This window comes from Hyla sarda, chromosome 9 (genome assembly GCF_029499605.1).
Source record: "Hyla sarda isolate aHylSar1 chromosome 9, aHylSar1.hap1, whole genome shotgun sequence".
Lineage (NCBI taxonomy): Eukaryota > Metazoa > Chordata > Amphibia > Anura > Hylidae > Hyla > Hyla sarda.
Window position 1 is genome coordinate 58,846,831 of NC_079197.1, and position 202,105 is coordinate 59,048,935.

General features: G+C 43.2%; 1 protein-coding gene and 1 pseudogene across 1 annotated transcript; one reads left to right on the plus strand and one right to left on the minus strand.

Annotated features, from left to right (window-relative positions):
• Positions 1–855: 855 nt before the first annotated feature.
• On the plus strand, positions 856–1,015 carry LOC130292151 (U2 spliceosomal RNA; annotated as a pseudogene).
• A 20,304-nt stretch (positions 1,016–21,319) lies between these two features.
• Positions 21,320–170,386, minus strand: FAAH2 (fatty acid amide hydrolase 2). The gene is made up of 10 exons (XM_056538199.1): positions 169,475–170,386; positions 112,463–112,682; positions 112,165–112,374; positions 86,749–86,868; positions 48,078–48,216; positions 43,208–43,325; positions 42,211–42,330; positions 40,179–40,278; positions 28,143–28,337; positions 21,320–21,681 (listed from the first exon to the last, which is right to left on the minus strand). The coding sequence occupies exons 1-10, from the start codon at positions 169,664–169,666 to the stop codon at positions 21,506–21,508; spliced, it is 1,590 nt and encodes a 529-aa protein (XP_056394174.1). The 5' UTR covers positions 169,667–170,386; the 3' UTR covers positions 21,320–21,505.
• Between the last annotated feature and the right edge of the window lie 31,719 nt (positions 170,387–202,105).

Below are 202,105 nucleotides of genomic sequence, written 5' to 3' on the forward strand. Positions count from 1 at the left end.
CCACCTGTGCACTTTGTACCGTAGTTGTGGGGGATAGGGGCACTGCAGACTCCATTACCATTCAGTTCCCTTGGCTTTTGGGGCTTCCTTCATGTTGGTTTTATCTTTACGATGGCCACTTCCTCAGGCCGCTCTCGAATTTGAACACTTTAATTGCCAACTACAGATTGGTTCGCCCCAGGATAAAAAAAAAACTAAAACCTTCAATAGGCCCATACTTGTGGGCGGTAATAAAAGTGTACCCATACTCATTGTCATACCTTCAAATATCTTACATGTATCAGTGAATATCTTCAACTCTACTTCCTGAACCACTGCTCAGATTGAGTGGTTTATTGTAGTAGAACTTCATTCCGCGTGTGGTCACCATATATCCTGTCTGATGTGTTACATCTTTACATTACTTGGAACAAACTTGCATTTATGACTCAGCATTGACCATGGATTCCCTGATTTTTTTACATAGCTCTTGAATTCTTAACCTCATAAATTCAAAACAATTTTAATCATAATCTGAGAGTAGCAAGACTGACAATAGAGGAAGGAGAGAGAGAATTTTATATAAATATATATATATATATAAACGGGGTCAGTACTTTCCTCAGGGAGAGGACACCTCTTCAGGTGTAACGGAGATTCAGGTTAGGCCATTTAGCACTCCGCAGGCATTCTGGGTAGGGGAATATGCAAAGCAGCTCATTACACAACCTTTTCAGTTAGTGTTCCCTGGTACCAGCTTAGCTCCTGTTAAGGAATATAAAAAGCTGACCGTGAGTTATGCCAAGCCAGACTACTCCCCAAAGGGAAGTTTCGACCCATCTGCAGACAGCTGTTTCGGGGTTTTTGCCCCTGCTCTGTACTTTTCGGCCTTTTGGCTAAGATCAAGTGTAGTATCTGTTCTTATCAGTTTTCATGCTGGTGGGGATGGGTGCTGCATGGAGGATGCAGGTGTAGCAGGGCTTTCCGGGGCTGGTTCTGAGGAATCAGCTCGACGGCTGCCCCGATGTGACCTGTTCCCTCCGGGTCTCGCCATGAGGCTGAGAGGGTCTAGAGCCGAGGTACTTTTGTGCCTCGGGGAGTGGTGACCCCGAGGTGCCGAAACTCACTGGGAGGATGGACTCACTGAGTTGAAGCACGGGCACCATAATCTCTTCACCTTGTGGCACTCACCTCTTGATTCCCGGCCTTCTGGCTAGGATCAGAGAAATTTTTATAGATCGGGCCGGATGTCCGGGCAGTATATCTGCACACATTCACTTATTTATTTCTTTTTTTTGTCTCACGGTGTCACTTTTTGCGTGTTGTGTGTTCACAGGATTTGTCAGGATGCGGTAGCCCTTCTGGGTGTCCCTCCTGGCGGTCTAGGGGAGGTGTGTGTGGCCATTAGGTTCCGCACCTCCCTGCAAACACCCCGGGTACTCCTACTTTGGCAGGGTACCTACCGTTATCGGCTCTGCGGGCAGATACCTTGGCTTACGCCAAGGGGGATGCCAGGAGCATTTGTGGTCCCCTAGTAGCTTCGGCGAAAAGGGACATCGAACCTGGAACCTCGCAGGTACCTTTTGGTCCGGAGGCGAAGGGGTAAGGTTTGTTGGGGGGTCTCTCTCCTATCGGAGAAGAGCTTGCGATAGACCGCATCCTTTGTGCACGTTTTTTTAGTGTAACACGTTTGCACTTTTTCTTGCACTTTGGGTGATTCGAGAGCACGTTCCTCGGCTTTAAAAAAAAAAAAAAAAGAAACAGCTGTCTGCAGATGGGTCGAAACTTCCCTTTTGGGGAGTAGTCTGGTTTGGCATAACTCCCGGTCAGCTTTTTATATTCCTTAACAGGAGCTAAGCTAATACCAGGGAACACTACCTGAAAAGGTTGTGTAATGAGCTGCTTTGCATATTCCTATATATATATATATATATATATATATATATATATATATATATATATCATTATTATAAGGTTATCCATTCAAAATCGTTAGTATTCAAATACATGCAACGTAGAAAGTATATCACATTCTATATGCAGGTCCTATAAACATATTCAGTTATATATATATATATATATATATATATATATATATATATATATATATATAAACATTTCCTTCGTGTGATTTTTTTTTCCAGAAGATGAGGCTGTCAACTTCCCTGTAAACTCCACCTTACTCCTCCCAAACCTCTATGTCACCAGTCACCGCCCCTTTGAGTCTAGCTCTCTGCTCTCCCTAAAACTAGCTCATTTCTCAAAAACCTTTGAGTGTCCAGCATGTCACTGGATTTCTGCGCTACTTTACAACAAGAGACATACAAGACACATGTAACAATACCGACAAACAAAACACACAGGGCCCACATAACACACCTGGCCTACATTCACACCAAAAAAAATGCAAAAGAAAAAATTATGTAGAGCTCTTTTGGGGGAAGAAGGAAAAATTTGCTGATTTTAAACATTTATCAATTGAATAGTGATCACATCTTTCTTTTGTCTCATTTTATTTTTCTTGCCCAAACTTCTTTTGTTACTCCTGTAATATAATCAGACAATTAATCACATTTTCTGATACATTTCATTTTTTTGCATGGCATCCATCCGTGTAACTGTAAAGACAAGGAATTTAATGAAATATCATTAAATGGTTCAATCAATACCACGCGGATATCCTCCTCCTCCAACACCAAAATTCATTACAACACAAACAACTTCATAGTGGAAACATTCACTGGTTATTTTCCATACATTCCTGATTCATCAATACACATCACACATGTACAACATACTTTTTATCACAAGAACCCTTTATGAACGTCATCACATGACTACATACACCCAACTTTCCCAGAGACCTAACACCTTATCTGCATTCCATTCACTCATCTCCCTCATTGATACAGGGGACCCCCAAGTTTCCCCCCTAACACCTTTAGTACTTTCCAGAACAAAGGACTAAAGGATTAACACTGTTTCATCGCTTCAACAAATTTATTGGACTTCCTTCATTCCTGTACCATGATAACACTTACACAAGCACTTCCAGCTCTGCTCAACCGACTCCTTGAGTCAGCAGCATCATCCTCCTCCACAGAAGCAGTCACCTTTTTCATTTCCCTTTGCTTTTCAGCACATGACTGTATACAAATATTGTATATAACACTGCTGTATCTACATACCATTAACCATCAGTATATTCCAAACTTTCAACTAGCTTAATTTTCACATGCTTTTCCCTTCACAAATCACCTGCTTTTTCACCAAAACATTGAATCTCTATTTCTGACAAGAATCTCTCTCTCTCTAATCCTATCAAGCAATATACAAAAATCTGCTCCCACCACTTGCACACACTGGACCAAAAACACCAATTTCCTCAACACAATGCACACAGCCATTTGTCCACTCAAACCACCATCTAACAAAACTACCAAGGAACATTCTTAAGGGGACACTAAGGCAATTAATCCTACTCAACAACTTAATTTACAACACAGACACACTTCTCACACAGCCATACATCATTCCCTTCACACAGTCACCCAAAAAAACTCAGTGGATTGGCCCAAAAATTTATACTAAAATACCAAACAAAAGAGGGTGTCAACGTGACAACCACCGTTTGTATGATGCCACTATAAGCTGCTACTCTTGTGCATTACCAATATCATTTAAAAGCTACTGGAGCGGCTAACACTTTCTCCAATACTGTCTGAAGCTATTAGTAATGCCGTCCTCGTATATGTTAAAAGTTAATGGCCAATACTATCTCAAGCTATCACCTTGTGTGACACCCAGAAAAGTTATTGTGCCCAATTACAGCCCAGAAAAAGATATTAGAAAACCTAGAACTCAAAAATCTATGTAACTTATCTTCCTTTGCCTAATCCATAAAATCAAAAATGTAATTAAATCTGGACTATCAGGAAAGAAAAAAAAAATGGATTTTTCAAAGGCTCAAAAATCCCAATGAATCTTTCTCACAGTTTACTCATTCTCCTGTTTACATTATGAAACGGATCTGACCTTGTTACAGCACACATTATCTGCTTTTCAGATGAAGGATTTACAGAGAAAATCTTTATAGAGAAAAAAAATTGTTATTATAAGCCTGCAAACTTGTGGCAAAGGAAAAATCTCTGCTTTTGCCTTCTAAGCCTATGTAAAGCGGCAGTCAATCACAAGCGACTACAAGAACAAGAGAACAACACAGTGGGAAAATCTCTGTCGCTAAAAGTTAAATCCTAGAGGGTCGACTTAGGCCGTCCAGACTTCCCACAGACACTACCCAAAAACACAAGCAAGGCAACAGATTTATAAAAATCAGCAGACTTACCGTGTTTTCAGTGGGGTTGATCGCTCCCCTAGTTTGGGTAATAATGGGTGATTGAAAGAGCTTTATTGTCCGTTCAGTCATTACAAGTCATACAATAAATTACAGTCACACAAAGCATGACAGTACAATACACAGCAAAGGTTCCCTAAGCTATACATCGCACATCATGCTACTCTAACACTCCGCTCAATCCTGTAATAAAAAGCACAAGAGATCGAACAACAAAACAATACAATCTGTGATCGGGGTAGGGGTGTGGGCGACTATGTGGGGTTGGGGAGGGGGCGGATCACAGGGCCAAACTGCTGGGCTGTATCTTCAGGGAGACATGGGAGAAGGAGAGGGGTCTTCACTCCTCTTCTTCCTCATCAACGGCCGGGCTGTCCAAGATGTAATAGTCTCTAAGCAGGCTCTTGATGAACCTGCGGCAGTCCCGGACGGACATGTTTTCCCTGTTGATCATGAGGTGGTTCCTGGCAAGCCACACTGCGTCCTTAAGACAGTTTATAAGGCGCCAGGCCCCCTGGATGGCCTCCACATCGTGGGTCCCAGGGAACAGACCGTAAAGCACCGAATGGTACGATAGGCAGCTCCTGGGTACAGAGTCTCTGAGTTCATGTTCCAGGGCGTCCAACAGACCCTGTGCAAAGGGGCACTGCCAAAACACGTGAAAAGATGTTTCCTCCACGTAGGGGCACCGGGGGCAGTACCGTGTTGTGCACAGGTTGCGGGCATGCATGAATGACCTGAGAGAGAGTCCTCCCTTGACGGCCATCCACGACAAGTCCTTGTGTCCATTGGTAAGCCGCTTTGAGGCCACATTAGTCCAAACTGTCTCTGCAGTGGCTGCGGGGAGTCCCGGAACCAGCTCGGTCAAGTCCTTAGCTCGGATGAGCTTGCAGATTGTCTTCGGCTTCCATAGGTCGGGTTTCAGTCCTTCCAGCTGGTGCTCCCTCACAAACCGGACAACATCCCCATAGAACCAGGGAGTGTTCCAGTTGTAAGGGATGGAGCTGTCCCACTTGTCCCAGCCCAGCTGTCTCCAGAGGGGCATGAGAAACAAGCGAGACATGGACCTGCCCGCTGAGCCAGTCTTTTCAACAAGAGTCCGCTGCACGGTGACACATGCAAAGGAGGCTCTCAGCAGAGTGGGTATATCTGGTATTCCCTTCCCACCCTTGCGGGGCTCCTTGTACATCACAGTCCTCTTGACTCTGTCCACTCCGCAGGACAAGTGCCTTGCCTTCAATCGAGAGCTTTCTGGAGCTCCACAGTCCGATCTTAGAGTTCATCTTTCCTAGTCGGTCTTGCCAAGACTTAAGGGCCGCTCCTTCCTTCCCGAAACATACTCCAAGAATTTGAATGAAGTCCGGCTTAACAGTAAAGGGGAAGGGGGCGGAAGAAGCTAGGTGCCATTCCCCGAAGACCATGGCCTCCGACTTCCCGCAGTTGACTTTTGCCCCCGAAGCTCTGCCGAAGTCCTCCCAGGTCTGGACGAGTGCAGTCACCGAACGCTGGTCAGCGCAGAAGACGGTCACGTCGTCCATGTAGAGCGAGCACTTGACCTCGTAGCGATCTGGTCCTGGTGCGGTGATCCCTCTGATCTCTCCATTCTGCCGGATAGTCTCAGCGAAGAGCTCTATAACACAAACAAAAAGAAGAGGTGAAAGTTTGGGTAATAATGGGTTGCCTCGGGCGTCTCAAAGTGTCGCTCCACTGGATTCGTATCTTCCCTCGAGCGTGGTTCCGCCATCCCGCGCTGCCACCAAATGTTAGGGATGGATTAATGTGCGGCCTTAATCTGTGAGTGACTACCGCTGTACTAATTTCCGACTAAAGAAAATTCACACCAGGCCAGGTTGGTATGGGTTCTCTCCTCGGTACCCCGGGGGAGTTCTGTTTATTACAGGAAGTAAATTTGGTTTTTACAAACTGAGAAAAGGGGAGGGTAAAAGGTAAAATTATGCATCGTTCTATATGCTGATTGGTCATTTGAGCGTGGCGTAGCATAAGTCATTATCTTGCAAGTCCTCTTCGCTTAAGATTTCAGCATCTTTCCACAAAGTCCAATGTTTAGACGTCTTGTATCCATAATCTGTATCTCAAGGGTCTAGTCTAGTTACAGGCAAAGCGATAAGATGAAATGTTCTGCATTTAGCATTCTAATGTATCTGGGTTAAAGGGTAAGGGAACAGATATTTTTCCAGCAGCAATGGCATTTTAATATTAATATATATATATATTAGTCATTAAAAACATAAGGGTCATCCCTATCAGTTTCACAACCAGTGTGTCTCCAGCTGTTGCAAAACTACAACACCCAGCATGCACTGATAGACCGTACATGCTTGGAACTGGTTGTGAAACACTGAGTTAGGTCACAAACTCAGTGATACATAACCATTGTGCCTATAGCTGTTGCAAAACTAAAACTCTCAGCATGTACAGTCTGTCAGCGCATGCTTGGAGTTGTAGTTTTGCAACAGCTGGATGTCCCCCCCCCCCCCCCCATGTGAATGTACAGGGTACACTCACATGGGCGGAGGTTTACAGTAAGTATCCGGCTGCAAGTTTGAGCTGTGGCAAATTTTCTGCCGCAGCTCAAACTGCCAGCGATAAACTACTGTGAACCCCTGCCCGTGCGACTGTACCCTAAAAAACACTTCTACTTTTTATTTTATTTTGTGTTAGTGTAGTGTAAACACTACATATACACGTACCCCTACACAGCCCCTCTTCCCTCCCCAATAAAAATGAAAAACATCTGGTACGCCACTGTTTCCAAAACTGAGCCTCCAGCTGTTGCAAAACAACTACTCCCAGTATTACCAGACGGCCACTGACTGTCCAGGCATGCTGAGAGTTTTACAACAGCTGGAGGCACCCTGTTTGAGAATCACTGGCGTAGAATACCCCTATGTCCACTCCTATGCAATCCCTAATTTAGGCCTCAAATGCGCATGGCGCTCTCACTTTGGAGCCCTGTCGTATTTCAAGGCAACAGTTTAGGGTCACATATGGGGTATCGCAGTACTCGGGAGAAATTGTGTTACAAATTTTGGGTGGTATTTTCTGCTTTTACCCTTTTTAAAAATGTTAAATTTTTGGGAAAACAAGCATTTTAGGTAAAAAAAATAATTTTTTACATATGCAAAAGTCATGAAAACACCTGTGGGGTATAAAAGTTCACTTACCCCTTGTTACATTCCCCGAGGGGTCTAGTTTCCAAAATGGTATGCCATGTGTTTTTTTTTTTTTTTGCTGTTCTGGCACCATAGGGGCTTCCTAAATGCGGCATGCCCCCAGAGCAAAATTTGCTTTCAAAAAGCCAAATGTGACTCCTTCTCTTCTGAGACCTGTAGTGCGCCAGCAGAGCACTTTTCACTCCCATAGGGGGTGTTTTCTGAATCGGGAGAAATTGGGCTTCAAATTTTGGGGGGTATTTTCTGTTATTACCCTTTATAAAAATTTTAAACTTTTGGGAAACCAAGCATTTTAGGAAAAAAAAATCTTTTTTTACATATGCAAAAGTCGTGAATCACCTGTGGGGTATTAAGGATCATTTTACCCCTTGCTATGTTCCCTGAGGGGGTCTAGTTTCCAAAATGGTATGCCATGTGTTTTTTTTTTTGCTGTTCTGGCACCATAGGGGCTTCCTAAAGGTGACATGCCCCCCAAAAAACATTTGTCGCTCCTTCCCTTCTGAGTCCTGTACTGCGCCCGCCGAACACTTTACATAGACATATGAGGTATGTGCTTACTCGAGAAAAATTGGGTTTCAAATACAAGTAAAAATGTTCTCCTTTTTATAAAAAAAAATTTTTTTATAAAAAAATTGGGTCTACAAGAACATGCGAGTATAAAAAATGAAGATTGTGAATTTTCTCCTTTACTTTGCTGCTATTCCTGTGAAACACCTAATGGGTTAAAACGCTGTCTGAATGTCATTTTGAATACTTTGGGAGGTGCAATTTTTATAATGGGGTAATTTGTGGGGTATTTCTAATATGAAGACCCTTCAAATCCACTTCAAAACTGAACTGGTCACTGAAAAATAGTGAGTTTGAAAAATGTTGTGAAAAATGCTGCTGAACTTTGAAGCTCTCTGGTGTCTTCCAAAAGTAAAAACTCATAAATTTTATGATGCAAAACATAAAGTAGACATATTGTATATGTGAACCAACTTTTTTTTTATTTTGAATATCCATTTTCCTTACTTCAAAGTTAGAAAAATGCTAAATTTTCTATTTTTGCATAAAATTTTGAGATTTTTCACCAAGAAAGGATGCAAGTTACCACAAAAATTATCACTATGTTAAAGTAAAATATGTCACGAAAAAACAGTCTCGGAATCAGAATGATAACTAAAAGCATCCCAGAGTTATTAATGTTTAAAGTGACAGTGGTCAGAATTGCAAAAAATGGCCGAGTCCTTAACCCCTTAAGGGCCGGGGGGTTTTCCGTTTTTGCATTTTCGTTTTTTGCTCCTTGCCTTTAAAAAATCATAACTCTTTCAATTTTTGCACCTAAAAATCCATATGATTGTTTATTTTTTGTGCCACCAATTCTACTTTGTAATGACGTCAGTCATTTTGCCCAAAAATCTACAGTGAAACGGAAAAAAAATCATTGTGAGACAAAATTGAAAAAAAAAATGCTGTTTTGTAAATTTTGGGAGCTTCCGTTTCTACGTAGTACATTTTTCGGTAAAAATGACACCTTATCTTTATTCTGTAGGTTCATAGGATTAAAATGATACCCTACTTATATAGGTTTGATTTTGTCGTACTTCTGGAAAAAATCATAACTTCATGCAGGAAAATTAATACGTTTAAAATTGTCATCTTCTGACCCGTATAACTTTTTTATTTTTCCGCATATGGGGCTAATTTTTTGCGCCGTGATCTGAAGTTTCTAACAGTACCATTTTTGCATTGATAGGACTTATTGATCGCTTTTTATTCATTTTTTCATGATATAAAAAGTGAACAAAAATGCACTATTTTGGACTTTGGAATTTTTTTGCGCGTACGCCATTGAACGTGCGGTTTAATTAATGATATATTTTTATAATTTGGACATTTCCGCACGCAGCGATACCATATATGTTTATTTTTATTTACACTGTATTTTTTTTATGGGAAAATTCTATTTTTTCATGGGGTGATTCAAACTTTTAATAGGGAAGGGGTTAAATGATCTTTATTCACTTTTTTTTTGCAGTGTTACAGCTCCCATAGGGACCTAGAACACTGCACACACTGATCTGTTACATTGATCACTGGTTTCTCATAGGAAACCAGTGATCGATGATTCTGTCGCTTGACTGCTCATGCCTGGATCTCAGGCACTGAGCAGTCATTCGGCAATCGGACAGCGAGGAGGCAGGTAGGGACCCTCCAGCTGTCCTGTCAGCTGTTCGGGATGCCGCGATTTCACCGCACGTGGCACCGCGATCAATGCCGCGCGCTATTAGCCACGGGTCCCGGTCTAACAACGGCTGGGCCCGACCCGCTATGACGCAGGGCCACGCCGTGGCCCCGCGTTATAGATCGGGAGCGGACACATGACGTTCCAGTACGTCATGTGTCCTTAACCTCCTGAGCGGTATTCCCGAGCGTGACTCGGGGTTAATTTTCCCTGCCAGGATCGGTAACCCCGAGTCACGCTCGGGGTAGAATTACAGAGTTCCCAGCCGGGCTGCACGATATATCGCAAAAGCAATGCGATATAGCGATGCGGCCCCCGGGAAAACTTGCGATTATCTGCTCTGGTCGGCTCCCGTTGCGGGGGCCGGCCAGAGCAGGTAAAGAAAAATACTAAAAGTCAGTGTTTCCGTACCAGGGGGCCTCCAGCTGTTGCAAAACTACAACTCTCAGCATGCCCGAACAGCCAAAGGCTGTCCGGGCATGCTTGGAGTAGTAGTTTCACAACAGCTGGAGGTACCCTGTCAGAAAAACACTGAGCTAAATGTAAAAGGAAAAAGTAGTAAAATAAAAAAACCTTTTGCTCACCTAGTCCCGGTCCCTGAAGATGTCGTTCCCCTCCATGCGCTCTGGTCCCTGCTCTATTCATCTTACAGGACCTTTCACTTTTCAGCCAATCACAGGGATTTGGCTGAAGCACATTGGCTGAAGGGGAAAGGGCTTGTTCTGCAGCAAATACACTAGGTTTGAAATCTGCCCGGCAAACCTAGTGTATACTGCTGCAGGACAAGGTGACAAGGGGGGGGGGGGATGAATGTGACAAAGGGGGGAATGTGACAGAGGGGGGGGGGGGGGGAATGTGACAAGAGGGGGGAATGTGACAGGGGAGGGGTAATGTGACATGAAGGGGGGGATGTGACAAGGGGGGGGATTCGACAGGGGGAGGGGAATGTAACATGAAGGGGGAGAATGTGACAGGGGAGGGGAATGTAACATGAAGGGGGAGAATGTGACAGGGGAGGGGGAATGTGACATGAAGGGGGGGGATGTGACAAGGGGGGGATTTGACAGGGGGAGGGGAATGTAACATGAAGGGGGAGAATGTGACAAGGGGGGGGGGGGAATGTGACAAGGGGGGAATGTGACAAGGGGGGGGGAATGTGACAGGGGGGAATGTGACAAGGGGGGAATGTGATAAGGGGGGGAATGTGACAAGGGGGGGATGGGACAAGGGGGGAAGAATGTGACAAGGAGGGGGGAGAATGTGACGGGGGATGTGACAAGGGAGAGGGGGAATGTGACAAGGGAGGGGGAATGTGATGGGGGAGATGTGAAATTCAGTGCAAAAAATTGTACCGCTTTTGGTACAAATTTCCAGAAAGAATCATACCGCCAGGGAGGTTAAGGGGTCAAGGTGAAAAAGGGCTAAGTCCTTAAGGGGTTAAGGTCTATCCATAGATATTCATGTTGAAGTCAGGAGATTGTGAAGGCCATGGAAAAAAACCTTCAGTTTACGCCTCTTGATGTAATCCCCCGTGGATTTCGAGGTGTGTTTAGGATCATTATCCATTTGTAGAAGTCATCCTCTCTTTAACTTCAGCTTTTTCACAGATGGCATCAAGTTAGCATCCAAAATTTGCTGAAATTTTATTGATTCCATTTTTCCTTCAACTCTTGAGATGTTCCCCATTGCCACTGGTTGCAACACAACCCCAAAGTATGATTAATCCACCCCCATGCTTAACAGTTGGACAGAGGTTCTTTTCATTAAATTTTGTTCCCCTTCTTCTCCAAACGTACCTTTGCTCATTCCGGCCAAAAAGTTCAATTTTAACCTAATTGGTCCACATAACTTGTTTCCAAATTGCATCAGGCTTGTCTATATTTTCATTTGCAAAGTTCAAACGTTGATTTTTGTGGTGGGGACGTAGAAGAGGTTTTCTTCTGATGACTCTTCCATGTAGACCATATTTGTACAAGTATCTCTTTATAGTGGAATAGTGTACCACAACTCCAGTGTCTGCCAGATCTTTCTGGAGGGATTGTGCAGTCAAACGTGGGTTTTGAATAGTTTTTCTCACAATCCTGCGAGCTCTTCTGTCTGATTTTTTTTGTGGTCTTCCAGGACGAGGGGGCACTCCCTCCGTCTGGAGAAGAAAAGGTTTAGTCTAAAGGGGCGACACGCCTTCTTTACCGTGAGGACTGTGAATTTATGGAACGGTCTACCTCAGGAACTGGTCACAGCAGGAACAATTAACAGCTTTAAAACAGGGTTAGATACATTCCTGGAACAAAATAACATTAATGCTTATGCAGAATTATAAAACTACATCCCTTCCCCTTATCCCCTTCACTTCAATTCCCTGGTTGGACTTGATGGACGTATGTCTTTTTTCAACCATACTACCTATGTAACTATGTAAGATCTTGCTTTAACTTCCAATGTTCCTGATGACTGCCATTTCTTAATTACATTCCGAACAGAGGATATTGACATCTGAAAACATTTTGCTATCTTCTTATAGCCTTCTTCCGCTTTGTGAGAGTCAACTATTTTCAGTTTTAGATTTCTAGACAACTGCTTAGAAGAACCCATGGTGCTGATTGTTGGGCCAAGGTCAGATGAGTCTGGGCATTTAAAACCTTTAAGATTGACATCACCTGGTCTTCCCAGATGATGATTGAGAACAATCCATGACACTGGCAGGTCTCAGCTTTGCAAAGGAGGCAGTGCATGCTATAAATTCTGCAGGCTGCCCAAACTTTTGCATTTTTTAGTTTTCTGTTATTTTGAAAGTGTAAATGATGGAAATAAAATCCAACTTTTGTTGACATATTATAAAAATGTCTAATCTGTAATTTGATGCCTTTTGGAGATTTTTCCATCTTTCCTTGGCTTCTTTATGCACATTAATACAAATTTTTACCTGGGGTGCCCAAACTTTTGATCCCCACTGTACCCTAAAAACACTATACTACACTAACCCTAAATAAAGAGTAAAACACTACATATACACTACACCCTTACGCTGTGCCCCCCCCTAATAAAAAAAAAAAACGTCTTGTACGTCAGTTTTTCCAAAATGGAGCCTCCAGCTGTTACAAAACAACATCTCCCAGTATTGCCGGACAGCCATTGACTGTCCAGGCATGTTAGGAGTCTTGCAACAGCTGGAGGCACCCTGTTTGGGGAAAACTGACGTACAGTATTTTTGGAGGCGGATGCAAATGTAACACTTGCATCCAGGTACACCCCTATGAAAATCCCTAATTTAGGCCTCAAATGCGCATGGCGCTCTCTCACTTCAGAGCCCTGTAGTATTTCAAGGCAACAGTTTAGGGCCACATATGGGGTATTTCCGTACTCGGGAGAAATTGCACTACAAATTTTGGGGGGCTTTTTCTCCTTTTACCCCTCATGAAAAGGTAAAGTTGGGGTCTACACCAGCATGTAAGTGTAAAAAATGTTTAAACTAACATGCTGGTGTTGCCCCATACTTTTCATTTCATAAGAGGTAAAAGGAAAAAAAAAAAGACCCCCAAAATTTGTAACACAAATTCATCCAAATACGGAAATACCCCATATGTGGACTTAAAATGCTATGCGGATGCACAACAAGGCTAAGGAGTGAAAGCGCACTATGTACATTTGAGGCCTAAATTGGTGATTTGCACAGGGGTGGCTGATTTTACAGCGGTTGTGACAAACGCAAAACAATAAATACCCACATGTGACCCCATTTTGAAAGCTACACCCCTCACGTAATGTAACAAGAGGTATAGTGAGCCTTAACACTCCACAGGTGACGGACAGATTTTTGGAACAGTGGTCCGTGAAAATGAAAAATAATTTTTTTTATAAAGATCTGTCAAACGCCAGTGCACCCCTTGTTATGTTCCTTGAGGGGTTTAGTTTCCCAAATAGTGTGCCATGTCTTTTTTGCTGTTCTGGCACCATGGGGGCTTCCTAAAAACCAAAAACCATTCCAGCAAAATTCGCATTCCAAAAGCCCAAAGTTGCTCCTTCCCTTCTGAGCCCTCTACTGCAGTGGTTCTTAACTTTGTTGTAGGTACTGAACCCCACCAGTTTCATATGCGCATTCACAGAACCCTTCTTAATTGGAAAAATAAAATATGATTTTTTCAAATTCAAAACATAGGTATATATTTATACATAGGTGCACAAAATGAACAAAACCATTAAGAACAAAACCATGAAAACATTATTTTTACACAAAAACATAATGAATATTTACTGCAAATCAGTGTGACTTCTGCTGTTGTCTTTCAGAGACCAGTTCAGAAATGCGCGGCTTTACCTTGGCAAGTGCCACTCTCATGTTCCCCCACATTAGGCAGGCAGAGTTCCCCCACATTAGGCAGACAGAGTTCCCCCACATTAGGTAGGCAGTGTTCCCCCATATTAGGCAGGCAATGTTTCCCCCACATTAGGCAGGCAGATTTCCCCCACATTAGGCAGTGTTCCCCCACATTAGGCAGGCAGAGTTCCACCATATTAGGCAGACAGACTTCCCCCACATTAGGCAGGCAGTGTTCCCCCACATTATGTAGGCCAGTCCGGGCTTGCTGGGAGTTGTAGTTTTACAACATCTGGAGGTCCACAGGTTGAAGACTACTGATGTAGGCAGTGTTCCCCCACAGACATACAGCCTCCAGCCATACACAGTGTATGGCTGGAGGCTGTATGCCTGTGTACTGCCCACTTCAGTGCTCCGACCGCCGCTCCGTCTATATCAGTAAGTCTCGGGACCAGTGGTCGGAGCACCGAAGATGACGTGCCGCTGATCACTTACCAAGCTGGGCAGCGCGTGTCTTCCTCCTTCTCTATCCTCCGGTCTTTGGCGCCTTCGTTTCCATGGGAACACGCATGGGACGTCAGTGATGGCCCTGCGTTTTTAAACTTAACACAGGGCCGCAGGGAGTTAATAGTGATGGGGGGAATTACCCCATCGCTACAGGACGGGCAAACACCGGCTCTGCTTGGGGCCCCAAACAATGGTTTGGTTTGCCTGTCCTGTTGCGACCTCCCCCGCCGAACCCCCGGGACTGACTCACCGAACCCCTGGGGTTCGATCAAACCCAGGTTAAGAACCACTGTCTTAGATGTTTAGATAAGGGGGGCCAGTTACATTCTCTAGACATTCACACATCAGTGTTAGAGAATCATCCATTGTATTATTATTTTTCCAATAAATTTGGATATCTAGTTGGTGACTCTGTCTATGAGAATCCAGGTTTTAATTACTTATTTGTGTCACACCTATTAAATTATGGCTCCATAAGTCAACTGTGGACTGTGGGTTTAACCCCTTAAGGACCCAGCCAATTTTCAATGTTGGACCCGGCCATTTTTTACACATCTGACTACTGTCCCCTTAAGCATTAATAACTCTGGGATGCTTTTACCTTTCATTTTAATTCCGAGATAGTTTTTTCGTGACATATTCTACCTTATGTTAGTGGTAAAATTTTGTCGATACTTGGTGAAAAATTCCAAAATGTTATTTTTTATTTGAAGCTCTCTGCTAATAAGGAAAATGAATATTCCAAATAAGTTATATATTGATTCACATATACAATATGTCTACTTTATGTTTGCATCATAAAGTTGACATGTTTTTTACTTTTGGAAGACATCAGAGGGCTTCAAAGTATAGCAACAATGTTCCAAATTTTCACAAAATTTTCAAAATCGAAATTTTTCAGGGACCACTTCAGTTTTGAAGTGGATTTGAAGGGCCTTCATATTAGAAATACCTCATAAATTACCCCATTTTAAAAACTGCACCCCTCAAAGTATTCAAAATGACATTCAAAAGGTTTGTTAACCCTTTAGGTGTTTCACAGGAATAGCAGCAAATTGAAGGAGAAAATTCAAAATCTTAATTTTTTACACTGGCATGTTCTTGTGGACCCAGTTATTGAATTTTTACAAGGGGTAAAGGAGAGAAATCTTTCTAAAATGTGTAACCCAATTTCTCTCTTGTAAGAAAATACCTCATATGTGTATGTCAAGTGTTCGGCGGGCGCAGTAGAAGGCTCAGAAGGGAAGGAGCGACAGTGGGATTTTGGAGAGTGAGTTTTTCTGAAATGGTTTTTGGGGGGCATGTCACATTTAGGAAGCCCCTATGGTGCCAGAACAGCAAAAAAAACAAAAAAAAAAAATACATGGCATGCTATTTTGGAAACTACACCCCTCAAGGCACGTCACAAGGGGTCCAGTGACCCTTAACACCCCACCGGTGTTTGACGACTTTTCGTTAAAGTTGTATGTGTAAATTATAATATTTTTTTCACAAAAATGCTAGTTTTCCCTCAAATTAAAAATTTTTACAAGTGAAAATAGGACAAAATGCCCCCCAAAATTAGTAACCCCATCTCTTCTGAGTATGGAAATACCCCATGTTAGGACGTAAAATGTTCTGCGGGCGAACTACAATGCTCAGACGAGGAGTCACATTTGGCTTTTGAAAAGCAAATTTTGCTGAAATGGTTTTTGGGGGACATGTACAGTGAGCCTTAACACCCCCACAGGTGTTTGATGACTTTTCGTTAAAGGTGGATGTGTAAATGATTTTTTTTTCACTAAAATGCTAGCTTTTCCTCCAATTTTTTTTAAGGGATAATAGGACAAAATGCCCCCCAAAATTTGTAACCCCATTTCTTCTGAGTAAGGAAATACCCCATGTGTGGATGTCAAGTGCTCTGCTGGCGAACTACAATGCTCAGAAGAGAAGGACCTCCAGCTGTTTCAAAATGACAACTCCCAGCATGTACTGACAGACCGTGCATGCTGGGAGTTGTACTTTTGCAACAGCTGGAGGCACACTGGTTGGAAAACCTTCAGTTAGGTTCGGTTACCTAACTCAGTATTTTCCAACCAGTGTGTCTCCAGCTGTTGCAAAACTACAACTCCCAGAATGTACTGATCGCTGAAGGGCATGCTGGGAGATGTAGTTATGCAACAGCTGGAGGTACGCAACTACAACTCCCAGCATGCTGAGACAGCTGTTTGGGCATGCTGTGATTTGCAGTTTTGCAACACCTGGAGGGCGAGTTTAGAGACCACTGCACAGTGATCTCAAAACTGTGGCCCTCCAGATGTTGCAAAACTACAAATCCCAGCATGCACAGACAGCAAACTGCTGTGAGGGCATGCTAGGAGTTGTAGTTTTGCAAGATCGAGAGGGCTACAGTTTGGAGATCACTGTGCAGTGGTCTCTAAATTGTAGACCTCCAGCTGTTGCAAAACTACAACTCCCAGCATGCTCAAACAGCTTTCTGGGCATGCTGGTAGTTGTAGTTTTGCAACATCTGGAGGGCTATAATTTAGAGACCACTGTATAGTACGGCCGCCATCAGAGCCGTGCACATGCACACTAGGAGAAATCCACTAGTGCAGTTTTGAAGAAATGCTGTCCATCTGATTCCTGATGAACTGACAGCGAGAAACGTGTAGAATCCAACATAAGGACTAACACTTACCTCCCCGTTTGTCCAGGAATAAGAATAAGACCAGACCAGACCAGTGGAGTATCAGGACCACAGGAGAAGCAAGTACCGGATTACAGGTTTCTAAATGGGAAAACTGTTTTGCGGTGTTTACAACATGAGGAATGATATAAGTGCAATATACAAGTGCAATATATGAAGGGGACTGTGCAATTTGAATACCGCAATGTGTGCAAATGATTGTTTACAGTGGAGGTGCTATGAGAAGGTGTCCTCAATAATTGGAGATTAAAGCACATAATAGCACATAGCACTTTACGTGTTTAAAGACAGAGTTCCTCCGGAGTATATAGCTGCCACTAGTGTGAAACACAGCACACAATATATCAATCACATACACTATGGACATTGTGCAATAAGAAGTGTGTGGTTTACAAAATACCGTTTGGGACAATAAGCAGCAATAACATAGGAAGGTGTGATCATATATATGCAGCCAAGGGATTGTGTGCAATATCAACGGCACCTATATAAGCAGAATTGTCACACGGGACTGTGCAATGATAGACTCTTATATATGCTGCTTAACCAATGGGACTATGTGCAATGATGAATGCACACGGTGCCGAGACGTAATCCGGCAACTTGGGAATAAAATAAGTATATAGGGTGTGAGTATGTAAAACACCTACTATATAAGGATCCTGTGGTCTACTGTTTGTCATAAATGTGCACTGCTTTACAAAATGGTGGTGGTCTCAGTGATTAAATAATTATAAAAGTTAAAGAATTGGTTTATATTTTTTAAACAAAGAAATAAAAGTGAAATTTTAAGTACCTACATCAATCATAAAATATATACGCACTGGTAGGAGACCAATTGAATTGGTGTGTTTAAACCACAAAAGGTGTCAGACTGTAGCCCTTCAGATGTTGCTAGGCAACTCATCGGCTTCCATAGGATCCAGCCGCACGACATCGCCACCCGCCGATCACCGTCGCCCGCAGCCTCCGCAGATCGGTAAGTGACCTTCGGCGCCGGTCCCTGTCAGTTTCCCCATCCTGCCCCACCTATTGTGGATGGGCAGAACAGGGAAACCAAAAGTAACCCCCTGCCCCCGATCTGCTATTGGTCTTCGTGTCTATACGACCAATAGAAGGGATAGGAGGGGTGGCACCCCTGCCACCTCACTCCTATCCCTTCAGGGGGATCGTCGATGTCTTGGACAACCGCGATTCCCCTTTATATTCCAGGTCACCGTAGACCCGGAATCGCGCAAATCGCAAGTTTGAATTCACTTGCGATTTGCCGCGATCACCGACATGGGGGGGGGGGGGGGGGGACGGGGGTGGTGGTTCTGATGACCCCCCCTGGGCATTTGCGCGGGGTGCCTGCTGATCAATATCAGCAGTCACCCCGGTCCGGTCCCCGCCCTTCGGGGACCGAAATTCCCAGACATACATGTACGTCCTGGGTTATTAAGTACCAGGGTGTCAGAATGTACCTGTACGCTCGGGGTCCTGAACAGGTTAAGATCAGTTGACAGTTAACCCTTAATGGTAATGATGCTAATTGCTTATGCAATAGCACCCCCTAGCGTATGGGTAGTTGACATTACACCAAGAGGAAAGGCATTATGGGTGACATGCTCAATGCATTCGGGGTTTATAGTGATGTCATAGTCATTACCATATGTACACGCCCAACCTACATTCATTGGGGAATTCCAATTTAGGAAGGTGTGTCTAACTAATTAAAAAGTCTGGTAAACCAGATGTTAGGGACTGTGCTGTACGGTACTGAACTGTGCTGTAGAGAACACACAAAGACACAGGAAAGAGGTCCAACCAGGTGGGAAAGTCATGTGAGATCCCAGCAGACAGACTGATCACACGGTACCAGACCAATGGCTATCCATGACAATGAGATGGATTGCGTTCCTAAGCGGCGAAGCGAGGTTCTTTTATAGACTTGGTAGGAGACACAAAAATGGTATTCCATTTAATTAAGACTAATTGGGATAATATGGATGGAACTATACCATTTAGATTGGCGAATAAATTAATGAAATAAAATAATTATCTCCATATTGAGATTATAGTTTTAGGATATTGTTGACTTCATTCTACCTGCAGAAGAATCAAGACTCAATCTATCAAAGCATTAAATAATTGCTTAGATATTGATAGAATTACTACTCGCCAAACTGTTATAAGTATATTTTGCGCACAGGAAACTTGCTTCAAGTTCTCCCTCCTAAAATATAGTCTAGAGAGATCATAAAACTCTGCTGTTTGTCTTAATGTCTTACCAAGATCATGTATAGAAAATAGTCCAGAATGGGGTGGAAGTATATCATAGTTCTTCCATGTTTATATCTATAGATGATTTGCTCATTCTTGGAATCATGCGATTTGTAGTTGGTTAGAAGGGGGCGGGTAGTGTATTTAGCATTCCATATTGATATGTCTATATTTGGATATTGCCCATCTTGATATCATGAGGTTCCTCTGAATAGAGCAATATGTAACCTTTTTCTTATATGATATTCCTAACCTAGTAGCTTGTTTCATTGTAACAAGTTACTTACTACTCACATCTATTGTTCTACTATATGTAGTCAATTAACAAGCTTGTAATGTTTAGGGATTGACCGATATCGTTTTTTTAGGACCATGGTGCGGTGGGGGGCATTATCGGCAAGGTAATTGCTGATACCGATAATGCCCAAAATCGTGATTATCGGCCGATAATATCGGCCAAACCGATAATCGGTCGATCCCTAGTAATGTTTACTAATATATCTAATTGATATTAATTTGCATATATCATTGTTTGTTACTCATTTATGTTTATAATCTTATAACCAATAAATCTGCATACTTTTATAATACCTGTGTATTATTGTATATTGCAAAACTACATCCTTAAGCGTTAATGTCATCCCGTCATAAAAAGAACTTGTTGATATCTGAGGAAATAGTCGGACTCAGATGTGAATAGTATTGATTGGTTTTGTCTACAATTCACCAGGTTATCATTTTGGTATTTAAAAAAAATAAAAATAAAAAAAAATCATAATAATTTTTATGACCATAATTTATAATTCATAATTGAGTTATTACTGCACAACAGTGTTCCTGCAATTCTTTTCTGTGAGAAATACTTCATTTTATAGAAAAAATTCAGAGGTGCCAACATTTACAGCCATTACTGTAAAGGTATCATCCAATTCAACCATACTTGTCTCCCCGGCTTTTTCTCTTTTGGGTATAGGGATGCACAAAGTTCCCCTGGCAGTCAGAATTCCTATCCGTGAAATTCTTCGTACAGCGAAACTATTAATTGCAAAAACTGGAAATCTGACATAATCTTTACTTTCACCAATATAAAAGACATGGTTTCTTTGAATCATGCCTAAGAAAATATCCTAGCTATGTAAGCTGGCAAATCAGACTCCTGCTCAGTCAGAAAAATGAAACAAATATGCTGCCCACTTATAGACTATTCTAGATTACACTGATTCCCATGGCACAGATTGTTTTCCTCCAGCATGGTTGCTATGACACGATTGACCAGGAGAATACCATCAGGTACATTTATTCCAGTAATTGATGATACTTTTGTTTACTCACATGATCACTTCCTGTGAAGTTAACATCCTTTATGTTACAGAACTAAATCTTTGTTAAATATCTTGTTCTAAATTCTGGTTTGCCAATCAATCCTTGTGACGATCAATGAAACAATTTCTATTACAATTAAATGATTTATATTCCTAGTCATGCCTATTACACCTCCTGAAAGTTCTATTATATCCTAGTTTAGTCATAATACTAGCTTCTATTATAAATGCTATGGCATTTACTTTTATCCTCCTTTATTTATTGAATCTATATCATCTATGAAGCACTAAATAGACATTCATCTATATATGTCCTATTTGAAAAATTAATCAAGACATTTAAAAAGCAATAACATTAAAAGAGTCTAAATAGTTTTTATCAGTGCAAGTACAACTGTAAGTTTTGTGAAATGTTTTGCTAGCATTGTTCACAGTTGCTGCATGTGTCCAGAAAGTTAGAAGAAAGAAAATCAGGAAACATAATTTTGTTTTTTATTGTTAGTTTCTTCCTTTATATATTAGGATTTCTTACTAAAACCAGTATTTAAAAAACTTTTATAGAACAGTGTTCATTTAAAAATAAAATTGACATTTTTAACAACTGAGAACATTCCATTGTCTGTAAAAACAGAATCTTCTGAATCTTATCTGATGTGTCAGATACTTCCTGGTGGTGTCCATCCACCTAATGATTTTTCCAAATGCTGGGCAAGTGCCAAAGTTAAATGGTCATTGTAAGGAGAAGAAATTATTTGTATGCCTAAGGGCAGCCCAGCTTCACTAAGTCCCAATGGGCACTGAGTAACTGGAAGTCCTAACACATTAAATATACCTGCAAGGGAAAAAAAATAATAAAAATAAATAAATGTTGTTAAGACAGTGCAAAACTAAAACGAAATGCACAAAGAAAACAGCCTGTTGAGAAATAAAGGTAGATTCTTATTGATGTCTGACATTTGGATTGCAGGTTTGTGCTCAAAAAAAAAGTAGTAACAAAAGTAATAACATAAAAACTGCGAAAAGTGAAAGAGCATACAAAAAATATGGAGAAAAACTGTTCCAGGTTAAACCCCCCAAAGGACGAGGGGGCACTCCCTCCGTCTGGAGAAGAAAAGGTTTAGTCTCAAGGGGCGACACGCCTTCTTTACCATAAGAACTGTGAACTTATGGAACAGTCTACCTCAGGAACTGGTCACAGCAGGAAAATTTAACAGCTTTAAAACAGGGTTAGATACATTCCTGGAGCAAAATAAACATTAATGCTTATGAAGAAATATAAAATCCCATCCCTTCCCCAATATCGCACCACACCCCTACCCTTCAATTCCCTGTTTGAACTTGATGGACGTATGTCTTTTTTCAACCGTACTAACTATGTAACTATGTATATTTTGGTGCTAGAATTATTTGGTCTTTCTTATTTAAAGGGGTACTTGCTCCTAGACATCTTATCCCCTATCCAAAGGGTGGTGAAATTGAAATGAAAAAAAGCAATTTTTCAACTTTTAGGGGCTTCTGTTTCTACACTGCATTTTATAGTAAAAATAACACATTTTTATTCTGTTAGTCCATACAAGTACAATGATATGATATATTTATCACTGAGAAAAAGAAAAAAAAGTTAGTACTTTCAGCTCACCATTTGCCAGAATATAAAAGGGAGAAGATGTCCATTTGCAGGGAGCACAGGAAACAAGAGCCAAGCCATATCCTTGGTTGATACAATCCAATACGAAAAGACAGGGGTTCCAGCTCCACCAAAAAAATAGTTAAACATATATTTTTTATAATTTTTAACAATTTTTTGGTGGAGCTGGAACCCCTGTCTTTTCCTATTGGATTATATATTTATCACTACCAGATGTCTCTTGCCAGTAAGTAATGGATTCCTAAAAAAAAAAAACGTTCCCCCTACACCACCCTTGATAAATCTTCTGAACTTTTCCTTATGTTATCACTGCACATACTTGTTCATCTTTTAGGCTAAGTTTCAACTTTTTTTTTTTTTTTTTTGGAAAAACGCCAAGAAAAATGCCGTTTTTTTTTTTCAGCCAAAAAACGCTGTGGCCAGATGTTAGCTGTAAATCAATGAGAAATCGCAAAATTCTCATTCCACTTGGCGTTTCTTTTAATCCTTTTGGCCTTTTTTCACTCTTTTTTTTGCGCTTTTTCAGCTCCTTGGCGGTTTTCCAAAATCGCAGCATGATTTTGTCAAAATGGTGGTGTTTTCTCTCCCATAGAAGTCTATGGGAGTGAAAAAACGCCAAGAAAAATGATGTGGGTTTTAAATTTGGCATTTTTGCAGTCTGTTTTTATTCTTTTTTGGACCTTAACGATCTAAAAAAGTGATGGAGATACCTTTTTTAATTAAATTTCGTAGGGTACCATTAAAAAATTAATAAATAAAGATACAGTAGTGAAGGAAAAAATTATATCTAACAAAATTTATCTTTATGACAACATTTTTATTAATTTTTAAAACAGGGATCAATTTATGTGGGCGGGGACCTAAAATGTAGCCAACAATAATAAAAATGTAGTGTGTGTATGTTTTTCATTTTCTTTATTTTTAACATTTTTTTAGGTAGTACTACTACTCCCAGCATGGAACACACTGTACCATGATGGGAGTAGTAGTACCTGTGCTAATTGACAGATCGCCCGTTGCGATCCTCCTGTATAATGTATAGATGCGGCCGGCCGTTCTTCTATGGTCCCCTGCACTGACTTATATATACACCTATTCATATTTCCAGCAGAGAGCTGTGATTGGACAGATGGTTCCAGCCAATCACAGCTCTCTGTGAGAAATATCAATGTGTGTATATATAAGTCAGTGCAGGGGACCATAGAAGAGAGGCCGGCTGCATCTATATATTATACAGGAGGATCACAGCGGGTGTCAGGAGTGACATCCGCTGTGATCTTTCCTTAACTGCAGGTACTACTACTCATAACATGGAGCACACTCCTGCATAGTACCTGATTAATAGACAGATTGCAACAGGTGTCAGAAATTACACTCGCTGCGATCTGTCTATTAATGCAGGTACTACATCTCCCAGTACTAAAAGGTTAATAAACTTCCCAAATGTCATTTTGATTACATTGAGGTGAAGTTTTTAGAATGAAGTGATTTATAGGGGCTTCTAACATACAAGTCCCTCAAATCTACTTCAGAACTGAACTGGTCCCTAAAAATATATGATTTTGAAATTTTCTCTATAATTTCGAAAATTGATGCCCAACTTCTAAGCTCTGTTATGTACTAAAAAAGGAAGAGGACCAGGGGTGTGGAAATTTTATAAAAGAAACTACTTGTCCACGGGACTAAAATGGAGCAAAATCTACTTGTCCCTCATGACGATCCACTTGTCTGCAGGGCCGGATCATCATTGGCGCTCATGGAGCACCTGCTCTGGGCCCCGTGCTTAGTAGCGGATCGGTGCCCCTGATAGCCTGGCCGCGGCCACTTTAAAACAGTGACCAGCAGCGGCTCCTGTGGGCCCGCCCCAGACTCCTCCAGCTTTTTCCATATTGCATATTTCCTTACCTGGCCGCGCTCAGCAGGCTCAGGTGTCTGGCTGTCGGGGGGGGGGGGGGGGGGCCATCATAATGAAGTGCTCCGTCTTCCAGGCAGCCTTAATCTGGCCAATTTTTGCTTTTACGCTCTCCTTTTCCTCCTTGCCCTATAATAGCCACAACTACCTACTATAATGATACGTTTTAATTTTTCAATAACATATTCTCTGAACCAAAAAATAGGTGGCGAAATTGAAATAGTAAAAGATAATTTAGCAGATTTGGTAGTTTTCTTTTCTACGCCATTTACCTTGTGGTTGCGCTAACATGTTATTATGATACTTTAGGTCGCCTGATAACAGCAATACCAGATTTGTATAGTTTACGTCATATTTTACTAATTAAAAAAAAATTCTGAACTTTTTTGAATTTTTTTAATTGCCATTTTTTGACCCCTGTAGCTTTTTTTCCCCCCCTCATACCAGGCTGTTTGAGGGCTCATTTTTTGTGCCATAATCCGTTTTTTGTATCCGTACCATTTTGGTATTGATCTGACTTTTTAATCACTTTTTAACTTTTTTTTCCTGGGATATTCTAAAATTTTCTGGGATATTCTAAATTGCAATTCTGTGGTTTGGTATTTTTTTTTACATTTAAAGTACGGGAAAAATTATGTTATATTTTAATAGGTCGTACAATTACGCACGAAGCGATAAATATGTTTATTTTTATTATGTTTGCATATTTTTATATAGAAAAAGGGGGTGATTTGAACTTTTAACATGGAAGGGTTGAGGTTTTATTTATTTTTTTTTTTTTTTTTTACACTTTATTAGACTTCTAGGAGGAATCATTAGATTCCTCATACAGATGAATAGAGTTCTATTGAACTCAATTGATCTGTGTGCTCTGTGATCCATTGATACAGCCTGGTCCAGCCAGGATCTATCAATGACAGAGCCGCGGGACAGCAGGACACAGAGGTAAGTCCTGCGACTACCTTCATAGTGGATCGTCCCCTCACAATCGCGCATTCACATGTCCCTTTAGACGTCGCTGTCCGCTTTGACAGCGGCGATCTAAAGGGTTAATAGTCAGCCTCGGCGATCGCCGCATGCTGGCTATTAGCGGCGGCCCCCGACTACTAAGAACAGGCTGCTGAGAACAGCCGGGGGCCGCAGAGTATGGAGCGGGCAGGAGTCCGGAGCCCGCTCCATACACCCCTTTGAGCGCCGCATGCTAGTTATTATCGGCGGTGTGAAATTTGGGCCCCGTGCAGACGTGCGACCGCTCCTCCCCTCAGCTCTCCGAAGCTAGAGCTGGGGGGAGCAGCGGTTCGGTTTTTGTATGGGTTCGGAAATCTCACCTCACACCGCCTCATCTCCCCCTCGCACGTCTAAGAAGGCAGAGCAGGGGAGAGACAGCTTCTCATCTCCCCTGCTCTGCATTCGGAGGATGCGAGTTTCCACAGTTGGGGGCTGCAGAGTATGGAGCGGGCATGAGTCGGGAGCCCGCTCCATACAGTCTGCAGAGCGCCGCAGCGCTTGTCAGATCCGGCCCTGCTTGCCCGAAGGCGGGCTAAAGGCCGTAAAAATTCACCTGCCAGGTGCCCGAAACTGCATGTCCCGGGCGTGGGGCGATAGGAATTCCACATCCCTGAGGACATTTAACAAATGATGCCAACACCAAGCATGCATATTGTAAATGGTAATGAATAAGTAATTTATGTGGCATGACTATCTTTCTTATAAGTAGAGAATCTAGAATTTAGAAAAACGCTAAATTTGTCCTGGAATTTTGGAGTTTTTAAGACAAAAATGCTAAATGTATCAACCAATCAACCCCAGTAGTAAGTTAAATAACATAAGGAGAAGCTTTGTTACAGTATGTAATCCCAGTAGTAAGGTTATTACATAAGGAGGGGGTTTGTTACTGTGTCATACAAGTAGTAAGGAAATTACATGAGGAAAAGGTTTGTTAGTGTCCTCCCAGTATTAAAGTTATTACATGAAAAGGAGGTCTTTACAGTTTCCCTCCAGTTGTAAGGAGATTACATGAGTAGGAGGTTAGTTACAGTGTGTCACCCCAGTAGTAAGGTTATTAAATGAAGAGGAGGTTTGTTACAGTGTGCCACCTCAGTGAGGTAATTACAGGAGGAGGGAGGTGCTGTGTTACAGTGTGTCACCCCAGTAGTAAGGAGATTACATGAGGAGGCGGGTCTGGATGCATTTTTGTAGAATAAAAACATTACAGGTTATGGATTCTATATCTAGATCAACTCAGTAGGGACTCATTAGGGTTATAGGTTGAACTTGATGTACTCTGGTCTTTTTTTGACCTTATGAACTATGTTACTATGTTACAGTGTGTCACCCCAGTAGTAAGGAGATTACATGAGGAGGGGGTTTGTTAGTATCACCCCAGTAGAAAGCCTGGGAAAGCTGGACAACAAATACATGTTGACAGCCATATTACTTGTCATTTAGCTTTACTACAGTGTATAAGGCAGACAGCAGGCAAACTCCAGTAATCCTACTTCCTCTCTGGGTAACATGTGCAGCATAAAACCAAAGAGAAAAGGCTTACAGAGCAGCCTGCAGTGATTGGATGACTGTCAGGCTCACTTCTGAGACTCAGTGACACACAGCGGGGAGGAAGCAGAGTCATGTACAGTGAGGGACATGCCCCCTCCCTCTGAGAATATGAAAATCCAGTGTGCAATTGATATAAGCTAAATTTTAAAAGAAAATGCAGAAGCTAGACACATAAAAGTTATATGTATATGATCAGAATTAGGTACTAACATAACTTTTTTTGTGTGGGATATGACAAGTACGCTTTAAATTCATCTTTCATATTTAGAGCTGGTGTATGTGCACCAAATTTATAAACAAGTTGCACAGCCTTGATGAATTTCAGTACACTATTTCAGCTAAAATGGAATGTCTGCTGAGCCTTCCAAGGCGTTCCGCCCATGGCATGTAAGGAAGTAAGTATTGATACATAGCAATCAATACTTCCCTTTGCTGGATGTATTATTTTACAGATTTAAGCAGTGGAAGCAGTCTTCTAGACAGAATCCATTAATAAGCTGGGGCATAGCATTAGCCCCAAAAACAGCTAGAGATAACCCTCAAACACTATCTTGGTAGCCACCGCTACCGCAGGAGTACTGCGAAGAGCCAGTACCAACAGGCCTGGAGCATCAAAAATGGTGCTCTTGAGCCTAGGTGCTAACAGACATAATTTAGGCTGGGTAGGATCAGTAACAACGGTCCTCACTCACCATAATAACGTGAGGCTGTTGTTGCTTGGTTAGTATCGGGCTGAGATTGAAAATGTGGAAAACGACACAAGTTTTCGATCATAAAAAAAAAAAAATATTGAATATGCTGTATACCCCCCTCCGAAAAAGATAACTAGCGCTGCTCTTCAGCGCTGAGCATTTCACTTTTTGCTGGGCACAAGGCTTGGCAAGTAAGATCTTCTTGACTGTATACAGTATATACAGCCATCTATAGATGGTTGAATATGCTGTATACCCTTCTCCCAAGGGCCAGCACATCGCACTCAGTCCAGCAGAGAGTTACAGTAATCCAGCAATCTCTACAGATCAGATTATTATGCATTGGTTTTTATACGATTTTAAAGTTTTAACTTTGCCATATTGCTTATTGGTCTTCTATTTCCCCTTTTGTTTTGTTGTAATAAAAAACAAACAACATAGAAGCTTCTGCTAAGAATTTCATCAACTAATGTATAAATACTAACCAGTATATGCAAAATTGAAAGGCATGGCAAGAGGTTCATTGTGTTTTGGAGCAATCTTAGAGTGTGAAGGATACAGAAGAATTCCATCATCTCCAAGTAGTGAATTTATTTCTTCTTTAAGGTCTTTGGCTTTCTGAATCATTATTGCATTTCCTTTAGCATTTAGGCTTGCTAATTTCTCTGTGAGAGCCAGAGCTGCATACAAAACGAGAGAAAGAAAAAGGAAACAACGGAAACAAACATCATGAAAATTTTACACGAATATGAATACAAACACACATCGGCTGCAAGCAGAATTAGGCCAGTTTCAAACTGGTTGCAAAGCTATGAATTCTCCAGAATTAAAGGAATTCTGGATGCACGGAAGCCCGCACCCAGCGTTTGGAACTCAATGTTGCAGATGCTGGGGAGGGGAGTAACCCTTTAAAGGATTTTCAATGCTCAACTAAATACACTCACGTATCCATACTAGAAGCAGGCCAGACCCCATTCAATTCAATGACTCAAACTAGTCATATAGTAACTTCAGGTGATTATCAACAGAAATAGTGCAGCTCACAAATACATTTTAGAGGTTAACTGAGACACCACCTATATACCTTAAGTGTAAATTTGTGCTTAAAAAGAAAAAATTTTAGTCCTCAGAGAATCATATAGTCATATATTACTAGGTGCACAATGGTATCGTGGTCTAGCCATGATAACATATCCAATATAGTGAGGAATAACTGTATTAGAAAGAAGATACTAATATAATTAAATGCAAAAAATACAAATAAAATAAAAAATAAATACAAATTGATAATATATTTGCAACTGAACAAAGCTATATATACTGGGAGATATATTGGTAAAACAGGATAATATTTATTACTAAACAATGCTAAAATCTCACATGCATGAATAGTCCTAATTCACAGGGCCCTTGTGGTTGACTACGACAGACAGATTAATAAAACATAATATTGCACTACAGATCTGGTTTTTCTTAGTACTGTGTCAATTATGTATGCATAAACTAATACCATACTTGTGGTCACAAAGTTAACCGTATCACACAAGAAACGCAACTTTTAGTGTTCAAATGTCCAACGTCTTTGGTGTATTAAAGGGGTATTCCAGGGAAAAAAAACTTTTTTTTTTTTTTTTTAAATCAACTGGCTCCAGAAAGTTAAACAGATTTGTAAATTACTTTTATTAAAAAATCTTAATCCTTCCAATAATTATCAGCTGAAGTTCTTTTCTGTCTAAGTGCTCTCTGATGACACGTGTCTCGGGAGCTGTCCAGCGTAGAAGCAAATTCCCATAGCAAACCTATTCTGCTCTGTGCAATTCCTATGGGAATTTGCTTCTACTCTGGACAGCTCCCGAGATAAGTATGACAATTATAAGAAATGAAAACTGCTACGTTTTAATAACATAGCAATGTGTCCACCATTTTGTATGAATTCTCAGAAGGCCTAAGTGGAGTCATTGAAAGACTAAATTCTCTCACTAGAAATGTGTATTCGTGTCATTGTTTGAAAAGGTGTCATCCCTTCTAAGAGAACTATGGGCATGACAACCAAATCAGACAGTGGTTTATTGATAGCGCTTTACCAAACAATGATAAAGTCTTGGGAGAAGCAAATACTTGAGATATTTAATCTTAACTGTGCTTGTTAAAATTTAAATACATTAGCTTTTACATATACTAAGCTAGAGATACCGGCGGACTGTAAACAAAAGACGTCCCTGAGGGTCAGTCTACAATGAGCAGTTTCAGCCAGCCAAAAGGTGAAATACGGGTTCATACATTTATTTCTATAAAACCACTCATATGATCTTATAATATGATCTCTGTAGCATGAATACTATTATACAATGGCATGCATACAGTCATGGTACAAATTGGCACCAATGAAAGGAAGAGGTAGGTGGAGTGTCCTTAAAAATGATTTCAGGGACTTAGGCCGCAAGCTTAGGGCAAGGACCTCCAAGGTAGTATTTTCTGAAATATTACCTGTACCACGAGCTACACCAGAGAGGCAGCGGGAGATCAGTGAGGTAAACAATTGGCTCAGAAGTTGGTGTAGGAAGGAGGGGTTTGGGTTCATGGAGAACTGGGGTGACTTCGCTGTCAGATACCGGCTCTACCGTAGGGATGGCCTGCACCTCAATGGGGAGGTTGCAGCTGTGCTTGGGGAGAAGATGGCTAGAAGGATGGAGGAGTGTTTAAACTAGGGACTGTAAACAACAGAAGTGCCCATAAGGCACAATTTAACCTCTTATTTCCCTACTTCTATAAAACTTAACTTTTATTGTATCTAATTAAACTAGGAGAGTTATTAAAATTAACACTAGTTGCCACTGTATTTGGTCCACTATCCTTTCCTTTGTGTTTTAAACTGTTCCAAACATGAACTAGTTAGGGAGGGATATTCAGCACACTAGTGCTGACTAATATTTACATTATTTTATTCATTAAGGCTAGCTGCCATTATAGAGGATTACTGCACCTGCAGCGTGCAATATCTCTTACTAATTTTACTCTCTCAGTGGACACTAGTGCAATTAAAATCATGTTCCTGCTACCATCCTACATGTTTCACCACTGCACGTGGCTTTATCAAGGATGGCAGGTAGCAGAATGAATGCTCCACATGTCAGCATCGGCTTTTATCTCCTCGAGTCTGACATCATCATTGATCGGCCCATACTACATCGCATATTGTGCTTGTCATACCAATTCGCTGCTTATCTTACCTGTATACAACACACCTACTTAGGTGTCAGGGCAGTTCTGGTCCAATAGAGTCATCCAAAATACGTATCGGGACGGTCTCGGCTCCGCCCCCGGATCGCGTCTGTGATCGCGCTCCCTCAGTACCTATAGTATTGCTGCGTTCGCGTGTCAGCCAATCCACAGGCGGGCGGACTAAACTAGGGACTGGGGGGGGGGGGGGGGGGGGAAGAGAACCTACAGCATAGAGTGGGAAGATAGTGTAGATAGAGGGTGGGGGACTTAATGTAACAGGGGGTGGAGCCGAGAGAGGGGTTAGAATAGTTAATAGGGATAGGTATCACACCTTTGAATTGCATGTTGACTAATGCCCGAAGTCTGTCCAATAAAACTGACGAACTGGAGATGAAATTTTCTGAGGCGGCAGCAGGGCTCTAGACCCCAGGAAAGGCAGGGGGAGAGAAGCGGGCAGCGACGGCCTCTCTCCCCCTGCCTTTCCTGGGGGCTTCTGTGGGGTCAGAAACAGTGTATCGGGGTATACACATGCACACACACGCACCCTAATTTTACCAAGGATATCTGGGTAAAAAACTTTTTTTACCCAAATATCTTTGGTAAAATGAGGGTATGTGTTATATGCCGGTGCATGGTATACCCCGATAAATACGGTATATATATATATATATATATATATATATATATATATGACAAAGAATAAGTCAGCCAGCACTTTAGTTGATACCAAACTATTATATGGACCTGGCCTACAGGTGCACGCTACTAGGCTAGATATACAGCAACAGAAGAATGCAGCAGCACACTGCCAGCACAAGGATATAGGTGCAACATGAATATGCAGTTAAAACATGGAGAGCTATACAGCTATGGTGTAATAGATGCAAATGTGAAACTATGAAATAGTGAGGCACTTAGCTCGCAAATTTGTCTCAGCCGGCGGTCAAATAGCTTGGACCGTCCCACCGCGATATGCCATGCTTACTGAACTGTTCACACAGAGGCATATTCAGAGTGTAGGGTCCGTCCCAGGAGGCTACCTTATCGCGGTGGGACGGTCCAAGCTATTTGACCGCCGGCGGAGACAAATTTGCGAGCTAAGTGCCTCACTATTTCATAGTTTCACATTTGCATCTATTACACCATAGCTGTATAGCTCTCCATGTTTTAACTGCATATTCATGTTGCACCTATATCCTTGTGCTGGCAGTGTGCTGCTGCATTCTTCTGTTGCTATATATATATATATATATATATATATATATATATATATATATATATATATATATATATATATATATATATATATATACACACACACACACACACATACTCAATGGGGGGAATTTATCATTGTATATAGAGCAGTTTTGTGTCTATTTGTTGGCGCAAAAATTTGGGCAAGTGTTTTGCATCTTTTTTTGTGCAAATTTTGATAGCATATTTAATCCCCTTGTCTACGGTTAGGTTTACCATAGAGCACTTTCTACTGTAGAATCGAATTTACTAATTGTGTTTTGGTTTTTTTGCGCAAAAAAATTTACAAACTGAATTTTCTTGCGCAAATATACGCCACCTCGGAGGACACGTTCCAAAGTCTCTATTTTGACACAGTAAGGACTGCTACTCCCATCATGGACAGACTCTGCCCATGATGGAAATTGAAGTCCAGGGGCTGAGGTGCAGATTGCAGCAGCACAGATTCAGAGACCTGCTGCGATCCGCATTTATTAACTGTAAAAGCCGGCGCACACTGTATACACTGTCATAATTCATAACCCCCACTGCCGGAATACAGGAGCTCTGATTGGTGGATAGCTATCCACCAATCAGAGCTCCCCTCTCCCAGCGGGGATTATGAATTATAAGAACTGTATATAGGAGCCCGCGGCAGCGCAGTGTAGACACATGTCCCGCTGGCTTGTATAGTTAATAAATGCGGACCGCAGGAGAGTGATCTGCTCCTCTACCCTTGGACTACTACTCCTATCATGGGACAGAGTCTGTCTCATGATGGGAGTAGTTTTAGTACCGCAGCGCTGCTGAGGGATGGCACTTGCACATCCCCCGGCTGCGGGACTTTTAGGGCAGAGTCTGTCCATGATGGGAGTTATAGTCCAGGGGCTGAGGTGCAGATCGCACCGGGTCATTCTGCAGAGACCCGCTTTTATTAACATAAGCTGGCGGTACATGCGGCTACACTGGCTTCTATATACATTGTAATAATTCATAATCCCCGCCGCCGGGTGAGGGGATCTCTGATTGGTGTTCCGGGATTATGAATTATGTCAGTGTATATAGGAGCACAGGAGCGCAGTGTATACGCATGTACCGCCAGCTTTTTAATTTAAATGCGGATCGCAGCAGATCATTCTCTGGAGATCTGTTGCGATACGCATTTATTAACCATACAAGCCGGCCTTAAGTGCGTCTACACTGCGCTCCCTGCCTGCTTGTATTTACACTGTCATAATTCATAATCCCCGCCAGAACACAGGAGCTCTAATTGGTGGATAGCTATTGACCAATCAGAGCTCCCCTCTCCCAGCGGGGATTGTGAATTATGTCAGTATATATAGGAGCACAGGAGCCCAGTGTAGCTGCATGTACCGCTGGCTTTTTAACTTAAATGCGGATCGTAGCAGATCATTCTCTGGAGATCTGTTGCGATCCGCATTTATTAACTATACAAACCGGCGGTACATGCGTCTACACTGCACTGCCACCAGCTTCTATATACACTGTAACAATTCATAATCCCCGCCGAAACACTGGAGCTCTGATTGGTGGATAGCTATTGACCAATCAGAGCTCCCGTCTCCCGGCGGGGATTATGAATTATTACAGTGTATATAGAAGCCGGCAACAGCGCAGTGTAGACGCATGTTCCGCCGGCTTGTTATCTTAACAAATGCGGATCACAGCGGGTCTCTGCAGAATGACCCGATGCGATCTGCACCTCCGCCCCTGGACTATAACTCCCATCATGGGCAGAGTCTTTCCATGATGGGAGTAGTAGTGCTAAAAGTACTATAACTACTCCGGTACTATAACTACTCCCATTTCCCATCATGGGGCAGGGTCTGTCCAAGAGCAGAGGGACAGATCTCTGTTCACATTATGCGTTTTGCATAATGGGAACAGAGCCTTTCTGGCAGTGTGTTCCCAAACAGGGAGACTCCAGCTGTTGCTTAACTACAGCCCCCATGATGGGAGTTTTAGTTTAGCAACAATTGGAGGCTCCCTGTTTAGGAACATGCTGCATTATGTGCGCTCTTCCCAGGAGGGAGAGCAAAAAAAATGTACAAACCCATATTTCTTGTATTTCTTTTCTTCTCATTTCAGATACATGAATGTGGAGGACTACGACGATGACCAGCTGTCTTATAGACGGAATCCATTACTAAGCCGGGGCTTAGCGTTAGCCCCAAAATCAGCTAGCGCTAACCCCCAATTATTACCCCGGTACCCACCGCCACAGGGGTGCCAGGAAGAGCCAGAGCCAACAGGCCCAGAGCATCAAAAATGGCATTTCTGGGCCTAGGCGGTAACAGGCTGGCTTTATTTAGGCTGGGGAGGGCCAGTAACAATGGTCCTCGCCCACCCTGGTAACATCAGGCTTTTGCTGCTTGGTTGGTATCTTGCTGATACTAAAAATAGGGGGAAACCTATGCGTTTTTTTTTTAAATAAAAAAATATAAGTGTGTGGTTCCCTCATTTTTTCAGTATCAGCCAACCTCTCCAAGACAGTCACCACAAAACGGGAGACCTGAGGATACCCGGTCTGGAGTGATGGCCGAACCCGCGTGGGTCTGGGGGGACAGTGGTGCAGGCAGAACAACTGGGTTCAGCAGAACCAGACATTTTAGTGTGATAGCCCTTACAGGTGTAATAAGCAACCTCCCATAAAATTGGGAAGAAAAAGGACACCAGACCCACCCAAGTCCGTGTCCCCAACAGGGCAGCTGCAGTGATGAGAACCCGAGTGCAGCTGATGGAGAGTGAGAGAGAGAGAGGAGGGTCTGACAATTGTCCAACCAGTGGAAGAAATGCGCCGAGATAAAGCAAGGGCGCCACTGATTGGCCCTGAAAATACCCCTGCGCACGCACAGCACTGAGCTGTGACAATTCGAACGCTCTGAAGAATCCTTGCTGGCCACAGCAAGGAAGTGTCATCGGCAGCCGCGGCTGCCGAAAGTGAAAGTAAAAAGCACACCCGCCCGCATGGAGAAGCCTGCGGCGCGTGTACTATAAAACACACACACTTAATAAAGTGCCCCCTTACTGTGTACTGCAGCCACTGCTCCCCCAATAATAAAACACAATCCCCCTGCAGGGAAAATAAGATAACTCAGGCCAGCCCCAGCTTCTGCAGGATAGGGCAAAAAATAGGGTCTCCAGCTGTTGCAAGACCTAGGGAGAAAAAGGTACTCACCTCATGCTGGAGAACTTACCTAAAGAAGTCTTCAGACTGTAGTCTTCAGTCAGCTTTTTCACCTGTGGCAAGCCAAGCTCATAGCGAGGCGAACAGGGAGGTAGGGGTACCCGAACCCATGAGGTACAACCCCAAGCGCTGACGGTTGGCGAGAGGAGGTTAACAGTACATCCAAGATGCCTGCCACCTCTCGCAAGGGGGAAACAGTGAACATTGCGTTCCTGAGTCCCCACCTGAAAACAGAAATAAAAAGGAATAAAAGAACTAACACATTCCCTAAACCTAAGAAAATAAATAGAAAACCAGACCATGTCCACCTCCTTAAGACACTAAGCAAAAACTGAATTGCTCAGTGGCCTGGAGGCGGGTATATCCTGCTGGGAGGAGCCGACTTTTTGGTTACCATAGTGTCACGCCTCCTAGAGACAGCAGCACATACCCAAGGTTGTGTGTCCCCCAATGGAGCCAATAGAGAAATCTATATAAGTTGGGTATGGTTGTAACCGTATGGACCTACAAAATAATAATAATGTGTCATTTGTACCGAGTAGAAACAGAAGCCCCCAAAATTTGCTAAATTGCTTTTTTTTTTAAATTTTCCCTCGAAATTTTTTTGGGGGGAATTTCGCTGTAGATTAAGTGGTAAAATGAGTAATTAGAAGGTGAGGAGGAATACACTAAACCTTTCCTTATTTTGCGTACCAGGACAAGTGGATTGTCATGAGGGACAAGTAGATTGGGCTCCCATTTTAGTCCCTGGACAAGTAGTTTAAAAAATATATATATATTCCACACCCCTGGTTATATGCTAATAGTTCAGACATTTACACATGTGGCAATACCACATGTTTATTTTTGTTTACATTATTTTATTTATAAAATGGGAAAAGGTGGAATGATTAACCCCTTAAGGACGCAGCCCATTTTCACCTTAAGGACGCAGCCATTTTTTTTGCAAATCTGACCTGTGTCACTTTATGCATTAATAACTCTGGGATGCTTTTACTTATCATTCTGATTCAGAGACAGTTTTTTCGTGACATTTTCTACTTTAAGATAGTGGCACATTTTCCTCAATACTTGCATAATTTCTTGGTGAAAAATTCCCAAATTTCATGAAAATTAGAAAAATTTAGCATTTTTCTAACTTTGAAACTCTCTGTTTGTAAGGAAAATGGTCATGCCAAATAAATTATATATTGATTCACATATACAATATGTCTACTTTATGTTTGCATCATAATGTTGACATGTTTTTACTTTTTGACATTAGAGGGCTTCAAAGTATGGGAGCAATTTTCCAAATTTTCACGAAAAATTTTAAATCTGAATTTTTCAGGGACCAGTTTGAAATGGATGTGAGAAATCCTTCATAATGGACCCCATTATAGAATCCGCACCCCTTAGGCTAAAATTGAAAAAACGCCTGAAAAAACGGCAGTACAATTTCATGCATCTGGCGTTTTTTCATTTGTGTGGAAAATGCACCTTGGCAGTTTTTTGGGGAACCAATAAAAAAAAAAAAAAAAGAATGCAGTAGTGATATAAAGTTTCGTTAAATAAACATTTTTCCAACAAAATTTTAATTAATTTTCAAAAAAGTGTGTGCTTCATATTTTTTTTAGGTAGTACTACTACTCCCAGCATGGAACAGACTGTTCCATGATGGGAGTAGTAGTACCTGTACTAATTGACAGATTGTCCATTGTGATCCTCCTGTATAATGTATAGATGCGGCCGGCCGCTCTTTTATGGTCCCCTGCACTGCCGTATATATATATTATATATATATATATATATATACACACCTATTCATATTTCCCACAGAGAGCTGTGTTTGGCTGGAACCATCTGGCCAATCACAGCTCTCTGTGGGAAATATGAATAGGTGTATATATATATATATACGGCAGTGCAGGGGATCATAGAAGAGCGTCCGGCGGCATCTATACATTATACAGAAGGATCACAACGGGCGATCTGTCAATTAGTACAGGTACTACTACTCCCATCATGGGACAGTCTGTTCCATGCTGGGAGTAGTAATACCTTAAAAAAAAATTTTTTGTAAAATATAAAGAAAAAGTGAAAAACATACACACTACATTTTTATTATTGTCGGCTACATTTTTCGGTCCCTGCCTGACCACATAAATTGATCCGTTTTAAAAATCAATAAAAATTTTGTTATAAAAAAAGATACATTTCATTAGATACAATTTTTCCTTCACTACTGTATCTTTTTATTTTTTAATGGTACCATACGAAATTTTATAAAAAAAAAAAAAAAAAAAAAGTATCTCCATCACTTTTTTGGATCGCTAAAGTACAAAAAAAGAATAAAACCGCCTAAAAAAACACCAAAGTAAAAAACCCACATATCGTTTTTCTTGGCGTTTTTTCACTCCCATAGACTTCTATGGGAGAAAAATGCCACGATTTTGACTAAAAAAAAATTGGAATAACGCCAATTGGAATAAGAATTTTGCGATTTCTCATTGATTTACAGCTAACATCTGGCCGCAGCATTTTTTGGCTGAAAAAACGCAATGCGGCAGAATTGGAGTTTTTCATAAAATTTTTTTAAAAAAAGGAATAGGAATAGCAGAAAAGTGGAGGAGAAAACTCAGAATCTTCCTTTTTTTACACTAACATGTTCTTTTAGCCCCATTTTGTTCCTTTTTACAAGTGGTAAAAGGTGAAAAATTTCCCAAAATTTGTAACCCAATTTCTCTCAAATATGGAAATACCTCATGTGGATGTAAAGCGCCCTGCATGTGCACTACAAGGCTCAGAACGGAATACTTTAAAGGGTACGGTTTCTATAATGGGGTCCATTATGGAGGATTTCTCACAGGAAGGTCCCTCAAATCCACTTCAAACTGAACTGCTCCCTGAAAAATTCAGATTTTACATTTTCTGTGCAAATTTTGAAAATTGCTCCCATACTTTGAAGCCCTCTAATGTCAAAAAGTAAAAACATGTCAACTTTATTACATTTTTCAATTTCACAAGGGGTATTAGGAGAAAAAGCCCCCCAAAATTTGTAACAATTTTTTCTGATAATGGAAATACCCCATATGAGACTACCCCATTTAAGAGTAAAATTTGGCTTTTGAAGAGCGAATTTTGCTAAAATGTTTTTTGGGGGGCATGTCGCATTTAAGAAGCCCCCATGGTGCCAGAACAGCAAAAAAATAAATAAAACACATGGCACACTATTTGGCAAACTACGGAACATAAGGGGTAAAGTGAGCTGCAACATCCCACAGGTGATGACGTGGAAAGTGAAAATTAAAAATGTAAATTTGGCGTTACCCCAAATTTATCTTTACAAGAGATAATAGGAGAAAACTCCCAAAATGTTGTAGCCCAATTTCTCCGGAGTAAGGCAATACCCCATATATTGACATAAAGTGCTCTGCTGGCGCACAACATGGCTCAGAAGGGAAGAAGCGCCATTTGTCTTTTCGAGAGAGAACTTAGCCAAAATAGTTTTTGGGGGCAATGTCACACTTACAAAGCCCCCATGGTGCCAGGACAGTGGAAACCACCCTCCTATGACCCCATTTTGGAAACTACACCAATATACACTAAAATGCTGGTGTATCCCCCAATTTTTTCTTTTTTCTTTTTTTACAAGGAACAATAGGAGAAAGCCCCCCCAAAATGTTTAACCCAATTTCTTCCAAGTATAGAAATACCCCTTATGGAAATGTAAAGTGTTCAGGGGACGCACGATAGGGCTCAGGAGCGAAGATGCGCCATGTGGCTATTGGACAGAGAATTTATATGAAATAGCTTTTGGGGGACATGTCATACTTATAGAAAACCCCCATGGTGCCCAGACCGTAGAAACCACCCACATGTGACACCATTTTGGAAACTACACCCGGGGCTTACATGTGTCAAATTTATCAACCTCTCCTGCAAGTTTGATAAATATGTTGCATGTAAACAAAAATAAGTGACTTCAAAACACACTTTCTAAAGACAACAATGATAAATCTCCCCCTATTATCACTCCAACAAAAGACACAGTTGCTAAATAGAGATAGACTCTGAAGTGACAGACTGCTCTAAAGTAAAGTTCTGATGATGAGGTGGATGGGGTAAGAGAACAGTGGGAAGGAACTTCAGCACAGGGCTGGGAGACTGACATTTTAGTACTTAAAGGGGTATTCCAGGAATATTTTTATTTGACTACATGGGCTGTAAAATTAGTGTAATTCATAATATAATGTCTGTACCTGTGTGTGACTGATTCTTATGTGATTTTCACCCCAATATTTATTTTTAACAGTATACAAATTTACTCAGGTCTGAGGATTTTCCAGGCTGCAGTGAGTGTCGAGACCTGACATCACTAGTAAGTTGTGCAAAGGGAACCAGTCCTGCTTCAATGGGTGGATTGACCGCTGGGTGGGAGAGAGATTATTTTGCAACAGCTGTAGGCACCCTGGTTGGAATGGATGCAGCTCATTTGTGCTGCAATGGGTGGGGTGGCTGATGTGTGGGAGGGAGGAATATAACTTCACACTTACAAACATGGAACTATGGGATGTGTAGTTTAAGAGACCAAACTCCAACAGGAAATACCCAGTTCACAAAAAGAAAGCCTGGCAGGTATGTACTAAAATCACCTTATGGTGGATAACCCCTTCAAATAGGCATAGACAAGAAAGTAGATTGCATTCTATGCATAGAAGAAATAGCAAAGTCGGCAGTAAAGAGAATAGTTTTTTTTCCCAGTGACACCACATGGGAATCATGTATATCAAGCATTTATCTCCCAAAACACCTATACCATTTTGTTTAAAATTATTTTGTTTATCAGGACAGGGACATTTTTTCCCCCACTTACCAATTGCCGGCAGCGTATGCTTCGATAGACCAAATATCCATTTTAGAAGTTCAAAACTTGGCCACATGGTACCCCCATCTGCCATCAAGTCTGTAAAACTCTGATGTAGAAGAAACATTAAATAATTAAATAGTTCTCAACACAGGCACAACTTTTTGTCTAACAACAGTCTTTAAGCACACACACACGCAACCTACATCTTAGAATCTTGACTTATATTGTAAGTGCGAGCAGAAAAAAAATTTACTCTCTGGGTCTGTGATCCAGATGAGAGAGGATGGATGGGGGATAATGCAAGTGAAATCAGGAAGAAAGATCTTATGTTACTGTTATCACTCTTCTTGTAAACCTTTGTGACCTTCCTTTAAATTGCATATCGGCCCTCTAATTGTCCCATTAAAACGTACCTGTCATTTCCAAAATCTTTCGACATGTCACAGACATATTAAAAGTTTTATTTGGTTGGTGTCTGGATGTTTTGGGAGAAGCGCACAACTGCTTGCTGCAATCTGTCTCACTGCAGGAGATGCATTCCACTGTAAGTCTACGGAGTCAATCTCGTGCAGTGAGATGGAGTCGCAGTGAGATGGGGAGTAAGGCACGCAGCCTTGTGGTTCTCCCAGCTTGTTCTAATGTGCAGTGTGGGTCTGACTCATAGCATGACTTGTCAAAACCTTTAAAATGTTAAAAGTTTTTGCAGCTGAAAGGGACAAGTTAAGGCTGTATTTACATCACATTTTCACCTGCACCTTGGGAAAGTTCCTTGGATACACTCCAGGAGTAGCCATAAGGCTTCATTAGCCCAAAAGTTGTTTCTATTTATCCTCTGCCTGTGTGGTATCAATATATTGGTATTCTGTATGAGAATACAAAAAAAAAAAAACATGCTATAAATGTAAAATGTGTGTGCGTATATATATATATATATATATATATATATATATATATATATGCAATCTCCACCACAGCACAAAGAATCAGAGGTCCAGGATCAAGTGGAAAGGCTTCCAAGTTTATTCACACCATAAATGTGATAGCGGTGCAACGTTTCGGCAAACTGCCTTTGTCAAGCAGGCTTGACAAAGGCAGTTTGCCGAAACGTTGCACCGCTATCACATTTATGGTGTGAATAAACTTGGAAGCCTTTCCACTTGATCCTGGACCTCTGATTCTTTGTGCTGTGGTGGAGATTGCATATATATATATATATATATATATATATATATATATATATATACGCACACACATTTTACATTTATAGCATGTTTTTTTTTTTTTGTATTCTCATACAGAATACCAATATATTGATACCACACAGGCAGAGGATAAATAGAAACAACTTTTGGGCTAATGAAGCCTTATGGCTACTCCTGGAGTGTATCCAAGGAACTTTCCCAAGGTGCAGGTGAAAATGTGATTACATTTATGGTGTGAATAAACTTGGAAGCCTTTCCACTTGATCCTGGACCTCCGATTCTTTGTGCTGTGGTGGAGATTGCATATTTATGGACTGCTGACCTGCCAGTTGGCTGACCACGTGCACTTACAGAGGGGGTCGTTGCTGGCTCATATATATATATGAGTATTTGCCTCAGGGCGAGGCTACCACTCCTGGTGTAACGGAACTTCAGAAGGCCATTAAGCACTCCGCGGGCCTGAGGCAAATACTCATCCCCTTTAGCTGCTCTCAGGCCTCTTTTTATATTCCTTAACAGGAGCTAAGCTGATACCAGGGAACATTACCTGAAAAGGTGATGTAATGAGCTGCTTTGCATATTCAGGTCCCCACCATGTGGTGGATGGGGAACATATACATTTCATTTTAAGAGTGCTGCTGCAGCCTTCTATTTGTATCTGTTGTATTTGCCACAGAAGCGTGCACCTGTATATTTGGTAGTTGTGCTGGCTATTTTTTGTGTGTTGACTTATCATATGGTTATCATGGGACCTATGGATGACCAATGCCTATCTGTTTGAGGCCTCTGTTAAAAGTATGTTTATAGATATCTTTTACTCAGGAAGTAGTATTTACCTGTTCTTCGCTACAATCAGAAGACATTGCTGCTGTCCATATCTGAAAAGAGTAACGCAGATTGTATATTTTGATGGGCTGGACACTGACTCCAAGTTCAGCTTCTAAATGTTTGACCACCTGCAGAATCACAGAAGTTTTAGATTTTTATAGAAGGTGAAAACAGCAGCATTTAAAGGATATCTGCAGCCCTAGACACTTATCACTTTTCATTAGATATCATTAGGGTATGTTCACTTGGACAAAAACTGCTCTGAAAAAAAAAAAAACACCTCAAAATCAGTGTGAAATATGCTGTGTGGTTCTTGATGTGAACTCAGGCCATTTTTCAAGCTTCTACGTGAGCTTCCAAGTAGAACTGCTCATAAAAATTATGTCATTTTTTTCAGCAAAGGTTGTTTACAGTGTTATTTTTTAAAGACCAGGGGGGAGCGCCCCAGCTCTCCCCATGCATGGAGCTGCGTCCACCACCGCACAAAGTGTGCGCCGACCCCTGCTCTGTACACAAGAAGAGTCAGAGTGCCAAGCAGGAGAGCACAGGGGGTGGGGTGCCAGTGGTCGGACCCCCCCCCCCCCCCCCCCACACACACAGTTAGACAAATATCCCCTTTAGATTCTCCTCAAATGGAAAAATGGAGTACCGCTTTTAAACAACACTCCAGGTTTTTCTTTTTTTTTTTTTTACCTATATCATGTACACTCACTATCACTAGTCCTACAGCACCATTTAATTAAAGAGGTACTCCACTGGACAGCATTTGGAACAGTTAGTTCCGAACGCTGTGTGCGCACTGCGGGGGTCAGCCACGTCCCGTTGTGCTGTCAGGCCATGCCCCTCAATGCAAGTCTATGGGAGGGGGAGGGGCGGCCATAAATCCTACTTTTCTGTCTTCAAAATCACAAACCGCCGTTCTTCAACTTTATAAACTAAGTCGAAGGAAAACTATAATATGCTCCATGTATTTGCTGATAGTACATTAAAATATCATCCTCTCACCTTCCTTTGTGCTTCAACCAATTCGTTATCCATTGGAGATACAAACAGGCAGCCCCCATCATTCTCCATTGAGAAATACTTCAGACTGTGCAGAGATATGTCTTTATTAAGAGAAAGCCTTTTAAAAAAAAGAGGATTACGGTTACACAAGCAGATTACAAAACACCATAACATAATTTCTTAGTTATTGTAGCCCAGCTGTAAAGTTTAGACAACTGTATCAACTTGACCTCCCTTCCCCAATGAGTTGGATGAGATGTGGCTTGCATGTGATGCCCAATGCCTGCACAATCTTGGCAGTAAAACTGTAACATTACAGGCATGCAGCCTTTTGCCATCATATGTTGGCAGCACTTTGTCAAAAATGCAATAGCTGTACCCTAACCGTGATCTCTGGCCCAACACCTTTGCGTTCTGAACATGTTCAGAAAGCTGGCAGTGCTTTGCTTCCGAGTGTCTGCGGTCATCATGCCCCCTCCATTTCTCCAAGTCTATGGGAGAGATGGAGATACAGTGTTCACTTATCTCTGTATTTCCCTTAGAGATACTGTGGTCCCTCAAGTTACAATATTAATTGGTTCCAGGACGACCATTTTATGTTAAAACCATTGTATGTCGAGACCATAACTCTATGGAAACCTGGTAATTGGTTCCGAAGCCTCCAAAATGTAATCCAAAAATAGAAAAAAAAGTCAGGATTAAGCAAGTCCTTACTAGGGATCGACCGATATCTGTTTTTTAGGGCCGATACCGATAATCTGTGGAGGTTAGGGCCGATAGCCGATAACTTATACCGATCTTCCAGTATAAGTTATCGGCTATTTATCCCCCCGGCGACACCGCTGCAGATCATTGATTTAAAGTGTGCGCTTTAAATCAATGAACTGCAGCGGCTTTTGCAGTGCCATAGACCGCCGCTGCCACCCGCTTCTTCCCCCTGCCTGTTCGGGGGTCCTGAGTCCTATCACCACGGTCGCGGTGCGGTGGGGGCATTATCGGCATATCGGCAAGGTAATTGCCGATATGCCGATAATGCCCAAAATCGTGATTATCGGCCAAACCGATAATCGGTCGATCCCTAGTCCTTACATATAAAAGCAAGAAAGAGCTGCTGGGAGCTGTAAATCACTGTCCATGTAGAGGACATGAGCTTCTTCAGGGTCCTGTACATTACACACAATGTCCTAAAAAAGTAAAATGGAGCCGCTTGGTGTCCAAAGGAGCAGCTAATTGTGGCACAGGTTAAGAGTAGTACATAACATGTAGTACCTCCCTGTACTGTAGGGAAGTGCTACCAGACAGGAATTCAGTGCATACGCTTTAGTAATACAGGGGGTTTTACCAGTGAATGCCCATTCTGATTCTTCCCGTCATTGACACGTTTCGCAGATCTGGACTGTCTGTAGCATTGTATGTTGAGTCTGGTTTCAAGTTACAATGGTCCAGAAAAGACTATTGTAAGTTGAGGGATCACTGTATATGGAGGGGTTGTGACGGTCACATCCCTGGGCGGCGACATGCATGCGGTGCAGGAGATTGCAGGGGGTCTCAGCGGACAGACCCCCTCCCTGTGAACAGACAGTTATCCCCTATCCTGTGAATACGGGATATGTTGCCTAGGGCCAGAGTACCCCTTTATACCAAACCAAAGACAAAGTAAACATAAACACTTTTTTTCCTCTTGTCTTATGGACATGTTCAGACCCTCGACTAATTGTTCAAACGAAGGGGGAGAAAAGTGCGGGATGTGCGGCAGCTGCGGCCATCACAGATACTGTTTTTACCACAGTGTGCCTCCAGTTGTTTCCCCACTACAACTCCCAGCACTCCCTGACAGCCAAGAGATGGCAGGGCAAGCTGGGGAGTTGTAGTGGTGAAACAGCTGAAAGCACACTGTATAGGTGAACTAAGGGCGGAAGTCGAGCACACTTGAGCACACTACCAGGCTAAGGGCGGAAGTCGAGGGCGGAAGTCGAGCACACTACCAGGCAGACAAAAAAGGCATTTTTAATATGTAAAAAAAAATACAAATAAAATGAAAAAGGACAGAAAAAAAAAAAAAGGATGGTTGGAGCTACTCTTTAAGGGATTAATACAGAGAAGTAGAAGAGTAGCTAAGGCATTTAATTGGCAAAAACAATGCTACTCCTCATGCACACACATGTGGCAGCTTATCCTGTAAAGTAAACTAATATTACTTACTTATCAGGTAAAATTTTCCTTTTGAAATGTTTTTAAGGGTAGGGTCACACATGCCGTATTTTGCTGCTGCATATTTTCCTACCTATTGAAGTCAATGGGTAGCAAAATACGCAGCTGATTTTGTTACCCTTTGACCACAATGGGTAAGAAAATACACAGCATCAAATACGCAGCCAAATATGGCATGTGAAACCCTACCCATAACCTCTTAAGGACAATGGACGTAAATGTACATCCTGATGCGATGGGACTTAAAGCACCAGGACGTACATTTACGTTCTGTACATGATGCAAGCACGGGTCTGGTGCTCCCATCATGCACGGCAGGTCCCAGTTATCAGCCAGGGACCCGCCGGTAATAGTGGACATCAGCGATCGCACGGATGTCCACCATTAACCCCTCAGATGCTGTGATCAATACAGATCATGGCATCTGCGGCAATGTGGGCTGATTGATGATCAGATCGCCCGCGGCAAGGCAGTGAGGATTCGATCATCCAAAATAGTGAACAGAGGTCCCCTCACCTGCCTCCACCGCTCTCCCGGCGCCTTCTTCTCTGGTCTGACATCGAACAGACCAGAGAAGATTGATAACAATACTGACTAGTGCTATGCCTATGCATAGCACTGAACAGTACAGTGATCCCTAAACTTACAATGGCCTCAACATACAATATTTTCAAATCAATTCTCAAAGAAATATTGAAGATCGGCGACCCACCAGTGATGATCTTCAACCTTTTCTTTATTGATTAATACTCACATCATGTGTTACAGGAGAGGGACAGTGAAGGGGGGTACAACAGGCAACAGTAGCCGTTTCGCACAAAATAGGGCTTCATCTGGCCTATGAAGCATAGGCATTATGAAGCACATATTCATGCAAAACGGCTACCATTGCCTGCTGTACCCCCTTTCACTGTCCCTCTCCTGTAACGCATGATGTGAGTATTCATCAATAAAGAAAAGATTGAAGATCATCACTGGTGAGTCGCCGACCTTCATTATTTCTTTGAGAATTGATTTGGAGTGTCAGAGCACCACCTATATTCTTCACAGCAACATACTTCACTCACATATGCGTCCATAGTGGGCTTACATTTACCTAGCAGTGCCGGACAAACACTTCTCATTGCTATATACAATATATATATATTTTTTTGTAAATCCCCTGTATTCCTAAAGTGCATTCACTGACTGGCTGTCTGGTAGCACCCCCTACAGCACAGGGGGGTACTACATGTTCTGCTCCAGGCAAGGGTGGCTCCATGTAACTTTTTTTGAGAAGCTCCTGTCCCCTATAGAGACAGTGATTTACAGCTTCCAGCAGCACTTTCTTACTTTTATATGTAAGGACTTGCTTTATCTATTTTTCCTATTTTTGGATGACATTTTGGGGGCTTGAGAACCAATTACCAGGTCTCCATAGAATTATGGTCTCAACATACAATGGTTTCAACATACAATGTTCCTGGAACAAACTAATATTGTAACTTGAGGGACCACTGTATTAGCAATCTAATGATTGCTATAAATAATCCAATATGGGGAGATAAAAAGGTGTAAAAAATCCCTGCCCCAATAAAAATTTAAATCGCCCATTTTTTCCTCAAAAAGTGTAAAGAGATATGTTTATTAATTGCATTTGGTATCGCCACGTGTGTAAATGTCTGAACTTTCAAAATATTATTTTAGTGATCCCGTACGGTGAACGGCGTGAACATTAAAAAAAAAAAAAAGAAAGAAAAAAAAAATGTACAGCGTGAAAACAAAACCCTCAAAAAATTTGCAAGAGTTCAGTTTTATTTCCATTTCCTTATACGAATAATTATTTGGGTTTGCCATACATGTTTTGGTAAAAGGAGTGATGTTATTACAAAGTTCGATTGGTTACGCAAAAAACAAGCTCTCATAGGGGGTCTGTGGATAGAAATATAAAAGAGTCATGATTTTTGATGGAGAGGAGGAAAAAACTAAAAATGCAAAAATAAAATTTGCCCGGTCCTTAAAAGGGTACTCCCCCCCCTAGACTTCTTATCCACTATCCCCGCGGGGGTCCCACCGCTGGGAACCCCTGCGATCTCTCCTGCAGCACCCAGTCATCTGCTGCATGGAGCAAACTTTGCTCCGTGCCTGATGACGGGCAATACAGGGGCCGAAGTATCGTGATGTCACGCCCCCGCCCCCTCGTGACATCATGGTCCACTCCCTCAATGCAAGTCTATGGGAGGTGGCGTGGCAGCAGGAGAGATCAAGGGGGTTCCCAGGGGCAGGACCCCAACGATCCAAAGTATAGAGGATAAGATATCTAGGGGCGGAGTACCCCTTTAAGGCCAAAATGGGCTGCGTCCTTAAGGGGTTAAACTTTTTAAAAGGAGAATGTAAGAAAGAGAAAATTAGTACATTAGTCATAAAAGTAGAAAAGTCTATAAGGTCCATCAACTATCAGGCATTATTGAACCAAAGTAAAGCATAAATATAATAATATCCAAATAAATAATGTTCTCTCAATACAATATCTTACCAAAATCATACACCAAACTTTTTAAAGCGAGTTTTTTAGGCTTTATTGAAATCATCATTAGGTAATCATCATTACCTTAAAGCACCTGTTTTTTCACAGCTATACAATCGAAGTTCATGAAGTGAAAGTGTACCCCTGACTCACTTTTCAACATTCTGTCCAGCCATCACTTTTAGGACAAGTGAGAGATCTACAGCATATCTACACATAGGGCCAGTGCACAAAAGTTCAGTACGTTCAGTACCATGAGCATTGGGAAACTGCCCATCATTGGGCACGATACCTGTTGACATACAAAGAAGAATTTATTGCTATTGTGAATGGAGATAGCCAGGCACAGTCCAACCTCAAGCAGCTATTGATGTGGTGAATCAGTGGCTAAAAAGGATTACTAGTGGTGCGACTTGATAAATACAGTCCATATAGCAATAATATAAAGATAAGAAGATCGGTGCACTCCGATTAATCCGGAGGGTGAGTGCACCGATCTGCTTATCTTTCTAGAATTCATTGCAAATTTTCTTAGCTTCAAAATGCTGAAGAAAAAGAGAAATCAGATTAATGTATTTTTTGTAGGATGTCTATTCCGAAAACATTTTTAACTTTGATTACATGTTTAAGAGTCCAAATATAAGAAAGCATGTGAAAGGAAATGTATCACTTATGTATCACTAATACATTATAATTATATATTATATATATATATATATATATATATATATATATATATATATATATATATATATATATATATAAAAAATCGTTTTTGTTTTACTGATAAGAGCCAGATACTGAAACACTTTATATTTTTTCTGTTATTTTAGATATTTATGGGGGTTTCCATCTTCCCTAAGCTGTATTCAGCATTTATGAGATATACCATCCATCAGGACCCATTGACATGTGCAATGGTCAGAATGGAAACTGCAAGATTTTAAAGATTATTTAAAAATATTATTAGTAAAATAGAAAAAAAAATGTAACCAAAAATTCTTACAAAATTAGGCTAATGTAAAAACTTGATTAACCCCTTAAGGACCAGGCCATTTTACACCTTAGGACCAGAGCGTTTTTTGAACATCTGACCACAGTCCCTTTAAACATTAATAACTCTGGAATGCTTTTACCTATCATTCTGATTCCGAGATTGTTTTTTCGTGACATATTCTACTTTATGTTATTGGTAAAATTTTGTCGATACTTGCATCGTTTCTTTGTGAAAAATTCCCAAATTTGATGAAAAAATTGAAAATGTTGCATTTTTCTAACTTTGAAGCTCTCTGCTTGTAAGGAAAATGGATATTCCAAATCATTTTTTTTTATTCACATATACAATATGTCCACTTTATGTTTGCATCATATAATTGGCGTGTTTTTACTTTTGGAAGACACCAAAGGGCTTCAAAGTTCAGCAGCAATTTTCCAATTTTTCACAAAATTTCCAAAATCACAATTTTTCAGGGACCAGTTCAGGTTTGAAGTGGATTTGAAGGGTCTTCATATTAGAAATACCCCACAAATGACCCCATTATAAAAACTGCACCCCCCAAAGTATTCAAAATGACATTCAGTCAGCATTTTAACCCTTTAGGTGTTTCACAGGAATAGCAGCAAAGTGAAGGAGAAAATTCACAATCTTCATTTTTTTACACTCGCATGTTCTTGTAGACCCAATTTTTTTAATTTTTACAAGGGGTAAAAGGAGAAAATTTATACTTATATTTGTAGCCCAATTTCTCTCGAGTAAGCACATACCTCATATGTCTATGTAAAGTGTTCGGCGGGCGCAGTAGAGGGCTCAGAAGCGAAAAGGGGATTTTGGAGAGTACGTTTTTCTGAAATGGTTTTTGGGGGGCATGTTGCATTTAGGAAGCCCCTATGGTGCCAGAACAGGAAAAAAAAAAAAAACACATGGCATACCATTTTGGAAACTAGACCCCTTGAGGAACGTAACAAGGAATAAAGTGAGTCTTAATACCCGACAGGTGTTTCACGACTTTTGCATATGTAAAAAAATTTCGCTAAAATGTGTGTTTCCCCCCAAATTTCACATTTATGCAAGGGTTAATAGCAGAAAATACCCCCCAAAATTTGTAACCCCATCTCTTCTGAGTATGGAGGTACCCCATAAGTTAACCTGAAGTGCACTATGGGCGAACTACAATGCTCAGAAGAGAAGGAGTCATATTTGGCTTTTTGAGAGCAAATTTTGCTCGGGGGCACGTCGCATTCAGGAAGCCCCTATGGTGCCAGGACAGCAACATAACCCCCACATGGCATACCATTTTGGAAACTAGACCCCTTGAGGAACGTAACAAGGGGTACAGTGAGCATTTACCCCCCACTGGTGTCTGTCAGATCTTTGGAACAGTGGGCTGTACAAAACTTGTTTTTTTTGCGTTTGTCAAAACCGCTGTAACAATCAGCCACCCCTGTGCAAATCACCTCAAATGTACATGGGGCACTATCCCTTCTGGGCCTTGTTGTGCGCCCCCAGAGCACTTTGCGCCCACATATGGGGTATCTCCGTAGTTGGGAGAAATTGCATTACAAATTTTGGGGGTCTTTTTTCCCTTTTACCTCTTGTCAAAATGAAAAGTATGGGGCAACACCAGCATGTTAGTGTAAAAAAAATATTTTTTTACACTAACATGCTGGTGTAGACCCCAACTTCACCTTTTCATAAGGGGTGAAAGGAGAAAAAGACCCCCAAAATTTGTTAGGCAATTTCTCCCGAGTACGGCGATACCCCATATGTGGCCCTAAACTGTTGCCTTGAAATACGACAGGGCTCCAAATTGAGAACGCCATGTGCATTTGAGGCCTGAATTAGGGATTTGCATAGGGGTGGACATAGGGGTATTCTACGCCAGTGATTCCCAAACAGGGTGCCTCCAGCTGTTGCAAAACTCCCAGCATGCCTGGACAGTCAACGGCTGTCCGGCAATACTGGGAGTTGTTGTTTTGCAACAGCTGGAGGCTCCATTTTGAAAACAGTAGCGTACCAGACGTTTTTCATTTTTATTGGGGAGGGGAGGGGGGCTGTGTAGGGGTATGTGTATATGTAGTGTTTTTTACTTTTTATTTTATTTTGTGTTAGTGTAGTGTAGTGTTTTTAGGGTACAGTCAGTCACACGGGCGGGGGGATTACAGCAAGTTTCCCGCTGCGAGTTTGAGCTGCCGCGCAAAATTTGCTGCATCACAAACTTGCAGCCTGATACTCACTGTAAGCCCCCTGCCCATGTGAATGTATCCTGTACATTCACAGGGGGGGGGAACCTCCAGCTGTTGCAAAACTACAACTCCCAGCATGCACAGTCTCAGTGCATGCTGGTAGTTATAGTTTTGCAACAGCTGGAGGCACACGGGTTGGGAAACACTGAGTTAGGAAACAGACAATGTTTCCCAACCAGTGTGCCTCCTGTTGTTGCAAAACTACAACTCCGAGCATTCTCAGGCATGCTGGAAGTAGTAGTTCGGCAACATCTTTAGAGCCAGATGTTGCCGAACTACAACTCCCAGCATGCTTGGAGTTGTAGTTTTGCAACATCTGGAGGACTACAGTTTGCAGACCACTAATACAGTGGTTCCCAATCTGTGCCCTTCCAGATGTTGCAAAACTACAACTCCCAGTATGCCAAAACTGTCCAGGCATGCTGTGAGTTGTAGTCCTGCAACATCTGAAGGGCCAGATGTTACAGAACTACAACTCCCAGCATGCCTGGACAGTAAGGGCATGCTGAGGATGTGTAGTTTTGCAACATCTGGAAGGGCACAGTGGTCTCCAAACTGTGGACCTCCAGATGTTGCAAAACTACAACTCCCAGCATGCCCAGACGCCAAGGGCTGTCTGGGCATGCTGGGAGTTGTAGTTTACAGGGTCCCATTACAGCAATGGATGTCGCTTTACGGCGACGTACATTGCTGTAAAGGGCCCGACCGCGGCTGAAGATCCACTCACCTGTCGCCCCCGCCGTCTTCATCGCCGGGATCCGGGTCTTCAGGGACGAGGTAAGTACCGGGGCCGGTCCCCAGCACTCCCTGTCCCCCGCCGCTTCCTCCGGTCTTCCTCTCGTCCTCTCCGGACTTTCAGGGGCTGGGCAGGACAGGAGGAAGTAACCGCCCCCCCTCCTGCGATTGGTCGGTTAACTAACAGACAGATCGCAGGGTATAGGAGGAGGTGGCAGGCTTGCCATCTCGCTCCTATACATTAGCATGGTCCTGGCTGTCTGTGACAGCCGGGATCATGGAAAATTTCCGGGCGATCGTGTCCCAGAGACCCGATCAGCCCGGTATCGCCGCAGATCGCAAGGGCGATTTCCCTTGCGATTTGCAGCGATCGCCGACATGGGGGGCCTACATGGCCCCCCTCGGCGTTTGCCCTGGATGCCTGCTGAAGGATTTCAGCAGGCATCCAGTTCCGATCTCTGCCCGGCGAGCGGCAGGGACCGGAAAAGGCCATGACGTCGTGGGACGTCATTGGTCCTTAAAGCCCAGGGTGCCATGACGTCCCAGGACGTCATTGATCCTTAAGAGGTTAAAAAACATTTTGTAGATATTTTAGCAAAATTTATAATAAACAAAATAAGACATTAAATGATACACAGTATAGGTACAATGGGGTACATTGACTTCAGCAGATTTGCTGTGTCAGGTTTTGCTACCCATTGAAGATCTGCAGCATCTGCAAATCCGCTGGTGAAGGCCCGCCCTATGCTGGCTTTACATGTGCCAGCTCGTAGCAGCAATACGCCGCTACCAGCAGACACACTGCAGCGATATGCGAGTCGCAGTATACTCGCACATCGCGGGAGCTCTATGCCTAGCTCAGAGCAGGGAGAGCGGCCACGATGTGCGAGAACGCCGCTCACATCGCTGCATTGTGTCTGCTGGTAGCGGCGTATTGCCGCTACCAGCAGGCACATATAAAGCCAGCATAGAGCAGGGCCTTTACCAGCAGATCCGCAGCTAAATACGCTGCGAAAATTTGCACGTGTGAACATACCCTATAACAGTCAGGAGATGAAAGTGGCAAAGAAATCCAGACAATGTAGCAGATACTTAGAAAGAATAAATGCATAAATAAATTAACTAATTCATTATCTATAACAAAACTATTAAATAATAAAACAACAGATCAATAAATATATGTCAAACAATATTAACGTCGGGCAAAACTAATTATGTAATACGGTACTTAATATTAGCAAATCAGTCATAGAGCACAGAATCAGGTATGAGAAAATGTGTCATTCCACATATTCCAAAAGCAAAGTACATTTATCACTACTGTTTAAACAAAATGCTATCATGTGATTATGATAATAATTGGAGGATGCCATATCATGAGGGAATATTATCTAATTTCAAATTCCTTGCTAGGAGAAACCTGGTCAATAATATTAAATGACTACAATTTAATGGAGACTTCCCAGTACAAGTAGAGAAGAGCGGTAACCGGAGTCAAAATTGAAGTAGATCCGGTAAGGTTGTTCATTAACCCCTTAAGGACTCAGTGTTTTTCCATTTTTTGCATTTTCATTTTTTCCTCATCACCTTCTTAATATCATAACGCTTTCAATTTTGCACATAAAATTCCATTTGATGGCTTATTTTTTGCGCCACCAATTCTACTTTGCAGTGACATTAGTCATTTTACCCACAAATCCACGGCAAAATGGAAAAAAATGAATTGTGCGACAAAATTGAAGAAAAATAAAATTTTGTAACTTTTGGGGTCTTCCGTTTCTACACAGTGCATTTTTCGGTAAAAATGACACCTTATCTTTATTCTGTAGGTCCATACAGTTAAAATGATACCCTACTTATACATGTTTGATTTTGTCATACTTCTGATAAAAAAAATCAAAACTACATGCAGGAAAATTTATACGTTTAAAATGGTCATGTTCTGACAACTATAACTTATTTTTTTCCGCGTACGGGCCGGTATGAGGGCTCATTTTTTGCACAGTGTTCTGAAGTTTTTATCGGTATCATTTTTGCATTGATCGGATTTTTTGATCATTTTTTATACGTTTTTTTAGGATATAAAAAGTCACCAAAAATAAGCTATATTGGACTTTTGAATTTTTTTGCGCGTATGCCATTGACCGTGCGGTTTAATTAAGATATATTTTTATAGTTCGGACATTTACGCACGTGGCAATACCACATGTTTATTTTTATTTACACAGTTTTTATTTTTTTTTAAGGGAAAAGGGGGGGTGATTCAAACTTATCAGGGAAGGGGTTAAATGACCTTTCTTAACTCTTTTTCCCCACTTTTGTTTTGCAGTGCTATAGCTCCCATAGGGGGATATAACACTGCACACACTGATCTTTTACCCTGATCCCTGCAAAGCCATAGCTTTGCATCGATCAGCGTAATAGGGGGTTGATTGCTCAGGCTTGGAGCAATCAAATGCCGATCGGAGGAGACGGAGAAAGGTAAGGGGGCCTCTGCTCAAGTCCTAGCTGATTTTATCATGATAGTTCCGATCAGCCCAACTGAGCTGCCGGGAAGCTTTTACTTTCATTTTCGACGCGGCAATCAACTTTGATCGCCGCCTCTGAAGGGTTAATATTGCGCGGCACAACAATCTGCAGCTATCAATAGCAGCCGGGACTGACCCGGTGTAATTCGGGGTCACGGCGTGACCCAGTTTTAAACAGCGGGACTGGGCGCAGGGCGTACAGGTATGCCCTGCGTCCTTAAGAGGTTAATGTTTCAATGCCTCTCCATAAAGATCTTAAAGGAGTATATCGGGATTTTATTATTTTTTTTATTTGACTATGCTACAGGGGCTGAAAAGATAGTTTAGTTCATAATATAGGGTCTGTACCTGTGTTTCATTATGGTCTCGCAATTCTTCTGTGATTTTTTCCCCAATGTTTATTTTTAACAACATACAAAATTACTGTCTAAGGTTCTATCAGGTTGCAGTGTAGCCCATGACATTACATCACGTCAGGTGATGAAAGGGAGCCTGTCTTTACTTCAATGGTGGAATGTCTGATGGGTGGGAGGGAGATCATTCTGCAAGGAATTTTAGTTTTGCAACAACTGGAGGCACCCTGGTTAGAAAACAATGGTCTATTGCAGGGGTACTCAACTATTCTTAGTGAGGCTAAGCTTATCCAGGTCGGCCACTGGTAAAAGTCAGAGCGAAGCACTGAGGCCTGATTCACACCTAGTGGCCGCAGGGCCATGAAGGAAATAGGTAAAACGACTGAAGTCTGGAGGATGTAAATGTACAGTTTCCTGTATTTTCTGAATACTGACGGAGACTATACCCCTGAATATAATCCTGCCACACGCTGTGCCCCTGAATACTGCCACACGCTGTGCCCCTGAATACTGCCACACACTATATCCCCCTATCCCTGGTATAGTACTGCCACACACTATATCCCCTATCCCTGGTATAGTACTGCCACACACTATACCCCTATCCCTGGTATAGTACTGCCACACACTATATTCCCCTATCCCTGGTATAGTACTGCCACACACTATATCCCCCTATCCCAGGTATAGTACTGCCAAACACTATATCCCCCTATCCTGGTATAGTACTGCCACACGCTATATCCCCATCCCTGGTATAGTACCGCCACACGCTATATCCCCATCCCTGGTATAGTACCGCCAGACGCTATATCCCCATCCCTGGTATAGTACCGCCACACGCTATATCCCCATCCCTGGTATAGTACTGCCACACGCTATAGCCCCATCCCTGGTATAGTACTGCCACATGCTATATCCCCATCCCTGGTATATTACTGCCACACGCCATATCCCCATCCCTGGTATAGTACAGCGACACGCTATACCCCTATCCCTGGTATAGTACTGCCACACACTATATTCACCTATCCCTGGTATAGTACTGCCACACACTATATCCCCCTATCCCAGGTATAGTACTGCCACACACTATATCCCCCTATCCCTGGTATAGTACTGCCAAACACTATATCCCCCTATCCTGGTATAGTACTGCCACACACTATATCCCTATCCCTGGTATAGTACTGCCACACACTATATGCCTATCCCTGGTATAGTATTGCTGATAGGGATGACCCTTATGTTTCTAATGACTGATCAATATATTAATACTAATATGCCATTGCTGTAATGAAAAAATATATTTGCTACCTACCCCTTAACCCATAAACCAGCTTGCAATCTGCTCGTGACAATGATGGAGGCCTTGCCATGATGCTGGCACGGCGGAGAAAAGAATTGAAAGACAAAATATCTGACGAACAGAGAACTCTGGAATTTCCCTGTAGAGGAACTTCTGCCAAGAAATAAATGGACACTAGATATACTAATTAGAGATGAGCGAACTTACAGTAAATTTGATTCGTCACGAACTTCTCGGCTCGGCAGTTGACGCCTTTTCCTGCATAAATTAGTTCAGCTTTCAGGTGCTCCGGTGGGCTGGAAAAGGTGGATACAGTCCTAGGAGACTCTTTCCTTGGAATGTATCCACCTTTTCCAGCCCACCGGAGCACCTGAAGGCTGAACTAATTTACGCAGGATAAGTCATCAACTGCCGAGCCGAGAAGTTCGTGACGAACCGAATTTACTGTAAGTTCGCTCATCTCTAATACTAATATATACAGACACAATCATCAAACAACCAATCAAAATGTAACATGCTGACTTTGACGTCATAACTAAACCTCCTTTGTCAAATGTAAAAACTAAATGTACTTCCTGGATTAAACAGAACTCCTTTGGGGCAGCTGAGAGTATGCTGAGAAAGTTTATACCAACAGGCCTGTTTGGTGTATAATTCTTGTGTCGACACTGCCACACGCTATATCCCCATCCCTGGTATAGTACTGCCACATGCTATATCCCCATCCCTGGTATATTACTGCCACACGCCATATCCCCATCCCTGGTATAGTACAGCCACACGCTATATCCCCATCCCTGGCATAGTACTGCCACACGCTATATCCCCATCCCTGGCATAGTTCAGCCACACGCTATATCCCCATCCCTGGTATAGTACTGCCACACGCTATATCCCCATCCCTGGTATAGTACTGCCACACGCTATATCCCCATCCCTGGTATAGTACCGCCACACGCTATATCCCCATCCCTGGTATAGTACCGCCACACGCTATATCCCCATCCCTGGTATAGTACCGCCACACGCTATATCCCCATCCCTGGTATAGTACCGCCACATGCTATATCCCCATCCCTGGTATAGTACCGCCACACGCTATATCCCCATAACTGGTATAGTACCGCCAAACGCTATAGCCCCATCCCTGGTATAGTACTGCTACACGCTATATCCCTGGTATAGTACTGTCACACACTATATCCCTGGTATAGTACTGCCACACACTATGTCCCTGGTATAGTACTGCCACACGCTATGTCCCTGGTATAGTACTGCAACACAATATGCCCCCAAATATAATTTTAACACTGTGCCATGTACCGACTAATTGTACCATAAAACAATAAATTATGCCACCGTGCCCCCATAGAATATATGAAGTCACTGCACCCCCAGAATACATGAAGTCACCGCGTCCCCAGAATACATGAAGTCACCGTGCCCCTAGAATATATGAAGTCACCGCACCCCCAGAATATATGAAGTCACTGCGCCACCACATAAACTGTGTCACTGTGACTCTTCAGCTGCTGCAAACTACAACTCCCATCATGCTGAGTTGTAGTTCTGTAACAACTGGAGAGTCCCATGTGGGGGAATGACTACTCACCTGAGAGCTTGGCTCCCGTCCCAGGTCCCGCGCTGCTCTGGCCTCTTCTAGTCTGGCCTGGCCAGAGCAGATTATGCAGGCACTGCTGATTGCGCCGCCTGCATCACAGGAAAAGCACCAGGCAGGGGACATAGCGTTCCCTCACTCAAGGCTGTGGCTATTCATTTGTATCGTTGTCTTAAGACATCTATACAAATGAATGAGGGGAGAGAGGCAGGTGGTCTGCATGGCTGACCGCCGCGGTCCGCATCTGGACCGCGATCCGCCAGTTGAATATCCCTGGTCTATTGCATGGAAGGAATCACAAATGTGTTTCAATGGGTGGGAAAGCTGATGTGTGGGAGTTAGAAAAAGTGACTTCCCAATTACAAACAAGAAATCATGGGACTTTTAGTTTGAGGGAGTGAACTTGAACAGGAAATAGCCAGTTCACAAAAAGATAGCCACAGTGTTATGGTAATCTCACAACATAGCAATTTAGCCCCAAGGCAAGCATGTATCCTTTCTGAGCATGTCCATTACTGTCTGGCAGGTAAGAACTAAAATCTCCTTATTGTGGAAAACTCTTAACTTTGGGCAACTCCAGAAAATGTGAATTAAAGAGCCAACTTGACCACAACCTCTCTAACAAAAGATTGGATAGGGATTGATAGAAGTGAGAAAGCTTAAAAAGGGGTACTCCGGTAGAATTATTATTTTTTTTTTTTTGTAAGTCAACTGCTGCCAAAAAATTAAACAGATTTGTAGATTACTTCTATTTAAAAATCTTAATTCTTACAGTACTTCTCAGCTGCTGTATGCTTCACAGGAAGTGCTTTTATATTTGAATTTCTTTTCTGTCTGATCACAGTGCTCTCTGCTGACACCTCTGTCCATGTCAGGAACTGTCTCTTGGTCTGGACAGTTCCTGACATGGACAGAGGTGTCAGCAGAGAGCACTGTGGTCAGACAGTAAATAATTTTAAAAAGGAAAAAAGCTTCCTGTGGAGTATACAGCAGCTGATAAGTACTGGAAGGATTAAGATTTTTAAATAGAAGTAATTTACAAATTTGTAAAAATTTCTGGGGGGATTGCAAGTAGCTTGTTTTTATCCACATAGAGACTTGACTCAAATGGGTATACACATATGTATGTCAGATTCCCACTTCCCCATGTAAGAGAGTTAGGCCCTTATTTAAAAAAATCTATATAAGCATCCAGCAACAGGATTAGACAAGATATCCCCTACAAAAGTCTCCTAAGACTGTAGTCACCTTTTCCAACCCACCAAAAAGCTTAACTAATTTATGCAGGCTAAACTCAGCATCCACCGAGCTGCGAGGTTTGTGACGAATAGAATTTCTGTAACTTCGCTCATCTCTAATATATATACACACACACACATATTATATATATACATACATATACATACATATACACACACATATACACACATACATACATACATACACTCGCACACTCCAAAGCCATCTGGATATGTTCCCTGTAAACCAACCTGCCGGATACGCATGGCTCCTGTGGCCCCTTCTCTGGCTGCTTGATATTCTTCACCATCCTTTCCTCTCCCTCTCTGAGAGCAGCCACCATCCTCATGCTCTGAGCAGCAGAGAGGTTCAGGGTCTGATTGGCTGATGCTGCATACACCACCCAGTTTTCAAAACTAAAGAGAGCATGACTAATTTGTGCAGGGCAGAAACCACATGGTCTGAGTCTCTCAGGAGGGTGGGGCTGTTTTCAGAGAGGGATTTTTGGGGGCTTCTGTTTCTACGCAGTGCACTTTTCTGTAAAAATGGCACATTATCTTTATCCTGTAGGTCCATACAATTACAAGGATACCCAATTCATGTAGTTTTTTTTAAGCTACTTAAAAAAATTTAAAAAACACAACTACACACCAAAATTAGCATGTTTAAAAACTGTCATCTTCTGAACCCTATAACTTTTATTTTTCTGCATACATGGCTACAGTATATGAGGGCTAATATTTTGCGCTGTTGTCTGTAGTTTTAATTGGTACTATACGATCATTATTTTGATGGGACGTTTTGATCACTCCATGTACCATAAAAAAATTTATAGAAAAAGCGACCATTTACACTCCAGAATTTCAGTGGCGGATAATTCCGCCGCTGAAACTGTTCCGCGCAAAGAAAGAACATGTTCCTTCTTTGCGTGGATTATGAAAGCACTGCATAGCCATCAATGCTGATGGCTCAGTGCCCCGCGGCGCTAGTGCCGAAGTATTTTCGGCGGCGGCCGCCAGATGTAATCTCCGCTCATTGAATTCAGTGAGGGGAGATTACGCAGTGTGAATGGACCCTTAAAGTTTACTGTGTTTGAAAGAAAAAATGTCCAAATGTAATGCAAGAACACCACGGCAAAAATGTTGTGTTTGTAGTGCGTTTACTAATGCATCATATGCAAGCATGAAACAACAGCACACACTGTGCCAAGATATATGTATAATATGACACTATTTAAATTGCAATACTGCTATGAAGAAAAAATAAATAAAAATAAAGACGTTTTTAGCATACCATTTGGCCAAATAGTGTATCCCATTCCACCACGGTAAGTTAACCTCATTTGGGACAGACCCAAGACCATGAATATCTTTCTCCTGGGCTAGCACTAATCCTAGAATTTCTGGCCATTAAAGGCACAGCTACTCCCCTGCTTAAAATCACACAGGATAATGGGCAGAGTGCATAACCAAAATGGTGGCAGCCACTCAAAAGGGAGTAGCTGAATCTTACATACCCAGAAAGTGTAGGCTTAGAGCTAGCGGCAAATTTATAGTGTAGGATCCATCCTAAATGTGGTCTGCTTACTGTTGAGGAAGATTTGATATGTTAACAACCTTTATTTTTTTTGTATAGCAGTATTGCAATTTAAAATGTGTGTATATATAAAAAACAATAGAAAAACTGCAGCACTACTTATCCAACATAGGTAAGGGGGAGGGGGGGGGCCAGCGTTAAAAGACCCCATCACAGTCCATGTTCCAATAAAAAACCAGTAGAACACAGCACTCAAAAGTAAACTTGTGAGTTTATTCTCTCATAGCAGCATACAACGTTTCAACTCCTCCAGGAGGAGTTGAAACATTGTATGCTGCTATGAGAGAATAAACTCACAAGTTTACTTTGGAGTGCTGTACTGTATATATATATATATATATATATATATATATATATATAATATTATATATATATATATATATATATATATATATATATATATATATATATATATATATATATATCTTAGCGCTAACAGTGTGCTGCTGTAATTTTATTTGTAGCATTTTTATTTCAGCCACTGAAGTGTGCACCTGAATACTTATAATAGTGCTGGGAATTTTTTTTTTTTTTTTGTAATAATGCATTATAGACTTAAAAGAGACTAACAGCTAGTCCAACCACACTAAAGTCAATATACTGGGTTATAGTGCGGATGAAAAGCTTTAAAAAGAAGGAAGGGTTACTCGCATTTTTTAATTAAGTATTTTCTGGCCATTTAAAGGGGTTATCCAGGAAAAAACTTTTTTAATATATATCAACTGGCTACAGAAAGTTAAACAGATTTGTTTGTTATGAGCTTCTGAAGTTAAGGTTGTTCTTTTGTGTCAAGTGCTCTCTGATAACACCTGTCTCGGGAAAAGCCCAGTTTAGAAGCAAATCCCCATAGCAAACCTTCTAAACTGGGCGGTTCCCGAGACACCTGTCATCAGAGAGCACTTAGACAGAAAAGAACAACCTTAAATGGGTACTGTCATGAAAACAAAAAATTGATATGTTGTAGTACTTAAGTACAACATATCTCTAATATAGTTTAATTAAAAAGTGATTTTATAACAGTTTAAAATCACTTTTAAATTCGGCCACTAGGGGTCGCCCTCCTAGTTGCGGGCTGCGCGGTATGTGGTATGTGGTATGTGCTCCGGTGTTCACCTATACAATATGCCTCCAGTTTTTTCCCCACTACAACTCCCAGCATGCCCTGACAGCCAATAGATGTCAGGGCAAGCTGGAAGTTGCAGTGAGGAAACAGCTGGAGGCACCCTGTATAGGTGAACTACGGGCGGAAGTTTCGGCCCCAGCAGGCATCAGTGACGTGGTGCCTGCTGGGGAAGTCTGCCTGGTAGTGAGCACACTGCCAGGCAGACAAAAAAAAGCATTTTTAATATGTAAAAAATAATAATTAAAGGCAGGGAGGGGGTTAGGGATAGATGGGTAATAGACAGGGACAAAAAAAAAAAAAAAAGTGATGGTGGGAGCTACCCTTCAACTTCAGAAGCTCATAAGTACTGAAAGGATTAAGATTTTTTAATAGAAGTAATTTACAAATCTGTTTAACTTTCTGGAGCCAGTTGATATATATAAAAATAATTTTTTCCTGGATAACCCCTTTAAATTTCCGTAACTATTGCGCTCCTGAGCACAAGGGAGACGGGGCGTGGACTAGCAGAGTTCCCATTCCTCCTCCATATTCACTGCCCGGCCCACCTCTCTCATGAATATGCTAATTTATTTACTATCTTGCCGTGGGGGTGAGCGCTTTGGTCTGTAAAAAAAAAAGCGCAGGCACCGCTGCCTTCCGGGTGTAGCGAGGCATCAGCATCAGAGAGTAGCGCGCATCCTAGTGACATGAGAGTGAACATATTGGAAAATTCAGAAAGGTGGCAGGCTGGGAAGTGAATATGAAGGAGGCAGGGGAGCTCGGCAAGCTGGCTCCCAGACTCCATTGTGCACAGTGGCGCAATAGCTACGGAAATATAAATGGGCAGAACACCGGAAATACTTCACCCAAAATGTCAGCAACCCTTCTTTTTAAAGCGGTTCATCCACACAATAACACAGTATATTGGATTTAGTGTGGGCGAACTAGTCAGTTTCTGTTTGTTATAACAACAACAAACAACCACCACCACACAACAACCAACAAAAACAACAACATAGAAAGCTGCCTGGAAAAGTCAACTGGTGCCGGAAAGTTAAAGTGTATCAGTCAGATCCTCAGATCACACACAAAAAAAAAATATGTTATATGTTATTCAGAACCTAATCCTGATCATGTACATCCAATTTTAATGTATCCATCATCTATATTTCACACAAAAAAATAGCATATTACAGCTGCTCAATGTCTTTTCAATTGTCTCAAAGGGAGGTGCCGCGTCCTTCTCTTGCCTGCACTGTGAGTCCTCCCCCTCCCTCACTTCTCTGGGGAGCCTGGCAGCCCTGCTTTGTGACCCTTTCCTCTCTGATTTTATGGTGTACACACACTGATTATTGGAGATTGCCTGTACTCTACCACCAAAGACAATATGGTGAGTGTATAACTTAGATTTTCCTATGTCATTCAGGTGTATCATACTTTTTAAAAAGGTTTTATTTTTGCAGTTTTTCAAGTTACAACAAAACAACACTCCAGGTAGCCACCCCAGTAGTGCCCAAACAGCAGGAAGGCATTAACAGCGCCACACAGAGGTACACATCTATAAATGGACAATAAGAATCACCAATAAAGAACCTCCTCCCACAACAGAAGAAAAAAAAACAGGAGTAGGGTCCACTCCGTGCAACCCCGGGAGTAGAACAGCCCAACAAAGACCAGAACCAAACATTCACATACATACACCATTAACACCCCGGAGACCCTTCCCCCTCCAAAACAGAATAATCAGACTAGAACGAGAGCGAACCTGAGAGCGCACCTGCCCAGGTGAATTAGTTGACTCTTCCAACATCAACCAGGGCATCCAAACTTTATCAAACTTACGACTGGTATACAAGGTATGATACAGCTGGACATTGATCCAGTGGGAAATAGGGGGAGCAGTAGTATTCTTCCAAACCATAACAATGACCTTACGAGCACAGGACAGAAGAAAGCCCACATCCAGCGAACAACGAAAACAGATCTGAGGAAGAAACACCAATACGTTTTAGTTTAGCAGGAGTATTAGTATAAAAAAGTCGTAGGATGAAACTGGATTGAATCAGCAGAGCCCTAGTGCTAACCACCGTAGCATAGTAAGTCAATTCTACCTCCTTCCACTGATCTTCCGGTACATACGGAATAGGTCCCACAGATTTATACAAGTAATGTATAAGCCTGCGTCAGCATTTTCATAAGGTCGGTGGTACCCAGGAGCAACTTAACATCAGAAAAGGCAGGTGCGACTTCCAGGGAGCCAAACTGCGCATGAACCACATGTCTCAACTGGAGATACCGGTAAAAGGCACTCCAAGGGACATTAAAACGGAGCAGCATATCAGAAAAGGAAGGATATGAATGGTGTTCGCCAAGCAAGTGAATGGCAAATAATTGTGCATATTCGGAGCTGCCAAGCCACCCCACTGCTTTGGCGCCTGGAGTAAAGCCTTATCCAACCTCGGAGGCCTGCCCTGCCAGTAGAAGGATCTTAGAATGCCATATTAAGTTTAAAAAAAACCCAAAAAAAAACACTTTGGAGGGATAGTCGGAGACCGGTGGAACAGGTACAGGAATATCGGGAGGAAAATAATTTTTAAAATATTCACCCTACCCACTAAGGAAAAGGGCAGAGAAGTCCAAGACTGTAAACACAAGCAGTACTGGACAAGAGAGGCTCAAGAGACCTTCTCCTCCAGGGACCCCCTACGCAACCCATTAATGGACTGGGAGGCGTGGATAGCCGCAGCCAAAGGCTCTACTGTCAGCGAGGAAAAAAAGGTGATAAGGGAAAGCCCTGCCTCGTGCCCTTACCCAAAGGAAATTAATCTGACACCTTGAGAGTCATACGAACTCGAGCCCTAGGCCTATCATAGAGAAGGTAAATCCAAGATCTAAAGTTAGGGCCAAACCAGAGGACCTGCAACAGGCACCAAATATCCTGCATCTTTACAGAGTCGAAAGCCTTGTAAATATCAAGGCTAGCTACAAAGCCCAAAGAGGCATCCTCCTCTGCGGCAAAATATATTAAGCTGGAGCCGCTTCACATTAATGTCAGTAGCCATACCCGGCATAAACCCAGTCTGGTCAGGATGAGCTAGAGAAGTAATGACCCCTCTAAGTCTATTCACCAGAATGTTTGTCATAATTTTGATATCCACATTAAGTAGGGAAAATGGGCATCAGGAGCAGACATGGTCGGATCCTTGCCAGGTGTAAGTGGAACTACAATAAGAGACTCCTTCATAGAGTCCAGAAGCACTACAAACTTGGAAGCCACCCGATAGAGTTTCAATATAATAGGGACCAGCTTCTCCTCGTTCATTCTGTACCAGTCAACCAACATACCATCCAAGCCAGTGTCTTCCCAGAGGGCATATCCCTGAGGACCTGTGTCACCTCCTCCACAGAAAAAGGAGCATCTAGAGCAGAAGATTGGGACAGGGTCAATGGAGTAAGGGACAGAGCCTCAAGGAAGAGACCGAGCCCATCTGGAGCAACAGGAGACTGAGAAGCCCCGAAACACCCCGTTAATAGCTACCATATCCGACACCAAAGCCCCCCAACACCCTGGATACAGGGGATCGAAGTCACTGGGCTACTCTCCTTTGCCAAGTAAGCCAGAAGTTTTCCATTCTTGTCCCCGAATTCAAAAAGGGCAGCTTCCCTATTAACCAATTTCTTTTGCACCCGATCCCTTTGTAGAATCAATAAGGCACTCTGCGCTTTAACCCAGGATTGTTCTGCTACAGGGGAAGGATCCAGGATCACTGCCGCCTCCAGCACACCAATCTCTAGCTGCAAAGCCCTCTCCGAAGCAGTATGCACCATTCTCTGTCCAGCCACCCCTTAATTGTTGCCACTGACCAAGGACATTATGGTTATCAGCATTATGCTCACTGGGACAATAATGCTGATAACCCTAATTTCCTTGTTCAGTGGGATGCCTATAAGGCAACAATTAGGGGGTGGCTGGACAGAGAATGGCGCATGCGGCTTCCGAGAGGGCCTTGCAGCAGTAGATTGGCTACTACTATAGGCAACCCCCCAAAGCCTTAGATACAGCTTCAGCCTGAAGCCATCCCAGGTGCATCCGCCATACCCTAGAAGAGGGGCAGGGGCCTAGATTAAGGGTAAGAATAACAGCGGAATGGTATGAGATCCCTCTACTAGTATATAGAATATCGCTTACTGCAAGCAAAAGATCAGCTGAGGCAAAGGCAAGGTCTATCCGAGAAACCAACTTTTGGACTGAAGAGAGAAAAAAAAAAAAAGGAACGCCAAGTCAGTTGGATACGTTTATTTCCACATGTCAGTGAGACTCAATGCCAGGCGCTAGGAATTGAGCATGGAAGAGTCGGGGTCAGCAGGGCTGGTGCGATCGATCAAGGGATCCAAAACTGAATTGAAGTCACCTACAAAAAGAATAGGATCAGAGGGGAAGGAGACCAACTTTGCAGTAATCACATAAATGGACACTGTCATTAAAAAATAGTTTTACTATTGCACTCCTTATGGTAAATAAAAAAAAAAATCTTTCTTATGTACGGTGTTTATAAAAAAAAATTTTGTTTTATATTTGTGTTTTAAAAAGCTGCCACTAGGTGTCTCCATACTTGCACAAACTTTGGACCTGGCAGAAGTATTTAAAAAAAACAAAAAAACAAAAACAAATGCAGTCTGAAGTGCTTAGAGGGGCGTGTACAGCCTTAGCCAATCACAGCTCATCTCACACTGAACTGCTCTGGGGTGTATGTAGCAGAATGAGGGAGGAAATTCTCCCCTGTATGGCTTCAGATGATGTCACGCCTGCTGGGGAATGCCCCCCTTCCCAGTCTGTGAATCTGACAAACTGAGGAATACCAAGGTAGGAAACAAATAAATAATAAAAATAAAGGCAGGGGGTGGTTTACCATGATGGGGGCAGTGAACTGGGAGGATTAGAACATTTAACAAGATCAAAGGTACTGTGTGTTTCCTGGAGGCAAATTAAGTGTGGGGAGTGCCGCTTGACAAAGTCAAGACCAAGCGCCCTCTTGAATGGAGAATTAAGATCATTCCAGCCGACAATCTTAAGGGACCCCATCATGAACAAGTAGCAGAAAGATGAACAGGAAAAATACGCCAACCATACTAATCAACAAGGAGGTAGCTCCGGAACACACACACCACACATACCATCACACTGAGCACAAACACAAAGAAAAAACAATACAAATAGGCAAAAATTAACTTTCCCAATAATTCCGTCTAACTATAAGGAATAAGTGTAGACCTATAATCTAAACACTAACTAAACTTGGGCAGTAGCAAGACTAACCAACTAAACACTAAGCCAATCACAATTTGCTCCAACCTTCCTGGCATGTAGTAGAAAACCATAAAATCCCAGCAGGAGAGAAACTAGGGCCAGAGAACTACACCCATCCCGGAAGTCCCTAAAAAGGGAAAACACAAACCTAGGGGGGTTCTAAAACAATAAGGAATCCCGACTCCTTGCACTAACTACCCAGAGGAAGCAACAATCCAGCGCCTTTCAACAGGATCAGTACAGAAAAGGGGCCAGAGGAGCCACATCCACCCACTGCAGGGCTTCAGCCGGGAGGTTTAAAAGAACTCCATGGAGGCTTCATCCGCCACCCTCATCCGCACCAGAAACAGCATATGATATTTGTATCCCTTGGTGGGTAGCCGTAGGCAAACTTTGTTGAACCAAGTCCTTTACTTGCGGAGCTCCACAGAAAAATCAGGAGAGAAGGCCACTCTGCTACCATTGAACCGCACCTCTCCCTTGATGCGCACAGCTCTCAGGATAGCGTCCCAGTCTTTAAAGGGGTACTCCTCTGGAAAACATTTTTTAAATCAACTTGTGCCAGAAAGTTAAACAGATTTTTTAATTACCTCTATCTAAACATCTTAATCCTTCTAGTACTTATCAGCTGCTACATGTTGCACAGGAAGTTAGTAACATAGTTCATAAGGTTGAAAAAAGACCGGAGGCCATCAAGTTCAACCTATAACCCTAATGAGTCCCTAATGAGTCCCTACTGAGTTGATCCAGGAGGAAGGCAAAAAACCCTCATACTGGGGGTAAAAATTCCTTCCAGACTCCAAATATGGTAAAAAAAAAGCATATAAAAAATAAAAATAATTTGGATAAAAACTTGGCACGTAAATTTAATTTTATCACTACTTTTAACAACGCACCCAATAAAATAATGGGAATCTTGAAAAAACATTTGTCTACCCTTTTATCCGCTCCTGTTTAAAAAAAAAAAACTGTTACCCAAAAAAACGATGATAACCTATAGGAAAGCTAAAACATTGCGTAACCATCTTGCACCTAGTAGACTCAATAGTAGGAAAGAAATACTCCCTATCAATTTTTTTTTTTTATTCCCTGCAAGGCACTTTTCCATGTAACATTTCCAGATGTTTATGCTGCAAATGGATATCTGCTAACGGCAATCCGAAAACCTACTCTCATTCCACTGATGAATCAATAGTTGTAAAAGATTATTATAATTGCTCATTCTCCTACGTAATCTATTTATTATCTTGTAGAAGCGGTATACAGTATATAGGGAGAACAATACAAACCCTGAGGATGAACAAACATCGACATAATATTAATACAAAATGTATGCAGCATAGTGTATCTAGGCATATTGCACTAAATCACAAAGATGACACTGACTCCATTACAGTATCTATTATTGAAACCATTGATATAAATACACCCAACCGGTTCCAGCGTCTTGTTAATAGGGAATCCTTTTGGATTTTCCATTTTAACACTCTTTGGCCTGAGGGCCTAAATGAATGCATTGAGAGAATGGACTGAGTTTATGGAATACCAAATATGTATATACACGTATATATATACACACACACATATACATATATATATATGTAGAATAAAAAAAATGTTTTTCAATTTTTTTATAAATTTTTTTCAATACTTTATTCTATAGGTTTCATATCCCTATACAAGGGAAATAAATAGAAAGAAAAAAGACCGGGGAACGGCGCCTCGTGTATTACCCTTAAACACAAACAGCAAGTGTAAATGTGGGAGAAACCCACGGCACTTATAGGTGGCTGCTCACCAGATGTAAATAGAAGTAACGCATATCACCCCAAATAGGGGTACTCACTGATGTCCAAAGGAGGGCTGCAAGCCGGAGGTCACAGGCACATACGTCCTGACGTAGTCATCAAACGGAAAATGGAAAAGGACCTCATTCATCCAGGCGCTGCCGGTTAGGTCATCAGGTGCACAAAATGATGCAATGTATACCTTGGAATATTGTATACATGAAAGTTTATTAAAAAATAATAAACAACATACAGATTACGCGTTTCGAGGGTGACTCCCCTCTTCCTCAGATCAGGTGTGCTGTCATACAACAAACAGGAAAGTATTTATGTGAAAAAAGGGCGCCAAAACACCTAAGGGGGCGTGGCCAGGAAGTGGGATGTAACCAAAAAACAAGTGTAAACAGGTAAAATAAAGTAAAGAAAAAAAAAAAAAAAAAAAAAAAAAAAAAAAAAAAAAAAAAAAAAAAGGTCTGTATAACGCGATGCGCTCATGTTTCCAAGGACGCGTCGCTAAGGTGAGCCTGATGAATGAGTGTTGGCATTAAAGGGGTATAAAAAAAAAAAAAAAAAAAAAAAAAAAAAAATTAAAATTAAAAAAAAAAAAAAAATAAAAAAAAAAAAAAAAAAAAAAAATTCATAAATGCATAACATATAGAATGCATAACATAGTAATTTATGAAATATAAAAAATATACATATAAAATATATAAGTAAATGTAAATAAATAATAATAATAATAAAAATACATAAAGATGGCATATAAAAGATAAAAAAAGAAAAAAATACAGATCCATGTATGTATACACATACATCCACACATCCACATGCACAACTACTCAGAATTATTGAATAACGACAATAGGATTGGGAGATACACATATCAAAATTAGGGCTGTAATGGATAAAAAAAAAAAATTAATAATAATAAAATAATATATATATAAATATATATATACATACATATATATACATATATATATACATATATATATATATACACACACACATACACTACATAAAGAGCACTGAATGGATGATAAAAAGACAACGGAGGAAATTAGAAGTTACATTCGATCATTTCGTTTAATCCTGTAGGTATGAGAGTTTTTAATTTATATATCCAAAAATTTTCCCTCTTACGTAGTGTAGCAAATCTATGAGGGTCGTCTTTGGGTATCATTTCTATTGGGGTTAAACGAATACATCCAAAGTCTTGTTTGTGAAGTTCCGTGAGATGCCTAGAGACACTGTGTAAAAGGAAACCATTCTTTGTATTGCTCCTATGCTTGTTAATCCTTTCTCGGAGACTTCTGATGGTGCGCCCCACATATTGAAGCCCACAGGGGCATTCCAGCAGATAAATAATGTATTGGGAGGCACAGTTTATATAGGATTTAATCTCAAAGGATTCTCCTGTCCTATTTGAGGAGAAGGACTTGCATTTATTTGTAATATTTGCACAACATTTGCATTTTGTGGAGGAGCATTTGTATGACCCAGTTGAAGATAGAAAGGTCAACTTACTAACTTTCTGGGAGCGCAATCTACTGGGTGCAATAATGTTGCGAAGGGTCCGTCCCCTCCGGAATGTGACTGCAGGTTTGGGTGGGAGAATATCTCGTAAGTAAGGGTCTTTTAAAAGGATCGCCCAATGTTTGTGTAGGATTCCTTTAATAAGTTTGTTCTCTTTAGTGAAAGTGGTGATAAAATTTAATGACCACTTGTCACACATGTCAGTAGTTGTGCATGTGGATGTGTGGATGTATGTGTATACATACATGGATCTGTATTTTTTTCTTTTTTTATCTTTTATATGCCATCTTTATGTATTTTTATTATTATTATTATTTATTTACATTTACTTATATATTTTATATGTATATTTTTTATATTTCATAAATTACTATGTTATGCATTCTATATGTTATGCATTTATGAATTTTTTTTTTTTATTTTTTTTTTTTTTAATCTTAATTTTTTTTTTTTTTTTTTTTTTTTTTTTTTTTTTTATACCCCTTTAATGCCAACACTCATTCATCAGGCTCACCTTAGCGACGCGTCCTTGGAAACATGAGCGCATCGCGTTATACAGACCTTTTTTTTTTTTTTTTTTTTTTTTTTTTCTTTACTTTATTTTACCTGTTTACACTTGTTTTTTGGTTACATCCCACTTCCTGGCCACGCCCCCTTAGGTGTTTTGGCGCCCTTTTTTCACATAAATACTTTCCTGTTTGTTGTATGACAGCACACCTGATCTGAGGAAGAGGGGAGTCACCCTCGAAACGCGTAATCTGTATGTTGTTTATTATTTTTTAATAAACTTTCATGTATACAATATTCCAAGGTATACATTGCATCATTTTGTGCACCTGATGACCTAACCGGCAGCGCCTGGATGAATGAGGTCCTTTTCTATACAAGGGAAAGATTTGGTGTATTTATATAGCTTTTTCTATTTTATATAATGTGTGTTACGTATTTTTACCTGTTCCGATATGTCATTTCCTATTCTTAATTATACATACATAGTTCATGAGGTTGAAAAAAGACCAGAGTCCATCAAGTTCAAACTATATCACAACCTATTGCAACCCACCTGTTCCCGTATGCATATAAACCTGGCTACTTCACTTTGATTGTATCACGCCTGATGAAAGGGTTTACACCCAGAAACGTGTTGTGTGAACGAAATAAAGTTTGATCTACTACCATCATTGACTCCAGAGTCTTCACCGATTCCACCGGACACAGAGCAACGCGGGCATCACTCTCTTCCTCACTCATCTTGATTCTATGCTAATGCTATCTGTTTGGGAAGCCGCAGCAGCTCTCTCCATCTCTACATGCCTTTGCAAGTGTTGTGCCTGAACTAGCACACCCTTTCCAGGTGAGCACGTTTCCTCCCTCCACGCATCCCCATGCAACACAGTCGATTCCACACAAGGAAGCTCCTTTGTCTTTTGTCCTCCCGACTCCAAATATGGCAGTCAGAATACATAACCGGTGATGTTATTATTCTCCAAAAATGCATTCAGACCCCTTTTGAACTCTTTTACAGAGTTCACCATGACCACCTCCTCTGGCAGAGAATTCCAGTCTCACTGCTCTTACAGTAAAGAACCCCCGTCTGTGGTGGTGTAGAAACACCTTCTTTTCTCTAAACGTAGAGGATGCTCTCATGTTATGGATACAGTCCTGGGTATAAATAGATCATGGGAGAGATCTCTGTACTGTACCCTGATATATTTATACATAGTTATTTGGTCGCCCCTAAGCCTTCTTTTTTTCGAAACTAAATAACTCTAATTCCGATAATGTTTCTGGGTAGTGTAGTCCTCCCATTCCCCATATTACCCTGGTTGCCCTTCTTTGAACCCTCTCCAGCTCCACTATATCTTTCTTGTACACTGGTGCCTAGTACTGTACACAGTATTCTATGTGTGGTCTGACTAGTGATTTGTACAACAGTAGAATTATTTCCTTGTCGTGGGCATCTATGCACCATTGATGCACCCCATGACATTAATTGCCTTGGCCGCAGCTGCCCAACACTGGTCACTACAGCTAAATTTACTGTTAACTAAGACTCCCAAGTCCTTTTCCAGCCTGGATTTTTCTTCCCCATGTGCATAACCTTACATTTATCAGTGTTGAACCGCATCTGCCACTTGCCAGCCCAAAACTCCAACCTATCCAGATCCATTTGTAACAGTGCACTGTCCTCTATGGCGTTTACCGCTTTACAGAGTTTAGTATCATCTGCAAAGATTGCTACTTTACTATTCAACCCCTCTACAAAAGGTCATTAATAAATATATTAAACAGGACAGGACCCAAGACTGACCCCTGTGGTACCGCACTAGTAACAGTCACCCAATCAGAATAAGTACCATTAATAACCAACCTCTGTTGCCTATCACTGAGCCAGTTACTTACCCACTTATACACATTCTCCCCCAGCCCAATCCCTCTCATTTTATGCACCAACCTTTTATGTGGAACCGTATCAAATGCTTTGGAAAAATTCAGATATACGACATCCAGCGATTGCCCCATGTCCAGTCTGGAGCTCACCTCCTCATAAAAGCTGATCAGGTTAGTTTGACAGGACCGATCCCTCATAAAGCCATGCTGATATGCAGTACATTTATTTATATCAAGATATTCCAAAATAGCATCTCTTAGAAAACCCTCAAACAATTAACATAAAACAGAGGTTAAACTAACAGGCCTATAATTCCCGGGGTCACCTTTTGTCCCCTTTTAAAATATTGGCACCACATTTGCCATGCGCCAGTCCTGGGGAGTTTACCTTATCTCGCTGTATTTCACCTGGCATTTCATTTTCCCTCAGTGAATACAGTGGAGAAGAATTTGTTTAATATATTTGCTTTTTCCTGATCCCCGTTTATAATTTCCTCCTCGTCATTTTTTAAAGGGGCCTACACTTTCATTTTTTACCTTTTTGCTATTTATATGGTTAAAGAACATTTTGGGGTTAGTTTTATTCTCTTGGGCAAGGAGTCTTTCTGTCTCTATTTTTGCGGCTTTTATCTGTTTTTTACATATATTTTACTTTTTTTTCTATAGCTTTTTAATGCTTCTTCACTGCCATCCTGTTTTATTAGTTTAAATGCTTTATTTTGGTCATTTATTGCTCCCTTAACCCCTTAAGGACGCAGGGTTTTTCTGTTTTTGCATTTTAATTTTTTCCTCATCACCTTCTAAAAATCATAACGTTTTCAATTTTACACATAAAATTCCATATGATGGCATATTTCTTGCGCCACCAATTCTACTTTGCAGTGACAGTCATTTTACCAAAAAATCCACGGCGAAACGGAAAAAAATTAATTGTGTGACAAAATAGAAGAAAACATTTCATTTTGTGACTTTTGGGGGCTTCCGTTTCTACGTAGTGCATTTTTCGGTAAAAATAACACCTTATCTTTATTCTGTAAGTCCATACGGTTAAAATGATACACTACTTATATAGGTTGGATATTGTACTTCAGAAAAAAAATCATAACTACATGCAGGAAAATGTATACGTTAAAAATTCTCATCTTCTAACCCCTATAACTTATTTTTCCGCGTACGGGCCGGTTTGAGGACACTTTTTTGGCGCCGTGTTCTGAAGTTTTTATCGGTACCATTTTTGGAATGATTGGACTATTTGATCGCTTTTTATTCATGTTTTCATGATATAAAAAGTGACCAATAATACGCTATTTTGGAATTTGGATTTTTTTTGCCCGTACGCCATTGACCGTGCGGTTTAACCCGTTCAGGACCCATGACGTAACGTTACGTCCCGACACCCTGGGTCTGAAGGACCCATGACGTACAGTTACGTCATGGGCAGTTCCGTTCCCCGCAAATGCCCAGGGGGGTCATCGGACTTGCGATTTGCGCGATTCCGGGTCATTACAGGTCTATAGTGACCCGGTGACCTGGAATGTAAGGGGGATCGCGGGTGTCTAAGACACCCAGGATCCCCCTTAAGCGATAGGAGTGAGGTGGCAGGGTTGCCACCCCTCCTATCCCTGCTATTCGTGGTCTAGACGCGACCACCAATAGCAGATCGGGGGCGAGGGGGTTTACTTTCGTTTTCCCCGTCCTGCCCTCCCACAATAGGCTGGGCAGGACGGAGAAACGACAGGACACTGCGCCGAAGATCCACTTACCGATCCGGGCGGGCGACGGAGGCTGCAGGCGACGGAGATCGTCGGGCGGCCATGACGTGCGGCTGGATCCGACGGAAACCGGTGAGTTGCCTAGCAACATCTGGAGGGTACAGTTTGAGACCATTATACAGTGGTCTCTAGCTGTAGCCCTCCAGATGTTGCAAAACTACAACTCCCAGCATGCCCAGACAGCTGTTTGGGAATGCTGGAATATGTAGTTTTGCAACAGCTGGAGGGCTACGGTTTGAGACCACTATATAGTGGTCCCTAAACTGTAGCCCTCCAGATCTTGCAAAACTACAACTCTTGGCATGCCAAAACAACTGTTCGCTGTCAGGGCATGCTGGGAATTGTAGTTTTGCAACAGCTGGAGGACCACAGTTTGGAGATCACTTTGCAGTGTTCTCTAAAACTGTAGCCCTCCAGATGTTGCAAAACTGCAAATCCCAGCATGTCCAAACAGCAATCAGCTATCTCGGCATGCTGGGAGTTGTAGTTGCGTACCTCCAGCTATTGCATAACTACTTCTCCCAGCATGCCCGTCGGCAATCAGTACATGCTGGGAGTTGTAGTTTTGCAACAGCTGGTGGCACACTGGTTAGAAAATACTGAGTTAGGTAACAGAACCTAACTGAAGATTTTCCAACCAGTGTGCCTCCAGCTGTTGCAAAAGTACAACTCCCAGCATGCACGGTCTGTCAGTACATGCTGGGAGTTCTAGTTTTGAAACAGCTGGAGGTTTGCCCCCCCCCCCCCCCCCCCACGTGAACGTACAGGGTACATTCACACGGGCAGGCTTACAGCAAGTTTCCTGCTTCAAGTTTGGGCTGCGGCAAATTTTTCGCCGCAGCTCAAACTCCTAGCGGGAGACTCACCCTAACACTCCAGTGTGAACGTACCCTAAAAACACTACACTACACTAACATATAATAAAGAGTAAAACATTACATATACACCCCCTTACACTGTCCCCCCCCAATAAAAATTAAAACCGTATTGTATGGCAGTGTTTCCAAAACGGAGCCTCCAGCTGTTGCAAAACAACAACTCCCAGCATTTCCGGACAGCCACTGACTGTCCAGGCATGCTGGGAATTTAGCAACAGCTGGAGGCACCCTGTTTGGGAATCACTGGCGTAGAATACCCCTATGTCCACCCCTATGCGATCCCTAATTTAGTCCTCAAATGCGCATGGCGCTCTCTCACTTCAGAGCCCTGTTGTATTTCAAGGAAACAGTTTAGGGCCACATATGGGGTATCTCCGAACTTGGGAGAAATTGCACTACAAATATTGGGGGGCTTTTACTCCTTTTACCCCTTATGAAAAGGAAAAGTTGGGGCTACACCAGCTTGTTAGTGTAAAAAAATAAAAACATTTTTCACAAGCGTTAAAAGGAAAAAAAGACCCCCCAAAATTTGTAACGCAATTTCTCCCGAGTACAGAAATACCCCAGATGTAGGCGTAAAATGCTCAGCGGGGGCACAACAAGGCTCAGGAGTGAGAGAGCACTATGTACATTTGAGGCCTAAATTGCTGATTTGCACAGGGGTGGCTGATTTTACAGCGGTTCTGACATAAACGCAAAAATATAAATACCCACATGTGACCCCATTCTGGAAACTACCCCCCTCACGTAATGTAATAAGGGGTACAGTGAGCATTTAGGCCCTACAGGTGTCTGACAGATTTTTGGAACAGTGGTCCGTGAAAATGAAAAATGGAATTTTTCATTTGCACAGCCCACTGTTCCAAAGATCTGTCAAACGCCAGTGGGGTGTAAATACTCACTGCACCCCTTATTAAATTCTGTGAGGGGTGTAGATTCCAAAATAGGGTCACATGTGGGGGGGTCCACTGTTCTGGCACCACGGGGGGCTTAGTAAACGCACATGGCCCCTGACTTCCATTCCAAAATTTTTTTTCCCAAAAGCTAAATGGCGCTCCTTCTCTTCTGAGCATTGTAGTGCGCCAGCAGAGCACTTGACGTCCACACATGGGGTATTTCCATACTCAGGAGAGATGGGGTACAAATTTTGGGGGGGTCTTTTCTGCTATTAACCCTTGCAACTATGTGAAATTTGGGGGGGGGAAACACACATTTTAGTGAAAAAATATATATATATATTTTTACATATGCAAAAGTCGTGAAACCCCTGTGGGCTCACTTAAGGCTCACTTTATTCCTTGTTACGTTCCTCAAGGGGTCTAGTTTCCAAAATGGTATGCCATGTGTTTTTTTTTTTTTTGCTGTTCTGGCACCATAGGGGCTTCCTAAATGCGACATGCCCCCCGAGCAAATTTTGCTCTCAAAAAGCAAAATATGACTCCTTCTCTTCTGAGCATTGTAGTTCGCCAGTAGTGCACTCCAGGTCAACTTATGTGGTACCTCCATACTCAGAAGAGATGGGGTTACAAATTTTGGGGGGTATTTTCTGCTATTAACCCTTGCAAAAATGTGAAATTTGGGGGGGAAACACATTTTAGTGAAAATTATTATTTTTTTTTTTACATATGCAAAAGTTGTGAAACACCTGTGGGGTATTAAGGCTTACTTTATTCCTTGTTACGTTCCTCAAGGGGTCTAGTTTCCAAAATGGTATGGCATGTGTTTTTTTTTGCTATTCTGGCACCATAGGGGCTTCCTAAAGGCAACATGCCCCCCAAAAACCATTTCAGAAAAACGTACTCTCCAAAATCCCCTTGTCGCTCCTTCGATTCTGAGCCCTCTACTGCACCCGCCGAACAATTTACAAAGACATATGAGGTATGTGCTTACTCGAGAGAAATTGGGCTACAAACATAAGTATAAATTTTTTCCTTTTACCCCTTGTAAAAATTCAAAAATTGGGTCTACAAGAACATGCGAGTGTAAAAAATGAAGATTGTGAATTTTCTCCTTCACTTTGTTGCTATTCTTGTGAAATACCTAAAGGGTTAAAATGCTGACTGAATGTCATTATGAATACTTTAGGGGGTGCAGTTTTTATAATGGGGTCATTTGTGGGGTATTTCTAATATGAAGACCCTTCAAATCCACTTCAAACCTGAACTGGTCCCTGAAAAATTTTGAGTTTGAAAATTTTGTGAAAAATTGGAAAATTGCTGCTGAACTTTGAAGCCCTCTGGTGTCTTCCAAAAGTAAAAACTTGTCAATTTTATGATGCAAACAAAGTAGACATATTGTATATGTAAATAAAACAATTTTTTTTATTTGGAATATCCATTTTCCTTACAAGCAGAGAGCTTCAAAGTTAGAAAAATGCAAAATGTTCAAATTTTTCATAAAATTTTGGGATTTTTCACCAAGAAATGATGCAAGTTACCACAAAATTTTACCACTATGTTAAAGTAGAATATGTCACGAAAAAACAATCTCGGAATCAGAATGATAACTAAAAGCATTCCAGAGTTATTAATGTTTAAAGTGACAGTGATCAGATGTTCAAAAAATGGCCGTGTCCTACAGTGAAAATTGGCTGGGTCCTTAAAGGGTTAATTAACAATATATTTTTTTCGTTTGGACATTTCCACGTGTTTATTTTTATTTACACAGTTTTTTTTATGGGGAAAGGGGGGTGATTCAAACTTTTATTAGGAAAGGGGTTAAATGACCTTTGTTAACTTTTTTTTTTTTCACTTTTATTTGGCAGGGTTATAGCTCCCATAGGGGGCTATAACACTGCACATACTGATCTCTTACCCTGATCCCTGCAAAGCCATAGCTTTGCATGGATCAGCGAGATAGGGGCTGGATTGCTCAAGCCTGTAGCTCAGACTTGGAGCAATCAAACGCCGATCGGACGCGACGGAGAAAGGTAAGGGGGTCTCCGCTCGCTTCCTAGCTGATCGGGACATCGCGATTTTATTGTGATAGTCTCGATCAGCCCGACTGAGCTCCCGGGAAGCGTTTACTTTCATTTTTAGACTAAAGGATTAATAGTGCGCGGCACAACGATCGGTGCCGCACGCTATTAGCCCAGTGTCCCAGCTATAGTTAGCAGCCGGGACCGACCCGGTGTGACCCCGTTTTAAACACCGGGCGAGGGGCGTACAGGTACGCCCTTCGTCCTGAAGGAGTTAACGTTTTTATTAATCCAAATTGCTTTTATTTCTGACCTTTTTATTCTCATAAGGTATATACATCTTATAGTGAGAGTTTAAGATATTTTTAAAAGTCTCCCATTTAGTGTCAGTATTCTTGTTTTTGAGGACATTATCCCATTTTATATTGTTAAGGGCTTCTCTGAGTTGATCGAACTTTACCTTCCTAAAGTTCATTGTTTTTGTGGCCCCTCACGAGATTCCCTTATTGAAGAACAAGTTATAATATATAATAATCACTATTTCCTAAGTGTCCTTCTATTTGCACATTAGTTACTCTGTCAGGTCTGTTGGTTAATATTAAGTCTAGTAGGGCTCCCCCTCTGGTCGGGCCCTGCACCATTTGGGACAGATAATTGTCTTTAGCTATAGTAAGAAACCTGTTTCCTTTAGGAGATTCACAGGTCTCAGTCTCCCAGTTTATATCAGGATAATTAATGTCCCCCATTATTATCACATCATTTTTATTTGCTGCCTTGTTTATTTGCCTCAGTAATTGATCTTCTGCCTCTTCCGTTATATTTGGTGGCTTATAGCAAACCCCTATGAGAATTTTTTTATTTTTATCTCCATATATTTCTACCCATAATGACTCCACATTATCATTTCCCTCCCATATATCCTCCCACAGTGCGGCCTTCAGAATGGACTTTACCTAAAAAACAAACTCCTCCCCCTTTCCGTTTTGTCCGATCCTTCCTGAATAGACTATAACCCTGTATGTTGACCGCCTAGTCACAGCTATCGTCCAACCAAGTCTCTGTTATACCCACTAGGTCATAATCCTCCTCAGACATCAACTTCAGTTCATCAGTTTTATTGCACATACTTCTGGCATTAGTCAACAAGCAATTCATTTCTGAATGTTTTTTTTTCTTTCTATGAAGCCTATTCCTATTAACTATTCTAACCCCTCCCTCCGCTCCACCCCCAGGTACATTAATAAGTCCCACCACTCTATCTACACTATCTTTCCCCTCTATGATGTAGGTTCCCTCCCCCAGTCCCTAGTTTAAACACTCCTCCACCCTTCTAGCCATCTTCTCCCCAAGCACAGCTGCACCCTTCCCATAGAGGTGCAGCCCGTCCCTACGGTAGAGCCAGTAACCGACAGCGAAGTCAGCCCAGTTCTCCATGAACCAAAACCCCTCCTTCCTGAGCCACTTGTTTACCTCCCTTATCTCCCGCTGCCTCTCTGGTGTGGCTCATGGTACAGGTAATATTTCAGAAAATATTTCCTTGGAGGTTGTTGCCTTAAGCTTGCGGCCTAAGTCTCTGAAATCATTTTTAAGGACACTCCACCTACCTCTTACTTTGTCATTGGTGCCAATATGTACCATGACCGCAGGGTCCTCTCCAGCCCCACCCAGCAACCTGTCAACCCGATCCGCGATGTGCCGAACTTGAGCGCCAGGAAGAAAACACACTGTTCGGCGATCCCGGTCTTTGTGACAAATCACCCTGTCTGTCCCCCTAATAATTATTGAGTCCCCCACTACCAGTACCTGTCTGGCTTGCCCTGCACTCCTCCCACCCTCCTTACTGGAGCAGACACCCCCCTGGCGATCAGAGGCAGTATCTTTCTGCAGTACTGCTAGCTCTGAAATGGCATCCCCCTCATCTGCCAACCGGGCAAACTTGTTGGGTTGTGCCAGTTCAGGACTAGCCTCCCTGACACTTTTCCCTCTACCCAGTCCTGCACCTCCGTCCCATTATCCTCCTCACCTCTACCCCAGAGAGTACTTGCTCAGCGAGCAGGAGACTCCTCTCCAAGTTGTCAATGCAGTGAAAAAAAGCTGTTTAAAAGTCTAGCAGTAATCACGCTATGTCCAACTTTAAAGGAGTACTCCCGTGGAAATTTGTAAATTACTTAATCTTTCCAGTACTTTTTAGGGTCTGTATACTACAGAGGAAATGGTTTTCTTTTTGGAACACAGATCTCTACTGACAGCATGACCACAGTGCTCTCTCCTGACATCTCTGTCCATTTTAAGAACTGTCCAGAGCAGCATATGTTTGCTATGGGGATTTTCTCCTACTCTGGACAGTTCTGCACTGTGGTAATGATGTCAGCAGAGAGCTTTGTGTTCCAAAAAGAAAACCATTTCCTCTATAGTATTCTGCAGCTAATTAAGATTGGAAGGATTAAGATTTTTTAATAGAAGTCATTTACAAATCTGTTTAACTTTCTGGCACTAGTTGATTTAAAAAAATATATATTTTCCAGTGGAGTACCCCTTTAAAATGCAAGAGCTTAGCCAAAAATGGTCTGGGTGGACCACCAGGAGGAGGCAGCCCAGCAGGCACTCTGTGTGCTCGTTCAACCGTGAAGTATGGAGAGAATGTATCAGCAGGCAGGATCTCCCGCAATCAGGACTCCAAAAAGGCCACAGCATCAGAGCCCTCAGTTTTTTCTGGAAGGCCCACCAGGTGTATGTTGTTGCACCTAAGGTGATTTTTGAAGTCATCAGCCCTCTTCCCTACACCTTTAACTTGGTGTTGAAGAACAGCAATTTGCTCAGTAATGGGTTGCAGAGTGTCCTCCACTGTAAAAACTCTGCGCTCCACCTCCACCATACGGTCCCTGAGTTTTTTGTGTCTCATGGCAAAGAATAACAAAGTCTTGTCTCAGTTCATCAACCTTGGGACCATCATAGACTGACAGGTGGGGATAGCCGCCAGGATATCAGAGAATTTTTGATCAATATCTGTAGCATTATATTGAGGAGTTGTACCGGAGTCATGGAACCCTGATTCGCGCCTCAACCACTCCTGGGACCTGGTGAATTGGATTGAGTGCCTTAGCCGCATGGGCCGAGACTTTAGAGGAGAGTGGGGTCAGAGAACAGGAATCCTGCTTAGCCGGACCACAGGCCTGGGAGCTGCCCTCATAAGAGGAGACATCATCATCTGAAGATTGTCTGGAGGCTTCAGCCTGCGTTTTAGACTTTTTGTGACTGCAGGGGCCCCCCATAGGGACAGCTAGATACATACAGAATGCAGCAGACCCACCACACAGAGTAGAAGCCTTTTTTAGAGGACCCTGCACCACAAGTCCCATCAGAACTCACAGTCCACAGTAGCAGATTACACAGACAGCAAGGGGTTCTGCAGAGGTTCCTCCCGACAGGAGAGTAGCACTACACAGGCACAACAGCAGAAGGTACATCGCCCTAGCAAGCCCCCAGCAGGTAACAGGAGGATGACAAGGACAGCTCTGTGCAGCAGTTCACAGCCAAGGGCGGGAGTTGTTAGGACATCCAGGACCAGGAGGCCATGCCCACGAAGACCAGCAATGGCAGCGCTCTCCTATCCTCTTTTGGAGCCCGCAGCAGCCCTCCGGACACCTCCCTAAGTCAGTTACCTACTTCCCACCAGCAGAGAGAAATGAGCACAGGACCACCTCTTGGCCTGTCAGCGCCTGCAGCAGTAGTGCACCGACACCTGCAGAAACACTTGGCAGCCAGTACAATCAGCAGGACCTCCCGACAGCCTGCGCACCTGGTCCAGGTGAGTACCGGCTGGCAGGATATTAGAAAACATGGTAGAAAGAGCTGGTACAGAGGGAGCTCCAGAGAGTGCATCCTGGTGACTGTCCAGGCATGCTTGCAGTTGTAGTTTTTCCAGCTAGAGGCACAGGTTTGGTAAAACTCTCTGTTACAAGTAGTGTTGCAACAAGCTGTGTTCCTCCTTCAGCCCTGTTAGCCAGCCATTTTGTGTCCATGACCCTTGAACACCTTCATGTTGCTGTGGGATTCATCAGTGTCACAGGAGCAACCGGGAACCCTAGTGGTGAGATTTTCTAAGGCAGTTTTCTTTAATAAAATGTTTTTTATAGAAGTATATTAGAAAAACTCTTGTCCATGTCAGGAATAGAGATGTTGCGAATTGTTCGCCGGCGAACAGTTCTCGGCGAACTTAGCATGTTCGCATCACCGGGTGAACATATGCGAAGTTCTATTCGCCTCCTATACTTTAACATTGCGGAAAACTTTGACCCTGTGAGTCAGAGTCAGTAGACACATTACAGCCAATCAGCAGCAGTCCCTCCCTTCCAGACCCTCCTACCTCTTGCACGGACGCCATTTTACCTTCATTCGGCATGCTGCAGGCTTAGAAAGTAGAGGGACAGAGAAGCTGCTCCTGCTGTAATAGGGAAAGTGATAGCTAGGTTGCTGCTAGGTGGTGTATTCCGGGTCCACTCTACTCCTAAAGCACTAGTCTAACATCTGCTTTAAGGATAGCACCCAAAAAAGCCCTTTTTAGGGCTCAAATATCAGTCCGTGTGTCTTGCAACAGCTGGAGGCACCCTTGTTGGGAGGGAACCGCTGGTGAAAAGGGGTACTCCAATGTAAAACTTTCCTTCAAGCAACTAACTACAGTATTAAAAGGGCTATAAGTTCAGTCCGTGTGTCTTGCAACTGCTGGAGGCACCCTGGTTGGGGACCTCTGCTTAAAAGGGGAACTCCGCTGGCAACTTTTTTGCTCATTGTCACACTAGTGCAAATCCCATTTGGTGTGATAGTTGTTCAAATAAAAAATCTATGTGCTGCCTAAAGGGGGGATCTAACTATGTGATGCCTAAAGGGGGGCTCTATGTGCTGCCTAAAGGGAGGCTCTAACTATGTGCTGCCTAATATGGGGGAATCTATGTGCTGCCTAAAGGGGGCTCTATGTGCTGCCTAAAGGGAGGCTCTAACTATGTGCTGCCTAATATGGGGGAATCTATGTGCTGCCTAAAGGGGGCTCTATGTGCTGCCTAAAGGGAGGCTCTAACTATGTGCTGCCTAATATGGGGGAATCTATGTGCTGCCTAAAGGGGGCTCTATGTGCTGCCTAAAGGGGGGCTCTAACTATGTGCTGCCTAACATGGGGGAATCTATGTGCTGCCTAAAGGGGGGATCTAACTATGTGATGCCTAAAGGGAGGCTCTATGTGCTGCCTAAGGGGAGGCTCTAACTATGCGCTACCTAATATGGGGGAATCTATATGCTGCCTAAAGGGGGGCTCTATGTGCTGCCTAAAGGGGCCTCTATGTGCTGCCTAACATGGGGGAATCTAACTATGTGATGCCTAAAGGGGGGCTCTATGTGCTGCCTAAAGGGAGGCTCTAACTATGTGCTGCTTAATATTGGGAAATCTATGTGCTGCCTAAAGGGAGGCTCTAACTATGTGCTGCCTAATATGGGGGAATCTATGTGCTGCCTAAAGAGGGGCTCTATGTGCTGCCTAAAGGGAGGCTCTAACTATGTGCTGCCTAACATGGGGGAATCTATGTGCTGCCTAAAGGGGGGATCTAACTATGTGCTGCCTAAAGGGGGGATCTAACTATGTGCTGCCTAAAGGGAGGCTCTACCTATGTGCTGCTTAAAGGGGGGCTCTAACTATGTGCTGCCTAATATGGGGGAATCTATGTGCTGTCTAAAGGGGGGCTCTATGTGCTGCCTAAAGGGGGGCTCTAAATATGTGCTGCCTAATATGGGGGAATCTATGTGCTGCCTAAAGGGGGGTCTAACTATGTGATGCCTAAAGGGGGGCTCTATGTGCTGCCTAAAGGGGGGCTCTATGTGCTGCCTAAAGGGAGGCTCTAACTATGTGCTGCCTAATATGGGGTAATCTATGTGCTGCCTAAAGGGAGGCTCTATGTGCTGCCTAAAGGGGGGCTCTAACTATGTGCTGCCTAACATGGGGGAATCTATGTGCTGCCTAAAGGAGGGATCTAACTATGTGATGCCTAAAGAGGGATCTAACTATGTGCTGCCTAAAGGGGGCTCTATGTGCTGCCTAAAGGGAGGCTCTACCTATGTGCTGCCTAAAGGGGGGGGGGGGCTCTAACTATGTGCTGCCTAATATGGGGGAATCTATGTGCTGCCTAAAGGGGGGATCTAACTATGTGATGCCTAAAGGGGCTCTATGTGCTGCCTAAAGGGGGCTAAAGCACGTTATTCCAAAGAATTTAGGAATAATAGGTGATTTATGCATTTATGGATTAAAACCAGACACTGCATCAACTATGTAATTTTCCATGGGAGTTTTGCCATGGATCCTTCTCCGGCACGCCACAGTCCAGATATAAGTCCCCTTGAAACAACTTTTAAATCACTATTGTAGCCAGAAAGAGTCCCTGTGGGTTTTAAAATTTGCCTGCCCATTGAAGTCAATGGCGATTCACCCGGTTTGCGAACATTTGCGAAAATTTTATGTTCGCTACATCACTAGTCAGGAACTGTACAGAGCAGGCGCAAATCTCCATAGCAAAACCTCTCCTGCTCTGGACAGTAGAGCCCTGCACGGGACTTTTTTTTTTAATCCCCCTCCAGATGATTTTTTTTTGGATGCATGGTGTTTGCTCCACTCCCGCCTGCTCCCGCTAAAATGTTTGTCCAATCCTGCCTGCTCCCATTAACATAGGAATGTACAGACACTAAAGGTGCAATGCTCTGCACATACTCTCCAAGAATAGCAGTGTGTGTAGTACATATTATATAGGTTTTATTTTATTTTACTACTTTAAAAAAAATTATAAACTACATGCACAAAAATTTGTATGCTTAAAAACCATCCTTTTCTGACCCCTATAACTTTTATTTTTCCGTATACGGGGATGTACGAGGGCTCATTTTTGTGCCATTGGTCTGTAGTTTTTATTGGTACCATTTTTGTTTAAACGGGACTTTTTGATCACTTATTATTTTTTAACGGCATATGAAGCAAAAATGTGCAATTTAGCATTTTTTTTTACATGCACGCGATTGACCATGCAATTTAATGACATTTTTTTTATATATTTATGCACGCGGCGATACCACATGCATTTTTTTATTTTAGTTAAGAAATGGGAAAGGCGGGGAGGGGGGGGGGGGAATTAAAGCTTTTATTAGGGAAGGGGTTCATTTATTTAATTTATTTTTACACCTTTTTACTTTTTGTTATAGCTCCCAGTCTGCACATAACCCCCATGTGTATAGCAGTGTGTGTGTGTACATTCCTATACAGGTGGGGGTATGTGCAGAGCATTGACCCTATTTTAAGTGATCTCACTTTTCAGTGTGGTTTTTTGAAAGCCACATTTTTATTAATTTATTTTAAACATTGTCTGTTGAAGTCAATGATAGATGAAAATACAGGATTTTGCTCTTGTGAACAAACCCCACAGCATGTAGGTTGGCAGAGTTACACAATAGCAGTCTGGTGTGTAATATTACAGGCTGAACACAAGTACTGAGAGAAAACAAAAGTTTACATACGACACTGTAAAGGCTGTAGATGCAAAAGCAAGCACATTTTTTAATAAACATCTATGGGGAAAATGTTTTTTTGTACCATAAACAGCATTGTCCATAAAAGCCACAGTTTAAAGGGATACTCCGCCAAAAAACATCTTATCCACTATCCAAAGTATAGGGAAGATGTCGGATCGCAGGGGTCCTGCAGCTGGGGATCCCCGGGCCGGCAACTTTGAGCTTCCACGTTTGTGATGTCAAGCCATGCCCCTCCATTCAGGTCTATGGGAGGGGGCGTGACGGGTAGCACGTAGCCGTCACACCTCCTGGCAAAGACATGAATAGAGGGAACATGGCGGCTATAGTCGCCAGTCATCAAGCACGGAGCGGAGTTCGCTCTGTTCACGGATGACTGGGGTAAAGCACCAGAGATCGAGGGGGGTCCTCAGCGGCAGGACCCCCACGATCAGACATCTTATCCCCTATCCTTTGAATATCCTTGCAGATTTCGAGAATTATAATTTACTTTATAAAAAAAGATGGAAGAGATTTCTAGGTAAAGTTTTGACAGGTGAAAAACTGGATCATATTAAAGATTTTGGGGATGATTTATCAAAATCTGTGTGGAGGAAGAGTGGTAGAGTTGCCCATAGCAACCAATCAGATCACTTCTTTCATTTTTCACAGGCCTCTTTAAAAATTAAAGAAGCAATCTGATTGGTTGCTATGGGCAACTGCACCACCCTTACTCTGCACAGGTTTTGATAAATCTCCCCCTTTGAGTATATACCTCTTAAATTCTAATGTTAAATGATCTTATGGAGGATAGCTTTGGTACTGTGCTCTGGTGCTCATAAGGAAGGGGTCTAGGAGCGGGTATGGTTTTGCCTCTATTTAAAACTACAGACTTTTGTATGATCTATGTTTAATAGAAAAAAAATAAAAACAAAAGACATGGGGTACAATAAAACTTAAGATAGAATCATCCCACCTGGAGTTGGCTTGTGTCCATATATTCCATTAAAAAATGATGGCATCCTTATGCTGCCTCCAATATCTGAGCCTACCCCCATTACCGATCCTCCTGCAGCAATGACACAGCCTTCACCTCCTAAAATAGACATATATAAAATATATGAACAGAGAACAAAATCCAAAAATCAATCACATCTATTAATGGAATGTTTTTACACATTACTGGCTTTATTTACAATGAACTGTGAAATTCATTTAAAGGGGCACTCCGCCCTTAGCATCTTATCCTCTATACAAAGGATAGGGGATAAGATGTTAGATCATGGGGGTCCCGCCACTGGGGACCCCGGGATCTCCGCTGCAGCACCCCGCTTTCATTACTGAACAAAGCAAACTCGCTCTGTGCGTAATGACCGGCGATACAGGGGCCGGAGCATTGTGACATCATTGCTCCGCCCCCTCGTGACGTCAAGGTCCGCCCCCTCAAAACAAGTCTATGGGAGGGGGCGTGGCAGCCATCAAGTTCCCTCCCATAGACTTGCATAAAGGGGGTGGGCCGTGAAGTCATGAGGGGGCGGAGCCGTGACGTCATGATGCTCCGGCCCCCTGTATTGACGGTCATTGCGCACAGAGCGATTTTGCTCTGTGCAGTAATGAAAGCGGGGTGCTGCAGCAGAAATCCCGGGGGTCCCCAGCGGCGGGACCCCCACGATCTGACATCTTATCCCCTATCCTTTGGATAGGGGATAAGATGCTAGGGGCAGAGTACCCCCTTTAATGTGCCATCATGTAAATCTGAAAATCTAAATCAATCATATTTCCCGTACAAAACTGGAAAATATGTCAATGTGAAATTCCCATTCCCTACTAAAAGTTTGAATCATCCCCCTTTTCCCATCAAAAAATAAATAAAAACTGTGTAAATAAAAATAAACATATGTTGTATTGCCGCGTGCGTAAATGTCCGAACTATAAAAACATATCTTTAATTAAACCACACGGTCAATGGCGTACACACAAAAAAATTCCAAAGTACAAAATAGCGTATTTTTGGTCACTTTTTAGATCATAAAAAAATAAAAAGCTATCAAAAAGTCCGATCAATGCAAAAATGGTTCCGATAAAAACTTCAGAACACTGCACAAAAAATTAGCCCTCATACCGGCCCGTACACGGAAAAATAAAAAAAGTTATAGGGGTCAGAAGATTACAATTTTAAATGTATAAATTTTCCTGCATATACCGTATTTATCGGCGTATAACACGCACTTTTTAGGCTAAAATTTTTTGCCTAAAGTGTTATACGCCGATACACCCCCAGGAAAGGCAGGGGGAGAGAGGCCGTCGCTGCCCGCTTCTATCCCCCTGCCTTTCCTGGGGTCTAGAGCCCTGCTGCCAGCCCTTCTCTCCCCCTGGCTATCGGCGCTGCTGCCCGTTTTGTCCCCCTGACTATCGGTGCCGGCGCCCCATTGCCGGCGCCGACAGCCAGGGGGAGAGAAGCGGCGCCGACAGCCAGGGGGAGAGAAGGGGCAGCGGCACCCATTGCCGGCGCCGCTGCCCCGTTGCCTCCCCCCATCCCCGGTTGCATAATTACCTGTTGCCGGGGTCGGGTCCGCGCTGCTTCCGGCCTCCGGTGTGCGTCCCCTGCGTCGTTGCTATGCGCTGCACAGCGTGGCACATGACGTCAGTGCTCTGCGCATTGCAGTGCATAGCAACGACGCAGGGGACGCACACCGGAGGCCTGAAGCAGCGCGGACCCAACCTCAGCAACAGGTAATTATGCAACCGGGGATGGGGGAAGGCAACGGGGCAGCGGCGCCGGGTGCCGCTGCCCCTTCTCTCCCCCTGGCTGTCGGCGCCGCTTCTCTCCCCCTGGCTATCGGCACCGATAGTCAGGGGGACAGAACGGGCAGCGGCACCGATAGCCAGGGGGAGAGGAGGGCGCTAGACCCCAGGAAAGGCAGGGGGAGAGAAGCGGGCAGCGTCGGCCTCTCTCCCCCTGCCTTTCCTGGGGGTGTATCTGGGTATACACGCGCACACACACGCACCCTCATTTTACCATGGATATTTGGGTAAAAAACTTTTTTTACCCAAATATCCTTGGTAAAATGAGGGTGCGTGTTATAGGCCGGTGCGTGGTATACCCTGATAAATACGGTAGTTATGATTTTTTTCAGAAGTACAACAAAATCAAACCTATAGAAGTAGGGTATCATTTTAACCGTATGGACCTACAGAATAAAGATAGGATGTAATTTTTACCAAAAAATGCACTGCGTAGAAACGTAAGACCCCAAAATATACAAAATGAAATTTTTTTCTTTAATTTTGTCGAACATTGAGTTTTTTTTTTCCTTTTCGCCGTGGATTTTTTGGTAAAATGACTAAAGTCACTGCAAAGTAGAATTGGTGGCGCAAAAAATAAGCCATAATATGGAATTTTAGGTGTAAAATTTTAAGCGTTATGACTTTTAGAAGGTGATTAGGAAAAATAAAAATGCAAAAATGGAAAAACGCCTTAAGTGCTTAACCCCTTAACGACGCAGGACGTATATTTACGTCCTGCGCCGGCTCCCGCGATATGAAGCGGGATCGCGCCGCGATCCCGCATCATATCGCGTGGGTCCCGGCGCTAATCAACGGCCGGGACCCGCGGCTAATACCACACATCGCCGATCGCGGCGATGTGCGGTATTAACCCTTTAGAAGCGGCGGTCAAAGCTGACCGCCGCTTCTAAAGTGAAAGTGAAAGTGACCCGGCTGCTCAGTCGGGCTGTTCGGGACCGCCGCGGTGAAATCGCGGCGTCCCGAACAGCTGATCGGACACCGGGAGGGCTCTTACCTGCCTCCCCGGTGTCCGATCGACGAATGACTGCTCCGTGCCTGAGATCCAGGCAGGAGCAGTCAAGCGCCGATAATGCTGATCACAGGCGTGTTAATACACGCCAGTGATCAGCATTAGAGATCAGTGTGTGCAGTGTTATAGGTCCCTATGGGACCTATAACACTGCAAAAAAAAAGTAAAAAAAAAGTGTTAATAAAGGTCATTTAACCCCTTCCCTAATAAAAGTTTGAATCGCCCCCCTTTTCCCATAAAAAAAATAAAACAGTGTAAAAAAAATAAAAAATAAACATATGTGGTATCGCCACGTGCGTAAATGTCCGAACTATAAAAATATATCATTAATTAAGCCGTACGGTCAATGGCGTACGCGCAAAAAAATTCCAAAGTCCAAAAAAGCGTATTTTGGTCACTTTTTATGTCATTAAAAAATGAATAAAAAGTGATCAAAAAGTCCGATCAAAACAAAAATCATACCGATAAAAACTTCAGATCACGGCGCAAAAAATGATCCCTCATACCGCCCTGTACGTGGAAAAATAAAAAAGTTATAGGGGTCAGAAGATGACATTTTTAAACGTATAAATTTTCCTGCATGTAGTTATGATTTTTTCCAGAAGTGCGACAAAATCAAACCTATATAAGTAGGGTATCATTTTAACCGTATGGACCTACAGAATAATGATAAGGTGTAATTTTTACCGAAATATGCACTGCGTAGAAACGAAAGCCCCCAAAAGTTACAAAATGGCGTTTTTTTTTCGATTTTGTCGCACAATTATTTTTTTTTCCGTTTCGCCGTGCATTTTTGGGTAAAATGACTAATGTCACTGCAAAGTAGAATTGGTGACGCAAAAAATAAGCCATAATATGGATTTTTAGGTGGAAAATTGAAAGGGTTATGATTTTTAAAAGGTAAGGAGGAAAAAACGAAAGTGCAAAAACGGAAAAACCCTGAGTCCTTAAGGGGTTAAACTAGGAGTCCTTAAGGGGTTACACTAGGAAATGATTGTTCCATAAATAAAACTGTCACCAAATAAACTGTTCTAAACTAACGCAGACTATGTTCCCTAACTACTCCTAACACCCCTCCAGCCATTAAAAAAACATTCTGAGCTTTAACCCCTTAAGGACGCAGGGCGTTTCCGTTTTTGCATTTAAATTTTTCCTCATCACCTTCTAAAAGTCATGACGCTTTAAATTGTGCACCTAAAATTTCATATTATGGCTTATTTTTTGCGCCACCAATTCATTTTAACAAAAAATCCACGGCGAACCGAAGAAATTTTTTTTTTACTTTTGGGGGATTCAGTTACTACGCAGTGCATTTTTCGGTAGAAATGACATCTTATCTTTATTCTGTAGGTCCATACGGTTAAAATGATACCCTACTTAAAGAGGTTTGATTTTTCATTACTTCTAAATAAAAATCATAACTACATGCAGGAAAATGTATACGTTTAAAATGGTCATCTTCTGACCCCTATTAACTTTTTTATTTTTCCGCGTACGTGATCTGTAGTTTTTATCGGTACCATTTTTATATTGATAGGACTTTTTGATTGCTTTTTATAAATTTTTTCATGATATAAAAAGTGATCAAAAATACGCTATGTCGGACTTTGGAATTTTTTTGCGCGTACCCCCATTGACCATGCTGTTTAATTATTGATATATTTTTATAGTTCGGACATTTCCGCACGCGACAATACCACATGTTTATTTTTACACAGTTTTTTATTTTTATTTTTTAATGGGAAAAGGGGGGGGTGATTTTTTTTTACACTTTTTTTTTTGCAGTGGCCTAGTGGCTATTACACTGCACATACCGATCTCATACACAGATCATTGCCGTGCATTGACACGGCAAAGATCAGTGTTATTGGCGGTCGATTGCTCAAGCCTGGCTCAAGATTTCAGGCTTGGAGCAATCAATCGCCGATCGGACACGACGGAGGCAGGTAAGGGGATCTCCTCTCGCGTTCTAGCTGATCGGGACATCGCGATTTAACCACGATGGTCCCGATCAGCCCGACTGAGCTGCTGGGAAGCATTTACTTTCATTTTAGACGTGGTGATCAACTTTGAAAGCCGTGTCTACAGGGTTAATAGCATGCGGCACAATGATCGGAGCCACACGCTATTAGCCCAGAGTCCCGGCTGTCATTAGCCACCGGGACCAACCCAGTATGATGGCGTCATCCTGCGTTATATACCAGGACTGGGCGCAGGGCGTACAGGTACGCCCTGCGGTCTTAAGAGGTTAAAAAGCTGTGCATCTTACCTTTATTCTTGCTCACATGCAATTTCCAAGCAGTAGAAAGTGGGCATTTCCCAGCAGGCATGACATCACTGAAGCCTGCTGGGGGGGCCACTTCCGCCCTCACATGGTTGCAGTGCTGTGATGAATAGAAGACCTCAAGCTCTGTGCATATTTTAGTCTGTGTTGCTATCAGTGAGGCTCTCCTGCAGGTTTCAGTCTGTGCAGCTTTCTGTGAGAATCTGTGGCGCTTTCAATTTCTGAGCAGCTGTCAATCAAGCTCAGTGCAGCCTGGAGCACTTCCTGAGTTTGGACTCCTACCAGGCCGGGAGGAGACCAAACTCACTGTTTTAATTGCAGCAGGGAACAGGACAGAGCCACCTAGTGGCCACTTTTTCTATTACATTTTAAACATATATATTTTGATCATTTTAAAAGCAAGTGAATGGGAAAGTGTCTGCTAATTACACAAGGAACGCTATATTAATAGTTTTATTTGGCGACAGGTACTCTTTTAAAAGGTTTCTATAGCTTTTTGTCAGAATAATCCAGCATGCCTCTATCCAGTTAAAAGGGGTACTCCGGTGAAATTTTTTTTTTTTTTTTTTTTTTTAAATCAACTGGTGCCAGAAAGTTAAACAGATTTGTAAATTACTTCTATTAAAAAAAATCTTAATTCTTCCTGTACTTATTAGCTCCTGAATACTACAGTGGAAATTATTTTCCGTTTGAAACACAGAGCTGTCTGCTGACATCATGAGCACAGTGCCCTCTGCCGACATCTCTGTCCATTTTAGGAACTGTCCAGAGTAAAAGGAAATCCCCATAGCAAACATATAATGTTCTGGACAGTTCCTAAAATGGACAGAGATGTCAGCAGAGAGCAATGTGCTCATGATGTCAGCAGACAGCTCTGTGTTTCAAAAAGAAAATAATTTCCGCTGTAGTATTCAGCAGCTAATAAGTACAGGAAGGATTAAGATTTTTTAATAGAAGTAATTTACAAATCTGTTTAACTTTCTGCCACCAGTTGATTTAAAAAAATAAATAAATAAAATAGTTTTTCACCGGAGTACCACTTTAAAAAATAAAAACCCTTATAAAACAGGGGTAGGTGAGCGGATCAAAACTGATCATTACAGATCCATGATGGATCCTGTGAAAATGGAAGCCATAGGGGGAAATTTATCAAAGGATTTAGACTGGTTTTTCCTGTCTAAATTTGTCGCACAGAAAGTCGCAGTCTAAATATGTGCGACTTTTCTGCAACTTTTGCTTTAGAAGATTTTTAGAACATGATGCATTCTAGTCCATTTTAGACAGAAAAATGCATTGGTGCTGAATTTATCAAAAGCGACTTTTCAGCGACAATTTGCATCGGCTGAAAGTGTGCCGAAATGTCAGACCATGCTTGAGCAGGTTTAAATACAGTCTAAAGCATAGATCCTGAAGTCTGTGTGAAGAATTTATCAAGAGCAGTGTGCCTTTTGATAAATTAGGCGCACAATAGACCAGCCTAACCCTCTGTAGTTTGGTCTATATTGATGCGGGACAGACAACTTTGATAAATTTCCCCCATAATGCCTATGATTCTCTACCCTTACAAGTTAGTTTGATACTCTTTTCCAGGACCACAATAATCCAGACTATTTGATAAACCCGCACTAATCAGATACCACTGATGCCAGATAAAAGTACAATGTTCTACAGAGGAGTGTCTAAATCTGAGTGCTTAATTTTATCTCAAGAACAAAAAAACTGTTACTTTATGTATTCATGAAAACTGTCAGCCAGTTCACCCACACTAAACTCAATGTGGGTGAACAGGAGTCCGATGAGGGATCACAAGTATATTCAGTAGGTCCCGAGATATGTCCCCCAGAAGAGCCTCTGCTAAATTCAGTGAATCGCGCACAGGAGGTGGGGCTACGCCCACTCAATTTACATATTGTGTGTGACTCTACATCCTAGTGAAGTGGAGTCAGACAATGAATATATAAGTTGTGTGGAAAGATCCCCTTCCCCTATATTATTTTTTTTCTAATTTTTTATAATTTTTTTTGCATCCAGTCTCTCCCAGCAGTGAAACAGCAAGGAAGTCTCTGCTAACTATGAGAGAAGTATACAAGCGATTGTTTTAGCTGTGATTGTTTTGAGCTGTATACAAGAGTGTGAAGTATACAAGTGAGTGTGGGTATAAAAGTGAGAGGGACTTAACATTAAGGGACTTTAAATTCAGGGAGTTTTATTGACATATTTGATAGTTTTTTTTTGTTTTGTTTTTATTTACTGATATTTTTGCAATCCCCAAACCTAGAATGGCCTCCATGTTGAAAAATGCAGTCCGGTTTGCATCTTGTACAATGTATGCAATCCTTGAGCAGCAGTTCGAGGGTGAATATTGTTGTGTGAGATGTGAGCGAGTTGTTCGTTTGGAAGCCCAGATCCTGGATCTAGAGGAACAACTGGCAACATTGAGATGCATTGACAACCCGGAGAGGAGTCTCCTGCTCACTGAGCAGGCACTCTCAGGGGTAGAGGTGGGGGAGGACAGTGGGACGGAGTTGCAGGACAGTCAGGCAGTTAGCTGGGTTACAGTTAGAAAGTGGGGTAGGGGAAAAAGTGTGAGGGAGACTAGTCCTGAACTGGCACACCCCAACAAGTTTGCCCGCTTGGCAGATGAGGGGGGATGCAATTTCAGAGATAGCAGTACTGCAGCAGGATACTGCCTCTGACCGCCAGGGGGTGTCTGCTCCAGTAAGGAAGGAGGGAGGAGTGCATGGCAGGCCAGACAGGTACTAGTGGTGGGGGACTCTATTAGGGGGACAAACAGGGCGATCTGTCACAAAGACCGGGATTGCCGACCAGTGTGTTGTCTACCTGGCGGTCGAGTTCGGCACATTGCGGATCGTATTGACAGGTTGTTGGGCGGGGCTGTAGAGGACCCAGCAGTCATGGTACATATTGGCACCAATGACAAAGTAAGAGGTAGGTGGAGTGTCCTTAAAAATGATTTCAGGGACTTAGGCCGCAAGCTTAAGGCAAGGACCTCCAAGGTAGTATTTTCTGAAATACTACCAGTTCCACGAGCCACACCAGAGAGACAGCAGGAGATTAGGGAGGTAAACAAGTGGCTCAGAAGCTGGTGTAGGAAGGAGGGGTTTGGGTTCATGGAGAACTGGGCCGACTTTGCTGTCAGTTACCGGCTCTACCATAGGGACAGGCTGCACCTCAATGGGGAGGGTGCAGCTGTGCGTGGGGAGAAGATGGCTAGAAGGGTGGAGGAGTGTTTAAACTAGGGACTTGGGCGGAGGAAACCTACAGCAAAGAGGGGGAAGATAGCGTAGATAGAGAGGTGGGAATTATTAATGTACCTGGGGGTGGAGCGGAGGGAGGGGTTAGAATAGTTAATAGGAATAGGCTTCATAGTAAAATAAAACATATACCCTTGAATCCCATTAACCCCAATAACATAAAGGATGGAAATGTAAAGTGTATGTTCACAAATGCCAGAAGCCTAGCAAATAAAATGGGGGAGCTGGAGGCCTTGATACTGGAGGAACATATTGATATAGTTGGGGTCACTGACACATGGCTGGACTCCTCGCATGACTGGGCTGTCAATCTGCAGGGGTTTACATTGTTTCGCAAGGATAGAATGAACAGGAAAGGTGGTGGAGTCTATCTGTATGTAAGAAGTGGTATTAAAGTCAGTGTGAACGATGCCATAGTGTGTGTGATGATTCTGAGGATGTGGAATTACTGTGGGTAGAATTACAAAAGGTGGGAAATACTGAAAAAAATAATATTTGGTGTAATCTACAGACCCCCTAATATCACTGAGGAAATAGAAGGGCGGCTGTATAAACAAATAGAAAGGGCCGCCCGGGCTGGTACAGTGGTAATAATGGGAGACTTTAACTATCCAGATATAGATTGGGGTCCGGGGTTGGCTAAAACTACAAAGGGGCGACAATTCCTAAATTTATTGCAGGATAATTTTATGGGCCAGTTTGTGGAGGACCCAACAAGAAGTGATGCCTTGTTGGATCTGATCAATTCCAACAACGCAGAGCTGGTTGGTAATGTAACTGTGCGGGAAAACCTTGGTAATAGCGACCACAATATACCGTATATACTCGAGTATAAGCCGAGTTTTTCAGCACGATTTTTCGTGCTGAAAACACCCCCCTCGGCTTATACTCGAGTGAACTCCCCCACCCGCAGTGGTCTTCAACCTGCGGACCTCCAGAGGTTTCAAAACTACAACTCCCAGCAAGCCCGGGCAGCCATCGGCTGTCCGGGCTTGCTGGGAGTTGTAGTTTTGAAACCTCCGGAGGTCCGCAGGTTGAAGACCACTGCGGCCTTCAACATCATCCAGCCCCCTCTCACCCCCTTTAGTTCTGAGTACTCACCTCCGCTCGGCGCTGGTCCGGTCCTGCAGGACTGTCCGGTGAGGAGGTGGTCCGGTGGGATAGTGGTTCCGGGCTGCTATCTTCACCGGGGAGGCCTCTTCTAAGCGCTTCGGGCCCGGCCTCAGAATAGTCACGTTGCCGTGACAACGACGCAGAGGTGCGTTCATTGCCAACGTACTTCTGCGTCATTGTCAAGGCAACGCCTCTATTCCGGGCCGGAAGCGCGGAGAAGAGGCGCCCCCGGTGAAGATAGCAGCCCGGACCACCTCCTCACCGGACAGCCCTGCAGGACCGGACCAGCGCCGAGCGGAGGTGAGTACTCAGAACTAAAGGGGGTGAGAGGGGGGCTGGATGATGTTGAAGGCCGCAGTGGTCTTCAACCTGCGGACCTCCGGAGGTTTCAAAACTACAACTCCCAGCAAGCCCGGACAGCCGATGGCTGCCCGGGCTTGCTGGGAGTTGTAGTTTTGAAACCTCTGGAGGTCCGCAGGTTGAAGACCACTGAGGGCGAATGATGAGAAGAGGATGATGAAGGGGGGGTGTGGGGATGATGAAGGGGGGTGGGGATGATGAAGGGGGGGGGTGAGGGATGATTACAAGGGGATGATGAAGGGGGGATGTGTGGGATGATAAGGGGATGATGAAGGGGGGATGTGTGGGATGATGACAAGGGGATGATGAAGGGGGGGATGTGTGGGATGATGACAAGGGGATGATGAAGGGGGGGATGTGTGGGATGATGACAAGGGGATGATGAAGGGGGGATGTGTGGGATGACGACAAGGGGATGATGAAGGGGGGATGTGTGGGATGATAAGGGGATGATGAAGGGGGGATGTGTGGGATGATGACAAGGGGATGATGATGAGGATGTTAATGACGGGTCTGGATGATGACAGGGGGGGGATGAGGTATTTCCCACCCTAGGCTTATACTCGAGTCAATAACTTTTCCTGGGATTTTGGGTTGAAATTAGGGGTCTCGGCTTATACTCGGGTCGGCTTATACTCGAGTATATACGGTAGTTACTTTTGATTTAAAATGTAGAAAACAAAGACAGGCGGGGAAGGCAAAAACATATAACTTTAAAAAGGCAAATTTCCCTGTGCTGAGAGCTGCACTACAGGACTGACTGGGGGGGGGGGGGGGGGTGGGGGGGGAGATGTTGTCAAATACTGATACAGAAGGTAAATGGGACATCTTTAAATCAACTCTAAATAACTATACAGCTAAATATATACCAAAGGGGAAAAGTCATAAAATGTTGCAGTATCTTGTAATACCTTTTTTATTGGACTAACAGCATTTTGTAGAGACAAGCTTTCGGGATTCCTCCCTTTATCAAGGACTCGATAAAGGGAGGAATCCCGAAAGCTTGTCTCTACAAATTGCTGTCAGTCCAATAAAAAAGGTATTACAAGATACTGCAACATTTTATTATTTGCATCACTGGACTAATAGAGCTACTCAAATTTACTACCAAAGGGGAACAAATATAAACGATTAAAACTAAATCCTACATGGCTGACAAATGAGGTTAAAAGAGCAATAAACAACAAAAAATATAGCCTTCAAAAAATACAAATCTGATGGGTCAGCTATAACATTTAAACAGTACAAAGAGCTTAATAAAATCTGTAAAAATGTAATAAAAACTACAAAAATTCAAAATGAGAGACAGGTGGCCAAAGAAAGCAAAACTAATCCTAAATATTTTTTTAGATATATAAATGCAAAAAAACCAAGGACAGAGAATGTAGGACCCCTTAATAATGATAATGGGGAGGTTGTCACAGGCGATCAAGAGAAAGCGGAGCTACTAAATGGGTTCTTTAGTTCTGTATACACTATGGAAAAAGGAGCTGACATTGGCCAGGTCAGTGCTGGTAACACATCATGTAATGTACTGAACTGGCTTAATGTAGAAATGGTACAAGGTAAGTTAAGTTAAGTAAATGTAAGCAAATCTCCAGGACCGGATGGATTACACCCAAGAGTTCTTAGAGAGGCAAGTTCAGTAATATCTGTACCCTTGTTCACGATATTTAGAGATTCTCTGGTGACTGGTATTGTGCCAAGGGACTGGCGCAAGGCGAATGAGGTACCAATCTTCAAGAAGGGCTCTAGGTCTTCCCCAGGAAATTATAGAACAGTAAGTTTAACGTGCATTGTGGGTAAATTGTTTGAAGGACTTATAAGGGATTACATACAGGAATACATTGGGGATAATTGTATTATAAGTGATAGCCAGCATGGGTTTACTAAGGATAGAAGTTGGCAAACCAATCTAATTTGCATTTATGAAGAAGTGAGTAGAAGCTTTGACAGAGGAATGGCTGTGGATATAGTGTTTCTGGATTTTGCTAAAGCGTTTGATAATGTCCCTCATAGTTGTCTGACAGGTAAGTTAAAGGGGTACTCCGGTGAAAACCTTTTTTTTCTTTTAAATCAACTGGTGGCAAAAAGTTTAACATATATGTAAATTACCGCTATTAAAAAATCTTAATCCTTCCTGTACTTATTAGCTGCTGAATACTACAGAGGAATTTCTTTTCTTTTTGGAATGCTCTCTGATGACATCACGAACACAGTTCTCTCTGCTGATGTTATTATAATAATAATGCTTTATTTATTGTTGTCCTTAGTGGGATTTGAACCCAAGTCCCCAGCACTGCAAGGCAGCAGTGCTAACCACTGAGCCACCATGCTGCCCTTAGCATACATCTGCTATGCATGGTTGCTAAAATGGACAGAGATGGCAGCAGAGAGCACTGTGCTCGTGATGTCATCAGTGTTCCAAAAAGAAAGGAATTTCCTCTGTAGCATTCAGCAGCTAATAAGTACTGGAAGGATTAAGATTTTTTAATAGAAGTAAATTACAAATATGTTTAACTTTCTGCCACCAGTTGATTTAAAAGAAAAAAGGTTTTCACCGGAGTACCCCTTTAACCCCTTAACGACGCAGGACGTATATTTAAGTCCTGCGCCGTCTCCTGCGATATCATATCGCGTCGGTCCCGGCGCTCATCAATGGCCGGGACCCGTGGCTAATACCACACATCGCCGATCGCGGCGATGTGCGGTATTAACCCTTTAGAAGCGGCGGTCAAAGCTGACCGCCGCTTCTAAAGCGAAAGTGAAAGTGACCCGGCTGCTCAGTCGGGCTGTTCGGGACCGCCGCCGTGAAATCGCGGCGTCCTGAACAGCTGACCGGACACTGGGAGGGCCCTTACCTGCCTCCTCGGTGTCCGATCGACGAATGACTGCTCCGTACCTGAGGTCCAGGCAGGAGCAGTAAAGCGCCGATAACACTGATCACAGGCGTGTTAATACACACCTGTGATCTGTGTAAAAGATCAGTGTGTGCAGTGTTATAGGTCCCTATGGGACCTATAACACTGCAAAAATAAAGTAAAAAAAAAGTGTTAATAAAGGTAATTTAACCCCTTCCCTAATAAAAGTTTGAATCACCCCCCTTTTCCCATAAAAAAAATAAAACAGTGTAAAAATAAATAAACAAACATATGTGGTATCGCCGCGTGCGTAAATGTCCGAACTATAAAAATATATCATTAATTAAACGGCACGGTCAATGGCGTACGCGCAAAAAAATTCCAAAGTCCAAAAAAGCGTATTTTGGTCACTTTTTATACCATTAAAAAATGAATAAAAAGTGATCAAAAAGTTCGATCAAAACAAAAATCATACCGATAAAAACGTCAGATTACGGTGCAAAAAATGAGTCCTCATACCGCCCTGTACGTGGAAAAATAAAAAAGTTATAGGGGTCAGAAGATGACATTTTTAAACGTATAAATTTTCCTGCATGTAGTTTTGATTTTGTCGCACTTCTGAAAAAAAAATCATACCTATATAAGTAGGGTATCATTTTAACCGTATGGATACAGAATAATGATAAGGTGTAATTTTTACCGAAATATGCACTGCGTAGAAACGGAAGCCCCCCCAAAAAAACAAAATGGCGTTTTTTCTTCGATTTTGTCACACAATGATTTTTTTTTCCGTTTCCCCGTGCATTTTTGGGTAAAATGACTAATCTCACTGCAAAGTAGAATTGGCGACGCAAAAAACAAGCCATAAAATGGATTTTTAGGTGGAAAATTGAAAGGGTTATGATTTTTAAAAGGTAAGGAGGAAAAAACGAAAGTGCAAAAACGGAAAAACCCTGAGTCCTTAAGGGGTTAACCCTTTCCCGACCTATGACATACCTATACGTCATGAGTGGCAAGGTGTTCCCGACCCATGACATACAGGTACGTCATGAACATTTTTGCCGCTACTCGCGGCATCCCGCAGCGCCCGGTAAGATGGTGGCTATCACTGATAGCCAGCCATCTTACCATGCTACCACGGGGGGTTTCATCCCCCCCCCCCCCAGCGATCGCTGCTATCAGCTAGTCAAATCTGACTAGCTGATAGCAGCGCGGTGTGTGAGTCCCGATCACGGGGATCGGGACACACACCACTCTACTAAGTGTCCCTTACCAGTCCCCCGGCGTCACTTACCCAGCCATGCGGTGTCCCGAGCGGTGTCCTCCAGGCGGTCCCGGCGGTGGTGCGTCCCGGCGGTGAGTGCGGTGCGTCCCGGCGGCAGCAGGGCAGCATCTTCATTGGCAGCAGTGAGATCGCCGTAAAGCGATCTCACCGCTGCCTCTGGGAATTTCAAAACTGCAACTCCCAGCATGCCCAGACAGCCTTTGGCTTTCTGGGCATGCTGGGAGTTGCATTTTTGCAACATCTGGAGGTCCACAGTTTGGAGACCACTGCATAATGGTCTCATATCTGTGCTCTTCCAGATGTTGCAAAACTACAAATCTCAGCATGCTCAGTCTGTCCAGGCATGCTGGGAGTTGTAGTTCTGTAACATCTGGAAGAGCACAGATTGGAGACCATTATACAGTGGTCTCCAAACTATGGACCTCCAGATGTTGCAAAACTACAACTCCCAGCATACCAGACTGCCCAAGCATGCTGGAAGTTGTAGTTCGGCAACATCTGATCCTACAGATATTGCCGAACTACAACTTCCAGCATGCCTGGGCAGTCTGGGCATGCTGAGAGTTGTAGTTTTGCAACAACTGGAGGCACACTAGTTGGGAAACATTGTCCGTTTCCTACCTCAGTGCCTCCAGCTGTTGCAATTGTTGCAAAACTATGACTCCCAGCATGCACTGACAGACCATGCATGCTGGGAGTTGTAGTTTTGCAACAGCTGGAGGCACACTGGTTTGGAAACACTAAGTTTGGTTGCAAAACACTTGAACGTTTATTACTTAACTTAAGTGTTTCCAAACCAGTGTGCCTCCAGCTGTTGCAAAACTACAACTCCCAGCATGCACGGACAGCCAAAGGGCATGCTCGGAGTTAGCAACAGCTGGATGTTTGCCCCCTCCCCTCAATGTGAATGTACAGGGTACACTCACATGGACGGAGGTTTACAGTGAGTGCTGCAAGTTTGAGATGGCGCAAATTTTGCGCTGCAGCTCAAACTCCCAGCGTCAAACTTGCTGTGAACCTCTGCCCATGTGACTGTATTCTAAAAACACTACACTAACCTAAAATAAAAAGTAAAAAACACTACATATACACATACCCCTACACAGCCCCCTCCCCCAAAATAATGAAAAAGTCTGGTACGCTACTGTTTCCAAAACGGAGCCTCCAGCTGTTGCAAAATAACAACTCCCAGTACAGCCATTGACTGTCCAGGCATGCTGGGAGTTTTGCAACAGCTGGAGGCACCCTGTTTGGGAATCATTGGCATAGAATACCCCTATGTCCACCCCTATGCAAATCCCTAATTTAGGCCTCAAATGCGCATGGCGCTCTCTCACTTTGGAGCCCTGTCGTATTTCAGGGCAACAGTTTTGGGACATATGGGGTATCTCCGTACTCGGGAGAAATTGCCTTACATTTTGGGGGGCTTTTTCTTCTTTAACCCCTTATGAAAAGGTGAAGTTGGGGTCTACACTAGCATGTTAGTGTAAAAAAAAAAAATTTTTTACACTGATATGCTGGTGTTGCCCTATACTTTTCATTTTCACAAGAGGTAAAAGGGAAAAAAGACCCTCAAAATTTGTAATGCAATTTCTCCCAAGTACGGAGATACCCCATATGTGGGCGCAAAGTGCTCTGAAGGCGCACAACAAGGCCCAGAAGGGAGAGTGCACCATGTACATTTGAGGTGATTTGCACAGGGGTGGCTGATTGTTACAGCAGTTCTGACAAACGCAAAACAATAAATATCCATATGTGACCCCATTTTGGAAACTACACCCCTCATGGAATTTAATAAGGGGTGCAGTGAGCATTTACACCCCACTGCGTATGACAGATTTTTGGAACAGTGGTCTGTGAAAATGAAAAATAAAATTTTTCATTTGCGCAGTCCACTGTTTCAAATATCTGTCAAAAGCCAGTGGGGTGTAAATGCTCATTGCACCCCTTATTAAATTCCATGAGGGGTGTAGTTTCCAAAATGGGGTCACATGTGGGGGGGGTCCACTGTTCTGGTACCATAGGGGCTTCCTAAATGGGACATGCTCTACAAAAACCCTTTCAGAAAAACTCACTCTTCAAAATCCCATTGTCGCTCCTTCCCTTCTGAGCCCTCTACTGCGCCCGCCGAACACTTGACATACGCATATGAGGTATTTCCTTACTCGAGAGAAATTGGGTTACCCCTTGTAAAAATTCAAAAATCGGGTCTACAAGAACATGCGAGTGTAAAAAATGAAGATTTAGAATTTTCTCCTTCACTTTGCTGCTATTCCTGTGAAACACCTAAAGGGTTAAAACACTTACTGAATGTCATTTTGAATACTTTGGGGGGTGCAGTTTTTATAATGGGGTCATTTATGGGGTATTTCTAATATGAAGACCCTTAAAATCCACTTCCAACCTGAACTGGTCCCTGAAAAAGTACGATTTTGAAAATCTTGAGAAAAATTGGAAAATTGCTTCGGAACTTTGAAGCCCTCTGGTGTCTTCCAAAAGTAAAAACTTGTCAATTTTTTTATGCAAACATAAAGTAGACATATTGAATATGTGAATCAATATGTAATTTATTTGGAATATCCATTTTCCTTACAAGCAGAGACTTTCAAAGTTAGAAAAATGCTAAATTTTCATGAAATTTTTTGATTTTTTACCAAGAAAGGATGCAAATAGTGAAATTTTACCAATAACATAAAGTAGAATATGTCACGAAAAAACTATCTCGGAATCAGAATGATAAGTAAAAGCATTCCAGAGTTATTAATATTTAAAGTGACAGTGGTCAGATTTTCAAAAAATGCCCAGGTCCTGAAGGTGAAAATGGGCTGGGTCATGAAGGGGTTAAGGTCTTTGGGCATGGAAACTTTAGTTTGTAACTGGATTGAACACTGGCTCATGGATTGTACCCAGAGAGTGGTGGTCAATGATTCGTACTCTGATTGGTCCCCGGTTATTAGTGGTGTACCCTAAGGTTCAGTACTGGGACCGCTGTTGTTTAATTTATTTATCAATGATATAGAGGATGGCATTAACAGCTCTGTTTCTATCTTTGCAGATGACACCAAGCTTTGTAGCACGGTACAGTCTATAGAGGATGTGTATAGGTTACAAGATGACTTGGATAGACCAAGTGTCTGGGCATCCACTTGGCAAATGAGGTTCAATGTGGATAAATGTAAAGTTATGCATCTGGGTACTAATAACATGCATGTGTCGTATGTCTTAGGGGGGATTAAACTGGCAGAGTCACTGGTAGAGAAGGATCTGGGTGTACTTGTAGATCACAGACTACAGAATAGCATGCAATGTCAGGCTGCTGCTTCCAAGGCCAGCAGGATATTGTCATGTATCAAAAGAGGCATGGACTCAAGGGACAGGGACATAATACTCTCCCTTTAAAAAGCATTGGTACGGCCTCACCTGGAATATGCTGTTCAGTTTTGGTCACCAGTCCATAAAAGGGACACTGTGTTGCTGGAAAGGGTGCAGAGACGCACGACTAAAGTAATATGGGGCATGGAACATCTTGGCTATGAGGAGCGATTAAAGCAGTTACAATTGTTTAGTCTTGAGAAGAGACGTTTAAGGGGGGATATGATAAAACTTATATAAATATATTAATGGCCCATACAAAACATATGGAGAAAAACTGTTCCAGGTTAAGCCCCCCTCAAAGGACAAGGGGGCACTCCCTCTGTTTGGAGAAGAAAGGGTTTAGTCTCGAGGGGCGACACGCCTTCTTTACCATAAGAACTGTGAATTTATGGAACAGTCTACCTCAGGAACTAGTCACAGCAGGAACAATTAATAAATTTAAAACAGGGTTAGATACATTCCTGGAACAAAATAACATTAGTGCTTATGCAGAAATATAAAATCCCATCCCTTCCCCCAATATCCCACCATACCCCTACCCTTCAATTCCCTGGTTGAACTTCATGAACGTATGTTTTTTTTCGACCGTACTAACTATGTAACTATGCAAATTGAGTGACCAGAGCCACGCACCCCTGTGCACAATTCCCTGGATTTAGCAGAGGATCTTTCGGGGGCCATATCTCAGGACCTACTGGATGTATTTAAGTGACCCCTCCTTGGACTCCTGTTGACCCATAATATAACCCAGTGTTTAGTGTGGGTGTACAGGCTGACAGTTTTCCTTTAAGGGTTCATTGTACATCTTTCATGTTCATTCATAGGGAGGGTGATAGTCCGCAGGGATTAACAATATCCTGTGCAACAATCTTCATATGGAAAGTCCATTCCTGCTGTGCCTGCTTGTTCTTCTGGTTAGATACCTTCCAAGTGTTTAATTTTTTTTTTTTTTTTTTACAAGTTACAAGTAGCGGAATGGATGGTTAGGACTGCGAGGAGACTGCCCAGGCCAGTGGCGTCTACACCCAGCTGATGTTCCTCCAAAATTTGGCAATGTGTTAGATTGCTGTATGTGACATCACTACAGAGCTCAGGTTGGACCAAAATACCTCCAAAGAGTTTAACCCCTTCAGGGCAGACCCATTTTTTACCTTAATGACCAGGCCCTTTTTTTTTTTTTTTCTCTTTAAAATGGTAATTACTTTACAACGCTTTTTTAAGCGGAGCGATTCTGAGATTGTTTTTTTCATGACATATTATACTTCATATAAGTGGTGCATTTGTGTTGACACACGCAGCATTTTTTGGTGAAAAACTCAAATTCCCGAAAAATGTATGTAAAATTTCTGGCTTAAAAAAAAATAAATAAAAAAAATTTAATTGTGTTCACTGTGCGGTAAAAGTGATGTAATATTTATTCTGGCAGATGTAATTTTTTTTTATTTTTGGTCCGACTCCACTGAGTGAGGGCGTATTTTTTGTGGGACAAGCTGTACTTTTTATTGGTATAATTTTTGTGATACATGCACCAAAATTGTCAAATTTTGCATTTTTTTTTTACCGTGTGGGATAATTTACATTATATCTTTATAGTACACGTCATTACGACATGGCAATACCTAATATGTATATGATGTGTTTTATTTTTTTAATGATAATACCAGGCTTTCATTGGGAAAGGGGCATTTTTTTTATACTTTATACTTTTATTGAAGAACCTTTAATGTATTTTTTTACAGGTTATACTATGCTGCAATACATTTGTACTGCAGCATACTATGAATAATGAGCCGCACAAACTACAACCTGTACGAACCAGCCTCTGGATCTCACAGGCTTTCCTAGCAGGCAGACAGGAGGCCATGATCTGGCCTCCAGCTGCCATAGCAACAAACGGCAAACCGCAATTGTATTGCGGTTCCCCCTGTCAACACCATAGATGTAGTGATCAGGATTGATCACATCATCTATGGGGTTAATGCTGCCGGGACCACCGCGATCCTGAGCTGCCCGCAGCAGAGCAGGAGATCGTCAGGACATATGCATATGTCCCAAAGCGTGAACATGGGTGCTGGGACGTATCATATGTCATATAGCGGGAAGGGGTTAAACACTTACTGCTCCCTTCATCAGGTATGGTATTCCATTGATCCTGTGTCCTTTTTATAGGGCTCATAGGAAGGAATCCCTAATTTCATACTACCTTTTTGCATTAAGGAGAGTTCAGAATTAAGAGTTTTTTCCTAACCAGTTTTTCCTCATTGTTCATGCATTTAACCCCTTAAGGACGCAGGATTTCTCAGTTTTTGCACTTTCATTTTTATCTCCTTACCTTTAAAAATCATAACCCTTTCAATTTTGCACCTAAAATTCCATATTATGGCTTATGTTTTGCGCCAATTCTACTTTGCAATGACAGTCATTTTACCCAAAAATCCACGGGGAAACAAAAAAAAATTCATTGTGCGACAAAATTGAAGAAAAAAATGCCATTTTGTAATTTTTGGGGGCTTCCGTTTCTACGCAGTGCATTTTTCGGTAAAAATTACACCCTTTCCTTATTCTGTAGGTCCATACGATTAAAATCATACCCTACTTATAAAAGGTATGATTTTGGCTTACTTCTGGAAAAAATCATAACTATATCTTTTGAACCCTATAACCTTTTTATTTTTCTGTGTACGGGGCGCTATGAGGGCTAATTTTTTGCACCGTGATCTGAAGTTTAGAGGTACCATTTTTGTATTGATCGGACTTTTTGATAGCTTTTTATTCATTTTTTCAAGATATAAAAAGTGACAAAAATATGCTATTTTGGATTTTTGGACTGTGCGGTTTAATGAACGATATATATTTTTATAGTTCGGTCATTTCCGCACGTGGCGAAACCGCACGTGTTTATTTTTAATTTACAGTTTTGTTTTTTTTTTCTTCATGGGAAAAGGAGGATGATTCTTACTTTTATTAGGGAAGGAGTTAAAAGGGGATAAGGTGATTTTAGTATGTACCTGGCAGACAGTAATGGACATGCTTAGGAAGGATCTGCGCTTGTCTTGGGGCTAAATGGCTATGTTGTGAGATTACCATAACACTGTGGCTAGCTTTTTGTGAATTTATATTTCCGGTTTGACTTTTCTTTTTTTGACTACAAATCCCACAATTCCATTTTCCTCCCTCCCACACATCAGCCACCCCACCCATTGAAACATAAATGAGCTGTATTCAAAAGACCTGTGGTTTTAAATCAGGGTGCCTGCAGCTGTTGTATTAGTTGCAGACTGATCTCTCTTCCCACCCAGCAATCGCTACACCCATTGAAGCAGACAGGCTCTCTGTCATCAGCTGACTAGTGAGCCAGGTCTTGGCCACATTGCAACCTGGGAAAAATCTGAGACAACAGTCATTTTGTATGCTGTTAAAAAATATTATATTGGGGTGAAAATCACACAAGAATTGTAAGAAAACCGTAACACACAGGTTTAGACATTATATTATGAACTACACTAACTTTACAGCCCCTGTAGCATAGTCAAATAAAAAAAAAATTCCTGGAATACCCTAGAGCTGGGTGGTATGACCAAATATAGGTATCACGGTATTTCTGTAACTTATGGCGGTTCCGCGGTATATAACGGTATTTCATTCAACCCCACCCCCCAAATCATGTGACCCGCCAGCGCTGTTCTGCTCCCCCCCCCCAAATCATGTTGCCCGCCAGCGATGTTCTGCTCCCCCCCCAATTAATTATCAGCCCAGCGGGGTACTACTCACACAGTCACCCGCAAGCACTGCCCTCCTCCTCTTTGTGTGGGGCCGCCGGCGCTGGAGCTCTATACTGTACGCCAGTGGTCTCCAACCTGCGGACCTCCAGCTGTTGCAAAACTACAACTCCCAGCATGCCCGGAGTTGTAGTTTTGCAACAGCTGGAGGTCCGCCAGTTGGAGACCACTGCTGTACGCTGTATCCCAGCGATGTTCTGCCCCGGCCAGTGATAGGTTGAGTGCACTGTCATGTAAGGAGCTCTGGCCGGCTTCTTACATGACAGTGGGCTCAGCCTATCACTGGCCGTGGCGGAACATCGCTGCGGCCGGCGATAGGCTGACGGCTGTCCCACGTTCCCATCCCCAGGAACAGGCCGACGTAGGTAAGTTAAAGTTTATTTTGTTTATCTTTTGCAGCCCGGGCATATGGATACAGCGTACAGCAGTGGTCTCAATTCCTTCTTTTTCTTCATCCTTTTTTTTTTTTTTGTCAAAACGGTTATCCCGTATACTGAAAATTATTTCCCCGTATACTGATTCCAACGTTCTTTTGTCACAGCCCTTATTTAAAAATGTTATTTTGAGTTGTTTAGATTCTTCCTCAAAGTCCCCTATTTCAGTACAATTTCTTCGTAGTCTCAGAAGTCTTAACCATCCATTACCCTACCTGTAACTTGTAAAAAATACACTTGGAAGGTATCTATCCAGAACAATAAGCGGGCACAGCAGGAATGGACTCTCCATACTAAGATTGTTGCACAGGATATAGCTTATTCCTGCAGACTATCACCCTCCATGAATGAACTTGAAAGATGATTTTAGTACATACCTGCCAGGCTATCCTTTTGTTGACTGGGTATTTCCTGTTGCAGTTTGGTCTCTTAAATTACACATCGCATAGTTCCATGCTTGTAAGTTACATTCCTTCCTCCTATACATCAGCCACCCAACCCATTGCAGCACAAATGAGCTGCATCCATTCAAAAGACCAAGGGTTTTCTAATCAGGGTGCCTACAGCTGTTGCAAAAATCTCTCCCACCCAGCGGTCTCCCACCCATTGAAGCAGACAGGCTGCCTGTGCACAACTGACTAGTGAGGTCAGGTCTCGACGCACTGCAACCTGGGAAATCCCGAGACATGAGTAGTTTTGTATGTTAATCACAAGAATTGCGAGACCACCATCATACACAGGTACAGACACTATATTATGAACTACAATAACTTTGCAGTTTAGTCAGAAAAAAATAATTTAAACAAATCCTGGAATACATAAAGTAACACACAGTTTTTTCATTCTTGAGATAAAATTAAGCAATTATTTACCCTCAGATTATAGAAACTCCTCTGAGGAACATTGTACTTATTAAAGTTTCATACAGCACTGTTGCTTCATATTAATTTATTTTTCAGCTGCTGGGGCAGGAAGGCTGGTCAGGGGTGAGGAAAGGCTGAAGGAAGCAAAGAACAGAGATATTTATAATGAAATCTTGTTCCAAAGAGCTCTGGACCTTAGACTAGGCCTAGGTTTAACTTGTAACAAAACAAGGACACTAACCACAAAACCAAGGAGTGCTTTAAAGGACAACTCTGTGAAGGTCATTGAGTAACCCAGCCAGAGCCCTGATTTGAACCCAAACATCTTTGGACTGACCTGAAAATAGCTGTCCCCGAATGTCCCCATTCATCCTGACAGGAGAAGGATGGGAGAAATTCCTCAAATCCAGGTGTGCAAATCTTAAAAGGCAGGGTTCACATTACGGAATTTCCAAGCGGATTTCCGTTTAGAAATTTTGGTGCAGCAGAGTCCCATTGCTGACAATGTGATTCCGCTGTACAGTGCCCCTTGCAGAGATTTTTTCAAGGTGGACTTTCCGCCAACAAAATCCACGCGGAAAATTCCCCCAGAACATTGAACTCCATCAGTGCTCTATAGTTCACAGGAAAAAGTAGTGGCTAGTACCACCACTCAAGAATGACAAGAATCACGGGGGGAGTCCCTGGTCCCTGAGGGAGTAGTTGTAGTTTCACTAGGGGTTTACAAGGGTAATATACCCGTTTGTTGATAAACGATCTTCCTGCCCTTAGACCATTGTTCCCCTGATTTCCGATACCTTGTTTGTCCCCAGGTGGTTACAGAGATCAATTGTTTGGTCCAATTTTTGTGTCTGACTGGCATCTTAGGCCAAGGTGGGATTGCATGACTCACTGGTTGAAAATGTTTTATATTGTTGTTCACATCACTTATTGTAGTGGGGTTGTTGTATGCTTTTTATAGCTCCAAGTAAAGGCTATTCTAATGCAGTTTTAAATATTTTGTACCCCCCTGTAAATCTTGTTCAATGTTCTGGTAGACATTGCTGTCTATTGGGACAACAATGTCTGCACGGTCCTAGCATGAACTGATTCAGTTGGCGCTGCCCGCACTCTGACTCTCTGGATGGAAATTACGCAGTGTGAAACCAGCCTAAGGGATCATGCCCAAGTAGACTGTAAGCTGTAATCACTGCTAAAGGTTTTTCAACTAAATATTAAGTAAAAGGTCTGAATAATTATATCAATGCAATATTTTACAAACAAAAAGAAGATGGCTCTCTGACCAAAAAATGCAATTCTCTAGACCGGGCTAGCCAGCGTTCACCTATACCTCAGGCCTTATATTATAGATCATGACTGTCAGTTAATGTTTTGTTAATGCATTATTTTAGTTTTTCTTTTTCAATAAATTAGCAACGATTTCTAAAAATCTGTTTTCATTTTGTCATTATGGGGTATGAGACTCTCCCAGGACTGTATCCACTTTTTCCAGCCCACCGAAGCACCTGAAAGCTTAAAGGGGTATTCCAGGCAAAAACTTTTTTTTATATATCAACTGGCTACGGAAAGTTAAACAGATTTGTAAATTACTTCTATTAAAAATCTTAATCCTTCCAATAGTTATTAGCTTCTGAAGTTGATTTGCTGTTTTCTGTCTAACTGCTTTATGATGACTCACGTCCCGGGAGCTGTCCAGCTCCTATGGGGATATTTTCCCATAATGCAAGGGATATTCTCCCATCATGCACAGCTCCCGGGACGTGACATCATCATTGAGCAGTTAGACAGAAAATTTCAGAAGCTAATAACTATTGGAAGGATTAAGATTTTTTAATAGAAGTAATTTACAAATCTGTTTAACTTTCCGGAGCCAGTTGATATATATAAAAAAACAGGTTTTGCCTGGAATACCCCTTTAACTAATTTATGCAGGCTAAAGTCAGCAACCGCCGAGCCAAGAAGTTTGTGACAAATCAAATCACTGTAAATTTGCTCATCTCTATTCAGAACAGTGGGAGGGAGGGGGGGGACGGGACTGATTTTTAATTTATTTATTTTTAAACTACAAGGCCACAAACAATTCAAAAAGTTAAACGGTATGAAAATGTTCCAAATGCATTGTATTTACTAAAAAAAAAAAAAAAGGTCCACAGTCCACAGGATGATTTTTCCCCACATTTTTCCAATTTCCTTTTTTGCTTTTTTGTTTTTCCTCCTTGCATTTTAAAAAGCGATAACTTTTATTTTTCCATCCACAGAGCTAAATAATGGCTTATTTTTGCACGGCCAATCGTACTTTGCAAAGACACCTTTTATTTTACTATAAAATGTCCAGCGAAACCACAAAAAGTATTATTTGTTGGGGAAATTTAAAAGAAAAACTTTTGTTTTTTACTGAGTGCACTTACAGTAAAATATCCATGTTTTTCTATTATTGTAATTGCTTTTTGGGCAATAGACCTATACAATGACTACCTCTTTCACCCTCCTCTAAAATAATGGGGTTATGGAGAGTAGACACTGGCACTTACCCTGGATTAGGGGAATAAAATGCCCCCAGAGCTGCGGGACCCGGATAACCGCACTGATCTAAATATATGGGATATAAAATGTATATGGGATATACAATATACAATGCCCACTTGTAAATGTATGCATACATTTTGAGATGGAATAACAGAGAAATAGCACAATGCAGAGTTCTAAGAAAAAAGGGACCCATAGTATTTTATTGAGAATACAAGTATGTACAGATACCTTGGAAAGTGTAGACTTTGTTTCTGCCTGGTTTCACTTCTTTTAACATGTTGTGATATTTAAGTATGTACAGAGTGCTGCCAGATTGCCTTTAAAACTTTGTATTATCTGGGTTGTCCCCAGCCATGTATTTTTTTTTTAACTGGTTAACATTACATTTGTGATCATAAATCCACATTTTTAACTTACCAGAACTACCCCCTACGATGTGCTGGGAATTATATGGGTTCCTTGACCGGCCATATACATTATTACTAGACTCATACCACATGCACAATTCACTGCAGTTTGTAACACCAAGAGGTATTGCTCCAGCTCTCTTCAACCTTGAGACTACAACGGCATCATGTTCCGAGTGTATTGAACGTCGTGATATAAGTCCAGAGCTCTGTGGCATGCCTAGAAACAGTATGCACCAAATATTTTAAAACAAATACAAAAAATAGCTGGAAACAGATTGATCATCACAGACAAAAAGTAGTTTTACCTTGCAGAGCAAATGCTTCTTTAACAGTTAATGGGACACCCAGAAGAGGGTAATTTTCTTTAAGGGTTGCCTCATCCTGTGTTCCAGAAGACACCAAGTCATCAACTGCCTTGGCTTCATGTAAGGCTTCATCAAAGCGATCATATACTAAAGCATTAATTATGGGATTCACTTCTTGGATCCGGGCTATAAAAGACTGCACAACATCACTACACTTGACCTGAAAAGCAAGAGAATCTAAATAATACAAACAATCACATGTGCTTTAGAAAGCAGAAATACAATTTCTCTCCACTAGAAAAATTACTGTGCTTGCCAACGTACTTTTGGCTGTAACTTAAAGGGGTTATCCACCATAAGATGATTTTAGTATGTACCTGGCAGGCAGTAATGGACATGCTTAGGAAGGATCTGCGCTTTTCTTGGGAATAAATTGCTATATTGTGAGATTACCATAATATTGTGGCTAGCTGTTTGTCAACTGTTATTTCCCTTTTGACTTTTTTTTTTTTTTTTTTTTTTAACTTCAAATCCCAAAATTCTATTTTCCTCCCGCCCACACATCAGCCACCCCCCCCCCCATTGAAACATAAATAGGCTGCAGACTTGTGGTTTTCAATTAGGGTGCCTCCAGCTGTTGCATTAGTTGCAGATTGATCTCTCTCCCACCAAGTGATCGCTCCACCCAAATGAAGCAGACAGGCTCCCTGTCATCAGCTGACTAGTGAGCATTGCAAGCTGGGAAAAATCTGAGACAGTCATTTTGTATGCTGTTAAAAATAAATAGAGGGGTGAAAAATCACAGAAGAATTTTGAGATAACCGTCACACAAAAAGGTAAAGACACTATATTATGAACTACACTAACTTTACAGCCCTGTAGTCAAATATAAAAAAATTCCTGGAATACCCCTTTAACCTCTTCAGGACATAGGGCATATGGATACGCCCTGCATTCCGAGTCCTTAAGGACTGAGGGCGTATCCATACGCCCGTGGGAATTCCGGTCCCCACCGCTAGCCAGTTGGGGACCGGAGCCGGATGCCTGCTGAAATCGTTCAGCAGGCATCCCGGCATATCGCCCAGGGGGGTCATTATGCCCCCCCATGTCGGCGATGGCCGCAGATCGCTGGACAATTCAGTCCAGCGATCTGCGGCGATTCCGGGTCAATCGGGTCTCCAGTGACCCGGTGACCCAGAATTACTGGCTGATAGCCATAGCCTGCAGGGGTGAGGTGGCACTGGTGCCACCTCACGATAGCCCTGATTCGTCAGCCGGATTACCGGCCGACCAATCAGGGCGCCTGCTGCGGGTGTCACTCCCGCAACCCACTCCGCCCCTCTTCCGGAGGACGTGAGCGGGTGTGGGACGTGCACCCGATCCCCGGCGTCAATGTTGGGATCGGGGCCCCAGGAGCAGCGGCGGCGGGACTGGCCTGTGTGCCGGCAGCAGCAGGAGGTGAGTGACAGCCTCCTGCTGTTGCTTAGCAACAGCTCCCAGCATGCAAAAAGGGCATGCTGGGAGCTGTAGTTATGCAACAGCAGGAGGCAGACCACCACACTCCCAGCATTCCCTTATGGGCATGCTGGGACTTATGGTTTTGCAACAGCTGGAGGCACATTTTTTCTATGGAAAAGTGTACCTTCAGCTGTTGTATAACTACAACTCCCAGCTTGCACAAACAGCTAAAGTGCATGCTGGGAGTTGTAGTGGTGCATCTGCTGGTTGCATAACTACAACTCCCAGCATGCCCGTTGGCTGTCGGTGACTGCTGAGAGTTGTAGTTTTGCAACAGCTGAAGGCACACTGGTTGTGAAACACTGAGTTTTTTTTTTTTTTACCTAACTCAGTGTTTCACGACCGGTGTGCTTCCAGCTGTTGCAAACTCCAACTCTCAGCAGTCAATGTACACCATGCACCGTACATGCTGGGAGTTGTAGTTTTGCAACAGCTGGAGGCACACTGGTTGTGAAACACTGAGTTAGGTCACAAACTCAGTGATACATAACCAGTGTGCCGACAGCTGTTGCAAAACTAAAACTTTCAGCATGTACAGTCGGTCAGCGCATGCTGGGAGTTGTAGTTTTGCAAAAGCTGGATGTTCCCCCCCCCCTCAATGTGAATGTACAGGGTACACTCACATGGGCGGAGGTTTACAGCAAGTATCTGGCTGCAAGTTTGAGCTGCGGCAAATTTTCTGCCGCAGCTCAAACTGCCAGCGAGAAACTGTGAACCCCCGCCCGTGTGACTGTACCCTAAAAACACTACCACAAAATAAAATAAAAAGTAAAAAACACTACATATACACATACCCCTACACAGCCCCCCTCCCCAATAAAAATGAAAGCGTCTGGTAAGCCACTCTTTCCAAAACGGAGCCTCCAGCTGTTGCAAAACCACAACTCCCAGTATTGTCGGACAGCCGTTGACTGTCCAGGCATGCTGGGAGTTTTGCAACAGCTGGAGGCACCCTGTTTGGGAATCACTGGCGAAGAATTCCCCTATGTCCACCCCTATGCAAGTCCCTAATTTAGGCCTCAAATGTGAATGGAGCTCTCACTTTGGAGCCCTGTTGTATTTCAAGGCAACAGTTTAGGGTCACATATGGGGTATTGCTGTACTCGGGAGAAATTGTGTTACAAATTTTGGGGGGTATTTTCTGCTTTTACCATTTTTAAAAATGTAAAATTTTTGGGAAAACAAGCATTTTAGGTAAAAAAAAAATTTTTTTTTTTACATATGCAAAAGTTGTGAAACACCTGTGGGGTGTAAAAGTTCACTTAACCCCTTTTTATGTTCCCCGAGGGGTCTAGTTTCCAAAATGGTATGCCATGTGTTTTTTTTTTTTGCTGTCCTGGCACCATAGGGGCTTCCTAAATGCGGCATGCCCCCAGAGCAAAATGACTCCTCTTCTGAGACCTGTAGTGCGCCAGCAGAGCACTTTTCACCCCCATATGGCATGTTTTCTGAATCGGGAGAAATTGGGCTTCAAATTTTTAGGGGTATTTTCTGCTATCACCCTTTTTAAAAATGTAAAATTTTTGGGAAAACAAGCATTTTAGGTAAAAAAAATTTTTTTTTTTTTTTTACATTTGCAAAAGTCGTGAAACACCTGTGGGGTATTAAGGCTCACTTTATCCCATGTTACATTCCCCGAGGGGTCTAGTTTCCAAAATGGTATGGCATGTGTTTTTTTTTTGCTGTTCTGGCACCATAGGGGCTTCCTAAATGCAACATGCCCCCCAAAAACCATTTCATAAAAACGTACTCTCCAAAATCCCCTTGTCGCTCCTTCGCTTCTGAGCCCTCTACTGCGCCCGCAGAACACTTTACATAGACATATGAGGTATGTGCTTACTCGAGAGAAATTGGGCTACAAACACAAGAAAAAATTTTCTCCTTTTACCCCTTGTAAAAATTCAAAAATTGGGTCTACAAGAACATGTGTGTAAAAAAAGAAGATTTTGAATTTTCTCCTTCACTTTGCGGCTATTCCTGTGAAACACCTAAAGGGTTAAAACGTTGACTGAATGTCATTTTGAATACTTTGGGGGTGTAGTTTTTATAATGGGGTCATTTATGGGGTATTTCTAATATGAAGACCCTTCAAATCCACTTCAAACCTGAACTGGTCCCTGAAAAATATCGAGTTTGAAATTTTTTTTAAAAATTGGAAAATTGCTGCTGAACTTTGAAGCCCTCTGGTGTCTTCCAAAAGTAAAAACTGGTCAATTTTATGATGCAAACATAAAGTAGACATATTGTATATGTGAACCAAAATTTTTTTTATTCGTAATATCCATTTTCCTTACAAGCAGAAAGCTTCAAAGTTAGAAAAATGCAAAATTTTCTAATTTTTCATCAAATTTACGGATTTTTCACCAAGAAAGGATGCAAGCTACCACAAAAATTTACCACTTTGTTAAAGTAGAATATGTCACGAAAAAACAATCTTGGAATCAGAATGATAACTAAAAGCATCCCAGAGTTATTAATGTTGAAAGTGACAGTGGTCAGATGTGCAAAAAACGCTCCGGTCCTTAAGGCCAAAATGGGCTTGGTCCTGAAGGGGTTAAAGCCTCTGGTCCTTCATCTAGTCTCTCAGAAACAATCAGGTTCTGATGACTGCAAATATCTGCATTTACTGCAGAATTTCTGCATTTCGCGATTTCACAAATATTTAGAATATTCGTAATGAAGATTTTTTTTGTTTTTGCGAATATGCAAATGTTTGCAAATATTCATGAATATGCAAATATTCACACATATCGGCACTTCCAGTGAGAGGATACGGATCCCTCCCATCTTTTAGGTGAAAGATATAATGCATGCGCACTATGCAACTTTCATGTGAATTTTCGCAAGGAGAAAAAAAAAAGAGCGACCATAGCGAATATGCAAATTTTGCTAACATATATATTCGCAAAATATCGTAGATTCGAATATGGACCCTGCCGCTCATCACTAACCATTAGTAGCAGCCATATCTGGATACCCCCAAAGTGGGAACCCAGCAATGCAGGGGAGGTTGTACATACTGTATATGGCAACTGTTCTTGAAATCCCTGCCAACCACTTAGTGGGACCTAGTTTGTTCTAATATAGTTGGCCAATCTTTCATTCTTATTGTTATAAAGATGTTCAAAACTGATAGACCAAATTAATTAAGCTCTACAGGAACTGCAAAAGTACTGACAGGGCATTTTATCATATTTCAAATAGCTGCATGCAATTTATATACTTGTAGATCAAGCTTTTTGTATTCTTGAAGATACAAGCCAAATAAAGCCCCGATTATCATATTATGACCATCCCCAGGACACTATGGTGCACAGCGCATAGTGCACTGTTGGAGATCTTTAACGCAAAACTGACAGCATATTCACCTGCACTAAACCCAATATAGTGCAAGTGAACATCATTCAAAACATTGCTCACTTACTCTGATCTGTGCAGTATTGCCATTTTATTCATCTGTACAGGAACGCCCTGAGCGTCGGGCATTTAGTGCACCATTTAGTGCGCCAAGGCTATGAAGAGAGTGCAGGAGCTGCGCTCACATCATAGATCACGGGTCCGGCTGCTATCAGAAGCCAGGGACCCGCTGGTAATATCGCTGATGTCCGCCATTAACCCCATAGATGTCGTGATCAATACTGATCAGGGCATCTGCAGCAATATGGCAGTTCCGGTGGCTGATCTGATCGCCCGCGGCACAGCCGTGGGGGATAGGATCAGCTAAGATAGCGGCCGGAGGTCTGCTTACCTGCCTCCTGCTGCCATCATGGGGTCTCTCTCTCTGATCTGCCGTCGAGCAGACCAGAGAAGTAGATCCTGATAACACGAATCATAGCAGTATCTGAAATCTAATTATTGCAATAAATATTCCCCTGTGGGGGACTATGAAAGTGTAAAAGAAAAAAGGCAAAAAAATATAAAAAAATAAAGTTTCATAAAAAGTAAAAAAAGCCCCTCCCCAATAAAAAATAAAATTCCCCTCTTTTCCCATAACTAAAAAACACACATACACATAAAAAATAAAATCAACATACTTGGTATCGACGCGTAAAAATGTTCGATCTATTAAACTATTTGGTTAATGATCCCATATGATGAACGATGTAAATGTAAAAAAAATACCCCAAAAAAAGTCCAAAAATATATCAGTAGGGCTGCAACGATTAATCAAAGCACCCCTCAAAGCATTCAAAATTTGTAACCCAATTTCTCTTGAGTAAGGAAATGCCTCATATGTGGATGTGCATGGCATACTATTTTGGAAACTACACACCTCAAGGAACATGACAAGGGGTAAAGTGAGCCATAAAGGGGTACTCCGATGAAAACCTTTTTTCTTTTAAATCAACTGGTGGCAGAAAGTTAAACATATTTGCAAATTACTTCGATTAAAAAATCTTAATTCTTCCAGTACTTATTAGCTGCTGAATGCTACAGAGGAAATTCCTTTCCTTTTGGAACACTGATGACATCTCGAACACAGTGCTCTCTGCTGACATCTCTGTCCATTTTAGCAACCATGCATAGCAGATGTATGCTAAGGGCAGCATGGTGGCTCAGTGGTTAGCACTGCTGCCTTGCAGTGCTGGGGACTTGGGTTCAAATCCCACTAAGGACAACAATAAATAAAGCGTTGTTATTATTATTATTATTATAATAACGTCAACAGAGAGAACTGTGTTCGTGATGTCATCAGAGAGCATTCCAAAAAGAAAATAAATTCCTCTGTATTCAGCAGCTAATAAGTACAGGAAGGATTAAGATTTTTTTAATAGAAGTAACTTTCTGCCACCAGTTGATTTAAAAGAAAAAAGGTTTTCAACGGAGTACCCCTTTAACACCCGACAGGTGTTTGACAACTTTTTGTTAAAGTCGGATGTGTAAATGAAATTTACATTTTTTTCACAAAAATGCTGGTTTTCCCTCCAAACTTTACATTTTTACAAGGGGTAATAGGAGAAAATTACGCCCAAAATTTGTAACCCCATTTCTTCTGATTATGGAAATACTCCATATGTGGATGTAAAGTGCTCTGCAGGTGAACTACAATGCTCCGAAGAGAAGGATCGCCATTGGGCTTCTGGAGAGAAAATTTGTCCAGAATTGAAGACCATTTTGAAAACTACACCTCTCATGGAATCTAAGGGGTACAGTGAGCATTTACACCCCACTGGCATTTAACAGATATTTGGAACAAGTTACATTTTTCATTTTCACGGACCACTGTTCCAAAAATCTGTCAGACACCTGTGGGGCATAAATGCTCACTGTACCCTTTATTACTCCCCCGCGGAGCACTTTACATCCACATGTGGGGTATGTTCTTACTAAATTTTAAAGGGGCTTTTACTAATTTTCCCTTGTGAAAATGAAAAAAAATTAGGGCAAAATTTAATGAAAACTTGTCAAACACCTATGAGATGTTAAGGCTCACTATACCCCCCCCTTGTTACGTTCCGTGCGGGGTGTAGTTTCCAAAATTCACATGTGGGTATTTTTTTTTTTTGCGTTTATGTCAGAACCGCTGTAAAATCAGCCACCCCTGTGCAAATCACCAATTTAGGCCTCAAATGTACATAGTGCGCTCTCACTCCTGAGCCATGTTGTGCGTCCGCAGAGCATTTTAAGTCCACATATGGGGTATTTCCGTATTTGGATGAATTTGTGTTACAAATTTTGGGGGTCTTTTTTTTTTTCCTTTTACCTCTTGTGAAAATGAAAAAGTATGGGGCAACACCAGCCTGTTAGTGTAAAAAAAAAAAAAAAAAAAAAAATTACACTAACAGGCTGGTGTAGAACCCAACTTTTCCTTTTCATATGGGGTAAAAGGAGAAAGACCCCCAAAATATGAAACACAATTGCTCCCCAGTACGGAAATACCCCATACGTGGCTCTAAACTGTTTCCTTGAAATACGACAGGGCTCCGAAGTGAGAGAGCACCATGCGCATTTGGGGCCTAAATTTGGGATTTGCATAGGGGCAGACCTGGATGCAAGTGTTAGGCCCTATTCACACGGCAGAATTTCCTAATGCGGAATTCTGCTTGAGGAATTCCACCTCAAATGAAAGCTTAATACACTTCTCTGGGAGTCCACACTTGTGAATTTGTGCAGGATCCAAGCGGAAATTCTGCAGCACAAAATCCTCTAAGGCGGTATTGGGGCGATTGAGCGGAAATTCTGCCGTGTCAATAGGGCCTTACAATTGCCTCCTTTACCAAAAATATTCTACGCCAGTGATTCCGAAAGGGGTTCCTCCAGCTGTTGCTAATCTCCCAGCATGCCTGGACAGTCAGTGGCTTTGTAACAGCTGGAGGGTCCGTTTTGGAAACACTGCCGTACAAGAAGTTTTTCATTTTTATTGGGGGGAGGGGGGTAGCATAAGGGTGTGTATATGCCGTGCATGCTGGGAGTTGTACTTTTGCAACAACTGGAGGCACACTGGTTGTAAAACCTTGAGTTTGGTTATTACCAACTCCGTATTTTCCAACAAGTGTGCCTCCAGCTGTTGCAAAACTACAATTCCCAGCATGTACTGATCGCCGAAGGAGTTGTAGTTATGCAACAGCTGAAGGCACACAACTACAACTCCCAGCATGCCGAGAAAGCAGTTTGCTGTTCGTGCATGCTGGGAGTTGTAGTTTTGAAAGATCTAAAAAGGGCCACAGTTTAGAGACCACTGCACAGTGATCTTCAAACTGTACCCTCTAAATCAGTGGTTCTCAACCTTTTTGGCGACCCCCAAAGGCTGAAAGTATGTCCACGGGTACCCCCTCGCACGGAACTTGCGCGCGAGGGGTACCCACGGACAAAAGGGGTGTTCTTACCATTATACTAATGCATCCCCCCTCAATCTTTATCCCCTTGTGTTATTATTCCTCCTCCATCTTTATCCCTTTGTGTTATTATTCCTCCTCCATCTTTATCCCCTTGTGTTATTATTCCTCCTCCATCTTTATCCCCTTGTGTTATTATCCCCCCTCCATCTTTATCCCCCTGTGTTATTATTCCTCCTCCTCCATCTCGATCCCCTTGTGTTATTATTCCCTCCTCCATCTTTATCCCATTGTGTCATTATTCCTCCTCCATCTTTATCCCCTTGTGCTATTATTCCCCCCTCCATCTTTAGGCCCCTGTGTTATTATTCCCTCCTCCATCTTTATCCCCTTGTGCCATTATCATCCAATATGAATAGGATCAGATGGAGGGGGGAATAATGGGACAAGGGGATAAAGATGGAGGGGGGAATAATGGGACAAGGGGATAAAGATGGAGTAGGAGGAATAATAACAGGGGGATAAGATGGAGGGGGAATAATAACACAAGGGGGATAAAGATGGAAGAGGAATAATAACACAAGGGGATAAAGATGGAGGAGGGAAAAATAACACAAGGGGATAGAGATGGAGGGGGGGGGGGATAATCAACCCTTCCCCCTCCATATTAATCCCCTTGTGTTATTATTCCTCCTCCATCTTTATCCCCTTGTGTCATTATTCCTCCTCCATCTTTATCCCCTTGTGTCATTATTCCTCCTCCATCTTTATCCCCCTGTGCCATTATTCCTCCTCCATCTTAATCCCCTTGTGCTATTATTCCCCCCTCCATCTTAATCCCCTTGTGCCATTATCATCCAATATGGCAAAAGGGGATCAGATGGAGGGGGGAATAATGGGACAAGAGGATAAAGATGGAGGAGGAATAATAACACAAAGGGATAAAGATGGAGGAGGAATAATAGTACAAGGGGATAACGATGGAGGAGGAATAATAGTACAAGGGGATAAAGATGGAGGAGGAATAATAACACAAGGGGATAAAGATGGAGGAGGAATAATAACACAAGGGGATAAAGATGGAGGAGGAGGAATAATAACACAAGGGGATAAAGATGGAGGAGGAGGAATAATAACACAAGGGGATAAAGATGGAAGGGGAATAATAACACAAGGGGATAAAGATGGAGGAGGAATAATAACACAAGGGGATAAAGATGGAGGAGGAATAATAACAAGGGGATAAAGATGGAGGAGGAATAATAACACAAGGGGATAAAGATGGAGGAGGAATAATAGTACAAGGGGATAAAGATGGAGGGGGAATAATAACACAAGGGGATAAAGATGGAGGAGGAGGAATAATAACACAAGGGGATAAAGATGGAGGAGGAATAATAGTACAAGGGGATAAAGATGGAGGAGGAATAATAGTACAAGGGGATAAAGATGGAGGAGGGGGAATAATAACACAAGGGGATAAAGATGGAGGAGGAATAATAGTACAGGGGGATAAAGATGGAGGAGGAATAATAGTACAGGGGGATAAAGATGGAGGGGGAATAATAACACAAGGGGATAAAGATGGAGGAGGAATAATAGTACAGGGGGATAAAGATGGAGGGGGAATAATAACACAAGGGGATAAAGATGGAGGAGGAATAATAGTACAGGGGGATAAAGATGGAGGAGGAATAATAGTACAAGGGGATAAAGATGGAGGAGGGAATAATAACACAAGGGGATAAAGATGGAGGGGGGGGGGGGTAATCAACCCTCCCCCCTCCATATTAATCCACTTGTGTTATTATTCCTCCTCCATCTTTATCCCCTTGTGTTATTATTCCTCCTCCATCTTTATCCCCTTGCGCCATTATTACCTCTTCCTCTGATCCCCTTTTGCCATATCGGATAATAATGGTACAAGGGGATTAATATGGAGGGGCGGGGGGGGGGGGGGGGGGGTTGATTATCCCTCCCTCCATCTTATTCCCCTTGTGTCATTATTCCCCCCCCCCTCCCTCTGATCCCCTTTTGCCATTTTCCCCCCTCCATCTTAATCCCCTTGTGCCATTATTACCCGATATGGCAAAAGGGGATCATAGGAAGGGGGAATGGCGCAAGGGGATTAAGATGGAAGGGGAGAGGGATAATGGCGGAGGGGGATGGGGAGTAATAAAGCACAAGGCATTAAGATGGAGGGGGAGAGGGATAAAGCACCAGGCATTAAGATGGAGGGGGGAGAGGGATAATGGCAGAGGGGGGATGAGGGAGAAATAAAGCACAAGGCATTAAAATGTAATGCCTTGTGCTCTATTACTTCCCCCCACCCCCATTATCCCTCTCCCCCTCCATCTTAATGCCTTGTGCTCCGTCCAATACACTTCCCCCCACCTCGTCCAATACCCCCCCCCCCGTCCAATACACTTTCCTCCCCCCCGTCCAATACACTCCCCCCCCCCGTCCAATACACTTCCCCCCTCTGGCCCACACAGTTGTGAACTTTCTTTTTTACCTGGCCTCCGGTGGGACCCTGTTCGCTGCCGCTTGATTCAGTGCGACCCGTTCGGCGGGACCGCACTGACGTATGACGTCCTCCTGCGTTGTGCGGCAACTCCGCGCAACGTAAGGGGAGGTCACATGTCTCCCCGGCAACCAGGCAGCTCACTCACAGTAGCTGTCAAATACTGGCAAATGCATGGCCGGTAATTGACAGCGCTTTCGCGTACCCCCGCTCAACCCGTGGCGTACCCCTTGGGGTACGCGCACCACGGGTTGAGAACCCAGGCTCTAAATCTTGCACAACTACAAATCCAAACATGCCCAAACAGCAAAAGGCTGTCTGGACATGCTGGGAGTTGTAGTCTTGCAACATCTGGAAGGCTACAGTTTAGAGACCACTGTATAGTGGTCTCCAAACTGTGGCTCTCCAGATGTTGCTAGGCAACATCACCGCACCAGGGAGCCGCACCTCATCGCCGCCGCACCAGGGACCTCCCGCCACTGATAGTAAGGGACCTCCGCCGCTTGCAGGACAGTTCCCCCGCTCTGCCCGGACTACCATGGGTGGGCAGAGCGAGGGAACTGAACTTTAACCCCCCCCCCGCTCTGCTAATGGTCGTTCACTTTTGACCGACTAATAGCAGGGATAGGAGGGGTGGCATTCCTGCCACCTCACTCTAATCCCTTCAGGGGAATCAGGTCTGTCATGGACAGCCCAGATCCTCCTTATTTTACGGGTCCACGGAGACCCCACCGGAGGACCCCCCAGGCGTTGGCACGGGATGCCTGCTGGTACATAGCAAAGTGCCGCAAAACACTAGGTTTCAAATATTTATGTTTAATATTAAACCTGTGTGAGTTTATGCGTTTTCTGAGCATCTGTGAAGTGCGGCCCACATACTGGGTCCTGCACGGACATTTCAACTCATAAACTACATAGTCACTTGCACAATCTAAATGAGATTTAATCTAATTTAATGTTTTGCAGCAAATTGCTATGTACCACGATGCGGATCCAGAGTTGCTCCGCGTGATTCCAGTGGAACAAGTAGAGAAAAGTTTACGCAGGTTTATTAACCTATGTAGAAGAGAAAGTTTTTATATTTTTAAGTTAAACACATTGGTTCCGAATGGTTTTAATGACGTTATTGAGCATCCTTGATTTTGTCTGGATAGAGAGAGTATAATTGGCAGGTATCTGTAGTGTATAATAACAATTGAGAGCTCTTACCTTGGGAGGTCACTTCCGGGTGAAAGGGAGTTATACAAGAAGGTTTAAGATGATGGATAATGTTATATTCCTGAGGAAGGGGAATTATCCCGACAACGCATTGGATCTTGATTTACTAGTACAATTAAATTTTTTTATATTAAGTGGTAGTTTTAATAAAATTTGTATATTATGCATATCAAAAAGTAGTCTGTGGAGGTTGATTGCTTTGGGAATGGCACGTGTGGAAGAAAGGAGGATCGGTTTGTGGCTGAAGTCAGAGCTTTTAGGAGATCTTGGGGAAATTATAGTAAGGCTGGTAGGAATGGAGGGGGGTAACTGATGCATATACCCCTCTCTATGAAGTGCCGAGAAGTTATTTTATGAATCTGCATATGTACTAAAGTGGAAATCGTCAGCTCTCCATTTTTTTTTTTTTTTATATTTATTTCCATTGCTAATGTTGAATTCTCTGCCCTGTACTTTGACTGTCCATGGCCTTGAAAACAACTGAACGTTCTGATGGGAGGGCTGATAGATAATGCCCTTTGTCAGTTAATCATAATAGAAATTTTGTGCTGACATAAAATCAGGTGACCGCAGTTTGCTGCAGACACCGAAGCACTGCAAAGCCATCATGAAAAGCTGCAGTTTATATGGCGCATGAGCCTGGGATTCTGTCCTGTACCTGTAGTGCTTCTATGTCCTCAGTGAGCTATGGTCAGATACCGTAATTATATGACTTAGGTGAAGTGGTGGTAGAAGACTGAGGAATGGGATTATGAGAGAGTAGAGGTCAAGGCTGCACTAATTTTTTATAAAGCGGTAATACAATGATCTTTTCACTAGGCAGAGAGCAGCAGGGATTTGTGCGAGTATACTGTGTATGCATGCGGCGACTCGCACATCGCAGTGTGTCTGCTCGTAGCAGCAGATTGCCGCTCCGAACAGGCACATCTGAGGCACATTGTAGGGGTCCATCGTCGGCTGATCCACCCGTGTGAACGAGCCCATAAAAAAGGTACGTTCACGCGGCGGATTACCTGTGGAATTTCTGCAGCGTATTTGATGCAGAAAATCCACAGTGGATTTTGCTACCATTGACTTCAAAAGGGCCAGCAGAAAAATCTGCAATAGAGGCAGATTTGCCGATTTTCCGTCGGACCCGTTGAAGTCAATGGTAGCAAAATCTGCTGCAGATTTTCTGCAGCAAATTACCTGGGGAAATTCCACAGGTAATCTGCCCACGTGAAAGCGCTTGTTCACGTGAGCGGATTTATTTGAGTGTTTCCCGCTGTGTGTTTTAAAGGGGGCAGGCTCTCTGTGGCTGTCCACAGCAGATTTTCCAGGCTGCGGAAAATCCGCCACAGACCCTAATGTCTTTAAAGGGGTTCTCCGATGCTTAGACATCTTATCCCCTATCCAAAGGATAGGGGATAAGATGCCTGATCGAGGGAGTCCCGCCGCTGGGGACCCCCGGGATCTTGCACAAAGCACCCCGTTTGTAATCAGTCCCCGGAGACTGTTCGCTCTGGGTCTGATTACAGACGACCACTGGGCCGGCGGCCAACACGCTCCAGGGACTGATTACAAACGGGGTGCCGCGTGCAAGATCCCGGGGGTCCCCAGCGGCGGGACTCCCGCAATCAGGCATCTTATCCCCTATCCTTTGGATAGGGGATAAGATGTGTAAGCACTGGAGAACCCCTTTAACGGGGCTTGCAATGGATTTTCTGTATTGGAAATTCTGCAGCTGAAAATCTGCTGCTAACAGCCGTGGAGAGCTCGACCCCTTTTAAACACGCAGTGGGAAACCCGCAAATAAATCTGCTTGTGTGAACAAGCCCTTAGGGTGGAATTTATGATACTTTTACACTCAAGCAAAAATCTGCGACTTGTGGTTTTTTGCTCTGCAACTTTTATTGTCTGCACACAAGCTTAAATTTTAGCTAAAATCTATGCCAACTCTGAATTACATTGCTTCCACTCACAGGTGCACAGGGCAGTCAAAGATGCAACTAGCGCAAGAGTGTGGGGGTCCAAGAGGTTGCACCCCCTCCAATAAGACACTTATCCTTCAGAGAACAACTGGAGCTTTTGCATTGGATTGTCACTTGATTAGAGAGCAAAAAGTAGTTTTTTTTTATTATTATTTTTTTTTTACATTTTAGCTGCATATTTAAAAAGGTTTAAGTGTGCTTATTAAGTCCCAGTCTGCCCTGTTAGCAAGTTACAGTACCTTACCAATTATCATTTGTGGGTAGCCCCAAGACAAGCACCAATCCTTCCTAAGCATGTCCATTACTGTCTGGCAGGTAAGTACAAAAGTCACCTCATTGTGGACAACCCCTTTAATATTAAAAGGTTTATCTGAAACAAGGGGGTTTGAACAAGACTGGGCCTGAGCGGACACAACTGATGACAAAATTGTGACCTTTGTGGACCTGTCACACATCTGTAACAAAAAACATCTTAGATGTTTCATCAGTACTGTATTCTGTTGTATATTATGCAGCTTGATAATACTCTGCTGACAGCCCGTGTAGAACTAGTACAGTATTCGACATTTATATGGTCACTGAACAACTGACAAGCAGTTACAAAGTTGTGCATAGAGTCAGATCAGGATATAATTTACAAATTTACAAAGTTACAAAGTTGTGCATAGATTCAGTTCAGGATATAACTTACAGATACTTCCGTTATACTAAGGTGGTACCTGTCCATATAACTAACTGCTCTATAAAGTCAGGCATATCTGCCTAGAAATCTTTGGCATACTTTTGGCTTCCATATCAACATTGCACATTACATAGTTACATAGTTAGTACGGTCGAAAAAAGACATATGTCCATCAAGTTCAACCAGGGAACTAAGGGGCAGGGGCGTGGCGCGATATTGGGGAAGGGATGAGATTTTATATTTCTTCATAAGCATTAATCTTATTTTGTTCCAGGAATGTATCTAATCCTGTTTTAAAGCTGTTAATTGTTCCTGCTGTGACCAATTCCTGAGGTAGACCGTTCCATAAATTCACAGTCCTCACGGTAAAGAAGGCGTGTCGCCCCTTGAGACTAAACTTTTTCTTCTCCAGACGGAGGGAGTGCCCCCTCGTCCTTTGGGGGGGTTTAACCTGGAACAGTTTTTCTCCATATTTTTTGTATGGGCCATTAATATACTTATATACGTTTATCATATCCCCCCTTAAACGTCTCTTCTCAAGACTAAACAATTGTAACTCCTTTAATCGCTCCTCATAGCTAAGATGTTCCATGCCCCATATTAGTTTAGTCGCGCGTCTCTGCACCCTTTCCAACTCCGCAGTGTCCCTTTTATGAACAGGCGACCAAAACTGAACAGCATATTCCAGGTAAGGCCGTACCAATGATTTATAAAGGGGGAGTATTATGTCCCTGTCCCTTGAGTCCATGCCTCTTTTGATACATGACAATATCCTGCCGGCTTTGGAAGCAGCAGCCTGACATTGCATGCTATTCTGTAGTCTGTGATCTACAAGTACACCCAGATCCTTCTCTACCAGTGACTCTGCCAGTTTAATCCCCCCTAAGACATACGATGCCTGCAGGTTATTAGTACCCAGATGCATAACTTTACATTTATCCACATTGAACCTCATTTGCCAAGTGGATGCCCAGACACTTAGTCTATCCAAGTCATCTTGTAACTTATGCACATCCTCTATAGACTGTACTGTGCTACAAAGCTTGATGTCATCTGCAAAGATAGAAACAGAGCTGTTAATACCATCCTCTATATCATTGATAAATAAGTTAAACAACAGCGGTCCCAGTACTGAACCTTGGGGTACACCACTAATAACCGGGGACCAATCAGAGTACGAATCATTCACCACCACTCTCTGGGTACGATCCATGAGCCAGTGTTCAATCCAGTTACAAACTAAAATTTCCAAACCCAAAGACCTTAACTTACCTGTCAGACGTCTATGAGGGACAGTATCAAATGCTTTAGAAAAATCCAGAAACACTATATCCACAGCCATCCCTCTGTCAAGGCTTCTACTCACCTCTTCATAAAAGCAAATTAGATTGGTTTGACAACTTCTATCCTTAGTAAACCCATGCTGGCTATCACTTATAATACAATTATCCCCTATGTATTCCTGTATGTAATCCCTTATAAGTCCTTCAAACAATTTACCCACAATGCACGTTAAACTTACCGGTCTATAGTTTCCTGGGGAAGACCTAGAGCCCTTTTTGAAGATTGGCACCACATTCGCCTTGCGCCAGTCCCTTGGCACAATACCAGACACCAGAGAATCTCTAAATATCATGAACAGGGGTACAGATATTACTGAACTTACCTCTCTAAGAACTCTTGGGTGTAGTCCATCCGGTCCTGGGGATTTGCTTACATTTATATCACTTAACTTACCTTGTACCATCTCTACATTAAGCCAGTTCAGTACATTACATGATGTGCTACCAGCACTGACCTGGCCAATGTCAGCTCCTTCTTCCATAGTGTATACAGAACTAAAGAACCCATTCAGTAGCTCCGCCTTCTCTTGATCGCCTGTGACAACCTCCCCATTATCATTATTAAGGGGTCCTACATGCTCTGTCCTTGGTTTTTTTGCATTTATATATCTAAAAAAATATTTAGGATTAGTTTTGCTTTCTTTGGCCACCTGTCTCTCATTTAGAATTTTTGCTGTTTTTATTACATTTTTACAGATTTTATTAAGCTCCTTGTACTGTTTAAATGTTATAGCTGACCCATCAGATTTGTATTTTTTGAAGGCTATTTTTTTGTTGTTTATTGCTCTTTTAACCTCATTTGTCAGCCATGTAGGATTTAGTTTTAATCGTTTATATTTGTTCCCCTTTGGTATATATTTAGCTGTATAGTTATTTAGAGTTGATTTAAAGATGTCCCATTTACCTTCTGTATCAGTATTTGACAACACCTCCCCCCAGTCTTTGTCCTGTAGTGCAGCTCTCAGCCCAGGGAAATTTGCCTTTTTAAAGTTATATGTTTTTGCCTTCCCCGCCTGTCTTTGTTTTCTACATTTTAAGTCAAAAGTAACTATATTGTGGTCGCTATTACCAAGGTTTTCCCGCACAGTTACATTACCAACCAGCTCTGCTTTGTTGGAAATGATCAGATCCAACAAGGCATCACTTCTTGTTGGGTCCTCCACAAACTGGCCCATAAAATTATCCTGCAATAAATTTAGGAATTGTCGCCCCTTTGTAGTTTTAGCCAACCCCGGACCCCAATCTATATCTGGATAGTTAAAATCTCCCATTATTACCACTGTACCTGCCCGGGCGGCCCTCTCTATTTGTTTATGAAGCCGAACTTCTATCTCTTCAGTGATATTAGGGGGTCTGTAGATTACACCAAATACTATTTTTTCAGTATTTCCCTCCTTTTGTAATTCTACCCACAATGATTCCACATCCTCAGAATCATCACACACTATGGCATCGTTCACAGTGACTTTCATACCACTTCTTACATACAGACAGACTCCACCACCTTTTCTGTTCATTCTATCCTTGCGAAACAATGTAAACCCCTGCAGATTGAAAGCCCAGTCATGCGAGGAGTCCAGCCATGTCTCAGTGACCCCAACTATATCAATATGTTCCTCCAGTATCAAGGCCTCAAGCTCCCCCATTTTATTTGCTAGGCTTCTGGCATTTGTGAACATACACTTTACATTTCCATCCTTTATGTTATTGGGGTTAATGGGATTCAAGGGTGTAAGTTTTATTTTCCTATGAAGCTTATTCCTATTAACTATTCTAACCCCTCCCTCCGCTCCACCCCCAGGTACATTTATAATTCCCACCTCTCTATCTACACTATCTTCCCCCTCTTTGCTGTAGGTTCCCTCCCCCCAAGTCCCTAGTTTAAACACTCCTCCACCCTTCTAGCCATCTTCTCCCCAAGCAAAGCTGCACCCTCCCCATTGAGGTGCAGCCCGTCCCTACGGTAGAGCCGGTAACCGACAGCGAAGTCAGCCCAGTTCTCCATGAACCCAAACCCTTCCTTCCTACACCAGCTTCTGAGCCACTTGTTTACCTCCCTGTTTACTTCCCTGATCTCCCGCTGATTCCCATACACATCCTATTAAAACCCCGATTGCACATTCTGACTGGACTATTGCGCTTTATCTGTGAATACAAATACACTCTCGACTGATGAGGTTATGATTAAAAATGGATACTCTGCAGGAAAAAAAATAAATATATATATATATATATATATATATATATATATATATATATATATATATATATATATATATAATATATATAATCATTTTCAAATCACCTGGTGCCAGAAAATTATACAGATTTGTAAATTACTTCTATTTTAAAGGGTTACTCCGTCCTTAGACATCGTATCCCTTAAAGGGTACCTTTCATCAAAAAAACTTTTGATATATTATAGATTAATGTATGCAGAATAACTTTCCAATTGCATGTTATTAAAAAATATGCTTCTTTCCATTTAATTTTCCACTTTGAAAAAATGACCACTAGGGGTCTCCCTACCAGTCCTTTTTTATAGAATTTAGACTCATGCAGGAGTCCTAAATCTCAGACTGCAGCCAGGACACAGGAAAAATACCTGGCAGTGAGCAGTGGTGAGTTTGTCTGTGTTCCGGCTGCAGTCTGAGATTTAGGACTCCTGCATGAGTCTGAAATCTATTAAAAAAGGACTGGTAGGGAGACCCCTAGTGGTAATTTTTTCAAAGTGGAAAATTAAATAGAAAGAAGCACATTTTTTAATAACATGCAATTGGAAAGTTATTCTGCATACATTAATCTATAATATATCAAAAGTTTTTTTGATGAAAGGTACTCTTTAAGATGTCTGATCGTGGGAGTCCCGCCACTGGGGACCCTCGCGATCTCTCTTGCAGCACCCCAGTTTCTCAGCTGCACAGAGCGAGGATCGCTCTGTGGAAGATGGACGATGCAGGAGACGGAGTATCGAGACATCACGGCTCTACCCCCTCGTGACGTCTCACCACGCCCCCTCAATGTTAGTCTATGGGATGGGGAGTGGCGGCCGTGACGTCACGATACTCCGTCTCCTGCATCGTCCGCCATCAGCCACAGAGCGATGCTCGCTCTGTGCAGCTGAGAAAGGGGGGTGCTGCACGAAAGATCGTGGGGGGATCCCAGCGGCGGGACCCCCACGATCAGACATCTTATTCCCTATCCTTTGGATATGGGATAAGAAGTCTAGGGGAGGAGTACCCCTTTAAACATATTAAGATTTCTAGTACTTAGCTGCTATATTATATATATATATATATATATATATATATATATATATATATATATATATATATTAAAAAATATACAAATCTACACACACACACACACACACACACAGTAAATGTGGGCACCCCTGAAATTTTTCAAGAAAATTAAGTATTTCTCACAGAAAAAGATTGCAGTAACATGTTTTGCTATACACATTTACTCCCTTTGTGTGTATGGGAACAAAACCCCCCTAAAAAAAAAAGAAAAAAAGAAAAGCAAATTGGACATATTGTCACACCAAACTCCAAAAATGGGCTGGACAAAATTATTGGCACGCTTAACTTAATATTTGGTTGCACACCCTTTGGAAAAAAATAACAAATCAGTTGCTTCCTACAACCATCAATAAGCTTCTTACACCTCTCAGCCGGAATGTTGGACCACTCTTCCTTTGCAAACTGCTCCAGGTCTCTTATTGGAAGGGCGCCTTTTCCCAACAACAATTTTAAGATCTCTCCACAGGTGTTCAATGGGATTTAGATCTGGATTCATTGCTGGCCACTTCAGAACTCTTCAGCGCTTTGCTGCCATCTATTTCTGGGTGCTTTTTGAGGTATGTTTGGGGGCAATGTCCTGCTGGAGGACCCAAGATCTCGGATGCAAACCCAGCTTTCTGACACTGGGCTGTACAGTGCGACCCAAAAACCGTTGGTAATCCTCAGATTTCATGATGCCTTGCACACATTCAAGGCAACCAGTGCCAGAGGCAGCAAAACAACCCCAAAACATCATTGAACCTCCACCATATTTCACTGTAGGTACTGTGTTCTTTTCTTTGTAGGCCTCATTCCGTTTTCAGTAATCAGTAGAATGATGCGCTTTACCAAAAACCTCTATCTTTGTCTCATCTGTCCACAAGACGTTTTCCCAGAAGGATTTTGGCAAAATGTATTCTTGCTTTTTTATGTCTCTGTGTCAGCAGTGGAGTCATCCTGGGTCTCCTGCCATAGCATTTCATTTCATTTAAATGACACTGATGCTCCCTGAGCCTACAGGACAGCTTGAATTTTTTGGAACTTGTCTGGGGCTGCTTATCCACCATCAGCACTATCCTGCGTTGACACCTTTCATCAATTTTTCTCTTCCATCCACGCCCAGGGAGATTAGCTACAGTGCCATGGGTTTCAAACTTCTTGATAATGTTGCGCACTGTGGACAAACGCAAATCTAGATCTCTGGAGATGGACTTGTAACCTTGAGATTGTTGATATTTTTCCACAATTTTGGTTCTCAAGTCCTCAGACAGTTCTCTTCTCCTCTTTCCTTTGTCCATGCCTAGTGTAGCACACACACACACACACACAATGCAAATACTAAGTGAACATCTCTCCTTTTTATCTGCTTTCAGGTGTGATTTTTATATTGCCCACACCTGTTACTTGCCCCAGGTGAGTTTAAAAGGAGCATCACATGCTTGAAACAATCTTATTTATTTACAATTTTGAAAGGTTGACAATAATTCTGTCCAGCCCAATTTTGGAGTTTGGTGTGACATTATGTCATGTTTGCTTTTTTCCTCCTATTTTTGGTTTAGTTCCAATACACACAAAAGGAATAAACATGTGTATAGCAAAACATGTGTTACTGCAATCCTTTTCTGTGAGAAATACTTCATTTTCTAGAAAAATTTCAGGGGTGCCAACATTTACGGCCATGACTGTGTGTGTGGGGGTATGTGTATATATATATATATATATATATATATATATATACACACACACACACACACACACACACACACACATATATACATACACACACACTCGCGAGAAAGCAGTGTAGTTATTTTCAGTCTGACCCCAGTGCTCTCTGCAGCCACCTCTGTCCATGTCAGGAACTGTTCAGAGCAGGAGAGGTTTGCTATGTGGATTTGCTCCTGCTCTGGACAGTTCCTATAAAGAAATGGAAGAGCACCCCATAGCGTTAAACCGCCAATGTGTAGATCAATGGTAAATTTAGGAATTCTTACCAAAGGCAGTTGTGTGAGCTCTCACACACACACACACACACACACACACACACACACACACCAATGGTCAGCGTGAGTGAGTACAAAGCCCGGTCTGCAGCCGCCCCAATCATACAAGGAATACCAGGTGAAGACTTCCAAGAGGCAGTGGGTTTCAGTGGTGCTGACCAGGAATGGACACGTCAGGTGAGTGGAAAAGGTTTATTTTAAAAATACAACGCGTTTCACCACGCTTGCGCGGTTTCATCAGGCATGAGAAGTAAAGTAAAGGAGGATCTTATATACTAGATGATATTAACTCTTTCATAGCTGGTTTGCAGCACCTACGGGTCACATATTAGTTCCCTGATGTGGGGACAGCCGCTGCGGATGATAATTCATTCAGAGGGGAGGGGCCCGACCGGTATTGCGCTATAGGAAAAATTCATATCGTACAGAACAAACAAACCGGTATATCGCCCAGCACTACTTAAAGATATTTAAAATGATTTAGAATAGCATCACAAATATACTTATTCAGATTAAGCAAAAAACATATATCCATATGAATAACACATATCGAATGGCAAGAATCCAAAGTGCATGCAAAATATAAGTTATAACCTCATATAAAAAAAAAATGTATTACAATGACAGCGATATGTATAGCCACATCATTGCTAGGCAAAATGTGTGTGGTAGACACGCATACATATGCGCAAAAGGGATATTGAGCATTACTCATTTCTATGATTATTTCCAAATGGAAAGCCCAGAGCAATGGTTCAATCCTGGGACTATAAAACAAGCATATCTAGTAGCTTCTTGTATTAAATTTTAGAATTACACTATAAATATGAATATAAATGTGCATAAATATGCGTGTCAGCACACACAAATTCTACAGAAAGACATGGGGAGATCCCATATAAAATATTTCTCCATACAGGTGTCTAGCCATGGTGGTGTGAGGACGTGTCTGCCTGGAGCTCCGGCCTGCCGCTCGCTTATACTTGCTACCAGTGCCGCATCTATGGGGAAATCTGACAGGAAGAGGAAGGTGAAGCCCCCCGCTGCCTCCCAGACCCCGCTGCTGGACTTGGAGTCCTATTTTACAAGGTTCCAGCCACGTGAGCGCTCCACTGCTGCACAGCACCCCGGACAGCCTGCGCAGGTGGTCCCTGCAGTCTCGCCGGCCTCCCTGCTCCCGAATCCTACCTGTGCCCTCCGGACAGGGTCCTGTGCTCCTGGGGCCGCTTCTCCTGACGACCCGCTCGCTCCCCTGCAAGGACTGTCCGAATCACCTCCTCTACAAGTTCCGTCGGTGCGCCTCAAGCCCTGGATGTTGGCGCCCCGGCCTCATCCTCAGTGCCTGCTCTGGACCTCCCAGGCTCTTCAGGACTCGTGAGTGCGGGCGATACCCGGATTCCGCCAGCTCCTCACTCCCCTAAGGGCCCTTCTCTACCGGACCTCTTAACTGGGGACTCTCTATTAACTCTTCAAGTGCCGCTGCTGCCACCCCCTCTGGGCCCTACCACCTCACCCAGGCAGCTCCCAGCTGGATCAGAGCCCCCTGCTGACACTCTCCTGAGACTCCCTGGGGTCGCTTCGCCACCCTCTCCTGGCATGCTTTCAGCTCTCTGCCCACCAGCATCTCCGTCAGCGCCCCCTGTGGTGGAAGTGCCACCCTCCCCTCAGTGGTCTGTGGGATCCTCTTGGGACACTGCTTTGGCTCAGGTGGCTGTGTCCCCTACTATGCAAGCCCTGGGGGCCCCTTCCCGGGCTTCAACAACTCCGGGTCACTGCCACAACTCTGTCACCCCTGCACCCAGCTCCTTCTCCTACCTCTACTGCTCCTGCATGCAGCTTGGAAACTACCCCTTCGGTTTTCAGACCTAGCCTGCCTCCTCCTGGATCAATATCTATGGAGACGGACTTTTATCATCCTCCTATGTGTTGTGAAGTGGGTCCCTGCCAGGCCCAGGTGGCCGCTACGCCTATTACCTTGGCCGACTTACAATCTCTGGTTCGCTCTCTGCCTACTAAGACCGACATCTCTAATCTCACTAGACAGGTGGTGGATGAATGTAAGCGAGAATTTGCTCAGTTAAGTAATGAACTTTCTATGGTCTCTGCCAGAGTGGATGCAATGGAGGGGTCTCAGGAGTCCACTCAAACCTCACTTCAAGCCTTACAGTCGGTGGTGAGCAGTCACACGGATCAATTGTTCTGCCTCCAACAACACTTGTATGATGTTGAAAACCGCAGCCGCAGGAACAATATCAGAATTCGGGGGTTGCCGGAGGCGGTGTCCCCTGCTGAACTGTGGGAGGCTTTGACTACAATCTTTAATGACCTTTTAGACCGTCCTCCTGATGTACATATAGAAATGGACAGAGCACATAGGGCGTTACGCCGCCCTAGCACTGATGACCGGAACCTAAGAGATGTCATTTGCAGGATTCACTTCTACACGCTCAAGGAGGACATTTTGCAACGTGCGAGACGCCGCAGACGTATTACCTACAAGGACGCTACTATTCAACTTTATCTGGATCTCTCCCGTCATACCTTGGCGCAGCGTGCCGCGCTAAAGCCACTCCTGCAGGTCCTCCGAGACTGTGACATCCCGTACCGCTGGGGGTTTCCGTTTTCACTCATGGTGCGGCAGAAAGGACGTGTGTTCACCCTACGCTCGCCTGATGACCTCCCGGGCTTTCTGAGGGACTTGGACTTGCCGGAGGTCATGCTCCCGGACTGGCCTATGCTAAACCCTCCCTCTTCCAGAAGGCCACTGCACCCATCCACTTCCCCCTCCTCACTCCAACCTACCTCCAAGGGGTCCCCGAGCCCAGGGAGCCCATGTTGCTGTTGAGCCTAATCCTGCACAACGCTCCCCTGTTGGGCGTGCTGAGAGAGGGGCTGACCTGATGCCGGCTTGATTTGCATTCAGTGCATAAATTGTTTCTCATTATGTTATGTACCCATCCCTGTATTGCCGTAATCTGATACTTTGGGGTGTCCTTTCTTTGCATACTTCTGCCCTCATGTCTTCTTTCCTGGTCCCCGTCTTGTTTTCCCCATCTTCCCCAATTTTTCCAGAGCTCCCCATTTGAGGTTACTTCAGTATATTTTTGGTTGCACCTGGTCCCTTGTTCCTCATCCACGTTACATACATTTTTTTATCCCTTATCATTGGCAGTGCCGGAGCCCCGGCCTTTCGCTGCCTGGCTAGTTCTACCCCCCTATTGATTTTATCATATGTCGGTGCCATCGTAGGTCGGGGGGTTACTGTATGTGCAGGAAAAAATACCTGGCACCGCAAAGGCCCAGGGTACCCTGCACCTATTGGTGCAGGGTACCCTGGGCCTTTGCGGTGCCAGGTATTTTTTCCTGCACATACAGTAACCCCCCGACCTACGATGGCCCCGACATATGATAAAATCGACATACGATGGCCTCTCAGAGGCCATCGCATGTCGATGTCAGCATCGACATACGATGCTTTTATATGTCGGGGCCATCGCATTAACTGCTATCCGACATGCTTAAGCTGCTGTCGGATAGCAGTGTAATGTGCCCCAGCAGGTTCACTTACCTATCCCCGATGCTCCGGGTCCACTTCGCGATCCTCCGGTGTGTTGCGCATTTTCTCCAGGGTCCGGGCCTTGCTTTCCGGCGTCGTTATTACGTCACTACGCACGCCGCGCCGGCGCAGCAGCGTAATAACGTCACCTGAAAGCGAGGCCCGGACCCTGCAGAAGATGCGCAAGACACCGGAGGATCGCGAAGACGACACCGGAGCAGCGGGACAGCATCGGGAGCCCCTGGAACAGCAGCGGGAGCGGTGAGGACCTGGTGCGGAGCGGTGGGGACAGGCGAGTACAGCTTCCTATACTTTACATTGCACGGATCCCTCAACATACGATGGATTCGACAAACGATGGGTCGTTTGGAACGAATTACCATTGTATGTTGAGGGACCACTGTAGTTGCTAGTTCACGCAGCAGTAGCTCCCACCTTTACCCTTCCCCCTTTTCTACTGCTTTTGTTGTTGATTGTCCCCCCATCCTCCCTCCCCCCTCCGTATTCGCTTCTAGTTTTTGCTTCTCCTTCCTTTTGGTTTTTCCCTACTTTCCTCTTCTTGCTCTTTTCTCTTTCTTTTTCCTTCTTTCCCTCCAGTTTCTCCCCGTTTTCCCCTTCCCCCGTCTTCCTTCCTTTCCTTCTTCCTCTTCGTTTCTCTTTTCTATAGCCACTGGGTTCTGTGCTTTTTTCCTATTTCTTTGCTTCCCCTCTACCCATTTCTTTTTTTCTCAGTACTAATTTTGCTTTTTGTTTTCTCCTCTCCTTGGTCTTGGTTATGGCGGATCTAAAAGTTGTCTCCTTCAACGCGAAGTGGCTCAATACTCCGGAAAAGCAAGCTCAAGTATTACACCACTTCCACAAACTGAGAGCTCACCTGGTGTGCTTGCAAGAAACCCACTTCAAGGTAGGCCATGCACCCTCTCTTAAACACCCTCACTACACCACTTGGTATTGTGCGGACAATCGGCACTCCAGGTCTTGTGGGGTGGCGATTGCCATTCACAAGTCGCTTTCTCACAGGGCTCTGGATTGCATGATTGATCCGGACGCCCGTTACATTGTTCTTACCCTGTCAGTCAGTGGCCACGTGTTCACAATTTTAAACGTATACGCCCCTAACCATAAACAAATCTCTTTCTTGCTTAATTGGGTGGACACTGTCCTCCCTTTAGTCAAGGGCACTGTTCTCTTGTGTGGCGACATCAACCTCACTCTAGATCCCACGCTAGACAATTCAACAGGTCGCTCTAGTGTGTCTTACTCGGCCATAAAGCACCTTAAGCAGGCCTTTTCCTTATTGCAGATTTGCGATGCCTGGCAACTTCTTCATCCACGCCCTCCCGTGGTTGACATCCTCAACTATTGGGAATATTCTATGGTCTGACCACGCCCCTGTGACCTGCACTTGCCCTTTCTTTCTAGGGGGGAGTGGACCTGGCGTTTAAACGAATCCCTTCTATTGGACTCTGTATGTGTTGCAGATGTCGAACAATCGGTCTCTAATTTCATTATTGATCATGCCCAGGATTCCACTTCCCCTATGATGAAGTGGGAGGCTGCCAAGTGTGTCTTGCGGGGGGTCTTTATTAAGCACAGCACCCGTCTTAAAAAGGAAAAGGCGCATGCCATTAAGCAGGCGTTACAGAGGGTTGCTGATTTGGAACTGGCCCACAAGCATGCACTCTCTCCCCCTACTTTATGTGACCTTCTGTTGGCGCGCCAGGAGGCTTATTGCCTCCTGGACGCTGCTTCTAAATGCATCTTCCAACTCTGCCGTAGTAACTTCTACGAGTTCGGTGACAAGAGTGGACGCATGTTGGCTAGGGCGTTGAGCGAACATGTGGCTAGGTTTCGTATCCCCTGTATTAAGACCTCATCGGGATCCGTAGTTCACACCACTCCGGAGATTGCCTCTGTATTTCTGAGTTATTATGCTGCTCTTTATAATCTGCCCCCTAGCTCTTCAGTTAGCCCCCGGACTGACACTTTCCCCCAGGTTGGTCTCCCTCGTGTCCCTGAGGAGGCAATGGAGCTCTTGGAGGCTCTCTTCTCTTTGAGTCAAGTTCTTGGAGTTATTGACTCCATCCCTGGGTGCAAGAGTCCGGGCCCGGATGGCTTTACTGCCGCATTCTATAAGAGGTTTTGCTGAGCGCCTTGCCCCCTTATAGCTGGAAGCTTTCAACGAGGTGTCCCCATTGTCTACCTTTCCTCCACAGACTACTTTAGCTCATATTGCGGTCCTCCCTAAGTCGGGCAAGGACCCCCAGGTCTGTCCTAGCTACAGGCTTATTTCTCTACTGAATGTAGATGTGAAAATCTTTGCTAAATTGATCGCTTCACGATTGGGTCCGGTCCTTCCGGACTTGATCCATCCTGATCAGGCGGGCTTTGTACGGGGTAGGGAGGCCCGTGACAATATGCTTAAAACCCTGGACATTATTCACTATGCTAAGTCCCGTAAGATCCCTTTGATGGTTCTCTCCTTGGACGCGGAGAAGGCCTTTGATCGTATATCATGGCCTTCTCTGCGTCAAACCTTGTTCTCTATAGGTCTCGGCCCTGTTCTCACTTCGAAGATTTTGTCTCTTTACCAAACCCCCTCAGCACGCCTTAAAATTAATGGTTCCCTATCCCAAACCTTTAGCATACACAATGGGACGCGTCAGGGTTGCCCCTTATCCCCTTTACTATATGTATTGGTCATGGAGCATCTCCTGACTGCTATCCATCGGAATCCTGATATCTCGGGTGTCAACATTGGAGGTCATGAGTACAAGTGCTCAGCATTCGCTGATGATCTCTTGGTATATATCACTAATCCCCATGTCTCACTTCCTGTGTTGATGTCGGAGCTGTCGGGATTCGGGGTATGGTCCAACTTTAAAATTAATGTGGCTAAATCAGAGGCACTTAATGTCTCCCTCCCTCAATCCTCAGTCGGTCTCATTGAGTTGAATTTCCCATTTGCATGGCCTTCAGGAGGCCTTTCCTATTTGGGCACCAAGATCCCTGCAGATTTATCCTGTCTTTTCCATTGCAACTTCACTCCTCTTCTAACACAATTTGACACTTTCCTGCAGGCATGGCGCCACAAGAACTTTTCCTGGTTTGGCAGGATTAATATCTTAAAAATGACCCTCCTACCAAAATTATTGTACTTAGTTCAAACATTACCGATTAAACTTTCTGCTACGTTCCGGAGGGACTTGCAAAGCAAGTTTGGCTCTTTTGTCTGGGCTTGTGGTCGGTCGTGCATTCGAAGGGAGACACTTTATCGCCCTAAGGAGGCTGGGAGAGTGGGCCTGCCTGATTGCCGCCTGAATTATATGGCGGCGATGCACGCTCGCCTATTAGACATTTTTTCACAATTATGAGTCCAAGCTCTGGGTGTGTATCGCATACGCGGTTTCTCCTCTTTCTTATGCCGGCCTTCCTTGGACGTGGCCTCCACCCCCACCCTCCTTGCCTCTTCTATCCTTCACTTCTAGGCATACCTTTTCTGCCCTTTGGGGCTCCATGACTAGTGGGTCCATGGTGGAGCCTACGGGCCCCCTGTTACCTATCACAGATCACCCAGATTTCCCCCCGGGAGCCTCAACTCGTGGGTTCTTAGGTGGGGACAAATCAAACCCTGTCCGTTTCACACATGTGCTCTCCTCCTCTGACTTACTCCCCCACTCTGACATATGCCCTGATCTAGTCTCTCGTGTACGGGCGCCTTTTGAATATATACAGCTGCGCCACTTTTATACCACCATACGGCGCTCTACGCGCTTACATAGACCACTGACACAGTTTGAACAGCTCTGCTTTCAGCCTCCCCTACCACCTCACACCATAGGCTTTCTCTATAGGATGCTACTATCCAGCTACTCCACTTCACTACCTGCTTTTTGTGCTGCCTGGGAGTCGGAACTTAATACACAATTCACACCTGAGCAATGGCGGAAATGCTTCCACCTGTCCCTCAAGTCGGTTATTGCTAATAGAACACAAGAAACTAACTACAAGATCCTCTCCCGATGCTACTGTACTCCGGAGCAGCTGCACCGATGGTTCCCCTCTGTTTCTGAGAATTGTTGGCGATGTGACCTCTCAGCTGGCACCATGTTGCACATTTGGTGGGACTGCCTTTCTCTGTGTCCCTTTTGGACTATGGTCCGCCAGGTAATGGGTAGGATCACCGGTGTAGCTGTCCCGGACTCTCCTGAGGCCACTCTCTTATTTATATTTGATATGTCCTCCTCTAGATATAAGAAGTCTCTCATGCGATATTTACTGCAGGCGGCGAAGTCGGTTATTCCTCGTAAGTGGAGATCTACTGTCTCCCCCATGATTGGTGAATGGATAGCGGAGGTAAACTACTTCCAACGTATGGAGGAACTAATTGCCTTGACCCCTGCAGAGAATGATCGCTATACTAAAACTTTGTTTGACTGGCTGCTTTCCCCTCAGAACCCAGTGGCTCCTGTTCCTGGCCCCTCCACCTCTACCTGACTTCTTATCTCTTTTGTTCTCTCCCATCTGTAGACTCCTAATTCTTTTCTCCTTTCCCTTGTCTTGTCCCCTCATGTTTGTATCCTTGTGCCCTTCTTGTGAACATCTTGTTACCTGGAATTTGTTATCAGTTTCCTTACTCATGTTGCGTACGTGTCTGGCTGGACACGAATTGGTTAATGTCATTTAAATTTTCCAGTATGGCATACTGCTCTTCTCAGTTTGAGGTTTACTGAGATGCTTTATTGTTCCCTGATCGGGAGTTTGGTGTTATGTAATGCCTGAACGTGGACTTGTTCTGCACCAGTATACTTGTACAGTGATTGTACTCTGTTTGTTTATTTGTTTTTATTTGAAACTGAATAAAACTTTAATTGGAAAATAATAATAATATGTCTCCATACAAAAAGGAGGAAGAAAAATTTAATATAGGATAATAAACACTAAATAGAAGGGATAATATAAAATTAAGAACAGGGGAAGAAAAAGAAAAAAAAACATGGAACAATAGAATGACAAAAACACATATCAAAACCACAGAGAAATCGCTGTATGTGAATAGAGGACCAGGATTGGGTTCAGCGCACATTTTCGATCATCTCATTCAATCCCTGAGGGGTCAACGTGGCCAATTTATGAATCCAAAAGGATTCTCCATTAATTAGATGTTGGAATCAGGTTGGGATAATCTTCTGGGATTTGTTCAAGTATAATTAAATACAATGAATTAATATCTCCTTTATGTACAATAGAGAAGTGTCGTGAAACAATATGTAACAAAAAATGATTTTTTATATTTGATCTATGCGTCCCACATATTGCAAACTGCAGCTACATGCCAAGAGATAGATGGCATATTGTGTGCCGCAATCAACCAAATCTTTAATTATAAACTTTTTCTTTGTTTGGAAAGATTCAAAACTCTCAATCCTGGTCCTCTGAATCATATTACAACAAAGACAACAATTTTTCTTGCAAGAACACACCCCCACCGCTATTTTCAGGAAGGTGGTCATTTTTAAATCAACTTGGTGCCAATAGATTATTTAAAATTTTTGCACATCTAAATGTAACATTAGGAAGTATAGGAACTGTTTTAATACAGGGTCAGCAAGAATAATTGGCCAGTTCTTCCTAATAATATTTTTGATTTCTGTTGCACTATTAAAATTAGTAATGAAATTAAAATTTTTAATTTATTTTCCATATTTGATACCTCACTTGGACCTGCATTTTTTGCCATATTTTTTGTCACAAAAAAAGAAAAAATCTGACAGTTTTTTGGTCTTCACCTTATTATAGGCTGTGCATAATAAATTTTTTCAGATACCCCTTATCTTGAAAGCATTTTTTTTTTTTTTTTATCGCAGACTGCATTTTAAAATCTGTGTCACTAGTGCAATTTTTCCTGATACGGACATATTGCCCATAGGGCACATTCTTTAGCCAGTTTGGGTAGTGTGCAATCAATACTCAAAAAATTATTGACATTACTTGTTTGAAATATGAATGAGTGACAATCTCACCTTCTTCAGTTTTCCTAATTTCTCAATACAATAATTCTATTGATACATGGGAAAAATGTAATGTAAACTGTAACTCCCATGTGTTGTGATTTAAAAAATTAACAAACTCTTCCGAGTCTAATTAAGTGCCTGTCCAAATAAAAAACAGATCATCTATAAATATCCTAAATAATAAAATGTGCTGAGAAAATAACGGAGTGTGCGCCATGTATTGGGACTCGAATCGTCCCATGAACAAATTAGCATAACTAGAGGCGAAACAAGGCCCCATGGCACAGCCTCTGATCTGTTTGTAAATGATATTAAAAATAAAAATACTGTGCTCTAAAATCCATTTTTGCGAAATAAAACTGAGGATTGATCTTTTAAGTCCGTTTCATTCTTCAGAAAATATTCTATACTGTCTAGACCAATTTCTGTGCTAAAGTTCGAGTAAAGGAAACACACATCAGGGGTTAAAAAGGAAAATGAAGAGGGGAAGGATAAATTACTAAGATTTTGAAAAATTGCGTACAATCCCTCAAATAGGAGGGTAACTGTAAAACATAAAGTTGGAGAAATAAATCAACATAATGAGATAGGTGAGCAGTAATAGAATAAATTCCTGAAATAGGACAACCTGGAGGGTTAAATAAATCTTTATGTAACTTAGGTAAATAATAAAAAATGGGGATGGAATGTTTAATATTTAAAAATGTATGTTCTCTTATCGAGCAAGCACTTATCCATGGCTCCATTTACTAGATCTGTATATAAATGAAAATACTCTGAAGGATCACTAGGAAGTACCTCATAGTAATCTATATCAGACAGAATCCTATTTGCCTCGCAAATATAGGTTTCCCTGTCCAAAATTAATATCCCGCCCCCCTTATGGGTGGGGCGGATAATGATGCTCCTATTATCTTGTAGTGACTTGATTGCAGCTCGTTCTTTTATAGTTAAACGGGTATTCCAGGCAAAAACTTTTTTTTTATATATCAACTGGCTCCGGAAAGTTAAACAGATTTGTAAATTACTTCTATTAAAAAAATCTTAATCCTTCCAATAGTTATTGGCTTCTGAAGTTGAGTTGTTGTTTTTTTGTCTAACTGCTCTCTGATGACTCACGTCCCGGGACATGACTTCATCATTGAGCAGTTAGACAGAAAACTACAGAAGCTAATAACTATTGGAAGGATTAAGATTTTTTAATAGAAGTAATTTACAAATCTTCAGAAGAAAAGTGTAATGTCCGGCACTGCTGCTGATATTCTCACGGGCTTGGACTATGGGACGTGTAGGAGTGTTCCCTGAAGTGTTGGTGGTGGTCTGACTGGTAATAGCAAATCACAAATCTTGAAGCAGAGAAAAATAGTGAAAAAAGTCGGCAGACTCACCATTGACTTCTTTTTCAGGGTTGTTTCTTTATTGCATACTCACATATAAAAACTGATACAAAAGGAGGGAGAGGAGGATCACGGTGGGGGGTATTCACTGTCTTGCCAGACAGTGAATACTCCCCACCGTGATCCTCCTCTCCCTCCTTTTGTATCAGTTTTTATATGTGAGTATGCAATAAAGAAACAACCCTGAAAAAGAAGTCAATGGTGAGTCTGCCGACTTTTTTCACTATTTTTCTCTGCTTCAAGATTTGTAATTTACAAATCTGTTTAACTTTCCGGAGCCAGTTGATTATATATTATATATATATATATATATATATATATATATATATATATATATATATATATATATATATATATATATATATATATATATATATATATATATATAATAAATAAATAAATAAATAAAAGTTTTTTCCTGGAATACCCCTTTAAATTATCTTTATATGTTGTAGATGTTTTTTCACACAGTTGATTGAATTCTTTCTGTATCACTGAATAAAAGGTATCCAAGCGATTACCCCTATGGTGAATAGGGTAAAATGAGGATGAGGGTTTCACTGGAACATGTTTTATTGTAGACCCCACAGAGATAGGCTCTATACTATGTTCAATATGATATGTATTATCAATCTCAGGGGTGTGGAAATTTTATTAAAAAAAACTACTTGTCCACGGGACTAAAATGGAGCAAAGTCTACTTGTCACTCATGACGATCCACTTGTCCGGGCCAATTTTCGCTTTTACGCTCTGATTTTTTCCTCCTCGCCCTATAATAGCCATAACTACCTACTATAATGATACATTTTAAATTTTCAATAACATATTCTCCGAACCAAAAAATATACCGTATTTATGTATAACACGCACTTTTTAGGCAAAATTTTTTAGCCTAAAGTCTATGTGCGTGTTATACGCCGATACCGCCCCAGGAAAGGCAGGGGGAGAGAGGCTGTCGCTGTCGCTGCCCGCTTCTCTCCCCCTGCCTTCCCTGGGGTCTAGAGCCCTGCTGCCGGCCCTTCTCACCCCCTGGCTATCGGCGCCGCTGCCCGTTCTGTCCCCCTGACTATCGGTACCGGCGCCGATAGCCAGGGGGAGAGAAGGGGCAGCGGCACCCATTGCCGGCGCCGCTGCCCCGTTGCCTCCCCCCATCCCCGGTGGCATAATTACCTGGATCGGGTCCGCGCTGCTGCAGGCCTCCGGCGTGCGTCCCCTTCATCGTTGCTATGCGCTGCACGGTGCGGCGCATGACGTAGGGGACGCACGCCGGAGGCCTGCAGCAGCGCGGACCCGACCCAGGTAATTATGCCACCGGGGATGGGGGGATGCAACGGGGCAGCGGCGCCGGCAATGGGTGCCGCTGCCCCTTCTCTCCCCCTGGCTATCGGCGCCGCTTCTCTCCCCCTGGCTATCAGCACCGGCAATGGGGCGCCGGTACCGATAGTCAGGGGGACAGAACGGGCAGCGGCGCCGATAGCCAGGGGGAGAGAAGGGTCGGCAGCAGGGCTCTAGACCCCAGGAAAGGCAGGGGGAGAGAAGCGGGCAGCGACGGCCTCTCTCCCCCTGCCTTTCCTGGGGATGTATCGGGGTATACACGCGCACACACGCACCCTCATTTTACCATGGATATTTGGGTAAAAAACTTTTTTTACCCAAATATCCTTGGTAAAATGAGGGTGCGTGTTATAGGCCCGTGCGTGGTATACCCCGATAAATACGGTATATTAGGTGAAGTGAAATTGAAATAGAAAAAGATAATTTAGCAGATTTGGTGGTTTTCTCTTCTACGCCATTTACCTTGTGGTTGAGATGACATGTTTCGATACTTTAGGTCGACTGATTACAGCAATACCAGATTTGTATAGTTTATGTCATGTTTTACAAATTTTTTAAAAACTTTTTTGAAATTTTTAATTATTTTTTGACCCCTGTAGCTTTAATTTTTTTCCACATACCAGGCTGTATGAGGGCTAATTTTTTGCGCCATAATCTGTTTTTGTATTGGTACCATTTTGGTATTGATCTGACTTTTTAATCACTTTTAACTTTTTTTCTGGGATATTATAAAAATTGCTATTCTGTGGTTTGGTATTTTTTAAATTTACAGTACGGAATACATAATGTTATATTTTAATAGGTCGTACAATTATGCACGAAGCGATACCAAATATAATTATTTTTATTATGTTTGCATGTTTTTATATAGGAAAAGGGGGTGATTTGAACTTTTAACTTGGAAGGGTTAATGTGTGTGTTTTTTTTACTTTTGCTAAAACTTATTTTTTTTTTTTTCCCACACTTTATTAGACTTAAAAGGAGGAATCATTAGATTCCTCATACAGATGAATAGAGTTTTATTGAACTAATTGATCTGTGTGCTCTGTGATCCATTGATAGAGCCTGGTCCAGCCAGGATCTATCAATGACAGAGCCATGGGATGGCAGGGAACAGAGGTAAGCCCTCTGTTAAGGCGATCCACACCACTAGCCCACCAGGGAGCATTCACATGTCTCTTTAGATGCCGCTGTCAGCTTTGACAGCGGCGATCTAAAGGGTTAATAGCCAGCCGCGGCGATCGCCGCATGCTGGCTATTAGCAGCGGCCCCCGGCTACTGACAGTACCCGGGGGCTGCAGAGTATGGAGCGGGCAGAAGTCCGGAGCCCGCTCTATACATACTGCTGTGCGCCGCATGCTGGCTATTAGCGGCGGGGTAAAACTTGCGCCCCCTGCAGACATGCGACCGATCCTCCCCTCAGGTCTCTGAAGCTAGAGCTGAAGGGAGCGAAGGCAGAGGACGCAGGTCTGCACGGGAAGAAAGAAGCCACGCCGCCTCATCTCCCCCTTGCACACCTGCATGGCAGATAGAAGGCAGAGCAGGGGAGAGACAGCTTCTCATCTCCCCTGCTCTACTTCAGAGAACACAAGTTTCCACAGCCGGGGGCTGCAGAGTATGGAGCAGGCAGGAGTCAGGAGCCCGCCCCACACAGACTGCTGAGAGCCGCAGCACTTGTCAGGTACGGACCTGCTTGCCCGAAGCCGGGCTAAGGGCCGGAAAAATTCCCCTGCTCGGCGCCCGGAACTGAATGTCCCAGGCGTCGGGCGATAGGAATTTCACATGCCTGAATCTGAATGTTTTTTATATTGAAATGGCGTGTTAAAGTAAATTTTCTAATGTACTGATTTAAAACTGAAAATCACTTGGATTAGATGAGGGGCACAATGAAAGACCCCTACTTAAAGGGGTATTCCAGGCAAAAACATATATCTCAACTGGCTCCGGAAAGTTAAACAGATTTGTAAATTACTTCTATTAAAAAATCTTAATCCTTTCAATAGTTATTAGCTTCTGAAGTTTTCTGTCTAACTGCTCAATGATGATGTCACGTCCCGGGAGCTGTGCATGATGGGAAAATATCCCCGTAGGAGCTGGACAGCTTCCGGGACGCGAGTCATCAGAAAGCAGTTAGACAGAAAACAGCAACTCAACTTCAGAAGCTAATAACTATTGGAAGGATTAAGATTTTTTAATAGACGTAATTTACAAATCTGTTTAACTTTCCGGAGCCAGTTGATATATAAAAAAAAAAGTTTTTGCCTGGAATACCCCTTTAACCCCTTAAGGACCAAGCCCATTTTCACCTTAAAGGGGTACTCCACTGCCCGTCTTCCGGAGCTTTGCTCCCCAGCGTCTGGAAGTTTATTGTTCCGAACGCTGTGTGCGGGCTTACGTGTTCAGGGTCGCCCCTCATGACGTCACGTCCGCCCCCTCAACAAAAGTCTATGGGAAGGGCCATCACGCCCCCTTCTCATAGACTCTCCTTGAGGGGGCGGGCGTGACGTCACGAGGGACAGCCCTGAACACGGAAGCCCGCACACAGCGTTCGGAACAATAAACTTCCAGACGCTGGGGAGCAGAGCTCCGGAAGCAGGGCAGCGGAATACCCCTTTAACCCCTTAAGGACCCAGCCATTTTACACCTTAGGACCCGGCCATTTTTTGAACATCTGACCACTGTCACTTTAAACATTAATAACTCTGGGATGCTTTTACTTATCAATCTGATTCCGAGATTGTTTTTTCGTGACATATTCTACTTTAACATAGTGGTAAAATTTTGTGGTAACTTGCATCCTTTCTTGGTGAAAAATCCCAAAATTTGATGAAAAATTTGAAAATTTAGCATTTTTCTAACTTTGAAGCTCTCTGCTTGTAAGGAAAATGGATATTCCAAATATTTATTTTATTTTATTCACATATACAATATGTCTACTTTATGTTTGCATCATAAAATTGACGTGTTTTTACTTTTGGAAGACACCAGAGGGCTTCAAAGTTCAGCAGCAATTTTCCAATTTTTCACAAAATTTTCAAACTCACAATTTTTCAGGGACCAGTTCAGGTTTGAAGTGGATTTGAAGGGTCTTCATATTAGAAATACCCCACAAATGACCCCATTATAAAAACCGCACCCCCCAAAGTATTCAAAATGACATTCAGTCAGCGTTTTAACCCTTTAGGTGTTTCACAGGAATAGCAGCAAAGTGAAGGATAAAATTCACAATCTTCATTTTTTACACTTGCATTTTCTTGTAGAACCAATTTTAGAATTTTTACAAGGGGTAAAAGGAGAAAATGTATACTTATATTTGTAGCCCAATTTCTCTCGAGTAAGCAGATACCTCATATGTCTATGTAAAGTGTTCGGCGGGCGCAGTAGAGGGCTCAGAAGCGAAGGAGCGACAAGGGGATTTTGGAGAGTACGTTTTTCAGAAATGGTTTTTGGGGGGCATGTTGCATTTAGGAAGCCCCTATGGTGCCAGAACAGCAAAAAAAAAACACATGGCATACCATTTTGGAAACTAGACCCCATGAGGAACGTAACAAGGAATTAAGTGAGCCTTAATACCCCACAGGTGTTTCACTACTTTTGCATATGTAAAAAAAAAATAAAAAAATTTCACTAAAATGTGTTTCCCCCCAAATTTCACATTTTTGCAAGGGTTAATAGCAGAAAATACCCCCCAAAATTTGTAACCCCATCTCTTCTGAGTATGGAGGTACCCCATAAGTTGGCATGAAGTGCACTACGGGCGAACTACAATGCTCAGAAGAGAAGGAGTCATATTTGGCTTTTTGAGAGCAAATTTTGCTCGGGGGCATGTCGCATTTAGGAAGCCCCTATGGTGCCAGGACAGCAAAAAAATACCCACATGCCATACCATTTTGGAAACTAGACCCCTTGAGGAACGTAACAAGGGGTACAGTGAGCATTTACCCCCCACTGGTGTCTGTCAGATCTTTGGAACAGTGGGCTGTACAAAATATTTTATTTGCACAGCCCATTGTTCCAAAGATCCGTCAGACACCTGTGGGGTGTAAATTCTCACTGCACCCCTCATTACATTCCGTGAGGGGTGTAGTTTCCGAAATGGGTCACATGTGTTTTTTTTTCTTTTTTGCATTTGTCAAAACCGCTGTAACAATCAGCCACCCCTGTGCAAATCACCTCAAATGTACATGGCGCACTCTCCCTTCTGGGCCTTGTTGTGCGCCCCCAGAGCACTTTACGCCCACATATGGGGTATCTCTGTAGTCGGGAGAAATTGCATTACAAATTTTGGTGGGCTTTTTTCCCCTTTACCTCTTGTCAAAATGAAAAGTATGGGGCAACACCAGCATGTTAGTGTAAAAATTTTTTTTTTTTTACACCAACATGCTGGTGTAGACCCCAACTTCCCCTTTTCATAAGGGGTGAAAGGAGAAAAAGCCCCCAAAATTTGTTAGGCAATTTCTGCCGAGTACGGAGATACCCCATATGTGACCCTAAACTGTTGCCTTGAAATACGACAGGGCTCCGAAGTGAGAGCGCCATGTGCATTTGAGGCCTGAATTAGGGATTTGCATTGGGGTGGACATAGGGGTATTCTACGCCAGTGATTCCCAAACAGGGTGCCTCCAGCTGTTGCAAAACTCCCAGCATGCCTGGACAGTAAACGGCTGTCCGGCAATACTGGGAGTTGTTGTTTTGCAACAGCTGGAGGCTCCATTTTGGAAACAGTGGCGTACCAGACATTTTCATTTTTATTGGGGAGGGGAGGGGGGCTGTGTAGGGGTATGTGTATATGTAGTGTTTTTTACTTTTTATTTTATTTTGTGTTAGTGTAGTGTAGTGTTTTTAGGGTACAGTCACATGGGCGGGGGATTACAGCGAGTTTCCCGCTACGAGTTTGAGCTGCCGCGCAAAATTTGCTGCATCGCAAACTTGCAGCCTGATACTCACTGTAAGCCCCCTGCCCATGTGAATGTACCCTGTACATTCACAAGGGGGGGGACCTCCAGCTGGTGCAAAACTACAACTCCCAGCATGCACAGTCTATCAGTGCATGCTGGCAGTTATAGTTTTGCAACAGCTGGAGGCACACGGGTTGGGAAACACTGAGTTAGGAAACAGACAATGTTTCCCAACCAGTGTGCCTCCAGTTGTTGCAAAACCACAACTCCCAGCATGCCCAGGCAGCCGAAGGGCATATTGGGAGTAGTGGTTACGTAAGAGCTGGAGGAGAACAGTTTGGGGACCACTGTGTAGTGGGGTCCAAGCTGCAGCCCTCCAGATGTTGCAAAACTACAACTCCCAGTATGCCAAAACTGTCCAGGCATGCTGGGAGTTGTAGTTCTGCAACATCTGAAGGGCCAGATGTTACAGAACTACAACTCCCAGCATGCCTGGACAGTAAGGGCATGCTGAGGATGTGTAGTTTTGCAACATCTGGAAGGGCACAGTGGTCTCCAAACTGTGGACCTCCAGATGTTGCAAAACTGCAACTCCCAGCATGCCCAGACGCCAAGGGCTGTCTGGGCATGCTGGGAGTTGTAGTTTACAGGGTCCCATTACAGCAATGCATGTCGCTTTACAGCGACGTGCATTGCTGTAAAGGGCCCGACCGCGGCTGAAGATCTACTCACCTGTCGCCGCCGCCGCCGCCTTCATCGCCGGGATCCGGGTCTTCAGGGACGAGGTAAGTACCGGGGCTGGTCCCCAGCACTCCCCCGTCCCCCGCCGCGTCCTCCGGTCTTCCTCCCGTCCTCTCCGGACTTTCAGGGGCCGGGCAGGACGGGAGGAAGTAACCGCCCCCCCTCCTGCGATTGGTCGGTTAACTAACCGACAGATCGCAGGGTATAGGAGGAGGTGGCCGGCTTGCCACCTCGCTCCGATACTTCAGCATGGTCCTGGCTGTCTGTGACAGCCGGGATCATGCGAAATTACCGGGCGGTCGGGTCCCAGAGACCCGATCAGCCCGGTATCGCCGCAGATCGCAAGGGCGATTTCCCTTGCGATTTGCGGCGATCGCCGACATGGGGGGCCTATATGGCCCCCCTCGGCGTTTGCCCTGGATGCCTGCTGAAGCATTTCAGCAGGCATCCGCTTTCGATCTCTGCCCGGGGCGCGGCAGAGACCGGAGAAACACCAGGACGTACTAGTACGTCCTGGGTCCTTAAAGCCCAGGGTGCCAGGACGTTCTAGTACGTCCTGGGTCCTTAAGGGGTTAAGGACCAGGCCAATTTTATTTTTGTGTTTTTTTTTCTCCTCGCCTTCTAAAATCCATAACTCTTATATTTCCATCTACAGACCCATATAAGGGCTTGTTTTTTGCATGACCAATTGTACTTTGTAATGAAACCTCTCATCTTACCATAAAATGTACAGCGAACCACAAACTTAATTTTTTTATAAAAAAATTTTTAGGGAGGAAATTTAAATGAAAACCACAATTTTGCACATTTTGGAGGGTTTCGTTTTCACAAGGAACACTTTATGGTAGAAATGACGTGTTCTTTATTCTGTGGGTCAATATGATTAAAATGATACCCATTGCTAGATACTTTTATATTTTTGTACCGCTTAAAGAAAAAAATCTAAAACTTTTTGTACACAATCAGTAATCTAAAGTTACCCTAATTTGAGCACCTATAACTTTCATTTTTCCGTCTATATAGGGCGGTATGAGGGCTCATTTTTTGCGCTGTCATCTGTACTTTTTATTGATCCCATATTTGCATATATAAAACTTTTAGATAATTTTTTATAAATTTTTTTTGGGAATAAAAGGTGACAAAAAAGCAGCATTTTTGTACTTTAATTTTTTACGTTTACGCCATTCACTATACGGGATAATTAACATTATATTTCGATAGATCGGACATTTATGCACGCGGCAATATGTTTATTTAAAAAAAAATTATGCTTTTTGGGTGTAAAATGGGAAAAACTGACAATTTTCATTTTTATTGGGGAGGGGATTTTTCACAATTTTTTTTTACGTTTTTAAAAACTTTTTGTACACTTTATGTCCCCATAGGGGACTATCTATAGCAATCATTTGATTGCTAATACTGTTCAGTGCTATGCATAGGACATATAGACAAAAAGCCAAGGAGCCTCCAGGGAGCGGCGGACATCAACAGGTGCTAGACACACTCGTGTCACCCATCATGCAACGCGTTTCACAGATTATCTGCTTCATCAGGCATACTCAGGTGAGTACAGGCATGCTATATATAGGGAGCTGGGTGGTTAACCCGCCAGGTGAGCCCATGAGGGATTAACCCCCAGGGCTCCACTGGAGGGAAACCACCCAGTATACAAAGATACACATATATAAAAGGAAGGGGGGGGGGGGTTCACATATGAGCAATTTAAAACACATATATTATATATATATATATATATATATATATATATATATATATATATATATATATATATATATTATAAACTTATATGTTAGCATATAAAGGAATGCAGGGGTTGTGGAGCACCCAGCCATCTGACCACTATATTGAATGGAGTAGGGCATTATACTGAAACCATAATATGTAAATGAAAAATCGACTGGTAGAGAGAAGATGATGAATGAGTGAGTATGGAAAAAATAATAAATAAAAACTGAAAAAATAAATACAGAAAAAATTAAATAAATAAAAATAAAAATGAAAATAAATAAATATAAATAAATAAAATATAAATAAAAATTAATTAAAATTTTTTTTTTATTATAAAAATGAATAAAATAAAACAAAAATCATAAACATTAAAAAAAATTTATACAATAAATAAAAATAAAAAATTAATAATTACCGGGCATTTTCAATTGTCTCGTTCAATCCTTCTGGAAATAAAGTACCTAAAGTAAAAATCCAAAATGACTCTCTATTAATCTATTAGTCTCTGGAATCTGTTACGGATGTAGTCTGGAATAGTTTCAATGATGGTTAATTTAATGCTGTTAACCCTTTAAGGACCGGGGGTTTTTCCGTTTTTGCATTTTCGTTTTTTGCTCCTTGCCTTTAAAAAAATCATAACTCTTTCAATTTTGCACCTAAAAATCCATATGATTGCTTATTTTTTGCGCCACCAATTCTACTTTATAATGACGTGAGTCATTTTGCCCAAAAATCTACGGTGAAATGGAAAAAAAAAAACATTGTGCGACAAAACTGAAAAAAAAAATGCCGTTTTGTAACTTTTGGGGGCTTCCGTTTCTACATAGTACATTTTTCGGTAAAAATTACACCTTATCTTTATTCTGTAGGTCCATACGATTAAAATGATACCCTACTTATATAGGTTTGATTTTGTCGTACTTCTGGAAAAAATCATAACTACATGCAGGAAAATTAATACGTTTAAAATTGTCATCTTCTGACCCCTATAACTTTTTAATTTTTCCGCGTATGGGGCGGTATGAGGACACATTTTTTGCGCCATGATCTGAAGTTTCTAACGGTACCATTTTTGCATTGATAGGACTTATTGATCGCTTTTTATTCATTTTTAAATTCTATAAAAAGTTACCAAAAATGCGTACGCCATTGACCGAGCGGTTTAATTAACGATATATTTTTATAATTCGGACATTTCCGCACACGGTGATACCATATAGGTTTATTTTTATTTACACTTTTTTTTTTTTTATGGGAAAAGGGGGGTGATTCAAACTTTTAATAGGGGAGGGGTTAAATGATCTTTATTCCCTTTTTTTTTTTTTTTTCACTTTTTTTTTTGCAGTGTTATAGCTCCCATAGGGACCTATAACACTGCACACACTGATCTTTCACATTGATCACTGGTTTCTCATAGGAAACCAGTGATCGATGATTCTGCCGCTTGACTGCTCATGCCTGGACCTTAGGCACTGAGCAGTCATTCGGCGATCGGACAGTGAGGAGGCAGGTAGGGACCCTCCGACTGTCCTGCAAGCTGTTCGGGATGCCGCGATTTTAGCGGCGGGTCCCATCTTCACTATGATGCCGGGCCCGTCGTGATATGATGCGAGGCTACCGTGTAACCCCGCGTTATATCACGGGAGAAGGACCAAGGACGTACCGGTACGTCCTTGATCCTTAAGGGGTTAATATCTTTATTGTGTTTTAATGCAACGTGACGTGAAACGCTATGGAGGAGAAAATTTCTGTTGATGTTTGACCTGTGTTTGTTCATGCCGGACAGCACGGCCTGAGCCGTGCGGCCCACATATTGCATGCCACAAACACAGGTCAATAGATATATGCATAGGACATAGCACTGATCAGTATTATCGGCTATCTTCTGCTCTGGTCTGCTCGATCTCAGACCAAGGCAGGAGACAGGTGAAGGGACCTTCGTCCGCCATTACAGATGATCTATTTTAACATTGCCGCAGATGCCGTGATCTGTACTGATCATGGCATCTGAGGGGTTAATGGTGGACATCCGCGTGATCGCGGATGTCGGCCATTACCGGCAGAACCTACCGTGTATGACACGAGCAACACTCCAATGCTCGTGTTCATACACAGGACGTAAATGTACGTCCTGGTGCGCGAAGTACCGCCAAGCTAGGACGCACATTTAGGTCCATGGTCGTTAAGGGGTTAATAGGCTTATTTCATTTTGGGATTATAAACATGAAGACAAGTTAAACAATTTCATGGTCTGTTTTTCTTGAGTGTCTGTAATAGGGATTGACCGATAGATTTTTTAGGGGCGATACCGATAATCTGCGACCTTTCAGGCCGATAACTTATACCGGAATAGAGGTATAAGCTATCGGTTATTCTCCCCCCCGCAGATCAATGATTTGAAGCGGGCGCTTGAAATCAATGAACTGCAGCGGCTTTTGCGGGGGCAGAGACCGCCGCTGCTCGCTTCTCTCCCCCTGCCTGTCCTGATGTCCTCCCTAGTCCAACCACCACCGCTGCCCCATTGCCTCTCCATCCCCGGTTTTATAATTACCTCTTCCCGGGGCCCGGGGTCCGCGCTACTTCTGGCTTCGGCGGCGTCCTGAGCTGTCACTGTGCGCACTGACTGTGACGTCGCGTTGAGGACATCACCCTTCATTGCGCTACGGAGTGCGCAGGAGCCAGAAGTATCGCGGTGCCCGGGAACAGGTAATTATAAAACTGGGGATGGGGGAGGCAATGGGGCAGCAGCGGCAGCGGTAGTGGTCTCGGCAGTGGTCACTGGCCGGGGAGGCGGGGCGGTGGTGGTCTCTGGCCAGGGAGGCGGGACGGGGCATTATCGGCAAGGTAATTGCCGATACCGATAATGTCCAAAATCGTGAATATCGGCTGATAATATCAGCCAAACCGATAATCGGTCGATCTCTAGTCTGTAGGTGTAGGTTGGATGGTAAACTCATCTGTATTTTTAAGTTTTCTTGCAGAGATACCTCCTCTGCAACCACGTGGTTTACTTTTCTTTTTAATTGATTGGCCATTGGACCTGGAACTGCAGTGAAGTAATGAGTGATACGATGCGATACTGATTGAATGAGGGGTGTCTGTAGTGGTGCAGTGTGTGCAAGTGTGGGACAGGAGTCTAAAAAAATAAATGGATTAAAAAAAAACACAGGGTGGAATGGATGTCAGTCGGAGTGTTTGAGGAAAAAGAAACATTGTGTATAGTTAATAGTGACGTGTTAGGAGAATTGTTTCATGGTTCTATTATGGAGAGAGGTGCAGGTGTGCAAGTAGTGGAAGAAGTGGGACTGGAGCCAAGTGGAAGAATGGACTGTTGAGTGAGACGTTTCGAAAGCATGAAGTGGGAGTGAGGTGCAGAGGAAATGCATGCTACTGAAATGGGGGCCAATATAGATCCTGGACAGTTCCTGACATGGACAGAGGTGTCAGCAGAGAGCACTGTGGTCAGACTGGAAAGACTCTCTCTGAAGCATACAGCAGCTGATAAAGTACTGGAATGCTTAAATGGGTACTCCACTGCTCAGCACTTGGAACAAACTGTTCCGAACCCTGGGGCTGGGAGCTCGTGATGTCATAACCCTGCCCCTCATGATATCATGCTCCGCCCCGTCAATGCAAGTCTATGGGAGGGGGTGTGACGGCCAATGAGTGCCTTGGGGCATGGGCGGAGCTCCGATCTGAGCTTGGGAAATGATGATGTCGGGCGGAGCGGCTCATCAATATTCATAATCCCCCTCCCTGCTCCTTCGCCCGTGTTAGTGTACAGCGCATGCACCACTTACTGTGTACTCCCAGAATCGGCATTCCCCGCGGCTTCACTGCCGCAGCCATCTTTGATAAGTAAGAAGTCGGGGGGGGAACGTCGCTTCCAGGAGTACCTCTGTGAGATACAGACAAGATCAGGAATATCGGTAGAAGTTATCGGCTATCGGCCTGAAAGGTCACAGATTATCGGTATCGGTCCTAAAAAATAAATAAATAAAATAGATATCGGTCGATCCCTAGTTTAGGGCACTACTATAATGAAGAGCATTTTTTTTTTCTTACTAATGATATTAACGCAAGATTTTTAAACAAAAATTATAAATCTGTTTAACTTTTTGCCACCAGTTATATGACAACATTTTTTTTTCCCTCCAGAATACTCCATTGAGGGCCCATATCCATTATGCATCCATCAACAGATTGCCACATGGAATATGTCTATATAAAGCAACAAGTGTAAACAGTCGCCTATGGATCATGACAGGAGACCATTTTTCTCCTCTCCCCCCCCCCCCCCCAATTCTCTAATACATACAAGTATTTTACCTGAAGAACCATGATATTTTTGGTTCCAGAGAAACACGTTGGACAAAGTAATATATATCTAGGCTTTGCTCAATATCTGGGCACTGTGAACATAACATTGATATGTATAGGTATATATGTAAGAAGTGAATTTGGAATCTAGATGTATTTTAGACAGAGGTGGTGAGGTGGTGCTGCGCCATTTTATGCTAGGGACGTTAGGGACCCACTCTGGATAGGTGGCCTTGACGTGGCGAGTGGGCTTGTACTTTTTGATCAAAAATGTATACTAACAACCTGTTAGTTTTTGATATTATGCTGAGAAGCAATCAGATCATTATACAAGATTGTAGATGTGCACCATGTCTGTTTTTCTACCCGAATTCAAAATATATATCTAGGCTTTGCTCAATATCTGGGCACTGTGAACATAACATTGATATGTATAGGTATATATGTAAGAAGTGAATTTGGAATCTAGATGTATTTTAGACAGAGGTGGTGATCCTGCTAAACCTTTGTTCAACACATCGGTATTCATTCTTATTATAACTGCTGTGGGATTTGTGTTGTACTCATATTAAGGGGGAAATAACATGTACAGTATCATGTGCATTTTTAATGCGCAGGGTTTGAAGTCCCAAAGTTCAATGTAAACTAAAGGACTGAGCACAGCATGAAATCTGCATCTTCAAATCCTGTGCATCAAATATATGCAGGATACTGTACGTGTAAATAGACCCTGGAAGTGATTTTTAGCAAGTTGTATAGTAAAGGTTATGTTTTAACCCCTTAAGGAAACAACCCATTTTGGCCTTAACCCCTTCCCGCTATAGGACGCATGCATACGTCCCAGCACCAGACATGTTCGCGCTGGGACGTTTGCATACGTCCTGACGATCTCCTACTCTGCTGTGCACAGCTCGGGAGATTAGCGGCGGGACCCGGCTGTCAATCACAGCCGGGGTCCCACCGCAGCTGCGATCACGCCGGTTCTGGCAGCATTAACCACATAGATGCTGTGATCAAGTTTGATCACGGCATCTATGGTGTTGAGAGGGGGAGGGTGCCACCGCGATACGAACGCTGGTCGTGGTTGGTTGCTATGACAGCAGCCGGCCAGATCATGACCTCCTGTCTGCCTGATACAGGAGCCTGTGAAATCCAGCCAGGGGCTGGATCGCACAGGCTGTAGTGTGTGCAGTTCATCAGGTCATACTGTGCTGCAGTACAAATGTATTGCAGCATAGTATAACCTGTAAAAAGTGAAATAAAAAATAGTAATAAAAAGATTCTTCAATAAAAGTATGAAAAAAAATAATAAAAATAAAAAATACAAATCATATACATACTAGGTTTTGCCATAATGAAGTGATGAAGTGTACTATAAAGCTATAATGTAAATGATCCAGCACTGTGAATGCCATTAATAAAAAAAGCAAAATTCACCAATTTTGGTGCAAGTAGCAGGATAAAAAAAAAAATATATCAAAAAGGTAACATGTGTCACTAAAATGATACCAACAAAAAGTACAGCTTGTCCCGCAAGAAATAAGACCTCACTCAATGGCGTCGGACAAAAAAAAAAAAAAAAGTTACAGCTGTCAGTAAATAACACAAAAAAAAAAGGGAAAAATAATTTTGCTCAGAAAAGGAAAAAACATAAGCTATATAAAATGGAGATCGCCATAATCGCACCGACCCACAGAATACAGTAACCGCCCCGGCATATGATCAAATCGACATACGATGGCCTCTCAGAGGCCATCGCATGTCGATGTCAGCATCGACATACGATGCTTTTATATGTCGGGCCATCGCATTAACTGTTATCCGACAGCGCAAAATGATTAAGCTGCTGTCGGATAGCAGTTTAAGCATCCCGGACAGGTTCGCTTACCTATCCCCGCTGCTCCGGGTCCACTTCGGGATCCTCTGGCGTCTTCTGCATCTTGTCCAGGGTCTGGGCCTCGCTTTCCGGCGTCGTTATTACGTCGCTACGCACGCCGTGCCGGCGCAGCAGCGTAATAATGTCACCAGAAAGCGAGGCCCGGACCCTGCAGAAGATGCGGAAGACACCGGAGGATCCCGAAGAAGACGCCGGAGCAGCAGGACAGCACCGGGAGCCCCTGGGACAGCATCGGGACCGGTGAGGACGCGGTCCGGAGCGGCGGGGACAGGTGAGTATAACTTCCTATACTTTACATTGCACGAATCCCTCAACATACGATGGATTCGACAAACGATGGGTTGTTTGGAACGAATTACCATCGTATGTTGAGGGACCACTGTATATATAAGATCACTTACCGCACAGTGAACACGATAAAAAATACGCCAGAAATTTTCCAGTTTTTCACAAAAAATGCTGCATGTATCAACAAAAATGCACCACTTATATAAAGTACAATATGTCACGAAAAACGCTCTCAAAATGTAAGAAAAAGCATTCTAAAGTTATTACCATTTAACCCCTTCAGGACGGAGCCCATTTTGGCCTTAAGGACCGGAGCGTTTTTTGCACATCTGACCACTGTCACTTTAAACATTAATAACTCTGGAATGCTTTTAGTTATTCTGATTCCGAGATTGTTTTTTTAGTGACATATTCTACTTTAACACAGTGGTAAATTTTTGTCGATACTTGCATCCTTTCTTGGTGAAAAGTCCGTAAATTTGATGAAAAATTTGAAAATTTAGCATTTTTCTAACTTTGAAGCTTTCTGCTTGTAAGGAAAATGGATATTACGAATACATTTTTTTTTGGTTCACATATACAATATGTCTACTTTATGTTTGCATCATAAAATTGACATGTTTTTACTTTTGGAAGACACCAGAGGGCTTCAACGGTCAGTAGCAATTTTCCGATATTTCACAAAATTTTCAAACTCAGTATTTTTCAGGGACCAGTTCAGGTTTGAAGTGGATTTGAAGGGTCTTCATATTAGAAATACCCCATAAATGACCCCATTATAAAAACTACACCCCCAAAGTATTCAAAATGACATTCAGTCAGCGTTTTAACCCTTTAGGTGTTTCACACGAATAGCAGCAAAGTGAAGGAGAAAATTCACAATCTTCATTTTTTACACTCACATGTTCTTGTAGACCCAATTTTTGAATTTTTACAAGGGGTAAAAGGACAAAATTTTTACTTGTATTTGTAGCCCAATTTCTCTCGAGTAAGGACATACCTCATATGTCTATGTAAAGTGTTCAGCGGGCGCAGTAGAGGGCTCAGAATGGAAGGAGCGACAAGGGGATTTTGGAGAGTACGTTTTTCTGAAATGGTTTTTGGGGGGCATGTTGCATTTAGGAAGCCCTTATGGTGCCAGAACAGCAAAAAAAAAAAAACACATGGCATACCATTTTGGAAACTAGACCCCTCGGGGAATGTAACATGGGATAAAGTAAACCTTAATACCCCACAGGTGTTTCACGACTTTTGCAAATGTAAAAAAAAAATAATAATTTTTACCTAAAATGCTTGTTTTCCCAAAAATGTTTAATTTTTTAAAAGAGTAATAGCAGAAAATACCCCTAAAAATTTGAAGCCCAATTTCTCCCGATTCAGAAAACACCCCATATGGGGGTGAAAAGTGCTCTGCTGGCGCACTAAAGGTCTCGGAAGAGAAGGAGTCACATTTGGCTTTTTGAAAGCAAATTTTGCTCTGGGGGCATGCCGCATTTAGGAAGCCCCTATGGTGCCAGGACAGCAAAAAAAAAAAAAAAAAAAAACACATGGCATACCATTTTGGAAACTAGACCCCTCGGGGAACGTAACAAGGGGTTAAGTGAACCTTTATACCCCACAGGTGTTTCACGACTTTTGTATATGTAAAAAAAAAAAATTTTTTTTACCTAAAATGCTTGTTTTCCCAAAAATTTTACATTTTTAAAAAGGGTAAAAGCAGAAAATACCCCCCAAAATTTGTAACACAATTTGAGGCCTAAATTAGGGACTTGCATAGGGGTGGACATAGGGGAATTCTACGCCAGTGATTCCCAAACAGAGTGCCTCCAGCTCTTGCAAAACTCCCAGCATGCCTGGACAGTCAACGGCTGTCCGACAATACTGGGAGTTGTTGTTTTGCAACAGCTGGAGGCTCCGTTCTGGAAACAGTGGCGTACCAGACGTTTTTTTTATTGGGGAGGGGAGGGGGGCTGTGTAGGGGTATGTGTATATGTAGTGTTTTTTACTTTTTATTTAATTTTTTGTTAGTGTAGTGTTTTTAGGGTACAGTCGCACGGGCGGGGGTTCACAGTAGTTTCTCGCTGGCAGTTTGAGCTGCAGCAGAAAGTTTGCGGCAGCTCAAACTTGCAGCCAGATACTTACTGTAATCCTCCGCCCATGTGAGTGTACCCTGTACATTCACATTGGGGGGGGGGGATCCAGCTGTTGCATAACTACAACTCCCAGCATGCCCGTTGGCTGTCGGTGACTGCTGAGAGTTGTAGTTTTGCAACAACTGTAGGCACATTGGTTATGTATCACTGAGTTTGTGACCTAACTCAGTGTTTCACAACCAGTGTGCCTCCAGCTGTTGCAAAACTACAACTCCCAGCATTTACGGTGGATGGTGTACATTGACTGCTGAGAGTTGGAGTTTGCAACAGCTGGAGGCACACCGGTCTTGAAACACTGAGTTAGGTAAAAAAAAAAAAAAACTCAGTGTTTCACAACCAGTGTGCCTTCAGCTGTTGCAAAACTACAACTCTCAGCAGTCACCGACAGCCAACGGGCATGCTGGGAGTTGTAGTTATGCAACCAGCAGATGCACCACTACAACTCCCAGCATGCACTTTAGCTGTTTGTGCAAGCTGGGAGTTGTAGTTATACAACAGCTGAAGGTACACTTTTCCATAGAAAAAATGTGCCTCCAGCTGTTGCAAAACCATAAGTCCCAGCATGCCCATAAGGGAATGCTGGGAGTTGTGGTGGTCTGCCTCCTGTTGTTGCATAACTACAGCTCCCAGCATGCCCTTTTTGCATGCTGGGAGCTGTTGCTAAGCAACAGCAGGAGGCTGTCACTCACCTCCAACGATCCAGCCGCATGAGGTCAGTCCCGCTGTCGCCGCCGCTGCTCCTGGGGCCCCGATCCCAGCATTGACGCCGGGGATCGGGGTCCCCAGCACCTGAGGTGCACGTCCCGCACCCGCTCACGTCCTCCGGAAGAGGGGCGGAGCGGGTGCGGGAGTGACACCCGCAGCAGGCGCCCTGATTGGTCGGCCGGTAATCCGGCCGACGAATCAGGGCGATCGTGAGGTGGCACCAGTGCCACCTCACCACTGCAGGCTCTGGCTGTTCGGGGCCGTCAGAGACGGCCCCGAACAGCCAGTAATACCGGGTCACTGGAGACCCGATTGACCCTTAATCGCCGCAGATCGCTGGACTGAATTGTCCAGCGATTTGCGGCGATCGCCGACATGGGGGGGGCATAATGACCCCCCTGGGCGATATGCCGGAATGCCTGCTGAACGATTTCAGCAGGCATCCGGCTCCGGTCCCCAACCGGCTAGCGGTGGGGACATGAATTCCCAAGGGCGTATGGATACGCCCTTGGTCCTTAAGGACTCGGAATGCAGGGCGTATCCATACGCCCTATGTCCTGAAGAGGTTAAAGAGACAAGTCAAGCCTGGTCATTAAATGGGTACTCCGGTGAAAACCTTTTTTCTTTTAAATCAACTGGTGGCAGAAAGTTAAACATATTTGTAAATTACTTCTATTAAAAAATCTTAATCCTTCCAGTACTTATTAGCTTCTGAATGCTACAGAGGAAATTCCTTTCTTTTTGGAACACTGATGACATCACGAGCACAGTGCTCTCTTCTGACATCTGTCATTTTAGCAACCATGCATAGCAGATGTATGCTAAGGGCAGCATGGTGGCTCAGTGGTTAGCACTGCTGCCTTGCAGTGCTGGGGACTAGGGTTCAAATCCCACTAAGGACAACAATAAAAGTGTTATTATTATTATAATAACGTCAGCAGAGAGAACTGTGCTGCTCGTGATGTCATCAGAGGGCATTCCAAAAAGAAAAGAATTTCCTCTGTAGTATTCAGAAGCTAATAAGTACAGGAAGGATTAAGATTTTTTAATAGAAGTAATTTACAAATATGTTTAACTTTCTGCCACCAGTTGATTTAAAAGAAAAAAGGTTTTCACCGGAGTACCCCTTTAACCCCTTAAGGACCAAGGACGTACCGGTACGTCCTTGGTCCTGCTCTTCTGATATAACGCGGGGTTACACAGTAACCCCGCGTCATATCACGGCGGGCCCGGCGTCATAGTGAAGCCGGGACCCGCCTCTAATAGCGTGCAGCGCCGATCGCGGCGCCGCGCGCTATTAACCCTTTAGCCGCGCGCTCAGATCTGAGCCGCGCAGCTAAAAGTGAAAGTGAAAGTTCCCGGCTAGCTCAGTCGGGCTGTTCGGGATAGCCGCGGCTAATCGCGGCATTCCGAACAGCTGACAGGACAGCGGGAGGGTCCCTTCCTGCCTCCTCGCTGTCCGATCGCCGAATGACTGCTCAGTGCCTGAGATCCAGGCATGAGCAGTCATGCGGCAGAATCGTTGAGCACTGGTTTCTTATGAGAAACCAGTGATCAACATAGAAGATCAGTGTGTGCAGTGTTATAGGTCCCTATGGGACCTATAACACTGCAAAAAAAAAAAAAAAAAAGTGAAAAAAAAAAAGTGAATAAAGATCATTTAACTCCTCCCCTATTAAAAGTTTGAATCAGCCCCCTTTTCCAATAAAAAAATAAAAAAAACAGTGTAAATAAAAATAAAAATAAACATATATGGTATCACCGCGTGCGGAAATGTCCGAATTATAAAAATATATCATTAATTAAACCGCTCGGTCAATGGCGTGCGCACAAAAAAATTCCAAAGTCCAAAATAGTGCATTTTTGGTCACTTTTTATATAATTTAAAAATGAATAAAAAGTCCTATCAATGCAAAAATGGTACCGTTAAAAACTTCAGATCACGGCGCAAAAAATGAGCCCTCATACCGCCCCATACACGGAAAAATAAAAAAGTTATAGGGGTCAGAAGATGACAATTTTAAACGTATTAATTTTCCTGCATGTAGTTATGATTTTTTCCAGAAGTCCGACAAAATCAAACCTATATAAAGAGGGTATCATTTTAATCGTATGGACCTACAGAATAAAGATAAGGTGTCATTTTTACCGAAAAATGTACTACGTAGAAACTGAAGCCCCCAAAAGTTACAAAACAGCGTTTTTCTTTCAATTTTGTCGCACAATGATTTTTTTTCCCGCTTCACCGTAGATTTTTGGGCAAAATGACTGACGTCATTACAAAGTAGAATTGGTGGCGCAAAAAATAAGCCATCATATGGATTTTTAGGTGCAAATTTGAAAGAGTTATGATTTTTTAAAGGCAAGGAGCAAAAAACGAAAATGCAAAAACGGAAAAACCCCCGGTCCTTAAGGTAAAAAATTGGTCCGTCCCCAACCCCGTGGAGACGGAGGATTTTTCCACTTTCATTTTTCCTCCTTTCCTTTTAAAAATCATAACCCTTTCAATTTTGCACCTAAAAATCCATACGATGGGTAATTTTTTGCGCCACCAATTCTACTTTGTAATGACATCAGTCATTTTACCCAAAAATCGACGTCAAAATGGAAAAAAAAAATCATTGTGCGACAAAATAAAAAAAAATGCAGTTTTGTAATTTTTTGGGGGGCTTCCGTTTCTACGCAGTACATTTTTTGGTAAAAATGACACCTTCTCTTTATTCTGTAGGTCCATACAATTAAAATGATACCCTACTTATATGGGTTTGATTTTGTCGTACTTCTGGAAAAAAAACTCATAACTACATGCAGGAAAATGTATATGTTTAAAATTGTCATATTCTGACCCCTATAACTTTTTTATTTTACCGCGTATGGGGCGGTATGAGGGCTCATGTTTTGCAATGTGATCTGAAGTTTTTAGTGGTACAATTGTATTGATCGGACTTTTTGATCACTTTTTATTCATTTTTTCATGATATTAAAAGTGACAAAAATACGTTGCTTTAGAATTTTTTTGCGCGTACGCCATTGACCGTGCGGTTTAATTAATAATATATTTTTATAGTTCGGACATTTACGCACGTGGCGATACCACATATGTTTATATTTATTTACATGGGTTTTTTTTTATGGGAAAAGGGGGGTGATTTGGACTTATTAGGGAAAGGGTTAAATCACATTTATTAACTTTTTTTTTTAATATAACACTTATACAAACTATTGGCGGTCGATATCTCAGGCTTGGAGCAATCAATCGCAGAAAGGACACGTCGGTGGAAGGTAAGAGGACCTCCGCTTGCGTCCTAGCTGATCGGGAAACCGCATTTTCACTGCGGTGGTCCCGATCAGCCCCACTGAGCAATCGGGAAGCTTTTACTTTTGTTTTAGACGTGGCGTTCAACTTTTAACATCGCATCTAAAAGGGTTAATAGCTAATAGCCCGGATCCCGGTTTCAGTTACATGCCTGGACGACCCGGTAATACATGTGACACCCCTCCTCCCCCCGTAAATATACGTCCTTGGTCGTTAAGGGGTTAAGGACCGAGGGCGTACCTGTACGCCCTGGTCCCAGTACCGTTTACCCACGGTTAATACCGAACATAACCAATCGGGCGGATGCCCAGCATTAATCCTTTAGACGCTGCAATCACAGTTGATTGTGGCGTCTAAATGCAGGAGTTAACATGCCAGTTAGCTCAGTGGAGCTGATTGGGACAACCTTGGCAAAATTGCGGGTCCGAATCAGCTGAGTGGACAGCAGGAGGGCCCTTACCTGCCTCCTTGCCATCTGTTCAGTCTCTGATGTCCCCAGCCAGCCATAGCAGGCTAGAGCAGCAGAGCACCGATAACACTGATCAATGCTGAGCCAAAAAATGAATCACCCCCCTTTTCCAATTTTTTAAAATAAAATAATGTAAATAAAAAATAAACAAAATCTTATGTTGTACCACCACGTGCGTATATGTCCGAACTCTTAAAATATAAGGTTAGTTAAACCGCATGGGCGATGGCGTAAATGTAAAAAAATACCAAAGTCTGAAATCGCTCATTTTTGGTCACTACATATACCCCCAAAAAATTTTAAGCAAAATTGTTAGCCTGTTACCCACACTAAACCAACTAAACTGGGTTATAGTGTGGGTGAACAGGATTCCATAGAGGGGTCACTTACTGAAAATGGTCCAGTAGGTCCTGAGATATCATCTTCGGAAGTTACCTGGCTGTATTGAGGGAAATGCGCAGTAGAAGCGTGAGCGCAGCGCTCTCTCGGCAGAGCGCATGCGCTAGAATGTTTCCCCTGCTCTCACAATCTGACAAGAGAGCGCTACGCTCACGTGACTGGTGACTCCACGTCACTAGGATGTGGAGTTGAAGACTAAGAATATTCAAATAGCAGGGTCGGGATTAGTAGGTGACAGAGGGAGATAGAAGCGGCCGGGGGGGGGGGGGGGCGAGCTGTAATGGCACGATGCTCCAGCCCCTGTATCGCCCGTCATTGCATCCCTGAGGATCCCCACGATCTCCACTGCAGCACCCCGCTGTCATCACTGCACAGAGTAAACTCGCTCTGTGCGTAATGATGGGCGATACAGGGGCCGGAGCATTGTGCCGTCACAGCTGCGCCCCCTTACTGCAAGTCTATGGGAGGCCCCCCTTACTGCAAGTCTATGGGAGGGCCCCCCCCCCCCCCCCCGGCTAGCTGCTTCTATCTCCCTCTGTCACCTACTAATCCCGACCCTGCTATTTGAATATTCTTAGTCCTCAACTCCACATTCTAGTGACGTGGAGTCACCAGTCACGTGAGCACAGCGCTCTCTCAGATTGTGAGAGCAGGGGAAACATTCTAGCGCATGCGTGCAGCGCTTAACCCCTTTAAGGCCAAAATGGGCTTGGTCCTTAAGGGGTTAAGATGGGGGATTTCTTTTCAATTTTTATGTATAATTTAAAAACTTTCTGTAACAGTATATCTCACTATGGTGACAGTGTCCTGGTCACTACAGTTGTATAAACCCCAGTTTTTGGCATGCAAAAGGTTGCAAATTTGAGTAAATGTCATCTAATCCAATTTTAAAAAAGTGAGCCCCTCTCAGGGAGCATTCACATAATTCTTATAACTATTTTTAGGTCTTGTTCACACGATTATATCCTTGTAAAGAATTGTATACTTTTACCTTCATTAACAAATTGTATCCAACACACACTTTATTTTTGGTCCCAATTTAAAAAACAGATTGAAATTGAATTTGCTCTTTTTTCATTACTGTAATGTAAATTGTATTTAATCACATGACTTGAATGCGCCCTTATTGGATCTAGCAAATCCAACGGCAGTATGTATGACCCAAGTATAATGTGAAGCTAGCTTGTAGACGGTAGCATAGATAAAAGGGGTCATCTAGGATCAAACAATATAGTGTTGAGCGGCATAGGCCATATTCGAATTCGCGAATATATGGACGAATATTCGTCATATTCGCAGCCTTTTTTAACTATGTGCCAAAAAATTTGCATGCGCATTCACCATAAAATTTGCATGCGCAATATCGCGTGATTAAAAGAGCTCAAAGAAAGGAGGGATCAATATGCCCGAAAATTCGCATATGCGAATTTTCGGGCGCTGGCCGTTCTGACACAGTAACTAGTATTGGAGCCTTGTTTACACCACAAGCTGGAAGCAGGGAGGAATGATCACTGTGATGTATACTGTGAAGAAAAAATGCAAATGTTCCTAATTGCGAATATTTTGCGCGATATTCGCGAATAAGCGATATACGCGATAAATATTCGTATTGCGAATATTAATGCCTAACACTACTACCAAAGACAACGCCACACTTGTTTTCCGGTGGTGTATAGAATTATAGCTTGAAAATTTGCTGCAAAAACCACACAAGAACTGAGGACGTGTGAGGCGCTTGTTTCTAGAAAAAAAAAGAAACCGCTATTTTTTTTCTGACCCCCCCCCCCCTAAATCCCTGTAAGGTTTGCACAGCAGGCAGCACTATCGTTGCTGTGATAAGGACAGAAGAATAGATATAACCTATAGTCCTACAACAGATCCAGTACAAACCTCATGACTTTCACAGCCAAAAAGCGAATGGAGATTGACACTAGAGATGAGCGAACTTACAGTAAATTCGATTCGTCACAAACTTCTCGGCTCGGCAGTTGATTTCTTTTCCTGCATAAATAAGTTCAGCTTTCAGGTGCTCCCGTGGGCTGGAAAAGGTGGATACAGTCCTAGGAGACTCTTTCCTAGGAATGTATCCACCTTTTCCAGCCCACCGGAGCACCTGAAAGCTGAACTCATTTATGCAGGATAAGTCATCAACTGCCGAGCCGAGAAGTTTGTGACAAATCGAATTTACTGGAAGTTCGCTCATCTCCAATTGACACCTAACATCGTACTGAAGTTGTATACGAGTACCCAGTGTTTCGCAACCAGGGTGCCTCCAGCTGTTGCAAAACTACAACTCCCAGCCTTCGGCTGTCCAGGCATGCTGGGAGTTGTAGTTTTGCAACAGCTGGAGGCACCCTGGTTGGGAAACATTGGCCAACACTGAGGCAGAGAAGCCACATGACCACCAAGTACCAAGACAACGGGTTGTTCACGTGGTCTACAATGAGGGTCCTCACCTTTCCGCGCCGTATCTTCTCTGCCAGGACAGAGGCGGGGATGAGCAGTAAGGGGTCCTGCGGAGGAGACAAGCATGGAGGCTTCGGGGAGAAGAAGGATACCAAGCGGATGACGGCTAGCAGCAAGCGGGACAGTGTCCGCAATACGAACACAAGGACGCGGCGAGCCATAGACATTCTTATTACTTGCATCGGAGTTTAGAAGACGGGCGCAGAGAAGCAACGGCCAAACGTCTGAAGGACACTTTACAGAGAGGCTGCAGTCAGGCCTCCGCCCTGCTGTACGGGGGTTGTAGTGTCAGGCGGGGAGAGCACCAGCAGGTTTACGACCTTAGTCCATAATATATCCCAGTCATATCTACACACAGCGGGCGATGGCACAGGAAAATGTAGGGCAGGGAGCGCTGGAGCCGTCACTATACGGAAGTGCTGTCAAGAGAGGAAGCGGAATGTACTCGATGTGACACATAGGTGGCGCTGCTTTTATTGTAGCTACTGCAAAGCAGCCGTGTTCTAGAGAAGTCACTGATCGGTGGGCTTTGTTCCACTAATCAATAGACGCCCACAACTCTAATCCCACAAAATGCGAGTGCTGGCTTTATTAACACCTTCCCCGCGATTTTTCCTATTTGCACTTTTGTTTTTTCCTCCTCACCTTCTAAAAATTATAACCCCTTCAATTTTTCACCTAAAAAATAAAAATCCATTCCTGGCTTGTTCTTTGCGCCAACAATTTTAGTTTATAAATACCATCAATAATTTCACTATAAGATCTACGGCAAAACCAGAAAAAAATGATTTGTGGGGTAAAATTGAAAAGAAAAAAAAATTGTCATTTTTAGCTGCTTCCATTTTTACGCAGTGAAGTTTTTGGTAAAAATTGCACCTGATATTTATTCTGTAGGTCCATACGGTCACAAAGATATCCAATTTATATAGGTTTGATTTTATTCTACTACAAAAAAAAAAATTATAACTACATGCACCAATATAAATACGTTGAAAAATATCCTCTTCTGACCCCGATTACTTTTGTTATTTTTCCATATAAGGGGCGGTATGAGGGCTCATTTTTTTTGCGCCATGATCTGGCGTTTTTATCGGTACCATTTTTGTTTAGATCGGACTTTTTGAACACTTTTTACTCATTTTTTTATGGTGTAAAAAGTGACCAAAAATAAGCTATTTTGGACTTAGGAATTTTTTAACGTGTACGCCATTGACCGCGCTGTTTAATTAATGATATATTTTTATAGTTTGGACATTTACACACGCGGCAATGCCACATGTTTATTTTTATTTAACCCCTTAAGGACTCAGGGTTTTTCAGTTTTTGCACTTTCGTTTTTTCCTCCTTACCTTTTAAAAATCATAACCCTTTCAATTTTCCACCTAAAAATCCATATTATGGCTTATTTTTTGCATCACCAATTCTACTTTGCAGTGACATTAGCCATTTTACCCAAAAATTCACGGCGAAACGGAAAAAAAAAATCATTGTGCCATAAAAATGTAAGAAAAAACGCCATTTTGTAACTTTTGGGGGCTTCCGTTTCTACGCAGTGCATATTTCGGTTAAAATGACACCTTATCATTATTCTATAGGTCCATACAGTTAAAATGATACCCTACTTATATAGGCTTGATTTTGTCGGACTTCTGGAAAAAATCATAACTACATGCAGGAAAATTTATATGTTTAAAAATATCATCTTCTGACCCCTATAACTTTTTTATTTTTCCACGTACAGGGCGGTATGAGGACTAATTTTTTGCGCCTTGATCTGAAGTTTTTATCGGTATGATTTTTGTTTTGATCGAACTTTTTGATCACTTTTTATTCATTTTTTTATTATATAAAAAGTGTCCAAAAATACTCTTTTTTGGTCTTTGGAATTTTTTTGCGCGTACGCCATTGACCGTGCGGTTTAATTAATGATATATTTTTATAGTTCGGAGATTTACGCATGCGGCGATACACTGTTCTATTTTTTTTAAGAGAAAAGGGGGGTGATTCAAACTTTTATTAGGGAAGGGGTTAAATGACCTTTATTAACACTTTTTTTAAACTTTTTTTTTTCAGTGTTATAGGTCCCATAGGGACCTATAACACTGCACACACTGATCTCTCATGCTTATCACTGGCGTGTATTAACACGCCTGTGATCAGTGTTATCGGCACTTGACTGCTCCTGCCTGGATCTCATGACCCATGACCTGAGGAAGAGGGGTGATCCCTCGAAACGCGTTGTCTGTCCTTTATGAAGCAATAAAGACTGAATTCTTTATCACACTTGAAGTCTCTTACCTGATTGACCACTAACACGGATCCTGCGAGCGCCAGAGAAGTGTCCGAGTTTTCCAATCGATGACCTCTGCCATGGGCACAGAACTCGCATCTTGCCTGGATCTCAGGCACATAGCAGTCATTCATCGATCGGACACTGGGGAGGCAGGTAAGGGCCCTCCCGGTGTCCTGTAAGCTGTTCGGGATGCCGTGATTTCACCGCGGCAGTCCCAAACAGCCCGACTGAGCAGCTGAGTTACTTTCACTTCAGACGCGGCGGTCAGCTTTGATCGCCGCATCTGAAGGGTTAATACAGGGCATCACTGCGATCGGTGATGTCCTGTATTAGCCGCAGGTCCTGGCCGTTGATAGTCGCCGGGACCGACCGATATGTCGTTAAGAGGTTAAAAGTTTTTTTTTTTTTATGAGAAAAGGGGGGTGATTCAAACTTTTATTAGGGAAGGGGTTCACTTTTTTGCAATGTTATAGCCCCCATAGGGGACTATTAACATTGTGCACACTGATCACCTACACTGATCACAGCCATGCAATAGCATGGCATTGATCAGTGTTATCGCCGCTCGACTCCTCCTGCCTGGATCTCAGGCACAGAGCAGTCATTCGGCGATCAGACAGTGAGGAGGCAGGTAGGCATCCTCCTTCTGTCCTGCAAGCTGTTTGGGACGCTGCAATATCAGTGCGGCGGTCCCGAACAGCACCACTGAGCATACCGGCAATATTTACTTTTGTTTTAGAGTTAATTAAAGGGTTATTGCCGGACATCAGCCCGATCGGCGATGTCCGGCATTAGCCGTGGGTCCTGGTTGCCTATAGAAACCGGGACCCACCGGGTATGATGCGCTCTCACCTGCTGAGCATGCGTCATACATCGGGAGCCGCAGATGGACGTTAATGAACGTCCATTTACGGCAAGGGGTTAAAGAGTACCTGTCACCAAACTAACCTTTTAATATATTGTTCTTTATGTAATTATAAGACACTTTGCTATTTACTTGCTGTTGAAATTCTCAACCTTTTTATATGTTTTTAATGTGATTGAAAAAACCTCCTGTAGGTGGCTCTGTTCTGTTCCTTGTGCAAGTGAAACAGTTAGTTTGGTCTCCTCCTGGACTTACAGAAGTCCAAACTCAGGAAGTGGGTGTGGGGCATGGCAAGGCACAGGTCTCACAGGTATCAGTGACATTGCACCTGCTGGGGAACGCCCACTTTCTCCTACCGGAAGCTCACACAATGGCCCTCATTTACTATTGCAAACCTGACATGTTTTGTTGGGTTGTGCGCCAGAAATTCTGTCTGCGCCAGATTTTGCGCCAGAATGTGCACCAGAATTGAAAAAACCCGGACTAACTCTCCATTTTGCTTTGAAAACCCGAAAAGGGTCTGGAAAAGGGGGCGTGGTCTTTAAAAAGGGGCGTGTTCCTGACATTTTCACAAAAAAACAACATATTTGCTAAGGTTTCCACATAAAATGTGGTGGATTTGAGCTGAGGAAAACCAGACAGATCAGAGCACGTGTAAAAAAAGCAAAGTGTAGGGAAAGTGGAAAATGTAGGGAAACCTTAGTAAATACCGTGGAAAATAACTTCTCTGCGCGGCATCAGTGACATCACTTTTAATTTTCTGTAGTCACCGCACTCTGAACTCTGACTGCAGGAAATGAAGAGTGATGTCCCTGATGCCGCGCAGAGAAGCCGGGAGAGGACGTCATTTATCTGCTTCACTGACCGCAGCCCGCAAGACTGCCTGCCTGCCGAAGCGCAGCCAGGTAAGGAAAATAAAAAAAACTATGAAAAGCATTGGGAAAGGGGGGAATGATGGGGGGCATGATGAGACAGGGGGAAATGATGAGGGCGGGCATGATGAGACAGGGTGGGGGGATGATGAGGGGGGGAATGATGGGGGGCATGATGAGACGGGGAAATGATGAGAGGGGGGGCATGATGAGACAGGGTGGGGGGGAATGATGGGGGCATGATGAGACGGGGAAATGATGAGAGGGGGGGCATGATGAGACATGGGGGGGGATGATAGGGGGCATGATGAAAGGGTGGTGGATGATGAGACGGGGAAATTATGGTGGGGGAGGCACTAAAGGCTTTATGTCTGTATGGCTAGTGGTGGTCTATGACAGGAGGAAATTTTGAGACATGGGGTGATGATGAGACATGGGGGGTGGCAATGAGAGGGGTAAATGTGGCACAGGGACTGATAAAAGGGAAGGAATGATGTGGCACTGGAGGGGACAGGACCAAACTGAGGTGCAGAAGAAAGTTGGGGGGATGATGTGGCATTTAGTCCAAGTCTTTTATTTTACATTTTATTTTTTTTTTACTTAAATTTCCCTGTTAAAATTGGGGGTGCGTGTTATACGCTGATAAATACGGGTAATACATTATAACTTATTCTTCAATAAGGGAATCTCTCGAGGGGCCACAAAAACAATGAACTTTAGGAAGTTTGATCAGCTCAGAGAAGCCCTTAAAGGGGTACTCCGGTGGTCAACGTGTTTTTCTGTTTTTGACTTACCCTATTTGTTTTTTCATTTCTATTCTTGTTGTTTAGCCTCTATTTCCGTTCTTTGTTGTCTTTTTATCCCCCACTTTGTTTTCCTATCTTTGCTTCTATTTCCTGTTTCTTGCTGTGCTGAAAACTACAAATCCCAGCATGCCACATGCCTTGCTGGTTTGGGGTGGCTCCTTTTTTTTTGTTTGTTTGTTCCGCCCTTTACCCATCCTACTATTTTCCTGGGTCGGCCCACTAATGTAAATCAGCCTTGGTTGGGATACATTGCCATACACACACAAAAGGGACTACAACTTCCAGCATGTGTCATTCAGGAGTCTTCAGTCTGTGGTATAACACCAGCATGCTGCCTTTGTAGTCTCTTGGAGGTTGTAGTTCACCACACCTCTGTAGGGCATACACCAGTGTTTCCCTACCAGGGTGCCTCCAGGTGTTGCAGAACTACAACTCCCAGCATGCCCTGACAGCCTTTGGGCATGCTAGGAGTTGTAACATGATGTGTATGCTGGATAGGCTAGAACAGTGTTTCCCAACCAGTGTGCTTCCTGCTGTTGCAAATCTACAACTCTCAGCATGCCCAAAGTCTGTCAGGGCATGCTGAGAGTTGTAGTTTTGCAACAGCTGGAGGCACACTGGTTTGTAAACACTAGTATACACACACAGACAACAGGGACTACAACTCCCAGCATGTGTCATTCAGGAGTCCCCCCCTCCCCCTTCACATATAAAGATCATTCCCAGAATGAGATTTATTCCCCTGCAGTCTATACATCCCCAGCCCGTGCACCTTATCATCCTCCCCTTCAGATAACACTTATCTTATCTGTGAGGTCCTTCTCCTGTGCAGACCTGCGTCCTTAGAATACAGAGAAGGGGGGTGGGGAGGTGAGGAGCTGTGTACTCAGCTGGATGAGATAAGGGGGCGTGGCTTATTTTTCTCATGCAGACAGAGAAAAAAAAAATCTGTGACATCTTGTCCACAACAGACTCAGAACTGTGGACAACAGTAAAAGAAAACCCTCTGAACTACAGAACTTCCTGCCCAACAAAAAGGTAAGCAAAACACATACATGCTCCCAAAACACATGTATATTGCAAAAAAACAAAACTTACAAAGAAGATGCCATATAGTCAAAAAAATGTGGTACCAATATTTAAAAAGGGAACAAAAGGTGACCCAGGGAATTATAGGCCTGTTAGTTTAACCTCCGTTGTATGTAAAATGTTTGAGGGTTTTCTAAGAGATGCTATTTTGGAATATCTTGATACAAATAAATGTATGACTCCATATCAGCATGGATTATGAAGGATCGGTCCTGTCAAACTAACCTGATCAGCTTTTATGAGGAGGTGAGCTCCATACTGGACCAGGGGCAATCACTGGATGTCGTATATCTGGATTTTTCCAAAGCTTTTGATACGGTGCCTCATAAAAGGATGGTGCATAAAATGAGAAGTAGGGGGCTGGGGGAGAATGTGTGTAAGTGGGTAAGTAACTGGCTCAGTGATAGGAAACAGAGGGTGGTTATTAATGGTACTTATTCTGATTGGATGACTGTTCCTAGTGGGGTACCACAGGGGTCCGTCTTGGGTCCTGTTCTGTTTAATATATTTATTAATGACCTTGTAGAGGGGTTGAATAGTAAAGTAACAATCTTTGCAGATGATACTAAACTCTCTAAAGCGGTAAACATTATAGAGGACAGTGCACTGTTACAAATGGATCTGGATAGGTTGGAGGTTTGGGCTGGGAAGTGGCAAATGAGGTTCAACACTGATATATGTAAGGTAATGCACATGGGGAGGAAAAATCCTGGCTGGGGTTATGTATTAAATGGTAGAACACTTGGGACAACTGACATGGAAAAGGACTTAGGTGTCTTAGTTAACAGTAAATTTAGTTGTAGTGACAAGTGTCGGGCAGCTGCTGCCAAGGCTAGTAAAATCATGGGGTGCATCAATAGGGGCATAGATGCCCACGACAAGGAAATAATTCTACCGCTGTACAAATCCCTAGTCAGACCACACATAGAATACTGTGTACAGTACTGGGCACCAGTAATAAAAGAAAGATACAGTGGAGCTGGAGAGGGTTCAAAGACGGGCAACCAGAGTAATATGGGGAATGGGAGGACTACAATACCCAGAAAGATTATAAGAATTAGGGTTATTTAGTTTAGAAAAAAGAAGGCTTAGGGGAGACCTAATAACTATGTATAAATATATCAGGGGAGATCTCTCCCATGATCTATTTATACCCAGGACTGTATTTATAACAAGGGGGCATCCTCTACGTTTAGATGAAAGAAGGTTTCTACACCAGCACAGATGGGGGTTCTTTACTGTAAGAGCAGTGAGACTGTGAAATTCTCTACCTGAGGAGGTGTTCATGGTGAACTTTGCAAAAGAGTTCAAAATGGGTCTGGATGCATTCTTGGAGAGTAATAACATTGCTGGTTATGTATACTAGATTTATAGGGACAGAACGTTGATCCAGGGATTTATTCTGACTGCCGTATTTGGAGTCGGGAAGGAATTTTTTACCTCTAGTATGAGTGTTTTTTCCTTACTCTGGATCAACTCAGTAGGGACTCATTAGAGATATAGGTTGAACTTGATGGACTCTGGTCTTTTTTCAACCTTATTAACTATGTTACTGTGTTACTATAGCATTGTATCTGGGTGTGGGATAGCATTGTAACTGGGTGTGGCTTTGCAAAAGGCTTAGCCATAGAAAGGGAGGGACCAAAAAGGGCAGAACCACTTAATTTTGCATGACAATACAGGCTCCTCATCACAGGTACCTTAACCCCTTAAGGACCCGGGGGTTTTCCGTTTTTGCATTTTTGTTTTTTCCTCCTTACCTTTAAAAAATCATAACTCTTTCATTTTTGCACCTAAAAATCCATATGATGGCTTATTTTTAGCATCACCAATTCTACTTTGTAATGACAAATTTACAGCGAAACAGAAAAAAAATCATTGTGAGACAAAATTGAAAAAAAAAAAACCAACACTATTTTGTAAATTTTTGGGGGCTTCCGTTTCTACACATTAGATTTTTTGGTAAAAATGACACCTTATCTTTATTCTGTAGGTCCATCCGATTAAAATTATACCCTACTTATATAGGTTTTATTTTGTCGTACTTCTGGAAAAAATCAGAACTACATGCAGGAAAATGTATATGTTTAAAATTGTCATCTCCTGACCCCTATAACTTTTTTCTTTTTCCACGTATGGGGCGGTTTGAGGGCTTATTTTTTGCGCCGTGATGTGAAGTTTTTAGCGGTACCATTATATTGATCGGACTTTTTATAAATTTTTTCATGATATAAAAAGTGACCAAAAAAGACACTATTTTGGACCTTGGATTTTTTTTGCACGTACGCCATTGACCGTGCGGTTTAATTAATTATGTATTTTTATAATTCGGACATATGCGCATGCGGCGATACCACATATGTTTATTTTTATTTACACATTTTTTTTTTTATGGGAAAAGGGGGGTGATTCAAACTTTTATTAGGGGAGGGGTTAAATGATCTTTATTCACTTTTTTCACATTTTTTTGCAGTGTTATAGATCCCACAGGGGGCTATAACACTGCACACACTGATCTTTTACATTGTTCAATGGTTTCTCATAGGAAACCATGGATCAATGATTCTGCAGCTTGACTGCTCATGCCAGGATCTCAGGCACTGAGCAGTCATTCGGCAATCGGACAGCGAGGAGGCAGGTAGGGACCCTCCGGCTGTCCTGTAAGCTGTTCGGGATGCTGCGATGTCGCTGAGGCGATCCCGAACAGCCCCCTGAGATAACCGGCATAGATTTACTTTCACTTTAGACGCGGCGTTCAACTTTGAATGCCGCGTCTAAAAGGTTAATAGCGCGTGGCACCGCGATCAGTGCCGCGCACTATTAGCAGCGGGTCCCGGCCGTTGCTAGGTGCCGGGCCAGACCCGTTATGACAGGTACGCCCTGGGTACTTAACAGGTTAATGACACGGCATGGTGAATGGTGTAAACATAAAAAAATATCAGATTTCTGGTCAAAAATAGCTGATTTCTTTTTCATATACCAGAAAAGTTTATTAAAAGTGATCAAAGAGTCCCATCAAAACAAAAATGATACCCATAAAAACTACAGAGCACAGAGCTAAAAATAAGTCACATAAGTTGAAGTCTTATAGAAGAGGACAATTATAAGCATTAAAACCAGTATATAAGGAGGAATAAAATTACCATACATATTACCACCATACTATGAGGAAGAAATTATAGACGGGGATCAGAAAAAAGCAAATGTACTAAACAAGTTCTTCTCCACTGTATTCACCGAGGAAAATGAAATGGCAGGTGAAATACCGCGCGATATAAGGTTAACTCCCCAGTACAGGTCACCTGTCTTAGGGCTGGTTCACATCACGTTTTCTCCCATAAAGGAGCGCATTCGGCAGGGGGGAGCTAAAACCTTGCGCTCCTGTATGCCTTTCTATGCGCTCCCGTATGTAATTCATTTCACTGAGCCGGCCGGAGTGAAACGCTGGGTCCGGTTGGCTCATTTTTGTGCTGTATGCGCTTTTTCCCCCGACCTAAAACTGTGGTCAACCACGGTTTTAGGTCCGGTTGTAAAAGTGCATACGGCGCAAAAAAGAGCCGAACGGACCGAACGTTTCACTCCGGCCGGCTCATTGAAATGAATTACATACGGGAGCGCATAGAAAGGCATACGGGAGCACGAGGTTTTAGCTCCCCCCTGCCGTATGCGCTCCCGTATGGGAGAAAACGTGATGTGAACCCAGCTTAAGGCTAGGTTCACACTACGTTTTGTACTTATGGTTCCCGTATACGGCTGGGAGGAGGGGGGGCGGGGCTTAATCGCGGCGCCCACACTCAGCCGTATATGGGACCGTATTTAATGCATGTCTATGAGCCGACTGGAGTGAACCGCAGCCTCCGGTCGGCTGCGTTTTTGGCCGTATGCGGTTTCCCGGCCGCAGGCAAAAACGTGGTCGACCGCGTTTTTTAATGGGAGGGGACTTGGGTGGGGACTTTAGGATGCAAATGCACATGTGCACAGTAAAATACGTATACGGTTTCCCCTATGGAACCGTATACATGTGCGTTTCCGTTTGACGTCCAAGTTAAAAAAACGTATGCGGTTGCAGTACGGTTTTTAAACTGGAGACAAAACCGTGGTCAACTACGGTTTTGAGTATGGGAGAAAACCTATTGCAAGCAAACCGTACGCAACCGGGTGAATACGGTTTTCAATTACCGTATTTATCGGGGTATACCATGCACCGGCCTATAACACGCACCCTCATTTTACCAAGGATATTTGGGTAAAAAAAGTTTTTTACCCAAATATCCATGGTAAAATAACGGTGCGTGTGTGCGCGTGTATACCCCGGTAAACCCCCAGGAAAGGCAGGGGGAGAGAGGCCGTCGCTGCCAGCTTCTCTCCCCCTGCCTTTCCTGGGGTCTAGAGCCCTGCTGCCGGCCCTTCTCTCCCCCTGGCTATCGGCGCCGCTGCCCGTTCTGTCCCATTGACTATCGGTGCCGGCGCCCCATTGCCGGCGCCAATAGCCAGGGGGAGAGAAGCGGCGCCGACAGCCAGGGGGAGAGAAGGGGCAGCGGCACCCATTGCCGGCGCCGCTGCCCCGTTGCCTCCCCCCATCCCCGGTGGCATAATTACCTTTTGCCGGGGTCGGGTCCGCGCTGCTTCAGGCCTCCAGCGTGCGTCCCCTGCGTCGTTGCTATGCACTGCATGGCGCGGCGCACTGACGTCATGCGCCGCGCCATGCAGCGCATAGCAACGACGCAGGGGACGCACGCTGGAGGCCTGAAGCAGCGCGGACCCGACCCCGGCAACAGGTAATTATGCCACCGGGGATGGGGGGAGGCAACGGGGCAGCGGCACCGGCAATGGGTGCCGCTGCCCCTTCTCTCCCCCTGGCTGTCGGTGCCGCTTCTCTCCCCCTGGCTATTGGCGCCGGCAATGGGGCGCCGGCACCGATAGTCAGGGGGACAGAACGGGCAGCGGCGCCAATAGCCAGGGGGAGAGAAGGGCCGGCAGCGGGGCTCTAGACCCCAGGAAAGGCAGGGGGAGAGAAGCGGGCAGCGACGGCCTCTCTCCCCCTGCCTTTCCTGGGGTGTATCGGCGTATAACACGCACATAGACTTTAGGCTAAAAATTTTAGCCAAAAAAGTGCGTGTTATACGCCGATAAATACGGTATTTGTCCATGTATACGATTTTCAATACGGTTCCATATGTTTTCAATAATGAAAACGTATACGGGAAACATACTTGAAAAACGTGGTGTGAACCCACCCTAACCCAGGAAGAAGTACAAAAAATCTAAATAGGCAAATCACCAGGTCCAGATGGAATTCACCCCCGAGTTCTAAAGGAATTAAGTATTGTAATAGACAGACCTCTATTTTTAATTTTCAGGGACTCATTATAGTAACAGGGACTGTTCCCCAGGACTGGCGCATGGCAAATGTGATGCCAATATTTAAAAATGGGACAAAAGGTGACCCCGGGATTTATAGGCCTGTTAGTTTAACCTCCGTTGTATGTAAATTGTTTGGGGTTTTTCTAAGAGATACTCTTTTGGATTATATTGATAATAAATGTATGACCCCAAATCAGCTTCATGAGGGATCTGTCCTGTCAAACTAACCTGATCAGCTTTTATGAGCTTTGGTGAGCTGCAGACTGGACCAGGGGGAATCGCTGGATGTCGTATATATGGATTTTTCAAAAGCATTTGATACGGTGCCACATAAAAGATTGGTGCATAAAATGAGAAGGATCGGGCTGGGGGAGAATGTGTGTAAGTGGGTAAGTAACTGGCTCAGTGATAGGAAACAGAGGGTGGTTATTAATGGTATTTATTCTGATTGGGTGGCTGTTACTAGTGGGGTACCACAGGGGTCAGTCTTGGGTCCTGTCCTATTTAATATATTCATTAATGACCTTGTAAAGGGGTTGAATAGTAAAGTAGCAATCTCTGCAGATGATACTAAACTCTGTAAAGCGGTAAACACTATAGAGGACAGTGCACTTTTACAAATGGATCTGAATAGGTTGGGGGTTTGGGCTGAGAAGTGGCAGATGAGGTTTAACACTGATAAATGTAAGGTAATGCACATGGGGAGGAAAAATCCGGGACGGGGTTATATATTAAATGGGAGAACACTTGGGACGGCTGACGTGGAAAAGGACTTAGGGGTCTTAGTTAATAGTAAACTTAGCTGTAAGAACCAGTGTCGGGCAGCTGCTGCCAAGGCAAATAAAATCATGGGGTGCATCAGTAGGGGCATAGATGCCCACGACAAGGAAATAATTCTACCGCTGTACAAATAACTAGTCAGACCACACATAGAATACAGTGGTCCCTCAGCATATGATGGTAATTCGTTCCAAATGAACCATCGTTAGTTGAAACCATAAATGACCCCATTATAAAAACTACACCCCCAAAGTATTCAAAATGACATTCAGTCAGCGTTTTAACCCTTTAGGTGTTTCACACGAATAGCAGCAAAGTGAAGGAGAAAATTCACAATCTTCATTTTTTACACTCACATGTTCTTGTAGACCCAATTTTTGAATTTTTACAAGGGGTAAAAGGACAAAATTTTTACTTGTATTTGTAGCCCAATTTCTCTCGAGTAAGGACATACCTCATATGTCTATGTAAAGTGTTCAGCGGGCGCAGTAGAGGGCTCAGAATGGAAGGAGCGACAAGGGGATTTTGGAGAGTACGTTTTTCTGAAATGGTTTTTGGGGGGCATGTTGCATTTAGGAAGCCCTTATGGTGCCAGAACAGCAAAAAAAAAAAAACACATGGCATACCATTTTGGAAACTAGACCCCTCGGGGAATGTAACATGGGATAAAGTAAACCTTAATACCCCACAGGTGTTTCACGACTTTTGCAAATGTAAAAAAAAAATAATAATTTTTACCTAAAATGCTTGTTTTCCCAAAAATGTTTAATTTTTTAAAAGAGTAATAGCAGAAAATACCCCTAAAAATTTGAAGCCCAATTTCTCCCGATTCAGAAAACACCCCATATGGGGGTGAAAAGTGCTCTGCTGGCGCACTAAAGGTCTCGGAAGAGAAGGAGTCACATTTGGCTTTTTGAAAGCAAATTTTGCTCTGGGGGCATGCCGCATTTAGGAAGCCCCTATGGTGCCAGGACAGCAAAAAAAAAAAAAAAAAAAAACACATGGCATACCATTTTGGAAACTAGACCCCTCGGGGAACGTAACAAGGGGTTAAGTGAACCTTTATACCCCACAGGTGTTTCACGACTTTTGTATATGTAAAAAAAAAAAATTTTTTTTACCTAAAATGCTTGTTTTCCCAAAAATTTTACATTTTTAAAAAGGGTAAAAGCAGAAAATACCCCCCAAAATTTGTAACACAATTTGAGGCCTAAATTAGGGACTTGCATAGGGGTGGACATAGGGGAATTCTACGCCAGTGATTCCCAAACAGAGTGCCTCCAGCTCTTGCAAAACTCCCAGCATGCCTGGACAGTCAACGGCTGTCCGACAATACTGGGAGTTGTTGTTTTGCAACAGCTGGAGGCTCCGTTCTGGAAACAGTGGCGTACCAGACGTTTTTTTTATTGGGGAGGGGAGGGGGGCTGTGTAGGGGTATGTGTATATGTAGTGTTTTTTACTTTTTATTTAATTTTTTGTTAGTGTAGTGTTTTTAGGGTACAGTCGCACGGGCGGGGGTTCACAGTAGTTTCTCGCTGGCAGTTTGAGCTGCAGCAGAAAGTTTGCGGCAGCTCAAACTTGCAGCCAGATACTTACTGTAATCCTCCGCCCATGTGAGTGTACCCTGTACATTCACATTGGGGGGGGGGGATCCAGCTGTTGCATAACTACAACTCCCAGCATGCCCGTTGGCTGTCGGTGACTGCTGAGAGTTGTAGTTTTGCAACAACTGTAGGCACATTGGTTATGTATCACTGAGTTTGTGACCTAACTCAGTGTTTCACAACCAGTGTGCCTCCAGCTGTTGCAAAACTACAACTCCCAGCATTTACGGTGGATGGTGTACATTGACTGCTGAGAGTTGGAGTTTGCAACAGCTGGAGGCACACCGGTCTTGAAACACTGAGTTAGGTAAAAAAAAAAAAAAACTCAGTGTTTCACAACCAGTGTGCCTTCAGCTGTTGCAAAACTACAACTCTCAGCAGTCACCGACAGCCAACGGGCATGCTGGGAGTTGTAGTTATGCAACCAGCAGATGCACCACTACAACTCCCAGCATGCACTTTAGCTGTTTGTGCAAGCTGGGAGTTGTAGTTATACAACAGCTGAAGGTACACTTTTCCATAGAAAAAATGTGCCTCCAGCTGTTGCAAAACCATAAGTCCCAGCATGCCCATAAGGGAATGCTGGGAGTTGTGGTGGTCTGCCTCCTGTTGTTGCATAACTACAGCTCCCAGCATGCCCTTTTTGCATGCTGGGAGCTGTTGCTAAGCAACAGCAGGAGGCTGTCACTCACCTCCAACGATCCAGCCGCATGAGGTCAGTCCCGCTGTCGCCGCCGCTGCTCCTGGGGCCCCGATCCCAGCATTGACGCCGGGGATCGGGGTCCCCAGCACCTGAGGTGCACGTCCCGCACCCGCTCACGTCCTCCGGAAGAGGGGCGGAGCGGGTGCGGGAGTGACACCCGCAGCAGGCGCCCTGATTGGTCGGCCGGTAATCCGGCCGACGAATCAGGGCGATCGTGAGGTGGCACCAGTGCCACCTCACCACTGCAGGCTCTGGCTGTTCGGGGCCGTCAGAGACGGCCCCGAACAGCCAGTAATACCGGGTCACTGGAGACCCGATTGACCCTTAATCGCCGCAGATCGCTGGACTGAATTGTCCAGCGATTTGCGGCGATCGCCGACATGGGGGGGGCATAATGACCCCCCTGGGCGATATGCCGGAATGCCTGCTGAACGATTTCAGCAGGCATCCGGCTCCGGTCCCCAACCGGCTAGCGGTGGGGACATGAATTCCCAAGGGCGTATGGATACGCCCTTGGTCCTTAAGGACTCGGAATGCAGGGCGTATCCATACGCCCTATGTCCTGAAGAGGTTAAAGAGACAAGTCAAGCCTGGTCATTAAATGGGTACTCCGGTGAAAACCTTTTTTCTTTTAAATCAACTGGTGGCAGAAAGTTAAACATATTTGTAAATTACTTCTATTAAAAAATCTTAATCCTTCCAGTACTTATTAGCTTCTGAATGCTACAGAGGAAATTCCTTTCTTTTTGGAACACTGATGACATCACGAGCACAGTGCTCTCTTCTGACATCTGTCATTTTAGCAACCATGCATAGCAGATGTATGCTAAGGGCAGCATGGTGGCTCAGTGGTTAGCACTGCTGCCTTGCAGTGCTGGGGACTAGGGTTCAAATCCCACTAAGGACAACAATAAAAGTGTTATTATTATTATAATAACGTCAGCAGAGAGAACTGTGCTGCTCGTGATGTCATCAGAGGGCATTCCAAAAAGAAAAGAATTTCCTCTGTAGTATTCAGAAGCTAATAAGTACAGGAAGGATTAAGATTTTTTAATAGAAGTAATTTACAAATATGTTTAACTTTCTGCCACCAGTTGATTTAAAAGAAAAAAGGTTTTCACCGGAGTACCCCTTTAACCCCTTAAGGACCAAGGACGTACCGGTACGTCCTTGGTCCTGCTCTTCTGATATAACGCGGGGTTACACAGTAACCCCGCGTCATATCACGGCGGGCCCGGCGTCATAGTGAAGCCGGGACCCGCCTCTAATAGCGTGCAGCGCCGATCGCGGCGCCGCGCGCTATTAACCCTTTAGCCGCGCGCTCAGATCTGAGCCGCGCAGCTAAAAGTGAAAGTGAAAGTTCCCGGCTAGCTCAGTCGGGCTGTTCGGGATAGCCGCGGCTAATCGCGGCATTCCGAACAGCTGACAGGACAGCGGGAGGGTCCCTTCCTGCCTCCTCGCTGTCCGATCGCCGAATGACTGCTCAGTGCCTGAGATCCAGGCATGAGCAGTCATGCGGCAGAATCGTTGAGCACTGGTTTCTTATGAGAAACCAGTGATCAACATAGAAGATCAGTGTGTGCAGTGTTATAGGTCCCTATGGGACCTATAACACTGCAAAAAAAAAAAAAAAAAAGTGAAAAAAAAAAAGTGAATAAAGATCATTTAACTCCTCCCCTATTAAAAGTTTGAATCAGCCCCCTTTTCCAATAAAAAAATAAAAAAAACAGTGTAAATAAAAATAAAAATAAACATATATGGTATCACCGCGTGCGGAAATGTCCGAATTATAAAAATATATCATTAATTAAACCGCTCGGTCAATGGCGTGCGCACAAAAAAATTCCAAAGTCCAAAATAGTGCATTTTTGGTCACTTTTTATATAATTTAAAAATGAATAAAAAGTCCTATCAATGCAAAAATGGTACCGTTAAAAACTTCAGATCACGGCGCAAAAAATGAGCCCTCATACCGCCCCATACACGGAAAAATAAAAAAGTTATAGGGGTCAGAAGATGACAATTTTAAACGTATTAATTTTCCTGCATGTAGTTATGATTTTTTCCAGAAGTCCGACAAAATCAAACCTATATAAAGAGGGTATCATTTTAATCGTATGGACCTACAGAATAAAGATAAGGTGTCATTTTTACCGAAAAATGTACTACGTAGAAACTGAAGCCCCCAAAAGTTACAAAACAGCGTTTTTCTTTCAATTTTGTCGCACAATGATTTTTTTTCCCGCTTCACCGTAGATTTTTGGGCAAAATGACTGACGTCATTACAAAGTAGAATTGGTGGCGCAAAAAATAAGCCATCATATGGATTTTTAGGTGCAAATTTGAAAGAGTTATGATTTTTTAAAGGCAAGGAGCAAAAAACGAAAATGCAAAAACGGAAAAACCCCCGGTCCTTAAGGTAAAAAATTGGTCCGTCCCCAACCCCGTGGAGACGGAGGATTTTTCCACTTTCATTTTTCCTCCTTTCCTTTTAAAAATCATAACCCTTTCAATTTTGCACCTAAAAATCCATACGATGGGTAATTTTTTGCGCCACCAATTCTACTTTGTAATGACATCAGTCATTTTACCCAAAAATCGACGTCAAAATGGAAAAAAAAAATCATTGTGCGACAAAATAAAAAAAAATGCAGTTTTGTAATTTTTTGGGGGGCTTCCGTTTCTACGCAGTACATTTTTTGGTAAAAATGACACCTTCTCTTTATTCTGTAGGTCCATACAATTAAAATGATACCCTACTTATATGGGTTTGATTTTGTCGTACTTCTGGAAAAAAAACTCATAACTACATGCAGGAAAATGTATATGTTTAAAATTGTCATATTCTGACCCCTATAACTTTTTTATTTTACCGCGTATGGGGCGGTATGAGGGCTCATGTTTTGCAATGTGATCTGAAGTTTTTAGTGGTACAATTGTATTGATCGGACTTTTTGATCACTTTTTATTCATTTTTTCATGATATTAAAAGTGACAAAAATACGTTGCTTTAGAATTTTTTTGCGCGTACGCCATTGACCGTGCGGTTTAATTAATAATATATTTTTATAGTTCGGACATTTACGCACGTGGCGATACCACATATGTTTATATTTATTTACATGGGTTTTTTTTTATGGGAAAAGGGGGGTGATTTGGACTTATTAGGGAAAGGGTTAAATCACATTTATTAACTTTTTTTTTTAATATAACACTTATACAAACTATTGGCGGTCGATATCTCAGGCTTGGAGCAATCAATCGCAGAAAGGACACGTCGGTGGAAGGTAAGAGGACCTCCGCTTGCGTCCTAGCTGATCGGGAAACCGCATTTTCACTGCGGTGGTCCCGATCAGCCCCACTGAGCAATCGGGAAGCTTTTACTTTTGTTTTAGACGTGGCGTTCAACTTTTAACATCGCATCTAAAAGGGTTAATAGCTAATAGCCCGGATCCCGGTTTCAGTTACATGCCTGGACGACCCGGTAATACATGTGACACCCCTCCTCCCCCCGTAAATATACGTCCTTGGTCGTTAAGGGGTTAAGGACCGAGGGCGTACCTGTACGCCCTGGTCCCAGTACCGTTTACCCACGGTTAATACCGAACATAACCAATCGGGCGGATGCCCAGCATTAATCCTTTAGACGCTGCAATCACAGTTGATTGTGGCGTCTAAATGCAGGAGTTAACATGCCAGTTAGCTCAGTGGAGCTGATTGGGACAACCTTGGCAAAATTGCGGGTCCGAATCAGCTGAGTGGACAGCAGGAGGGCCCTTACCTGCCTCCTTGCCATCTGTTCAGTCTCTGATGTCCCCAGCCAGCCATAGCAGGCTAGAGCAGCAGAGCACCGATAACACTGATCAATGCTGAGCCAAAAAATGAATCACCCCCCTTTTCCAATTTTTTAAAATAAAATAATGTAAATAAAAAATAAACAAAATCTTATGTTGTACCACCACGTGCGTATATGTCCGAACTCTTAAAATATAAGGTTAGTTAAACCGCATGGGCGATGGCGTAAATGTAAAAAAATACCAAAGTCTGAAATCGCTCATTTTTGGTCACTACATATACCCCCAAAAAATTTTAAGCAAAATTGTTAGCCTGTTACCCACACTAAACCAACTAAACTGGGTTATAGTGTGGGTGAACAGGATTCCATAGAGGGGTCACTTACTGAAAATGGTCCAGTAGGTCCTGAGATATCATCTTCGGAAGTTACCTGGCTGTATTGAGGGAAATGCGCAGTAGAAGCGTGAGCGCAGCGCTCTCTCGGCAGAGCGCATGCGCTAGAATGTTTCCCCTGCTCTCACAATCTGACAAGAGAGCGCTACGCTCACGTGACTGGTGACTCCACGTCACTAGGATGTGGAGTTGAAGACTAAGAATATTCAAATAGCAGGGTCGGGATTAGTAGGTGACAGAGGGAGATAGAAGCGGCCGGGGGGGGGGGGGGGCGAGCTGTAATGGCACGATGCTCCAGCCCCTGTATCGCCCGTCATTGCATCCCTGAGGATCCCCACGATCTCCACTGCAGCACCCCGCTGTCATCACTGCACAGAGTAAACTCGCTCTGTGCGTAATGATGGGCGATACAGGGGCCGGAGCATTGTGCCGTCACAGCTGCGCCCCCTTACTGCAAGTCTATGGGAGGCCCCCCTTACTGCAAGTCTATGGGAGGGCCCCCCCCCCCCCCCCCGGCTAGCTGCTTCTATCTCCCTCTGTCACCTACTAATCCCGACCCTGCTATTTGAATATTCTTAGTCCTCAACTCCACATTCTAGTGACGTGGAGTCACCAGTCACGTGAGCACAGCGCTCTCTCAGATTGTGAGAGCAGGGGAAACATTCTAGCGCATGCGTGCAGCGCTTAACCCCTTTAAGGCCAAAATGGGCTTGGTCCTTAAGGGGTTAAGATGGGGGATTTCTTTTCAATTTTTATGTATAATTTAAAAACTTTCTGTAACAGTATATCTCACTATGGTGACAGTGTCCTGGTCACTACAGTTGTATAAACCCCAGTTTTTGGCATGCAAAAGGTTGCAAATTTGAGTAAATGTCATCTAATCCAATTTTAAAAAAGTGAGCCCCTCTCAGGGAGCATTCACATAATTCTTATAACTATTTTTAGGTCTTGTTCACACGATTATATCCTTGTAAAGAATTGTATACTTTTACCTTCATTAACAAATTGTATCCAACACACACTTTATTTTTGGTCCCAATTTAAAAAACAGATTGAAATTGAATTTGCTCTTTTTTCATTACTGTAATGTAAATTGTATTTAATCACATGACTTGAATGCGCCCTTATTGGATCTAGCAAATCCAACGGCAGTATGTATGACCCAAGTATAATGTGAAGCTAGCTTGTAGACGGTAGCATAGATAAAAGGGGTCATCTAGGATCAAACAATATAGTGTTGAGCGGCATAGGCCATATTCGAATTCGCGAATATATGGACGAATATTCGTCATATTCGCAGCCTTTTTTAACTATGTGCCAAAAAATTTGCATGCGCATTCACCATAAAATTTGCATGCGCAATATCGCGTGATTAAAAGAGCTCAAAGAAAGGAGGGATCAATATGCCCGAAAATTCGCATATGCGAATTTTCGGGCGCTGGCCGTTCTGACACAGTAACTAGTATTGGAGCCTTGTTTACACCACAAGCTGGAAGCAGGGAGGAATGATCACTGTGATGTATACTGTGAAGAAAAAATGCAAATGTTCCTAATTGCGAATATTTTGCGCGATATTCGCGAATAAGCGATATACGCGATAAATATTCGTATTGCGAATATTAATGCCTAACACTACTACCAAAGACAACGCCACACTTGTTTTCCGGTGGTGTATAGAATTATAGCTTGAAAATTTGCTGCAAAAACCACACAAGAACTGAGGACGTGTGAGGCGCTTGTTTCTAGAAAAAAAAAGAAACCGCTATTTTTTTTCTGACCCCCCCCCCCCTAAATCCCTGTAAGGTTTGCACAGCAGGCAGCACTATCGTTGCTGTGATAAGGACAGAAGAATAGATATAACCTATAGTCCTACAACAGATCCAGTACAAACCTCATGACTTTCACAGCCAAAAAGCGAATGGAGATTGACACTAGAGATGAGCGAACTTACAGTAAATTCGATTCGTCACAAACTTCTCGGCTCGGCAGTTGATTTCTTTTCCTGCATAAATAAGTTCAGCTTTCAGGTGCTCCCGTGGGCTGGAAAAGGTGGATACAGTCCTAGGAGACTCTTTCCTAGGAATGTATCCACCTTTTCCAGCCCACCGGAGCACCTGAAAGCTGAACTCATTTATGCAGGATAAGTCATCAACTGCCGAGCCGAGAAGTTTGTGACAAATCGAATTTACTGGAAGTTCGCTCATCTCCAATTGACACCTAACATCGTACTGAAGTTGTATACGAGTACCCAGTGTTTCGCAACCAGGGTGCCTCCAGCTGTTGCAAAACTACAACTCCCAGCCTTCGGCTGTCCAGGCATGCTGGGAGTTGTAGTTTTGCAACAGCTGGAGGCACCCTGGTTGGGAAACATTGGCCAACACTGAGGCAGAGAAGCCACATGACCACCAAGTACCAAGACAACGGGTTGTTCACGTGGTCTACAATGAGGGTCCTCACCTTTCCGCGCCGTATCTTCTCTGCCAGGACAGAGGCGGGGATGAGCAGTAAGGGGTCCTGCGGAGGAGACAAGCATGGAGGCTTCGGGGAGAAGAAGGATACCAAGCGGATGACGGCTAGCAGCAAGCGGGACAGTGTCCGCAATACGAACACAAGGACGCGGCGAGCCATAGACATTCTTATTACTTGCATCGGAGTTTAGAAGACGGGCGCAGAGAAGCAACGGCCAAACGTCTGAAGGACACTTTACAGAGAGGCTGCAGTCAGGCCTCCGCCCTGCTGTACGGGGGTTGTAGTGTCAGGCGGGGAGAGCACCAGCAGGTTTACGACCTTAGTCCATAATATATCCCAGTCATATCTACACACAGCGGGCGATGGCACAGGAAAATGTAGGGCAGGGAGCGCTGGAGCCGTCACTATACGGAAGTGCTGTCAAGAGAGGAAGCGGAATGTACTCGATGTGACACATAGGTGGCGCTGCTTTTATTGTAGCTACTGCAAAGCAGCCGTGTTCTAGAGAAGTCACTGATCGGTGGGCTTTGTTCCACTAATCAATAGACGCCCACAACTCTAATCCCACAAAATGCGAGTGCTGGCTTTATTAACACCTTCCCCGCGATTTTTCCTATTTGCACTTTTGTTTTTTCCTCCTCACCTTCTAAAAATTATAACCCCTTCAATTTTTCACCTAAAAAATAAAAATCCATTCCTGGCTTGTTCTTTGCGCCAACAATTTTAGTTTATAAATACCATCAATAATTTCACTATAAGATCTACGGCAAAACCAGAAAAAAATGATTTGTGGGGTAAAATTGAAAAGAAAAAAAAATTGTCATTTTTAGCTGCTTCCATTTTTACGCAGTGAAGTTTTTGGTAAAAATTGCACCTGATATTTATTCTGTAGGTCCATACGGTCACAAAGATATCCAATTTATATAGGTTTGATTTTATTCTACTACAAAAAAAAAAATTATAACTACATGCACCAATATAAATACGTTGAAAAATATCCTCTTCTGACCCCGATTACTTTTGTTATTTTTCCATATAAGGGGCGGTATGAGGGCTCATTTTTTTTGCGCCATGATCTGGCGTTTTTATCGGTACCATTTTTGTTTAGATCGGACTTTTTGAACACTTTTTACTCATTTTTTTATGGTGTAAAAAGTGACCAAAAATAAGCTATTTTGGACTTAGGAATTTTTTAACGTGTACGCCATTGACCGCGCTGTTTAATTAATGATATATTTTTATAGTTTGGACATTTACACACGCGGCAATGCCACATGTTTATTTTTATTTAACCCCTTAAGGACTCAGGGTTTTTCAGTTTTTGCACTTTCGTTTTTTCCTCCTTACCTTTTAAAAATCATAACCCTTTCAATTTTCCACCTAAAAATCCATATTATGGCTTATTTTTTGCATCACCAATTCTACTTTGCAGTGACATTAGCCATTTTACCCAAAAATTCACGGCGAAACGGAAAAAAAAAATCATTGTGCCATAAAAATGTAAGAAAAAACGCCATTTTGTAACTTTTGGGGGCTTCCGTTTCTACGCAGTGCATATTTCGGTTAAAATGACACCTTATCATTATTCTATAGGTCCATACAGTTAAAATGATACCCTACTTATATAGGCTTGATTTTGTCGGACTTCTGGAAAAAATCATAACTACATGCAGGAAAATTTATATGTTTAAAAATATCATCTTCTGACCCCTATAACTTTTTTATTTTTCCACGTACAGGGCGGTATGAGGACTAATTTTTTGCGCCTTGATCTGAAGTTTTTATCGGTATGATTTTTGTTTTGATCGAACTTTTTGATCACTTTTTATTCATTTTTTTATTATATAAAAAGTGTCCAAAAATACTCTTTTTTGGTCTTTGGAATTTTTTTGCGCGTACGCCATTGACCGTGCGGTTTAATTAATGATATATTTTTATAGTTCGGAGATTTACGCATGCGGCGATACACTGTTCTATTTTTTTTAAGAGAAAAGGGGGGTGATTCAAACTTTTATTAGGGAAGGGGTTAAATGACCTTTATTAACACTTTTTTTAAACTTTTTTTTTTCAGTGTTATAGGTCCCATAGGGACCTATAACACTGCACACACTGATCTCTCATGCTTATCACTGGCGTGTATTAACACGCCTGTGATCAGTGTTATCGGCACTTGACTGCTCCTGCCTGGATCTCATGACCCATGACCTGAGGAAGAGGGGTGATCCCTCGAAACGCGTTGTCTGTCCTTTATGAAGCAATAAAGACTGAATTCTTTATCACACTTGAAGTCTCTTACCTGATTGACCACTAACACGGATCCTGCGAGCGCCAGAGAAGTGTCCGAGTTTTCCAATCGATGACCTCTGCCATGGGCACAGAACTCGCATCTTGCCTGGATCTCAGGCACATAGCAGTCATTCATCGATCGGACACTGGGGAGGCAGGTAAGGGCCCTCCCGGTGTCCTGTAAGCTGTTCGGGATGCCGTGATTTCACCGCGGCAGTCCCAAACAGCCCGACTGAGCAGCTGAGTTACTTTCACTTCAGACGCGGCGGTCAGCTTTGATCGCCGCATCTGAAGGGTTAATACAGGGCATCACTGCGATCGGTGATGTCCTGTATTAGCCGCAGGTCCTGGCCGTTGATAGTCGCCGGGACCGACCGATATGTCGTTAAGAGGTTAAAAGTTTTTTTTTTTTTATGAGAAAAGGGGGGTGATTCAAACTTTTATTAGGGAAGGGGTTCACTTTTTTGCAATGTTATAGCCCCCATAGGGGACTATTAACATTGTGCACACTGATCACCTACACTGATCACAGCCATGCAATAGCATGGCATTGATCAGTGTTATCGCCGCTCGACTCCTCCTGCCTGGATCTCAGGCACAGAGCAGTCATTCGGCGATCAGACAGTGAGGAGGCAGGTAGGCATCCTCCTTCTGTCCTGCAAGCTGTTTGGGACGCTGCAATATCAGTGCGGCGGTCCCGAACAGCACCACTGAGCATACCGGCAATATTTACTTTTGTTTTAGAGTTAATTAAAGGGTTATTGCCGGACATCAGCCCGATCGGCGATGTCCGGCATTAGCCGTGGGTCCTGGTTGCCTATAGAAACCGGGACCCACCGGGTATGATGCGCTCTCACCTGCTGAGCATGCGTCATACATCGGGAGCCGCAGATGGACGTTAATGAACGTCCATTTACGGCAAGGGGTTAAAGAGTACCTGTCACCAAACTAACCTTTTAATATATTGTTCTTTATGTAATTATAAGACACTTTGCTATTTACTTGCTGTTGAAATTCTCAACCTTTTTATATGTTTTTAATGTGATTGAAAAAACCTCCTGTAGGTGGCTCTGTTCTGTTCCTTGTGCAAGTGAAACAGTTAGTTTGGTCTCCTCCTGGACTTACAGAAGTCCAAACTCAGGAAGTGGGTGTGGGGCATGGCAAGGCACAGGTCTCACAGGTATCAGTGACATTGCACCTGCTGGGGAACGCCCACTTTCTCCTACCGGAAGCTCACACAATGGCCCTCATTTACTATTGCAAACCTGACATGTTTTGTTGGGTTGTGCGCCAGAAATTCTGTCTGCGCCAGATTTTGCGCCAGAATGTGCACCAGAATTGAAAAAACCCGGACTAACTCTCCATTTTGCTTTGAAAACCCGAAAAGGGTCTGGAAAAGGGGGCGTGGTCTTTAAAAAGGGGCGTGTTCCTGACATTTTCACAAAAAAACAACATATTTGCTAAGGTTTCCACATAAAATGTGGTGGATTTGAGCTGAGGAAAACCAGACAGATCAGAGCACGTGTAAAAAAAGCAAAGTGTAGGGAAAGTGGAAAATGTAGGGAAACCTTAGTAAATACCGTGGAAAATAACTTCTCTGCGCGGCATCAGTGACATCACTTTTAATTTTCTGTAGTCACCGCACTCTGAACTCTGACTGCAGGAAATGAAGAGTGATGTCCCTGATGCCGCGCAGAGAAGCCGGGAGAGGACGTCATTTATCTGCTTCACTGACCGCAGCCCGCAAGACTGCCTGCCTGCCGAAGCGCAGCCAGGTAAGGAAAATAAAAAAAACTATGAAAAGCATTGGGAAAGGGGGGAATGATGGGGGGCATGATGAGACAGGGGGAAATGATGAGGGCGGGCATGATGAGACAGGGTGGGGGGATGATGAGGGGGGGAATGATGGGGGGCATGATGAGACGGGGAAATGATGAGAGGGGGGGCATGATGAGACAGGGTGGGGGGGAATGATGGGGGCATGATGAGACGGGGAAATGATGAGAGGGGGGGCATGATGAGACATGGGGGGGGATGATAGGGGGCATGATGAAAGGGTGGTGGATGATGAGACGGGGAAATTATGGTGGGGGAGGCACTAAAGGCTTTATGTCTGTATGGCTAGTGGTGGTCTATGACAGGAGGAAATTTTGAGACATGGGGTGATGATGAGACATGGGGGGTGGCAATGAGAGGGGTAAATGTGGCACAGGGACTGATAAAAGGGAAGGAATGATGTGGCACTGGAGGGGACAGGACCAAACTGAGGTGCAGAAGAAAGTTGGGGGGATGATGTGGCATTTAGTCCAAGTCTTTTATTTTACATTTTATTTTTTTTTTACTTAAATTTCCCTGTTAAAATTGGGGGTGCGTGTTATACGCTGATAAATACGGGTAATACATTATAACTTATTCTTCAATAAGGGAATCTCTCGAGGGGCCACAAAAACAATGAACTTTAGGAAGTTTGATCAGCTCAGAGAAGCCCTTAAAGGGGTACTCCGGTGGTCAACGTGTTTTTCTGTTTTTGACTTACCCTATTTGTTTTTTCATTTCTATTCTTGTTGTTTAGCCTCTATTTCCGTTCTTTGTTGTCTTTTTATCCCCCACTTTGTTTTCCTATCTTTGCTTCTATTTCCTGTTTCTTGCTGTGCTGAAAACTACAAATCCCAGCATGCCACATGCCTTGCTGGTTTGGGGTGGCTCCTTTTTTTTTGTTTGTTTGTTCCGCCCTTTACCCATCCTACTATTTTCCTGGGTCGGCCCACTAATGTAAATCAGCCTTGGTTGGGATACATTGCCATACACACACAAAAGGGACTACAACTTCCAGCATGTGTCATTCAGGAGTCTTCAGTCTGTGGTATAACACCAGCATGCTGCCTTTGTAGTCTCTTGGAGGTTGTAGTTCACCACACCTCTGTAGGGCATACACCAGTGTTTCCCTACCAGGGTGCCTCCAGGTGTTGCAGAACTACAACTCCCAGCATGCCCTGACAGCCTTTGGGCATGCTAGGAGTTGTAACATGATGTGTATGCTGGATAGGCTAGAACAGTGTTTCCCAACCAGTGTGCTTCCTGCTGTTGCAAATCTACAACTCTCAGCATGCCCAAAGTCTGTCAGGGCATGCTGAGAGTTGTAGTTTTGCAACAGCTGGAGGCACACTGGTTTGTAAACACTAGTATACACACACAGACAACAGGGACTACAACTCCCAGCATGTGTCATTCAGGAGTCCCCCCCTCCCCCTTCACATATAAAGATCATTCCCAGAATGAGATTTATTCCCCTGCAGTCTATACATCCCCAGCCCGTGCACCTTATCATCCTCCCCTTCAGATAACACTTATCTTATCTGTGAGGTCCTTCTCCTGTGCAGACCTGCGTCCTTAGAATACAGAGAAGGGGGGTGGGGAGGTGAGGAGCTGTGTACTCAGCTGGATGAGATAAGGGGGCGTGGCTTATTTTTCTCATGCAGACAGAGAAAAAAAAAATCTGTGACATCTTGTCCACAACAGACTCAGAACTGTGGACAACAGTAAAAGAAAACCCTCTGAACTACAGAACTTCCTGCCCAACAAAAAGGTAAGCAAAACACATACATGCTCCCAAAACACATGTATATTGCAAAAAAACAAAACTTACAAAGAAGATGCCATATAGTCAAAAAAATGTGGTACCAATATTTAAAAAGGGAACAAAAGGTGACCCAGGGAATTATAGGCCTGTTAGTTTAACCTCCGTTGTATGTAAAATGTTTGAGGGTTTTCTAAGAGATGCTATTTTGGAATATCTTGATACAAATAAATGTATGACTCCATATCAGCATGGATTATGAAGGATCGGTCCTGTCAAACTAACCTGATCAGCTTTTATGAGGAGGTGAGCTCCATACTGGACCAGGGGCAATCACTGGATGTCGTATATCTGGATTTTTCCAAAGCTTTTGATACGGTGCCTCATAAAAGGATGGTGCATAAAATGAGAAGTAGGGGGCTGGGGGAGAATGTGTGTAAGTGGGTAAGTAACTGGCTCAGTGATAGGAAACAGAGGGTGGTTATTAATGGTACTTATTCTGATTGGATGACTGTTCCTAGTGGGGTACCACAGGGGTCCGTCTTGGGTCCTGTTCTGTTTAATATATTTATTAATGACCTTGTAGAGGGGTTGAATAGTAAAGTAACAATCTTTGCAGATGATACTAAACTCTCTAAAGCGGTAAACATTATAGAGGACAGTGCACTGTTACAAATGGATCTGGATAGGTTGGAGGTTTGGGCTGGGAAGTGGCAAATGAGGTTCAACACTGATATATGTAAGGTAATGCACATGGGGAGGAAAAATCCTGGCTGGGGTTATGTATTAAATGGTAGAACACTTGGGACAACTGACATGGAAAAGGACTTAGGTGTCTTAGTTAACAGTAAATTTAGTTGTAGTGACAAGTGTCGGGCAGCTGCTGCCAAGGCTAGTAAAATCATGGGGTGCATCAATAGGGGCATAGATGCCCACGACAAGGAAATAATTCTACCGCTGTACAAATCCCTAGTCAGACCACACATAGAATACTGTGTACAGTACTGGGCACCAGTAATAAAAGAAAGATACAGTGGAGCTGGAGAGGGTTCAAAGACGGGCAACCAGAGTAATATGGGGAATGGGAGGACTACAATACCCAGAAAGATTATAAGAATTAGGGTTATTTAGTTTAGAAAAAAGAAGGCTTAGGGGAGACCTAATAACTATGTATAAATATATCAGGGGAGATCTCTCCCATGATCTATTTATACCCAGGACTGTATTTATAACAAGGGGGCATCCTCTACGTTTAGATGAAAGAAGGTTTCTACACCAGCACAGATGGGGGTTCTTTACTGTAAGAGCAGTGAGACTGTGAAATTCTCTACCTGAGGAGGTGTTCATGGTGAACTTTGCAAAAGAGTTCAAAATGGGTCTGGATGCATTCTTGGAGAGTAATAACATTGCTGGTTATGTATACTAGATTTATAGGGACAGAACGTTGATCCAGGGATTTATTCTGACTGCCGTATTTGGAGTCGGGAAGGAATTTTTTACCTCTAGTATGAGTGTTTTTTCCTTACTCTGGATCAACTCAGTAGGGACTCATTAGAGATATAGGTTGAACTTGATGGACTCTGGTCTTTTTTCAACCTTATTAACTATGTTACTGTGTTACTATAGCATTGTATCTGGGTGTGGGATAGCATTGTAACTGGGTGTGGCTTTGCAAAAGGCTTAGCCATAGAAAGGGAGGGACCAAAAAGGGCAGAACCACTTAATTTTGCATGACAATACAGGCTCCTCATCACAGGTACCTTAACCCCTTAAGGACCCGGGGGTTTTCCGTTTTTGCATTTTTGTTTTTTCCTCCTTACCTTTAAAAAATCATAACTCTTTCATTTTTGCACCTAAAAATCCATATGATGGCTTATTTTTAGCATCACCAATTCTACTTTGTAATGACAAATTTACAGCGAAACAGAAAAAAAATCATTGTGAGACAAAATTGAAAAAAAAAAAACCAACACTATTTTGTAAATTTTTGGGGGCTTCCGTTTCTACACATTAGATTTTTTGGTAAAAATGACACCTTATCTTTATTCTGTAGGTCCATCCGATTAAAATTATACCCTACTTATATAGGTTTTATTTTGTCGTACTTCTGGAAAAAATCAGAACTACATGCAGGAAAATGTATATGTTTAAAATTGTCATCTCCTGACCCCTATAACTTTTTTCTTTTTCCACGTATGGGGCGGTTTGAGGGCTTATTTTTTGCGCCGTGATGTGAAGTTTTTAGCGGTACCATTATATTGATCGGACTTTTTATAAATTTTTTCATGATATAAAAAGTGACCAAAAAAGACACTATTTTGGACCTTGGATTTTTTTTGCACGTACGCCATTGACCGTGCGGTTTAATTAATTATGTATTTTTATAATTCGGACATATGCGCATGCGGCGATACCACATATGTTTATTTTTATTTACACATTTTTTTTTTTATGGGAAAAGGGGGGTGATTCAAACTTTTATTAGGGGAGGGGTTAAATGATCTTTATTCACTTTTTTCACATTTTTTTGCAGTGTTATAGATCCCACAGGGGGCTATAACACTGCACACACTGATCTTTTACATTGTTCAATGGTTTCTCATAGGAAACCATGGATCAATGATTCTGCAGCTTGACTGCTCATGCCAGGATCTCAGGCACTGAGCAGTCATTCGGCAATCGGACAGCGAGGAGGCAGGTAGGGACCCTCCGGCTGTCCTGTAAGCTGTTCGGGATGCTGCGATGTCGCTGAGGCGATCCCGAACAGCCCCCTGAGATAACCGGCATAGATTTACTTTCACTTTAGACGCGGCGTTCAACTTTGAATGCCGCGTCTAAAAGGTTAATAGCGCGTGGCACCGCGATCAGTGCCGCGCACTATTAGCAGCGGGTCCCGGCCGTTGCTAGGTGCCGGGCCAGACCCGTTATGACAGGTACGCCCTGGGTACTTAACAGGTTAATGACACGGCATGGTGAATGGTGTAAACATAAAAAAATATCAGATTTCTGGTCAAAAATAGCTGATTTCTTTTTCATATACCAGAAAAGTTTATTAAAAGTGATCAAAGAGTCCCATCAAAACAAAAATGATACCCATAAAAACTACAGAGCACAGAGCTAAAAATAAGTCACATAAGTTGAAGTCTTATAGAAGAGGACAATTATAAGCATTAAAACCAGTATATAAGGAGGAATAAAATTACCATACATATTACCACCATACTATGAGGAAGAAATTATAGACGGGGATCAGAAAAAAGCAAATGTACTAAACAAGTTCTTCTCCACTGTATTCACCGAGGAAAATGAAATGGCAGGTGAAATACCGCGCGATATAAGGTTAACTCCCCAGTACAGGTCACCTGTCTTAGGGCTGGTTCACATCACGTTTTCTCCCATAAAGGAGCGCATTCGGCAGGGGGGAGCTAAAACCTTGCGCTCCTGTATGCCTTTCTATGCGCTCCCGTATGTAATTCATTTCACTGAGCCGGCCGGAGTGAAACGCTGGGTCCGGTTGGCTCATTTTTGTGCTGTATGCGCTTTTTCCCCCGACCTAAAACTGTGGTCAACCACGGTTTTAGGTCCGGTTGTAAAAGTGCATACGGCGCAAAAAAGAGCCGAACGGACCGAACGTTTCACTCCGGCCGGCTCATTGAAATGAATTACATACGGGAGCGCATAGAAAGGCATACGGGAGCACGAGGTTTTAGCTCCCCCCTGCCGTATGCGCTCCCGTATGGGAGAAAACGTGATGTGAACCCAGCTTAAGGCTAGGTTCACACTACGTTTTGTACTTATGGTTCCCGTATACGGCTGGGAGGAGGGGGGGCGGGGCTTAATCGCGGCGCCCACACTCAGCCGTATATGGGACCGTATTTAATGCATGTCTATGAGCCGACTGGAGTGAACCGCAGCCTCCGGTCGGCTGCGTTTTTGGCCGTATGCGGTTTCCCGGCCGCAGGCAAAAACGTGGTCGACCGCGTTTTTTAATGGGAGGGGACTTGGGTGGGGACTTTAGGATGCAAATGCACATGTGCACAGTAAAATACGTATACGGTTTCCCCTATGGAACCGTATACATGTGCGTTTCCGTTTGACGTCCAAGTTAAAAAAACGTATGCGGTTGCAGTACGGTTTTTAAACTGGAGACAAAACCGTGGTCAACTACGGTTTTGAGTATGGGAGAAAACCTATTGCAAGCAAACCGTACGCAACCGGGTGAATACGGTTTTCAATTACCGTATTTATCGGGGTATACCATGCACCGGCCTATAACACGCACCCTCATTTTACCAAGGATATTTGGGTAAAAAAAGTTTTTTACCCAAATATCCATGGTAAAATAACGGTGCGTGTGTGCGCGTGTATACCCCGGTAAACCCCCAGGAAAGGCAGGGGGAGAGAGGCCGTCGCTGCCAGCTTCTCTCCCCCTGCCTTTCCTGGGGTCTAGAGCCCTGCTGCCGGCCCTTCTCTCCCCCTGGCTATCGGCGCCGCTGCCCGTTCTGTCCCATTGACTATCGGTGCCGGCGCCCCATTGCCGGCGCCAATAGCCAGGGGGAGAGAAGCGGCGCCGACAGCCAGGGGGAGAGAAGGGGCAGCGGCACCCATTGCCGGCGCCGCTGCCCCGTTGCCTCCCCCCATCCCCGGTGGCATAATTACCTTTTGCCGGGGTCGGGTCCGCGCTGCTTCAGGCCTCCAGCGTGCGTCCCCTGCGTCGTTGCTATGCACTGCATGGCGCGGCGCACTGACGTCATGCGCCGCGCCATGCAGCGCATAGCAACGACGCAGGGGACGCACGCTGGAGGCCTGAAGCAGCGCGGACCCGACCCCGGCAACAGGTAATTATGCCACCGGGGATGGGGGGAGGCAACGGGGCAGCGGCACCGGCAATGGGTGCCGCTGCCCCTTCTCTCCCCCTGGCTGTCGGTGCCGCTTCTCTCCCCCTGGCTATTGGCGCCGGCAATGGGGCGCCGGCACCGATAGTCAGGGGGACAGAACGGGCAGCGGCGCCAATAGCCAGGGGGAGAGAAGGGCCGGCAGCGGGGCTCTAGACCCCAGGAAAGGCAGGGGGAGAGAAGCGGGCAGCGACGGCCTCTCTCCCCCTGCCTTTCCTGGGGTGTATCGGCGTATAACACGCACATAGACTTTAGGCTAAAAATTTTAGCCAAAAAAGTGCGTGTTATACGCCGATAAATACGGTATTTGTCCATGTATACGATTTTCAATACGGTTCCATATGTTTTCAATAATGAAAACGTATACGGGAAACATACTTGAAAAACGTGGTGTGAACCCACCCTAACCCAGGAAGAAGTACAAAAAATCTAAATAGGCAAATCACCAGGTCCAGATGGAATTCACCCCCGAGTTCTAAAGGAATTAAGTATTGTAATAGACAGACCTCTATTTTTAATTTTCAGGGACTCATTATAGTAACAGGGACTGTTCCCCAGGACTGGCGCATGGCAAATGTGATGCCAATATTTAAAAATGGGACAAAAGGTGACCCCGGGATTTATAGGCCTGTTAGTTTAACCTCCGTTGTATGTAAATTGTTTGGGGTTTTTCTAAGAGATACTCTTTTGGATTATATTGATAATAAATGTATGACCCCAAATCAGCTTCATGAGGGATCTGTCCTGTCAAACTAACCTGATCAGCTTTTATGAGCTTTGGTGAGCTGCAGACTGGACCAGGGGGAATCGCTGGATGTCGTATATATGGA

Bases quoted from the DNA above. Each gene is read 5' to 3' on its own strand.
- FAAH2 (XM_056538199.1), bottom strand. From the start codon at position 169,666: ATGCAAGTAATAAGAATGTCTATGGCTCGCCGCGTCCTTGTGTTCGTA. The intron at 86,869-112,164 runs GTAAGTTAAAAA...TGTCTATTTTAG, and splicing joins CATCGTAGGGGGTAGTTCTG to GAGGTGAAGGCTGTGTCATT. The intron at 42,331-43,207 runs GTGAGAGGATGA...GTGATTCTGCAG, and splicing joins TGGTTGAAGCACAAAGGAAG to GTGGTCAAACATTTAGAAGC.